Source organism: Thamnophis sirtalis, unplaced genomic scaffold (assembly GCF_051295495.1).
Source record: "Thamnophis sirtalis isolate CommonGarterSnake01/CBP01778 unplaced genomic scaffold, rThaSir2_p1.2 scaffold_3, whole genome shotgun sequence".
NCBI classification, from domain to species: Eukaryota; Metazoa; Chordata; class Lepidosauria; order Squamata; family Natricidae; genus Thamnophis; species Thamnophis sirtalis.
The window spans coordinates 72458150-72723629 of NW_028261383.1; the positions used below are offsets into that span (position 1 = coordinate 72458150).

At 36.8% G+C, this 265480-nt stretch overlaps 8 protein-coding genes across 12 annotated transcripts; 1 reads left to right on the top strand and 7 right to left on the bottom strand.

The window, feature by feature from the left end:
• Window positions 1-31866: 31866 nt before the first annotated feature.
• Window positions 31867-51672, bottom strand: NOL8 (nucleolar protein 8). Of its 3 annotated transcripts, none has more exons than XM_087709132.1 (17): window positions 51544-51672; window positions 49599-49789; window positions 49307-49369; window positions 48367-48445; window positions 47091-47238; window positions 46776-46847; window positions 43995-45698; window positions 42886-42993; window positions 42090-42212; window positions 41198-41282; window positions 39119-39263; window positions 37366-37449; window positions 36550-36824; window positions 35080-35203; window positions 34397-34464; window positions 33503-33585; window positions 31867-33130 (listed from the first exon to the last, which is right to left on the bottom strand). In XM_087709132.1, the coding sequence occupies exons 2-17, from the start codon at window positions 49735-49737 to the stop codon at window positions 33077-33079; spliced, it is 3354 nt and encodes a 1117-aa protein (XP_087565258.1). In that variant the 5' UTR covers window positions 49738-49789; window positions 51544-51672; the 3' UTR covers window positions 31867-33076. The 3 variants fall into 3 exon arrangements, with proteins under 3 accessions (XP_087565258.1, XP_087565257.1, XP_087565256.1); XM_087709131.1 differs by having other exon boundaries at window positions 51472-51672; XM_087709130.1 differs by having other exon boundaries at window positions 51306-51672.
• Window positions 51673-52118: 446 nt separating this feature from the next.
• On the top strand, window positions 52119-203974 carry CENPP (centromere protein P). 2 transcript variants are annotated; one of them, XM_087709134.1, is made up of 10 exons: window positions 52119-52354; window positions 54944-55095; window positions 56262-56416; window positions 57698-57789; window positions 59761-59849; window positions 62548-62644; window positions 168398-168439; window positions 200775-200854; window positions 202836-202927; window positions 203833-203974. In XM_087709134.1, exons 2-10 carry the CDS (start codon window positions 54959-54961, stop codon window positions 203949-203951), a joined length of 903 nt encoding a protein of 300 aa, XP_087565260.1. In that variant the 5' UTR covers window positions 52119-52354; window positions 54944-54958; the 3' UTR covers window positions 203952-203974. The 2 variants fall into 2 exon arrangements, with proteins under 2 accessions (XP_087565260.1, XP_087565261.1); XM_087709135.1 differs by lacking the exon at window positions 168398-168439 and having other exon boundaries at window positions 52122-52354.
• OGN (osteoglycin) lies at window positions 63807-80027 on the bottom strand. The gene is made up of 8 exons (XM_014071651.2): window positions 79897-80027; window positions 77742-77888; window positions 76969-77195; window positions 71785-71872; window positions 70449-70607; window positions 68295-68497; window positions 66252-66347; window positions 63807-65738 (listed from the first exon to the last, which is right to left on the bottom strand). The coding sequence occupies exons 3-8, from the start codon at window positions 77137-77139 to the stop codon at window positions 65565-65567; spliced, it is 891 nt and encodes a 296-aa protein (XP_013927126.1). The 5' UTR covers window positions 77140-77195; window positions 77742-77888; window positions 79897-80027; the 3' UTR covers window positions 63807-65564.
• OMD (osteomodulin) lies at window positions 83614-93024 on the bottom strand. Of its 2 annotated transcripts, none has more exons than XM_014071649.2 (3): window positions 92914-93024; window positions 86313-87274; window positions 83614-85758 (listed from the first exon to the last, which is right to left on the bottom strand). In XM_014071649.2, the coding sequence occupies exons 2-3, from the start codon at window positions 87265-87267 to the stop codon at window positions 85433-85435; spliced, it is 1281 nt and encodes a 426-aa protein (XP_013927124.2). In that variant the 5' UTR covers window positions 87268-87274; window positions 92914-93024; the 3' UTR covers window positions 83614-85432. The 2 variants fall into 2 exon arrangements, with proteins under 2 accessions (XP_013927124.2, XP_087565259.1); XM_087709133.1 differs by lacking the exon at window positions 92914-93024 and adding an exon at window positions 92437-92522.
• Window positions 122462-140983, bottom strand: ASPN (asporin). Its single transcript, XM_014065325.2, has 8 exons — window positions 140789-140983; window positions 137311-137594; window positions 133676-133788; window positions 132964-133177; window positions 129975-130085; window positions 126421-126514; window positions 124532-124670; window positions 122462-123981 (listed from the first exon to the last, which is right to left on the bottom strand). Exons 2-8 carry the CDS (start codon window positions 137573-137575, stop codon window positions 123784-123786), a joined length of 1134 nt encoding a protein of 377 aa, XP_013920800.2. The 5' UTR covers window positions 137576-137594; window positions 140789-140983; the 3' UTR covers window positions 122462-123783.
• Window positions 147002-171698, bottom strand: ECM2 (extracellular matrix protein 2). The gene is made up of 10 exons (XM_014065326.2): window positions 171580-171698; window positions 169856-170164; window positions 167115-167303; window positions 161285-161902; window positions 160580-160695; window positions 155105-155240; window positions 153136-153293; window positions 152643-152782; window positions 148570-148896; window positions 147002-147248 (listed from the first exon to the last, which is right to left on the bottom strand). Exons 2-10 carry the CDS (start codon window positions 170148-170150, stop codon window positions 147038-147040), a joined length of 2190 nt encoding a protein of 729 aa, XP_013920801.2. The 5' UTR covers window positions 170151-170164; window positions 171580-171698; the 3' UTR covers window positions 147002-147037.
• IPPK (inositol-pentakisphosphate 2-kinase) lies at window positions 203968-238056 on the bottom strand. Its single transcript, XM_014065328.2, has 13 exons — window positions 237742-238056; window positions 234543-234590; window positions 227802-227897; window positions 225153-225219; window positions 219677-219789; window positions 218930-219019; window positions 218499-218557; window positions 217757-217829; window positions 212860-213139; window positions 212280-212430; window positions 210434-210536; window positions 209988-210067; window positions 203968-207269 (listed from the first exon to the last, which is right to left on the bottom strand). Exons 1-13 carry the CDS (start codon window positions 237820-237822, stop codon window positions 207044-207046), a joined length of 1467 nt encoding a protein of 488 aa, XP_013920803.1. The 5' UTR covers window positions 237823-238056; the 3' UTR covers window positions 203968-207043.
• Window positions 238057-259316: 21260 nt separating this feature from the next.
• LOC106548021 (protein BTG1) lies at window positions 259317-260856 on the bottom strand. The gene is made up of 2 exons (XM_014065327.2): window positions 260516-260856; window positions 259317-259963 (listed from the first exon to the last, which is right to left on the bottom strand). Exons 1-2 carry the CDS (start codon window positions 260631-260633, stop codon window positions 259611-259613), a joined length of 471 nt encoding a protein of 156 aa, XP_013920802.1. The 5' UTR covers window positions 260634-260856; the 3' UTR covers window positions 259317-259610.
• Window positions 260857-265480: the final 4624 nt, after the last annotated feature.

Genomic DNA, 265480 nt, shown 5'->3' on the forward strand with positions numbered 1-265480 from the left:
AAAAGGTGATCACATGCTTCAAGACGTTGGATGAAGAAGAAAAAGAAGGAGAAGAGCTTGCTGAGAGTTCCTGGGCTTTTTATACTCTCTGTTTGGCCCCACCTCTCTGTTTCCTTTTCCTGTGTAAGAAGTGTATTCTGATTGGTTGTCAAACTCCCATGGGGCCATGCAGGGGCAACTCTCTAGGCTGTGTTTTGAGTCCAAGTTTAGTTGAGCATTGCTTCTTCCCAGGTGCCCTGTAGTGAAATGGGTAAAGGGCTAATACTATCATGCCTTAATCCCATCACCCTGGAGCTGAAGGGAGGATATCTTTGTTAAGTAGAGTAAACTGGCTCAGGCATTTTAATGGCCCATTGAGAAAGGTGGGGGCTATTAAGTGTGAGTCTGTTTCCTGCCTAAAACATGTTTCCCCATTTCTTATCCAGGGAAATATAATATTCTGCCTTTTCAATATTTCCTAGGATATTTCATTCTTCTAGGAGAGGGGTGGGTGCTAACTTCCTACAATATTTTTAATATTTTTCGTTCTTCTTAGTGAATAATCTATTGAATAACTTGTTCTAAGCTTTTGACCACTACCTGATTCAAGATGGAACTCAGTGCATGTATTTGTGGCAGCAGATTTTTCTGAACACTGTCCAAATTCATTGGAAAATGAACAAGAATAAGGTTAGGTCGCAAAGACCTACGTAATGTAAAAACTTGTTTTGTTTGTAATCAATCAATATAAAATGTCAAGCTATCTGTTTGATAAAACATTTGGTCAGCTTGCTCACTTCTAATATTGTACTATGAAGAAAATTAAGCTCAGTTTATACTCTTTTACAAATATCAGCAAACAGAATGGTGACATTCAAAGATAATGAAAAAGACTTTTATAAAGCTGATTGCCTTATTTAGAAAGAAGTTGACATTCTACTATTAAAACTTCATTTGTTTTCTCATCAATGATAGCTCAATGATATTTTTGTTGCAATTAGCATTCATTTTTAATATTCAGTCATTTCTATGATTACTCTGGTTATTTTGTTTCCTAGGTTAAAGGTCATGTTCAAAGTAATCTGCCGTACATTACAACTAAATCTCCTTACGTTTTCTTTTATTGAAGGCTTAAAAATGTATTTTTATCCCAACTTTATTATTTTTATAAATAATAAGGTGTGAATATATTGCTTCCTCTTCTTATTTTTAGTTGCTTCTAATTTTAGTTCCCCTCTTATTAGGTTGCTACTGAAAGATGGTGCAATTGAAGAATTTTAGCATATATTATAAAAACGTACAGTACAGTAACATTGAGATTAATTCACTTATCTTTTCACTTTAAAAAAGCTTATTATAGATATTGCTTGCATTCCTTATTTATAATTTGTTCTGATTTACTGTTAAATTTAAAATTGATTTAATATTGCCTCCAGAGGAACAGTTACATTAGTCTTTTGCAGGAAAAAACCCAAAAAAATTCATAGAGCCTTAAAAATTTTTTAAAAAACCACACATTTATTAAAAACACATTTATTTTTAGTCTTTAGGGTGCCACAAGACCCCTTGGGTTTCTGTTCATACTGTTATAAATTGCATTCTCAAAAGGATAGATTGCAGTCTCACTGGCTGGCAAAGAAAAACATGAAGAAAATTAATAACATTTATAAATGAAGTGGGATTATGCTGATATTAGGTGACAAATTCATCATTTTATATAGAGAGACGGTGTTGTATGGTGGTCACAATGTTGGAAAAGGAATGGAGAGATCCATTCTTAGCCATGAAACTTACTGGGTGATTTGGTATCAATCCTAATTCAGAGTATAACCTACCTCCCAATATTGTTGTAGAAACAAAACAAAAGGAGATTTCCAAGGGAAGCAGCGAAGTGTAATATGAATTTTCACTTGATTATTATGACTATGAATCTAATATGAAACTATTAAAAATAATATTAATAGTTATTGAAAAAAATATAAAATTGAATCACTCTTAAGTTATGTGGATTCATAATTAAATGCAAAATTTTCTCAAATTGTGTTTAAATATAAGCTCACCCACACAAATAAATATTATATTCATTTGAAACAAATCCTTAAAGTGCTGAGTTATTATAGGTCTTAGACCAGGGGTGTCAAACTCAAGGTCCAGGGGCCAGATCCCGCCTGCGGGTTGCTTAGATCTGATCTGCAGGGCCACCCTGGAAACAGCAAAGGACCGGTCCACGGTGTCTCTGCCAGCAAAAACAGAGCTTGGGATGGCCGTGTGCTGCCCTTCCAAGCTCCATTTTCATTGGCAGAGGGTTGCAGGAGGCCATCACAGCCAAAAACGGAGCTCAGGAGCCCATTTTCGCTGGCAGAGTGCTCCGGCCACCACAGGTGCCCCGATATGAGTGACGTCGAGCTGACCACACCCACCCTGGCCACACCCACCCCAGCCCCCCGAGGTCAAACACAACCCTGATGCGGCCCTCAATGAAATTGAGCTTGACACCCCTGTCTTAAACCTTTGTCCTTCTGAGTCTTACTGAGATCATTATTTTGGATATCACATGGTCCTTTCTTCCTTCTTTCTTTTCATGTGGAAGACTCATACAGGAGCTGATTTGATCGCTATTTCCGGATTATCTGGACAAAGGATACAGTTGTGTGAGCTTCATCATCTGGGGGGAAAGCATCTTAAATCAATACAAATGTAATAGATTTATAGATCTTGGACTGTGTTGGAACCAGCATGGCCCGAGCTCTTTTATTTCACCTTAAGCCACGTATTTCACCCCTCCAAAATTATAAAAGGAAAAGATTTGTGGGGGGTCCAACGTTGGCTGTTTATTTATTTATATTAACAGGGCAGCACATTTTTTATCCAAATATAATGAGGCCATAGTCACCTGTTGTGGCCCAGTAAGAGCCATTGGAGCTGCTGATGGACTCCGATAGTGAGGACCCCTATGAGTCTGCTATGGAAGATGTGGAGGACCCTGGGCAGGGTTCAGACTCGGAGTACGGACCAGAGAGGCTGGTTGGCCACCAGGAGGCACCTGAGACATGGAGCAGTGGGGAAGATAAAAGGGAGTTTGTCCCTGACGCCAGGCAACGGAGGGCAGAGAAACGGAGACAGTCTCATAAGAGATAATCAAGCCCAGGTGGTTGTGGCTTGGCCCCTCCCAAGAGAGTATATAAGAAGAGACTTTGGGAGGAGTCCTTTTGCAGGACACAACCGTTTGTAATAATCTGGAGAACTCCTTGTCTGGTCTGCCTTGTGTTCCCGTGTCTGTTGGAGTCTGGGTTGTTGCCAATGTCTTGCCAGTGAGTTGTATCTGGGCTTTCAGCCAACAGGATTATAATTGCTGTGAATAAAGAGTGGCAAACAGCTAAACCAGTGCCTGCGTTCATTAATGGATGGAGTGGGGCCAGAATAGTCACCCTTTTCCATAAGAATAAAGGAATACGTTTGATCCTGCCAGTTACAGATCTAGTAGCTTGCTTAGCACAATAAACAAGCTATATGCAAAATACATTTACTTAATGCTATTAGATTGGGTACAAAGTAAAAAAAAATCCTTTCTGAGGAGCAGGCAGGATTTAGAAGAGAGAGTTCAAACTTAGATCACCATTTAGCTATACAATACAAAAAACAATACAAAAAGTGCCAAAAGCACCTTTTTTTGGTAACTTTTGTGGAGTTCAGAACAGTCTTTGATTCCAAAAGAGAGACTATGGGGAAAACTACAGCAGTCGTCAATGGATAAAAGATTATTCCTTCTTATCTTTCTACCAATACCTTGTCACCAGCCTTGGGAACATCTTTCCGGAGCTGTTCCAGTGGTGGGTTCCTACCAGTTTGGACTGGTTTGGCCAAACCGGTAGTGATTTGGCAGCTTGGGCGCTGGAACCGGCAGAACCCCAACTGGTTCTCCAGGCAGCGCCATAGGCGCCGGCATCTTATTTTTCAGGTCTGTGCATGCACAGAATAATTTTAATTGGATTGCACATTCATGCACATCAAATGTGCATGCACAACGTGCACATAGAGAACTGGCAATAGTGCCTGTCGGAACCCACCCCTGAGCTGTTCCCTCCCAAAAAAGCAGGGCCAGGGTGCACTCTAATCCCTGTATTTCTCAATCTATGTATTAATTCAATGATTAAGGCTCCCATGTTGTCTGCTCACCACTCTCCAATGTTAGCAGATTGTGCAATTCCAGCTTTCTTATTTGCAGAGGATGAAGTAATTTTGTCTGTCTCCAAAGTGGAAATGAGAAGGGCATTGAAGCCTTTAGTCTAAAAAAACAATTTGCAATAAATTATCAAGTGTTAATATTTGCACAACACATTGATAGCATGCCTACATGGCAAATTAACAAGTAGCAGAAGCATAATTGTAAATATCTTTGGGTGTAGTTCCAGGTATGCTTACCTTGGACTACTATTTATCCTATTGGATGTCCTCAGCTATTTTGAGATTGTGTTTTTTTCCATTCAAAGCAGTGGTGGGATTCAGCCAGTTCGCACCTATTTGGGAGAACCGGTTGTTAACTTTCTAAGCAGTTGGGAGAACCGGTTGTTGGAAGAAATCTCATTTTGTGTTTTTTCCCCACTTTACAGGGTTAATCCTGTAAGGAAGGCAGAAAGGAAACATTCTGGTGTTGTTTCTAGCCTAATCTTTATTGCCCTGCTTACAGAAACCGCCTCTCTGGTTAACCCTTATTACATTGTAACAGCTAAGGTGAAGCACCCATCAACGTGAGTGACATTGAGTTGGCCACACCCACCCAGTGACATGATCACTGAGCCACATCTACCCAGCTGGTCATTAAAGCAGAGAACTGGTTACTAAATTATTTGAATCCCACCACTGATTCAAAAGGAGCATTTTATTCCGACAGCTGTAAGTTTAGTACCCCAGAAGCTTCTCAGTCCAACTTTAGAAGTTCTATCCTTGCAGTTTTGAGGGGCACCAACAATGGATAAAACCAGGTTTGTGAATAGCCTAACTCTGATACTATCCCAGTAATTTCTAGTTAAACCCCCCCCCCCCCCAATGTGGATCTGGTCCCACTGGTTTTACCACTTCTAATCAATCTGAATAACAAGTATAGCAAGCTCCAACCATTAGATCTTTCTTTGGAAACTGACTGGCCATAAGGATTTGAAAATGCCAGGAATAAGCACCATAACTGCGATATTGATTTCCAAACCAATCTAAGGCTAGTATCCAATCCCATAGTCCCGTGATGGAGAACCTATGGCATGCGTGCCACAAGTGGCACATGAAGCCATATCAGCGGGCACACTAGCCATTGTCCTAGCTTGGCTCTAGTGTGCATGTGTGCAGTGGCCAATTAATTTTTGATTGGCCCACCCACACTGCCCTTCCCTTCCCAGGTGTCTCCAAGCAATGCCAGGTAACTACAGGGCTCGCATGGAAGCTCTGGGAGGGTGTTTTCAGCCTCTGGAGGGCCTCCAGAAAGCCTCTGGAGCTTGGGGATGGCAAAAAATGGGCCCACCAGGCCCACTGGAATTTGGGAAATGTGCCTCATGGGGGCAGGGGAGGCCATTTTTGCCCTCCCCAGGCTCCAAAAAAGCCGTGTGCACATGCATGGAGCAGCAGGGGGATCATGCATACATGCGCAGGAAGCATGGGATGGTGGTGGGGATTAAATTATGGGTGTGGGCATGCAAGCTTTTGGCACCGGGAAGGGGGGGGGAAGGTTCACCATCACTGCCATAGTCCATGGATTATTTTCTTCAAATGGAAATGTGCCACCATCCTATCCCTTGTCCATTCTACCTCTGAAATTTCACTACACCTTCCTTCATATTGGCCAGATTGGACACACTACCCCTCCCCCACCCATAGTCCTGTGGGGGTCCACCAGAAACAGCACATATGCCTATCTGGAGACAGCTCCCTGAATTGCCCCAGTTTCTCTGTTGCTCTCTTTACAGAACATTTTTGATTTTGACATTCATTTATCTCATGTTAAAGAAATACTCAGGCAGAGAGCGTGAAATGTATTTGTCAGATATTCTATCTGACTGGGGCTCTGACATATCTTCCAGATTTCCGTATTATGTGCTTCCGTTTTTCTATTCCTCCCAACTACAACTGAAGATTAGTGTTTGTGGTAATAGCTGTTGTTAGTTGTATTTTGTTTAATTAATATGATAATGTTATGTTTTGTATTTTATGCCTACCTTCTATTCATATGGACAATTCTAAAAGTATGGGTTTCTGTATAGTGTTTTCTGACCTAAAGACCATAATAAAAGTTCGTTCTTCATCTTTGAAGTTGCTGATGTGTAGATATGGGGGGCGGGGCAGGGGGGAGGAGAAGGAACATACTTTTTAATATGCATCAGTTAGCTATCACTTCAGCTAGCAGCTCTACACAGTAATAAGATTATTTCTATGTCATCAGTCATAACAGCTTATAACTAATTTGCACTTCCTTAAAAGGCTCTCTAGTTTGTAGTATGTGCTAATAAAACAGGTCACTTTATAGTCTAGCATGCTTTTTTATTGTTTGTTTGTTTGTTTGTTTATATCCTGCCTTATTACTTTTATAACTAACTCAAGGCAGCAAACATGCACAATACTCCTTCTTCTTCTTATATATGTCACAACAACAACCGTATGAGGTGAGTTGGCCTAAAAATGAGTTGCATAACATCACCCAGCCAGATTTCAAAATACAATGCTATACCACAGAAAAAAAGAACAAAATGTTAAACATAATGATTCTGTTTTACTGGGATAACTATCAATTGTTCCTCATTTCTATAGATCAGGCAGGGCATTGCAGCTGATCACATATCCCAGTGAAATTCAGTGAATCTGAAGTATGTTAAGTATGAAAGACTCCTGGATCCAAATAATTATTCCACCTATGTATGATTAGGATTTCAGTTTTTAAGTTCTGCGTAATGTTTTGTTTTGGGGAAATAACTTGAAATTCTAATGACAGGCCTTGAAGGCAGTTCATTATTGATTTATTTTGACACAAAAGTGCAAGCAGAATAGTTAAAGCGGTATTAACTGTATTAAGCCAAAAAAAAAAAAAAATCTGCAGAATTACACAGAAATTTCTACCAACTGAAGGTATTCCTCCCTTGGCTGGAACTGGGCAGCTTCAGGCAGATTTGGAATTCATCCAAAGTAAGACAAAAGCACTCAAATTATTCCAGAGTAAATTTGACTCCCCTTGAAACTTTCAGAGAAATTTGGTGAGATGTAGCACATAAAGTGTGTGCAATATACCTCCTTTTTCCTCCTCCACCACCAGAAAATGTACCTGGAGTGGTATTTTATGAAAGAATTGTTCCCATCCCAAAAATTCATTTTGCCAGGAAATCAATCCATTCACAGTTTTTTATATTTATATAAATGTAGACAAAACATACCAGAGGCAATCCCTACCTGTCTGTGTATTTTGTAATTAGAATATAGTTTGACATATGGTTGGAATTTGTTTAGCTATTTTTGTTTAAATAAAAGCAATCGGGAGGCTCACAAAATATGATAAGCCATATGGCTTACAAATCTCCATGGCTCGTTCATATGCTATATTGCACCAAGACCAAATTAATGGTGCAATCCTGTATCTGTGGCAACAACCAAGAGCAGTACTGAGCCATTCCAGGAATTATACTACTCAAGCACCATCATTAACCAGGTGATATATCTGTTATTCAATGAACTACTACTGAGAGTCCTAGCTCCCCCAAGCAGGTGTTGAACACACACAAATACCAACCAGCATTTTCAGTCTGGCTGCTGACAGAGGGAGGGCACTTGTGCAAACGTTTCCTAATAGTACTGGGCAGTAATTTACAAGAGAGAGTTGTGCGAGAGCTGCAATTTATAGCTGGAGGTGACAGGAAGAACTGGTCTGACTACTTTGGCTTCTCCTTTTCTTCAGCTTAAAGCCGAATGATGAACTTGGCTCTCCTAGTTTAAAGAAAAGAGCACCTCAAAGCATATTAAGGGGAAAGGTGCTTTGGGAGGAAGAGGAGATAATGCCCCATTTTGATTGATCCTGAAAATGTTAAGGGTTGGTTAATAGTTTTGGATGAGAGATCACTGGAAAATTCCAGGGCTGCTTATTGAACAGGGAAGTCAGAACAAGAACCTCACAATGCCAACGTTTCACAAGAGCCCCAGTCCAACTGAAGCCTTAGAAAAGGGGGAAGATTGCATTCATCAGTTTTGTGGAAAGCCAAAACTTCCCTGCTCATCATCTCTTTGGCATGCTAGAGGAAATTGAGGATGGTTCTTTTGTAGCAGCATTTAACTTTTGAGGAGAAATGGTTCAATCATTAACAATTGAGTGAAGCCAACAAATCACCGTGACCCGACAAAAGCGTGAACGTCATAAGCGCGCCAACAAAACTGCGGGGCTAAAACCGTGATGTCAAAAGCACGCCGACAACAGCGCGCCGACAACAGCACGCCGACAGAAGCGCGATTTAAGTTAAGGTAAGGTTTAGGGTTAGGGTTAGGGTTAGGGTTAGGGTTAGGGTTAGGGTTAGGGTTAGGGTTAGGTTTAGGTTTAGGTTTAGGTTTAGGTTTAGGTTTAGATTTAGGGTTAGGGTTAGGGTTAGGGTTAGGGTTAGGGTTAGGGTTAGGGTTAGGTTACAGCGCGCTTCTGTCGGCGCGCTGTTGTCGGCGCGCTTCAGGGCTCATTCGTCGCTCATTCGTTGCGCTCATTGTTCGCGCATTTGTGATGGAACCCAAATCACATATAGAGCAATTGCTGAAGGGGATATTAAAAGAAACTAGATCCGTGAAAGCGAACCTATGGCCCGCCTGCCACAGGTGGCACACAGAGCCATATTTGCTGGCACGTGGCAACATATTTGCCAACTAATTTTCAGCCTTCCAGAGGGCCAGGGGAGGCTCTTTTCACCTTCCCCAGGCTTCAGGAAAGCCTCCAGAATCTGGAGAGGGCAAAGAATGGACCCAATGGTGCGAACCAGAAGTTCAGAAATGATCCTTTTCCGGTTTCCAGAGGGCCTTTGGGGGGGCCGGGAGAGGCTGTTTTTGCCCTCCCCAGGCTTTATGAAAGCCTCTGGAACCTGGGGAGTGCGTAAACTACTGCCCGCGTGCGAGGGGGAGTCGCATGCACAGGGCAGGAGGTTCGCAGAGATATGTGCAGGTGGGCAGGGTGGATTGAATTGTGGGTGGCCACGCGTGATAGTGCCCGCACACACGATTTTGGCATGCCTTTACAAAAAGGTTAGCCATCATTCAGCTCGTTCAAGAATAAAATTAAAATTAAAACAAAAACTTGGGAAGGACTGTTTCTAAGACACTATTGTGCCACTGGTTCTTAAAAATAAAACTGCAGTTCTGCCATTTTGGGGTTGTGTGTATGAGGATAACAAAAGAGAGAGATTCAGAAAAGTAATGCATGTTGAGTTAGTACTCCTGCCCTGGATGCATGTTTTTCAACCTCTTCCTGTTCAAAAAGCTGTAAGAAATGAAGCTCTTGAAAGAGATGGATAGACTTCCAGCCCTTGTCTTTGTCTGTAGAATGATAGAAATGTTGCTGGAGTCTTTCTTCTGTTCATGTTTGGGAGGTTGACAAGAAGCCATAGTGAGGTAAGTGAGGTCCATGCAAAACTAAACTGACTGATGTGGAGTGTGGTTATTAAGTGGATGCAGGGTTTATTTCTTCTAATGCTCACTCTTTTGAACGTGGTGTTAAGAAAGGGGAGAAAATTACTCTTTTCAACCATACCACATTATCAGTCAAAACATTATCACCTCAACAATGAGGTAAGACATTTGCTAAATTGCCCTTTAGACTACAATTACTCCTGGTATTCAAATGTGGCAACATGAATATTCTTAACCCCTCAAACTCTACAGCCACATTCAGGGCCTAGGCCAGTGATAGGCCATTTTGTCGTTGTCTGTCGAAAGCATGTGTGCGCACGACAGCATAGCTGCGTGCATACACTCATAATGCAATGTGCGTGCAACCCCCCTGCATGTGCCCCACCCCTGCATTTGTGTTTGTATGTGCCCCACCCCTGTGCATGTGCATGTGACTCCCATCCTCACATCTGTGCAAACCCTCAGGTGCCCCATGTGCATGTACATGTGACCCCATGCATGCACACATAACCTCTGCATGTGCCCTGTCTTCCCCATGCATGTGCATCTCCCACATGCGCCCCGCCCCCTGCGCATGCGGCAGAGATTTGAAAACCAGCTGCCTGGCAGAAGGCGCTTGCATATGCATGGTGAAGCTGAGCTAGGGTGACAGCTCGCATGCCCATAGAGATGGCTCTCTGTGTCACCTATGGCACATGTGCCATAGGCTTGCCATCATGGACCTAGCCCATGCCTAACAGACAGACAAATTGCCTCTAAACCAAAGAACAGCAGCAAATTGCTTGTTGCCAAGCAAACTGTATAGTTGCATCCATGAAGATTACATAAGAGGAAACTTCATTTTGGAAGTTTCAAAACTTCATAATTTATACACAAAGAAAATTTGAAAATACTCCCTGGGCATGATCCAGAAGAAAGGAGTGAGGGTGAAGGGACAAAAGGGTGCTTTGCAGAGAAGTGGAAGCTGGTTGGAAGTTGTTTCTTCAGTAAGCAAGCAAATGGAAAGAGCAACTCACAAGCAGATGCATTTGCTTTCTTCTGCTAGGTAGAGGGGCAATTTTTTAAAAAATTGTTCTTTGGGGGAACAGTTTGCAATGCTACATTAAGCACTATAACTGCTTTGCAGCAGCTCCTGTGAGAATGTTAGGGGGGTGCACAGATGTTAAATGTGTTCTTTTCATCATGTGTGAAAACCGTTCAAAAGGAGGTGTATTTGGTTTGGGTTTAATGTGCTATGCGAATCCTGCTATGGTGGTTTGTCAATCATACAGATTGTTTATTAAGGTCATCTGCTCAATTCCAGATTTCAACTGAAAACATTTGTGAATGAAGGGGATAAAAGGTAAATAAATCAAGTAATAATAGAATGAAATGAAGAGTATAGATCTCAGCTCTTACATATTAGCTATTCTGCATCATTAGCAAAACAGAATAATCCTGGAAATTGCCAAAAAAGAATGTATGTCTGAGAAATACAAATGCAAATTGCCTAGCAGTGGGAGGGAAATTAAAATGGCAAAAAAGAAGACAGGGAAATGTATTGTCATAATCTGCAATGGAGGGAGAAATTCTATTATTACAGTTTGCTTTAGTGGCATTTTCGTCATCTTGATATTTCTGCTCTTTTGTATAAAAATTAAAATGAAAACATGTAGTAAAAAGTAGAATCTCTCTACTATGCTAACCTTATAGCCTAACCCCAGTTATTTTATCATCCTGAGAAATGGTTAATATGAACATTGCTGATTTAAATGGCTCACTCCGCTGTTCAATATTCCATACTTTATTCAGCAGCTTAATGATGTTAATCTAATAAATGTGACTGGCAGGCAATTCTATCTCTAAAAAAAGAATTGCAGCCTTAGGCTGGGACAAAGCATATGTGCTGTTTGAAAAAGGAACTATGAGAGGATGGGTTTATGCACACGTACTGTGTTGAAGATAAGGGGCTTGTCACTTTTACCACAAGTGTGCTGGATTGATGCGAAATAGTAAGTCAAAGATGGGGAAAAATGCAAATGCAGCACAGCACACACATTTCTGTTTCACCATTCCCTGTATGCAAGGTTATCAGGTTTAAGCAGTGGTGGGATGCAACTGGTTTAACAACCAGTTCAGTGAGTACACACTTTGTGCCATGTGCAGCATTCAAAAAATGACCTTTTTAAGCTTCAAAACTTGCCTTCTATGTCAGCGCCTGTGAGTAAAACAGCCGATGCATGGCAACCCATTGTGCTGCGTGAATCAGCTGAGCTAAAAAACAGGGAAATATAGGACAGAAAAGCACAGGGGCAAGTGGGCAGGGACAAATGCTTACCGGAACTACCAGTTCCCCCGAACCATCCGAACCAACTGAATCCCACCCCTGGGTTTAAGCCAGATGATATAATGAACATCTAGTTTATTTTATCAAGGAGTTCTGTAGCTTCATATACTGTAGTCACCTGCACACTAATCTTTTATGCTCCTCTATACACATTTAAAGCTTATTTTAGATTTATACATGCAGGTCTTGTTGTATTCAGGTCTTTTCCCGTGTAAGATTGAGATTGTCTTGGCAACGTTTCACTCACCATCTTCAGGCTGGAGGATTTTAATCAAGCCAGTCTAAAATATGTTCTCCCTAGGTTTGTGCAGTATGTTCAGTGTACCACCAGAGGTAAGAATACTCTAGACCATATGTACTCAAACATATGTACTCGCTGTATACATATGACTGCATATCCTCTGATCCATCCAAGATCATAATAAAGTTTACAGATAACACAGCAGTACTGGGTCTCATAACTGGAGGGGACGAATCAACATACAGGGAAGAAGTCCAGAAGATATCCGCATGGTGCTCAAGAAACAACTTACATCTAAATACTAGTAAGACAAAGGAGATGGTGCTAGATTTCCAGAAGCACAGAGAGGAACCTGCCCTACTGTATATTGAGGGGGGCTGTGTGGAGAGGGTTTCCTCTTTTAAATCCTTGGGAGTGCTTATTAGTCAAGATCTCACTTGGAAAAACAACAAGTCTCTGGTGATTGGAAAGGCCCAACAGAGACTTCATTTCCTTAGAGTCCTGCGAAAAAATCAGGGGGTACAACGGCTGATGACCTCTTTCTATTGGTCCACCATAGAAAGTGTCCTCAGATATTGTATTACACTATGGTATGCTGGTTTAACAGCTGTGGACAGGAAGGCATTACAGAGAGTGATCAATTCCACACAAGAAACCATTGGTTGCCCTCTGACACCACTGGGTGACATAGCCAGATCTCGCTGCTTTAGCAGAGTAAGGAAGATACTCAGAGATGATTCACACCCTGGTCAGTGTCTCTTTGCACTTCTACCATCAGGCAGAAGACATCAACAGATTTAAAGATAGTTTCTATCCTTGGGCTGTGAGACTTTTAAATAAAACTACAATCACACCATGCACACACTAGTTTTCTTTCTTTTTCTTTCTTTTTTTCATTTCTGTTATAATTTTGCACCAGTGAGGTTAAAACCAATTTCGTTGTATTTAAGTACAATGACAATAAAGTTTATACTTATACTTAACACTTATATACATAATAATCCACTTTATGACTGTCATGACATATAATTATAATGAACAGATTTCATTATAGTCATAAATTGAGAACTATTATATATAAATATCTGGGCACTCCAATACTGTAACTTGCTTTATTCCTGCAGCATGTGAAAGTGCATATTAGTAAGATGAAACTATGTTTTACTGGCTTCACTTGGTTTGATAGAATTGTAAATCTTCTGATATAAGTTTCAGGCTAGGTTCAAATTACACTTGTCAGTGCCTTACTACTGGTAATCAGGGGCATAAAACAGGATCATATAGTGATTTAGCACCATTTGAAGAAGGAGCCCTTCCAGGAGAATAGAATTTGGGGGTCGGATTTACAAAGCAGTGTGGAAGAAATGGCTTATCTGAAGCTTTGTACTTATCTGAAGCTTTGATCAATACAGTAGCAGAACATTCTGATTCCTCCTTAGGAGTTTCCCACAATCAGCAATCTGTTTTACTTTCTTGACCAATGGAAACATACTGAGGCAGACCAAACAGCCAAGTCTTCTGACCTTGAGATTCAACTTAACCAAAATAGCTGCTAGTGTGACTTGATTAGCAGCCTATCATTTCCAAGAGATAATAATGGGGAAATAGGCACATTTTGCTAGGTGATTTTTGTCAAAAGTGAAAATTAAAATTGTAATGTTCTTGGACTTAAAAACATATACCACAAAATAACATTAGTGGAACAAGAAAGAGAAAATAATTACAGATAGTCCAAGTAGCCATCCGTTTAGCGACCTAAGTTATAACTGAATTGTGCTAGGATCTGTGGCAATTTTTTGCAGTACTGCTGGAACTGTAAATGAATGGTTTTAAGACGAAAACTACCTGCATTCTAAACACTAGAATGTCCCTTAATGTCAAGATTGAAAAACAAAATTTTATTTTAAAAAAACTTTAATTAAAAGTACTTTTCTATTACTCTGCATTAACATCAACCAAAAAGTGCTTGATGTTAATAAAAGGTTATTTATTTATTTATTTATTTATTTATTTATTTATTTATTTATTTATTTATTTATTTATTATTTATTTATTTATTTATTTATTTATTTATTTATTTATTATTTATTTATGCAAGTTATCCCTGATTATTTAGAACAAATTCAAGGCAGTTTGAAAAGAATAATTAATCCAAACTAATGATCTGAGGAAAATGGTTTTATTAAAGGCTTTTCTTCTAATTTTGTTTCTATGAATAGAATTATTTAGCATTTTAACCTGGGAGAAAGAGCAACTGAATTCATGAATTAAGTGCCATTGTGTTGGGAACCAAAACTGTATGGAAAATGCTCTCCTAAAAAGTCTTGCAAATTATATGGAAAATGCCCTCCATGTTCAAGTACCCTTGGGATGATCCACAGCTTTTTGATATTTTTTGATGATAACCTGATACTATCCATCTATCTTTTTTATTGCCTTCAACCTTGTCAAACATTAGTTTCCTCACAGGCCCCAAAAATAGGCTAATTGTCACCTCATGGGAATAGTCAGTCTTTGTTACTTCTGGAGCTGATTGACTGTTTCTTGTTAAAAGTCTATTGTACTCTTAATAATAATCTCAAAAGCTATACTTTATGCTGTCTTCTTTCTCTCCTACTTTCTCAGCGTCCAGCTGTGAAACCATATATTTCTACTCCTTAGGGCTGAGTTATTAATCTTGAAGTCTTTGCTTCTTTGCTTCCCACTATGGCACAAACTTGTCATGGCAACCTCTTTTTCTTCTGCCTTCAACTGTTCACTATCCAATACCCGAGGCACCCTTAATACACCTTTGCCATAAATTGTTGAGGTAGTCCTTTTACTCATATCTGGCCACAGATTATACCATGAATTCAACCTGACACAGCTCACCAAACACTTTGTTGATTGTAGAGACAGATGATTCCTAAGTGAATCCTTCACTGATTGTCTGCTTTTAAGTTTGTGCAAGTATATCCCTTCCATCTGGTCCCTGGAATTGTCTGTGAGAGCCATCATGTTTTGGGCAGTGGGAGAGTCTAGTTTTTTCAACCAGCATCAACTCCATCAGATCTCTGAGCCAATCCCCACAGTTGATTAGAAGGGGTCATTAACAGGATCTGCGTGGTGAAGAGGAAGAGAGGAGAACTGTCTCTGATGCTACAGGACAAATCACCTCATGCTCCTCATCTCTTGCTGCATTTGAACTTGGTTTTAGTATTATTCTGGAACAGAGTAATGAAATTCACGTTCACAAACAGCTCAGCTATCTACAGATAATTTGGATCTCTTTTAATGAATTGTATAAAACCAGAAAATACAGCTATTAAAACTCACTTCTTCTCTACCCCCACCCATGCTAAGGACAGTGATTGATGGATATTTTCTCACCAGCTGGTGATTTCTAGAAAAACAGCCAAAGGAATCCACTAATTGTTAGCATCATATCCTCACCAGGATAGGAATCAGTGAAATCATCAAATTTTATGTTTATGAAATGTTCTGTACAGTATTTAAGTAATCCACACACCTCAAGGAAGGAAGGATTTTTTTTTTTTTTTCAATAAAGGATCTTTGGAAGAAAATGTATTTTAATGAAAAAAAAATTAGGAAAATCAAATTTCCTCTAGTTCAGAGTGACTCTTGCTTTTACATCTGCAGATCTTAAAGCTGTGCGACATAAAACATATGGACATGAGCAAAACATTCTCCCTTGAAAGTTGGGCACTGCCTTATCAGGTGGGAGACTTATAGCAAGACTTTTTCAGCTTGCCCATGTGCATGTGTGTCTTTGGATGAGCATGCACAGCCAATTCTACTGCCAGTCCCAACAAGTACTGTACAAAAAAAAATACTTGGGAGATGAAGATTTTATAACCTGGAGGTAAAACAATCTTAGAATACTAGTATCACACACAACTTCCTTGAGATTGCATTCAAAATAAGATGCCAGTGAAGAGACCAACAACTGAGCTAAAACCAAAATCTTTTACATTTATTGCTAGGGCAACTCATTAGTTAGAATGCTGCATTTACAGAGCTGTCTGTGATGATGAAGTGGTTAGAATGCAGCTTTGCAGGCTAACTCTGCCATAGCCAGGAAGTTCGATCCTGATTGGCTCAAGGTTGACTCAGCCTTACATCCTTCTGTATCATAATACAGAATAAAATGAGCACCCAGATTGTTGAGGGTAATGTGTTGACATTGTAAACCACTCAGAGATTGCTATAAAGCACTATGGAGTGATATATACTATAAGTCTAAGTGTTGTTGCTATTGCTAGTCCAGATTCCTCAGGATATGGCAGCTAAGACCTCCTACTTCTTTGCTATCACCTAGTGGTTGATTTATCAAACAGATGACCAATTGACCATAGTTTCAAGGAATAATAATTTTTAAAAGTTGAACTGGTCATAACAGAAAAAAAGAGTACATTGGGTACTCTTGGGCATGCTAATTGGAAGAGTCTTTCAGCATAATGGATAATGCTGGGTAGGACTGGAATGTCAACTGGAGGAACAGCCAATCATAGCTCTTAAAAAGTTGGGTTTTGTTCCTTAACAAACATTTTAGTGATTGTTTGAAATTATGACATCACTGAAAACAAATTAACAAATTATGACCATTGCAGCAGACACACAAATGTGATTCAGGTGCTTCCTAACCATTGTGCATTTGTGACTTTCCAATCTGGCTTCTAACAAACAAAGTCAATGAGGAAGCTGGGGGTGGTGGTGTTGCAATTCATGGTCATGTGATGTCTCCCTTAATAACCATGGGCAATTCACTTAATGATGCAACCAGGATTGCCAAAATGGCCACAGCTGAGCATGATGTTTTACTTAATGACCACTTTCCTTAGCAATGGACTTGCTAGTCCCATTTAGGATTCTTAAGCAAAGGATTTGAATATGGTAACATCCATTCTACACTTAACAGTAAATTATTTGATACAGTATTGTTACTGATTCCATTTTGATCCTTATACTGTCTTCCTTGCCTTTTTATCTACCGACTGCCAATCATCTAACTTTCTTCCAAGATACCATAATAATTGAAAAAGCCATTTTGTTCCATCTTGAGAGTGCAATTGGATAGTTTCAGAAAAAGGAGGAAAGTACTATTATCCTACTATCTCATTCCAAGGCTGTAGACAAGGTTGCTGCCACATGGGGGAGGACAGCAGAGATAAGAAGGAGGAGTATTTGTAACATATTTGGTTAGGTGCTGAGATGTTTGTTGAAAAGTTCAGGGTCAAAAGACAACACAGAATACTTACAGCAGAAAGTAATGTAGCCAAGGTTTTATGGAGAGTTCATATACACAAGATCCAGTGCAACTAGCAAAACACTGTTAGGTACAGCCAATCAGGTGTGGTTAAATCAATTATAATACCGTATTAGGCAACAAATGTTAATGTTGGCAGATCTTTGTGGCAACAATTTCAAGTTTCATTAAATGGTAGCAAAGAGATACAAAAACTCTTACATTTTTACCACTGTCTCTAGGGTCTTCTAGATTTTTGCTCCTTATATAATGTAATTTCCCAGGCGGTCTGCTTTTAAATACTTGCATTTTTTTTTCCAAACCAAGGAGTTACATTAAGAAAGATGCATGCAATCTACACAACTTGATTCCATTCCAGTGGTTTTTCACTTTTGCTTGATGCCCAAATACAAAGCTAAAGCATATGCCACTGTGTAGAGGTTCTTTTAATAATTTCCTAGGGATGCTGTCAGTACAAGGCAAGCTATTTGTGTACATTCACTTATCACAAGACTGGGACAGTTTTCTGCAAGCAGAGTCTTGTCAATTTTTCCAGGGCTGCAGCTGAATCTCACTTTTCAAGAAGCTCTTGCTAATTTTTCCTTCACCAATCAGGCAATATGTCTACCTACCTATCTACCTAAGCTGCAAGGTTATGCAAATCCATCCCACCTATTCTATTCTATTCTATTCTATTCTATTCTATCATAGAACAGAACAGAATAGAATTCTTTATTGGCCAAGTGAGAGTGGACACACAAGGAATTTGTCTTTGGTGCTTATTCTCTCAGTGTACATAAGGAGAATAAAATATATTCATCAAGAATAAAAAGATACCGATAAGAACTCACAGGCTAGGCCTCCTCCGGGTGCCATCAGCCAGACAATGCCGGCTGGCGACCACTTGGGGGAGAGCCTTTTCTGTAGCTGCTCCGGCTCTGCGGAACGATCTGCCCGCAGAGATCCGGACCCTTCCCACTCTCGCGGCCTTCCAAAAAGCCATCAGAACGTGGTTGTTCCGGCAGGCCTGGGGTTGTTGATCTATAAATCAGGTCCAACCCCCAGCCAAGCCGAATGTATGTTGTGTTTTTAAACTATTTTTCATTTCTCTCCCCCATTTGTTATTTTTATTTTTATCTCGAATTTGTAAACCGCCCGGAGTCCTCCGGGATTGGGCGGCATATAAGCTCATTAAATTACGAATTATTACAACACTTAGTTGTCAAGTAGTCAAGGTTACTAATAAGCTATCAAATCGTTCTAGGAAACAAACAAAAACAATATAAATTGAAAGATACAAGCAACATGGTTAAAGTCATAAGTGGAGAGAGATAGATACTAGGAAGGAAGAAAAGAATAATAATAATACATTTTTAGTAAATTATTAACAATTAGTTGTTAAGCAGAGTGACGGCATTGGGGGGGAACTGGGTGCCTTAACAAGGGAGATTAATAGGTCACAGCTAAAATGCAGGGGGAACAGAGGTTGGTTCCTACCTTTTGCACTGGTTTGGGCGAACCGGTAGTGGGTTTTGCGACTGGGTCGCTGAACTGGTAGGGACGTCCGGCTGGCCACGCCTGCAAATCAGTTCCCCTGTCACCAATGCTGTTGCCAGCATGTTTTTTACTCCTTTTTTAATGTTCTGCACATACACAGCAATTTTTTGGCAACTGTGTACGCAAAACGGCGTGCGCAGCAAACCGGCAGTACGCTGGCAGCAACCCACCCCTGAGCGGGAGGACCTAAAATTATGACTGCACTCAACCATTGTGGTTTTCCAACAAGCCACGGTTAGCAAAACTATGGCTTAATACATGTGAACTGAAAAGTCATTTCTCTCTTCCACCTCTGCTCATATTGGATCCAAAGAATGGCAGCTTATGTCTGTTCCGTAGCTGAAGGGGAAATAAAATATTCCAGAAGGGTGGATTTGGTATAGAAGCCTATGTTACATTCCTGATTGCTTAACCACTGCAAACTGTAATAGCTTTCTGTAGAGAAAATACATTAGAGAGTAAACAGCTTAACCCTTCCAGTATCATTTATCCATTCCAAACCGCCTGTTTCAAATTTCTTTTCCCATTTGTTTTGACCAGCACATACAGCTTCCTTTCTTGCTTCCAATTTCAAGGAGTGGAAAAAGGCATTATTTATGGCATAAATAATGCACTGAACTGTTTTGTTGAATGGGTGTGTGCTTGCAACCAACATGACTAAGACTAAAAAGAGGAAATAGTGCCTTAGATATTTCCATTTACTTCTTTAAAAAAAAAACTGGGAAAGCTGATTCTTCAGGACAAGTTTAGACTCTGACTGCAGGATGTAATTTTAACAAAATTTCTAGTAGGTTAGTGTTTGTGCTTGTCACAGTGTTTTGAATTGTATTGCCTTCTAGTTTCTCCATGATTTTAGGTCAGTTCCAATTTGCTATTTCCTTAAAGCAATGCTTCTCAGATCTGGGTAAATGATTCAAAATCGGGTAAAAATGAGTTTTCTTTGGATAACGACACATGAACCTATTTAATGGCTTTGAAGAGCAATGTCTGAACTTAGGTCAAGCAATCAGTGCAAAATGTTATTTGAAGAAAAATAGAACTGTTTGCAGTCTTTCTGGTTAACAATTCAGGAGGGATATTCTGTGGTAGCTGGGGACACTGTGATGCACTTACTTTTTCCCCAAGCACATGTGAAGTAAGATTTTCCACTCTTGCCTTCCTAAAAAGCACAAAAAGAAACTGTTTGCTAAACCCTGAAAATGGTTTTTGGTAATGAAGGAAAAGGTTTGGGAAACACTGCTTTAAAGTTTTTAAACATTTGCTTCACAGATTTGCTCCAAGAGAATGAACCACAGGCATATTTCAGCCCCAGTGGTAGGAGAAAAGGCCTGAAGCCATGAAGCTTTTGTGTTAAGCCCTCTAAAGTTATCTTGTTTTGCTTGTTTCTAAAGCAACCCACAGATCAAATTCCTTCAGAAAAGAAGAAGATAAAAAGCTTGATCGTTATTTAAAAAAAATGGGATAGAGGGCCAAGGGAAATTGCTGCTATCAAAGAATATGCTAACAAAAGTCAGCAAACAGTCATGATACAAGCTGTTTGCCACTCACCAATGCCCTTGGATGAGTGGGAGATAATTTTTTTTTTGCAAATTTGCACTCCTTTTTGAAAATGACATGCATGTGGGAGAAGGCTATTGAAACCTGTAAGCCTGAACACATTCCTGTTGTTTCTTTTGTATATTTTAAAAAGGCCATTATTTGCCTATAATCTAGAGAGACAGAAGACAAAATGAACAAACAAATGATTTTCCATTGCTTTGGTAATCTTAAGAGTCTAATATTGGTATTACTAATTTCAGCAGAACGAACCTGAATAAGACAATAGTGGGTATTGTCGGGTTATACTTTGGGCAATTAAAATATCCTATTTGTCAGAATATTTGTGGCTACATCACTATGTACATATACCTGAATATTTTATTATATAAACTACTGCGAGCTATTCAGAATTGAGGGGGGGAATAGTAATTTAATAAATATAGCAATAAACTAGAGATCTCACCAAGCGGGGTTCTTGAACAGATGTAAGTCATCCTGCTAGTAATTGAGCCATATTCTGGACTGCTGAAATTTTCAGATTAATGATACATATACTCTTTTTTTTTAAATAAGAGACAGTAATGTGCATGGATCTTTTCTGGTGCCAGGATCTGCCAAGTACAGTGAATGGAGTGGCAGATCAATAAAACAGGAAATGATTGAAGTTGCTTTCCCTCATGATTGTTTAGGACAGGGCTGTCAGTCCTGCAGGCCAGATGTGTCATGTGCTGCCCTGCCCCTGCCCAGTTTAGCAAAGGGGGGGGAAGTCCCAATACATCACATGATGCTGCCATGATGATGTGAGTTTGACACCCCTGGTTTAGGATATGGACCTGAGGTTACCAGATATCTGAATAAAGGAAAAGAGGACAGGGACAATTGGAAAGGAGGGTAAAGCAGGTGGGGAGAAGCACCCACTAAGTGTTTAGCTTCCTTAGCATCACATTTTTAAAATATTCTTGTCTAGGTTTTTTTTTTTGCTATTTTTTTTCCTTTGTATTTTGCATTTTAATCCTTTGGAATAAAATTAAACATTTGAAAAAATAATTAGTATATATGAAAAACTGCCACCACTACCTGGCACAATTTAGGTCCACATGTATATGGAATTACTTTTTCTACCATCAGAAAGGCTGGTTTTCCAATGGTAGCAACGTGCTAGAATCAGTTATGGTAGGAAGTAAAAGCCTTCAGTCTGTAACCAATTAAGGTCTTGTCAATTTCAAGCAGAAAGAACTGACCCTGAGGCGGCTAATCAACTAATTAAGAGCAGGGAATTGAATTTGTTAACTTGCACTTAGGACTTTCTAGGGGAGTAGCGCTGCTCAGGGAGCGATAGCTTGCAGCTGCTTAAAATATTTGATTTTAAATAAACTCTTCTAGAATCCTAGGTCATGTCCAAATTAACTATAAACATTTAGTTACAGTATATGGAATTCATTTACCGCATTGACTGGCAGAATTGCAAAAGCTTGCTCCTGGATACACGTGCCTTTAAAACTTTTGAACATTTAAAATGCACTATTTGAAAACAAAACATAGAGCTGAATAATTCCAATGTGCTTTACTGAAATGAAACAACACCCAGGAATGACAACTTCTACATCTCTTTTACTTTGAATGACCACGGAGCTTCACAAGCTCAGCTTCTGAAAACATTCCAGTAACACTATCCTAGTATTGTACATAAGCAAGACTGTCTAAATCTGAAAGATGTTGGCTTGATTAGGAATGCTTCTTTTTATGATTAAGCTGAAATGTTAATATATACATTTATTTAATTGGACATCTGTTTCTTTTGGTGAAGAAAAAATACCATATGTTCTACCTTTCTCCAAAATCATGCAACATAGCTTACATTTGAATGTATTGCTGGATTATTATTATTATTTCGTTCACTTTTAAGGAGCTGCAGTAAAAGGGTATTTTAGGTTGGGGCATATGATGAGTTGCACTAGTACAAGTCCAATGAAATGGGAGTAAGTAGACAAAATTCACTCTTGTCTCTTATTGATATAGTGGTACTTAGCACAACTTCAGTCTGTATTCAAATACAATTCTTTCTGTTTTGGCACTATTTATTTTCTAATTATCTAGGAGATAATGCAACGTATGAAAATGGTGTGAAAATAAGCCACTTTATGTAACAGGTCACTTGCAAAATCGCAGGTTTTCTGCTTCTTTAACAGCATTTTGCAAATAAAAGGTTGCTTTTTGGCAAATAATCTCCCAAGTCTTTCTGCTGTCAGCTTTGTAAATCAGAGGAATTGCAAACTCTGAGCTTCTGCTAAGCTGGTGGAGATTAATGGAGCTCAAGATTTACTTCCCAGTTTTTAGGTGATGAACAATCCATTTAGATGAGCTGCCAAATATGCAGTAGGTTTTCCCTTCAGGGTATTTGCACAACTCAGCCAGCCATCTCTGGAACCTTGGCATGACAGGCATTGCCAATTTTGTTCCTTGGTAACATCTGAGGGAAATTCTTTTCCCCTCCTTTTACTCATAGCTGCTGCAGTGTAAGGCCTAAAAATATGGGTAGTCCTCCATGTACGAGTGTAAGGGAGCTTGCTCATTATGATCATAAGTTATGATGGACATTAAAGCAAGCACCCACGTGATCACCTTGCTTAATGACCAAAATCCCTTATTTTGATAAGTGACTTGTGCGTTGTAAAGCAGATCACATGTGTCAGGGTTCCAAGTAACACCCTCCAACAAAAGAAGATTCTGAGGCTAGCGATTCCTCAAAGTTCCATTTTATTAGAGGTGTCATATTGGCACATTTGGGAAAACCCGAATCTGAGAGTTCCGGGTTTTCCCCACCCAAAAGAAAATCAAAGATCCATCCCCTGCACCCACAAGTCCATCACATGTTCCAATCATTTCAATGCCCCAAATGGAGACAACTCCCCAGTCACTCCCATCCAGGTACAGGCTGAGTTTCCTTGACTCCCATAGAAAAGAATGTTGTTATGGCTAATCCACCACCGGCTCCTTGTAATCCCCACTCCCAGGCACTAAATGTGGCAGCCCTGAAGCTCCAACGGAAAATATGGCTTCCAGGACTGGCAACAGGATGCCTGGGGTGGAGGAGGCACTGAGAGCTATGCACAGACCCAGGCCTGCACTCAACATCCTCTCAGTTCACATGTGATCTGCCCTGGGCCTCCCCTATCCCAAGATATCTTGTTCTCTGCCTCTGGCAATGCTGGGTCCCACATGTTTGGGCCTCCTTCCCTTCATGACTTGGACGACTTGCCTCTTTCAAAGATTGCATTGAGGAAGGAGAAGCCACGTGGTATTGTCCTGGAAGCGACCACAATTCTCATAATCTGAGAGTTGCAGCCTCCTCTAAAATGGTGCCCACTTCTGGGATGGTACTATGTGGCCTCCATATAGGAAGATTGCATGGCAGATCTGCGACTTCTCCTTTCCTAAGGTGATCCTCGGAAAAGATATGTAAAATGAGGCATGGTGAGGAAGGGATGGTGATGGTGTGGGAAGCAGGGCCAAGGGCTGGGAGAATCTAACTGGGCGGGAGGTAGGCTCAAGGGATCCAGAAGATAGGATGGGGGAAAGTTGGGGGGGTGAGGAGAAGTTGGGGGACCGCTACAGCGATCCTACAATCAGTCATAAAAGCAGGCGGATTACCAACTACCCAAATTTTGTTCATGTGACTACAGGTGGTTGTAACTTTGGGTGCAGGTCATTAGTCTCTTAGGAAATTAAAACGGTCACTAAATGAATGGTTGTAAGTCAAGGACTACCTCTATAGCATTTGATTGCAATAGTACACGTGAGTAAATAGGCTTACAAAATGAGATAAAAATCAAAGAAAAATAATTATCCTAGAAAAATAGCAGAAAGCAGAAAACAAAACAAAAAATTACAAATTTAGAGTTTCATTTTGAAACTTGGAAGAAAAGCAGAATGATATTCTCAAACAATAATATATGAATGTCTTTGAGTCAATTTTTGACTCCTGGTGACTTATCCCTGCAGTTTTCTTGGCAAGATTGCCTGCTTCCTATTGCTGAGAGAGTGACTGGCCCAAGGTCACACAACTGGCTTCCCGCCTAAGAGAGGACTAGGATTCACAGTCTCCTGGCTTCTAGCCTGATGCCTTAACTACTACACTAAACTGGTTCTCTTAAATATTAATAGATCAGTCAATAAAACAGAGCTTGCTTTCATAGCAATCAGCATACTGCCTGGATTTTGGGGGAGGGGTTTACCAATAAAATATGACTTCTTCATTGATAAAATTTATAATACATTTCATAACATGGAATAGAGAGAGGCAAAATTGCCAATGATAAACAATAATAAATAATAAACTATTGCAAAATTCTGAAAAGCTTGAACATATAACTTATTTTCATTTAAAGCTGTCTGAATACAGATATATATTTAAAAATGAAAGCTGATGAAATATCTTTGCCATGCCTGGTTATAGCAAGTATGATTTAATTTAATGTCAGTCTTCAACTGTTCAAACTTAGTAGTATCTTATGCTAGTGCAGTATTAGTATACATATTGCTATAAGAATCCTTCTTTGTTATTCTTTCATTCCAAGGCTTATAATTTCATTACAGGTAGTCCTCGACTTACAACAGTTCATTTAATGACTGTTCAAAGTTACAAAGGCAGTGAAAAAGGAGACTTAATACAGTTTATACAACTTATGATCATAGTCAAATGATCAAAATCCAGATGCTTGGCAAGTGGTTCATATTTATGACGGCTGCAATGTCCTGGGTCATGTGATCAATTTTTGCAACCTTTGGACAAGCAAAGTCAATGGGGAAGCCAGATTCACTTAACAACCATGTTATTTAACTTAACAAATGCAATGATTCACTTAACAACTGTGGGAAGAAAAATTGTAAAATGGAGCAAGCTTACTTAACAAATGTTTCACTTAAATAAATTTGGGGCTCAATTGTGATCGTAATTTGAGGACTATCTGTATAAGGCTATTTCCCAGTGTGCATATACTAATCAGATACACATAGTTACGAATATATTAAATTCATGTATTTGCTCTGTTTTTATATTCATTTCTAAACATTGTGAATGTAGCTGTAAACAAGTACAGTAGAACCTCTGGTCACGAACGCTTCTGATCACGACCAAATCAGGTTACAACCCAAAAATTCACAAACATATATTTTCTCCTGGCTGATTTCCCCTTCTGTGCCATTTTTTTTGAGAGTGCCAAATTTCCAAAATTAGATTTGGTCACAACCAAATCGGTTTGCGACCAAAGTTATGGAACGAATTATGGTCATGATCAGAGGTTCTACCATATAGACAAGTATCCCAAATAGTTCTTTAGGCAGATTTAAAGGTTTGGACCAGGGAAGTTATTTTGTATCAAGTTAGACAGTTTGTCCAACATCATCTCTACTTTGAATGATTGTTAAATCACTTATCTGGATTTCGGATATTTTTCCCAAAAAACTGCTCCCCATTTCTTTGTCTCTCTCTCTCTCTTTAGCAAAAAGATTGACCATTCTGGAAAGGAAATGTGGTGTAGGGATCAAGGTTAGTTACCCTTTTCCTTCCACTGGTACTCATGTTACTTCACAACAACATGGAAAAATAGTTACATTTTAAAAGTCTTCTAGAGGCCCTGATTAATCTGATTAACCTATAACTTACAAATTTAATTGCCATTGCTAGAGTCTTCTGCCTGCCTGAATTATGGGCTATGCAGTGCCTTTTAAGGCTAGACTAGCATTTGACTAGTCTACGTACTTTGACAAGTGTACGAGTGTGGATTTCAGCTCCCGGAATTCTTCAACCGAACCCTGGGAGTTGAAGTCCACATATCTTAAAAGTTGCTACGTTGAGAGACGCAGGGAAGTCGAAAGAGCGTCTCGGAAGGGAGCAATAACGAACCAACCACAAAGGCGACGCTGCCAGAACGACAACTGCAAGAAAGTCGCCTTTGTTTTTATTCTTAATCCCACTTATTTGGAGAGGGAAGCCGGGTGGGAAACGCTGACATCCAGGGGAGAAAGGAGAGAGAGCGGCAAACGTCCTCGCTTTTTCCTTAAAAAAACAAAAACAAAACGAAGCTCTGAGTGCAGAGCAGCAAAAGCTTTTTTTCCTCCGCGCCAGTCAGAGCAGCAGGCCGAGCTCTTGAAGGGGTGCCAGACCATCCCTTTTCCACCCGAACCGCCTTTCCTTTTCCGTGGGAGAAAAACAAACCCCGATCCAGCTGGCTGGACTCCAAGGCCATCAGCTGCAAGCCCAGATCCGTCGACCGAAAGGAGGAGTGGCGTGTCCGGGCCAATGGCCAGCAAGGACGACAGGCGTTTCTTCCGCGTTTACCCTCTGTGCTGCGGCATGATAGGAAAGGCTTCTCTCTTTTAGCCAAAAAATGCTGCTATTGCTATAGCTGGACTCATAGTGCGGGGAGTTTGGGGTTAACAGGATTGAGGAAGGCTTGGAGGGAGAGATGGCATTGACCTTTTGCTTTACACTAGGTGATAAGGCGTCATTGCTTTCCGCACTTTTTTCACTCACGGTTGCTTTCCCTAACATTAGAAGAAACGGTCCACCAAAACTGGACTTCCAGAGTCCGGATGGCGAATAGAATAGAATAGAATAACAGAGTTGGAAGGGACCTTGGAGGTCTTCTAGTCCAACCCCCTCCCTAAACAGGGAACCCTATACCATTCAGACAAATGGCTATTCAAAAACTTCCAGTGTTGGATCATTCACAACTTCTGGAAGCAAGCTGTTCCACTGATTAATTGTTCTAACTGTCAGGAAATTTCTCCTTAGTCGTGAGTTGCTTCTTTCCTTGATTAGTTTCCACCCATTGCTTCTTGTCCTACCCTCAGGTGCTTTGGAGAATAGTTTGATTCCCTCTTTTTTGTGGCAACCCCTGAGATATTGGAACACTGCTATCATGACTCCCCTAGTCCTTCTTTTCATTAAACTAGACATACCCAGTTCCTGCAACCGTTCTTCATATGTTTTAGCCTTCAGTTCCCTAATTATATTTGTTGCTCTTCTCTGCACTCTTTCTAGAGTCTCCACATCTTTTTTACATCGTGGCGACCAAAACTGAATGCAGTATTCCAAGTGTGGGCTTACCAAGGCATTATAAAGTGGCATTAGATAGCAAGAAAGAATTAGAACATACTTAATGCTGTTCATCTGGAAGGAAGTTCACTGTTTCCCCTGAATTTTAGGCTTGCTATGTAGAACCTGCCCTGTTCCAAAAGACCATTCCTCAATCTTGATATCTTTTGACTGAGTTGTGTCAATCTGTAATATTCCCATTTTAGACATGACTTTGTGGTAAGAGTTTTAGGATGAATTAGATAGTTCAAAGGTTACTGAAGCTGCTCTGGAAATGGGCAGATCATAAATGCTAGAGTGAAAAATCACTATGTTTTAAAAACAATTCCTTGCTAAAATGGAGCATAGATCAATACATTTTTGGAGCAACACATTGATTTTGAGACAATGGCCTTCTAATTATGCAACAGAGAGCAAGATGTTCTGGCTGTGTCTCTGGACACAGCAAAAAGGAAGTAACATTTTTATTTTTACTATTGGTGGCACTTTTTCTACCTCAGTGACTGTCAATTTTACGCGTGAAAAGTAAAAAACCAAAGTAATATGCTGAATTGTAAAGGATGATTTTTCCCCCCCAGTTGACCAATGTAGCCTTTGGCAACATTTTCTTCATTTATATAATTCAGTGTGTTCAAGAAAGGTATTTTTGCTAAGTAGTACTAGCATAGTAAATGCTCTTTGCAGTTGAGCAATCTCTGTAGAGGTGACAATATCTGGAATTTTTAAGAAGGCTGCTGAAGGGCATCGGGTTTAGGGCAGTGAAAATGCTAATGGTGTGTTGTATGATACTAAGATCAGTGTTGTACCCTTTCTTTGGGGGCTATTTTAAGACAAGCAGCTGCTATTTTGGCTGCTTTTCTGGCACTATCTTGACTCAGTCCTGCTCAATATCGCCATCTGTAGGCAAAGGTGTGCATGTATCACACAGCCCACACCAGCCTTTCACCTCCAGAGGTGTGGACTTCTACTGCCAAAATTCTCAGCTATGGCAAGATGGCTAGCTGTAAAGGCTTTTACAGTGCTGACACATTTAGAGGACATCAAGTTGTGGGATGCTAAAGTCCATTGAATAAATACATATTTTGAATCGGTTGTTGTGCTCAGCATCAGTAAATAAAAAGTAATATTTTCTATTCAATATCTGCAGGGTTGGTGCACTCCAGGTTCCTTCAGTTCAACAAGATCATCTATCAGGACCCCAGAAGTGTGCCTTCAGTGAAGCAGCACCTGCCCTGTGGCATGAGTTCCACTAGAGCTGTGATGGCGAACCTTTGGCATGCGTGCCAGAGGTGGCATGCAGTGCAGTGGTGGGTTGCGGGCGGTATGCCCGGTTCTGATATGGTGCTTTGGAGGGCCCACCCGCCCGCCCACGTTCCTGAGCTGTATTTGACGCAACCGGGCCATTTGCGCATGCGCATGCAGTGTATAGCGCCTGTGTGATGCTCCGCCAAGCAGTTGTAGCATCGCGGGTGTTGGGTGCGCATGCATGCGCAGTGCAGGTAGACATGATGGACACCTGGACCCCGTCGCAGCGTACCAGTTGCGATGGGATCCGGAACCCACCACTGATACAGAGCCCTCTTTATGGGCACGCATGGAATCACCAACTCCTCTTCTGGTTTTTGATGCTAACCAGCTGGTCTTCCCGGCTGCCAGAGCATCATAAAATGGCCAAAAATGCCCTCCAAAACCCCAGAAAATGGCCTGAAAAACAGCCAAAAACCAGGCATGCACGTGCCAGCCAGCTGGTCTTCAGGTTTCCGGTACTCCAGCACGCGCACAGGCACACACTTGCATATGCGTTCCGGTTTCGGCACTCGGTCCCAAAAAGGTTCACCATTCCTGTCCTAGAGATTTAAGTGGCCCCCACCCTGCCCGTGTTTCAAAGGGCTCTGAAGACCTGGCTTTTTGCCCAGCCCTGTGGCAAGGGTGATTGAAGCCTCCTTTAGATTATGGATTTGTTTTTTCCCTCTTTGTTCCCATCCAGTTTTGTCATTTTTGCCATCTTTACTTTTCTTGTTTTCTTGTAGTGTCTTGAACAATGTGTAAATCACCTGGCATCACTGAGAGTCAGGTAGCCTAGTCTGTACACTTATTAAATTAGGAGAAGGAAGAGGAAGAGTTGCATGTTAAACTGAGGGCCTCATAATGATTTCTCTGACTTAGCATGTATAAAAAAATATACTAGCCCAAATAGATATTTTGTAGATTGAAAAGAAATACAAAACAACAATAATTGCATGGATCAGGTGTGGATGGGAATTAACATATAATAAAATGCCACAAAACAAGGCAAACCTTTGTGTTTTCCAGTGTTCAAGAGACTATGGTGCAAAGATCATCCCCACCCCCCAAAAAACCCTAAGACACAGGAAGCGTGTAGGGCAGGGCTGTCAAACTGGCAGCCCAGGGGGGAAGATGTGTCACGCACAGGCTATGCCCACCCCAGCTCTGTGATAGGAAAAATGTCACATCACGTAACGGCAATGTGATGCTGAAAATTTGACACCCGTGTTGTAGGGCATAGGATCATGTCTTGGATCATGTGACCAGGGGCGGCAATTGACGAATGGTACAGTCTCCAACATTCTAAGCTGCTGCCCAACTACTGCTCCCATTGGACAAATTATTTTAGATTTTATTTTCCTTGCAGCCCTGTTTCTTCTGCCAGTTTCTTCTCCACCACCAAATTTCATCACTTCTGCTAGTTTTGGGGAACTTATCCAGCTGACGGACAGTCCTAAATCCCTTTACAAATTTTCCCAACATTTCTGTGGGTTAGAAAGATGAAAGGCTACAAAAAAAACAGGAAAACTCTACAGGCAGCCTCAAACAATAAAGCCTGTTGTATTCACCTGACACTTTGCTATAGTTAATTGAGCATGGATTACTCAATTCCATTGGCACTGAACTATAAACTAACCACATTGGGTTTGCATAACAAGTGAAGTTTGTGGTTTGCAGTCGTTGAATGTATTAGCCAACAGTAGCGCAAGCATTCACATCTACCATTCTAGGACAATGAACCAATCGTTGATTCCCATTTCTAAAAACAAGGATTGGCGGCAACTAGATTTGTCTCTTGCATTTAGCAAAACATATGGGTTTCCAAACAAGAAAGAGAACAGTAATAAAGACAACCATCTTTGCATTAGCAAAGCTAACCAGAATTTTTTCTTTTGGGAAATGAATTAGCTTGCATAACCCAATGATCTGCAACCTAATTTTCCAAACATTCTGAAGTAGGAGTAAAAATGAACATATGATATATTGTCATGTATTTTAAAAGAATTTGGGTAAGACATATCAGTGCCCTTTTTCTGTGCCAAATAATAGGTAATTATTCCCTGCGTATAGTGCTTGTATCATCCAGAACTGCATCAGGATTCTTTCTATATGTAGGCAATAAGGTAGATACAATTTTGTAAGGGAAACCATTTAATATTTTTAGTCTAGTATAATTCTTGAGGGAATATAGAATAATTGCTACCGGAGTGTATCAAAAATAATGAGAAGAGAATGGAAAATATCAGTCATGGCAAAGACTTCTATTCAGTTCTGGAAACATGCATCAGGCCGGATAGGGTCTTTAAAAATAACATATTAAAGGAGACAAAAATAATCTGTTTTTTTTTAAACAACCTTAATTAGGCCAGAACAAATAATCTGCCTTAAGATAATGGCTGATGCAGTTTTAGACTGAATGTATCATATAGTCATGATTTATTGTAAATGGTGTTTACTGAATAAATGAATATGCAACTTATTAAGCCATACAAGCTTGTTTGATTTTACAAAGTATATTGTTTGAATCCAGTTGCTGTGTTTTAGTCACTGCATTATGTTTAAATGTGATGTACAAACCAGGCTGAATGGTAATTTTTCTAGTGAGGAACTGGAATCCTATAAGTTTCAAACATTTCCCTGCCACTCTAATTACTTTCCTTTCATTCCTTCCCTCTTTCAGATCCACTCTCCACACTAGGAGTTATGATGAGAAAATGGAGGGTGGAATACCGCTCATTATTTTAGTAGTGTGCCTATATTTATATCTCGATTAAAACCTAAGAATTTTGTAATGCCTTGTATTGGGGTGGTGTTGGGGCGACTGAGTGGAGCTGCAGTGTTTACTGGCCCAATGCTATTCCTGATGTGTCTGTGGAATTCACAGCAGACAATTACTCATTGCACCTAGAGAGAGAAAATAAAACTTAAAAATAAAAGATGAAAAGCAATGAATTGTCTACCAAAGATTATAAAGCAAACTTTGGTTTCTGTAAATTCAGCATTTATTAATACTATGTTTTAAACTTAAAGAGTGATTCCTGGATTTACACTTCCTATAAGAGTTTATAGCTAATAGAAAACCCATTTTTCCTAAGCAGTTCAAGATTTCTAGCCTCCCCCTTCTAAGTCAGTTTCTTCAAATATTCTTTAAGTTCAATATTTCTTCTCCTGTGCCTCAAATGGCTCTTTTAGTGAAAACTTTAAACATGCCATCATTACTGTTTTGAAAACAAGAACATGGCAGTTTATATCTATGATACAAGTTGGAAGAAAAAAGAGCCTACAATGCTTGATGATTCTCATATAAAAGCAACATTCCACAAAGAGACTAAAATTAAAAAAACTATTTATATTCCATAAGGCTGTTCAATCATTTACATATTCTATACTTTTGATACCATTTTCAAATAGAAACAATGCAACTTGCAGTTTGATTTTTCAATCATCTAACTTTTTGCTGTAGAAAAATCATCCAGGGATGTATTATATGCACCATTACAATATGCATGGTTATGAAAGGAGCTTCCAGGAATCTAAGGTTCCAACTCATCCTTTCCTAATGGCCCAGATTCAATCTTTCAAGGTACAAAAATAATCTCATATTAACATAAATAGTAACAAACATTTTTGTATAATTTAAATTGACTATATTTATGTAATTCTGTACATAAAAACTGCTTGCCTTCATTGCACTTAATTATATACATTTAATATTCAGTCACTCTCTTGAAGTATTACATTTGATCCTTGCCTCATTTGTTCTATAACTAGTCTTGGCTAGATAAGAGAACAAATTATATTAATGTCCATCAAATGTTGCTTTTGGTGGCAAAGAACCTATGTGCATATGAAATCCTAAACGTCTTTCGAAATATGTATGACATGAGGATTATAAAAGACAAGCAATAAATATAAATGCTAATTGTGAAGACCGTTGCCTATAATTTAGAATTTTAATAATAAACATGTTCATACTGGATAATGGAAATGTAAGCTTTAGAAACTTTAGAACTACAAATCTATTCTGATTTCTCCTTTCACTATTCTGAAAGTTTATTCAGCACTAATTTATACTTCCAAGCTATCCATAGATGAATTTTCTCAATGGTTTTCATTATCCCAGGATTCAGTCTAAGTATATTCAACATTCTTCCTTCTTTAGCAGAACTGCTGTAGTTAATGTTTTGCTTTAACTTTCCTTCTTGCATCTTTATGTTTCTTCCGACAATCCTGGAAATGTTGAAAATTTAATATAGTTATGAGCGATTTGGTATTCTAAAATTAATTAGCATTTCAGCTTTTAGCATCTAAGCAGGGTCCATAACACAGTGAATAGCAAGTTTTGGAAAATGTGGATAGAAATCAGTTTTCTCCTCTTCCAGCAATGCCTCACAATGAATCAACAAGGGCGAAATGCAGCTTTCTTACCAGCTTGGTTTCAAAGTGGAACTAGGATGCATACTGACAAATGAATACTATACAGAAATTGATAGATAGAAAACAGAATGAATCTTAGATTGTGATTTTGATTTGCTAGGATCCTGGATCAAAAGTGAGAAACAGTCTCTGGCCCAAATATCAAGACTATCTTTAGCCACATACCTCAAGCAATATTTGGCGCCTGCTTTCCCAATCCTCTGTTTCTTCATCAAGATCTGAAGCTTTATAGAATAGCTCGGGGCCCTCTAGAAAAAAAATAAAGAATAATGTAAGCTTTGTCAACTGCCTGCCCTGTAAACAAAAAAGAAGCAAATGATCCCTGTAAGCCAAGGGCTCAAGGTCTGCCTAGATGAAACAATTGTACTTTGGTAGCTCAAGGAATTACAGTGTTTTCTACCCTGCTGTTGAGTTTGCATGCTTTCATCCTCGTGGCCTCAGGGGGAAAAATGCATATATAAAGTTCATGGACCATCAGATTTAACACATTCTGAAACCTAAGATTTTCATGAACATTTCTCTTTTACAAGAGAAATGCCCTCTTCTCCGCATCCTTGTATTCCTCTCTCCTATCAACATTTGCTTCAAAGGCTCCCCAATTCTTTGAGGCAGAGTTTAAAAACACTTGAAAGATGTGGATAGAAAATTTTACCCTTCCAGCGCACTGATAGAGGCAAAACCATAAGGTCTGTCAGCCATGGGAGGCTCCTAATATTGTACTTGATCTTTTAAAAACAGTTTAAAAAAAATCACTGAATACTGGTGTTTGCAACCATTGTTCGGATAGAAGTTTCTTAAAACGGCATCAATTTTAATAATTTTAAAACTAGACTTCTTTGGCAACTAAAATAGATAATGTTAGCCACAGCAATCTGAACTCATGTTAAAACTCTCCAAAAATGTAGAAAAACTTACAGAAATTATGTTTACTGAATGCACAACAAACAAAACTTTGGAGACCTCTAAGTTAAAATAACTTTGATGTTTACATTTTAAGAATTAATCTGAAGAATAAGCATGTTGGTAACTAAAATAATTAAGATTTTTTCTGATTCTTACCTTTTAATCTGTCATCATCATGTGAGAAGAAGAAAAATCTAGTATTTGAATGTAGTACAGCTGAAGAACTGAAAAAGGAACAGGAGTATTAATTTCCAAAACAAAGACCCCCCCCCCTACTTTTTCAAGCCTGAGCAATAAATTCATTTTGAGGAAGAAGCATATCTTTTTATTTTCGGAGATGAATTAAATGAACAAACTACATAGTGTCTCGTATTTATTTGCTTTAAGAATCTGGAGAATTTGACCTCTCAGAAATAATCAGGAAATAGTCATATTGTTTTTTTCAACCGTGAGACAGCAAGAGCAGAAAGTAATGCTGATTGATTGAATTTATAAGGTGGATATTTTAGCAATGTATTCACACATTGTAAATGATACAAGACCATGCAGAAACTGGAGCTTCCTGCCTTATTGTCTTTCTTGTGCAGTCCCATATAATCTTTGGGGAAAGCATGGGGTATGATGGGAAATTCAATCAGAGGGGAAAGTCACATGACATTAGTTTAAGGCTTTCTGGCTGCTGCTAATGAAACTACAGTATCCAATATAGATAAGTGGCTTCATTTTGGGGGGGAAATATTTGACAGTCGATCATCTCAGAGAATGCATAACCTGCTTCACCATGTTAAAATTTGAGTTATAATCTAAAGTTCAATGAATACTGCAGAAGTATAATTTACCTTTCTTTGACATCTTGTACTTCAGTTGCTTCTGATTCTTCATCTTCTGAACTACTATCTTGAAAACGGGGATCTTCTTGCCAGGAAACTCTTGATGGTTTTAATATTTCAATTATGTACGGATCTGTAAAAAAGGAAAGCAAGACCCATCCATTTCAATATAAAAAAAAATTTACAGATAGCCCTCAGCTTAAAACAATTTGCTTAACAACCGTTCAAATTTATAAAATGTGATGTACAACCTAGCTTCACATTTATGATGGTTGCACTATCCCTTCACATGACCGCAATCTGTCCATTTGGCAACCAGTTTGCATTTACAACCAGTTGCAGAGTCCTGGGGTCATGTGATCATGATTTGCAAACTTCAAAGCTGATTTCCAATATTAAAAAAACATCAATTGGGGATTCTGGATTCACTTAACCATGTGATTAGTCTAACAACCACAGTGATTCACTTAACAAGCACAGTAAAACATGATTGTAAAATCAGGTCCTGTCCCTTGATGACTTGCTTTACAACCACATCATCTTACAATAGAAACGGTATGTAGGAAGAATTCTAATACTGAAAATGCGTTTTGTAAAGCAGGACAGCATTGCAAACCAAAATAATTAGTGTCCAGATTATACATATTAATTCATTTCTTAGATATTGGTCTCTAAGTGTGCAAAAGCTGGATTGGCATATTGTTGGTTATGAATAGTCAACATATTTATATCAATATGTATATTTTTATTGTTTTATTCCTTTAATATTGAATTCCAAAAATATTTAATATTTTTGCATTTATCTTTTTTTCTGTTTTATTGTTGTAAGTCACGCAATATCCACACAATGAGATAGGTGGCAAATAAATTTAATGAATAAATAAATAATCTATTTTCTAGTTGCCTAGAAAATGCAATCATAAACCATAATAAACCACAATAACTAAGACGTTTAGCTGAATCAATTGACAATTGACAGGTCTAAATGGAATTAAGAGAGTTGGTTGTGACCTATGACACACTACCGGGCCGTGTCCTATTCACAACCAGGTCACAGTAATATGAAAGGTAATAAATAGGCACCAATGGCTTCAATCTGATACCACTGTAAAAACCATAGAAAAGCTGTTGAACATATATTTCTGATGGTCCTGGTATGTTTATAATATTTCTGGGTAATATTAAAGTTCTGTAGAAATAAAATATAGAAGCAATGTTTAGATATGAGCAAATATTATGAAACATTAGCAAATGTGTAATATTATGGATCATTTCCATTCATTAAGCCTAGCAACCAGTGCAGGTAGTACAGAACTGGTATAACATGTTTCTATACATCTCTCATCAAAATAAAACCATTCTGTTCTTTAAAGAAAATACCCACACAAATTGCGACACAGTGATCAGATCTCAAAGGGTGCTAATGCAAAAACATGTGTTTGAAATATTGAGATTACGGTTTAGAATGTATAAAGATACCTTCTTTAATAGGTGATCTTGCCACTTCATCACCAAAAAAGGAAAAGGTAAAACCCCTGTTTCCTTCTTGCTCTTCAGCATTGAATTTTGGCATATCAGTTGAAGGGGCTTCTTCAGCAGCATCATTTTGGTCCCATGGTATTATTTCTGTTTTTTCATCCTGTTTTGTAGATGCGAGTGCTTCTTTTAAGTCCACTGCGATATTGTAAAATGTATCTTTAGACACCTCAGGCAGTTTCTGAGCTTCTTCTTTTTTCTTCTTCTTTTTAGCTTTACTATTTGATGTAAATAAGGATGTGTTAATTGCTAATATTTGACTGATCAAATATATAATTTTACACAAGTAATTTGTATTATACCAGATGAACCAAAGAAATACAAATGCAGATACTTCCACAATCCATTTTTGTTAATGTATTCAATATATAAATCCCAGTAAACACAATAACCTAACTTGGGTTATTTTTTCACATAGTAAAATACTTGAATTGGTTTATAATCCAATTCAAAAAAAGTATAACATTTAATTTCATAGGATGGATGACCAATGTGTCTTTTAAAAAAGGAATCCATTACTTTTCGAAGTCCTGACAATTAAGAAACATTTTAAAATTGCAACTTTCTTCTGAAATGCCTCCAAAGTAAAGATTTTCTTCTCATTCTTTCATTCCAATTCTTAATTAAAAACTGAAATATTTTATTCATTTGCTGAATAAAATAAATATTTGACTCTAAACAGTTACAGAGTTGAAGTAGTAAACTGGTCAATGAAAAGGCAGCTTAATTCTCATAATCAGCTACTGATGGAATTGTTACCTTTCTTTTTCAGCATTAACTGGCTTTTTTTCAAACACTGCATGATCTTGCCTTGTGGGGTCATAGCGTAAGGTATTCATATCTCTGTAAATAAATAATATTTATATTTATAACAATAAAAAGAATTAAGCATCCTTAAGTAAATTTAGATACCATTAAAAATTCCATGGCATAAAATTTTTCATTCTATGACAACATTTCTAAGCATGTCGAGGAACAAACTATATATAAATCAACAAAATGTCAAATAATTTTGAAAAAAACTTACATAAGTCTACATTTCTACTTAAAAGTAATCCTATTGAGTTGAATGGAAAAAAATGGGTTTAAGATTGTAGTATTAATTAACAATGTTATTCTATCTTTTTCACAATCAGCTATACATGTATTCTTTTATAAGTGTCAACAGGGGTGGGTTCCTGCCAGTTCTAACCTTTTCTATAGAAGAGTTCCATAAATCTACAGTGCCGTTTAGAACTGGTTCCAGCTCCCTCCCCCCACCCATCCGCACATCATCAAGATGAAGAGTGAGAGGAGGAATTCTGGGAGTTGAAGTCCACAAGTCTTAAAGCTGTCAAGTTTGAACACCCCTGGGGGTTTTTCTTTAAAGGTTAGGGATGCAAGGATCTTGTAGCTTGACAGCTTTAAGACTTGCACACTTCAGTGCCAGAGTTCCTGAGCCAACATTCTGGTTGCTAAGCAAGAGCGTTGTTAAGTGAGTTTCACCACATTTTACAAGTTGGCCATGCCACTGAGTCACATGATCAGCAAGCCACTCCCACAAAGCAGGCCACACCTACAGAAGAGGTTCTAAAAAATTTTGAAACCCACCACTGAGCGTCAAGAAATAATTAGCTTTCACATTTGGTTATATTATGAGAAAGGATTTTCAATTATTTCATTATTTATGGCAATGTTTCTATGCTTCCCTATTTCAGAAAGGACTTGGTATGGTTTAACAGTATAAATGCAGAATGCAGCCACGCGAGCGATACTGGGTGTACCGAGATACACCCATGTTACACCCATCCTCCGCGAGCTGCACTGGCTCCCTATCGGTCTCCAAACGTGCTTCAAGGTGCTGGTTATCACCTTTAAAGCCCTACATGGCTTAGGACCCGGATATCTACGAGACCATCTTCTGCCACATACCTCCCAGCGTCCGATAAGATCTCACAGGATGGGCCTTCTCCGGGTGCCGTCGACTAGACAATGTCGTCTGGCGACTCCCCGGGGGAGGGCCTTTTCTGTAGCTGCCCTGGCCCTATGGAACGATCTACCCCCTGAGATCCGGACCCTCCCCACTCTCTCGGCCTTCCGAAAGTCTACTAAGACCTGGCTATTCCGGCAGGCCTGGGGCTGTTGACCTCTTGAATGAGGTCCAGCCCCACTAAGGCTGAGTGCATGATGTATCTTTTTAACTTGCTTTGTCTCTCTATTTTAATTTTTTTTAGTATTCTTTTAGAGTTGTTTTTTATGTAAGCCGCCCGGACTCCTCCGGGATTGGGCGGCATATAAATTCATTAAACTTTGAACTTGACCTAAACTTTGAAACTTTAAAATCTTACAGTATTAAAATAATAAATAACTTCAAATCAGGGTTAAATGCTTTATATTTCATCTTAGGTCCATAGTTTCAGTAGTTCTCAAAGCTTGCCTGCAATGCTATATTAATTAGTGTTTAACTTAGGGGAGTACTATGAAAATAATAACTTATCTGGCTTTAGTTATTCTACTAAAGTATTTTTCATACCTGAATTTTTGGCCTTCTGCAGCTAGCTTCCTACGTTTGGGAGGGTCTATATCAATATGTAGAATATTTTTCAAGATCTCAAGATTCTTCTTCTTTTCTAAAGAAAGTTCCTCTTCTTCCTCTGTTACCAATTTCTTTGATTCCTCTGACAGGAAAAAAATGGAACAGACTTAGTTACTGAATTCACAGAACTGATATCAATTGCACTCAGCCATTACATCAAATTGTATATTATTTTAACACATGACTCAATATTAGCTCAAAGGTTGTGCAGGACAGAACACATGAGTACTTGGATTAAAGAAAAAAATGTAGCTGTATGTTAAAAGATTTTAGTGCTTTAATATTATAGTATTGGGTTGGTAATTTTAGGTATTTTTTTAAACATCTCACTTGTTTCAATGTTATTTCCTGAAATAATTATAAATAGTATCACTGTTATTTATATTGATCTAGGACCAAAACAACAATTAGAATTTGATCACCTTGAACCAAACTAAACTTGAAGGATTACTTATTAAGATGCAGGATCGACTGACACTGATTTGTAACCAAATTTGTGTAACTTGAGGCTTGCTTATAAGACCAAATTAATAGATTCAGTCACTGCCCAGGCTTAAACACACTAGCTGTGTTAGGACAACGTACATCATTATGAATCTGGATGAAAATAAGATTCAGACAGAAATAGCTCCAAAAATGTCTATGTTAATTAAACTATATTTTATTGTCCAAAAGTATTTTCTTTAAGATTAGCTACAACTTCCCCATTATCTATGCTTAAGAGAATGAATGCATGTAAATCTGATTCTCACTGCAACTATTTTGTACAATGAAGAAATCAAATTTTGTTACATTCAGATGAATTTCCCCCCTCTGTATATATTTTCTTCATACTTTGGTTAGGTTTAATTTAAGATGCCTATTTCTATTTTTCAGATCAAAGGATAGGTCCTCAATAATCACTATCCACTGTCTACATATCATTATTACTAAGGTTATTAGATTTTTATCACACTTATTATATATATATATAGGACAATTCAAGGTGGTAAACATACCTAATACTTTTCCTTCCTCCTATTTTCCCCACAATAATGACCCTGTAAAGTAGGTTGGGCTGAGAGAGAGTAATTGGCTCAAAGTCACATAGCTGGCTTTCATGAATAAGGCAGGACTAGAATTCACTATATCCTGGTTTCTAGGCCCGGACCTTAACTATTGGCTTTCCAGAGAGATAGTAATATCTCTATGCCAATAGTAATGTGTTGTGGCTCGGTAGGAGCCTTTGGAGCTGCTATCAGACTCTGAGAAGATAACAAGCAGCTGTGGCTCATTAAGGATCTCCTCCTGCGGATAAAAGACTGATGGTGCCACGCCCTAGTTGCAGAAGTCAACGTTCGTTCGTTCATTCCGTTCCTGTTTTAGTCAAGGTTCCCTGTTCGTGTTTATGATTCAGAGAAACCAACTTGGAGAAGTGATTTGCTGTAAGAGTTTGTTTTTGCATTTGCTGTTTAACGTTTTGCCAGAGAATTTATCTGTGTTTATTTTGGGCTCGCAGCTAGCCCGAGCCGGGACTGATAAAAGTATTTCCTTTGAAGTTCTGCCTGGCTGTCGTTTCTGAACGAACAAGGTAGGGGTCAGAACAGTAATGTATTACAGGAGGTATAGCCCCAAAACAACTAGAAGGTCTCAGGTCATCTTCTAAAATAATTCATAATTAAAACACATATCTATGTTCAAACATTTTTCATCATTACCAGTTTACAGTGGAAGAAGTTTCGAAGAGATTCTGTGAAATATCTTTTTATATTTTGAGTTTGACTCTGTTAAGTACAAAGTATAAAAAATGTAGATGTAAATATGCTAATATACTTAGTGTTTTTTCAAGGGAAACATATGTTACTCCTCTTTCCACTGTATACCTTAAGTTAGTGTAAAATGTTTTTGAGGGACCTTTTGATCCATGCAGCGGAATTACTGCAAAATAAATATTCAAAGGAATTATAAAAAGAAGTTTATTGTAACAAAGTCTTGCAAGCATTCTACTAGCTATTAACAGAATGCTGTATATCTTACCTTCCTGGTCACTATCACTTTCAAGGAAACGAGTATCCATACGAAATCTTTCATCTGTGCCAAAATGTGACTGTAAATGCATAAGCTGCAACAAGAAAGAGTAACAGAGGGATTACATTCTTCATTGCAATTATTTTTTTCAGAACAGATTTTTTTTTCTAGAATAGCTATTTTTGTAACGTGTTTTTCTTGGCTTTGCTCTTGAATTTTCCTTGGTAAACCAAAGTCATAAGCATAAACATTTTTTAATCCTTGTGTACCTCTTTCAGGTTTGCCCCTTTTCATGTTTCTCCTTTATTTCTTATCTATGGATATTCTCAATCATCCAGGACATGGTTGTCCCAAAGTTGCTTTTCCAAAAGCTGAACTTTCTTGGTTTTTTTCCTTGAAAATGTTTATCATCCAAGAAGTTTCTTTAGTTCTGTAACTGAGGAAATGAACTGAAGACACTTCTTGGGCGAGAAGCCAAACATTTTCAAGAAGAAGAAAAAAAAAACCAAGAAAGTCCAGTTGCCTTTTGAAAAGCAATTTTGGGATATTCTTTACCTGGTGATACATTTTTTTGGAAGAAATAAAGAGAAACCAGGGGACACAAAATTGTTCATTGTAGAGAAAGACTGGCTTATAGAAAAATGCTTACATGATGCAAGACAAAAACTGATGAAATGAACATGATTTATATCCGAACCTTAGAGACAGAAGCATGTGACTTCCCAGGTGTTTACATGCTGGATAAAACTGCTGGAAACTGTACACAATATTAGGAACACTTTGAGAGCCTGCCTGGCTTAAACACCAAAATATATGGCTGTGTAAGTCTTCTACATGAAGATAAATTATTCCAGAATTATAAGAAGCGATGAAAATAATACACTAAAATAAGTATACCAACCTTCTCTCCAGCTTTTCCCTCAAACTGAGGTTTGATTTTGAACCGATCATTTTCGTCAGCTACAGTGTCTGATTCTTCGTCACTGCTCTCAAACAGCTTCCCAGAAATTTTGGGGGTGAATTCCTTGGGCACAGAAATGAACACACATTTCATTTCAACAAACTCATTCTCGGGGTAACCCCAAATGTTTTCAGCAAGTACACCACCAGCTATAGCAAGATAAGACGTGAAGAAACTATTCTCCCCACCCCTCCCAAAATCTCTTTTCTTCCTCCCTTAACCATGGTCCAAGCCATTCTCTTCCACCATAAATAGGATGGTAATGGTTGAGATAGATGGTACCTGCTTGTTACCTAAACTGTTTGCTGAAACTAACAGAATTTTGTCTGTTCCGTTTTAAAAGAAAAACTCAAATGATTTCCAATTTAATGGAATCTTGCAGAATTTCTTCACCCCAACTTGGGAGAACAGGCCTGTTGTTAAACAGTGTTACTATTTTAACAACAGTGTAGCAGAGCAGCGTAGCAGTGCTACATTTTGTTAAGTATCTTAATTAAGTTATTTTATACTTATTTGTGTCTTAACTCAGCCTCGCTCTTCTATACAATTGTTAAACTTATTTATTTTCTTCCTCCCCTTTCTTTTTAAGTGTTCTGACTATATCTTTAGAGGCAATTATAATTTAAAATTAGTGGATATGTGAATTTTTTTCTTCAACCACTAGCTACAGAAAATCTTTGTGGAGACGTAAAGATAATCTCTAAGGATAGAATAAATTCCCTTCTAGTTTGCTCACCTTTACTGGGATCTTTCCTGAAGATTCTTCTTCAGCATGCTCTTGTACTTCATTTTCATTATCTGAATCAAACACGATGTGCTTCTGTTTATTTGTTGACTGAATTTGCTAAAATTACAGTAACAGTTAACTAAGAATTATTAGGAACATAGATGATATAAAATCAAGGAGGGAAAAGAAACAGATGCAATAATTAAAGGGTCTTGTGGCATCTTATAAAATTGAGAATAATAGTATCATTTTGTGTGGATCAGACTCAAATTCATTAGATTCATACATACATTTTCATCATTCTATTCCCTTGGGGAAGCAATGTTATAAGTGTAGAAGCAGAATAAGAAATAGTAGGACAAAAATTTAAAGGTACAGGATAAGAAAAGAACATACAGTTAAATCTACTTTATATCAAAATTATTCACCTCTCCATGCCTATCTTAGTTTCTATCAAAATCAGTTTTATATATGTAATTTTTTTTCTTTAACTTTCTTTCTTTCCAAAGAGCTCATTAATTCCATACAACCACAAATTTCACCAATCTTCACCATCCTATCACTCTTCCTTCATACATTTATGATTCAATCTTCATTCGTTCTTTCTTTCTATATCTCAACTAAGCAATCTCAATTTCTTTCATATAAGTCACTCTCTTTCCTATTCAATTTTGCATCAACTCTCACTTCCAGAGAGATGAGAAATGTCTTGCAACTGAATGATTTGCTAAGAATAAAGGTACCGCAAATGAAACTTTTCCTATCTGTGCTGATCGATAGATGGAAATAGTTAAGTGCAATTTATCTTCGCTTTGGTGCTCTCCAAATGCTGCAATCTCATTTACTTTCTAACAAATGTGCTTAAGTTTCAGTACATTACGAATGGAACATTATTGAAGTAATATTTATATATTTTACTTACTGCTTGTTTACTGTTAAAATTCAGGTTATGATGAACTACAAGAATTATTCCACGTAAATATAATTAATAAATAATTAAAAATATTGCTATATGTTTAAGTTCTAAATTATGTAAGTACTGCACAATTCCTCCCAGCATTAGTCAAATGAAATAAATAAGCCAAATGAAATAAATAGGCAAATGAAACAAAAATTACCTGGTTGGTCAGAGCTCCTTGAATAATTATTTTCTGGAGCTCCCGTTCTTTCTGCCTCTCTTGTATTGCTGCCAATCTTCTCTCATTGTCCTGCAGTTGAATTCCCATGTTGTCTGATTTCTTTGTTTTTCTGGGAGAAGCTGAGTAGCTGCCTTCATTTTTTGGAGAGCCATTTAAATCTTTATTCTGTGTAAGACTGGAAGTTGTTGGTCCCTTGGAAACAGACTTCCCACGTTTGGCGGGTTCACTTTCAGACATAATACTTACATTGTGGCTTATTTTCTCTGCCTTGTGGTGGTCAGAATGATCACTTGAGTTTCCAGAAAGACCTCCTTTGGCAATGCCCAAATCCAAGTCTTTCAAGGGTAATGGTTTAGAGTTAAGTTTCTTACTGGCAGAACTTGAATATTTTACTTCTGTAACACTTTTCAGAGACTCCACTTCGAGTTCAGAAGAAGTGTGTTTCTTTCCATTCACATTTACATTCAACTCGCTCTCAGGCAGTACTCCAATCAGTGACCCCAGTCCCTTGAAAGGTTGAAAATTCACTTTTCCCTCTTTTCGTTTCAAATCATCTTTGTCACATCTCTCTTCTTTTAAAAGGTCAGCAAGTATTTCTTCAGGGCAAATACATTTTTTGGAAGTGGTGGGAATTGTGGGGGTCTCTGGGGCAATACCAGTTTTACTACCTAAACAGTGACGGCCTTGGGGTTGAATGGTCCTTTGAATTATTTCATTATCTTTCTCCGAATCTTCACTACTTTCACCAGCTAAATTCTCTAAATCTTCTAAGGTAAGATCTAATCGGAAGCCACTTTGCATCATGGATTCATAATCGTCATCCCCTTCAGACTCACTTGTGTCTGAACACGGACCTGAGTTTTCCTCACTCTCAGATCTGCCCCTGTCGAGAGTAGTTTGCTCATCTGATCGTTTTTTGGATTCTGCTCTTTTTTCTCCTCCCGCTTTAGACCCTTTTGAACCAGAGGATGGAGGCCTTGCAACCCGGATGGTTTTTGGGGGCTGGCCATCATCCTGCTCTTTTGTTTCTTTCAAGCTCTCTAGAGATTCATTTCTCTCTTTTTCATCAGATACTTTAGTCACAGCTATAATTTCATCAGTGTCAGCTGAATCATACTCAGATTCATTTTCTGCAGGCCTTATTAATCCATTGCACGCTTGGGCTCTGTGTGTGTTTGCTTTCTGTAGAGACCAATGAGTACTGTATTTCAGCTTAAAGTCATCACCGACAACCTCCATATTATCCTCAGGCACAATATTAGAATTACCTTTGTGCTTTTTTCTCTCGCTTGCTTCAATTGCTCTGATTTCTTCTTCTGAATCTATATCATCATAACGCAGGTTTTTTATATGCTTAGAACCTATGGTTCCAGCTTTAAGCTTTGGACCTGAAGGGTGCTGATTAGGTTGCTTCTTGGAGTTAGAGGTGCGGTTCTGAATTAGTTTTGCAGGGACGACATTTGCTGGGTTTGATTCGACTTCGCTTAGGCTGTCACTGATTTGTATTTTCATTTTCTTTTTGGGTGGCTTCTTAGCTTCAGGGAATTGTCCTTGCCGTTTCTTGCTCATAATACTGTCAGCTTCTTGCAAATGCCAAGTGAGCTGCGAAATGGGAACTGCATCTATAGGTTCTTGATCTAGTTTTTTAAGGTTCTGGCAATATTTGGAAGGGTCATATTTTATTATGTTAGTTTTTGCATTAAGGAACATAAATACCATTGTACAAGTAAAAGTTCAGACATTCTAGAACAGTGTTTCTCAACCTTGGCCACTTGAAGATGTTCGGACTTCAACTCCCAGAAACCCCCAGCCAGCGAATGCTGGCTGGGGAATTCTGGGAGTTGAAGTCCGGACATCTTCAAGTTGCCAAGGTTGAGAAACACTGTTCTAGAGAGGTTTAAAAAAAATAAAAGGCAGAGCATTTTTTTAAATGAAATCCTATAGAGGTAGTGCTCCACTTACAAGTTTATTTAGTGACCATTTAAAGTTACAACGGCACTGAAAAAAATAATTTGACATGTCTTACACTTACCACTGTTGCAGCATCCCCATGTCACATGATCAACTTTCAAAATGCTTGGCAACTGGCTCATATTTATGATGATTGCAGTGTCCTAGAATCATGTGATCTTCTTTTGTGACCTTGGGACAAGCAAAATCAACGGGGAACCAGATCCACTCAACCATACTACTAACTTAACAACTGCAGTGATTCACTTAACTGTGGCTCAATTTTTTGAATGCAGATCATTACAAATGTTAATAGAGCACAAAGATAACCCATCTTAGTCTGTCATAAATAACTTTTTTAAAAGTTGAAAAATGCTCAGCATGAAAATGTGAGAATTACTCTTCAGTCAGTGAAAAACAATAGGATATCAAATCTGATGTTTCAAAAATAGAAAAGGAGTGAGCAATCCAGAAAAGAGAGGACTAAGGAACTTATGACATGGGGTGGAAAGGAGAAGGAAATGCCAGAATTTCTGAGTACTGCTTCTATCTACAGGACGTGTTCTTGAATCATTGCAGCTGATGGCATGCTTTGATATGACCTCTTATTTTCTTCAAGAAATATTACTTTATAGTTTGACAGAACTATTAATGTCTTTTCATACATTTCTATTGCCACTCAACAGATATTTCAACTGATTATATTTGTCTGGCGTTTTTTTCTTACATGGGCAGCAAGAAATATGCTCCTGAAATACTATTATTTAGAGAATATTAGGAATTGGGGTAGTAAAATCTTGCAGAAAAGGATATTTTGCTTTTGTGTTGATCTTTCAGATGAAGAATAGGTAAAACTCTGCCAAATTTACTAACCACCCAGTCCTATTAAAAGAAATAAAATAAGTATTATTTTGGGGAATGTTTGCAATAAACTTTTACAAAACTGTTTGCAAACAACTTTCAAAGTTTGCAATAACATTTGCAAAACAACTTTATGAAAAGAAAGTATTTAAGCAATGTAGCAATTTTAAATAATTTTTTTTAGCTAAGCAATACAATTTTGAATTTAGCCCATTAGTGTGGAGGAACAATATACTACATTTCTTTCCTTTACATTTACCATACCTTATGATTTGGTATTTCTGTTCCTGGCACTGCCTTCACATGGAAGTCTACAACTCCAGACTTCTTCAGAGATTTTTGAATATCTGTCATACCATTATAATCTGTTTTTTCCTTCGTTGCAACCGCTTCTTGCCGCTCCCGTGCTAGTCTGCATCACAGAACATGATTGTAGTTTAGTACTAATTAAACAGAGTGAGAAAGCAAAAAAAATAAGTGAAAAATTCTTTCATATTTCCATAGTAACCCCTTCTACTTTGCAACATGTCTTAGGAGTGGATAGGAGGTAGCTCGAGACCTACTGGCTGATATTTGTGCGATGTGTGAAAATTATCAAAAGGTTCTATCTTCCATAATTATAAGAATAAGAGCTGTGTCAATTCACAACAAAGCTCACTCCCATCCTGCATCCCCTAAATGAGGTTGCTAAAAATAAAATACATTTCTTTGGGATCAAAGTGCAAGTTCAATTCCACAATTAGAACGGAGAAAGATTTTCTCAATTCTCTATTCATATTATATAATTTCCACTGTATTTTGCGACTCTTCTCTCTATTGTAATCTTACAAGCTTCATTTCATTCAAATTCCTTCCTTCCACACAAATGAATGAACACACCAAATGCCAGGTTTCACCCAGTCTAGTGGTTCTATTTAGGCAAGTTCATAAGTAACCCCAGAATTTCTGATATATAAGTTAAAATCAGAGAATTTCAGCAACTGCCGTGTTTCCCAAACAGGTTCTACAGATAGCAATAATATCCAAATTGATCATCTCCTTCTCTTTCTCACTCTGTATAACAGGCTCAACTTTGAATCAGTCCTTTGTTTTTGCAGCAGTCAGATTTGCTATCATGGTTTCACTGCCAGTGTGAGAAGTAGCTCTTGCATTAAAGATCTCCATTAAATATGTTGCTCATACTGCATTCGCTATTTTGTTGTAATGTTTTCTTAAAACCCATTGTAAAATCTAACACTGCACTGAGCACTTTAACCAGACAAGTCTCCTCTTCCATTCTTCAGTTCTCCATGATCCCTCCAAATCTGTTTCAAAGAATTGAGGGAGACTCAATACTAGAATGTGAGATAAATGTAGGATTACTGGGACTAAGTGCTTCCATCCTGTTTCCTGCCACTAATGGAAACATACAATTGGATTCTGCCTGAACTACTTATAAAGATGAAATTATATCTTTCTGTGAAAAAATCTTTATTTGCTAACATGTATGCAAAACTCAATGGTTTCCACCAGAAGCTGTATACAATATGTTAAGTACTACCTGTGTAAGAAGCTCTCTTTTGCTAATTCGATTTGCAGTGTCCCACCTTTCCATTTTGTCTTATTTAAAATCGATATACCTTTAAAGACAAAAAAGATCAAGTGATTATTCTGCTCATTGTTAAAACATTATAAGCCACAAATTCTGGGTTGACTCAAAGAGAAGAACAAGGAGCAGTCATTTGGGAAATATAGTGCTGGATTCAATCTCATGGGAAATTTTCTCATTTGGAGAATGGGAAAAGAGAATGCCTAGCATGATAAGAAGAAAATATTTCAGATTTTGAAGGACAATTGCTTAAGCATGCTTGGAAAGCTGATATCCATAAAGGAGTAGGGTGGAGCATGACCACATAAGGAGATAGGAGATATTCAGTTAAATATTGGAGATGTTGCAGCAAACAGTGTGTTAGAGCAACGGTCCCCAACTTTTGTGGCTTAGTGGCCCAGTGGAAGGGAGAGGGGAGGGGAATCTGGCTGTGCAGGTGGCGGGCTGGTGTGCACATATATGCACATGCAGTTTGACTTGTGCAAGTTGAACTGCGTGCACATCTGCAGGCACATTGTCCCACGGTTTGTTCAAGTCAATCTGCACATACATCCGTGCATGCGTGCTGGCCCACCATCTGCATGGCATGTTGTTAACAGGTCACCGCTCAGAGGTTGGGGACCTTTGTGTTAAAGGGTTATTTGAAAGATATGTATATGGTACTCTCTTGCCCTTATCAATAGGATGCACATAAATACAGAAATGTTTATGGCAACTTGCACTAAAACTAAAGATAAATAACCTATTGATTAAGAGTTCCACAATACAACTAAAAAAAAAAGGTTGTGAACTTCATCAGACTTTTCATGTCCAGAGATTTTAATATGATTAACAAGTTTTGGTTCTTTCATTCACAAGAACCAAAAACAGCATTCACAGTTTGTATACTTACATTTTTTAAGCTCTTTTTCTGAAAGGAGGATGTTAAGGTATGCAAATGTCTTGGTAGGATTCCCTGTTTAAAAATAACGATCTGATTATTCAAAAAAGAAAAAAAAACTGATTTTCAAATTGTTTAAAATAAATATGTGATCATTGCCAAAAGTAAAACAGAAATAAGTAACAGCAGAATTGAGTATATATTTTCTTAGCACTATATCTGATCGATAGAGCTTATATCTGACTGCCTAGGGCTGCCATTACAAAGTGGATGAAATTATTTTTAAGCAATTTTAAAGTATTACCATGCTCATCCTTCCGGCTAATGATTTCAGTTTCTGTAACATTTCCAAACTTGCTAAATCTTTCATATAGTTCATCTTCAGAAACTGTATGACCAAGTCCTCCAATGTATAGTCGTCTTGCGAATGAGATTTGTTCCATAGTCAAAAATTCAACAAATGTCCAAGGTACTGTCCTTTCAGCTACAACTTCTCTGTAAAATGAAAAGATCATAACAACAACAAGATATTGTGAACAATATTAAGAATTACTGTGGTACAAAATATCTTCAGGGCAATCCAGGTCATAAAGTTTTGTAAGGTCTTCAGTTTAATATTTGTTTTATGATAATTTTCTAACCCTTGACTATCTGTTAAGAATTAGTATGATACTCTGTGTCATCAATAAGTTGTGTCTCAACTTATTGATGATGTAACCCTGTTATATCACTTCTGCACTACATTAACCATACATTAACCACAATTCAGTAATATATATATAAACAGAAAGAATTACAAACAAAATGCCAACTTGTCCATTGCTCCTATGTGTGACCACGAAGAGAAAAAAATCTATTTAATGTTCAATGTTGCTTTAAGAGATTTCATTTACTGTTATGAATGAACTATAGGTTTTGGAACTTAAGTTAAAATAACGGAAAGAAAATAGCAAAGAGGAGACAGCCATAATTCAAGCTAAGAAGAGGTAGGCTGGGACAGTAAAAAAAAGTTTCTGATGATCATTCACATAAACAGTATATATAAATTGACTCTTTTTAATATAAATTTTAATACAAATATTATTTTAATGTTTTATCGTGTTGCTTTTATTTGGTTGTAAGGCACCTAGAGTTGCCTTTACACAAGATGGACAGCATTTGGATTTATAAATAAAAAAAATAAAAAGCATCCTAGTATTGAAGCAGAATTCTAAACAGAGTAATTAGCTCAACCTATTCAAATCTTCAACAGTTTAAATTTTTTGCAAAAGTCATGGGTGAGGGGGTCCTTGGTGCTCTTTGAGCTTGTTTATTTTGTTGCCCAGGTTTCATTACCCAAAGTAGATAACATCATCAGCACTGGTGATGTTACCTAGTTAGTTAATAAAACATCTGCAAGAAAACAAGCAAGCTGAGAGAGCACCAAAGACTGCTCATTTAGAATAGAATAGAATAGATATAGAATTCTTTATTGGCCAAGTGTGATTGGACACCCAAGGAATTTGTCTTTGGTGTATATGCTCTCAGCGTACATAAAGAAAAAATAAAATACATTATTCAAGAATAAAAAGGCACAACACTTAGTGATAATCAAAGTTACTAATAAGCTATCAAATCGTATTAGGAAATAAATAAAAACAATATAAATTAAAAAGATACAAGCCATAGGATTATAGTAATAAGTTGGAAGAGATAGATACTAGTAAGGAAGAGAAGAATAATAGTAATACAGTCTTAGTAAATTATTTGACAGTGTTGTGGGAATTAGTTGTTAAACAGAGTGATGGCATTGGGGGGGGGAACATTTGGGGGAAAAACTTCAACCCTGAGCTACAAATATTCTCCTTCAGAAGTCATCAACCCTGCTGTGAAGCTTATCTTTTCAAAACTGAGCCCTTCTAGTTTTAAAATCGTCAGAATGTCCACAGCCGCAACCTCAACCAGACAGAAGCCTGCTGATGCTGCCTTTATAAGCTGGAACGACCCCGCTCGGGCTATTTAAAAGCCTCACCTTTTAAATTTAAAACTCTGAGAGTGATCTATCTGCCTTGGACTACCACATCCGAACTGTAAAGATCCGCACGGCTTTGAAGTGGAAGCACAGAAGAGAAATAGGGCCCCCTCTCGCTGCCGCCATCTAGCGGTCGCCGGGATTTATGCATTTCAGATCTGCTAACCTTGCTTTGCATTGGGGAGCGATGTCCGAACACCAAGACGGAAACTGGCCACCAACCCTCACTGTAACTCACCACTAAACGCATCGGACTTAGTCGCGGGGGGAAATCCAGGCACCGCGATCCCGCACTTCGAGACGTGCCCTTTTGCCACCCAACACGGCGCCCAGCGTGGCCACAACTGTTGCTCGTCGTCCCCCTTTTTTTCCCCTCGCCACTTCCGCCATGCTACCTTGGGAATTCTGGGAGTTGAAGTCCACATTAGCTTAGCGTATCGAAAGCGGCTATTCTATTAGATTTGGGTTTCTCTTGAAAAAGACGCAAGACGGAGAAACTCTGAAGTGTTAATGGACGGCGGTGATAAGTTCAGATAAGCGCAATACGCTTCTCCACCCAATCCGAGTCTCCAATTTGTACAAATGCCTGGATCTGTGAGTATATTTTTTAGCGGAAGTTCAGATGTTAAGTCACTCTTCAATATTTTGAAGCTCTATGTTCTCATTTTCTTAGTCGGATCCTCCCCCCTTCTCCTCCCCCTCCCGGCACAGTTGGATCGAACTATCGGATAGAGTTAAATGGGAGATATGAAGAGAAAAGAGTTTCTAGGCCCATTATGCTGCGCTGCAGAAATGCTTTGTGGCCGAGTAGCGTAAAACTTAATGTAACGTCACCCATAAAAAGAGAAAAACTACCACCGGTTCAGTATCGAAGCCTCTCTTGTCTTTCTCCGTCTCCTCTCCCCCCCTCTGTATTCTGCAGAATAGTAGCGCCCGAGACGGCTTGCTTTGGCGGCTCATTCGAAGCGGCGCAAGAGGCAGAGTGTGGCTTTCGGCTAGTTTGATCAGCGGGTCTTCGAGGACGATCGGCGGGGTCTGGTCCGGGGAAGGTACTGTAGTGTGTAAGCATATCACGCTGTGGGTTGTTTTGCTTTCAGGCCTTTCTTCGCATAATACAGAGACTTTGGAGTGTTTTTCTCTTTTTCCTCTTTTCCCCCCAAACTCCCAACTGTTTCTTCCTGCAGGATCCCCAGGCTTAGGCGATTAGGTTACTGGCATCACATCTCTGACTGCTTTTGAAAAGTCTGCTTTTCAGTTGTGGAGTTGGAAGTCGTGGTCCAGCAAACACAGACTGCCCTAATGAAAACTCTCCTGCATTATATTTTATATGAATCACCCTTTTGCTTCTGGCATAAAGTATTACAATTCATATTTTAAAACCCAGTGATCCCTAGAATAGGTATAAATTGTTGGATGTGAGGGTGATCTGGCTGCGACATCTGTCACCCCATTGATCGCCAGGGTTGATTCCGCTGATCTGGCTGGCTAGGCGGGTGTCCCCTTCCTCCCTCACTGCTCCATGTGTGTTCCTCCCTAAGTTGCGCGCTCAGTGGAAGAGGACGACCTTCCCAAATAGAAGGTCAAGGGTATACGATAGCTGCGCTCCCCTGCTAGAACCTCCAAACAAGCTCAAGTTATAAATTGTTAATGGTACTTCAAGTATAGCTTTCCACATCATAGAATAGAAAATAGAATAGAATAGAATAACAGAATTGGAAGGGATCTTGGAGGTCTTCTAGTCCAACCCCCTGCTTAGGCAGGAAAAGCCTACATCACTTCAGACAAGTGGTTATCCAATCTCTTCTTAAAAGCTTTCAGTGTTGGAGCATTTACAACGTATGGAGGCAAGTTGTTCCACTGATTAATTATTCTAACTGTCAGGAAATTTCTCCTTAGTCATAAATTGCTTATTTCCTTGATTAGTTTCCACCCATTGCTTCTTGTCCTACCCTCAGGTGCTTTGAAGAATAGCTCGACTCCCTCTTCTTTGTGGCAGCCTCTGAGATATGGGAACACTGCTATCATGTCACCTCTAGTCCTTATTTTAATTAAACTAGATTAATCTACATTAATCTTCCAAGAAAGCAAATAATAATAATAATAACTCCGCCGTTGCCGGTCCCAAGCCCGGATGAGAAAGGAGGAGGGTTGGGGTCAGGTTGGCAACGGGCCCCATAAAAAAACCCCGCCAACCCATACAATATGGTGAAAGAAACGAATAAAAATTTTATACCGCATCGGTCGTTGCGCGGGTTAACAAGGGCCGCGGCAGATATTGGGGTCCCTGGACATCCGTCGACAAGTGGGCTACAAGTGGACCAGCCAACAAAATAAGGTCACAATCATAGACATCGCAATACCAGGTGATAGCAGGGTCGCCGAGAAGGAACATGAAAAAATCACAAAATACCAGGACTTAAAAATCGAAATTCAACGACTATGGCACAAACCAGCAGTGGTAGTTCCAGTGGTAATTGGCACACTGGTGCTATTCCAAAAGCACTGGAATTACATTTAAAACAGTTAAAAATTGACAAAATCACCATCAGTCAAATGCAAAAAGCCGCACTGCTTGGATCTGCACGCATATTACGAAAATACGTTACGACGTCCTAGGCCCCTGGGTGGGGCCCGACTAGTAACCAATGCCAAATCTGGCGAAACAACTGGCCGCTGTGATACAATTGTATAATAATAATAATGGCCAATTTCTGGAAAAAATAAAAGATAAAATGGACAGTGAACAAACTTGGTTATGGTTAACAACAGGTACATTGAAGAAAGAAACAGAGTCACTAATCCTGGCTGCGCAAGAACAAGCTATCCACACAAATGCCATTAAGGCCAAAATCGAAAAATCCTCTGATGATGCCAAATGCAGACTTTGCAAAGAAGCTGATTAAACTGTTGATCACATACTCTGTAAAAAAATCGCGCAGACTGATTATAAATTGCGGCACAATTCAGTAGCACAAATGATCCATTGGATTTGTGCAAAAATTATAATATTAAAACAGCAACAAACTGGTGGGAACATCAGCCTGAAAAAGTCACCGAAAATCAGATGGTCAAGATCTTGTGGGATTTTCGCATACAAACAGACAAAATACTGGCGCATAATACACCAGACATCACATTGGTTGAGAAAAATAAGGTCACAATCATAGACATCGCAATACCAGGTGATAGCAGGGTCGCCGAGAAGGAACATGAAAAAATTGCAAAATACCAGGACTTAAAAATCGAAATTCAACGACTATGGCACAAACCAGCAGTGGTAATTCCAGTGGTAATTGGCACACTGGGTGCTATTCCAAAAGCACTGGAATTACATTTAAAACAGTTAAAAATTGACAAAATCACCATCAGTCAAATGCAAAAAGCCGCACTGCTTGGATCTGCACACATATTACGAAAATACGTTACGACGACCTAGGCCCCTAGGTGGGGCCCGACTAGTAACCAATGCCAAATCTGGCGAAATAACTGGCTGCTGTGATACAATTGTATAATAATAATAATAATAATGCTTCTTTATTTTTGGCAGACTGATGGAGACAAACTGAAATCTTTAAGTTAGGAAAAGGGGAGAAAAAAGTTGCCTAAATGCTGTATTTATATTAGTTTTTGCTCTTTAGGAAGATTTCTGAAAAATGAATAGCAATGAACTTCAGGCCTGCGAAGATGAAATTAAATCTTTGGAAGAAGAAATTAAAATGCTAACAGAAGAATATGAACATTGTCAACACAAGTCAATGGCATATACTGAGGCAGAAATAATGGAGATCATGTAAGTAATTTTTGTTTGTTTATTTAAATAATGTACATGGATACCCATCTCTGAAGTGACACTGGGCAGACTACAAAGATTAAGACCCAACAATTAAAGCAATAGGGTGTTAAATGATACCTCTCAAATGATAAAAATATATGGCTAATATGGTTAGCCTACCCTCCTGACCAAAATGCCTGGGAAACAGCAAGGTCTGCTGAATCAACAAAAGGCCAATTGAGTCAACTCCATCTAGATCTTTGGTGGTGGGGGAGAATGTTGTTGTCCAAGTAGGTGCTACCATGTATTTGGATTGCAATTACTAAGAATTTTCCTATGATTATTACACTAAAATCTTGGTATTCAAAATATTGTAGATAATTATGTTCCTTAAGCTGAGAAATTTTAAGAAGGTTTATTAAATTAATCAACATAAAAATATAATTTTGCATAAAGTCATCTGCATAAAAAACTTCATTCCTTTTGCATAAAAGGTAGGCCAGCAGTTAGATTGTTCCATCCATGAAATATAAGGAGTCTTTTTAAATTTGGGATTTTGGAACATTAAAAATTATAGCATAATAGCATAAGAGTTCTGTGATGTTTAGATATCAGACGTTGACCAAAATACCTAATGATTTGATACTACTAAGTTGGTTTCCTAAATTGGTTTCCTAAATCAGGGTAGGACAAAACCCATTGTGCAATAATTTTTATTCAACTTCACATCTTCTGAAGAATCATATTTAGAGAGACCAGATCTCTTATGGGTTAAAACAGTTTTAGTAAGAATTTAAATAGAGCATTCCATTCTTCAACCTTAATTAAATCCACAGAGAGCTTCATTTAGTACACCTGCATTAATATTTCCAAAAATTGGACTGAGTAATCTTATTTAGTAAAAATTGATAGATGAGTTGATTATATTCTGGTTTTTGCAAGAGTTTTGGCCTCAATTGGAAGATAATTGACCTCTCAAAAATATATAAAGAGAATAATTGTTGTACTTGTTGGGGCATTGAAAGAGCTGTAAGTTACGTGGTGCATCATCTACTTGTAATATAAAAATACATCTCTTCTTCAGTCCTAGGCCCATTCATGTTTGTTCATTAACATAGCTTCTATGCCAATGTACTAGAGGTTTCTCATTCGGATCTAGCTGATAACAGTTTTTCTTACTTTAGGAAATTACTTAGAAAAAAGCCTGAAGAAGAACTGAAGCAATCCAAATCTCCAGATCAGGAAACTGAACTCCACTTTTTGGAAGCTGATCTCTCATTTATAATGAAATTTACAGGCATTTTCTTTACGCATTATTCACGTAAACTTGTGGAAAAAAGTAGGTATTTTAATGATTGTCACAGTATTATATACTTTTTTTCACACTTCATACATTATTTTGATTCATCATCATATTCCTAATCTCAAATATTGATTTTGCCATTGTCAACCCTGACTGAAACCATCTTGGAGCTTCAGTGTTGCCATTCTGGAGCTGAGGGATAGGGACAGAGATGGTATTCAGCAGGTTCTGACCAGTTCTGGAGAACTGGTAGCAGAAATTTTGAGTATTTCCGAGAACTGGTAACTACCACCTCTGACTATCCCTGCCCCCCTCCCCCCAATCCTAGCTGATTGGGAGGGAATGGGGATTTTGCAGTAACCTTCCTCTGGAGTGAGGAGGGAATCGAGATTTTATAGAATCCTTCCCCTGCCATGCCCACCAAGTCATGCCATGCCCACCACGCCATGCCCACAGAACTGGTTGTTAAAAAAAATTGAATCCCACTACTGGATAGGGAGGTGGGATTACAGATAGTTGGAGTTTTGTAGGCAAAATAAAATACTTTTTCATGGGAACCAAGTACATTCTCACACCTGGTCAGAGGAAGGAGGAGTGAAAACTGCAAGAACTAGGTTGGGTTGCATCCACCAATCTGATTTCAACTGCCAAGGTGATACAAGCATGCTTCCTACCATTTCTCAGCCAAAAGTCCAATTGAAATGGATGCAGTTAATCAGCATTACAGAAGTAGCTGTGGAGTGTTGATACCACCACCAGTTTTACTACCTTTCCCAGAGAACAGAATATTTAAAACTAAGCTCTGTTCAGGAAGACTTACTTGGACTTTTGAGACCATGTTTGCTAAAAGGACCTCACTTAATTCACAGAACAACCTATGGTAGATGTGGCCAGTTAAATTTACAGAAAGCAATTCTGTGAGGTTGCTCCCTGCCTATAGTCACTGGTGTTCTCTACCAATAAACTTTGAATATTTTTTTAAGCAAGCAGACATGTTTCCAGAGAAAGTAGTCAAGTTGAGCTATGTGTCATTTTCATTGTCTAAAATGCCAGAGGTATTTTGTAAAGTTGCTGGAGGTTATAGTTTGCAGTCTGAAAAGTTCCCTAATTTAATTTTTTTAAAAAAAAAAAAAAGTTTCTCCAGCCACATTGTTGCCCAAAGTCACCACACTGCCTATTTGTATATTAGACAGACTGCTGATTTAATGAACTGACTATGTATCTTATATTAAATATGGTTAGCTTTTAAATGTTATTGGTCCATAAAGAACAAGTATGACTGAAGATGATTATGTATTTTAATATTCTTTATTACAGATGGATCTAAAACTATTCAAAATTATAAGGTGTCAGGAAAGTGTCAGTCAGTCTCATTTCAGCTGGAATTTAAACTCACGGAAGAAAATCAGGTAATGGAAGATGTTTTTAAAATAAAATAGAGCATTTTACTAAGCTTCAATAACTAGTATAACAAACTGAATTTGTGACATTTCTTGTGAAGCTATCCATGGTTATTAGTGTAATTTTGATACGTTGGTTTATTTTTCTGAAAAGGCTAATAATTTTATGCTGATGAATATGTATTAAAATATTGTATTTCTGTACTAATGCATAATTTTTGGATACCACATAATACTTTATTCCAAGCTTCGTACTTTATATTTGATTGAGAATTAATACTATTTACATTGGATTAATGTAAGCCGAATCTTCATGTGGTTAAATACATAACACAGCAGGATAAACAGTTGAAGAAAGAGGAAGATGAGGACATAAATTTCCTAATTATTTTAACTGTATAATTTTTAGAACGGTTATCTTGACAGGAAAAAGTTAATAGAAGAAACAGAGCCTGAAATTCTGCACAAAAATACAATTTTGCCAAAACTTACAGCTTAAATGTATTCTGTTTGTTTTGGAAACATACACAAAAGTAAGTTCTAGTAATTCTTCAGTTAGAAATGTATTCTTATGCTTGATTTCTTAGAAACATGTTAAATAAGTTGATAAATAAGCAAGGACTAAATCTAAATTGCCAGTAGGTGGCATTTCTTCTTAGGCTTGCCTTCCGTAGTGGCAGCATGATCCCAGAAAAAGATGTGTTTGGATTACCGAGTGGCCAATAGGAAATGTTTGCATGCTTGTAATACAACATCCTTTTTCCTTTGAATCTGAAGCACTGCCCAGGCTCCAGCATGTATCTACAGTCCATAAACATCTATGAAAGTCTTGGCATTTTGAAATGTTTTGTATTTCCTTTTCTTCCGTTTCCTTGTTTTTTCTAAAGGATCCACTTGTTTTAATTTTAATTTTAATTGCTTTAGTTCTTTAAATCTTTGGAATGGAATACAGGTATATACATAATAAAATCCTTGAACTGCTTTGAAGATGCATACAGGAAGTCAGTGCCTTCTTAATAAGATTGATTTTAGCAACAATAATCCTGAGTTAATTGCCTGTTCTTGTTGTTGTCTGGTAATTAGAAACTTGACAATATAAAGTATGGCAATGACTACTAAACATGCTGGATTCATAAATTAAATAGGCATTTAGATTAAATATACTTTAAAATCTAAATGTTAAATACAGTTCTTTGCAAATGCCACATTCTATTATATTTTGATGAAATAATGAAGTAGGGTCCTGTTTGAGTTTAATACATCCCATAAAATAAACTCTGGGAATTTAAACTTGAGAATACAGTACACAAAATATCTCAATATGAATTCCAAAAATTGCATTATAAATTCACAACGTGATTTTAATAATAAAAAGAAAGTTTAAGAAAAAGAAAATAATGATCCCCCCCCTTACAAAACATGGTCAGATATCTACAAACATCACATAAGTTTTGTTGTTTTCCTTCCTGCACCTACTTTTTGGACCATGAGTTTTCAAATTTTAAAATCCTTTCAAGAGCTTGAAAATGTGTATATTTGAAAGTGCATAAACACAGCACAGTGAAGGTTGTTGATTGAGTAACAACTGATCCCTCCTTTCCTATCCTGTTCTGCCCCTCCCCTTTTGTTTTGATGTTGATTTTAATTGTTTATGGTTTTATTGTATACACACAATGTGTGTGTGTGTTTAAGACAGCTGCTCACAGTTTTCCTATGGTACGATGGGCAGCCAATAAATTTTATAAATAAATAAATCTGGATGCATTCTCAGAAGCTCTTTGCTGCTATGTTATAATCAACTTGATCATACTCTACCAATTGGCAGTTATTTTGGGGAACATTCAAATCTCAAGCTCATTTGAAGTTTCTCATAACATTTATATTTAAATACAGTATTAAGTAAGCTGTGACTCTCTGACAGGTTTATTCATAAATTTGATTTGTTCTTCACTTTTTCACTAATAAACTATCTTTCCCCAGATGAACAGAAATGCGTCAGCTTTAGTAACTGACCTTAATATTATAACAGAATGTGACATGCACTGTGATTTAAGCAACCTTGTGTCAAGGTAAGATTTCAATTATTTGACATGTTGCTACTTGGGTGGGTAGGTGGAGAGTAATCATAGGGAAATTATGTTGTGAGAAAAAGAGATTTAAATTTCTTGCATGCACTGAAAAGCAGTGGTTGGCAGTTATTTTTTATTTATAAGATTTATTAAGCCAGGACTATGGACAACATACAAAAAATATCGTGCCCTTGTGACCTCAAGACTGGACTACTGCAATGTGCTCTACATGGGGCAGCCCTTGAAGAGCATTCGGAGACTTCAGCTTGTCCAGAATGCAGCCGCGCGAGCGATTGTGGGTGCACCTCGGTACACCCACGTTACACCTATCCTCCGCAAGCTGCACTGGCTGCCTATTGGTCTTCGGATACGCTTCAAGGCGCTAGTCGTCACTTATAAAGCCCTTCATGGTATTGGACCTGGGTACTTGAGAGACCGCCTGCTGCCAATTACCTCCAATAGACCGATTAGATCCCACAGATTAGGCCTCCTCCGAATTCCATCCACTGGCCAATGCCGACTGGCGACCACCTGGAGGAGGGCCTTCTCTGTGGCTGCTCCGGCCCTCTGGAACGAGCTCCCCGTGGAGATTCGAACCCTCACCACCCTCCAGGCCTTCCGCAAAGCCCTTAAAACCTGGCTGTTCTGACAGGCCTGGGGCTAATGAGCTTTTGTCCCCCCTCGAATGGTATGGTTGTTGTGTATTTTAAATTGTGGTATTGTTTTGTTCGTGTTCTTTTTCCTTATTTGTGCCCCCCCCCTTGACTTGGGTTGTGAGCCGCCCTGAGTCCCCTTCGGGGAAAAGGGCGGCATAGAAATATAATCAATTCAATTCAATTCAATATACAAAATGTGACGATCAGAAACACCAACCTAACCTTTTTAAGAATATAGCACGTATTTTTGAGACAATCATTGACCTTTCATCCCATTTAGTGTTAGATAAGATAAGATTTTTTTCCTAATGGTCCATGGTGAGAAGCCAACTGAAGGCTTAGTTTGATCATGCCAGTCTTCTAATCAATACATCCAGTTTTTGCTTTTCTTTCTTACATTCTGAACTGTTCTCTTCTTTTTCCTTTCCTTCAGCCTTTTACAGAAGTTAAAGATTAAGCAAATCTTACTAGAGTAGGCACATGCTAACAGGCTCTTTCATTCTAGAGTTATATATTTGTAGTCGATATATTTCTTTTTATTCCTCCTTTTATCTATAATTTTCTTATCATACTTTAAAGGAGAATATTTGTAGCTCAGGGTTGATGTGAGTGGTCTTTGGTGCTCTCTGAGCTTTTTTCTTGTTGACATTTCATTACCCAAACTAGGTAACATCATCAGTGCTAGTAAGGAGTGCTGTTTGCTGTCAGTTTATATTCTAGTGGCTTGCCTGTCAGTGTTGGGGGGTTAGAGATTCTTTGATTGGGCTGCTTGTTTTGACTTCTGTGGCAATTTTTTGAATGGAGAATTGTTTACTTGATTGTTGGTCTGATGTTAACCTTGGAATTAAATTGTATGTTGATGTGGGTGCTGATTGCTGGTGTAGCGGTGCTTGAATCTTTTCGTTCCTTTTGGGGCTGGCTGATAGTCTCTTTTGCATGGACCTCTCATATCATATTTTTACTTTAATACTCAACCATTTGGCTTTTGGTTAGTTCGATTTTTAGTACAGTGACTTTAGACTGATCTTATAATACTCTGGAACACTTGTTCTTGCAGTAATTTTGAAAGAAATGGTACAAAATATCCAAATCATGTTAATAATAACAATTCAATTATGCTAGTTTTGAATTACTGAACACAGATAACTTCTCTTTTGTTGCTGTTTAAACATAATATGTATTAATTGTCACCTGCTATTTTAACCTTAGGCCTGGAGTGGGCAATGTAATTATTAAATAACCATGTTGCTAAAGCACTGTATAAAGTTTTTCTGTATCTTTTTAAAGTTCAATCATTTGTTGTTTTGTCTTTCCAGTAAATCAGGGAGACATAATATTGTTTGTTGTGTTTGGTAAAAAGCATGTTTAGAAATTATACAGCATCCCCTAAGCTAAAATATGGCTTGTTTGATTTTATAAACCTAATAATTGTGGTTTATTAGTAAACTATACATAGCATGGCATGTAAATGCAATCAGACCTGATTAAAATATCATGCTAAGTAATACTTTGTTTTAATAACTATCTCTTGAAGAAACCAAAATCAGTATTTGTTAAGCAAATTAGTTTCCTTTGGAGGAAGAGAGTGTGGTTGGTAAAATTAGGAAGACAAAATTATATGTCTTTTGAACTGTTTATTTAGCTTTTGAAACACTAACATATGGTGCTAATACGTCTTTGTTAGGTATGTGTAAAATTTATTATTAATATTGCTGCAGACTACTTTGATGTTCGATTATATAAAGCAAAATGATGAGTGGATATACATTGCAATTTGAATATAAGATGAGCAACTATATAAATGTTTTAAATATATAAATAAAATTATTACATACAAACGAAGCCTTAACTTATCAAGATTTATTAAAGCAACAAATGATCTTAAAACATTTACAGCTTAAGGACACTGTTCAGCAATTTAACTTTGCAAAAATGTTTCAGACTAATAGTTTTTGCCACTTTTTATGTATTCAAGAGCTTAGAAAAATAGTATGGAAAATTATCCATAGAAAAAATAATAGATATATATTAATGCATTTTAGGATTGAAGAAAATGGGAATCTCTGCCTGTTCTTCAGAAGTCTCTCTTGTTTCTCTGAATGGTGTAAACATCGGGAACGTACGTTCGCTCATTTTAAGGTAGTACTTTGGAAACTTTAATTTTGGTGCATGAATTAGTAGAGTTAAATGAATGTGTAGTGATCCATTGATTTAATATATCACTGTGATATTATAAATTAAGAGTATTTAAGTAATATAAGTTTATGAAGATTGCAATGCTTTAAAATTATACTGTTTATAATTTCCTAGGTAGAAGTTTGTGGGGGGTTTTTTCTTTCCCAATGACTATACAAAACATCAGCTTGAGTACTGTGCTATTAGTCTGAGGACTGTGTTAAAAAGAATGGCCAGAAAGTTTATCTCATCCAGTATAGATTTTAAAATAATATTTTGGCAAACCCACAATTTTAGATATTATGTTGTATATTTATTTATTATATAGCTGGACTACCATCATCAGATCAGCTCTGGGCATTATATAAAACAATTTAAAATAACCAAGAAATAAAATTTTAAGTATAAAATAATAATTCATAAAAATAATTTAACAGTCACAAGATGCTATACAACTGGGGCACCAACATAGCAGGATAGCAGAAAGAGGTACATCTCAGGCTTTTTTTAAATGGAAAAAACTGTGCCTTTATAGTGTTATAAAAGGATTGCAGAACAGATTCCAACCAAATCTGTATTCACATATCTCACTACAAGTAAAAATAATTCATCAACTTACTTATATAGATAAGTTTCTGGTTAGTAATAACCTCGCCTCAGATAAACCTTATTGGCTATTGCATTGCCACTGCAACTAAATAATAGGTGCCTTATGAATTTCTGGAGGAAGAACATTCTGAATGTATCTGCCACAACTCAAGGTAAAGAAGTCCTACTTTGAGTAATTACAAGATGACTCTTGTACTATGTCATTCTTAGTACACACAGCAAGACTTCTGATAAGTTTAATGTTTTAATGATTACATTTAGTGATTAATATGAGAATATCTTGTAGAATCACCATAGAAGGTACAATAGGAGGAATGGGGAATCATGTGATTTCAGTTGAATGAAGGCAGGAAGGAAGATTAAAATGTAGCCTAATCCTGTTGATGGTAGGAAGAATTCAAACAGACCGATTTTCTCAGGTGTTGTGGGAGGTAGGGGATGGGACAAATGAAGTAACTACAGCAATTTATCATTTCACTGTCTGATAAGTAGGACATCTACAAAAGAATAGTAAGCCTTTTTTCTTTATAATTATTTATTAGGCATGGAGAATTCTAGACAACAGGAAGCTTATGCAGACTAAAATCAATCAGAAATCTCTGTAAAGGTTTCACATCATATAAATTCACCATATAATTGAAGTCTGATATCTTAAATTGCTAAAAGTGTATAGGTACAGCAAAGGCTCATGGCTGTAAAATAGTCTTCAATATTGGTGAATAATTAAATCAGAAATAATATATCTGTCTTAATCAAACATATGCAAAGAATGAGAATGAGTACAAATAATACTTACTGCTGGTATTTCTGGAAAAAAAAACTTCATCTGATACATGCATACAAATTGTTTGATTGCTATGTTGAAATCAACTAAGCTGACTTTTATGAATTAATTCAGCTGATTACAATTCAGATATCACAGCAAAATTGTGATATTGGTTAAGTGAATATGCTTTAAATACAACAAATATTTCAAAAATGTTACTTATTCATATTGCGAATACTATGCCACATTGGGTGGTTGGTTGGAGACAAATTTCACAAATTCATTAAAGATTAGGCTGTGTAATCCTCAAGATTTAAGAGATCTATTTTACTTTTTTAAACTTGTACTCACCCTCAATGCACATAAAAGGCCCTATTCCACAAATGGATGTGGCAGGCAGGCTAACATTTAAGCAAAATCTTCTATGCTATAGTATATAAATTGATTGGTGTTTTTTCCCCTTTCATTTTGATAAGCGTGATAAACGCTTTTAATAAGCTTGGCTCACTTTTTTCTTAAAACACATTTCATGAATGACATTTGCCAGTAAGATTAGAATAGATTGCTAATATATTTTAAATGATATTATCTTCTTTCATCATCATCAGAAGTTGAATTGGGAAGGTCTGCTTAATCTATAATCTATGTTGCAATTTCAGCCTATCTCCCTGTGTATTATATTGGTTCTTTCTTGCATAAATAGCTGTGCCTGCCAGCAGCAGGAAGCCATAGCCTTGTTTGGCCTTTCAACAACTCAACTGTGTCAAACTAGCACCCGTTCAGCTGTTGCTTGCCCTTCCTATCCAATCTGTATCTACATTGACTGAGAAAGCATCAGAAGCTTGATCTGTCTGTGGCCCCATATTCCCTGGATTTTTCATTAAGTGCAGCCCTCACATTTTAAAGAAAAAAGGTAGTTTGAACTGTAGGATGCTTATGTACCACCTTATCAGCAACTTACTAAATGAGCTAAGTCTTTTCCCAGGAACACGTGAGTGCCCTCCAGAGCTACAGCATGATCCTGAGAAAAACAGATTTAAGGAATTGCAAGAGCTCCTATATGTCTTCGCACAGAGTATGTGCTCTGAACGATTTTTTCCTCTTTAAATCCAAAGTATTGTACAGTCTATTTACAGTCCTTCCAGAATTAAATCAAATTATACTTGTCCCCTAAAAGAATGCATTCCTTTAGATTTACTATGCATTCTTAGATTCATAACAGTAAGAGTTTTAAAATCAATTTTAATTCAATTTGTAATCTGATTACTCAGAAGGAGTCGCTACCTTTTCCTGGTTTCATGCTTGAGTCTATTATCTAAAAGTAGACAAATGCTCAAACTTTTTAAATCAGAAGGTGCAATATCACCACATTAGGGAAGATCTAAATACATTGTTACCATTAAAAGTTCTGAATATATATGTGAGAGGCTATTAATACAAGGACATGTTTAAAACAGTGATACAACAGTAATTTTACCTAATTTTTACGTGTTTCAGTTTGGTTACCAACTAAAAGTATTGGCCTATAGGCAAACTCTTCAAGCAAATAAAAGCATTGGGGTACTTTCCCAAGATGACTGGGTTGCCTTCCATTCTGATCTCATCCATGCGCTGACGAACGTAACGGGTCTGATTGTTTCCTTTGCAGAAAGTTTCATCTGTGATGCTGGTTATGTTGTTGAACTGTAAATCAAAGCAATGCATTTGAAAAATCCAAGCATCCCCTTTGAGATTTCATTTTTCTCTTTTTGTTGAGATATTAATATTTCTGTAATATTACAGGACATACATTCTCTCCAAGAAGATTCAGAAACCAAATTAGCACTGTAAACACGGGTATGGGAATTTTGATATTCTTCCTTAGTTAAGCAATAAATAAGTTTAAACAAATATAATTCAACAAATGTCTATTTTTAGAGCATGTTCAGCTATTTGAAATGCAGTTTATGTATTGTAATTAGTACAGGAGTGTGTGACAACGTGCTCATATTAACTTCAGTTAGATTTAATCAGTGTAATAATTTTCTAAATGTTGTCAAATGCATACTTGACACTTTTTAATTGTAGCACATTGCAAATCTACGTTAGTGAGTGATTTTATTCACACTTTTCTCAGACACAGGGGATGTATTTTAAAGCATTATGCTTTGTAGTAGTAATGTTTGAGCAACAGTTAAAAAAAAAAGATTGAAAAACCTGAAGATGCAGAATACGTAGGCTTTCTGGCAAATTAGGAGGAACAGACTCCAGGGCGTTCTGTGCTAAGTAGAGATAGGACAATTTTGTCAGCTTCTGTAAAAAAGAGGAATATATATATATATTACTAAATACTACTATGTTATTTAGTAGTTAAATTGGATAAACAGTAATCTGCTTGAACCTGGAAGTGAAACGTAGCCAATGCATAAAGGTTATACAGAGCAGCTGCATTCTTATTTGCTGTACTTATTTGTTTTGTCAGCTTATATTTGCTACATAATCCAAAAAGTCCTGGGATATTTACAAAAATATGTTAAGATCATATAGATACATAGAATCAGATTAAAGGCCCAGAGAGTTAACAATAGTAAATGATGGCCCATTGAGTTTAAGAGCCTCTATCCCAGCATCATCATATGACTGTGTACATGCAATGGGATTGGGTATCAGCCTCCTTATTTTATTTTGCTTTTTAAAAAAGACAGGTAACAAGTTTCTCCCTATTAAAGAAAATTGCTACTTTGTAAAAAAAAAAAAGCCTGGCAGGATAAATATATTTGGTATTGTAGTTCTATCAGTGCACTTAAACTTAATCTGTAATGTAGGATAAAGTATCTGGGATTAGTTTTAATTGAGAAATCAGTCCAGATGTAATTCTGTCCTGTGCAAGTGAAGATGCTGCATTTAGACCGCTGTTTAGAATGTAAACAAATAGAATTCAGTCAGAATTAAATATATAAAGACTTTAAACAAGACTTGTTATTTGTTCGGTTGTCATTGGCAAAGGTTGGACAACTTTACAAAAGTAATAGGATTTCCATTAAAACATGGACATGCAGCAAGGAACTCACAAAATCCTTATAAGTATACACAGAACCTCAAAATTAATTGAAAGAATATTAAAATCTAAAAAAAAGTTGAAATTTCACAAAACCACTGATCTCTCAAAATATGTGGAATCTTGAGATACTATAATCTCATCAGAACTTCAGGAATAAAAAAACTAGCTTTTTTGTTCTTTTGCTCATATAAGATTATGGAAGATACTCAGTTAAATTGATAGTCCTATCTCATGACCTAGGTACTACAATCAGTATCTGTAATAAGAATAAATATGCAAGAATGCTAATAATATTTTGGGATTGATTGTAAATTTACTTTATGCCGACTTAGCATTTCCATCTGTAATACATTTTGCACTATTGTTTGAAGGCTTAAAGTAAAATGAAAATATTGTACATCAGCGTGACCCGTCAAAAGCGCGGACGACAAAAGCGCGATCGACAAAATCGCGCCTTTGACGTCATCACAGCGCGACGAAAAAGATCGAAAAATTCAAATAAAAATTAATAAAAATTAAATTAAAGCAAGCCGATTCACATAAAGGTAAGGGTTAGGGTTAGGGTTAGGGTTAGGGTAAGGGTAAGGGTTAGGGTTAGCTTTAGAGCGTTAGCGTTAGCGTTAGGGTTAGGATAAGGGTTAGCGTTACGTTTTTCGTTACTTTAACGGTTAGGTTTAGGGTTAGGTTTAGGGTTAGGTTAAGAGTTAGGGTTAGGGTTAGGTTTAGGGTTAGGTTTGGGGGGGTTAGGGGAAGGTTTTAGCTTTATTTTTACATTTTTTCGATCTTTTTCGTCGCGCTGTGATGACGTCACAGCGCGCTTTTGTCGAGCGCGATTTTGTCCTACGCGCTTTTGTGGTGGAACCGTACATCAGTACATTATCTTACCTAAAAGTAATGTTTATTGAACTCAGCATGATTTACTTCCATATAAGCAGGCAGAGAATAATGCTTTTGTTCTTACAATTATTTTTTCTACCTATGTGATTGACAGATTTCTTCACTGCTCTAAGATATTGATCCTTCAGCACAAGTCAATCAATTTAGTAAGCTTGAAATTTAAATCTTAGAATGATAATCATGATAACACATTAGTCCAATATATTTCTTATATAATACTTATTTTCTAAGTGCAATAGTTCATTTTGAAATAATTCAGATTGGTTTCATTTAGTAGTGCTTGTACTTAATAATGATTTTACCTTGAAAGCATTTGCTTTAACTCCTCTGCTTTTAATTCTGTTGTTATTTAGGTTTAGTGAAGTTAGTTTGGGAGGCAAAACTGGAAGCTTGGCTATCCGATTATCAGCTAATGAAAGTTCTTCTAGTAGAATTAACTTTGCAAAGGCTCCATCTTCAATCTCTTGAATTGCATTTCCCGTCAAATCAATTCTTCTTAGGGTGGCTTAAAAGCAAACAATATTACAATTAAAACATCTTTTCTATGGGTGTTTACTGCTTAAAGGCATGCTCTGTGCTGAAGTGACTAAATAAAAAACCTGTTCTACATATATGGTTAAGATGATTCTCTGTATTCTACCTGAGAGATAGATAACTTTTCCAACACAGGAACTAAAAATTCCTTCTTTGTAAAAACACTATTTGTAAATAATTAATTCTCTAGAAAAGTAGTAATATTTTTTAAACAAAATTATAAAATCATTGAGATCTGAAGTAAAATTGTATCCTTCCCCTCAGTTTCATATAAGTGTATTGGCTTATCCCAGTTTGATATAAGTGCTCCTCCAGGATGCAAACAGTTGGACACATTTACTGTCTCTTTGCATTCCTAGATTGCCATTTTTATTTTCCAATTATGTAGCTCCTTGTGGTCAGTCTTGATGACTGGAAGAAGAGGGCATTTCCAACTTTTTTCTTATTTGGGGGGAACATGGAATTAATACTTTTGATGTCTTTTCAGTCATTTTCCTTTGTCTCTGTCAGCAGTTAACTACTGAGTTCACAAACAGAGGGAGCATAGAGGAGGAAAGCATTGATTCTGTCTCTTAAAGGTACTAAAGGTTGATGGCGCTAGTTAACATGAATTAGAAGACTCTTTGAACTTTGGGCTGTGAATTTCACTAGTCAGAATTTTTTTAAAGAAAAAATATTTTGAATCAAAGAGAAGGGCCAGCAAGGTGTTCCGGTGGTCAGCAACTGAATAATGCTGATTTACATAGGAAACATGGTCTGCTTAATTTGTGCTTCTTTTAAGTCAGGAGTGGCAAGGGGCCACATGCAATCTTCAACCTAACTTCAATCTTGTGCCTAAATTTGAAAGGCATATACAGGTAGTCCTCAGCTTATGTTCAATCATTCAGCAACTATTTAAAGCTGCAAAGTGGTACTAAAAATTGACATATCAGAAGTCTTCAAAGTTCTGGCCCTTGCAGCACACTTACAGACATGTAATTGTGATCAGGGCACTTGGATATCCAGCTTGCAATTATGACATTGCAGGGAGTGCAGTAATGGGACCCCCATTTGCAACCTTCCCTGCCATCTTCTCACAAGCAAAGGCAATGGGGAAGCCAGCAGGGAAAGTTGCAAGTCACTTCAGTAAGTCACTCCCACCTTTTCTTCCAAGGTCTTCCCTGACTTCTATGCATCTTGTGCTGGCCTAACTAGGCCCCCATCTGCCTCCCTCAGCTCACATATGGTCTGTGCTGGCTCTTTCATGACTCACACATGGCCTGCACTAGCATGACTCACACATGGCCTGTACTACCACCACAGCACCCCTTACCTTACTTATTCCTGCTTAATGACCCATGTGTTTTGGATTATAGTGACAACTAGAACTACTTGGATTCTCATTGCTACGCAATATGGTCACATGACACTGGGCTTTATGAATGCATTGGTTAGCCATGGTGATACAGTTTGAATTACCGCCATAACCTGAGGACTACTCATAAACACAAATAATCTGGATTTCTGATAAATGCAATCCCATCTTAAAATCAACATGAAAATGAAAATATATTTCTGAAATGAAATATGTCATTTTAAAAGTCATGGATACATTTGATCCTGGATGCTACTCTCTTCTTCCCGAGCTGCCACTGACCTCTTACACCATCACCCCGGCACCATCCCTCCACCAATCACTTTTAAAGGAATGTAGTCATCAGAATATTGGAGTGCTTAAAAGTATAATCTTCAGAAGCCATTATATTAAAAAAACTTTAATCTGATTTGTAAAATAATTTGGCCAGTAAAATTACTTTTCTCTGAAAAAAAAAGTATTATTACTTTCTGTAATAGCTAGTGGTTCAAAAATACAGATAACTAAATGCTAACCAAAGTGTGTTTCCAATTATTAATCATCAAATTTATTTTTACGATTTACTTACGAATTTCAGCAAAATCAGATACTTTCACCTTCTTGATTTTGTTGAATCTTGCATAAAGGTAACCTGTTTCCTTTGGCAGAACAGGGATACTTTCCATATCAGTTTCTTCACAGTACATTGAACGAATTAAACAAACACATAGTAGACAAGTAGCCATTGCTGAAAGTATATAATTTTGAGTCAGTTTAAGTAGAAGTCTAGATAAATGTTTCAACAGTTTATAAAAAAATTATCTTCCACACTTTCCTGCAGAATCTAGGTTATTCAGGCATCCTTTGGAGGGGAGGGGGTTGATTACAGATGCTTACTGATAGTGCTAGCCTTTGAGAAAAAAGTCTATACAGTGGAAATATACAAAATTGCTTGGAATAAAAGATAAACATTCCCTCTAGTTAAGTTCAGTTCCTGATCATTTTGTGATATACCCAGTCCATGTAGTTTTCTTGGCAATCATGTAGTTCCTATTGTTTTCTTCTAGGATTCTTTAAAAAATGTTCAGACTAACAGACAAATAACTGTTCCTACTGCTCTCACTGCTTAATCTTGCAAATTAGCCAAGTTTGGCTTCTGATGAGCAATAGACAGAAACAAATTAGCCAAGTTGGGCTGTTGGACCTTTTAGAGTAGTTTTGAACAGTGAATTTCCATGCTATAGCATATGCCAATTGCAAGATGGTGAAAAAAAATGAAAGTTCATTTTGTGCTGTTGGAAACATCATTCATTGTCTTTAGATATAGTCCTGTTATACCAAAGTGGCAAATCTGTTGCCTTTCGTAGCCTGCGAGATTGACAAGTGATGTGAAAGATGAGATGTCTTTGTTTACCAAACCAGACTGGATTAATATGGTAGATTATGGCCTATAACATTCAGAGAATAATGTACTGTATTTTGGTTGCATTCTGATTGGTGGTCTTCCTCCATTATCCGTAAATCAGTGGCTGAAGTTTTCTATGATTTATCGGACACTGAAATTCCATTGTCATTGCAGTGCAGCAGGAAACAGATTGAATATGTCACAAATGCTACTTCATGAGCTCAATAAGTCTTGATTGCCAAAAGGAAAAGGGTTCTCTACCTGAACTTGTGTTAGGAAGTCCTATCATATAGTTCTGCGGTATCTGTAAGCATGTCATTGCACTATATATTTTTAAAAAACGCTTATTGAAAATCTGGAATTCCTATATAGAATGTTTACAATATCCTTTAATTGCTGCCTAATTGCTTAACCAACAGTTGTTATTGTTTAGTACAACAGACATACCTAATAATGTTTCTAGCCGTAATACTGACAGCTTTGGAAACTATTCTGTTTATTATAAAGTTGAAAAACTTACTTGTATAATTTGTTGTTCCCTCTGCAAGTTTTTCATCATCTCTTTGCAGCTGTACATTATTTTCATTGAAAACGAAAGTGTTGTCTTCCTTTTAAATATATAAAATATAATATATAACACAAAATATACAATATATATGTTATATAAGCATAGCTGATAATAATACACTGATATTCAACTATAATGGTAATGATGTTTTTACATGTTACGGTTGTTAAAACATACTTATCTTAAGTTTTTGTTGACTGGTCGAAAACAATGCAGAAAATTGTATTGCGAACTTAACTCTTCCTGTTTAATGAGTTTCCATTGAAAGTGAATGGATTTATTACAGATCCACCAAACAATCAAAATCAAAATAAAGTAAAATAAGAGGGAAAAAAGGGAAATGCAATAACATCAGAACAATACAGCAGTCTTACATTCTAACACATTATTCTAGTGTACCCAATACAACCAGAAATCAGTCCAAAGTTATTTATCATTAGTGAAGGACAGGTTCTGCAAGTTGCAAATGTAAATTTAGCCATGTCTTTTGTTTTTTTAGAGTTCTTATCTGCCAAGTTAAAAAGTCCTTATCTGCCGAGTTTAAAAAAAAAATCTTAGATATCTGTGTAAACGCCTAATTGGGCATTAAGAGCTGATGTCTCTCTACAGATGTTCCATTTGAGTATTGTAAAACTAGTCCTTTCTGTTCAGAGGTTTTTCTGAAATTTGCCTTCATAATGGTAGGATATCAAAGCACAGCTGTGTGAAGGTCCTAAGAAACCACTTAACTGTGAATTTGTTAAGATACCAGACTAGTTGGAAACATATATCTCCCACAGCATTCCAGCCGGCATCATGTTGTGCTTAGCTTGCAATTCTGTATCAAGAATCCTTTGCTTAAGGGCTGCCATAATCTGCTGTTGTGCCAGTATCATATGTGCTTCTAATGCAAAATATAATTTCTGAACTTTATCACCAATTTTCTGTTTCCAAGTAGTTTGGAATCTGCCTGCGAGATCAAATGTCAACCTTTGAGTTGAGAGTTAATCTATAGCAATTATTTGAAAATACTTAGTAGGTTCAAATCACAACTTGCTATCGTGATTTTAAAGAGCATTTGGTTGAATTAGATATGTTAATGTAATATAATGAAAGAAAAAATCCTTAGCTACCAGAATATTTTATTTTTATTTTTATACTGCTATATATTATCAGTATTATATTAAACCATTTGAAAAATAGCTAATCTAGATGGCTTGGATATTTTTTTGAAATCCAACTTGCTATTCTACATCATCATTTTGGATGCAAAGTAAGTGCAGGGCCCATACGGAGGTTTGGGGAGGGGGGGAAATAGGCCTCCTGGAAGTCTCCTGGGCCTGTTTCTGTAGTTTTCGCCCTCCGAGAGGCTCGAGGAAGGCAAAAGCGCCCCCCCCCCCATTGGTGCAGGAGGCCGAGTAGGCCATGCCCCCCCCCCAGCAACCAGGTAGAGAACCTGTTGTTGAAACTTTTGAACCCCACCCCTTGATCAAAGCCCTCCCATCTAACTCCACAAGACTGCCAAATGCATTTTAACATTTTAGCATCTTGTCCAGTTGGAGTCCAATTTTGAATGAACCCAAGTGTTTTTATCCCATAGGTATCTAGAGTATTCCTCATTGCAGCCCTGTAGGCAGTCCTGAAGCCCATTCTTTCCCAACATTGAATAAAACACCTTAAACAGGATTGCCAGTTGTTTATCTGTAGACACAAACAGAAGGGAGAAAATAAGTATCTTTTGTTGCCTTTGTCACCATTATTGAACCGTGGTGGCCCAATGGTTAGAATGTAGTACTGCACGTTGCTTCTGCTGTCTGCCAGGTGCCTGCAGTTTAACAGTTCAATTCTCACTGGCTCAAGGTTGACTCAGTCTTTCATTCCTTCTCCTTGACCTCTTGACCTCATTGACCTTGACCTCATTCCGTCCTCCTTGACCTTGACCTTGACCTCATTCCGTCCTCCTTGACCTCTCAGCGGCTTTCGATACCATCGACCATGGTATCCTTCTGCGACGACTGCGGGAGGTGGGAGTGGGAGGCACCGTGTTACGGTGGTTCTCCTCCTACCTCTCGGACAGGTCGCAGTCGGTGTTAGTGGGGGGGCAGAGATCGTCCCCTAGGCCCCTAAATTATGGGGTGCCTCAGGGTTCGGTCTTATCCCCCCTACTATTCAACATCTACATGAAACCGCTGGGAGAGATCATCCGCAGGCACGGGATTAGATACCATCAATATGCGGACGATACTCAATTGTATCTGTCCGCCCCGTGCCAAATCAATGAAGCGGTTGACGTGATGAGCCGGGGTCTTGAGGCCGTTATGGACTGGATGAGGGTGAACAAGCTTGTGCTCAACCCAGAAAAGACCGAGTGGCTGTTGTGTTTCCCTCCCAAAGATTTGGCTATTATTCCACCACTCAGGCTGGGGGGTCAAATTTTATACCCCTCAGAGAGGGTTCGCAACTTGGGAGTCCTCCTGGATCCACAGCTGTCATTTGACCACCACTTAACGGCTGTGACCAGGGGGGCATTCGCCCAGGTTCGCCTGGTGCGCCAGTTGCGACCCTACCTGAATCGGGAGGCTCTCACAACAGTCACTCGGGCCCTTGTGACCTCTAGGCTGGAATACTGCAATGTGCTCTACATGGGGCTGCCCTTGAGGAGCATCCGGCGACTTCAGCTAGTGCAGAATGCAGCCGCGCGAGTGATTGCGGGTGCACCCCGATTCACCCGCATAACACCTATCCTCCGCGAGCTGCGCTGGCTACCTGTTGATCTCCGGATGCGCTTCAAGGTGCTATTAATCACCCATAAAGCCCTACATGGCAGTGGATCTGGATACTTGAGAGACCGCCTTCTGCCAATTACATCCCTACGACCGATAAGATCTCATAGATTAGGCCTCCTCCGTATTCCATCGGCCAGCCAGTGTCGGCTGGCAACTACAAGGAGGAGGGCCTTCTCAGCAGTAGCCCCGACCCTTTGGAACGAGCTCCCCGTGGAGATTCGTACCCTCTCCACCGTCCAGGCCTTCCGCATAGCCTTGAAGAACTGGCTCGCCCGTCAGGCCTGGGGATAGGATAGTTACCCGCCCGAATGATGAGTGTTTGTTGTTTGCTATTTTATTACATGTTTTGTCCTACTGTCTGTATTCCCCTTTCCCAGTTTTTGTGTGAGCCGCCCTGAGTCCCCTCAGGGAAAAGGGCGGCCTACAAATTCTAATAAAATTCTAAAAAAATTCTAAATTCTAGGTTAGTAAAGGACCCAGATTGTTGGGGGCAATATGTTGACTCTGTAAACCACTTAGGGAGGGCTATAAAACACTGTGAAGCGATATATAAGTCTCAGTGCTATGGCTATTGCTATTACATAATACTTAATAGGGACTTTTACTTGCATTTGAGGAAACTCAAGTGAATTTGACACCCCTGCATTAAACCTTCACTGTGTCCAAGTTTTGCTCATGGGTTTCTCAGGAGCATTCTGATTTTAAAAAATGGTGAATTCAGAAAGCTCAGATCGTTGTTATTTTTGTTCATTTAATGTAAAAGCTATTTTGCTTATTAGTTGCTAGCTTCGTTTTTGTGTTGTTCTCACCTGTAGACTTCCTGAACATCCTTAGAAAATAAAAAAGGATGGGTGACCTCTGCACGCCTTGCACAGGCATTATGTGAAAGCACAAAATATATGCTCTTACAGGTCAAAGTAAGTATCATAGTTGCAACAGAATCAGTTTAGTGTAGAGTTTAAGGCATCAGGCTAGAAATCAGGAGATTGTATGTTTTAGGCATAAAATCAGCTGGTTACCTTAGGCTAGTCATACTAGCCAAGGTGGTGCAGTGGTTAGAGTGCTGTACTGCAGCCACTTCAGCTGACTGTTATCTGCAGTTCGGCGGTTCAAATCTCACCGGCTCAGGGTTGACTCAGCCTTCCATCTTTCCGAGGTGGGTAAAATGAGGACCCAGACTGTGGGGGCAATATGCTGACTCTGTAAACTGCTTAGAGAGGGCTGAAAGCCCTATGAAGTGGTATATAAGTCTAACTGCTATTGCTATACACTATCAGCCATAGGAGGGAGGTAATAGCAAACCACTTCTGAAAATCTTACTAAGAAGCCTTCAGGGACTAATTCAGGTAGTCACCAGGAGCCAATACTGACTTGCAGGCAATCCCTCAAATCAGGGGTTGTTAGGACAATGATTTATTAATGGTTTTACTTTTTTTAGATTAATGATACCAAATAGGTATTCTCAAGCAATGAAAAGAAATTTAGATATATTAATCATTAAACTGCTTTCTCTTGAGATAATTAATTTAAAACACACACATACACACACTTTTAATTGTTGTGTGTTTTAACTGAGCATGATCTTTCCACACAGTATAAATTCTAAATCCATTATTTATCTTGGTATTGATTAAAAATCAATATGGGCTCAATAAAACTCAAACTTTCTACCTAGGTATACTGTGAATGGGTAGATAATATAATTCTGTTGATTAAGATTAGAACTATTGTGTGGTTTATTCAGTGTAAATTATTCTATTTATTCTTCCTCAAAGGCAACCGAGTTGATCAGCTTACAGTATTTTCTTTCTCTCAATAATAAACATCATATTGCAACAGTGTGTTATTTGTATTGTACCCCTAATATGCATTTATTTTAATTTGGGTCACATGAAAGAAGTTCATTATTAAATATATTTCTTATATGTGGTTGGGGAATTACTTCAGGATTTTCTCAGGCCAGAAAATTAATTAATAGCAGCAGGTCCCCCTCAATTATGATTCTCAGGAGACCAATCTGAATGCTTGGTGTATAAGAAAACCCTGATAATTCCTTGCAGTGACACATAACATTATTGTGTATATCATTAGAAACAAAGCAATAATTATAGTTTGAGTCAAATTTAAGCTTGGCTCATGGCCATATTATATATTTCTATAAGTACAGGTATTTGGATTAGGTAATTATAAAGAAATAAAGAATACAAAATAAAACAATAATATCTATATATGTATTATATTCATATTTTTTTGTATCTCCTTGCTCCCCCCCCCTTTTGTTGGCTGCTATATTTAGCTGTGAAACATGCATTCAGGGCTAAGTAATACACTGGCAAAGTGGAAAAAAAGGAATATAGAACTTGTAAGCTACCTTATTTTTTACTCCGTCCTGTGGATAGTCTCCATAGTCTTCCTGAAATAATGCATCTTCATAACCTTGCTGGAATGTTTCATGAAACAGAGTTGAGTGTTGATTAGGTGGTGCTAGCTTCACCAAGGGCATAAAAAAACAGAAGAGATAAAATTTCTGTGAAGTCTTCATTTCAGAAGCTCAGACTTGAGTTTTGCTGAAAGGACCAAGGAGAATGATTCTTGTAACTGGAAACAAGGAAAGCAATCTGTCAGAACAATATTTAAAGCCCTAGAAGAGTAGCTGGCAGCAGTTTTCTAATGCTCAGGGAACAGGGAAAGATGACTTAACTCTTAGTATTCTTTATTTAAATCCTTCTTTTGTTTAAAAATTGGTACTATACAGTTTAACAATATATATTTATATACTTGATATTATTTCAGATTCCTATAATTTCTCATTTTGCATGCTAATTGGAAGCAATTGAAACCCCATATTTTGAGATCTGATACACAGAGTGAAGAAATAGTTAAAATGTGGAGCCAAGCTAAGCCCATCCCTGGAGTGAAAGTAATAGTTTGTATTGTCTTAAAGATCTATGCTTTCCAGAAAAAATAGGAATTTAAAAATAAAAATGAATAAAAGCATATTTTAGATATAAAGCATGCATACAATTCAAGAAAGATATACTGATGATAGTTTCTAGATAATGAATTATACAGTCAAGCTATTTTTACAGTAACTTGTAACCATGTGGTATACATTAAGATAATTTATTGGAAAACAACACCTACCGTTTTGCTGAATAAGACCTCTTGTGAATCTATGTTCAATATAGTTTTCTGTGCATTAATTCCAAATGGCCAGAGAAAAGTTATGGTTTATTTTCAAGAAACTGAAATAATGCAGTTTCAAAGATGGATAGACTTTAGATGTGCTGTCTGTAGGGTAAAAAGAGTTGTGTTAGCATGCAGGCTTATGTGCAAAATGTTACATGATAAATCAGTTTTGCTCTGCTACAAAATGGAATGAGTCCAATTTCAAATATGTTAATCTAGTTGCTCAAAGTTGAAAGCATTTCCTAGATCAGCTGCAGTTTCATGCAATGAAGACTTCAGTAAAGTCATGTGCTTTTCATTTAGTCTAGCATTTAATGAAAAACAAAGACAGTGACTTCCGTTTCAGATAAAGTATAAGCATTCCATTTTTGTGTGTGTAGGAAAAAAAATTGCAAAACTTTTAAGTTTGCAGCATAAACTTTCAAACAAGAGTTGGTGGACACTATTTTTCCATTCACCTTCCTGGGGTCTTTCTTCAGCAGTGTCAGAGTTAATTACTTTTATTTTTTGGAAGACTGTCTAGCATTCCAATCTTAATAGATCATTACAGAAAAGAGCGAAAAATACAGAAAACAATGAAAAATACTCATTGAACGTCTAATGTTTAGGAGAAGCAGGTTTGCATTATAAAGGATTTTGGTGAAAATCCTTTGATATGCCCTGCTATAAAACATTCGTTCAGAACATTCACTGTTTTATACATAGGCAGTGAAGATTAATAAGAACTAGATGTGCACACAGCAAGACCGTAGCTGTTTCATTTATTGATTTTTGTTACATTCTTCAATTTGACAGTCCTGCTAAAAATATCAGCTGAGATTTTTATTTCTTCACTTTAGAGAGCTTTTTAAAACAACAGCTACCCTGAAGGTTTTCAGTTATACACAGCTTATTACTCCACAAAAGTCAGAGTTCAGAAACCAGCTGTTTGCTCTGGAATACCATCTCAGTTGGAATTGGATGCTTTGGATAATAGCACATCTGTTGCTTTACAGTTTGTGCTCTTTTGCAACTTGATCTGTGTTTAACATAACTGTACTCTGTCCATTCACTGTGCTGACTGAGAGTGTTGTTAAAGGCAAAATTGGAATCAGTTTCCATTATGTTGCAATGATATTGGTCTTTTGTTGGTTTTGAATATTAATGCATATGAAGATTATTTAGAGTCCTGACATCTGTTCTGTCTTCTGTTTAGTAAATTCAGGGGTTATTGAATCTCTAATTTTTTATATTATATTTTCACCCAAATATGAAGTCTGGAAGAACAAACATATTCCAAGCCAGTATTTAGAAAAGAAAAATTCCCATCCCACTCTCCCTGCCTGAAATTTTCTTCTGACATTTCGGAGGTATGGAGTCATAGTACCTAACAGGGAAAAAAAATCAGTAAATGTAGCTTCCGTCTATTAAAATTGATGCACTCTTAGCTTAAGGCCAGTTACTTTGAGAATGTCAATATTCATGTTTTCTAAGGAATGAGTTAATAAGAAACTCTTCACTCAGAGGTGTGCACTCCATGTGAATAAGCTTAATTTTGCACTTTAATCACTATCAGTGCACAGATTGAGGCAGTATAAGCAGTTTTGTTTATTTGTTTATTTAAAGTACCGCATTTTTCGCAGTACAAGTCACTCCTATCTCCCCCTCCCCCCGCAAAAAAGAGAGTGAAACTCTGGGTGCGTCTTATACACTGAATACAGCATTTTTGACCTAATGACCCCCCCCCTTTGCAAAAATGGACGTACAGAGGGTTTCGGATGCTTGCAAAGTGCTCATGGGGGCTGGACCCCCAAAAATGAGCAAAAAATGGACCATTTTTGCTCTTTTGGGGGGGGCAGCCCCCAGGAACTTTGCAAACCTCCTAAAGGCTATGCATGACCTTTTTTGTGTTTTGCAAAAAACAAGGAATGCAGAGGATTTGGGAGGCCTGCAGAGTGCAAAAACTTTTTTAAAAAATTTACCTCTTCAAATCATGGTGTGTTTTATAGTCCCAAAAATAAGGTATGTATTTGGCTCCCCGGGTTGTACACTGATACTTTGGCTGACTTACGAAGCGAAGAAAACAAGAAAAAGTGTGAATGAAAACTCAGACAAACAGGTTCATACTTACTTCTTGATGGCAACAATTATTCCAGCCCCAGCATCTGTGGAAATACTCAAATTAATAAAGTATTTCTGAGGGCCAGTAGGATCAGGGCCAGCCAAATATTGGAAGAGAAGTGGGTGGATCATTTCACAGGTCATGGACAAAGCATTGTTTCAGGGAAGGGACCCAAAATGTACTATCCAATATAATGAATGAGATTGGGTAATGTCATTGGGAAGGCTCCTCCTGCAAATTACCCAGTCCTGTGCCATGTAGGGCTTTATAAGTGATAGCAGCACCTTAAATTGCTGGTTGTGGGAAGAAAAACAATTGCAATTGCATTCTCACTATGATCTCATTCCATTCTTCGGCTTTATTTTGTTTTGTTCTTTTACTCATTGTTTAAAGAAGTATCCCAGAAAGGCTTTGCTGATGCCTAGTGACTAGGCTGTTCACGCTATTCCATTATAAACAAACAAACAAAGATCAGGGAGTCATAGTAGAACACTTGTTTCATCCATCTACATCGAGGTGTCCCAGCTACTAGAATTCCCCAGCTGGCACACCCCGATGTAGATAATGAAACAAGTGTTCTACTGTGAGTCTCTGATCTAGTTTATTCTCTGAGATTTCTCCAATTGCAGCCTCTTAACTCAGTCTTTGATAACCAGAGAAAGATCTGTTGGAGGTCATACTAAGAGGTAGGATGATACTGCAATTCCAAAACTTCCAACTATTGCTATGGGATTCAATTTGATGTTATATTTTCCTAACATACTCTCCACCTCACATGGTAGGGTGCCTTATTCTCAAAATTGGTAAAGGAAGTTTCAATAACTTCTCATATTCAGAGGCCCTATCTGTCTCATGCCCTTCATCCTAAATTGCTGTCTCAGTGAGATGGGCAGCATAGAACTTTAATAAATAAAAATTCTAGCAGACTAATTTATCAACATTTCTATGAAAATTGCTAAATTATGCTGTTGAAAATATTTTCAGAAGGTGCTGGGTTTGAACCATATTTACATGAATATGGTTTGCTTATGTATGTTAACCTTCTAATATTAGTTTGTTGTTTGTTTGCTACCATTTCCAATTACCTAAACTATTACGGAAATAGTTATAGTTTTCTAGGGAATATGCATTTTCTTTTATTTTTCACCATCCTGTACATTCAAAGAACAAATGAATAGAAGAATCTGCAGTTGCAACTTTAAAGTATTATTTAGAAAATATCTAAACTTTGTTGGGATCACTTAAACATAACTTATTTATGAAAATATCACCTTTTTATAGATGGCGAATACTGCTACGTGCAATAGAATTTTTCTGAAAACTAAAATTTTGGTTCAACTATTCAAATATCCTGAACATGGAATAATGTCACTACACAGGAATCATCATGAGCCTCAAAGTAGAACAATAATAATCCACATCAATTGTCCGACTAGTGAACCCAAAATAAAGAAACGCTCTTGGGAGCTTTGAATTCCAAAAGGAAAACTTTATTGGATACAGCATTTTGGTACTGAAGAATCAAAACTAGTTCTGGTTTTCCCATGCAAATGCTTGCTTAGATAAACAACAACTTCCCTTTCTCTCTGGGTGACCACATTGTCCAGTTATGAGATGTCCTTTTGCAATGGAAACAGTCCATCTCTTTCTCAAGTGTCTGCAATGGTGACCTTGATGGTTGCCAGGCTCTCATGATACACACACACATTTTCAGCATTCTGTTTCTCCCTTCCCTCCTTCCAGTTCATTGGCAAGTTGAAAAGTGTTAAGGTTTGAAATAAGCAAAGTGGTTCAATCTTGACAGAGGTTTTCATTTAGTGGAAATGAATGAGCATATGTTCAGTTTTCTATTCTCGTTGTAGAATTTGTGGATTGTGGAATATAAGAGATATTGATCCACATTTGGTTTGATTGAGAAATGCAATAGATGACAAAGTTTATCAGATAATAGGATATACTATTTTCTGGAAATATTATTTGTTACTTTTGATAAAGCTAATACTTAGTATGAAATAAGAAAGGTTTTTTTTTTCCCTTTTGGTAACTGCTAGGATAGAAATGACAAAACATTAAAAATCAGTGATAAATGAAGTATAAAAATTGCTTTACCTTAAAAATTACATGCAGGATGAAGAACAATTAAAGTCTTGATTTATTGGCATACATAATGTATCGTGTGTGTGTGTGTGTTTTTTTTTTTCATAGATTTTCAAGGGTGTAGGTAGGCTTGTCTTGTATTCGGGTCTTTTCCCGTGAAAGATTGAGATTGTCTTGGCAACATTTCAGCGAGGTCTCACTCGCCATCTTCAGGCTGGGTTTTGGGCTTAAAGTGTGATCAGAGCTGCCGTCTTTCTATAAATCTTGGTGGGTGGGTGGGTGGCGTGCCAGCTTTGTTTAAGTGTGGATTGATTGGTTGTGTAGTTGTATCATGATTGGTAGATTGGTGCTGATTGGTGCTGGCTGTGTGTCTATTGTTGTTTCGTGTTGTAACAGCCTTGGTGGTGGGTGGGGCTCGTTTGTTGACTAGGGCTGGTTTCAAGATGTCTGGTAGGCGGGAGGTATTGTTACGTTTATTCATGTTGTGGGGGTGTTACTCTATTTCGATAGCTTCCATAATTATTTTCTTGTTGAAGTGTTCTGTTTTGGAGATTAACCTGGTTCCTTCAAAATTAATTTCATGTCCTGTAGCTTTAAGGTGCTGGAAAAGGGAGGTAAGGAAAAACGCAGTAAGAAAAAAAGAAAAAACTTCCTCCCTTTTCCAGCACCTTAAAGCTACAGGACATGAAATTAATTTTGAAGGAACCAGGTTAATCTCCAAAACAGAACACTTCAACAAGAAAATAATTATGGAAGCCATCGAAATATAGAAACACCCCCACAACATGAATAAATGTGACGATATCTCCCGCCTGCCAGACATCTGGAAACTAGCCCTAGTCAACAAACGAACCCCACCCACCAACCAGGTCGTTACAACACAAAAGAACAACGGACACACAGCCAGCACCTCAGCCACACAGGATGATACGAAACAACCGACCAATCTACAAACATCAACTCCATCTACAATCAGGATGCAACTACGCAGCCAATCAACCCATTTACAGCAACAAAGGCAGCACTCCACACACCCCCACTAAGCTTTATAGAAAGACGACAGCTCCGACCACGCTTTACTCGCACAAGAACGAAGCCGAAAATACCAGCCTGAAGATGGTGAGTGGGACCTCGCCGAAACATTGCCAAGACAATCTCAATCTTACACGGGAAAAGACCTGAATACAACAAGACCAGCATACACACACACACACACACACACACACACACACACACACAAATGACTATATCTTTAGAACCAAGATACTAACTAATTTAGCCAACCTGTTAAAACAACACAAGTGTAGTTAATAAAATCTATTGCTAGCATTCCCACTTAACTGAAAATCAACAATTTATGGCATGTATTATCAATTAAAGGTACTTAGTTAGAGAATTCAATATTGTTTGTAATATCCCTATAAGTAAAAATTTACTGTAGAAGTTAACGCATCAGACTAGAAACATAGAGATCATGACTGGGACAGTCATTTTCAGCCCTTGGAAGAAGACAAACAATTTCTGAAACGTCTTGCCAAGAAAACTACAGGGACTTGTTCTAGTCTCCAAGAATCAGACATGATTGAAAGGAAGAAAATAGGAATAAAACTATGTAATCCATTTTTTCTAAAAAAAAAAATTGGTGTTAGCTCTTACATTGGTCTTCTGAAATTTCTCAAAAACATGATATGCTTAGTTTTTAATTCATAGCTTTATATAACAATAAATATAAAAATCTGATTATTTATCCCTGTAGAATGCTAGTACATTCTATTAAACTTTTAAGAATACAAAATATTTGTTAAATGATACTATTTTTATGAATTAATGTATTTCAAGTCAAGAGCACAACATGTTTAGTATTTAGAAAATGAAAATAAAGATTATCAAAATGAAATGCCATGTTTTTGGTGCATCAGATTCCATCTTTTTGGTGTATCACTGTCTATGAGAACCCAATTTAAAAACGAGAGAAAGTAATTCGCTAGCAAAAAAAAAAATCTATGTATTTCAATCTTATCATGATTTATTTGTAACATCTTATACTTTTATAAACACAATATATATTTAAGTATTTATTGTTAACTATCTGATTAAAACCCATATATGGAATCAAAATAAATGTGAATACTGATTTAAAATATATTTTAATATTATATTTAATATTATATTTTTAAAAGAATAGAACAGTATATTTTATAACCTTAAACTGTTGATAAAGTATAAGCCAAATCTTGATTTTCCTCTCTGTTGCAATATGTGTCTGTCTGTACCTTCTTGTTTGGTTTGGTTGCAGATTGCATCAACCCTGAGCTACAAATATTCTCTTTTTATTGAGATTGCATTCTAGATAACATTTTATATTCTGTAACAAACGTTAAGTTTATTGCTCATTAACTATATTGGAAATGTACAAGAGTAATAGTTGGGCCCATGGTAACGTGTTTATGATATCAACCATGATTTTATGCAACCAAAAGGTAGATAATGCCTATAGGCGGGAAAAGGTGCTTATGATAATGAACCAAAATCTCCTGAAATGTTATGCAGCAGAATGAATGTTTTATTATTTACTATGAGAGATAGCAAAGATATCAGGAGTAAAGTTAGTAAGATTATGTGAATTTTGAGGATCTCTTAAGATTTTGATTGGTTTTCATTTTATTTGTGAGTATCCTGTCAATTGAAAAGATTGCTGATCTTTCTATTATTCATATTATAATTTATACAGCTTTGGATTAAAATTATGATTTTTAAGTGAACCAATACCCACTAGCCATCTGTTTCACTTGAGTACAGTATTAACTTCAATTTATTCTTCTGAATCAATGGATAGCTCCCTGAATAATTTCATATTTATGAAGTGAATTTGGGCAAAAGATGATTTTTTCATGAATGTTAAGTTTATACATAGATACACCTACATGCATAAAGCATAAAATGTTAAATGCTTGACCATTTAGCCATTCAGTTAAATGTTAACTGAAATACCAAGAGATTTTTAAATCTACTATTGTAATGGTTTTGCTGCAAGCCTAATTACGATTCTGAATAAACTGTAACTTGTCTTAGAAAATTTATTCAAACTAAAAATAAGATATATGTCAAATAACAGTAGCGTGTCATATTGCAGTTTCAAATATATCAGGATTTAGAGATTATCATTACAATACCAACTTTATACAGATAACATTGTCTTGGCATTTGTTTTATTCACCTGAATGTTTCTATGACATTTAAAATGCTTTCATAGTCTCCTATTAATAGTTTGAACATCTAAGAAACATACTATTTTCATAGCTATTGAGATTTTCTACATAAAAATATTCTATATGCTACAAAATATATTGATTAGTTTCAGGTGGTTTACTGCATTTTCTAGTTTATTCTGTTTTCATTTATACTTGATATTATTATTATTTTGCTAGTTTTACTACCTCATAAATTTTTAATAGAAGTAAGGATCAAGGTAGTTGTCATTGTCACTTCCTCTGGAATCGTGATCATGGCTTTCATCTTGTTCTTCATGAAAATCTTCTGCTTCTTCATATTCTTCTTGCGTGAAAAATCTTCGGAACAGAGGTGTTCTCAGCTGTGTTTGTTGATCTTTGCTAATTTTTTGTTCTCCATAATAGATGCTCCGCACATGTGGAAAGCAGAAGAATGCATAGGTGCTGATTGGAGCTGTAAGCTTGTTTTGGTCCACTCTTATGTACGTTAAATGCTTGAGGTTCAGTGGATCAATAGTAGGACACATTAAAGTAACGTTCATGACTGTAAAAAGACAAAAGCAATGTTCATTAAAGTAAATACAGGTTCTTGCAAGATATTCCAAAGTACTCTTTTCCTGTTACGAGAGCAAAACCAATAACCAGAAATCTTCTATTATTATTGACTTTACTTCAGCTGAAATTGATTTTTTTCAGTCTCCACCACTCTGTTAATGTAGGGTCCTTAATCATTGATATAGGACCAAAAGAAACCAGCAGCCAATATGATCTTAACTGAGAGTTTGGGAAATTGTGGCCATCTTTTTTGCATAACAAATCCTATGTAAGGATTTGGCATGTATCTGTATCTTTTAAGCAAAAGGCGAATTGCAACATATGAAATTAATTGGGTTATAGCTCTTACTTGTTTTCTTCCGATATCTAATATGCCAGTTAAAACTCCATATGGTTGCTAGCTAATTTAATACCACATGAATTTTAGCATAATGACCTTTGGAAAGCTAATTCACTAATACATATATTACAGTGTAATTAAATATGCGTCAAGTAAAAGTAAATGTTAAAAAAAACTAGATTTATAAAAGCAATTAAACTAACCTTCCAGTTCATTATCTTCTAAGTATAAATGTTGTAGGGTTCTTGGAATATAGAAAACATGTTTCAATTTGTTATGCCCAAGGTTAAGTTCCAGAAGACTAGAGAACATAAAAGCATTATAAGGAATTTCTTCAAGATTATTATGTGACATTCTTAAAGCAGTAAGATTTGGAAGCTTGTGGAAGTAATTATCTGGAATGGAAGAAACTGAATTGTTTTCAAGTGAAAGATACATCACTGAAGGTGGTAGATCCAGAAGCATAGACTGTAGTTTGTTGCTACAAAGGTTAATCTGCATTAGGTTTCTCATACTTGAAAAGTCTATTCCTTTGAGCTGGGAATCCTCAAGATAATTATTACAGAGGTCAAGCATTGTTAAATGTGTTAACCCTTCCAAGGCTTTACCGTGGGACTTGGAAATTTGATTGGAACCCAGGATTAACCTTTCTAAGCTTCCGGGTAATGGGAATGGAATTTCTTCTAACTGATTATATTCTAAATGAAGTTGGGTGAGGTTTGCAAGTTTGACAAATACACCATTGTCAATCTTATGAGACTTGATTTTGTTATGGCTGAGATTAATTTCTTTCAAAGCTGTAGCATTAACAAAGGATTCCAGAGCCACAGCTTCAATCTCATTATACTGCAGATAAAGTTGTTGGATGTGAGCTGGAATCTTTGGTATTGTCAGAAGCTTGCGATGATCACAGTACATGGCTGTTGGGAAAGTAGGTGAACAGAAGCATTCTTTGGCACACTCAGCAGGTATGGTGGAGTATGGAACGTTATATTCTACATGAGGAATTTGATGAAAAATAGATGGATATTCACTATCCACTTCATGCTCGTATTCATCCTCAAAATCATCACTCTCATATTGACCAAACACTGACATTTCAAAGAGAAGAAAAATAGTTAACACTTGACTTGGTTTTGCCATCTTCGTTTTCTTCATGTGTATCCTGCAGAAAGAAGCAAACAAGATTAAATATGTTGACATTAAAAAGTTGATAACAAAGGAAATACTGGTATTACATAGTTAACAGAACAATATTTTCTTTGTTTTATCTAGGAGCTAACGCTTCTACATATTTAAGATTTAAAATTATTCTAAGCTTGGAATTAAAATTCTTTTTCTGTTTGCATTTCGCTTGAATGACTACAACATTCAGTAGACAGCTAAGCAATGCAGCATTAAAAAGATTTGTTGATGTTTAGTGGCGTGCAAAAGTCAAGGCATACATATTTAACTTGTTTTAGGACTCTGTATATACATTTTCCCATTGTTTAATTTGATCTCTCCCTTCAGTTGAAATTATCCAATATGAATGTTCAAATAGCATACATTGTTATTTCACATTATAAACATTGGTGTTGTTTAATAAGACATTGACTAGTATGATTCCATTGGTATTTTCCTGCTATGAAAAATGGCTGAAATTTTAAAGTATAATATGGCACTCCTTTGGCTTCAAAGACAAATACTGCTGTGCAGTTCAATTCTGGACCTGGTGGTGACTCTGTAGCCCAGTCTGAAAGTACAGAGTCTCTAGCACTTCATGTCAGCCCTTCCAGATAAGCCAGACAGGAAATATAGACTACAAGAACTACTTTTTAAAAAAAAAATAAGGCTACATTAACAGAACCTTGCAGATCTAACACTAGAAACTTCCTGCTGTCACTTATAACCATTTGATCAATTGGGGTAGGTCCTCCTTAACTGCAGGCTAATTTGCTTCCCTTATCTTGTACAGAGCCACAGTTAGGGCATCACAGACATTGTCCTCTGGATCAAATTATTTCCAAGATGTCTTAGAATGTCTATAAAGCATTTGGGTCTAAAGCTTTGTAGATCTCAGCAGGAATGAAATGATATCCTGCACTGTTGCTAGACTTAAGTTCATCTGCAAGATCACATTCTTGAATTTATTGGTAAAGAGAGGCATGTCTAGAGCATCCAAATCTGGTAGCTAAGGAATTTTCTGTAAGACATCAACATCAACTGTGGAAACCGAATTGAGTAACTTAGAAAAGTGTTTTGGTCTAACAACAGTAAATATTTATACAAGGACTTCTTGTCAGACTATAATATATAATCTGGGGAAAAATATGGATGACAGGAGTAAAGATTTACAGTATTTTGTATCTCAGTGCTACCATTTAATACCGGGGAGTTAAAGTGGCGACCCGCAGGCCGGATGCATCATGTGCAGGCCATACCCACCCCAGCTCCCCGAAGGAACGAAACATTGTGAAACATTACATGATGGCAACGTGACGCAGGTCTGACACCTGTGATCTAGTAGATATCTGGATTTTTGTAGATCTAATTTTCTGTGTTTACTTGACGTAAGGAAAATCCTAAGTAAATCAGGCAGTTGTTTAGATGTATTTTTCTTCCAATATATGGTATAAAAGATGTAAGATATTATTCTGCGCACTAATTTTTACATCCATTTAAATTATAAAATGAAAAAAATACTGAACATTGTAGAAAAATACATAGTCCAGACTTTACTTGGTGGTAGCAAATGGTAAGAAAAGACAATAGGGACTTGGTTGTCAGAAAAGAAATTCTGTACCTTGTTAGCATTCTAAATTAAATTAATCTGTCCCTTCTCTAGTCAAATTTATAAAAGATGTAAAGATAATATAAATTATTTGTCCTCTTACATAATAGATATAATATATAACTAACTATAGACTTGCAAGCTATAACTATAACTATAGACTTGTAAACAATCTTTTATATGTTTCTATTTGTCATTCTACTTGCTTGCTCCTGGGGAAGAAAGCTTTGGCAAATCTAGACAGCATACTAAGAAGCAGAGATATCACCCTGCCAACAAAAGTATATATAGTCAAGGCTATGGTTTTCCCAGTTGCAATATATGGCTGTGAAAGGTGGATCATAAGAAAGGCTTGAGTGCCAAAGAATTGAGGTCTTTGAACTATGGTGCTGGAAAAGACTCCCGTGAGTCCCTTGGACTGCAAGATGATCAAACCAGGCACTCCTAGAGGAGATCAATCCTGATTGCTCTTTAGAAAGCCAGATCCTGAAGATGACACTCAAATACTTTGGCCACCTAATGAAAGGAAGGTGAAAAGAAGAACCTAATGATGGGAAAGATTGAGGGCAAAAGAAAAAGAGGACAACAGAGAATGATGTGGCTGGATGGAGTCACCGAAGCAGTAGACATGAGCTTAAATGGACTCCATAGGATGGTAGAGGACAAGAAGGCCTGGAGGAGTGTTGTCCATAGGGTTGTGATGGGTTGGACAAAACTTCACAACTAACAATAACAACTTTTCATTCAGAATCTCCATTGTTCTGTTTATAGGATATAAGATAATCTTTTTATTTAGGAAAAAGCTTTATCTGGTCAATGAAAATAAAGCCTAAAGGAAATTCAAGGGCTCAAACCCAGAGTCCAGCAAAGAAACTGAAAGTAAATAGGTGACAGAAAAGTGTCTCTGTGCACTTAAATAAGAATTGATTAGTTAACAGGGGCCAACATGGATATATGCCAAAAAAGTCAGTCCAAACTAACGATAACATTTTATGATAGTTACAAACTTGGCTAATTGCTCTTTAAAGGAGATGGGCAGTTTGGAAATGTGAAAAAATAAATAATTGGGGAAGCGCAGTCTTGACTCCAGAAAGCCTTTTAGGCAAGTCTCTCATAGCATCCTTATTATCAAAACACAGATTTAAAAACACATAGGTAGATCCATAATCTGCTCAAGGACCTTAAACATTTATAAATGTGTCAAATCTGCCTTGAGAGACATTTCAAGTAGGATGCCATAGGGCTCTGTCCTAGGCATGTTGCTGTTTAGCACTTTTATATTTTTATATATATTTTTTATTTATATATATGGAGGAGGAAGTCAAGGAAATGCTTAGCAAATTTGAAAACTATACAAAACCAGGATATGTGGGTAATACCTGAGAGGAGATGAAAAGATTCAAAAAGACCTGACAGTTAGTTGAAACAAAGAATGAAATTTAACAAGGAGAAATGTAAAATTATGAATTTAAGTAAAAAAGAAGAAACATTTATAAGAGCAGAGAAATCTGGCTCAAGAGAAGCACATATGAGAAGACCTTGAGTGTACTAGTAGAACACAAGCCCAACATGTTCCAGCAGTTATAAAGAAGGCCAACAGCATTTTAAGATTATCAAGTGGACTTCAGAATCCAGGTAGTAGAAAGTAATTTATCCTGCTCTACTTGGTTTTGATCAGGCCTCACTTGCATTTGATTCTGCACATCCCAGTTTTAAAAAGATATGAATAAACTGAAACAAGTCCAGAACAGTGTTATAAATATAGTGAAAAGAGAAACCAAGGGAAGTTAAAAGATCTATGTATGATTAACTTGCAGGAAAGAAGGTTGGGAGAGGACATGGAAAATGTCTTCAGATATGTGAAGGGCTGTCACATTGGAGAGAATTTGGACTTATTCTCATTTGCCTTTAACACTAGAACTAATGAAACTCCAAGAATGTGGATACATAAGAAGTTGCAGCATCCAATCTGGGTCAGTCATAGGGACCAGAGGTGTATTCTTTCAAACTTTTGGACTCGAGCTGGAGCCCCTCCTTAGGAAACTTCTTTGTAGCAGAATGTGTGCTTTGGGCTATTCTTTGTGTGGTATTTATATTGTGCCTGGTTGTGTGGCTTTTTAATTATTGATTGGGGTGTTTATAGCTGACTATTTAGTTGTTGGCTGTTGTTTAGTAATGTATGTTTTAGTAAAAAAAAATAGTAATAATTTATTTAAGCATAAGAATGAGAGGACTTATGCAATAAATCTTATACAAGACTTATACAATTAATTAAATCTATCGTTTCTTAGTTTTGGAAGTAAGAGAAATTATATTTTCTTTGTCCTTCCCTTTAAAATAAATTATTATTATCCTATAAAATAAATTGAAAGGAAGTACTGTACTGCAGCATAACTGCCACAGTAAAAATATTATTACTTGTTGGTCTCATAAACTGAGTAAACATTTAGTTAATTGATTCCAGGAAATTTGAGAAGAGAGAATGCATAATGATGGCCAAAACAGCAACTATAGTTAAAGGACTAAATATTATACCACAGTTGCGTTCAGTAAATGTCAAGTCAAAATCAAGATTTATAAGTTGAAATTTTGCATATAAGATATTGAGCAATTAACTTCAATATCAAATAGCACAAATTCTTGCTTATATATAAAGTATAAGTTTGTTGCCTAACAATGTTAGTATTAGATGATAAATCAACACAAGAAACATGGAAAAATAATCTAAACAGGTAATAATTTATGCCTAATTCAGATTAGTAAATAGATTTATTTTGTATTCAAGTAAATGCTCAAATTAAAAAAAATAAGATCAAACGTTTCTAAGCAGAATATAAATTAGGAATTGATTGAGATAATGATATATTCACATAAGCATTCACTTCTATTGAATAAATTCTGTTCCATGAAATTGTTGGTAAATGAAGTATACTCTTTCATATTTGTAAATCAGAACATTCTCTAAACCTTCTGTTATAAAGGTTTATAATATGTATTTCATGTCTCCTGAGATATAGAAAATATTTTTCCTGGCACTGTTTTCCTTTTTCTTCCTATCTTTTTTGTTTATTGAATTTATTTTAATCACATAGTTAAGAAAGTTAAATGTTTAATTTGTATCATAGCTTATCTAAAGCAAGAGGACAAGCATACTTTTTTTCATCAGCATTTGCTGCTAAAAAATGCTATTCAACCACACATTTTCTGGTGTCCCAATCAGTTTCCTCATGCTTCATGTTTTCATTATCTAGATATGCCCTTGCTATCAGCTTTGACTATGTCTAAAATAATTTTTCATTCCGGTTTGCTATCTGCTGCTTTTGAACCAAACAGATTTTCAAAAAAATGAAATGCTTTAGCGAAAGAACTAGAAAAGTACAACATTGGTTTAAGAATATGAACCATTAGATCTAAGTATAAACCACCAAATGAAGTCGTTGACTCTTAAATAATAGACTAATAGCTTTCAATAGATAGTTATCTTTATAGCTCAAGCAGAATCTTGTATTGGATGAGTGAATCAACACATGCAGTTCTGTTCCTGTATACTTCACCTTCTGAAATAATATTCCTGTTCTCTCCAAAGTCTGTTCTGGAAGCAGCTGAGGAATAGGCAGCCTTCCCGGAATAATGGCTTAAGAGAACTGGAAAAATAGCAGCATCATAGTGCTACAATGGAGCAGATAGGCAGCAGATTCAGATCTACATTAGTGCTGGCACAGGAGAAGATAGGATTCCATTAAAGCTAACTCTTAGGAAATTTTCAGTATTGTTTTCTTTCTTCATATTATTGTTGCCCAATAATATGTTTTCTACTAAACCTGTGCAAAATAATCTTTAAATCCTTTATCTTAAGAAGTTTCCATACATTGTTCTTAATTCATGCATAAATTAGGCACATTATATGTTTATTATAAGGTATGTCTTTTTAAAAGTTATGTTATTAAAAGTAACATCATTTTTGAAATGTAGTAATCAAAGGCACATTACCACAGAATTATTAGAAGTTTTAAAAACAAATAATTTCCTACCTGAAGATAATTTGGTATTTTACTGCCAAAGAATATACCAGGAATTCTAGATGCTGATGCCCTCAAGGTAAAAGTGTTATCTTGTAGATATAAGCATTTTACGAAGTATAATTTGCTGCAAAAGGTTCTGCAGAATGAAGCATTCCTTGTTGAACAGAATAGATTATACAAGTAAGGGTGTAATTTTACTCTGGTGAAATTATGTGGCTTAACTCTCTTTCTCTAATTTTTGGTTTGAGGTGTGGTAGGAATTTCCTTCACTTGAGGGGATGGCTGAAGATTATTTTTAACATTGACCATCGAACTATGTTTATTTCCTTGTCACTGCTGGTTCTTATTTTCATTCGTTAGTCAATGAAAAACCAAGGAAAATACATTGGTAGTCAATCTTTTGTAAGGGTATTTAATGTTAGCATTTTAAAATGGATAAATGTTTAACATTCTGATGGCTGAGTTTTATAGCTTTTATAAACAAGCATGCTTTTTTTCTATTTCATATCAGTTGTAACATAACTGAGACCTGAATGTATGAACTTATTTTGTGAAAATACAAGTAACAGCTGGCATAATTGAATGTATTGATAGTGTAATTCTGTGTATATTTTTCAGACACTAAGTAAAACTTATTTCAAGGATAGCTCTATGAAGAATGCATTGCAGTAATGCAACTGAATAACTAAAGCCACAGTAATTGTGAATACAGCTTTCTGTTCAAGGTGTATAACCAATATAATTTTATTGAAATTATCATAATAGAAAATACAAAGGAAAATAAAGATAATAAAAAAATGGAAGAAGAAAAGGGGGGAAAGAGAAGTATGGAGTCAGGTCAAAAAGCACCTTTTCTTTAATTAAAACAGTTATTTTGACCATCTCAGTTTTTCTATAGATTCCTCCATTATGGGATTATTATATTTTACCATTTTGGGGCATAAATATTTTTTTGCTTCAATAAACATATAGAGTAACAAAATTCTAGACTCTTTTTTTCAAATTCCTTTTCTATCGAGGTGTGGCTTAACTGACATACCAGTATACATATGATACAAAGACTTTTGAATAGTAATATCAAGATGAAACCAGAACTCTTTTTTATTGGGACTAATGGATAGTCAATTAAAAAGTCTAAAGAAGACTGATTTTATATGATAACTGCAGCAAGATTATTATTTGCACAAAGGGGGAGACATACTGAAATTTCTACAATGGAAGAATGGATTGTGAAGATGGTAGAACTAGCTGGTCAGGGAACAAAGCAATATGTACTTTTATAAGAGTTTATGTTTATTGGTCTTGTATGCCGCCCACTCCCGAAGGACTCCGGGCGGCTTACAATAAACAAGGGAAGGGGATAAATACACAAAACAACACTTTAAAATACACAACAGTCACAGTTTCCGTGGGCCTCAAAATCTTCTATGAACTGAAAATGGGAAAAAAACTGAAATTGAGATTTTTGAATTTGATTATTGAAAAAGAAAGTGGAATAAGGGGCTGAAGGGATTATTGTTGTATTAAGGAAGGAAGACGGATTATGAGTTTTTTTGCAACTACTGTTAAGTAGGATGATAATTGCTTCATTAGGAGGGAACTTATATAATAGAACTAGCATAACTTCTCTGCTGAAAGCAATGTTTTTGTATTTGTACCCAGAATTTTCTTTACATCTACTGTGATGCAAACAAAGCTAAGGCACATGCATCAACACAATACTTGTTGATATTGGGGATACACAAACTGAAATATATCGAAACATATACAAAACCTTCCCAGTAACTACCCTTCTGGCTTGTACTCTATATTAATTACAGTTTATGTTGGAAATTTTTTGTATACCACAGCATAATCTTGGCGGTTTTAACTTTGAGTTGACAGTCTGATACAGCTAGAATTCATTAATCGGCTAGCCACCTGGGAAAGAGCCTCTGGATGACACTGAGCAGATAGAATGGTGTTGTTGAAGAGGAACAAAATCTACATTACTGCACTATCTTCACATGGGGCCTCTGAAGGCTATATTCCAAAAATTGGGAGAAGAGGTTCATGGGGAAAATTGAAAGCAAAAGTTATTAACTTTAAATTCAAATTTAGTTATATACTCTCCCATATATTTTTAAAAATTCCATTTATGTCTCATTGTATTATAATTTACCAGCAATTTCCATAACAGCTTTGGGGTCCACACATAAAGCTTTGAAGGGCTTCATATTGTTCTGGATATTAGATTACAAAAGTCCATGTAGGTAGAGTTTTGAACACCTACCCGATTTTATTCTGCGTCCAATTGACTTTGTGCCCTTTAATTGCTACAATGTATTGCATGATTGATGCCTCTGAAAAGAAACCAGGAAATTAAAGACTATTAACCACTAAGGCGTTTAATTAGAAATGGGCCCTATGGTTATATTATCCTACATTTTAAACTTCTCTCAAGTCATATATCCCTTCCTGCAAGTGAAGAAGATCCACTAAAATGATCAATTCTGGGTGCCTTATGGCATCAAGTAGATTCTTAAGTGTTTCAAGGAAATTACTAGAAGACAATGCTAATCATCCTGCTGTACCTATTTTAAGTCATAGAATGGGGAAACACAGTCATTAATAGAAACTTTCTGCTTGTACTTAAAGAATCCTTTCTGAATTTGTCTCTACCTCCCTTAATATTGGAGTAATTTCCAATTAGATCTTTTAGGTCCACACTGAAGACTAATATGTCCATCCAGTCCGTCTTCCTATGAATTTCATGGATAATTTTTCCTCTTTTCAACTCACTTTTGACATGTTTATATTTTCTGCCAATTACTTAATTCATTGTAATCTTTTGTGATACTATGATGCATTTTGTTTTAATTTTAATACTATTGAATGTATATTGCATAGGAACATAGTATAGCAGTAAACAAGCATTGTTTGGTCATGGTTGACTTTCTGCACAGTAAGCCAACCATGACCAAACAATATATGTTTTGACATATAATGAATGAATGTTTTGACATATAAAGGCCTTTGTGGCTTATGGTGCAGATCCAGAGATGGGTTGCTGCCAGTTCGGCCTGGATTGGCTGAACCAGTAGTAGCGGTGGGAAGCTCCGCCCACCTGCCCAGACGCTTCTGTGCATGCACAGAAGCATTGTGCGGCCAAATCAGTAGTAAAGAAATTTTCCAAGGTCAGGCTAAGATAGTCCTTCCATTTATAACATGACTTATTCAGATTCTCCTTTCATACCTTTTCCATTCTTGACCATCCCTATTTATGTATTCAGATCCTTTAATAAACTGTATCTTTTCTGTACATTTCAAAGTAATTTAACAGCTTTTAGTGCAATTTAATTTGGTATATTATAAGCTTAATATACACCACGTTTTAAAATGTTGCATTGTCTTACTTAGCTTCAGCTCCATGTAACTAATTATTGCTTTTAATTGTTAATTTTGTGTGGAATAATTGAGTATACATGCCCCTGTGTATAATGTATATGTGTATAATGACCAGTAAGTGTTGGAAACAATTGGAATACATAAAAGACAGCAACCAAAGGAGAGGAGCTACTCTGTTTATGCCTCCAGTTAACTTTTTTTTTCATAAATCAATCAGGTCACTATTGCTTTAAAACATATTGCATTAAAACATATGAAGAACGGTTGCAGGAACTGGGTATGTCTAGTTTAATGAAAAGAAGGACTAGGGAAGACATGATAGCAGTGTTCCAATATCTCAGGGTAGCCACAAAGAAGCGGGAGTCAAACTATTCTCCAAGGCACCTGAGGGTAGAACAAGAAGCAATGGGTGGAAACTAATCAAGGACAGAAGCAACTTAGAACTGAGGAGAAATGTCCTGACAGAACAATTAATCAGGGGAACAGCTTGCCTCCAGAAGGTGTGAATGCCCCAATACTGGAAGTCTTTAAGAAGATGTTGGATAGCCATTTGTCTGGAACGATATAGGTTTCCTGCCTAGGCAGGGGGTTGAACTAGAAGACCTCCAAGGTCCCTTCCAATTCTGCTATTGTATTGTATTGTATTACATTGTATTGTATTGATTTTCATGTCAAAACATTCTTTCAGTATCTATGCAAAGATATGGTTTGCTTCTAAGCATACTAGCAAATCATCTTTTAGGTAGAGAAGGAACAGGCTGATTATAATGTAGGGGCATGCATAAAAGACAAGTATTTGTTTCAAAGACGGAACAAAACAAGCCCCCTTTAAATACGCAGATAAAATATTTCAACTTACCTGCATTTGAAATAAAACTACAAATATTTGAAATGTTCAGGTCATAGGAAATTGCTAATGCTCACTTATTTTTAACCCCAGAACTGTGAAAGTAGATAGGATAATACTCTACCTTGATTAATACCTTCAGCTGATTTCCCAAAAATTAGCCAGCATGACTTTTAGTATATTTACTAAAATATTAAAACATAATATAGAAATATTGTTTCCTGTTAGGAAACAATGCAAAACCATTTCACCAAATTAAAAATTATGGTTGATCACACAGCCAGCCAGATATTTAAATTGCCCTTGGCATTTTTATCTGCCAATTAAGTCCTTCTTAAGGGCCTGGGATAGGCGGATGTTGCTTAATAATATTAATATAATTGTTACGGGTATAAGCTATTCCAAGTAAAGATACCTTTTGCAATTAGACTGATGGTGAGTTTGTCAGTGCCAATTGTTTTAATAACTCATGAAGATATTTAGGAATTGTATGAAGCCACCTATTATTATTAGTACTATCTTTGCTTTTTTTTGTCATAGTAGTTCTATTATCTTTTGCCACAGTCAATAATAATAATAATAATAATAATAATAATAATAATAATAATAATAATAATAATTTACTGAAAAGGCGATGAAACAATGGAGAACTGAGTTGGCAGTAGGAAATGAGATCTACGGAATGGTTAATATCAAGCGAGGAATTTTCCAGGGTGATTCACTTTCACCTCTTCTCTTCATCATCGCAATGATCCCACTTTCAGTAATCTTAAAAAAAATGAAATTAGGCTACCAAACAGCCAAAGAAGCTGAAAAAAATTCGCATTTACTATATATGGATGATTTAAAACTATGGAAAGTCAGCAATAGAAATCCAATCATTGACAAACACAGTCCGAGTATTCAGCACCGATATTTCAATGCAGTTTGGCATGGAAAAATGCGCCACTGTATCCATAAAAAGGGGCAAAATCACTGCATGTGAGGGAATTGAAATGCCCAATGGCCAACTAATTAAATGCAACGAAAATGAAGCCTACAAATACTTAGGCATTCTGCAGTTGGATAACATCAAGCATGGAGAAGTAAAAACTATTGTCAGATGAGAGTACACCAACAGAGTTAGGAAAATTTTGAAATCTAAATTGAATGGTGGAAATACAATCAAGGCCATAAATACCTGGGCAATACCAGTTATAAGATACACAGCTGGTATAGTTAACTGGACACAAGCTGATTTGGACATTTTGGACTGAAAAACCAGGAAACTAATGACAATGCACTACAGTTTACATCCACGTGGTGATACAGATAGACTATATCTGCCCCGAAAATCAGGTGGCAGAGGATTATTACAAGTGAAGCAAACAGTTGAAGAAGAAAAACATGCACTGGCTGATTATTTAAAAGAAAGTCAAGAACATCTATTAATCGAAGTAAAGAACAAAAATCTACTGAAGGCCCAACAGACGAAACAAGAATACAGAAAAGATGTGATAAAATCAAGAATGGAGAGTTGGCAGAACAAAGCACTGCATGGCCAATTTCTGGAAAAAATAAAAGATAAAGTGGACAGTGAACAAACTTGGTTATGGTTAACAACAGGTACATTAAAGAAAGAAACAGAGTCACTAATCCTGGCTGCGCAAGAACAAGCTATCCGCACAAATGCCATTAAGGCCAAAATCGAAAAATCCTCTGATGATGCCAAATGCAGACTTTGCAAAGAAGCTGATGAAACTGTTGATCACATACTCAGCTGCTGTAAAAAAATCGCGCAAACTGATTATAAATTGTGGCACAATTCAGTAGCACAAATGATCCATTGGAATTTGTGCAAAAATTATAATATTAAAACAGCAACAAACTGGTGGGAACATCAGCCTGAAAAAGTCACCGAAAATCAGATGGTCAAGATCTTGTGGGATTTCCGTATACAAACGGACAAAATGCTGGCGCATAATACACCAGACATCACACTGGTTGAGAAAAATAAGGTCACAATCATAGACATCGCAATAGCAGGTGATAGCAGGGTTGCCGAGAAGGAACATGAAAAAATCGCAAAATACCAGGACTTAAAAATCGAAATTCAACGACTATGGCACAAACCAGCAGTGGTAATTCCAGTGGTAATTGGCACACTGGGTGCTATTCCAAAAGCACTGGAATTACATTTAAAACAGTTAAAAATTGACAAAATCACCATCAGTCAAATGCAAAAAGCCGCACTGCTTGGATCTGCACGCATATTACGAAAATATGTTACGACATCCTAGGCCCCTGGGTGAGGCCCGACTAGTAACCAATGCCAAATCCGGCGAAACAACGGGCCGCTGTGATACAATTGTATAATAATAATAATGGACTTGGCTTTTTTATCCACCTGTTGAGCCCTTCCCAAGAGCCTGGGGTAGACATATGTTATTGTTTATGGTGTTAACACAATTGCTGTATTCAATAAGTACTCTAGTAGGTGTGGATCCAAACAATGTGGTTTTTTGTAACTGATAGATGGAAATTTTGTAAATGCTGTCCAATATTTTTTGGTATGGTACCCCATGTGCTAGTAATTTCGGGGATCACCATGACTGGTTTATGCCATAATCTTTCAACTTCAGTTTTCAGATCTTGATACTTTCCAATTTTCCGTCTTGTATTCTGCTATCTCCTAATATTGCCACATCAACTATCCATCTTTCATATTTTCAACCACCATTAAATTTGGTGTGTTATAAGCCAAGACTTTTTCAGTTTGCATTTGAAAATCACACAATATTTTAACCTGCTAGTTTTTGATGATTCCACCCACAAACATCTGACTTTCAGATGTAAGACATACAAAAGTAATTGTTGTTCTTTCCTAATTATTTTGTTTACACATAATCAGAGTTACTGGCTGCAGGTATAAGGAAACATTTCAGAGCCTGCATAAAATATACATATAAAAGTTCCACAAATCAGCTTTCTGTTAATTGCTTTTTTCTATTATTTGTTTACATTTATATAACATCAGTTACTTTAGCAATGATTGCGTATCAAATAAACTAGTATGTATGAATGCAAACACTGTTGAATGAGCTTTCTGTAGAATAAAATAAAGCACACATAAATAAAGCACAAACATCATATAACTTATCCATCTGTGAAAGGTTTTAAGAGTAGCTTTTGAGGCAGATTGACAATTATGCCACTGCAAGCAGTCTCCTTTTATCTGCCATTTGCTTAATTATTTTTTTCTTCTACTTCTACTTGAATCTAAAGCAGAAGCAGTAGGGAAATGAGTTTTGCTGAACGTCTAGGCTGGAAAAGGTTTTGGAAGAAAAATCCAGTCACATGTTGCAAAACAAGGCCAGTTACACTATCTCAGTCAGTTAGAATTCTGAAAACAATGCCTTCTAAAGAGCCAAGTTTTCTTTCATGCTTAAAACACTCAAAATGGATGGTTTGAACTCATAATATTTCAAAGACAAACCATTTAGCATCTGAATATAAGTTGAATAGCCCAGGATATAAAAGGCAAGCAAACAGCCACAAAAGGAGAGATAATGTGAGACTTGGCAGTAATTCTGCTCCGAATGATTTGTTGTTTGTTGATTAATATTTCTGGGATAATTTAGCCATGCGAGGCAAACATAAAGAACATTTGTGTGAAATTTTCTGTTAGGAGGAAAGATAAATGGGGTTAATATAAACTGGGCCCACAAGCTAACTGCAAAAAAAGCAGGGAAGTATGCTTGTCAGACTTAATATTGCATTTGTTGCAATCTGACCTGCTGCAGAGTGGTGTCATAATTTGTTGTAAAGCTGCAAAATACAAAAACAAATGTGGACCTTTTTTCCTGGTTAGATAAAGGAGTCAATTCTGTTAAGACTCTTGGCATTCTTGCATATGTGGAGCGTAAGAAAATGCAAAGCAATAATTGACTGAGTAAAAGTGAATTGTATCAGAGTTTATTACAGAAAAATCAAATCCAGAAAGCACACACCGATAACTGAATCAGCTGGATTCATTAACTTCTTTATATACATAATAACAGATGAATAAATGTACAATACCAATAGTAGATTCTTTCAAGGTAGAAGTTACAAGCAGAACACAAGCAGGAGAAAACAGTTTCATTCAGAGAAGACAGAGTAGTTTCAGTTTCGATTCTCAGCACAGACTCAGACCTGTTTAAGCTCCTATTGGCTGACTTAGTTGCTATGCCCGTTCATTGGCTGACCTTGTTACCATGTCTCTCCCAGTCATGAATATTCTAACAAATTGAAACTTCAAACATTTAATCACATTTTTATAAATGAAAGGTTACAATCAGTTGCTTACTATTCTTTTCTCTAAAAATAATTTGAAATGTTTTTTTTTAAATTCACTAATTTTAAATAAATGCATTATTTTTTTGCTAATTAAGTTCATTCATTTTAATTAAACTAATACATTTTTCATGTTATATTCATGGATAAAATAATTAAAACCTCTGGATTATGGTATTTGAGAAAAATCTATTGCAGCAGGAACAAATGGTTGGTTTTATATGTGTTCCCAGTATTTCACAACTGCATTGCTAGCAGTGTTTTTTATGATGATTAAAATTCTTCATTAACTATGCACTTTTTCTGGAACTTTAATAAAGTAGCCATCTCTTCTGTCCATGCTGGAATTTTTTATCCCTTTTTTTCAGAGAATTCTAATAAAATAATTTTCCAGCTGAAATTAAGAAAACCAGAAGTTATCTAGCAAAGTCCTGTTCCTTACAGGAAGAAAAGAAAACAATAATTTGTTCCCACTATTCCTCTTGGCCACTGAGGATTCTGAACATTCCTTAGACATGGAGTACACAAATAAAACTATAATACTGTCCTTCATAAGGACAGTGAACACAACATTGGTTAGGGGCGAGGCAAACCAATATTTGTGACCTCATTTTTAATGCTGAACATTTGCAATACTAAATCAGAAGCTCTATACGTGCTATTGAAGTGTTCTAAAACTTGCATTCTGTGTTAATGTATCAAATAAGGTCTAGGAAATAGCAGCTTGTTTTTTGATGGCTCCTAGCAATTTTATAGTTAATAACTCTTAACTTACATCTGTACTAAAATATTCTCCTCTTATAAACAAGCTACAGCAAGTTTCTTTCCTGGCAGCATATGCTGTTGAGGTAATGTTATGAAATAATTAGCCACTTAGTTAATTTAATATATGAACAAACTCATTATCTATGTTGGTTAACAAACTGTTTATTTCCCCCCTTGTTTAAAAGTCTATTAATTTTTTTAAACTTCATCTAGCAGCTTATTGAATTTATAAAGTAAGTGCTGCAAGCTTTTTTCCTAGATTGGTTGAGACACTGGAATGTGATACGTGGCATTTGGAGTTGAAGTCAGTTGTTCAGTTATTGTAGAACTTTTCCATATGTTTCCTGTTAGTAGCTTTGTTCTCAGACGTCAAGTCTCTCCAGAAACAAATAAAAAACAGATTCAAACTTTACTGAATAGGAGAGAGTGCAAAAAGAGTTCCCTGTCTATGAACTTTAATGTTTTACAATATGAATGTAATATACTATACATAGAAATACTGTATGAAATGCATTCAGTAATTGTTTCTGAATTTGGCAGTAAGCACCTATTCTATTGATTTTGTATAAAATATTACTCAGACTTCAATTTAAATTTTGAATGAGAGTTATTTATTATTTGCATAAATTACAAAAGCATGAACAAATAATAAAATAGCAAGTTTCACATGCAGTCAAACACTCAAATATGAACATCACTGAGATCAATGAAACTTATTTTATGCTGAGGGAGTACTGGATTACAGCTCTAGGCAGGCTAAACTGGCTTGCAGTTCTGACTTTGCAGCATCCTGCGGTTAGAAGATCACCATTTGCAATTTTCACTGCCAGCTTCCAACCAGCAGAGTCAATCCCAGGGAATCATCTAATAACAGCCACTGGAACTGCTAGAGCTGCTTTGGCAAGTTGGTGCTTTCATGTGATATTGTGCTTTACAACAGCATTGCTTAGCAACTGAGTTGCCAGTCCCAATTACCATTGTTAAATGAGGACTACCCGCACTGGTAGCAGATGATTTGGTATCACTGTATTTACGTGTGACCATCTGAGAGCCATACTTCCTTACGCAACTGAATTTTTGCTTCTTTAAAGAATAGAAATTGCTGCATTAAACTGTATAAACCCATAATGGAGGTAGAATAGTTGCGCATGCGCAAGGAAAATGGCTGCCTGAGCTTGCCGCTCAGGCTCTGAGAAGGAAAAGAAACGGCCAAAAACTAATCTGAACCAAAGCCAGAACCTGCCGAAAGTGAAGATTCTGTAAGACCAAGGCAAGAGGGTTTCGGAAAAGCCAATTAGCTGGGGGAACACTGCTGGAAGAACGCTGCTCTGAACGGCTTTCGGACGGCATCTCCAATCCTGATTGCCGTGGCCTTAGCTCGCTACCACAGGGCGCCGCTGGGCTTGTACTGGTGCGTCGAATTCCAGCTTTGCTTGTGCTCTACAGCCGCCCTACAGCCACTACAGCCTCCCGGGGTTGGTGAGTTGGTGCTGGGGTGTCGTGGAACTGGGCGGCCGGTCTGTTTATCGCTGCTGCCGCTGCTGTCCCAGGTACACCCCCCCCTCTTTCTCCATTGCGGTCTCTCTGCCTCCTGGCTACCACCGCTGCGGGCCTCGTTCTTCTGCCCCAACAATCTGGCTGCTGCGATCTTGGCTTTCCTGAGACTTCAGCTTTTCTGAGACGCTACAGCTGACTTCTCGCTGCTGTTTGCCACTGCTATCCGCCATTGTCCGGGGCACACCTCTTCGGGCAACATTGCTTCTCCAGCAGCCCTCGCCCTCAGTGCCGCCATCTTCCTGGTCCTTGAAGCGGTCCCTCCCTCTTCTCTCTTCTCTCTCCTCCGTTTCAATTTTTGGATGGCGCTGACTTGAGAGATTTCCCCGCTCGTCGCTCCGGCTACTGCAGCGGTCATGGAGATCTCTGGCCATGCCGGTAGCTCTGCGCTTCGTCCTCTGGTGCACAACCTTCATAGAAGGAGAGGACAGGGGACGAGAAGGACATGGACAGGGAGCCTGCCCCCCCAGCTAACGTCGGCCCCCTCAGCCACTTCAGACTTTCAGACTTTTGTATTCTTCTGGACTCTGCAGGGGAGAAGAGTGACAGCTCCCCCTCTCTCAAACTGTTACCAAATTCCACCCACTTCTAAATTACGCTAACCACCTCTGCGGGTTAAGAACTGCGTTTTACCCTGTGTGCTGAGTGTATGTGTGTATGAATGTGAAGACAATGTTCCCACTTTTTAATTTGATTAATTTTTATACCACTATTTTGTATTTTAATAATTATTGTGGGATGTGTATGAGGAGAGTGTCTGCTTGTTGTGTATGGTAGGACCGAGTTGCGACTGGAGCCCCCTCCACTGAGTGCAGACGCAGAAGGAAATGGGGGCCCAGATTCGCCCCTGTCCTGAGATGAATGATGTGCATGGCCTGTCGAAAAGAATGGGGGTCATGGGAGGGGGAGGGGGTCTACGGGGATGGGGGAGAGTCGGAGCATTCCGGTTACGACCGGGAGGGGCAAATATGATAGGAGCTGTAGGGCTGGCCATTACCGGGGAAGAATGACTTGCTACATCACAGCAATTCCTTGTTCCGGCTCTGCTGGCTCAACTCAAGGGCCTGGTGACAGGGGAGATCAAGGCCCTGGTCTCAGGTTGTTGCTGCTAAATGCCAGGTCTGTAGTAAACAAAGCTCTCCTCGTGCGGGACTTAATATTAGACGGGGAGGCAGACCTGGCATGTATAACTGAAACCTGGCTGGGCCAAGAGGAAGGAGTTCCCCTCTCAGAAATGTGCCCAGAGGGGCTTCAGGTGCTGCACCAACTGCGACACCAGCGAAGGGGTGGGGGAGTGGCAGTTATTATCAGAAGGTCGTTAGCTCCTCGCAGGATCCCTACCCCAGAGATTGTGGGGTGTGAGTCTCTCCTCTTGAAGTTGGACCTAGGGGTTCAGTTGGGCTTGTTTCTGACGTACCTACCTCCCAGCTGCGTCACAACAGCCCTGCCTGCGCTCCTAGAGGCGGTAGCCGGGCTGGCGGTGGAGTTCCCCAGGCTAATGGTACTGGGGGACTTTAACTTGCCATCCTTAGGTGAACACTCTGATGGGGCGCAGGAGTTTATGGCTTCCATGACAACCATGGACTTGACCCAAGTAGTTCAGGGTCCAACTCATAGAGCGGGATACACACTCAACCTTGTATTTCTCTCGGGGCAGTGGAGACGTGATCTTGAATTAAGGGGAATAGAGATCTCGCCCTTGTCATGGTTAGATCACCTTCTCCTGAGGCTCGACTTTGGGAAGCTACTCCCCCATTGCAGGGAGGTGGAGCAGATTAAGTGGTTCCGCCCCAGGTGCCTGATGGACCCGGAAGGAGTTCAGAAGGAGCTTGGAGGGATACCTGACTCCCTTGCGCACAATCTGACAGAGTCCTTGGTCGCGGTATGGAATGTTGCGGCGGCTGAGGCACTAGATCGGATTGCGCCTTTGCGGCCTCTCCGCGGCAGTGGATCCAGGAGGGCACCTTGGTTTACCGAGGAACTCCGGGAGATGAAGCGCCAAAAGAGACGCCTAGAGCGACGCTGGAGGGCCAGTAACTCCGAATCGGACCGAACACTATTAAGAGCCTTTATTAGGACTTATTTAGTGGCGATACGGGTGGCAAAATGTGCACATTTCTCTGCTCTTATTGCATCCGCGGAATCTCGCCCAGCTGCCCTGTTTAGGGTGACCCGCTCCCTCCTGAAAGGTGAGGAAGCGCGGGAACTCCTGCAGGGAAGAGCTGAGGAGTTTGTTCAGTTTCTGTCGGATAAAATCACTCACATTCGGGCAGACCTGGACTCTACTTGGGCAGCACCAGCTGAGATGCCGAGGGAGAGTCTTAGTCAGATTTGCTTGGATGAGTTCAAGTTTGTCACCCCTGAGGAAGTGGACAAGGCCATGGGAGCGATAAGTGCCTCCACCTGCTTACTGGACCCGTGCCCCTCCTGGCTGGTCTCAACCAGCAGGGAGGTAACACAAGGCTGGCTCCAGATGATTACGAATGCATCTTTACAGGAGGGGTCTTTCCCACAACCATTAAAGGAAGCGGTGGTAAGGCCCCTCCTCAAGAAGCCTTCTCTGGACCCAGCTATTCATAAGAACTATCATCCTGTCTCCAACCTTCCTTTTTTGGGAAAGGTTGTTGAGAAGGTGGTGGCGCTTTAACTCCGACGGACCTTGAATGAAGCAGATTATCTAGACTCCTTTCAATCTGGTTTCAGGCCTGGGTACAGTACAGAAACCGTTTTGGTCGCACTGACGGGCCAGAGATAGAGGACTTTCCTCTATCCTAGTGCTTCTTGACCTCTCAGCGACCTTTGATACCATCGACCATGGTATCCTTCTACGATGTTTGGAGGAGATGGGAGTGAGAGGCACCGTTTTACGGTGGTTCTCCTCTTACCTCTCTGACAGGTCGCAGTTGGTGTTGGTTGGAGGACAGAGGTCGACCCCTAGGCCACTTAAATGTGGTGTGCCGCAGGGCTCGGTCTTGTCCCCCCTTCTACTTAACATCTACATGAAGCCGCTGGGCGAGATCATTTGACAGCACAAGGTTAAGTATTATCAGTATGCTGATGATACACAATTGTACCTCTCTGCCCCGTGCCAACTCAGTGTAGCAGCGGACGTGATGTGCCGATGCCTGGAAGCTGTCAGGATCTGGATGGGGGTGAACAAACTCGTACTCAATCCCGACAAGACTGAGTGGCTGTGGATGTTGTCCCCGAAGGACAGTCTAGACAGTCCATCCTTGATCCTGGGGGGTGAAAACTTACACCCCTCAGAGAGGGCCCGCAATTTGGGAGTCCTCCTGGATTCACAGCTGACACTGGAACACCATTTGTCGGCTGTGACCAGGGGGGCCTTTGCCCAGGTTCGCCTGGCGCATCAATTGCGGCCCTACTTGGATCGGGAGGCACTCCAAATTGTCACTCATGCCCTAGTCACTTCAAGGCTGGATTACTGCAACGCACTCTACATGGGGCTACCCTTGAAAAGTGTTCGGAGACTGCAACTAGTCCAGAATGCAGCTGCGCAAGCGATATTGGGTGTACCTAGGTACACCCACGTTACACCTATCCTCCGCGAGCTGCACTGGCTAGCTATTGGTCTCCGGACGCAATTCAAGGTGTTGGTCATTACCTTTAAAGCCCTACATGGCTTAGGGCCAGTATACCTGCGAGACCGCTTACTGCCACATTCCTCCCAACGGCCGGTGAGATCACACAGGGTGGGCCTCCTTCAGATGCCGTCAGCCAGATAATGTCGGCCGGACGAGGGCCTTCTCTGTGGCTGCTCCAACCCTTTGGAATGAGCTACCCCCAGAAATCCGGAACTTACCCACTCTCATGGCCTTCAGAAAAGCTGTTAAAACCTGGCTATTCCGGCAGGCCTGGGGCTGTTGACCTCATTGTTGAGGTCCAGCCCCGATCATAATGAATGTATGTGTGTTGATTTTAACTTGTTTTTATTTTCATTTTATTATTTCTTTTTCCCCCCTTTGTTGTAAACCGCCCGGAGTCCTCCGGGATTGGCCGGCCTATAAATCGTACAAATAAATAAAATAATAATTTCCTTGATCGGGAGGCCTTGCTCATGGTCACTCATGCCTTGGTCACTTCCCATTTGGATTAGTGCAACACATTCTACATTGAGCTACCCTTGAAACCCATCCAGAAACTTCAACTGATCCAGAACACACAGTAAAGGGGGGGGCTCTAGGTTTGCCCATGTAATACCTTTGTCGGCAAGCTGCACTGATTTTCAATTTCTTTCTGACTGCAATTCAAGATGATGGTCCTTACCTTTAAAGCATATATGGCACAGGACCAGGTTATCTGCTAAGTTGCCTTTCAGTAAGGACATCTACCAACCTGACCAAATCATGCTCCTAGACTATTCCCTTAAATAATTGCCATCTGACAAGAGTTAGGAAGTGTTATTTATGTGTGGCAGCCCTGCCCTATCCAATACTTTTCCCCCTGAAAGCAAATAATAAAGATCTAAGAAATGGAATCAAAATTCAGGAGGATCTTGGCCAGTTGGATCAAGGGGCAGAATATTTATCTATTTATATTTATATAAATAAACCTATATTTTATTGTTTATGTTAATACATATTGCTAGTCCATGTATGATATGCCATACATCCAATCAATCAATCAAATAAATAAATAAACGTCAAAAAACAGCAACACAGATTTCAGCAGGACAAATGCAACATCCTATACTGGATAGAAAAAATCAGTGGGGAGAGAATCATACTTGGCAGCTGTATATGCCAAAAGGATCTCTGGGTCTTGGTGGATTACAAGGTGAACACAAGCCAACAACGTGATGCTGCTGTAAAAAATGCACAGACCTATGTTACATCAAAAAGTATAGTACAAGGAGGGGAGGAGCCAAGGTCGCGACAATATAGTCGTGCGGTCTCGATGTTCAGAGACCGCAGCTTTTGCCACTGGGTGGTCCAAATGGACCTAAACCCTCCTGAAGAGACGGTGAACAGGAAGAATACATCTTGCTGATCTCAGGGATATCGCAAAATCCCTGAAAGAAGCAAGAGAAGTTTTTCAAACCGGCGGTAAAAAATCCAGCCAAGGCTGATGAAGTCAGGATGACTCCAAAACGGAAGGATATGGAAAGTGAAAGTGTTTCCAGCTGGTGAGGAACTTTTACTGTTTTAAAAAGAGACTGCCTATAAAAGCTTTAAAATTAATTTAAATTGAAGAATAGAAGAGTCAAGTGGCGGAATTAAATTCAGAATGGTTTTGGACAGTGGTTATCTTACTTTTTAAATGCTATCTTCATGGATGGAATGTATACAAGCCTTTTGAAATGGATGGATTAAGTTTTCTTCTTTCTATTTATGATTATCTGTAATTTATAGGCTAACGTCTTCCTTTTTCATTGCTGTGCGTATTTTTCTAATTCATTTAAAGATTGGACTCTTTTTTCTAATTTGAAATACAAGCTACAAAGATACACAAAGAATTTTTTTACCAGCGTTACCGCTGCTCGAAGGCTGGGAGGCCTTTGTTCTTCCATGGGTTGTTTTTGACTTGGCGAGGCAACATAAGGCTTTGCTGCTAAGCAACAAAGGGTGATAAGAATGAAAACACACAGATGGCCCTTTGAAGTGCAAATAACATCCTTTGTGAATCTATGCCTTAATCTTATTAACCTTCCAAGCCAGAGCAACTGTGTTTGCAAACTTGCAAAAGATACTTTCAGAAATACAGAAGTTATCAAATATGTTTGAAAAAATAGATTGAAAGCTGGAATACTTAGAGCACATAACAATAAAATATGGAAAAATTGAGGATGTCTATCAAATGCAAGACGGAGTGATTGAAACTCAAAAAACCGAAGTGGAAAATGAATATAAAGAGATTAAACCTGCTGATATTGATGGTAATTGGCTTGTTCCTGAAAATGGAAAGAATGGAATACTGAAAGAGGAAGTAAATGGAGAGGAATTTTATTCCAGAGGGCAGGATATAGAAGAGGAAAAAATTAAAGAATTGATGGTGTCAAAGAAATAAATTCTACTAGCAAAAGTATTGATAACACTGCTGACAATCAAAGACAAACTGAATAAAGAAACAGAAAGAGGGCATCAAGATTATATGAGAGATTTTACAAGCAAGGAGTTGCTAAGAGAAGTCCATACAAAGCTGATCAAGAAGATGATTAGAGGATTGGTACCACAAATGGCAGAAGATATGAAATTGTTTTGTTATTGAAAAGATGCAGGTTGATAGATGGAAGAATATAATTTAAAACTAGTTAAACCTAGTGAAATTGATTGATAATAGATATAGCTTAAATAAATAACTGATAATGTTACTAATGTATATAATGTGTAGTGTTATGATGAGTATAATTGGGTATGAATATTGAATGGTACCCATATAAGGAAGATTAATAATCCTTTTGGCTTATACATAAAGGTTAATAATAATAATAATAATAATAATAATAATAATAATAATAGTCATCGTCGTCATCATCATCATCATCATCATCAAATGCCATTAAGGCCAAAATCTAAAAATCCTCTGATGATGCCAAATGCAGACTTTGCAAAGAAGCTGATGAAACTGTTGATCAGATACTCAGCTGCTGTAAAAAAATCACGCAGACTGATTATAAATTGCGGCACAATTCAGTAGCACAAATGATCCATTGGAATTTGTGCAAAAATTATAATATTAAAGCAGCAACAAACTGTTCAAACTGAACATCAACCTGAAAAAGTCACCGAAAATCAGATGGTCAAGATTTTGTGGGATTTCCGTATACAAACGGACAAAATACTGGCACATAATACACCAGACGTCACACTGGTTGAGAAAAACAAGGTTACAATCATAGACATCGCAATACCAGGTGATAGCAGGGTTGCCGAGAAGGAACATGAAAAAAATCGCAAAATACCAGGACTTAAAAATCGAAATTCAACGACTATGGCACAAACCAGCAGTGGTAATTCCAGTGGTAATTGGCACACTGGGTGCTATTCCAAAAGCACTGGAATTACATTTAAAACCATTCTGCCATCATTGTAATGCTCCATTTTCTCTGGTATCTCCTTTCCATCTCTTTAATGTCTTGGTGGAATCGGTGGGGTGGTGGTGGCGGCGGCGGCAGCGGCTGCTTTAAGTGCTCCTTTGTCTCACAGCCGGGGCCGCTCCAGGCCGCCGGCCGCTGACACGTGGTCCTGTGAGAGCCTCTGCATAGTGCCGGTAGGCCGCGGAGAAGCTTCGCTCCGTTTTTCACTCAGCCTTCCCCCAGAGGCGATCCGGGACTTCCAGCAGCGGAGCTTGGAGAAGCAGCGGACGCAGGCCAGGACAGCGGGGGGGCAGCGGGGCACTTTGCATCGCGGGAGCCACTAAGCGCCTTTGCTGCAGACCGGGCGCTTGGTTGCTACCGCGATGCAAATCCCACCCCCTGCCGAGGCCGACCGCTGCCCTGCTGAGCCTCACCAGGTATCAACCTCACCGCACGTCACTGGTGTATGTGTATGTATATGTGTGGATGGATAGATAGATAGATAGATAGATAGATAGATAGATAGATAGATAGATAGATAGATAAATGGGGGAGGGGATTTTTAAGTAACTTTAAGGAGTGTCACAATGTTTTCTTATTTTAAATTTTCTGCCACACTAATTTTGTGTCTCTCAATTTAATACCAATTTTAATTTTTAAAGGTATGCTTAAAAGAAAGTAATCACAAAAAACAGCCCTAGCTGCTGAATAAAGCCAGCAGAATGCTTAAAGGGTAAAAATGAAAAGTGAAGTTTCTCAATTTCTATTTTGAAAACAGTATGTTTGACATGGGAAATCCGTTTAGCAGCATCACTGAAATTGATAGAAAATACCCAATTATTTTAAATGGTTAATTTTTAAGCACCTTGAAAAGGATGCAATAATTACAAGAAGTTAGAATGGATTTATCAAGTACAAATCTTTCCAGAGTAACTATCTATATTTTGATAGTTAACTTCCTTAATGGTAAGATCAGTTCCACAATAGAACCAATTATTCAAAGATATGGTGAACTTTCTTTCAGTAGTCATTCAACTATAGTAGAGGCTAGATAGCCCTTTGTGGGAATGCTTTAATATAAATTTCAGCAAGTAATTGGATTCAATGACTTATGTGAATATGTCCATTTAAATCATTTGAGTTATGATAGAGCTAACTCCCAATGTCATAGTGAGGAATTTAAGGTGTATTTATTATCTTTGAAAAACTTAAACAGCAGCTGTGGAATCCCTACAAGTTTAATTCCTTAGAACAACTGCACAGGTCAAATATTTCAGGTATTTAGGTAGCCACGTCCACCACCACAGGAACAACTGAGTGAGCTTTCTTTTAGAGCTCAATATTTTTTTTAAAGAATAATTTGATTAAAGATTATGTTATACAAATAAAACTGATACATTCTACAATGTGTGTGTGTGTGTGTGTGTGTGTTTGTAAAAAGGAAAAAAAGAGAACAAAATTTCCCCTTTCCTCCCTAGAAGGTATAATCTCTTATCACTAAAACTAATTGCCTCTTCATCCCATTCTTTACAATCAAATCTTGAAGGTTCATCATTCCATCTTAATTGGCAAAATTTCATTCAGTGCTATTAGAAATAACATACTATGCAAATTCCAATAATAAACTCTTTTTAAATTCTTACTTTATATCTCTATGTCTCATTTTCTATTTAAACAATTCCTCTTATCATTTTCAAATAAAGTTTAGCATCGTCAGTCAATTCTGGTTTTAAAAACCCATTAAATCTCAGATATAGCAAATTCTTGAAAACATCATCTTAAAGTCCTAACCAGCCTAAATCCATCAAACATTATCAAAAACAGTAACCCCATTGTATTAACCTTAATCAAATAAACCAAATTCTTATCCTCCCCCCCCCAATGTTTAGTTTCTCCAAATGAAATCCAAACATCTGCTTTCTTAGACTTAATTTATCTCTTTTCTCAGAATCACTGGCATTTTTATCCAGTCTCTTTTGTAATTCCAGTATAAAAAAGTTATTCACATTGCTGTTCATATTCTCACTGTCATATCTCTCACATTTTTTGATAATTCCAACACATCCTTTTTGTAAATCCATTGTAGAAAAGATACCCATATCTCTTCTGATTTATTACTTGTAACACATTTGTAATTATTAAAACATCCAGTTTCATTTGTAAATCCATGATTTCCATCTCTTTATAAGCTTTTGTTTTTAAAATTCACATTCAAATCAGATTCAGTTTTATTCAAAGGAACCTGCTTCTCATTAGTATCATCTTCCAATTCTATAATATCAGATAACTTCATGCTTACATTTTTAACCCAAAATTTTCATTTAAAGTAACCATCTTTTAGTTTCTTCTAGGGCCATCTATTGTCCAGACTTCAAAGTTATTTCTTTATTGTATACCGTGGTACCTCCATACTCACCATTAATTGATTTCGGGAGGTGCGATGAGTACCAAAAAACAATGAGTATCAAGCAGTTTTTCCCATAAGGAAAATTATAGTGATTCACAAGGCAGCCAACACCAACAGGTTCTATCTAGGTTATGCATTGCATACCAAACTGACTAGGAGTACCGGGAAAAATTTTCAAGTCAAAATGCAATTTTCAAGTCAAAATGCAATAAATTTCAAAGTAGTTGTACCAAGATATCACTGTATATATAGACATTTCCCACAAGAAAGGAATCTTTTAATTAACTTAAAAGCCTTTATTTAATTGAAATCTATCTGAGCCCTTAATTCATTAAAAAAATTCTAAAATCAATGCTGTAATCATCCCTTACTATATATCCCAGAGAATGTTCTTACAAAATTTTAAATACAATTTTGTTTCTAAATGGTTTGAAGGGAAATTCATCCAGCAAATACAACCACTTTTGAGGTTCTGGAGGTTTTCAGTCTTTAACAAGATAAAAGAACAAAAGAAAAATGAACTCCAGAGTGATTAATCAAATCTTCATTAAGATTTCTTAAGACCAATCCAAAATTAAAAAGTTGAAGTTTGGTTGAACCCTAAGTCCATAAAAGGCTGCATTAGTAGTTCTGAGCTTGATGGAATTCCATGACTCCCAGCTGTTTGTAAGAGACTCTGAAAAGTCAGTTTTTGTCATCCACACACAGAGAGACAGCTACCTGGAGTATGTATAGTGATCACAATATCTTTACATGTTCCAGAGAGAGTTTTTGGCAGTCTGGATCCAACATCTACCTGCCTTTCAGCCATAACGTCTCCCGTTATCTGCAAGACATCAGTCAGCCCATTGCTTACTGGAAGCTTCTCTATAGAGTTCAAAAAGGGTTTTAATGAAATCTTAAACTATGGCAATAATTATATTCCTGCAGCCGAAAACAAATTTTAAAAAGTTTAATGCAAAGGCCCTGGACTTGTTATAAGGTGGACTATTTTATATTTATAAAGATTTAGTGAGAGATGATGTCTATGGGAGCTGATCTGATGGATTACAGTGAAATTTCCCAGGAAGGAGGCAATACATTCCAGAAAGAGTGGAGGGAGAAAGAGGCAGCATTGCCTGGAATTGTGTGGAAGAGAAGAAAGTTAGAATAGCCATTCCCTAGAATATCTCAAGGTATATTTATTAAAGTAATTAGGGTTTAGTCTGGCAAGATTCTGTCTATTGTATGTAAGCAAATAAAAAACAGAACACTGGTGAACTGTTCAATATCATTCTTAGCTGGTACATGTCCCTATTTTAGAAGCTGTGCAATTCAAGTTCCTGAAAATCACACTCCTTGTCCCATATCAGCTTCAAATTCCCTTATTCAATAAATGTACTACTGTCCCATAAGACAGTTGTATATATTTCTGTTCAGATATGTATTCAGTAACCCAACTATTGCTATGCTACCTATTTTACCTCACGTGGCTTCTAGCACTTATAAACGGATTATATGAATGTTTATGTCTCTTTCTGATTAAGACATTATGATCTTGCTTTTATAACATCTAACATAGAGAAACACTGCAAAAGTTGTCAGGTTTCTTGCAGTAGCTATAGGTGATCCTCTTCTCATCCTTTCAAGGGTGATATTTTAATTTTTATATTTGTCTTTTATTGGTATTTTTATATTTTAAATTCTGTATTGGTTTTTTATTGGTCTGAGGTCATAAATACATTCAATTTTAAAATATAATGAGCAACCTTCCAATTGTTCTTTTGGATTTTTAAACATGCATGGTTTTTAGCACAGTAGAATCTCCAATTGTCCAGGCAATAACAAAGTGATTATCACTGGAGAATTATTGAATTACATAGTTCCTTTTGAAAGAAAACACCATTGCAAAAATATTTTTATTGTTAAAAGAATTACAAATTCTGAAACTCTATTGAACATATTTTTCTGTCCTAAAAGAAGTGGTCTGAACGATTGAGGGCATGATCTTTTCTAATGTAACTTTAATACAATAATGCTCTTTTTTTGTGCCAAAACAAGAAAAACAACACTATATTCAGCAAGCCTTGTTCCATACGAAATATATTTAAAAGTAGAACAAATTGTTGGCATCTACTTACCAAACCCTTCAGCCTCTGCCATATATAATCTAAGGGTAACAAGAGTATCAGAAATATCTTGTATCTTTGCCAGAATCCACTTCAATACCTAGATATATTCTAAATACATAAGATTATGTTTTGAAATAACCCAATCTATGTTTCTGTTTGTAGCTCCCATCTTACTGAAATTTATCATCTACAGTCCATTCCTTTCACTTTTTAAAAGGCTTTTGATGTAACAGATTTATACTGCCATCCTTTGGTACCGCTCAGTAACAAAAAGAAAAGAAGAAAATAGAGATGAAAATGGTTTAAAATTCAAGCAAGAAGAATAAATTGGATATCAGGATAAATTTCCTAATGATAAGAGCTGTTCAACAATGAAACAGGTTGTTGAAGGAGATGGTGGAAGTGTTTAACTAGAAGCTGGATTGCAATGAAGATTCCTTCATCGGGCAGCAGATTGGCCTGTATGATTTCCAAGATTCCTTCCACTGCTAACATTTTATGTTTCTGTGTTGGAATGTTTGTTATTCTAAGACAGATTCTGATGTTACGGATAACTGTGATACTTTGTTCATCCTATGAGTTTACCCTGCCTTTGCTTTAACTTTAGAGAGATTATATATTGCATAAGAACAGTATAAAATGTCTTGACTTCCAAACTGTGCTTGATGTAAACAGACATTTTTTTTTCTACAGAAGAGGGATAGGAAACCAATAACTTTCTGCACCACATGTTGCTTGTTATCTCATACTCCTGCTTTGCTGATCTCACAGAATATTTCTGCAAATGTAATAAAGCTTCTAGTTAAAGTCTCTTCAACTGGAAATTGTGCAAATATAATGAATCACAATTTCTAGTTAATCCTGACCCTATACAGCTTGGATTAATACCTAATCTCTGGGCCCTAATAACACATACCTCTTCTCAAAGTGTTTTGACATTTTTTTTCTGAACATTTTAATAATCAGTTTTCCATTTTAAAAAAAATCATCATGACAGCAGTAATTAAAATCTAATTTTAATTAGATTTATTAAAATGAGCCCAACCACTTTAAATCACTTTTGAGTACTAAAAGGTAATATTTCTGTTTATTGTCAGTCAGTCCTGGAGCAATAATATATCATTCAGTTTGTATGTGAGTGTATGTTTACATGTGTGTGCGCATGTGTATGTGTGCATATGCATCCAATTGTATTGAGAAATTAGTTAAATATATATTTATTTCTTTTAAAACTGCAATGTAGCAAATATGTTTATATAACTATTCTTTGGCAGAAAGAGTATATTTACCTTACAGAAGGGAATTCACAAGATACAGGGACAAAGAATCTATCAGGATAGTATATGGCGTTTACCTTCTCTTAATCTCACAGGCAGAGGAGATACAGATGTTACGTTATGCCATGTGCCTAATAAAAGGTTGTACGTGCTTTTTTCCGTTGTTACACAGTACATATTCTTTAGGCGTTTGCACAACATTATTTATCATGAGGCAATACATGACCAGGTTCCCTTTTTAGGAATCATTAGATGTACAAAGTCAGATCTTACTGGGAATTAAATTTATGGACCTTTGCAATTTAGATGACAATATAAAATGCATTAGCTTTTAGGAGCTAGCCAGGAATGGCTGTAAAATCTATTAGAATGGTACATAGACTCCACCTTTCCTTGAATCTGAGTATAATCTGGCTATGTATGTCACCAAATAAGGATGAAATCAGTCATGTAGTCCCTCCTGATGGTTGATGTAATTGTGAATAAAGAAGCATCTGATAATGAGAGATACATTTGATATGTGTCAAATAGGCCATGGTGTGTTGTAAGAAGGATGAAAAAAGGAAGTCTTCATTGCAATATATTCATTTTAAAATTAATACACAGTTGTGTGTTAATAGATCTCTTGTTTATGTGTTGGACATGCTAACTTGAAAGATGCCAAAACGCAGAAAAATTATTAACATTTGATTCCAAATCTCTGATAGCTAGTGTTTTTTTATTCATATTTCAAAATACAATAAGCTAGAAGTGCCAATTGGAAAACAATGAAAGACACAATACTGACAATAATTGGGAAGATCAAATGAAAAAATTATTAGTTAATATCTTTTTTTAAAATAGAGAAAATGAAGGTCGGGATAGTTTTGGAGGAAATCCATTCCTGAGTTTGGGAACACAGAGAACAAAAATAGTCTGGTTCCCTCCACAGCCTAGCCTGTTTAACTAATTATGTCCTCAAGGGGGCCACATTGGCCTGATAACCTAATAACTATGCAGGGAAAAACTTAATGAAATCTGCCTTCAGTTGCCCAGGAGCAATTGCAACCTGTGCAGCTGATATATTTTGCACCAATCATAAATCTTTGGATTTTTGTTTCTGGATTTTGTTCTGTGTCTCAGTTTTGTTGGGAGGGGAGTCTCCCTTTGGATTAGGTTGGTAATTGTTTTTCTTTGGAATCCGTTGGAGATTAATACATTTGTGAGAGTGTGTAATTCAGTTTTCAGGTGGTCTTTGTCAGCTAGGCGTTTGTTTCTGGAGATGAGGGTCTTGGCTACAGAGTTGAACTGTGCAGGGTGGTGATGAGATTGTGCGTTTAAGTAGTGATTGGTGTTTTTTTTCCCCCAGTAGATTGTGTGTCCTAGGGAGCCATTGGGTTTTTTGTAATTAGGACATCCAGAAAGGGAAGTTGGTTGTTTGCTTCTATTTCCATAGTGAATTGTATTTTGGATCACTATGGAAATAGAAGCAAACAACCAACTTCCCTAATCCAAAGGGAGACTCCCCCCAAAAACTGAGACACAGAACAGGACAATGCCATCGACCAGGCTGTTACAACACGAAACAACAACAGACACATAGCACCAATCTACCAATCATGATACAACCACACAACCAATCATTCCAGTTACTGAAACAAAGCTAGCACTCCACACACCCCCACCAAGATTTATAGAAAGACAGCAGCTCCGACCATGCTTTAAGCCCAAAACTCAACCTGAAGTGGCGAGTGAAACATCGCCAAAACTTTGCCAATCTTACATGGGAAAAGACCTGAATACAACAAGACCAGCATACCTACACCCATGAAAAACTACACACACACACACACACACACACACACACACACACACACACACACATACATATATACATTTAATACATACAAGAATAAAGTAGGAACATAAGCTTAAAGGGTTACAATGCAATAATAAAATAATAAATTATATAACAAGAAAAACCGGTTAACAAATAAACAAATTAGTTTAAGAATTTAAGGAGAATTATTGAACCATGGAACCAGTTACACAGGTGTTCGGCTCACTTTCATCTGATATGTTTACACAGAGTTAGCCTTCTGTCTGGAATGTTTTAATTTGGATTCCTGCACTCATCAGGAGTTTAGACACAATGTCCAAAAATGCCCCTTTCCAGCTTAGATTAGATTAATTAGGAATAGAATAAGAAAATGTGAATAGTCTAGCTACAGTCTACGTAGGAAATGATTAGGGTGTATTGTGCAATTATGCTCGCAGCCATATAGCAGGGAGGGGTAGGGGTATGATTGGAATGCATGGGAGGTAATTGAGAAATTCATGTGTACCGTTTGTGGCCTGGGAGAATCTCAACAATTCAAAATTGAAAGAGCTTTGCGCGCCATCTGTGATTTGAGAGCCTTCTCATCCAAGTAGACTGTTTCCCAAAACAAGAAATTGGGGAACAGTGGACAGTGGGTGGCCCAGGAGGGAAAAGGGAGGATTTTACTATACAGTGGGTTTTTTGTTTTTTTTTGCGTGAAAACCTCAGAACTGGCTTTGCTTCTACTGTGCCTATATGGATCTCTCAATAAAGTTATACTCTTGGTAATATTATGTCCCAAGAGTTTCTTTTACTGCATATGCCAACAGGATGGGTGACATATGGCAGTGATGATGAATCTTTATTGGCTCGCATGCCAAAAGCGGGGGGAGCGCAGGGTGTGCAGGTGTGCCACACATGCATATGCGTCCCCCCTCTGCACGCATGTGTGTGCGACCAGCGCTCTCCCCCCGCTTTTGGTGCACCTTTTCTACCCTCCCAAGGCTCCAGAAACTTTCTATCCCCGCTGGAGCTTCCCTGAAGCCTCCGGAGTTGAAAAACTGGCCTGACAGGCAAACCGGAAGCTCAGGAACGGACTTCCAATTGGCTCGTAGGGCCGTTTTTTGTTCTCCGGAGCTTTCAGGAGGCTTCTCTGATGGGTGAAAAACACCATTATGGCCAAACTGGAAGCCGTTTCCGGTTTGCTTGTAGGGCCGTTTTTTGTCTTCAGGAGGCTTCCCTGGAGGCTCTGATGGGCGAAAAACGGCATTACGGACAAACTAGAAGTCGCTTCCTGTTTGTTCGTAGGGCCATTTTTTGACCTCCAGAGCCTTTAGGGAAGTCTCTGGAGGTCAAAAAATGGCCTTCAAGCAAACTGGAAGTCCGTTCCTGAATTTCCAGTTTGCCCGTAGGGCTTGTTTTTAGCATTCCGGAGGCTTCCCAGAATGCAAAAAACAGCCGTCTAGTCAAACCAGAATCACTTCAGGGAAGCTTCCGGAGAGTGAAAAACGGCCTCAAAAGAAAGCCAAAGACAGCTGGCCAGCATGCACATGCGCGCTGGAACTGACAGGACAATGCCTCGCCTGCCGTAATAAATGGCTACGCATGCCACTTGTGACACTCGTGCCATAGGTTTGCCATCCCGGACATAAGGTATGAATTCTGTATTTATACCAAAACGATGAATAGGCAAACACATAGAGCTAGAGATGTTTGTAGCATTCTGAAAAGTAATGTGACAGATGTTTTAATGACAAACAGAATGCCTTTTTTCGTATTGTCCTACACTCCCCTTCCTTTTTTGATTGTAAGCCGCCCTGAGTCCCCTCAGGGAAAAGGGCGGCCTATAAATAAATAAACAAACAAACAAACAAGCCTGTTGTCAAAAGAATGGGAACTCTGAAACTGGAAATAGAAGGAGTGGAAAAGATCAGGTCAATAGACAAAAGAAATTATATAGCAAAATATTTTTCCTAACCATTATCCCCTAACGTTACATGTCCAAATTGTGTGAGCATCATGAGTTTGGTCAAATTTTATGATACAGAATAAGCTGATTGTTATTTTTTACAGTTCATAAATTTGGGCAAACTGCAGGTGACAATGCGGGATGGAGGGGCTTGACATTCTATGGTCCATGGAGTCACTGAACAACAACAGCCCATGGTAACCATATCTAAGTCTGTAACTCCTACTTATTTACTTTTTTCTATATATCAACAGGTTTTTTTAAAAAAAAATATTTGATCTTTGTTTTCACTGAAATGTCCACATTCTTTATGATTGAATGGAAGTTTATCATAGTCTTCCTCCCTCACATCACCCTCCTCTTTGTTCTTCCAAACACTGCTCATATTTATTTATTATTGACCTCAAGAAAATAAAAGTATACATTACCATCACTTCTTTGGTATCAAGTGCAAACTCTTGAATTTTCTAGTCTTCTAGTCCAATCCCCTGCTTAGGCAGGAAACTCTATCCCATTTCAGACAAATGGTTATCCAATCTTTTCTTAAAAATTTCCAGTCTTAGAGCACCCACAACTTCTGGAAGTAAGTGGATCCACTTACTTGTTAATTGTTCTAACTCTCAGGAATTTTCTCCTTAGTTCTAGGTTACTTCCCTCCTTGATTAGTTTCCACCATTGCTTCTTGTCCTGCCCTCGGGTTCTTTGGAGAATAGCTTGTCTCCCGCTTTGTGGCAACCCCTAAGATATTGGAACACTGCTATCATGTCTCCCCTAATCCTTCTTTTCATCAAACTAGACATACTCAATTCCATTAACCATTATTTATGTTTAACCTCCACTCCCCTAATCATCTTTGTTGCTCTTCTCTGCACTCTTCCTAGAGTCTTTTTTATATTGTGGCAACCAAAACTGGATGCAGTATTCCAAGTGTGGCCTTACCAAGGCGTTATAAAGTAGTATTAACACTTCATGTGATCTTGATTCTATCCCTCTGTTTATACAGCCTAGAACTGTGTTAGCTTTTTTGGCAGCTGTAGCACACTGCTGGTTCATAATTAAATGATTGTTCACTAGGACTCCAAGATCTTTCTCACAGTTACTACTATTGAGCGAGGTAACACATATACTGTACTATGAATTTTGTTTTTCTTGCCTAAGTGTAGAAGCTTACTTTTTTCACCATTGGATTTCATTTTGTTAGATAACGCCCAATGTTCAAGTCTGTCAAGATCCTTCTATATCTTAAGCCTATCTAGTGTTGGCTATTCCTGCCAGCTTGGTGTCATCTGCAAATTTGATGAAATCCCCCATCTATCCCCTCATCCAAATCATTGATGTTGAAGAGTACTGGGACTAAAACAGAGCCTTGAGGTACCCTGCTGCATACTTCCCTCCATGTATATGCAGTTCCATTGAGGACTACATGTTGAGTGCAGTTGGTCTGCTAGTTACGAATCCATTTGGTGGTGATGCTGTCTAACCCACATTTTTCTGTCTTATCAGGTAGTAGGTTATGGTCTACTTTATCAAATGCCTTAATGAAGTCCAAGTAAATTATATAGACAGCATTCCTCTGGTCCACTAATTTTGTCACTATGTCAAAAATGCAATAGGATTTGTCTAACATGATCTATTTTTGACAAACCCAGGTTGGCTTTGGTTATTACTTTGTTTGCTTTTATGTGTTCACTGATTCATTGCATACAGGCGCATACACACACACACACACACACACACACACACACACACACACACACATGGAATGTAGATCTAGCCAACTTCTTTGAATTCAATAAAGATTATTTTAAAGAAACAGAAAGTTAATAGTTTTCTTTAAAGAACAGAGGTCTACTTTTCACATTTTTTTTCTTCTGAAATTTCCAATATCATCTTTTTTATGTTCATTGATCCCAGACCTCCAGAACATAAGCTTTAATGTTACCAGAGTCACAAGTAAAATAGAAAATCCATTGCCAATAGGTTTCTGTTATCAAAATACTAAGATTAAAGTTTAAGTGTATATTTATACTGTGAAAATAATCTAAAACAGAAGCAGTAGTATCACAGTAGTATGAGATTTCAATTCATATGTTTAATAAAACAACTGAACATTTTTCTGTTTTCTTAACTTAAAGACCAATGCATATACACTAAATATAGAAGTAGACAGCTATTTTCATACAGTACCATCATCAGTTAACCATCCATAACAAAATATTTTGTATACAGTACATGCAGGTTGGATTAAAGCAAAGTTACAGTACTAAAGCAGTAATATAAAAGAATTGGATCCTGCTTTAATAATACATAAAAGACAAGAAGTTGAAAAGTGGTCTTAAATTAGTCACCAAGTCTACATCAAGTGAAAACACATGTGAAGAGCTTTTTTCTTTCTTTTTCTTCCTTTGTTTTCTTTATTTTGTATTAATTTGTGTTACTGTTTTCTGTCTTTAAAGCTATTTCTCTGTTTATCTCACATGTAAAGAGAAGGTTAGCCAGAATATCTATAACTGCTTGTGGGAAAATAAATTAAATTATTTTAACTCAGTTTTCAGTTCAGGTATAACAGTCTGTGACTGTCATTGACTCTGCATACAGTAACTTGTCTTTCTGTTTCTGTCTCAATCCTGTTTATGAGCTACACATGATCAAGATCCCCACATGCTTAAAATATTTTACCAAAAAATAAAATACTTTTCTAATCCTAGATCTTAAAATTCTATCCTACCTGAACTAACCCCCTACAGGAAATACAAGATTGTGTATTTGTGCTCCCTGTGGAGAGAATATACTCATTTCTCTTTTAAAAACATTTCTACATGGTTAATATTCAAGATATATATGTTTTTGTTATAAAAGTAGTGTATACTCCCACGACATCCACATGAATAAATATTAAAGCCTTTGAGGCTAAAGGGCTTGATATTAAGTTGTCTTTCAATTTTAGCATAAATATTTAAATATTATCTAGTGTCATAATGAATTAGATTATCAAATTAATAATAAAGTGCCCTATAGAGCTTTTTAAAGCCAGTTTAGTTTACTTTTGTTAAATGTTCAAATTTTTCTTCTTGAGCTATGATAAATACTTATACAGGAGATCTTTCCAGGACATAACTAATTATTTAATACCCTAAAATTGTATTAAAACTTACTATTTTTTTCTGTAAGAAAAGGCAACTTAGTGTGGATCTCAGTGAACAAAACAATCCAATTTTGTGCTAAGAAACCATTTATTCTAGTACGATTCCTAAATTACACAAATTAAAAACATAGAGAAATGTTTTAATTTATTAAATCTTGTATAAGTTTTGTAAAGAAATTGGGGAGTGTAATTTACAGGTTTTAACAGTTTCAAGTTTTGTGATACTGGTTTTAATAATAGTACTTCAATAATTCTTTGCTTGTACTATTTTATTTTCCATAATTTGCAATCTGCACACTGTTTCTATTTAGTACACAACGAAAAGTTGCTGGTTGGATATCCCAGTATTTGACAGGATTCTTGAATAAGCTTATGCCATTATATAGTGTTTTCTTCAGCCTTCCTTCTCTTGGACAAAAATCATTCACTCCCACGCTTGAAATACTATTTGAGTGAAGAAAGACAACCTATGAGAAGATAAAAAGAAATTTCAGTAATCACCATACAATATGTTTAAGCTTACTACCACAAGTTTAGTATTTGCTAGATGGGATTAGCAGGTTAATGGCCCCAAATCAGAGGTGGTATTCAGCAGGTTTTGGCCAGATCTGGAGAACCAGTAGCGGAAATTTTAAGTAGTTTGGAGAACCGGTAAATACCACCTCTGACTGGCCCCTCACCCACCTAGTCTCTGCCTCCCGAGTCCCAGCTGATTGGGAGGGAGTGGGGATTTTGCAGTAACCTTCCCCTGGAGAGGGGAGGGAATGGAGATTTTACAGTATTCTTCCCCTGCCACGCCCACCAAGCCATGCCACGCCCACAGAACCAGTAGTAAAAAAAATTGAATCCCACCACTGCCCCTGATCAATACAATACAAATACAAAATTTAGAAGTATTTAAGTACAGAATTGAAACAATTCTGCTTCAATTGTGCTACCTTGTGCTAGCCATAGTTACTGTTACAAACTTGACAACTGTCTCTGTAAGAGCAAGAAAAAAAGCTTATTAAATATTACCTGTAGATATTTTAGTTCTGAAAGACCAGCTGGTACTTTTTTCAGTTTATTCTTTTCTAGATGGATTTCTCTAACATTTGGTATATTAGCAAAACTTCCATTTTCCACATCTTTGATTTTGTTGTTTCCCAACCCCAACCTAGTGGTAAATTAAAATTTGAAATAGCTCAGACAATATATTTTATAATAAAACTTGAAAACTGTATAAACTACTTAAAACAGAGTATTTCAGGACTTCATTGTAAAAACTATTTTCTCAAGAACTGCTTTTCAATATTCTATTGGGCTGTCAGAATATCGTTAAATATAACTTGCATTTCTTCTTTAACATTCTTCTAGTATCTGTTACATTCCTTTAAAGTTATCTTACCTCTTTTAACACAATTTAATTCAACTTAATATATCCATAATGGAGCCATATTTTTTTCCAGGTGCTTGAAGTCTTGAAGGGCATTCTGTTTTTTTACTTCATTCTCTCCATCTATTATTTATAGGCATAGCCAAAATTCCTCAGTATATCTATTTAGAAACAGAGGTCACAAGATCTAACCTGCTTCAGGAAAAAAAGATCTTCCTGACCCCTCTTAGGTTCAAAGAAAAAAAGAAATTGACTACAATAATATAGTATAATGTAGAAATGTATTTATATGAATCAAAGCAAAACAGGAGACCTCAAAGGAATAAAAGTTATTGGAAGAGTTCTTAATAAGTTAATATAATGTTAAGGAATTATTGTTACAAAATATTGCATCAAATTTTGAATTATTATAGTATCAACAATTTTTAATTTTTATCATTTAGTTTCCTTGTTTTTCTATATAAGGCACTCTTAAATTCTTTCCTGGAGGCTAAATATATTCCCCTGGTAAGGAGCAAAGCAGGAAAAAGCTTTCTCTTATATCCCCATTGGGAAGCTAAAACTGTCTTCTTGCTGATATTAATGTTAAACATGGTAATGTTAATATAGGTAAGTCCTAAATCAGTTATGATCAAATAGAATATAGAATAACAGAGTTGGAAGGGACCTTGGAGGTCTTCTAGTCTAACCTCCTGCTTAGGCAGGAAACCCTACATCACTTCAGACAAATGTATATCCAACATTTTCTTAAAAATTAAAAAACCTAAAAAAATAAAAGAACACTGGGCTGTGTTTCAAAACAAATGGCAACAAATGCAAATCTTTCCACATGGAAATAATATTCCGGATTCCAATTTTACGGACTGGTTAGCTACCATTTTTAGGTGCCATACATTTGTACCAGTTGAAATTTCAGAAAACTCTTCAAGGTTAGGTCATATTGAATATTGCAATTGTTTATCATGATCAAACCAGAACATAAGAAGAGTCGCAGTTCGTATTAGGAATAGTTGGGCAAGTGCCCGTTAACAGCTGGTGCAACACAGAGGTGGGTTCCTACTGGTTCAGACCGGTTTGGCCGAACCTGTAGTAACTTGGCGGCCTGGGTCGCTGGAACCAGCAGCGACCCAGGCCTGCCATGCCCCCAAAATGGTTCGCCGCCATCTTGTTTCTGCCTTATGCGCATGTATAGAGCAATTTTGTTGCACTGTGCATGCGCGCAGAGCACGCCTCAAGCATGCACGGCACGTCCCTGAGCAAACTAGTAGTAGCTGCAGCCAGGACCCACCCCTGGTGCAACCCCATCGTAGAATAAGCTGTCCTTTGGGCACAGGCTCTGGTTTTCCATACAGCAAAAGCACCTCTGTCTATCAGGATTTCATTTCAGTTAGTTCCCTTGAATAATATTACTGAGGCTAAGAAACAGTCAGATAAATTGACTGCTTTCTCTTTACCACGTCTACAGACAGAATCAGTAGCACTAAATGTTATCAGCATACTAGTGGCAACTCATTCAAAGCTTAAGTTCTACCTCTGAAGATTTTTATATCGAATGAAATCTTCAAGTTCAATTGCAGAGATCTTGTTGTCATCTAGATGAAGTTCCAGGAGACTGGATGGCAATGCTGTTAAAAAGGAGAATATGTATCTTGAATAAGTTAAACATTAAAAATTAAGCATTAATATATTATTAGATATGTGGAGATCAAATGTTGCAACGTTTTTATGGCAGCTATAATTGTTACAGGAATACATAGTGACGATGAACAATGAGGCTTCTCTTGTTCAAATACACATTTCAGGAATTAAAATGGCATAGATTGCTGAATCGAAGCAGGATCATATTCTCCAGGTTGTTTCATTCACAAGAAGGAAAGTGATGACATCCTATATGCACAGATGTCCCACTGCATGTCAACTTAGAATATCATCTTATGCCAAAATAAATTATTGACATTTCTTTATTTTCTCCTCCCCCCCCCATTTTTTTTTAATTTTTATTCAAAGCTTTAAAACACAAACTCCAAAAAAGGGGAGAAAGGAAAAGAAATACAAGAGGAAAAGAAAACTAGATAAGACTATATAAAGATAAAAAATGTGAACAAAACAATAAAATATCCCCCTTGGGGAATACTGATAAATATATTTCAAATATAATAATGCTCACTCCCTTTGCAAAGTAGGCACACAATTTATAAATTTCTACAACACTGTTTACCTGACCAACTTGGCCTACATCTATGTACTACATAGAAAAGAGCATAGTTAACAGATAACACTAACAGCAGAATTAAATTTCAAAACCCTCTGTTAACAGTCTACTATTATATTGAACTCACAGAAAGACTACTACTTTATTTTCATGATAAAGCTTGCATGTTCAGGTTTCAATTGGTGGTACTTCCTAAAATCTGGGAAATAGATCTGTAAATTGCAATGTTTAGTAGTTGGTGGCAACATCTCCTTTTCTTCCCTATTTAAATTTGAGAAAAGTATTGCCATTTATTATGACTATTTCAAAGAAAATTGTAGTAACAATTTAGAGCCAAGGTGGCGCAGTGGTTAAATGCAGCACTGCAGGCTACTGCTAGATCAGCAGGTCAGCGGTTCAAATCTCACCGGCTCAGGGTTGACTCAGCCTTCCATCCTTCCGAGGTGGGTAAAATGAGGACCCAGATTGTTGGGGGCAATATGCTGACTCTCTGTAAACCGCTTAGAGAGGCCTGAAAGGCCTATGAAGCGGTATATAAGTCTACTGCTATTGCTATTGCTATTGCTATTATGAGTGCTAAAATGCGTAGGTCGTGCAAAACAGACCCAAATCTGCATTAGCATATGGAAAATGGTAAGTGTAACAGCATTCTTGTGCAAGCCTCATGTTGATCTGAGAAATAGTTTTTCAAATTAAATATAAGGCACTTTTGTTATTTTAGAACTGTTAGCCAATATACACAACAAAATTTTGTGGCATCTTAAAACTAACAAATGCCCACCACATAAAATTAAAGAGATGGAGGCATTAAGCAAACTTTTAAAATGATACTGCTTGTTATATTCATGTATCTGTTTTCTGTGTTGTTGCACTATGATCTAAAGCATGCCTTTGGTTTCCATTATGGTCTAGGAAAATATTAGCTCTCCAATGATTTCATCTTGGCAGCTTTATTATGAAATGCCCAAAAAACAGTTTCTTCTTGTTGGTTTCCAATTCTACCTTTGTTTTTCTAATTTATGTATGAATGTACATTTCTGTTTATTGGATTCATAAACTAGTCACTAATATTCATACATGTTGGCCTTTGAGATTCATTTGCAAATGATTCTTGAACAGACTTGTGCATCTATGGCTGAAAAATAACTTTGAATATGCCAATTTCTTGTCCTTAAGAACTTGCAGATACATAAACTTCAACTTCCAGAATTTTCAGCTCATCTTGAAATTAGAAGATTAGGTAATGTCAAATGTTATTCCAATATCTTTCCCTGCAATTCTCAACATACCTTTATCATATTTTTCTGGTATTATGCCCAGAGGTGGTATTCAGCCAGTTCTGACAGGTTCCAGAGAACCAGTAGTTGAAATGTTGAGTACTGTATTTTTCGGACTGTAAGACACACCGGTGTATAAGACGCACCAAGATTTCGAAGAGGTAAATTTAAAAAAAAAAAGTTTTCGCACTCTGCAGGCCTCCCAAACCCACTGCGTGCCATGTTTTTTGTGAAAACAGGGCATGCAGAGAGTTTGAGAGGCCTGCAGAGTGCTCCTGGGGGCTGTGGGGAGCAAAAACCAGCCCATTTTTCGCTTGCTTTTGCCCTCCCCAAAGTGCTCCAGGAGCACTTTGCAGGCCTCCCAAACCCTCAGAACGTCCATTTTTGCAAAGGGCGTGGGGTTTCAGAAGCCCAAAAATGCTGTATTCAGTGTATAAGACGCACCCAGATTTTCACCCTCTGCGTCTTATACTCCGAAAAATACAGTATTTCATAGCACAGTCACACAATATATGGTGAAAATTTACATTTGAATAAATGTGTAGATTATTTGCTTATATTTTAGCATTTAAGATCATCCCAGGATTGGATGCAAAGATATTACAGTTCATCCACTAGCGTTTTTCTTTTCTTGAGTTGTTATAAAAACATGGCATGCTTTTACAATTGATAATTTAATTAAGAACAAAAATATTTGCTGAAATGGGAAATAGGTTTTTCTGAACTCTTGGAACTTTTTAAGTTATTTTTTTAACCTTTTGACAGAAGACCACATGTTTCAGCCTTTGATGTTCCTGGAAGATCGGAATATAGTTAGGGTAACTTCATAGTAATTTTCCAATTTAATGGTTATGCTGATTGTAAACCATACTTCATTTAATTGGTTCTCCTATGAAATCTTTTATGTTTGACCATCATAGATGTTGATGCTCCGGCTTTTCTATCAAGTGTATTTTATTGGTGTACATCTCAAAAGGAGAGTGCTACTTCTTGAATAGGAATGACAAATTCCAAAGAGGTATGGACTATGTTTCTCCTTGTGGCACATATCAATACTCTGCAAGTTTAAGATGGTCAATTTAATAAATAACTTGTTATTTGACTTAGCCTAAAATTTACCTCCAGCTCTAATAAGCATGATTTCTGGATTGGATTCTAGCATAAAACAATATGCTTGTTTTGATGTCTATCAGACAAATAAATTGTACAGCTTGTTTATTTGCCTTGAATGCAACTATTGCATAGTTAGATCCTCAACCATCGGACAATGATTCTCTGTAACATTGATTCTTTAAACCTGGATTGGGTAATTTGTTCTTTTCACTGTTTGCTTAGTTGTATATGTATTTTTTTCTTTCCAAGAATGACATTGATGTGCTCCCAAGCTTCTGGATCCTATTTTCAGAAATCATTGAATTCTTATAATATGTCATTACATAATATGTCATTACACAAGTCAGTTATAATTATTTTAACTGAAATAACATATTAATATCAAATTTGAAATATAGTTTATAAAAGAAGTTAAGTACATTTAACTTATACTTATTTAATAAATAAGTATATTTATTTAAAAAAAAACAAAATACATCATACCGTTTGGTACAGATGTTAATTTTGCTTCTGCTATCCTTATATGGTAGAGTGTCAAACCTTCAAAAGCCCCAGGTTCTATTCCATCGTTGTCAAGAGGATTTGCACTCATTTCTGTCAAAAGAGAGCACTTTCTGTTAGTTGGAAGTACAGGTGATTTTCAAATTTCAAAAAGCCACCCCAATCTGGTTTTTTATAGTTCCAGTGAAAGAGTACAGTGATTTATTCTTTATAATATATTAATTTGTATATGAATAAAGGAAGTGGCTTTGTACAAAGGTGTAGAAAACCTCCTAACACCGTTAATTTATAAAATATGGCATAAATTCATGAACAGATTCATTTTTGGAGGAATATACACATGACACATTGGTTCAGTGGCTAAGATGCTTAGCTTGTTGATCAGAAAGGTCAGCAGTTTGACGGTTCAAATCCCTAGTGCCATGTAACAGAGTGAGCTCCTGTTACTTGCCCCAGCTTCTGCCAATGTAGCAGTTCAAAAGCATGTAAAAATGCAAGTAGAAAAATAGGGACCACCTTTGGTGAGAAGGTAACAGCGCTCTGTGTGCCTTTGGTGTTTAGTCATGCTGGCCACATAATCACAGAGGCATCTTCAGGCAGCTCTAACTCTTCGGCTTTGAAACGGAGATGAGCACCACCCCTAGAGTCGGGAACAACTAGCACATACCGTATTTTTCGGAGTATAAGACGCACCTTTTTTCCTCAAAAAAGAGGCTGAAAATCTGGGTGTGTCTTATACACCGAAGCCTCCTGCCCCCTTCACCAAAATCGCTGTGCATAGCTTGTAGCAGGCTTTCAGAGAGCTTCTGGGGCTGGGAAGGACAGAAATGAGCAAAAATGGGCTATTTTTTGCCCCCTCCCCCAACCCTCAGCAGCACTCTATAAGCTTCCATAAGGCTATGAATGCAATTTTTTTTGACGAAAAATGGCCATTTTCAAAAAAAATGTGCCATTTTTTTGCTGGTTTTTGCTCCCCTTCCCCAGGAGCACTCTGCAAAAACGGGCCCGTTTTTGTGAAAAACGGGCCTGTTTTTGTGAAAAACAGGCCATTTTTGGGAGGTTTGCAGAGTGCAAAAACTCCCCCCCCCTTTTGGAAAGTTCTTTAACTGGTTGATGAGAATTACATAGATCAAGTGCTGTGCCAGCAGAAACACCTACCTATCTACTGTATTTCTCTCTATCTCTATTTCTCTCTCTCTATCCCCCTACCTACTCTCTCTCTCCCTATTTACTGTATTTCTCTCTGTGTCTATTTCTCTCTCTATATCCCTCTACCTACCAACCTATCTACTTTCTCTTTCTCTCTCTCCCTACCTATCTACTGTATCTCTCTACCTCTTTCTATTTCTTTCTCTCTATCCCTCTACCTACCTACTGACTCTCTCTCCCTCTCTCTCTCTCTATCTCTATCTCTCCCTTTATCTACCTACCTACCTAACTACTCTCTCTCTCTCCAAACCTACGTACTGTATTTCTATCTCTTTCTCTCCCTCTATCCCTCTACCTATCTACTTTTTTTAAAAAAAATGCGTCTTCAAAACCTTGGTGTGTCTTATACGCCAAAAAATATGGTATGTGCGAGGGGAACCTTTACCTTTACACATGATAAATTAAAACCATATATATCAAAACTTTTAAAAGGAGTGAAATATTGGTGCACTTCATCCTTTCAAAAATAAACATTTGCTATAGACAGAGCCACAAAATGAATTGGATTATCAAGCTGGTTACCAAACAAGAGCTATCCACATATTCCTTTTTAATAAACAAATGATTATCTGCTTTCTCTCAATTCCATGAGGCAGCTATTTTTGTTTAAACTATGCAGCACAAAGTAATAGGAATCTGTGTTCTATCTGTGAAGTTTGAACAAGAAGATAGCATTAATTATTTTAAAGGAGATTTTTTTTATATGAGTGTTTTGTTTGTTTTTGGCTTAATGGGATCTCAAAAAATAGAAAATATGGCAAGCAGACTATAAATTACGTATATCACATTAAGCCTCCAAACCTTGAAGTATACCTTTATATTATATTTGAAGCAGATTGATTTGTTTGGCTTCTTTTGTTCCAAGGTCACATTGTTTTGATGATAGAAGAAGCTCAATACTCCTATCCATCTTTAAATAAAAATTACAAACCTCAACTTCCATAAAATTATTAAATCTATACAATCCTTACAAAATAAAACATTATTTCAAAAAATAGGTTTTTAAGAATTTTGAAATAAGGAGGCAAGATTTGCCGTGGTAATGTTAGATAACTTTTGGGTTGTGTCCACATTTATGCTATATGATTAGTCTACCTTAGCTTTGAATGATTATTTTACACAACTCATGTATCAGAATTCCATAACTTTTCTCTCCTAGTAAAGACATTTGGCTTTCTACAGAAAAGGTCATGAAGATTGCAAGAAAACCTTTGTATGGTTATTTGAACCTGGAAATATTTTGACAATATGTACAAGAATAAATTTCCAAAAATATACCTTGTAGTCTCCATTTATTTATCAGCAAAAATGCAACTTATACATATGTATGTATGTGTGTATGTATGTGTATATATGTGTGTGTGTGTATGTGTGTATACATACACACACACATATATATGTACAAAAATGCACATACATATATACAGACACCCAAACAAGCTTTTAGTGTGTAACTGATAAAATTATAATGAAGCCAATAGTTTTTATTATGTTGATGGTCTGAATGATATGAATAACTTGTAAATCCTTCATCAAATATTTATATATTGAATGCAGACAGGTTCTCTTGTTATCTACTAAGAAATATTACTTCTCTTATCCTTTTTCCATTTTAGTTTGTTCAATCTAAATTTCTCTACTAATGGTTTATTTATTTATTAAATTTGTTCACTGCTCATCTCTGTGATTCTGGGGGGGTTACAGAGTAACCTTCCCCACCCCCCACTATTGTGCAGCAGATTTATAAAAATAATACACTTACCTAAAACATGTAAAGATTTCATTCCCTTAAATATGTCTTTATGAATCTTTTTAACTTTGTTGTCATGAATTCTTATCTCAGCTAAACTTCTTGGCAGATTTTCTGGGATCTGAGTTAAATGATTATGGGACAAGTAGAGGCGCCGCAGCTTCTTTGTTGACTGAAATGCTTTAGGATGGATCTTTGTTATTTTGTTGTTGTTCAAGGCAAGGGCCTAATCAAAATATGAGCTTAACGTTAGGCATTGATTTTATTTCAAAGTTCTCACTTAAAAAGACAGTATGATATTCTTTAAATGGAAATATATTGGGTTTTTTTAAGTATTCAAACTTTTGCAAGCCATAAAACTCCAACTTGAAATTGTTTATGTATGATTTGAATAAAGCAGAAGTAACATGGAAATGGAGTCACTAAAGACTGCCAAAAGAAAATTAGATTTAATTCTAATATTACACATAAGATTTTATCTTTTGCTTTTACTATAGATTAATAAAATGATCACAAATTGATCAGTTTTGAAAATGTGGTTAGTATAGATCAAATTACTGATTTTCCAAACAATTATCTTTATTTATCTCTTTGAACATCAATTTACATTAATCTTATGCTGTTATTCAGAGTGTGTGTGTGTGTGTGTGTGTGTGTGTGTGTAGGTGGTAGGTAAAATGAAGTATGATAGTGTCCTGAGAAGAAGTTCAGAAAATAAGCTTACATATAGTGATGAAAGTCCTTTAAAATCGTTTTCCTTGATCTCTTTTATTTTGTTGTTTTGAAGATCTATCATACGAGTATCTAATGGAATATTCCTTGGTACAGAAGTCAAGCCTATTTATAAGAAAAAAATTATGAATATTTATTTAGTAAACATATTTCTGTGCATTGCAATCAAAGGAGACTCTTGGTGCCTTTTATAGAATGTATACATAAAATAAATAAATAAATACAATAAATAAAATAAAAAAGAAAATGAAATGAAGATGGCAACATTCACATCAGGGGAAAGTTGTCTGAAACAATTTCAACAGCTTCCAAAAGACTAACAAGAGAACTATTCTTTTTGCCATGGTCAGGCTGTTCCACTGTGTTTGGCTCTCTACAAAGAAGCAGCACTACCCAAGCCTCTTGAAAGTGTACAATTTGTTTTTTTCTAGTAGTTCCAATTGGTTGGAGTGATACTGACAGGAGTAGGCAGTCTGGAAAGTACTTAAGAGACTAAGCTGTAGAGGGCTTTATGAGTCAACTCCAGCACCTTATATAGGACCCAAATGGCAAACAATGCAGGATCCTAAAAGTGCCATAATATGCTCCCAGTGCTAGAATTGCAAAAGGAGGCAGCTGCTTCATTTTAGACTAATTGTAATTTCTGAATACTCTTTAAATGCAGTCCCAAGTAGAGTACATTAAAGTTGTCTAACTATGTGTTGTCTAACTATGTACGAGCATGAGTTAGAGTAGTTGGTCCTCCTATTCCTGCTTCACCACTGGCATGCCTGCTGAAGCTGGGCATAGACCACTCTGGAGTTCAGAAGCAGCCCCACGTTGTGAACCTACTTCCTGGTAGGTAGTGCTTGTGACAAAAAGGCGTCAACCGTAACTCCAAATTGGTAGGGTTCAATTTCAATTTGTTATTTCTCATCCCAAACTTGACAGACTCTAGATACCGGTTAAGGTTAATAATAACTCTCCCATAAGTCAGATGGCAAAATACAATTAAATATCATCAGGATATTGAAGATACCCATCCATAAACTGTTGAATAATGTCTTTTTTTTTCACGATACACAACTTCGCTAATAAATTCATATAGAAGTTAAAAAGCAATGGATACAAGACAAACACCTGTGGTGTTCCATAAATCAGGGGCCACTGGGCCGATCTCTCTTCTCCCACCAACTAAGAAAGGAGTAGAATCATGGTTAAAACAATCCAAAAGTGAACCATGGTTGATGGTATCAAAAGCTGTTGAGATCTAATAAAAACAGAATGGGCCTACCTCCCAAATCCAAGTCACAACACAGGTAATCTAGAAGATTGACCAATAGTACCTATGCCCCAAAATTAGGCCTAAACCCTGATTGGACTGAAGACTGAAAAAGATCAAGATAATCCATTTGTTTAGGATGATGCAAAGTTGATTCATCCTAACCATTTAAATAACTGTCAAGCCCACGCAATAGATCAACAGAGTTCAAGTTGACTTGCTTATTGTGCTTCTACCTATAGTACACGAATCTACCCAGACTGCTTGACTTGGGAATAGACAGATAAGTTTCCATGGAGCCTAAGGTGGAAAAGAGTGTTAGTCTTGGAGCTTTTGCAGCTGTGCAGTGATTCAAAGCTAATTGCCCACTTGAAATAACCTGCTGACTGGGTATTACCCACCATCAAGTTTCCTTTAAAAAGAATTACTTTAATTCTTTAACACCATTGCATCCAATTTTTTTAGCATTTTTGAACTTAAAACAACTATATTTTCAGTATGGCTAGAAGCAAAGGTGCAAAAGAGCTAATATAATCTTGGGCTAGATTAATACAGGTCAGTATAATGTAAACTTTATGAAAAATTACTGTTCCTCTCTATAATATGTTGATCTGGTCAGATTGCACTTGAGGTTTAACTTAGTAACAATGCAAGCTTCTGCAAATGCACTAGATCATCAGAAATTAGGGGAAGAGTTGGCAATCCCTAATACGCTACAGACTTTAGGAACCAGTAAACATGGACCACTGGCTTTCCTTAACAAATAGAGGAGCACTGATGAGGAGGAAGAAAGCAGGTAAAGTGTTTCTGGAAATACTCATCAAGCAACTATCTTTAGCAGCAGGATGCTGGGATAGTGGTGTGTTATAGAAATTCATAGTGTAATCACATAATTGGGGTGTGGGAGAGAGTAAACAACATCAATAGAATCAGCATATTTGGCAGGCAATGTAGGAAGAGTTCTTGCTGTTCTTGATGATGAGAGCAAGAAACTGGTAGCATTATACATTATGAAATTTTCATGATAGAGAATCAGGGGTTATGGTTCCTCAGTTTCAGTGAATATGTGGCTTGTGAGCTTGCAATCTGCCCAACCCTAATTTCTTGGGAAACACAACAGGAAGCTAGGTTAAGTTTCACAGATTCCTCATGGTTGTATATGAGTCATGGCACTGTTTGATTGGTCCTATGTGTAAATGCTGGTCATAAATAGTTTCAGCTTTTGTAGGGGAGTTGTAGAATGAATGACGAGCATTATATTCATATAGTGGATAGTTACATTAAATTATTTGTATGACCAGAAGTTATTAAGACTTGCAAGCGGTACTCAGACTCGATCTGGATTTATAGAGTAACAGAAGTAACTAAAATGTAAAGTGTGCTTGTCTTATGGCCTGAGCGTTCTAGCCTCTGAAGTCTCAAAGGTTGGGATTGAATCATTTCACATTAATATTTGGATCATCTGCTTATAATACATTCCCAACTATCCCAGTTAACTGATGCTTCATCAGAAAAGGAGAACTTCCATGCAAAGATTTCCCATATTATAAACATAGACCTTAGGCATATTGGTGCTATGAAAATTTTTGGCCAGGCTGAAAAAGGAATGGAAGACCAGACATAAGAGATAGAAGTTAAGACGAACATCAATTTATCTTATAAGTGGCAACTTAAGCCAGAGGAGAACAATCCTGGGAAGAGTAATTCCAAGACATCTCACTTTTCTTAACGCACTGTCAATGAGTGAAAAATTTCTCTCATATTTTCCCACAGTCTGTATTTAAACATTAAAAATACCTAACTGAATTCTGTGTAATTCTTGCTTTTTTAATTTTGCCCAACTATGTGGGGCCTTTTTCCCTATTCACTTTCTGCCATACTCTCCTGTCAATACCCAAGCAGACTTTAATTAATACAGTAAAGTTACTAAAGTTCCATGATGAATTTGCCCCATTTAAACTTGACAGTCAGGTTTCTTTTTCATTCCAATCCATATCTTGAACTAACAACTGTAAATCAGCAATATGCTATCCCACAGATAATGCACTCCATCAGAGGCAAAGAAACTAGTCAGTCAAATCATCCAAACTAGTTTTCTAGAGTGTTACACAATTGATATTTTTGTGAACTCCAGATTGTACTGTAGCAAAAGGGGAAGTTGTTCATTTTGGTCACTTAAAGGCAATAGGCCAATTATTACTCATAATCAAGACCAATTGATGGGGAAATCCTTAAAACTGAAGGTGGGTATTGAAATAGTATTAGTGCATCTCTGGAGTTTCTTCTCAGGAAGCTGAAGAAAACTTACTAATGTCTACATCACCAATGTACTGCATAGATGTAGCTTCAATGATAATTATCCTTACCTAAATCAGAACAGTGGACAACTCTTAAATAGCATTGACATCCAAAGGGACATACTGGAAATATGTCAACTGGTATCAATGGTGCTCTGGTAGGAAAAAGGGAATTGTCATCTTTATCATCATCGTCAACATCATCATTGTCGTCGTCGTCATCCAGATCTTCCATATCCATGAGCATTACATTCTTAAAGGTGAAGTATGAAGGCTTTTGGAAAGGCTTAGCAGAACTTAAGGCCACAAGGAGCAGGAATATATATTCCTTCATATTTGTAGAATACACATCCCTAAAACAAAACATGATGAGTGCCAAACAAAAAAATACCATTATTGATCTTGTTATTTCAGAAATATTAAACAGAAGTACCACATATAAATATATAGAATATAAATGTTAATTCATCTGTTGAGATTTTACCTGAGAACTAAGGTGGCTAAAATGTTTTACTTATATGGAATTATATTATATATATGGAGACCTTACAATTCTCTTAGAAACTTAACTTTTGAAATAAAGGATTTGATTGTTGCAGAGTACAGTATTCAGTCTGTATTGCCAGAATGATTAGCTTAGCCTTTAGAAATGAAATATTGTAGAAGCTTGGAAGGAAAATAAGGCTACTAAGCTGGAAAAGTTCCTATCCCACTCAGAGTCCAGTCTGTTCTGTTTATAAAGAAGCACATAGTTGAAAGATAATTGAATGGGGTCCCAGTTGTAAACTATAATCATTCCCCCCAGCAATTCTCCCAGAACACCATCTACTTACATAGTTTAATGTACATGGTACCAATGGCAGAATATAGTTCTATGCTATTAGTTATTTATTTGTCATATCAATGTACTGTAGTTTAATTGAAAGGAGTTAAATCTGTGGGGGAAAGTGCTACAGTTTCCTTTCTTGTTTCTGGCAGTTTGTAAAGAAAAGAAAGGGCTTCTGCAACATTCCCATATTTAGTTAAGAATCCAGAAATGAGCTGTTAGAAAGCATATGTGGGTTTGTGGGTGTGTTTTATTTTTCAATCCATGCTCTTCATAAAGAGAGTATAGAATTTTTCCAAGTATCAGTATTAGATTGATTTGTTTTTAGTTTTTCTAACTCCCACCCCCACTTTTCCAAAAGAGGAATATTTTTGAATTCTGGCATTTTGCCATTCCCCAGAACTTATCAAAAGATAATAAATTTAAGTTCTACTTAGACTATCAGCTAGTTCCTTCAGGGATCTAAGATTCATGTAATCTGGATATTTTGTAAAAAAAAACTAGAGTTTCCATTTTACAGTTAAATAAAGTCACAGAGAACAGAAAATTTTTCATCCAAGTTATAAGGGATGATGATAAAATAAATGCATAATGGTCCAGTATATATGATTTCTCAGTAATATGAATATGAACTTTAAATTAAGGTGTGAAATAATTAAGATATAATTGTTTAAATTTCATAATAGTAGAATAGTGGTTTGAGTTTTGGAATCAAAAATAATTAGATTATTTTTTCTATAACTTGATAAACAATGTAATTCTGTGTTCTCTATAATTTGGCTTGGCCACTTAATTAAAGCAGGCATGAGTGTGCACATATGAGTTCTTAGAGAAAAACTATATTTTGTGAGACTCTAGATGCCTATTGTGTCTAAAATTCTCAAAAACTTTCAAGTATTCTAGCTGTATATCTTAACATATTGATAGCATTTTAAAACACGGTTTGTCTCCTGACCCCCCTCCCCCCCAATGCATTGCATTATTGTTCAGAATTATCTAATGAAGTCCTGGATTTTTCTGAGCCAGTAAAATGAAAGCAAAGAGGGAAAGAATTCTATGAGCTACTAAAACTCCGGGTACTTTTTCATGAACTGTCTTTGCCCTGCAAACCCTAAGGATGCAGTGTAACATCGCTACACTGCATTATTTAGAATTAACTGGTTAAGGGAGACTGTCATATCATTGTCATAACCACAGCACAAACCGTTATGGCAGTTTTAAGGCTGACACATCTGCTGTGGTATATGTTGCCTGACCCAAGTTCACTTTGAACAACTGTTTCTGTTATCTTGGCACCCTCTCTGACCATAGTGACATTTCCATCCCCTTCTCTTCCAAATCACTGCTATATTAACATATTTTCATTTGCATTAGATCCATTTAATATTTAACTTTAATACCATCTCAGGTTTATCAATGACTGCATGTTTAGCAGGGGTATAGGGCAAAGCATGGGTTCCTCGTGAGTAAATTAGTCTAAGGGCTTGTGCTTGACCGTGGCCATTCTACTTCCAGATAACTGTAAGGCAGCAGATTGCTTAACTTTAAAAAAAAATGATTATTATTAAATTGTCTGAAAATGCACATTCAATATTATAAAATATGTGTGTTCTACCTTGTGCCTTGTATGGTAATCCTTTATATCCAGCAGATCCTTTGAATATTAGTGGCTGCCAAGATTATAAGAAATAAAATCCTGTCTTGAAGAAAGCATTGGTGATTTTGAATAATATGAATCTAAGCCCTTCTTATTTAAATAATAATCTCAATAATACGAAAGGTATTCCATTTAAATGAAGATGCTGTCTGGAATTTCTGAATAGTTTGTTTTTACAGAGCAAGTCAATAGAAAATGCTTTGATTCAGGCTGCCAATATGGCCAGAAATAATGTTACTTAACTTTATTAATTACGTTCAACCAGAAAGTTGGACTGCTTAGTTTGAAATGCTAAAGACTTCATCTGCATGGAACTTAAGGCAGAAAGCTTTCCTGCCTAGTTTTGCCAGTGCTCATATACCCTTACTTTAAAAGCATGAATATTTGTGAGGCCACATATTTATATGTGCTGATTAATCTGAAAATAGAATTTTATAAAATCAAATTGCATTGAATATACATGAAATATGAGGAATTTCTGCTAGTTTATTTAGAAATAAGCCCATTTGAGTTCAATGGCACTCCTAGGTAAGTGTTACCTTGGTAGAATTAGAGCCTAAATGGTTTTCATCAGATGCACAACTATTCTGTTTGATCCAATCAAATAGTCCAAATAGAATAATGAATTCACACAATGATTTCTAATGCATATTATTTCTTCACCTAATGGCTATTTTCTAAATGCTAATTATAGGAAGTTCATTCCAGTTCTATTTTTCTGTTTTTTATATAGTAGAGGGCTCAGCTGACAGTATAGGGGAGGCATTCTATACAGACCTCCATTCTCTTTCATCCCTTAGGAAAGTAAAGGATGGGGAGATTATGAATTGCTGAAAATATGGCTAAATACAAATACTGAGTCTGTGATTTACTTGCTTGACAGAAAGTTCTCTTTGAATGAACACACAAATAAATGATATATTTTTCTGTTCATAGTACTGTTTTCTAATACATGCTGTAAAACATCAAACAGTATTTAAATACATTATTAATATTGACAAAAGAATATTGCTTCATTAGAACACTGGTGCATTAATAAAAAGTTTTTTTTTAAAAAGACCTACCTTGCAAATTTGTGAAGTTCCTTAAAAATGCTCCAGCTATGAAAATTATTTCCACCTTGATAATTTATAAAAAAATGAGTTTATAAAAGTAACAGTAAATATTTTAAAGGAATTAAAAATCCCTCCAAAGGTCTTTTTCTTCCTGGCACCCTGGGTAATACTTGAATAAACTCCTTCTGTGGATTAGTCTATCTGAGCACTGAAGAATAACACTAAGAAAACTTGTTATTGCTCATGTGTTTTTCATCACTGCCTGTATCTGAGCCAAAACTTCTAGCTAACTCTAGACGTCTCAGCACAAGATGTGGTTAAATTTGAACCTGAATAATGGATGGCACAAAGCCAGTGCAAACCCTGGATGGTCCATTGAAGTCTGTTGTACAAGTACACACCTTATGAAACAAAATATAGTATTTTCTTGTATGGCATTTTGAAATGTGCTGCCTATCCAAAGCAATCTAACAGCTTAATCCTAACAGTGATACTGTTTAAGTGACTAGTTACTGGCAATTCCTAGTTGACCTTGGCTGATCCCTAAAGCTAAGCAGGATCAGATGTAGTTAGTACTTGGAGGGCAACCACCAGCTAATCCAAGGCTGTAGAAGCTGAGAAACAATCCAAGAAGGCAGTTAGAAATTGTTTCCATACTGCTGCCAGAAAACTACTTGAAGATTTTTTTTAATTTTTATTTAAGAAGGGTGCCTGAAAATATTTAAATGAATGAATTAGAGATGATTCAAATGCAGTAGAAAAAACAGGATAGAAAAATTTGTTTAGTAACAGAAAAAAATAAACATTCATTTTAAAGTCTCTGGTAAGGATACTGTGATTATCAAATAGGGAAAGAATTTTTCAGAAATACCTTTCCAAAAATGCAGCACAACTAAGTTCGATCCCTTACATATGAATGGTAAGAACTTCACCTTACATTATTTTTACAATACAACAGAATTTTGGATAGCCACATTAATGTTTTATATGAAAAGGCATATGTGATTCCTTTGTCCTGATTATTTTAGCTATGCCATCCATTTGATTAAAAACATGCAGGCTTAGATCTCATGATGTAGTCAGTTAATGTATTGAGGTAATTTTTTCAGAGCCGTAAAGCCTTATCTTATGGCAAAAAAAAGTTTGTGACGTAACCTCCATTACCATTATTTAAAAAAATATGGACATGCTTTAGCCTTCCCAGTGCATTAAGACCGAGAATGAAAGGAAATGCAGAGAGAGGCAAAGAAGAGCAGTGGTTGGCTCTAGTCTATGTTGTAGATGTTCATGCGCTGAAGATACATTGAAACATTTTATTTCAGGTAGGGATGTTCAAGAATGTTGATCTGTCTGCATAATACAATATGATTTTTGGAGTAACTGCAGTTCATAAGTTAGTTATCCGTCACCCTTTTATTCCAGATTTTGTAATGCCCTTCTGAGATTAAAAAAGGTACCGGTAAATTAAAATATTTATCTTAGAATAGATTAAAATTTGGTACTTGGGAAATTATTCATTAAATAAGTAAATTGAGAAGAAATATCTAAAATGTATTTTTAAATAACTTTAATGCAGATATTTAAATTTCACAGATGAAGCAGGGTACAAGAGACTTATGAAGAAAGAACACCACAGTAAAATTCAAGTTTGCTTCTATAAGAATAAGTTAGAGAAAGAGTAAGTCTCTCTCAAGTCATGTTTACCTCTTGATAATTCTCTAGGTACTCTTGATATTTCTCGCAAGAATATGGAAATAAATTGCCATTATCTCTTTTAAGATGCCATTTCAATTTCTTAATCTAAATTGTACTCTGTTATTTCTGGTTTATCTCCTTTGTAAGTATCAACTAGCTTATCTTTGGGCCAGTCACAAGAATCTTGATTCTAAAGATATGCAATTTAAGATAAATGTATTTTTTTCTAATGTCAGAACAATGCCAGTTTAAAATATTTAATTTAGAAAATTTGGGAAGACTTATTAAATACATGTGTCTTGGTTTATCAAACTGATTTTTTAAAGAAGAAAACTGCTTTTTGAGGAATCTCTAATGTAAACAATCTATATGTCAAAGCTGGCCTTCAAGAGGGAACCTGAAGATGTAGTGCTCAGTCCTGTCTTCATCAATAGCACTATGCCAACTTGTCTTTGTACAACAATACCAATAGATTTTGTAATCATAGTCAAGAGACTCTGGTATTCTTTTATTCCTTTTCTTTAAAAGCTCAAATTATATTAGCATTCCATTTATTAAGGCACGCTTCTGGGTAAACACTCTACAAAACATTTTTTCAATTGTTGTAAATTTATTATAATTTGAAAGCCAATAGAAAGAGGCCAAATGCTTTAATGCATGACATAATCTTTTAGCAATTTGCTTTGGCTTTGGTTCAGCCTAGTTTCTTTCCTTCAATAGGACATTGGTATGTTGGATGGTTATGGAGTAATTATTTCAGTTCTGTTTTTTTAAATCTTTCACTATTTGTAATGCTTTTTGTAAATATACAGGTAGCTCTTGTTCACAAGGGTTTAGTTCCAGGCTAACAACTGCAAATAACATGTTTGCAAATAATGAGAGCTCAAACTAATGTTCTTCACACATGTGCAAAAGACTATGTCTCATTTTGTGCATGTGTAAAATGCAGAACACTCCAAAAATCTGCGAATGAAACCACACACACACAAATGAACTGAGGATACACAGAATCCTTTTCCATGAATAACAAGATCTGATCTATGTATGTCAATAACAGACACAAAAAACCATGGGTAATAAAACTCTAGTTCAGGATCACACAGTAGTCTTTGATAGATGTACTGCCTCTTAATACAAAACATTAGTTGTGAGATTTAAAGAACTTTCTGTGGATTAAATATTTTTTTAAAAATCCAAATATCCATCTAATTGACTATCTAATTTCTGGCAACAAGTCAATTGCTTTCAAGAAGCCCACAATGTTTAATACTTCTAAAAAGCCATCACAATTTCTACTGGATTTGTACAGTAATGAAAACTATATAGCCCACATTGCTTGCATAAGTGTACTACAGTTCTGTGAATATACTGACTATATTTTGCAGATAAATTTATCCTTGGGGATATTCCCATAATTTCTCTGAAGTATAATTTTTAGTTTTTTAAAAAGTGTAGGGAAAAATTATGTAATTTCAGATGGAATGGTTTGACCCTTATAAAATCTTATTATGGCATACTGCTTTAATAAATAGTTGTTAGTGTGGTTTCTGGAAAAGTTAAAGCTTTCCTTATAATGTCCCTAACATTGTTACCAGCTGTTTTAGAATATAAATATTCTTTTAACTGTTGAAAAAACTATGTCATTCTTGTAAATAAGAGAAGGAAAATAACCAAGTTGCATGGCTTCCTAATGAGAAAACATTTCCTCTATTGCCACTTTCCCATACTCTTAGGGAAGGTCGTCCAACATTGCTGTCCAATATTTAGTACATGAGAATGTTTTGCACACTCTCTCAGAGAATTTCTCTGTTTACACCTACTTTCTACTTAATTTCTTACAATCTATCTCAATATAGCACCTTCCCATTACTATAAGCTTATTCCAAATACTCCATGTCTGTGTTATAATCTCTATGTCCTTTTGCTCTACATTTTTCTATAAAAAGTATTTCCTAATTCTTGTGAGCAGACAATCTTCATCTTTGGTAGCCAAATTCTAACCATTTACACTTGAAAATCCCTTTCATGCTTTCGCTGTTGATTTGCATATGGGGCTTTTCTCTCCCCTCCAGCATTCACAGTCTTCTCTCCCTGGAGCTGGTTTGTAAAGCTTGGACTGCTGCACAGAATGGTTTTGCTTCGGTCACAAGCAGACGCTTGTTGGGCTCTTTCCCCTGAATCTTTGGCTTTGTCTCTCAGCGGGTTTTCCAGCGCCAGGGCTTTTATCATTCTGGACTGCTGCTGAGTTACTTGCCTTTGAACTGAAAACTTTTCCCTGACTCTCTGTAGTCTTCCTGGTTCAACTCCCCCTCTGCTGTACCCACACATATGCTGGGTTTCTGGTCCATTTAAGAGGCCTTCTCTCTAATTAGGGAGTAGGTGGGGCTCTTTCATCCCCCTCTCCCTTTCTGGAAGCATTGAAACTCTGGATTCCAGCAGGGAAGGAGAAATGCCTGCTCAATCTGGGAGGTTCCACATCCTTCCCTGCTTTTAAGAGATGAGAGCCTTTCTTTAAATTCCTGTCAGACCAGTTCACTATACATTTCTATATCTTATCCCTGACAAGATAAACAAATCTGAAAGAATGATTTATATCCCTGCTCTCTGTTGTATGGTGAATATGTAGGTTTGTAAAGACATATAATTGTCATTGAAGGATTGCTTTTTTTCATCCACTGTGTCTAGGCAATGGGTTGGTCCTCCATTATGAGTATAAACTCTCAGTATCATAATTATACTTATTTATGGCCCATTTGAAGGCCATCTTTTCAATGGTGCTGTAGTTATCTTCTAAGAATAGTTTCTTGGCTAAATATACCACAGCATTATCTCCATACCCATGAGTCTATACAGAGTACTATGTCACAAGCATAATTTATTGATGGAAGCCATTTCATATTCTGGCCCTCTTAAGATGAGCCCTTGACACAAAGCTTCTGTCAGGTCTTGAAGGCTTAATGACATTCTGATGTCAATTTCACTAATTATTTATTTGATCTATATAGCCACCCATTTCACATATGTGATTCTGGGCAGCTTACAGTAAGATAGATAAAAATAAATGCAATATGTAATATAATGTACGTAATATAACATAGTATAACTGATAATTTCATTTCATTTCATTTAAAGTTTATTTATATGCCGCCCTTTTCCCTGGGGGGACTCAGGGCGGCTTATAACTTAAAAAGGGGGGGGGGAGACAAACTTTTAACATATAAGACAAATACATAATTAAAACACAACATTCATACTATTCGGGCGGGTTGTAGTCTTAACCCCAGGCCTGACGGGATAGCCAAGTTCTGAGAGCTGTGCGGAAGGTCTGGAGGGTGGTGAGGGTACGAATTTCCACGGGGAGATCGTTCCACAGGGTCGGAGCTGCCACCGAGAAGGCTCTCCTCCGCGTAGTTGCCAGTCGACATTGACCGGCCGATGGGACTCGGAGGAGGCCTAACCAGTGAGATCTAATAGGTTGTGTGGAGGTAATTGGCAGTAGGCGGTTTTGTTTGTTTGTTTTATTGTCTCAATGCGAATTGTCAAAGCTCAAGCAGGGATGGCAAAATGGGAAACCAACCAGTTATAATACTGTGCTAGTCCAAGAAGAAAATTAACTTTGCTTTTTGTTTTTGGAGCCTGGACTTCTTTCAGAACGAATGTTCTCTCTTTATCTAATTTCATATCTTTCAGAAATCAGACAATCTAAATATATGATTTCTTCATAGTCTGCTTTGTTGAATTTATTGCTTCAGGAGACTTGTAATTTTTCCCTAATGCTTTAGCTATACTTCCCAGGTTTGCCTATAAATACCATATTGATGTTATCTAAGTAAACCTCACATCACTTTACTCTGCCCACAAAAGGTATTTGCAAGTTCAGTTAAATGTAAACTCATGAGAGAAAGCAGCCTACAAGTTGAGGGTGCATGTGGCTTTAGGATTCCAAATGGTGCTTAATAGTTTTCTCAAGTATCAGAGCATATTGCAAGATCTGAAATACAATTTCCCCCCCACCCTAAGAATTCTTGGATGATCTCTAGGATGTTGCATAGTTAGGATGAATGCATTTTGCAATGGTAAAGAAGTAAGCCAGTATTTTTAAAATGTAGTTCTGATGAACAGTCTTCCTATTACAGAACTTTTATTTTTTTACTACCATGACATCTTCATTTTTGGATAGTTTAATGATGTAATTGTATATTTCAAAGGATGTGAAATATTATAATTCATTGTATTGAAAACTGTCTTGATTAAACCAACTCTAAAATTAATTGGAAATTCAATAAATTCCAGCTTTATTGTTCTCCCTTAAAACATTTATATTATATACATATATTAGAATATAGCATTTTATCTGTAGCATGTTACCACTTTCTTGGAGACATTCATACTACATACTTCCATACTTCATACTCATACTCCATACTTCATTGCCATTAATATTACTATTATTAAGCAACAGTAATATTCAGATGCTTTTTATGACATATTAATTGCAGGTGAAGAACAAATAGCATAACTGTATTATTTTCATATAAAAATAGTTTTGTATTACAAAATATTTTATTTAATATTCTGAGGTTTCAGAATCACACTGGAATATGATCGTACACATGAAAAAGCATATGGTGAAAGGTTCCTGGTATTAATAAAATTGTGTTCAAGATGAAGATGTTCTAACTGCGAATCTTCATAGTCTTCTTCCTCTTCACTGTCATCATTTTCCTCCTCATAATTTATCCTGGATCTGCAAATTCGCTCTGAAGGGACAGTTCTGTAAAACCATACCAGGATTAGTGAAACAAGGATAATTGTTATATTTTGTTACTAAATCTCATCAATTATCTTCCAGATAATTTTCAAGCTAGAAACTTGAAACTTGAAGCTATCTGGAAAGTGTGCCTTACTCTGGCTAATTGACATTACCTTACACAGCAGTCCAAAAATGACAAATCAGCCATTTAGGCCAGCAAGGAAGCCCTCACCATATCAGGTAGCTCCCTAATCCTTTGTAAAAGTGCTTAATCTCATAGCCCTACATTCTCATTGATTAAATGTATAAATAATTAAATGTTTGTTAAGGTTTAGACGGTTAAGGAAAAATTAGATTGAAGAATCTGATATATTGCTGTTCATAATGAAATGCAAAGATGAATCTTTCTAGCCAGGCTAAAACAAGACCCATCTAGTTAAGCAATATGCTTGGAAAATTCCAAATTACAGTATATTTGGGAATTTACTATATATTTTTGCTATTGTTATGTTGCTCATCAGCTGTAGTGAAATAAATTGATGGCTGCTCTTTATTGGGTCGAGATTTAGCAGGAAAATACTCCTGAAAGCATGCTTAGCTCTTGCTTTTAATGTTTGCTTAAAGAAAGGAATTAGAAGGTCAAACATACTGAAATCTAAATAAACATTGCAGGACACAATCTTCTACATAAAAAGCTAAAAACTACTTTGATTTGAACTTGATTCCTAATTGCGACAAAGGATCATCTACATTGTGTCCTGCAATGTTTATTCAGATTTTGGTATGTTTGATCTTCTAACAGCTTTCTTTAAAAGTAGTTTTGAGGTATTTTGAGGTAAATGTATTTGGACATTTTAAATTTTTTTTAACATGTTCAAATGATTAATCTGTCTTTGCTGGCAATCAAATTCCATCCCAGGAATTTGATTGCCAGCAATTTTCTTTTCTGGAAGAAGATAAATCATTTTTAAACAAATCTGTCATTCTCTTCTGGTTATTTTGGTAACAATATTTTCCCACTAAAATTACCAATACTTTCTAACTGGCCACTCAACTTTTGTCCTATTAAAAATAACTTACTTGAGTGCCTACTGGTATAGTTATCTTTCAGCTCGGGGCCACTACCAGACCACAGCCTTTTTTGGAACTGGGTTGTGCAAGCAATGGGTGAGTGCGCATACGCAGCTCTACTTGTGGAAGTACGTGCTTGCACCACTTGTACAAGTAGAGCTGCGTACGCCGCTTGTACGGAACCATCCCTTCTCCCTTCCAAAGCAGAAAAGTTCAGGACCGCTGCTATACAGCAACTCTTCTCCCCATCTCCTACACACCATTAGATTACCTGATTTTGTTGTTGTTGAGTCTTAGAAAATTTAATGTTTTCAGTTCTGCAATTCCAAATGGCACAGATTTCAACTGGTTATGATCTAAAAACATTTCTCTGAGAGAGTGATATGCTCCATAGAATGACACAACATCTATTCCATTATCATCAAGTTTGTTAAATGACAGATAGAGATATTCCAGCCCTGGTTTCATATGTCCGAATACAAATCCTGGAATTCTGTCAATTTGGTTCCCTATAAGTACAAGATGTACTAATGACTTTGGCAAATAGGAGGGAACCTGATACAATTTATTGTAAGAAAGATCAATAGATTCCAAGTTCCTGCATAAAGACAAAAATACACAAAAGTTAAAAAGAGTAAGATAACAGACATTCTAAAGCAAAAGGTAGGAATATTGAAGCACTCAATCTCATCTATTCCAACTGTGTGGCTAAGTTCATGTTGCTCTAGGGTATAATTTGGTTGTTTTTTGTCATAATATGATGGGCAAATAGGTTTTTCTGATTTATTGACTGCAACTGTAGCTTAGTATGTTATCTGAATGAGGAGATGCAGTTTGATTTTTCTGTTATTTCTGTTTTGTTTTTATCCATGTCTCTAATAACTTCACATAAATTTAAGAAAAGAATAGTTTAAAAAAAATCAAACAAGCTATAATTATTCTGCAGGATTAAAGTATGGTTAATGTATAATAGCAAATATAAATTTCCATGTTTTGTTGCGTAAGTCATTGTGGCCTAGGTCAAGAGCCAAGGTGGCGCAGTGGTTAAATGCAGCACTGCAGGCTACTGCTAGATCAGCAGGTCAGCGGTTCAAATCTCACCGGCTCAGGGTTGACTCAGCCTTCCATCTTTCCGAGGTGGGTAAAATGAGGACCCAGATTGTTGGGGGCAATATGCTGACTCTCTGTAAACCGCTTAGAGAGGCCTGAAAGGCCTACGAAGCGGTATATAAGTCTACTGCTATTGCTATTGCTATTGCTATATATGATAGTAAACCAAATGGGAGCTTTCAATTTTATTAATAAAAAAAAAAGAGCAAAAAAAATGTTCTTGTATTGTCATTCAAGAACCAGGGTTGATTGATTCGTTTCTGTTTTGTTAAACAAATCTGTAAAATGTAAAATATGTGGCCTCAATAATGTTTTTAATGTTCTTTGGTTGACACTGATGGATACTGCAGCTGCTTACAGCAGATGTTTGTATACCACTCTCCCACCCAGCCTTGTTGAAAGCTATTAAACAGTTACGAATGAAGTAATATGGAAAAAAGAAGTCAGTTAGAACTTTAGGACAGCTATAGCCATCGAGGCAGTAGGCCATGGATAATGACCAATGAACTTTCAGGTTAAGATTTATGTAGAAAGTATGTTTGAATCTTCCCCTGCCTTTTAGTTTATCCAAGGAACGGATAATAGCTGATTATCAAGCAAAAAATTATTTGTGCCCTAATGAAAAGCCTATATATACTCTTTACAAACAAACAGTCTACTGACCCAAAGTGTTTCCTTAGGATATAAATTGGTAGCACGTTTAGGAGAGCTTAGTTCTAGAAATTCCTCACGACATATAGTCAAAAATGAAGTCTTAAGGGTTATTTTCATTTTGTTGCACTTTTCACCTTCCAGAAAGAAAATCAGCATGCAGCTTTCTAACCTAGAACAACTACTTATATTGATGAAACTGTCAGGATCAAGGTGGTATTAGCTAGGGTAATTATTTCATGCCTCAAAAAACTTCTGGAAGTTTGCAGTTCTGCACTACTTAATATGGAGGTAGGACTGCAAAAAGAAATACCAGCTAGCCTTTTTTATTGCTAGCCATTTGTTTTTAATAAACATCTCAACTCCCTAAAGAGATTTTTTTTGTACCACCTACACTTTTCTCATCACAGTTCTCGAATTATTCATAACAATTTCCAGTATCTGGGGTCTGGCAGATTTGAAGCTACATAAAGGGGGGGTGGGTGGATAACCATGGAAGTATTTATAGGCTCAGTTGCCTTCTTAATTTTTCTCCTCCAGTTATTTCATGACAACTCTGCTAAAGTAATATAATGTAACTTGACTAACTTGATTCCGTTTTTACACTGAAGGATAATGGTGAGGGGTTTTTCCCCCTTTGACATTTTTGAGGAAGGTGCTTCAAATACTTTTGTTTTAATTAATTAAGTTTAGTTTAGTTAGTTAACTTCAACAATGATAAGGATTGAATAATGTTTTAATTCTTTTTTCAATATTATGTTTTTTGATAATAGATACAAACTTTATTCTGCCAAGATCCTGTGTTGACTGCCTGTTACTTCACAGATATGTAGAATGTGTGAGTTTTGAGGGACCCTATGAGTTTTCATTCAGTGTTTCAATCCATTGCAATGGTTCTTCTCAAACCTGCATCATACCATCTCTGGCAAGAGCATTTGAAGAACTTCAATAAGAAGAATTTATCACTATTCTAGGTATACTATTCTAGTGATTAACAGTACTTGCTATCAGGAAATTCCTCATAATATGAAACAGGAATCTTCTTTCTTTTAATGTCAACCTGTTCTTTCTTTCCTGTCCTCAGTATCAGTGGAGAATAAGTCTGTCCTCTTGCAGTAACAGATTTTTAGGTACCTTATGCAATAAACTAAATCCTTTTCTTTTATAATGGACAGAGTTCAAGCCTTAATTTTTCTTACATTTTGCATTTCCCACTAGTCTCATTAGCTTTTCTGACATCATCCCCACTAATTAAAACTTCCAATTTCTACTCTTCCTTGTTCATTAGCCCCTACTTCAATTTTATACAATTCTCAGCTTGTTTTTCAGCTTATCAATAAGTCAATTTCATGCATAATGTTGTTTAAACTTTTTTCCCTTCTCATGGTGTTTCTGTGTGTTCTTCCTGGAAACTGTTTCTGATCCAACTGTTTCTGCTAATTCTAGAGCAAAGAAGAGATAAATATTCTGAGCTCTACAGATGACCAAGGGCTATTACAGATAGTTTCAGAAAATTTAGTAGGGAAGTGCAAAATCTATTTTTCCAGGCAATATTCTATAAGTCCTATGAAAGATCCACTGGATCACACTGATCTGATCATCCCAGTAGTCGTTTGATAATTTTCTGGAAGCTAATCCTGTAAATTAGAAATAGTTCATGATATTTTTCAACTTGTGACCACAATTGGGCCAGGAATTTCTATCCAATTTCCATAAATTGATGTGGTTGTAAAGCAAGTTGTGAACATGTGACTGTAAGATACTACAACTTTTGCAAATGCCAGCCAGTTTCCAAGTGCCCAAATTACAATCCCATGACCACAGGGGTAGTACAGTGGTCGTAGCTTCAAGTCACTTTTTCCAAGGCCAGCGTAACTTCAAACTCTCATTAAACAAGTGGTTATAAATTGAGGACTATCTGTATGTTCTAACTTCTAGGAAATTGCTAGATGGCTACCAGGTATTTTCTAGGGAAGGAATGAAACATTTCAGAGTTCTCCAGAATGTTTCATTCATGTAATGGTCAGTTTCACCCTTCTCTAAAACTTATTACAATATGAATAAAAATCAGGCCCTTCCTTAAAGTTCTGTTATACATAGAGGCATTCCTTTCTTTTATTTTCTCAGGGGCGTTGAGAGTTCTTTTACAGCATCATTTGAAAATGTCTGATCAAGACCATTCACCTCTCATATCTTGTTAGTTCATGACAAAGAGAAAAGAGTGAGAGAATTTGCTGCTGACATTTATGTTTTAAAACTCAGTGAAAAATAGTCTGGACCTTCTTCTACTACTTATGGTATATATCAATATATATCGGAGCAGGCACTGAAGATGATTTTCCTCTTACACTGAGACCGGGCAAGAAACAGACACAAATGCATCTTTTTCTGTTTATCTGTTCCAAATCTTATTTCAAACTGAGAAAGCCTTATTGTCTCTTCTCATACTGTACCACAGGAGGAAAACAAATAGCTTAACAAATAATTATGAACTCCAATACAATTGTAGAAAACTTGCCTTCTACACATTTCAACTTATTTTATTTTTACATTAGAAAAATATTGCTGGTAATTTGTACTCACTCATGATTGATCCATGCCAATGGGGCTATTCTGCTTTCTTCTAATTTATTGTGTCTTAGAACAATGATGTTTAGGCTTTTGGTATGATTAAAGCATATTTCTGAAATTTCTTCTATCTGGTTATTATCAAGATATAGTTCCTACTTAAACAAATGGTAGAAAAAAGAAACACGTGAAATCATATGGTTTGGTATATTAAAATTTAAAATAGCTCTTTGAAATCTGTTCTTTATGATTTAAAACTGATTTCATACAGCCGCTATGCTATTTTTATACAAAGTTGGGTAAGAGATGTAAGTTGTAACGGAAAGAATAAACAATACAGTAACTGTATTTCCTTCAGATATTATGAAGAGTAGAATGTGTTCTACATTTAATGTGCCAAGAGGTCTAAGAACTTAAATTGATTATTACTAATGTATAACCATCTCCTGAACAAATATTTAAATTTTACAAAATAAAGGACATTAACAATTTTTAAAAATTCTTTTACCTCAATAGAATCGGGCAGACCTTGTGGAATAGTCCTAAACTGATTTCGTCCAAGCCTCAAATATGACAAGCTCTTCAAAGGCTGAAAAGCTAAAGGGCTGACATTTGATTCACTAAGTTTGTTGCTCTCTAATTCCAGTATTAGCAACTTTTTTAAACCTTTAGAAATAAAAAAGAAATAAAAAGAAGGCTTATTTTGGATCTAGATATACATCCCCATCTGTCTATTTGATAGATGGTAGGTAGGTAGGTAGGTAGGTAGGTAGGTAGGTATAGCTAGATAGCTAGACAGACAAATAGATGCATTTTCTTCATGAAATATCTTTCAGTAATTCTATTTTATAAATACTTTGAAAGTTGGGTCAGAGCTGCAGATATCAGCAGTTACTAGCCTTATATTAACACCCACTGTAGGATTGAAGTTGGTTCTAGATTTTATTGTTTACTATTTATTAAGTTTCAACACCACCTTCCTACAAACATTTTGCTGCCACTTTTAAAGCGCTTGAGCCATTAAGTTTCTCTGGGGGATCCTGTCTTTCTTGTCTAATTGTTTCCTAGACAGCATGCCTGCCCTTATTTCCCAAGATCATCCACACATTCCATTATGATCACCACATATAGTAGCTATTAATAAAACATGGCAATAGACATCAGAAGCAATCACTAGAATTATTAGAACACTGAAAGTATAGGAGGAGGAGCACATATATAAGTCATCCAGTAAATGACTGAATTGGGCCTCAATCAGTGATAGCTGGGAGATAATAATAAATATCAATAGATAAATAGATAGCTGGCTGTATCCGATGGAAGAGAATATAAAGCAGCTCAGCATTGAACTGTAGAGTCCACGATGTTCTCTGAGCTTGGCTGTTTGTTTGCAGAGGATTAATTACCCAAGCAAGTAACATTATCAGTGAGAGTGACTTGGGGTTTGTTCCCTTTTCATATAGCTTGACCAGATGGTTGAACGAGATGTAGCTTTCTCCCTGGTAGTTCCCTGATTAATTTTGTGTTTAATTGTTTGTCTAAGGCAGGGGTAGTCAACCTTTTTATACCTCCCATCCACTTTTGTATCTCTGTTAGTAGTAAAATTTTCTAACCGCCCACTGGTTCCACAGTAATGGTGATTTATAAAATAGGGAAGTAACTTTACTTTATAAAATTTATAAAGCAGAGTTACAGCAAACCCCTACCGCCCACTATGAAAGCTGGAACGCCCACTAGTGCGTGGTAGGGACCAGGTTGACTACCACTGATCTAAGGTTAATGCCTCCTGATGTTTATCTGGTACACACATAGAGATAAACCACATCCACATAACATTCAAGAGATAATGTAAAAATCTAAAAATAAAACAAAAATTCCAGATAAACGGCCAAACAGAAAATACTGTGATCAGGAAAAATCAGCATGTCCACCAACATTGCAGGGCAAGCTATGCTATAGAAACTGGGAACAAACCACGTGTTGTTAGCACTGATATATTACCTAGTTGGATAATAAAATGTCTGCAAGCAAAAAAACTAAGCTCAAAGAGCACCAAGAACTCCCTTGTAAGTATGTAGTTGCCAAAGCTAGCTACTTTGGGGGATCCCACTTTGAGCCCAAGTATATAGCACCATGCTATAAAACCTAGGTGCAATTCCCATATCCGACAATGCTCCCTGCTGTTTTTAGGAATTCATGGATAGAAAAATTGCCTCGTAACAGTGACTTTCATGATGTCTATTATGAGGTAGAAGGCCTGATTCATCCTATGATTCTCAGTTTGCATCACTCTTATAATTTTTGATGATGCCAACACATCTGTGTTATAGCAATGAAAGAAGTAATTCGCACTGTTGGAATCTAAGTGGGGAAAAAGTAAGCTGTTCCCCAGAAAATCAAAGATCTCAGTTTTGTTTGCATGAAGGTAAAAACTCAAAACTCTCATGATAATAATGTCAGGTAACATTTTAAAATACCTTGAAAGCTGTCTTCATTAATTACATGGATTTCATTTTCATTTATTTTAAGTTCTTCCAAAGATGGTGGCAAACCATGTGGAATACTAACTAGTGTATTTCCATCCATATATAAACGCTGCAGATTCTTCAAGTTCTGCATTAAAAGAAAATACACATTTTGTAAACCTGTTTTATTCATCCACACTAGTTAAATCAATGGTCCAAAGAACATGTGCGGTGTGTGGTGCTGATATAGCTTTTTGAAGACAATAAATTCAATGGCCAAAGAACCTTTGCCAACACATGCTAAAATAAAACACAGCAACATAATAATTTTAAATAATTTACATTTAAATTAAACAATGTATGAATGATAGTGATTTAAAAATGAAATAAACTAAAAAATAACAGTAGGGCATTGGTATCATGCAACATTAACATGGGAAATTATCACAACAAAACAAATTTATTAAAAGACAATATGGGAAATTTGGGAGGAAATTCAAACATTGGGTGGTAAATACATTCTCATTTGTTTTGAAATGAATAAACTCAACAATTAGGGATGTATGTGCGCACTTGAGTCGCTACCACATTTGTGGAAGTTGAGTGCCTTTTCCTTCTGCCTAGGGCTGAAAGTAAATAGGCCAAAGACACCTAGCTAACTTTAGGCCCAAGGCAAGCATAGAACTCACTGATCCCTGGTTTCTAGCCTGCTGCCTTAACCACTGCTTCAAACTGGCTGTCGTTGGAAAATTATTGTGAGTAATTTCCAGTTTAGTTTGGACCTAGGACATTCCCAATCAATCCTATATCCAAACCAGAGCAAGTACACTCAGTACTCAGTACAGCTACCAAAAGCCATAGCATGATATATTGGTGTAATTACTATGAACAGATCCAAAGGGCTTTGGTTTATTCCAGCTTTGAACTTTTATGAATATAATAGGGACAGATTAGTGATAGAAAGTAGGACTCCAAGTGATCTGCCCTCTCTTCTTCACATGAAACTAACAATTTGGCACAGAAGTATGATGTATCAAACTTTTCCCTTTGCATTAGTTCTGGCAATGGCATTCTGTACTGTAGTGGGTTGTCCTGGTTTCATGTACTGAGTCCCAGGGCTTCTTTCTGAGAAGTTGATTGGTAAGCACAGCTGCCATCATTGCATCAGTTGGGCGATAGTTCAGTTGTACCTACCCCTTTTCTTGTATGTCCTTCACAGTTCAATATCTGTGTATTTCTTTTTTGGTTTGGAGTGCTTTGTGTCTGCAATTCTTATACATCACATGTTGTCCTCAAATAACATGGTTGAGATTTATTCATTTTTTAAATTTTGAAGTCTAGCAATAGTTTGTATGGCCCCATGTATTTCCTGCATGCTTTTTTTCACAGCACAATATTCAGCTTCTGCAGATGTTAGGGCTGCTATCCTTTGTTTCTTGATACACTCCATTAATCCAACTTTTTAATACACTCCATTTAAAAAAACATATCCTGTGGTTGATTTCCAGTCAAAGTTGTTTCCCAACTCACAGATTTAAAGTCCATTGTTCCTTTTAAGTATCTCCCATATCTTTTTACTGATATCTAGTCCGCCTATGTTTTCTTACTGATCTTTGTAAAGAGCAATGCAATTTTGTTGTCTGTAATAGATTTATTCACAGATGCAACATATGTTTTCCCAAGGGGTCCTGTTCTGCTTCTTACTTGCCAACTTGTTCTGGTTTTCTGTTTTATTCTGGTATCCAACTTCCTTTGATGTCCTTGACTTTTGTTTAACTGGCATCTAGAAACATTAACATCATTTTTTGGTATTGGTAGATTAAATTATCACTGCTTTCATTATAATTTACTAGGGATTTCATTTTAAGATTGTTTTTCTATATACATCCATTTACTAAATTAATTTTTCCTTTGTTGGATTATTCAAGATATTCAAGTTCAACAAATAATTGTTGCAAATATATTGACTTGATCTAGCATTGTCCTGCCAAACAGATTTTCTTCTTAAATTCAGAATCGTATCCTCATGAAATACTTTACAGAAAGCATTTATTTGCTAACATAAATATTCTTTCTTTGTTGTTTTACAATTTCTGCTGAGGCTTGATTTTTCATTATCTTTCTACTGCCTGGGTCTTAGCTCTGTGAAGTCAGCATTATCTTTGAATATGTCCCCTTCTATTATAGTAATGATAGACAACATTTCTCCATTTTATCTTGTTCAGAGAATTCCTTTCTGCTTCATTCAGCAACCTAGAACTAAGGAGAAATTTCCTGACAGTTAAAAGAATTAATCTGTGGAACAATTTGCCTCTAGAAGTTGCCAATGCTCCAACACTGGAAGTTTTTAAGAAGAGATTGGACAACTATTTGTCTGAAATGGTATAGGGTTTCCTGTCTGAGCAAGGGGTTGGACAAGAAGACCTCCAAGGTCCATTCCAAATATGTAGTTCTGTTCTGTTCACATGGGTAAGCCTCCAATTTATATTCCCAAAGGAAATTTATCATGAAGTTTGATTAACAATACTATATCTTTTTTAGTCATTTATTAAAACATCAGAAAGATTCACATTAGTCTGTTTTAGTCTCTTCTGAACAAAGACATATTCAAGCATGTTCCATTCAACTTTCATGTCTTGATAATTTCAGATTTGTGTTTTTCTTTTTCTTTTTAAATATTTTTTTATTTTAATTTAATTTAATTCAAACATTTTCCATTAAACAGTGTGTCATCTGGGTACATATATTTTGTGTATTTCTTGAACAAGCATTATTGTTCATTCCTGAGTATCTATATGTTTGTCACAATTCTCCCTTTCTCAAGCACAATTTTGAATCAGTTTATAGATCATCACATTCCATCTCAGTTTGATTTCAAACTTAAGTATCCATCTGTTCTTCTGGCTTGGGCTTCTGGACATATCTCCAAAGAGGTTAGATTTTCAAATAATGTTTCCATCTTCATGCTCCAGCAGTGTATTTTTTTCTCATCTTCAAGCATGAGATGATCGGATTTTGATGTCACTGCCATTTTCAAAAACTTTATGAGAGCATTGAAGGAATGAAAAAAAACACTCTTCTAGTAGGATGTTTTAAGTCCTAATAAATACTAGCATCTGAGTGCTGATTCAGCTTGACTATGCACTTGGAATTAAATTAGGAAGTTTGGTAAGTAGGATGCTGCCGGTGCTAGGATTTAGTTATAAGTCTCTGCTATATCCACACTACTTTTTGGAAAATCACTGAAAATAATTTCCAGTGCAGTTTATACTGAGCACACTCCCAGCCATTTCTTGTAGCCAGATTAGAGCAAGTCCACATGTCACTTAATACAAGTAGCAAAAATATTGCTTGATGTTTATTTATTACTAGCTGATAACCTGGGTTATCAGCGTTGCCTGGGTATTTATTTATAGGGGTAAAATGTCTGGACCAAACATAATTTCTAATGTTGGATTTTCCCCCATACCAGAGGGAGCCCCCTTGTGGAGTACTGTGAAGCTGTTACCATGGCAACTCCACTGCACTGTACAGTAGAAGCCATTTTACGGCAGTAAAGTAGAAGCCATTTTATGGCTGTATCTTAATGGAAAGCACACCCCGAGGGGTGTTACGGGTGTCTTACCCCCACAATATTTTCTTCCAGAAAGTAAGTCATCTGTGTACCAAGTTTGGTTAAAATTGCTCGAGACATTCCAGAGTTATGCTGGAATACACACACACACACACACACACACCATATATATATATATATATATATATATATATATATATATATATATATATATATATATATATATATATATATATATATATATATATATATATATATATATATATATATGGTGTGTGTGTGTGTGTGTGTGTGTGTATATATATATATATATATATATATATGTTTTTATTTGTGCTGATAAATAAATAAAGGAAGACTAGTATAGATCTATTTCAAGCTATTTAGCTCTCATCAGCTAGCCATATCCTTACTGGGATTCGAACCTGTGCTCTATTGCCTCCCAGGCAGGGAGTTAACCATTTGAGCTACAGAGAACGACTCCTTTTGTCAGCCAGCCAGGGTGGGAGGTATATACTTAAAGTCACAACCCCTGGTATGCCCAAGTGTGGGAGGAAGGTCACACTTCCACTCTCTGTCATTAGGCTCGTCACAAGAGTCCATCCAGACAGAATTCTGTCTGGATGGACTCTTGTGACGAGCCTAATGACAGAGAGTGGAAGTGTGACCTTCCTCCCACACTTGGGCATACCAGGGGTTGTGACTTTAAGTATGTATATATATATATATATATATATATATATATATATATATATATATATATATATATATATATATATATATATATATATATATATATATATATATATATATATATATAAAACTATCAACAAACATAAAGTTAATTGACAAAAGACAAGCAAAAGCAAAGAGAAACATGAACAACAGGCAAAAGTTTTATCTCTCCATATAACTATAGGAAAGAAACAATATAAGAAATAATACTGTGGGTAATTAGCACGTAAAATTCCAAAGGGAGTGGCTTTTGGTTAATACTTTTATGTACATAACAATAGCATAATAGAGATAGAAAATAGTACACCAGGTGATCTCTCTTCTATTTTGCACTTTGAATGATCACAGGGTAGGAGTGATGTACCTAATACTATTCTGATATCAGTTGCAGCGACTGTTAAAATGGAAGCAATCGTTATATTGAGCTGGATCATATTCCTATGTCAGAAAGTGGAATAAAGAACTAGGACATTTTCTCTGTAGATATAATCCTCTTGAAATTCATGATAGCCAAGAAAACAAAAAACATGTAATCTGATGTACACCTTAAGGATTACAAAAGTCTTCAGGAAAATTATATAGAATTTTATGACTGAAACTTTTAAAGAAAAAAGGCATAGATGAAAGACTGTGCAATCCGTAATAAGCAAAAATATAGTACTGCACTATTTAAAGCACAAGGACATTTTTATATTCTTACTTTTTAAAAATTGTAATGTTTTAAATTGGAGACATTTCACTACAGTTGTTAAGGCTAAAAACTGGAAGTCTTAGTTCTACTTTAGGCCTTAAAGCCAGTGGAGGGGGGGACTTTGGGCCAGTCACTCTCTGTCCTAGTTCTGGAAGGGGACAATGACAAACCACTTCTAAATCTTGCCAAGAAAACTGCAGGGACCTATCCATGCAGTCACCAAGAGACAAGGCTGACTCGAGGGCACCAAAAAGAAATGTTGCAAATTATGATCCATTATGTTATTTCAATCCAGTAATGCTTATGTAATATGAATCATTATTGTAAACATGCTATTATTTAAAACACTTAAAATATTGAAAATAAAAAGAGGAAAATAAATTATGCTAGTGTTGCAAGAAATAAAATTATTTAACTTTTCATCCAAAATTGAGTATAACCTTTGTGTATGTATGTGCTTGTCTGTGATTGTATAGATTCTTCTTACTTTAAATGCCTGTGGGCCAATGCCAAATGATGTGATTTTATTTTTACGAAGATCAATTCTCTCTAAATTAGGAATCCCATTGAAAGCTCCATCTGGAATTTCAGTTATGTCATTCCCTAGGGGGAAAAAAAGAAAAAAAGTTAAGAAAGTTATCTCTAAGTGTTGATCATTTCTTTCTTTCTTTTTAAATTTACCGTATAAATAGCCAAACACAGGGGAAGACAGTAATTTTTTATGCTGGGATTTTTTTTTAGTAAGGATTTATGTGGTCTCTTTATTAAACAGCAAACAGGAAATAAAAATGATCTATCCTCCTTCCTTTCCCAATTTTCATAATAGGAAATTGCAGCTACAGAAATCATGACTGTTTAATCAAATGCAACATTGGAAAACAAAAGAAATGAACAGGAGTTTAATTTCTCAAGATCTTCCCCAGTGCTTGCCTTTGCAGTAACCTGCTACCTACAGTACAAAGAAGTCTTTTCAACTCTCTACAGAGGGTAGCCTATTTTAAAATAATAATTATGCCTCTGCAGTGAGTGAAGTAAAAGTAAAAGGAGCACATCAGGAACAGAATAAATAAGAAGCAACTTACTGTATTTATATTGTCATAATTATAACAATGAACAGAGTTCATTTGAACAGAGTTCTGGGTTTTATTTAGATGAAGAACACTTTTAAATGTATTTTTTTAAAAATCCTCACCGTCAAGTTCTATGGCTGTAAGCTCTTCATCTCTGATGATGGGTATATGTGTGAGTTTGGCGTTAATACAGCTTACTGTATTTTCTAAGGCAGAGCATCCAGTTGGCAAAGGAGGAATTTCAGTAGAAGGCTCAGGAATCAGGAAGTGTGGGGGCATTCTGAACACATCTCCACGCAATATGTCTTCCTCCTCTTCACTTCCTTCCTTCTCTTGCTCCGTTTCTTCTTGCTCGTGCTCTTGCTCTTCCTCCTTTTCTTGTTCTTGCTCTTCCTCCTTTACTTGTTCTTGCTCTTGTTTTTTAATTTCTTTCTCAAGTCTTAGTTCCTCTTCTTCATAAACTCTTCTTTTTTCTTCCTCTGATCTGGTTTCCACCTCTTCTTCCCTTTGGTCATTGATATGTTCATGTTTTCTTCTTGGTTTGTGGCTTTTTATTCTCTTCTTTTTCATATTTCCTTTATTTTTTACATGAATATTCTTTTCAAGTGTTCCTTCCTTCTTTTGCATTGGATCTTGTGTCTGCATATCATGCAAGACTGGTTCACTCGGATTAGTTGGCACAGGAGAATCGCCAGAAACTTCAGTTCTGTCCCCTTGAGAAATTGTACTTACCGGTAATACTGAATATAAGCCAAAAAAGAAAGAGTCAATGCTAATTTAACACAGGATCGTAATGTCATTTTATAATGTGTCAAAACAGATGTACCTGCAGCTATACCTATAGTTAATGTGCCTGAAAGTGCATACAAAATCAATATTGCATGCAAACTATATTATATATAAGATCAGAAATATTAATTGGACTAATTTGTTATTTTCTGTGGTTTTATGGGTATCCAATAAACTTATTTTATTGGATGTACTTATATCTGTCTATACTTATATTGAGAGAGCAAGTAGAAGGAAAATGTGAATGAGATATTTAGTTAAATATTAAAGTCCTAAATTTTTATTCTTATTAGCATTAGTTGCACTAATAATTTACCTTGTTCCTAAATATTTCATGCAAAGAAAATTTATAGATTGGATACTGGTATACATTCTCATAAAAATTCCAAGTTCATAAGTTTTTTTAATTTTTCTGAACAGGTGTAATGTGTTAAGATACAATCAAGAGGTGCAAAACATAATAATTTTAAAGTGTTCTGACTCAAAAGTTACTAATAAGATTACTCTAAAACATGTATATTTTATTAGTTCTGTTTAAAAATTGAAACAAAACATTCAATAAAACTTTCAAACTGTGTTGTTTCAAATGTTCTGACTATTCTGAGTGCTTTGTCATTAAGTTGCTTTAAAAAAAAACAATTGGTTTGATGGATGGGCTAATGGGATAATAAATATTCAGAGGAAAGCAGCTGTAAAAGCACCTGGCTGAACAAAAAGGCTACTCACAGTAGCTGCACAGCTGGTAATTGGATGTCAGAGTTAATGTGCAAAAATACCCTGCATGTACATTGAGCAAAATAAACATGTGCATTATTGTCTTTCATAATTTACCAAAATTGTTACCATGTCTTTGTTAATACAAAGATACTAGTACAATGTTGTTAAGATTAGTTTGCTGAGCTCTTAATTTTGAGCTTCAAGCTACATTTAAATCCTCAAGGCTCTGTGCTGATTTCAGCCATAATTAAGGTTTGGATTAGATTGAATATGTGTACAGTTTTGTGCGCTGTTGTAAAGTTTCCAAAATTCCAAGATGAAATATTTGCTTTGGGATTGCAGTAACTCAGCTCTACTTTCTTTTCTCTTGTCCGGTGCTGAAGTTTTATTGGCTCAGATTCAAGGGCGTCTGGTTGCTTGCTTTGACATGTGAGCTTTTCGAAACTTATGCCTGTCATGTGTGATTTGGTATATTGATGTGTCATAAAATTATTTCTAATGTTGCAAAAATAATTGAAGAGACATCAACAGGTGAAGTTAAAATATTAAGATAGGAAGCATAACTGTGATCAAAGCCCCACCTCCCCTCTGTTTCCTCCCCAGTCACTCCACAAAGTTGACCAGACTAGGAAATCAATTCTGCAAGAAAGCTAAACTATCCTTATTAAGATGGGCTACGATAATAGAATGATGCCAGTTTGACTGAGCTGTACTCATATCATATTACAGTTAATCAAGCAGGGATCGGTCTGTACCACTCAACATGTTATCTCATTTCTCAGGCATTAAAACATATTTTAGCCCTTTTGTCCAGGTAATGGTTTTTGCATATTTCTATCAATATCATCTTTCTTATTCTCTACACACAGGCACACACCATGCCTCTGAGTAGCTATTACACTGGACAGCAATTCCACTTATCTGTGTGTCCTGGTAAAAAGCAAGGGAGTTTAGAGTTTGTCACAACTCTCCATTGTTTCCTATAGCAGAAATAGCTTTCTTTTAAAATTTGCAATTCAACCAACTTGCAATCTTCCAATAAACTTTTTTTGAGTCAATCTGTTTGATTCTGATCTCAATATAAAATATGCATCCCACTATTATTATAATAATAGTAGATAGAAAGCAAAGAAAACCATGATCAAGAAATAATATTTTCTGAAAGTTTAGGTCATGGTAGTCCAACTTTTTGGCTTGCCTGGGCTGCATTGAGTGAAGAGGAATTGTCTTAAACCATACATAATATTGTTAATATGCTGTACATATATAAATTACATCATAATGTTAAAAGTTTACAAACTTTTGGGGCCACATTACTAGCTATAAGTAAGCAGTCCACAAACGGTCCAGAAGCTGCAGGTTGGACACACCCGTGGCACGACAAAACCGCGCTGGTCAAAATCGCGGCGATAAAATCACGGTGCTAAAGCCGTGACGTCATCACCGCCGCAACAACAGCGTGGCAACATAAGGGCGCTTTAAAACGGCGCCGTGGCAGAAAGCCGACTTCATTTAAGGTAAGCGTTAGGATTAGGTTTAGGGGTTTGTTTTAGGGTTAGGTTTAGGATTAGGGTTAGGTTTAGGGTTAGGTTTAGCGTTAGGGTTAGGTTTAGGGTTAGGTTTAGGGTACTGAGTGCTTGGGAATGCACAATTTTGCCCTCCGCGATTATGTCATCGCGGTAGGGTCGCGTTTTCCCTTAGCGCTTAGAACAGCACGAATTAGTCTTCGCGCTTATGTCTCCACGCAGAAGGGCTTCGCGGATTTGTGGTGGAACCGGACACACCTGGTTTAGGTGATACCGAAACATGCCTTTCCAGTTATACTCTGAGTAATGTAATACTCTTAAGAGCAAGAGATATTGACATTTATTGACCTTTTTGTGGGTAGTTCTATCAATTCCATATTGGATGTCTTATTGTCCCAGAATTGTAAGATATTAAGTCCTACAGTTTTCCAATATAATTATGAAAACATATGTTCATCTTTGTGGCTTTTATTTAATGGCTATCAGATGTAAACTTAGAAAGTGATTTGGGACAGAAGAATAAGGATGCTATCATTACCACTGTGTAGCAAATGCCACTAAACTGTTCTTAAATGCGGACTTTGAGGCTGATCAATATCTTAAGCGATAGTATTCTATGAACTAATAGTATACTAAAGTATTGTATACAATACAATAGCAGAGTTGGAAGGGACCTTGGAGGTCTTCTAGTCCAATCCCCTGCCTAGGCAGGAAACCCTATACCATTTCAGACAAATGGCTATCCAACATCTTCTTAAAGACTTCCAGTGTTGGGGCATTCACAACTTCTGGAGGCAGCGCTGTTCCACTGATTAATTGTTCCAACTGTCAGGAAATTTCTCCTCAGTTCTAAGTTGCTTCTCTCCTTGATTAGTTTCCACCCATTGCTTCTTGTCCTACTCTCAGGTGCCTTGGAGAATAGTTTGACTCCCTCTTCTTTGTGGCAACTCCTGAGATATTGTAACACTGCTATCATGTCTCCCCTAGTCCTTCTTTTCATTAAACTAGACATACCCAGTTCCTGCAACCGTTCTTCATATGTTTTAGCCTCCAGTCTCCTAATCATCTTTGTTGCTCTTCTCTGCACTCTTTCTAGAGTCCCCACATCTTTTTTACATCATAGCAACCAAAACTGAATGCAGTATTCCAAGTGTGGTCTTACTAAGGCATTATAAAGTGGGATTAACACTTCACGTGATCTTGATTCTATGTCTCTGTTTATGCATCCTAGAACTGTGTTGGCTTTTTGGCAGCTGCTGCACACTGCTGGCTCAAATTTAAATGGTTGTCCACTAGGACTCCAAAATCCCTCTCACAGTTACTACTATCGAGGAAGGTACCACCTATACTGTACCTGCGCATTTCATTTTTCTTGCCTAAATGTAGAACCTTACCCTTTTCACCATTGAATTTCATTTTATTAGATAGTGCCCAATATTCAAGTTTGTCAAGATCCTTCTGTATCTTAAGCCTGTCTTCTGGACTGTTGGCTGTTCCTGGCAGCTTGGTGTCATCTGCAAATTTGATGAATTCCCCATTTATTCCCTCATCCAAATCATTGATGAAGATGTTGAAGAGTACTGGGCCTAAAACAGAGCCTTGGGGTACTCCACTGCATATTTCCCTCCATGTAGATGCAGTTCCATTGAGGATTACACGTTGAGTGTGGTTGGTCAGCAGTTACGAATCCATCTGGTGGTGATGCTGTCCAACCCACATTCTTCTACTTTATACTATGAACACTACACATGTGTACTGTATGTTGATATTTTGGGATTGTATGTATGTATGTATGTATGTATGTATGTATGTATGTATGTATGTATGTATGTATGTATATGACAACCCTATATTCCATTGAGGATATGTTATTCTGAATGATTTTTTAAAATATTGTTATTGGTATGATTAAATAGTATTTACACAAATTCCAGTTTCTAAACTATATTTTAGTTGCATTCAAGGGTCACTGAATTATTTTCCTTTTCATTCCCTTGTAGCTTTTGAGGACATGTGTGAAATATGCTTGTGTGCATATTCTGTTCAAATTATATCTAAGAAATTAATATATCCTGAAATGTACAGGTACCTTTTAACATACAATCATAATTGGAACTAGAATGTCCATTTCCTGCCCAATTGGGCAGGGCAGTGCCCAATTTTACAATCTTTTTTGTTGGTAAGTTGTTAAGTGAATGACCACAGCAGTTAAGTGAATCACAGTCATTAAGCAAATTTGGTTTTCCTCATTAACTTTGTCAGAAACCGGAGAGGAAGATCACAAATGTTTATCATCTGACCTGGAAGTGCTGCAACCATTGTTAATATATGCCAGTTTCCAAGTGCCAAAATTTTGATCAGGCGATCATAGGAATGCTGTAATGATTGTAAATTCAAGGACTGGTTGTAAGTGCAAAGACTAGACTTTCTTTTTTGCTATCATCTTAACTTCAAACAGTCACCAAATGAATGTTTTAGTCAAGGACTTCCTGTGTGTCATAGGCATATAACACTTAATGTATGGGTGGGCTGCTGGGGGTTTGCAGGGGTGCAGGAGAACCTCTAGCTAAGATTCTGTGCAGTTCGGAGAACCCCAAAATCCCACTTCTGGCTGGCCCAGCCCCTCCCAGGAGTCCCCACACAGTCCGTTTTGGATGCAGGGTATGCGCAAAGGCTTGGGGAGGGCAAAAAACGGGCCTACCGGAAAGCCTCCAGAGGGACTCATTCTCGCCCTTCCGGAGGCTCAAGTAAAGGCTCTAAAGCCAGGGACAGCAAAAATCTCCCCCCCCCCACCATGGTGCAGGAGACCGACTAGGCCACGCCTGCTATGCCCACCCAACCAGGCAGAGAACCCCTTACTAAGAATTTTGAAGCCCACCCTGACTTAATGTACTGTATATAAGAAATTAGTATACTGTACCAGTCTCCAGACACACAGGACAACATTCTCCTTCAGGTTTTGTAGATTTGGGACATGTCAGAGGATTGCATGAGGTTTCGTCACAGAATACCTTTCCTTTTGAACAGAGGCATGTAACGCATTGTTTAGGAGACCACACAGCTTTATCAAACATAATCATCCCATTAGCAAAGCATCGTCCTTCTTTTCCTAAGAAATGGAAGCCAAAAGCAGGTTTTATATACAAATATATAAAATAATTATAAAGGGTTCTGATTTTCACTACTGCTTTATCTAAATGTTGATGTGCGTGGCAATCTATTATTGTCAGACTGTCAGACAGTGGTGATGCAACAGAATATTATCCCACATGAGAAGTTGATAATGTAACAATTAGACCTAGATTCAAACTCATTTCAAAGAATTCTCATAACAAATTTATAAAAGAAGATAATACAACTCAATACCTTTACGTCATCCATTGATTGATGACTTACTTGTGGTATACTCATTATAAATGTAAATATTTATTGTACCATACCTGGAATATAATAAGTTAGGAAAGGAAGATGTAAAAATCTTGTAAGATGTTGTTAAATACCATCTTCTAAAATATATGTTCATATCTAATAAAATGTAATATATTTAATTGAACATTTGATTGTTGATTGTAAATCTAGAGATAAGTAGGATCTTTTCCAATGTGATTTTCACTTGCAATCACTCTAAATACTAGACTAAAAATACCTTATGGATGAAATCCTTGGCAGATACCTCAATGCTTTCAGCTTCAGAAATATGATGTAGTTTCAGTACTGAGCTCCAACTTATTTGAGTTTAGTGGTTTTAGTTCCACCTTTGGGTAAAATTCCAGATAAAAAGAAACAATCAAGGGGAAAATGAGGAAACTACATATTACTTCAGATGATTCCTGAGGGGGATCTAAAATACTTCATATAGAAGGTATGGTATGTATGCCAGCATATTACCTTAAATATGAAAATAAATTCTCCCAACTGAACAGCTTTAGAGAGACTATTAAAAATGAACTGCAATAATACTTTTTGTGTTCTAATTGCCCTTTTATTTTAAAAAACTGCTTTATATACCTACCTTTTCTATGTAATTCCACTTTGAGATCATTTATTTAATTTATTGTGTGCACTTTGAACAGGAATCATTGATTTAGAATATATATGTGTTTGTGGTTTATAGATTAGTTTCTGATGTTTTCTAAAATAACTCTGTATCTGCTATGAAAATGTTTCTCAACCAAGCTAACTATGATACTGTATAATTTCTAGACTTATCAAAACAAAACAAAAAATCACAGACATTATCTACTAGTAAGTACTTATCAATTTAATACAATCATTTAATACAATCATATTATAAAAGTTGGTATACAAATGTTTGGAATTAGATTAAATAGTAGCAAATTTAGAAGATTGCTGCTGCATATTACAGTAAAAGCCATGATTTCACTTTTAGTTAAGTTCATATATTAATGAAACTATACTTATTTGTTCCAAATATTTTGTACCATATTTTTAGTGTACATGGCTTAGCCAAATTGTTGCTACCACATACATTTTAGTTTTGAATATCTTGGAGAAATAGATATAGAGTTTTATATAATTGTATATCTTTAGTGATAGAATGGATAGCATTGAATATCAAGTGTATTTTGGTCTCCCCATGTGCCACTACCACCCAAATGTGTTTCAGAGGGCTATGGAACTTTCTAGAAGAGTTTTGTAAGGTACAATGGGCTGTACTGATAAAACCTGCATTTTAAGGGCTTCAATTGAGCTATCTACTAATATAATATTGGACTTAGCTTTGAAATGCATCATATTAGCATAGAGAGACTTAACATTGCAGATTAAAGTATTTCATCATAGGAAGCTGCATTATGTTCTGATTTATATAAAGCCTTTTCAACTGAAAACACCATTAATATAAATATTTGAATCATTCTGAATACTCAGTTGTGATTTTTTACAACAGACTGTTTCTAATGTCTTGATCCAGATCAACTGAAATTGATAGAAATAATATGTTTTCCATATTATTCCGCTTTTGTTGCAAGTGGCTCAACATAGTTGATAGGATGATTGGTTCAGAACATTAAAATTATGAATTAGCTTTGAAACATTCACAAAATCAGTTTGCACATCCATTGAGAATGCAAATGTCAGTTATATGACCTGGTAGTAGAAAATCGCTTGGCATACACATTAGCATATTAGTATTTTTAATTTAATGACACTTGTGGAGCATGGTGGCTCAAGTGGTTGGAATGCTGGACAGGAGGTTAGCAAACCTGCCTTTGAGACCCAAGAGCTGCCGTGGGGGTTGAGCTATCATTCTTCACTCCAGCTCCTGCCAGGAGCATGAAATGGGCATTCCCAGGGCAATGACAAGGTCAGCAGCTAGTCCTTTCAACCCAGAAGCACCTTGGTGTTTCTGACATGAGTGGGGGGGGGGATCACACTTGTTTATGTTTAAATGTTTAGATTATTGAGATCTCATATTGTGAATCAACACAGTATGAGTTGGGAGGTCATAAAATAAATAATAAAATCTATTTCTACGCATTAAGTGAAGAGCACCCAATCCACTATTAGATTTTTGGTATTTCTCTACAGTGAATGAAAATCATACATGATACACCCAAGATTAAGTGAGAAGAATTCATCTATTTGGAATAATCTTCTTTTTTACATTAATGATATAAAAAATAACTTTTTCCTGCTTACCTGGCAAAACATTATAATTGGATTCTTGGCCATCCAATTGGGTAAGAGAGTTAAATACTCCAGTAATATCTCCATCAATATTAGTAAGTGGGATACTCATTAATGGAGTCCTAGAGATTGGAGGTCTAATTTGTGACTGCTTGTTTAAACTGTGATTTCTTAAGGGGATCTTTCGTAGTCTTCTATAGATTATTCTTCGCCTTGCTCTTCCGGGCACTTCATTGGGTTTATTCTGGACAAGAGCAACGGACAAATAAACAAGCAGAAGACAGTAGACTAGGACTGGTTTTTGCATTGTCCCCTGGAGTGCTGCATAAAAAAGAAGGAAACTGTCATTGAAGATTAAAGAGATTAGAATTAAAAATGAAAAGTGCATTATTTTTTTATTAAGGTCCTTATTAAGTGGAGAGTCTAAGACAAGGTCAGTGACCATTTGTTTTTATTTACAAATTATATAAGAGTGAGAATCTTCTGTACATAAACTAGATAAAGCAATCTTTGGAAGCAAATACATGATAGCAGTGTTCCAATGTCTAAGAGGCTGCCACGAAGAAGAGGAGGCCAACCTATTCTCCAGAGAACCTGAAGACAGAACAAGAATCAATAGATGGAAACAAATCCAGGAGAGAAGCAGCCTAGAACTAAGGGGCGTTAGAACAATTAATTGATGGAATGACTTGCTTCCAGACGTTGTTGATGCTCCAACACTGAAGGGTTTTAAGAAGAGATTGGACAGCCATTTGTCTGAAATAGTATAGGGTTTCCTTCTTGAGCAGGGGTTTGGACTAGAAGACCCCAAAGTTTCCTTCCAACTCTGTTATTCTGTTGTACTGTTATATTTGGACGGGAATGAATTTCATTTTTTCACTGGTGATCTATGGAAAGACAAGACTCCAGTTTCAAACTGAAGTTTGACCTAGATGTGAGCCAGCTGTTTGAACCACGTTTATTATTTTGTTTGTTTATTTATCAAATTTGTATGCTGCCCTTCTCGACAAGGTGAGGTTGATTAATGAAAAAGAAAATTGGTTTAGCATAATTCCAGATCTGAATTACGATAATTAGAAATATTAGTTCAGTGACTAATCTCAACAAACATTTATTGTAAACATGTAAGGCATATCCTGTGAAGATATGGAATGACATATTAATCTGATTATAGTTAAAGGTATGATTTCCAATTTCCCTTAAACATTTTGTTTTATTAAGCATGTCAGTGAAGACCGTGGTTAAGGGCTCTGCTGTTTCCGCGACCTGATTGTAAACAACTCACGGCCTACTAGTGGGCCGCAGCTCACAGTTTGGGGACCCTGCTTTAAGAGAGATGTACAATTCTCTTACACTGGATTAATGAATAATCAGAAAGACTGGAAATTAATTACTACAACTAATACTTAAATGATATAGATAGATGATTTCTTTGAATTTAATCTAAAGAGATTAATAAATGAAATATTGTTGCAAGTTTATTCTATGTGAATGTCGCATTGTCATCTACAAAGACAAGTTCTTTGGCTTCCTTTTATAAACAATTGGATTTTTTTGTGTGAGGAAGGCTCTTAGTTTAGACTACATGTTGTGAATTATAAATGACATAAGGCTGTTAATATCCTGTTTATTAAAGTAAAGCTGTGTAACATTTCAGCAGTTATAATTATGCTATATATTAAAAATGGCTAGCAAAAGTTTTCTTCAGGGCAAAAGTTGGTAGTTTTTATTCTTACCAACCCAAGGAAAAGTTGAAAAGTAATTATGTAAAAGAACTTGGGATTCTGTCTCTCTGTCTGTCAATCGGCAGGATAATTCTCCAAATTCAGAACAGAGCAAAATCAGCGAGCTGGATCAGGCTGTGGGAGTAGAGAAAATAAATTCAGAAAATTTGCTCTAATGTTTCCCTATGGGAAAGGAAATTAGGCAATCAGATGGTATGTTGCTTATTCCACCCTTCCCCCTCAGTCATATGATCCAGACAAGCTCATATGGAGCCCTTCCCACGGCTTCCTATGTACTCATACATGCAGAATATGAGAGGAGAGTGAAATATACATACATAGATGCTACACATATATACCCACTCTGATTAGTTCTTGGGAGAAATAGTGCATACACATATAAACACAAAGAATTGCAACATATTTCATTACACAGAAGAGCACAGACACAGCCCACATCCTTTGCTACTAAAGAAGGTAGAAATAAGTCAAAAAGCCATGCTGTATATACTTTGCCTTGGTTATGTTTGTAAATTATGTTTGTTGTTCCCTTACTGGATTTAAAAGCCTAAAAAATATAGGGTGGGTGCCTCTTATGGTGTTTAGTCTAAGGCTTACCTTCTGTATAAGGTATAAGAAGGATAGGTTCCACACAAATACTGCACATCATATGCTCCCGATGAAAGCTATGAGCATGGTAATAGCAGTTACTATTTCTGGATCATGAAAAGCATCGTCTGGATCTACTGAATCAGTCTTTATGTTCAGAAAAGAGGGATGGGGGCCAATAAAGGGTGGATATATACTGAACAAGAGGCTGCTTCCTCTTGGACTGCATTAAGGAAGTTACATCTGGCAGAGTCGAACTGCATGAGTATATTCTGCATATTGCATATGCCACACACTAAAGGTGATATGAGAGAGGAATAGACTATTTTCCCAGGTAATTGCATTATGTTTACGGTTTGTTCTATGAGAAAAGGGCAGGGGAAATTATCAATTTATCCAGATAACCTTTCATCTCAAATTACTCTTTTAAACCCATATTGTAATGGACTATTTTCCAAACAGTAAAAAGAGAATTTTTCCAAATGCATTTGGGAAAAAAGAAGTTGATTTTTAACACAATGTTATTTTTATTGATTATCCCATGCCATTGAAATTCATAGCTATGAACATAGCTTTAAAAAGTATTGTTAAGGAATTGCTAAGACGTTAGCATTTTTCATAAAACTTCATGAACAATGCTTTTTATTACATTTGTACATATTACAAATGTACATATTACACTTATGCCAATGTAAAAAGAATTGGTTTCATTCATATCAGTTAAGCTTCATGAAATTAAATGCAATATACTTTCTGCAAATACATTTTACGTTCGTTCTTTAATGCGCACATGCACGCATGCGCGCGCGCACACACACACACACACACAAACACACATTGAAAGTCAATCTCCCATATTTTAAATAGTAATTTAATATGTAGATGCAATACATTACCTGGGAATCTAATCTAATAGTAGGTTCTGTTTGCCATTTAAACTCCAACTGCAGAAAAGAAAAACAGAAGACTGTATGCTGCTCTATTTCAGAGAAAAGAGGCAGTTAAGAAGGACACACGTTAGATGCCTCCTTAAATAATTCCTTTCCTTGAAGAGAAGGCACTGCTCTGCCCTGGTGTCTGCAGAAATTCAGCTCCTTCAGCTATAAAATCTTCCCTTCAAGAAAATGAAAAGCAGCACAATACTTTTGGTCCTTAGGCTGACAAGGCACAAATGGGAGCTCTTTTTATCCAAGATACTTTCATAACCAAAATAAACAGGATTACTTAAAAAAAAAACAGGCATTTGCAAGAGTTTCATTTGTTCTGTTCATTTTCCACAGATTTAGTCAGTGTAAGTTTATTGTGTGTTAGAAATTGTATGCTTCTTTATCTTTGAAAGAAAACTTTCAAAAGCCACATTTTTCTTCAAGATAGAATTTAATGGCAATTCTTTCTACCTTCTCACCCCTTCTGCCTGATGTTTTCAGTAGCTAACAGACTTTTGGGCTGATTTCAAAAAAAGAAATTATGAAAGAAAAGAAAATGGCTGATTCATTTTTATTTGGTTATTTATGTATTCAATTCTGAGTACTGAAATAATATACTGTACTCAGATAGTTTTGAGGATGAGGCCATGGTTTGGTAGCCAAAAGGAAAATGTGTATTACTACTCATTTCCTTTTTGTCTCAGGGGTTTTATTCCTTCATTCTTTGGCCTGTGCTTCCTTCTTTATATCTGCTAGTTTTCTGAAGGAGGGAGGGTGCTATCCATCCATCCTAAAACTGAAAACAGTTTGTTTGAAGCCACATTATTAAATGAATTTTAAGAATTGTATAAAACTTGAAAAGCAATGACATCTTCGGGGTACTGTTATTACCCCAAATCTTATGCAAGTTAGACTATGCTTTATTTGTTCAGGAGATGTTTCATATGCACATTCATGTTTGGTTAACAACCCTGAGAAGACTTAACATTCAAGTGTTAAACAAAATTGCATGGACCAAATATAGTCTGGAAAGTAGCATTAGAGAAACATTAAAATGTGAATTCAAGGATCACAAGGAATCAAAATGAACCTTAGGTGAATTACTTGTGCCAAATTAGTTGTGACAATTTTATGGAAGATATTTGGCCAAATTTGATCAATTTGGTCATTGATCCATGAATATGATAGCTGGGTGGAGAAACTGACCTTCAAAGAAACAATGAGTACTGTATGTCCTCCCAGTTACATGGCAGCAGGAAGATCTGGAGAGAGATTTGGAAGAATTAGGGCAATGATGGCTAACATTTTTGTCCTTGGTTGCAAAAAGTATGTCCGCCAGAGCCCACATGTGCCCAGACCCATAATGCAATGCATGCACCGCCACCACCCCATGTGTCCCAGCCCCCTGTGCATGCAACCCCCTCGCTCCCGCCTCCTGTGCTGTTTTGGGCCTAGCAGGTCTCACTGAAGCCTCCTGGGACCAAAAATGGGGCGCAGGGATGTGTTGCACCCCCCTGTGCTCCCCCATGCATGCATATGTGCCTCCCGCACCTTCCCACCCTCATGCATGAGCGCGTGTCTACCATATGTGTGGCAGAGACCTAAAAATTGGATGGCTGGCGGGAGGTGTGCGTGCATGTGCAGTGGAACTAAGCTGGGGCAACGGCTTACGTCCCACTGTGGCATGTGTGCCATAAATTCACCATCATGGATCTAGCGGAAGAATACATCTGAGATTAGCATGGTCTAAGACTGAGATTATCTTCTGTCAGAGAATCAGGGTTAGGAATGATTTGAGGCCAGCTTGAGCTAATAATTACAGAATTGAGAATCAAACCTCTTTTAAAACCTATCTTCTTAGTTACTTAATGGAAACACATTTTTCCTAAATTATCCAAGTAGTTATGTTATCTATCAGTACATTAAAGTAGGCCAGGTTAGAGAACAGTTTCCCCAGACTGACTATTTACTACTAAGTGTGTATACAAGCAGGAAGGTGACTCATGATTAGTTTTCATCTGTAAGGGAAGTGTCCATCAATTTAATTGGTAAAGGAATGCTCAGTAGCTGAGGTATATGAATTACAACAGTCTTTGCTCCTGGCAGTTCAACAATTTCTCTCAGGCTGCCTTGTCCAAAGAAATATTAAAACCAAATGGTAATTCAGAGCTAACTGGTCAGGATGGAAGAGAGGCAGGAGATAAACATCTAAATAATCATACAGCAATAAAATACACTCAGAGCGGTCATTCAGAAAGCATCTTCCACATAATCTATATTTGGTATATTTATGTCATAATTGTCATCTTCCTCATCCTTGTTATTCTGATAAATTGTGATTATAGTGATTAAGACTTTATGATGTTTTTACACTATTGCATTTGCCTCTTGAAAATAGAGGCGGTATTTTAAGGAATAATCCTAAAGAATGCTCAAAATGCCAAATCTGTATATTAGTGTTCAAAATTTTTCAATCCATACTTCAACATAAAGAAATTAAATAAATGTACTGCCCAATGTGGAATCTTGAATCTCTGGATTCAAAAGAGGCAGAGGCTGTCAAAATCAAACTATGAACCTCTGATGGATAATGGAAAAGACAAGGCAGTTCCAAAACAGACATATGACTATACCACCACAAATTGGTAACAAAACAGGGTTGTATTGGGCCAGCCTACTTGCTTCCTGAAGAATTTGTATGTTGACCAGAGATAATAGTTAGAACTCTAAATGGTTCAAAATTGGGGAAAGGATTTGCCATGGTTGTGTACTGTCATCTTGTTTATTTAATTTATATGCAAATTGTAGTATGAGAAATGCTGGAATGTCTAGAATTAAGAACTAGAATTAGAATTGCCAGAACAAACATTAGCTATCTCAAATATGTTAAATTTAACCACTGGAGACAAGAAAGATTTTAAGCTGTTTTCTTGAAGATGAAAGAAGAGAATGCAAAAGTTGTTTGCTGCTCCACATTAAAATAAATCCTAATATTACATTAACAGACAATCCTAATAATGTGAATGCAAGAGTCACTGAAGACCTTGATGTCTGGAAAAACTGAAGGGAAAGAAGAAAAGGCAGAGAGAAGAAACAATGCTATCATTAATGACCAGCAATGACCTTCCAAAATCTCAGAGAAGTTATTGACAGACAGACCTAGCACTGAGGTCAACAGATAATGAAGAATCAGAAGCCAGTGAATAATATACAGGCTCAATATTTGTTCTTCTTCGAAATATAAACACATAAACTAGTATAGAATATGGTTCCTTGCTTGAAGCTAATCAGGCACAGGCAGCTGTCTGTAAAACTGCACTATTTACTAAACTTGACAACTATCCAATCGTAATGTTATGAAGCCAAACAGACTGATATTTAAGTGAGGGAAAGACATGTATTTTGATATCTTCCAGTATTGATATTATGCTGCTATAGATCTTTTTGCCAAATTATTGCAATGCAAAAACTTTAACATTAATGTTAAAAATTAGATCACATACTTGCAATCACATTCCAATCAACATGGGATAATTGCGAATTATAAAAAAAATATTCTTCTAATGTAGGAGAAAAGCAATACTTTCCTTTTTTTAAAAAAAAAGATTTTATTTTATTTATTTTTTACATTTTTGAACCTCCCATTCCTCTCTCAAAGAGGGATTGAGAGAAGATATTGCAGTCTCCATGGGGAGCACAAACCAAAGTTAATTCTTTTTAAAAGAGTCAGCAACTTGCTCCATTAAGAAATGGCTTGGCACAGTAAACTACAAATATGAACCCTATAGTTGCATTCTTTTTTTAATGAATGGTCTCTAATATCTTTATAACCAACAATATAGAAAGATTCTGTGAAAAAACATTGAAAAGCTTTCTATTAAAAACAGATGATTTAATGGAGAGTTTGTGTGTGTGTGTGTGTGTGTGTGTGTTTGTTTGTATGTTACTTGTTGATTCCTAAAGTTACCATTTTGTTTCTTAAACCATCTCCTGCATATCCTTCTTTTGGATATGTGGTGATTTACTTAAAGTTTGACTCTGACAACATCCAAGTCAGTTTCTCAGTCTTGTGAGATTATTTATTTATTTATTTATTTATTTATTTATTTATTTATTTATTTATTTATTTATTTATTTATTTATTTATTTATTTATTAGACTTATATACCGCTTCATAGGGCTTTCAGCCCTCTCTAAGCGGTTTACAGATTTTTAGCAAATTGAGTCAGCAAATTGCCCCCACAGTCTGGGTCCTTATTTCACCCACCTTGGAAGGATGGAAGGCTGAGTCAACCTTGAGCCGGTGAACTGCAGATAACAGTCAGCTGAAGTGGCCTGCAGTACTGCAGTTCTGTAGTGTCCAATGAAATTAACAAAGTCCCCTAAATCAAGCATGTCCAACCCGCAGCTCATAGAATGCATATGGCCCTGGCCAGCTAGTAATGGGACCCCACAAAATCTCCACCTATCTCCAGTTGTTTCTGCTCAAGTAGAGTGAGAAGGTTCCAGGTCCTCTCAATTAAACTTTGTCATGTTGTGAAGTCAAGGAAGTTTCCCTTCAGCCCCTGCTAATTAGAATAACCGTGACCCGACAATTGCGCGATCGACAAAATAGCGCTAACAAAATAGTGCCGATTACAACGCGATGTCATAATCGCGCCGACAACTTCACGGCGATAAAATTGCGACAACAAAAGCGTGCACACCATTTAAAAGCAGTAGAAATCCGATTAGAATAAAAAGTCAAAAAATTAAGGGCAGATGCTAGTAACTTAAAGAACATGCATGAGCAACGGCTTAAAAACAACAAAATAATAGATCGGCTAATCAGAAGATATAGATTGGATACAAGAAACATCAATGAAGCTGTAGAGATCGTAAAACAGCAGATAACAGCAACAGCGAGAAAAATTGAAAGATATGAGGCACGAATCATCCAATATAAACAAAATTAGCAATTTCGATCAGACCAACGGCGTTTTTATCAAAGTCTTAATGTGAATGGTGACACCAAAAGTGAAAAACCAGAAAAGCTGGCCACAGTTGAATTCTGGAAAGAATTGTGGGAAAATGCAAAGGACTACAATAAGGAAGCAAAGTGGATACATGACTTTGAAAAAAGCTTTGGCAACAAACAAATGCAAGTATTAGAAATAACAACTGAGATGGTCAAAAATCGAGTAAAAAAGGTAAATAATTGGACATCACCTGGAAAGGACCAATTACATGATTTCTGGCTCAAATATCTGACCAGTTTACATGCAATATTGGCCAGGCAACTGAATGAAATTTTACAAAAGGGCCAAATTGATGAATGGTTGACAACTGGAAAAACATACTTGATTCAGAAAGATGCAACTAAAGGAACAACACCTGAAAACTACAGACCAATAACATGCTTGCCAACAACCTTCAAATTACTCACAGGCATTATTGCAGATAACATGATGGATTATTTGGAAACAAACAACATCTTGCCAGTAGAACAAAAAGGCAACAAAAGAAGGAGCAGGGGCACAAAAGATCAGCTCCTAATTGATAAAATGATATTAGAAAATTGTAAGAACAGAAAAACGAACTTGAATATGGTCTGGATTGATTACAAAAAGGCATTTGACTCACTGCCACATAGTTGGATCATAAAATGCTTAGAAACAACTGTCATTAGCAAAAATATTACATCCTTTACTGAAAAGGCGATGAAACAATGGAGAACTGAGTTGGCAGTAGGGAATGAGATCTACGGAATGGTTAATATCAAGCGAGGAATTTTCCAGGGTGATTCACTTTCACCTCTTCTCTTCATCATTGCAATGATCCCACTATCAGTAATCTTTAAAAAAATGAAATTAGGCTACCAAACAGCCAAAGAAGCTGAAAAAATTTCGCATTTACTATATATGGATGATTTGAAACTCTATGGAAAGTCAGAAATAGAAATCCAATCATTGACAAACACAATCCGAGTATTCAGCACCAATATTTCAATGCAGTTTGGCATGGAAAAAGGCGCCACTTTATCCATAAAAAGGGGCAAAATCACTGCATGTGAGGGAATTGAAATGCCCAATGGCCAACTAATTAAATGCAACAAAAATGAAGCCTACAAATAGTTAGGCATTCTGCAGTTGGATAACATCAAGCATGGAGAAGTAAAAACTATTGTCAGGCGAGAGTACACCAACAGAGTTAGGAAAAATTTGAAATCTAAATTGAATGGTGGAAATACAATCAAGGCCATAAATACCTCGGCAATACCAGTTATAAGATACACAGCTGGTATAGTTAACTGGACACAAGCTGATTTGGATATTTTGGACCGAAAAACCAGGAAACTAATGACAATGCACTACAGTTTACATCCACATGGTGATACTGATAGACTGTACCTGCCCCGAAAATCAGGTGGCAGAGGATTATTACAAGTGAAGCAAACAGTTGAAGAAGAAAAACATGCACTGGCTGATTATTTAAAAGAAAGTCAAGAACATCTATTAATCGAAGTAAAGAACAAAAAACTACTGAAGGCCCAACAGACGAAACAAGAATACAGAAAAGATGTGATAAAATCAAGAATGGAGAGTTGGCAGAACAAAGCACTGCATGGCCAATTTCTGGAAAAAATAAAAGATAAAGTGGACAGTGAACAAACTTGGTTATGGTTAACAACAGGTACATTAAAGAAAGAAACAGAGTCACTAATCCTGGCTGCGCAAGAACAAGCTATCCGCACAAATGCCATTGAGGCCAAAATGATGATGCCAAATGCAGACTTTGCAAAGAAGCTGATGAAACTGTTGATCACATACTCAGCTGCTGTAAAAAAAATCGTGCAGACTGATTATAAATTGCGGCACAATTCAATAGCACAAATGATCCATTGGAATTTGTGCAAAAATTATAATATTAAAACAGCAACAAACTGGTGGGAACATAAGCTTGAAAAAGTCACCGAAAATCAGATGGTCAAGATCTTGTGGGATTTTTGCATACAAACAGACAAAATACTGGCGCATAATACACCAGACATCACACTGGTTGAGAAAAATAAGGTCACAATCATAGACATTGCAATACCAGGTGATAGCAGGGTCGCTGAGAAGGAACATGAAAAAATCGCAAAATACCAGGACTTAAAAATCGAAATTCAACTATTATGGCACAAACCAGCAGTGGTAATTCCATTGGTAATTGGCATACTGGGTGCTATTCCAAAAGCACTGGAATTACATTTAAAACAGTTAAAAATTGACAAAATCACCATCAGTCAAATGCAAAAAGCCACACTGCTTGGATCTGCACGCATATTACGAAAATACGTTACAATGTCCTAGGCCCCTGGGTGGGGCCCGACTAGTAACCAATGCCAAATCCAGCGAAACAACTGGCCGCTGTGATACAATTGTATAATAATAATAATAATTGGATAGCCCATTGGATCATTGTTTCAAAGGTATTTCCTCACCTAACCAGAGAAACAGAATTACCAAGGGCAAAAAAGTAGTGGCACTGGGAGCAACGTTAGCTTCCCCATTGCTTTTCTTATAGGAAGCTAGGGAGCATTGGAAATGACAATCATGTGACTGTAACTGCACGGCAGCAGTCAAGCAGCCACAACATTGCCAAATTTCAATCCTGTAGGAGTCATGGGTCCCAGATTTTGGATACATTTTATAAGTTAGCCCATTTAAGGTACATTAATTCAAAAAATGTTGTCCTATGATGCATCTTTTCACCCAATTGAAGGCTACAAACAATCAAACAGACCAAGAATGTTAGTAGTATGTAGATGATGATAATGATAACAATAATAATATGACCTTCTAACCAATAAAAGCTGCACATCTCTAATTTAGAAGAAGCTGTTTATAAAAGTATTAAAGTTAGCAATATAAAGTAAACTATTATGCAAATGTCTGAGCTAATTCAATAGGCATATTTTAACCTAGATTAACTAGAGAAGTTCCTGAACTACTGTTTTTATTCCTTGGACAAACAGCCTTTATTTTGCTTGGAAAATCTTGCTATTGAGCCTGGATAGGGATAGAAACAAAATCAACCCAGTATCCTATGGGAGTGAAATTGTGTACTTAGTGGTAGGAAGGAAAAATGTTTTTCTCTCCTAATCTAAACACTACTATAGGATAGCCTTTCCCAATCTTTTTACCCTAGAGAAACCCCTGAAATAATTTTCAGGTCTCAGGGAACGCCTATGTAAATAGCAAAAAATATGGAAACTTCATAGTACAATTCACTTCTAACCATGTTGTGTTTACAACATAAGTACAGAGGCAGCCAGCAGCTGAATAAGGGTACATAAAAATCTTCACTATTGCAAGCTCTAGCATTGTGCAATAAAAATGTAAAAAAAAATCTGTTTTACAGATCTTACAGAACTCCTGTTGAGAAAGGCTGTTCTGGGAATTAATCAATGCTTCCCAACAAATTATCTTTTATAAATGTAAGAGGTAAAATATAAAATAATAAAATAAGTTTAAGCTGCTGAGGGACACTACATTAATAAAACTCCAGCAGTTCGGAACCTGTGGCTACCGTGATAGATGGGATTCCTTTCAATCTGAGAGATCACAAGATGATATAAGCATTCATTCTGGGAAGAAAAATTAAAGAGTAAAATCGCATAAATTTGTACCCGCTTTAGATCTTTAATGACTTTTTATAAGTTCAGAACTTCTATTCTAAAGAATGAATATCTGGAACAATCAATAGGAAACCTAGAAAGAAACCTCTTAATCCTCAAGGTACAAATCGACGTTGAATGATTGTTCAAAGTTACAAATACATCCCAAAGTGTACTTACAAGAAGGGTTTGGAATTGCAACCATTGAGAGGCCTCTGCACTCATGTGACCTGGATTCAGTAACTCTTGAAGCAGTGGCCATTTTTAGTCCTCTGACTGCCCTTTGCCACCTCCAACTTCTGAGGTTGGTACATTTTCCCCCTGATGTATATGACAAATCAAGATCCAGGGACTTTGTAGCTAGACTCCCCCCCCCCCCCGGTTTGTTTTAAGGACTAGAGTATTGCAGTAGTTGTCTTTGTAATTATTATTATTTTTTTAATTTTTCATTATAGTACTGTGATTGTAAATACTGTATTTTTCGGAGTATAAGACGCACCAAGATTTTGAAGAGGAAAATCTTTTTAAAACGTTTTTGCACTCTGCAGACCTCCCAAAAACAGCCCGTTTTTCATGAAAACAGGCCCATATTTTTTTTTCAAAACAAGGGCATGCATAGCCTTTAGGAGGCTTATAAAGTGCTCCTGAGGGCTGGGGGGAGGGCAAAATTGAGCAAAAAAATGCCTGTTTTTCGCTCATTTGTGCCCTCCCCAGCCCCCAGGAGCACTCTGGAACCCGCCTAAAGGCTATGCACGGTCATTTTGGTGAAGGGGGCGGGGTTTTCGGGAGGCAAAAAATGCTGTATTCCGTGTATAAGACGCACCCAGATTTTCACCCTCTTTGAGGAAAAATATGCGTCTTATACTCCGAAAAATACGGTACTTGACAAACTGTTGTGCTTGTTTGTAATTACTTTGTAAACTATGCTGCTTTGAAGTACTTTACAAAGCAAAGTTTTTTTATTACAGTGTTTGTTTGCATTTGCCTTCATTGCTTGCAGACATACTATCCAGTTTCTACAGAAAACATATTTAGTACTGTAACGTTCCTTTGTATTCTGCTGTACTGGAGTTTTTTGCATGTAATTTGAGATTGCTTGCATAACATTTATTTGCATTTTATTGCACTGTGTTTGTTTGCTTTTGCTTTGAGGATTAGTGGGTGCTACTGTAGATTGCTTGTAGAACAGCAAATGGGCGAGTGGAAGCAATTGACTCCAGAGGCTCCACTGGCAGCACTGCAAATTAATCCCCCACACACCCCGATTTAAATCTGGCCATGTGCACTGTAGTTAAGAGGTGGAAGGTCATCTGTCTTTAACAGAATAGTTGATTGGTGGACAAGCAATGTTCCCTCCAGAAGCGCCATCTGAGGAGCCCTGCAAATTTTTCAGCCTTTTGGTTCATTTTATGATGGTGGAAATCATTTAATCAATGGAAGCAGATGGCAAGTCTGATCTTCATTCCTTTAACCCTAATCCAGTTGATTCACTTAATGAGCATAGTTTATAAATGTCATAAAAATGAGTCTGGTTTATTTAGAACAGTTTTGACTTGTGATCCTAATGGGCAAGCTCCATTAGTGTTATATCTTGAGGACTACCTGTATCATGGAAACACTTCACTAGCAAGCTGTGGATGAATGTATTGTGTCCTGTTCCCTCTGTCTGTAAGCAGTAGAAGAGACAGAACAAGAGCATAACTCCAATAATGATATCCTATGCTATCATTCCTTCATTCCACAGTTCTTTACTAGCACACTTTTGTGTGCATATGTGGTACTTGGTGGTGGTGACTACCCAATCAGAAATTATGTGTGTGGATGTGTTGGGTGAGTACTATAGTACTAAACATAGAGGATATTAAAAGAAGAGCCAGCACACCAAACAAAAATACAATAGCAAAACACTACCCATAGACACACACACAAACACACACACATACATACACAGAGTTAGAGTTTATAGTTAGCCACCTATGAATTTTTTTCTCATCCTGAACTACCGTGTTTTCCCCAAAATAAGACCTTCCCAGATAATAATCTCACTTAGGCTTTTGAGCGCATGCGCTAAAATAAGCCCTCCCCAAAATTATTGCAACACATCAGCCGCCATGAGGTGACCATGTTCGCTGCCTCCTGTACCTCAAAAATAATAATGACCTCCCCGAAAATAAGGCCAAGCGCTTATTTTGGGCATCAAAAACGGTAACAGTTGTGTGAGATTTCTGAGCCTTGGAATCTTCCACTCTGTATTGCTTAATATGTCATAGGATCAAAACATAAATAATGATTCATGAACTAAAAAAAACCTAAAATTTTGTGGGAGGGGGGTTTCTCTAAAAAGAAGTTAACATTTAACCTCTTTGTGGATTAATATGTCAGCCTGACTAGTTTTGCTGTTACTCAGTTTACATCTACAGTAATTTAACTGAATCAAGAGAATTTTTGTTCAGTTTTTCATTGTTTCTGTAGTATATTCAGTTACTCTTGGCACCATCTTGAGCTGGAATGACTTTTAAAAACTGAAGATAGTATCAAAATGAAATCTCTTATTTAAAAAGGGGATTAAGTTTACATTCCAATTGTGACACATTTTTCTACTGTGGCTAAGTAAACTTGCTACTTGATGCACATATATCAAGTATGAGATCAAAAGATTATGGTGTAGAGTTTGAAAACTGTTTCTCATCAACATGAGAACTGTTCTGAACGATTCAACAACTCTCTGAACAGTAAACTTTTTATGCAGTGTAAAGTTCTTCAAATAACAAGAAATCTTAAAGAGTCCAATATGTGCAAAATCTTTTATAAACACTCATAACTGAACAAGCTTTTTGCACCAGTGAGCTTTCAGATATTCTATCCACACATTCTTCAGATCTGGTGTGTTTCCCACCCTAAACATATATAAGGTTTTCCTAGCCACACACACCAAAATTGTGGTCTATGACCACTCACCATGGCCAACTTGCCACAGGACAACTCACTGCTGACTAAGAGTTACACTAATGTCAAAGAAATGGTAGAATAGCATAATTAAAGAACAGATGCAAAAGGAGGGACAAAATGAAATGTGAATGATTAAAAATTAAAATATTTTTTAATTTATTTATAAATAATTTAATTGAACTGTTAAATTGTCATGTGGTGAGTTGTCCCGCAGCAGTTGGCCGTAGCGAGGGGGCTGAAGCAAGTTGGCTGTGGCAAGTTATAAATGTTGGTTATAACTTGCATCACCCCAGCACATAATGCTGTTTCGCATGCAAACGTATCTATTTTTTGTATCATTGGTATCAAATTAATTCTAGGCATATTTTTATGTTTTTGCCAGATAGTAATTCTTTCATACAGTATAGGCCCCTGAATTATCATACTAACTTTCACTCTTCCCAATGATGTTAATGGGGATTTAATATGATTCATGTATCGACTCACATGAGTAGTTGTTTATCTTAGAAAAAAATTATTTGGATTGAAAATTCAATATTAACTGCAGAAGAAAAGTTTGCATTCAAAGCTTTGTGGCTAGTCTTTTTCTCCCATCTGTATTTTAAAGGAAGCCAATAATTTTCTTCTATCTTGAATTGAACAATATTTTACTTCCAATATTTTTATTTATTTGTTTATTTAGCATGTGACATATTGTGCATGGACTAGCAACATATTTATTTATATAATTTCATTTCTATGCCACTCATATCACTGCTACAGTGACTGTAAGTGGCTTACAATGCAATAAAAAGTAAAAAAGTCCTAAAAACAATTAAAAATTAGAAAAATTAAATATCTCAAAAATTGATCCAGGTGTGTGCCATCAATTAGTGTTCAAGTCATATCCAAAACATTCAGAATTGCCATTCAATGATGGTAGACGGCTGCGTTGACCCTGGTCTTAATGAAGCAAGTGGTCCAAAGTCCTGTTGCTCAGTGGTCTAAAGTCCTCTTTTCTGATGAGATCAACTTTTGCCAAAAGCACCAAAAACTGGTTCAATGACCGTGGGATTACTGTGCTTGATTGGCCTCTCCATTCTTCCTCCATACTCTGGGTCCTTGGTTTCCAAATGACATGCAAAAGTTGCTCTTATCAGAAAAGAGGACTTTGGACCACTGAGCAACAGGTCTTGGGACCACTGTGCTTCATTAAGACCAGGGTCAACGCAGCCATCTATCAGGAGATTTTGGAGCACTTCATGCTTCCTTCCGTAGACGAGATTTATGGGGATGCTGACTTCATTTTCCAGCTGTCCACACTGCCAAAAGCACCAAAACCTGGTTCAATGACTGTTGGATTACTGTGCTTGATTGGCCAGCAAACTCGTCTGACTTGAACCCCATAGAGAATCTATGGGGCATTGCCAAGAGAAAGATGAGAGACATGAGACCGAACAATGCAGAAGAGCTTAAGGCCACTATTAAAGCATCCTAGTCTTCCATAACACCTCAGCAGTGCCACAGGCTGATAGCTTCCATGCCACTCCGGCAGTAATTGAGGCAGTAATTGCTGCAAAAGGGGCCCAAACCAAGTACTGAGTACATATGCATGCTTATACTTTTCAGAGGTCCGATATTGTTCTATGTACAATCCTTGTTTTATTGATTGCATGTAATATTCTAATTTTCTGAGATGGTGGATTTGGGGTTTTCATGAGCTGTACGCCATAATCATCACAATTGTAACACATCACGGCTTGAACTATCTTGCTTTGCATGTAATGAGTCTTATCTCATATATTAGTTTCACCTTTTAAGTTGCATTACTGAAATAAATGAACTTTTGCATGATATTCTAATTTTTTTGAGTTTCACCTGTATGATCACAGTTGTTGTACTTTAAGTTGGAAACTATTTTTATGGATAAAAGTAAAATTCCAGATGGTTTTTAAAAACTGCTGTGGATCAGTCCTTTGGGAATGAAAGGAAGTTAATGTACCAGACCAAAATATTCACTACAAAATATTCTTAACTGTTTCAGTAATTTCAATACTATCCTGTTTCCCCGAAAATAAGATCTTCCTGGATAATAAGCCCAATTGGGCTTTTGAACGTATGTGCTAAAATAAGCCCACTCCCCCCAAAAAATAAGCCCACCCCAAAAGTATTGCAACACAACAGCAGCCATGTGGTGACCAACCTCGCAGCCTCCTGCACCTCCAAAATAATAAGACCTCCCCAAAAATAAGGCCAAGCACTTATTTCGGGGGTCAAAAGAAAATAAGAACCTGTCTTATTTTCAGGGAAACACAGTATATAATATACTATTCAAAGGAGAACATTTATAGCATTATTAAATATAAAGCTAATAGGACTCAGAAACGATTTTCATCTGTTTTCTCCCAAGTAAAATTGCCTGAAACTGTTTACATAGACATTTATGATGCACAATATCATAAATACAATTTATAATAAATACAGGTAGTCCTTGACTTACAACCACAATTGAGGCCAAAAACTTTTTGCTAAGCGAGACATTTGTTAAGTGAATTTTGCCCCATTTGACAACCTTTCTTACCACAGTTGTTAAGTGAATCCCTACAGTTGTTAATTAGTAACATAGTTGTTAAATGAACCTGGCTTTCCCATGGACTTTGCTTGTCAAAAAGTTGCAAAAGGTGATCACATGACCCTACAACCATTATAAATATGAGTCAATTGTCAAGCATCTGAATTTTAATCACAAGAATGCTGCAATAGTCATAAGTGTGAAAAATGGTCATAAGTCACTAAAGTTACAGTTGTAACTTTGGTCACTAAATGAACTGTTGTAAGCCAAGCACTACTGGTAAAATCACAGCAGGAAAAAGAGATAAATTCTAACAATACCTCTTAATGATTCACAAATACTCTGTAGAATAAATATATACCATATTTTTCGGAGTATAAGATGCACCGGAGTATAAGACATACCAAGGTTTTGAAGAGGAAATTTTTTTAAAAAGTAGATAGGTAGATAGAGGGAGAGAAAGAGAAAAAAATACAGTAGGTAGGTGGAGAGAGAGTAGTTAGGTAGGTAGGTAGTTAAAGACAGAGAGAGAGAGAAATAGAGAAATACAGTAGGTAGGTAGGGAGAAAGAGAGGGTATAGGTAGGTAGGTAGGTAGAGGGATAGAGAAATAGAGAGGAAGAGAGAGAAATAGAGTAGATAGGTAGGCAGAGAGAGAATAGGTAGGTAGGTAGGGAGAGAGAGAGAGAGAGAGAGAGAGAGGAGAGAGAGAAATACAGTAGATAGGGAGAGAGAGAGAGAATAGGTAGGTAGGTGGATAGTTCCAGGTGTATTTACCCATATGCTGGAGAAGAAAATTGCTGACAATCTGCAGCGACTAAGTCTTGTTTCTGCTGGCACAGCACTTGATCAATCTAATTCTCATCAATCACTCTAACTAAAGAGCTTTCCGAAAAGAAAAAAAAGTTTTTGCACTCTGCAAATCTCCCCAAAACAGTGTTTTTTTTTCACAAAAATGGGTCCGGATTTTTGAAAGACATGAATAGCCTTGAGGGGGCTTGCAGAGTGCTCCTGATGGGGTGGGGGCACAAAAACAAGCAAAAAAAATGGCCCATTTTTCACAAAAACGGGCCCTTTTTTGTCAAAATTGCATGTATAGCCTTATGAAGGCTTATAGAGTGCTGCTGGGGGCTGGGGGGGAACGGCCCATTTTGTGCTCATTTCTGCTCTTCCCAGCCCCCAGGAGTTCTCTGAAAGCCTTCATAATGGTATGAACAGCCATTTTGGTGAAAGGGCTTTGGGAGGCAAAAAATGCTATATTCAGTGTATAAGACGCACCCAGATTTTCAGCCTTTTTTGGGGGGAAAGGGTGCGTCTTATACTCTGAAAAATACAGTATATATTTTCTCTGTAATATATTGAATAAATAGATCAAGGAAAGCATGTCATAAAAGGGCTGCTTGAAAAAAATGTTTTCAGAAATTAACAGACAATCTTCTGCAATATGTTGCTTTCCAGATTTTCAAAATATAAACTGGATTGCATTGGCAGAGCCAGTGACCATGATAACCATGATAACCAAGTTGTAGTCCAAGATAATCATAGTTGGAAATCATCTTCTGAGCCAAGAAACACTGTACATGGCCCATCTTTATTCTAGATCTAATGCCATTATTAACAGTATTATTTTTTAAATGTATATTTTAGCATTAGCAAATATTACAGCAACAGCAATTTGAATCTCTGTTGTAGTTTTATACATACATATATCTACTTGCATTGTTCATTAAATTATTTTACTTCAACATCCGTTAATGAAAATGCAATATGTTAGTTTTAAAATACCAATAATTTTGATGTCAGAATATAAGTGGCAGTTGTTGCTTTTCAAAGCCTCTTGTGAGCTATTATTAAAGTGAATGTGGTGTATAATAAAATACGTTGTTTTTCTCTTCCTCCTTGAATTCAATAAAATTCAGAGCTAGCATGTTTTTTGGTGGACAAAGAAAGAGATACAAATCCAAAGTTCATGTTATAGCTCTTTTTCTTTCAAAAAAATATTTTTTAAACACACCCAGTTTGGGATTTCTTAGTGGTCTCCCTTCCAAATTCTAATCAAATACAAACCCTACTTAAAGACCCAAAGACACATATAAAAGGGATATTATTTTGCCATATGTAACATTCATTCTTGGGTTGGGTCAGAAGGACTGTATTTTCTGTTTTGTTTTGTTTTTTTGTTTTTTTTGTTTTTTGTTTTTTTTTTTGACCCCAGAAAATGAGAACCTGCATCTCTTGTAATCTGAAGCATGGGTCGTTTTCACCTAGGCACCTAATGCAAGTTTTATACAGTCTAGTTCTACTTTATGCTACAGACCCTGTATTTGGCTTTTAACTATATTTTAAATAATTCAAAGTCCTTTTTATTGTTTTCTTCTTTTTTTTTTGCTTTAATTTATTTCATTTTTATTCTTGTCCTATTCTTTCTCCACAAGTCTTTCAAAGTCCTTTTTATTGTAGCAGAGTCATGAACCCACTTTTGTTGTTGTTGTTGTTGTTAGTTGCAAAGTCATGTTCAACCCATCATGACCCCATGGACAACATTTCTCCAGGCCTTCCTGTATTCTACCATCCTCTGGAGTCCATTTAAGCTCATGCTGACTGCTTCAGTGACTCCATTCGGCCACCTCATTCTCTGTCGTCCCCTTCTTCTTTTGCCCTCAGTCTTTCCCAGCATTAGGCTCTTCTCCAGTGAGTCCTTTCTTCTCATTAGGTGGCCAAAGTATTTAAGTTTCATCTTCAGGATCTGGCCTTCTAAAGAGTAGTCAGGGTTGATCTCCTCTAGGACTGACTGTTTTGATTGCCTTGCAGTCCAAGGGGCTCGCAGGAGTCTTCTCCAGCACCATAGCTCAAAGGCCCACTTTACCAAGAGCTAAATGGCCAATGAGCCTTAGAAATCTGCATGAATTGTCTGTGTGTAATAAAAAATATCCTCTACGTAACACACTGAGGGTGGGTTATTTTATGAGTTGCTTGGTGAGTGAGATGGGTGGTTGCTAAATTTCATATATAAATAAATATATAAATTGATCCAAGTGTTCCTTATATCTTCATAATAGATGCTGTTCCACTCGTTATACATTTCTTTGGAAGGATGATAGAAATGGTTTGCTTTTCCTAAGACTAACAAATTATCTGGAGCCAGTTATAATTTTATCTCAAATCCAATGTGGTGAAATGATACAACTGAAAGAAGAATATGTGGGATTGAATCTGTTTATATATGTGTGTGATTATTGTAGAAGTCTTTCTTCCACAAAATGTGGGTAAGATTGAAGAAATCTGGAACCAGTTTAATTACAATGAAAATTAGTCTGTTCCCTCTCTTATAATTTCTATTCTTCTTATACATATATTTACCCTTAAGCCACATAATTGAACTGTTCTTATTTTTTCTGGGTTTCTAGTTGTGGTAAAGTACCCTGTCTGTTACTGGCATACCATAAGGTCTGCTTATGCTTAAAATATTATTTTATGAACTTTGTACAGTTTCCTTGTGAATCATTTTCAGGCATTGCTGTGTTTTCTGCATTTATTAATTTAGAAAATCTTATAACTCTTATGAGAGACTCTGAGATCACACTACACTTGCAATTTTGTTTGTATACTTCAATTTGCATAAGAATATTGGACTATCTTGAAGATATTTTGGGATGAGGAAAGAAGATGACTTTTTCAATGGAAACAGTTTCCATTAATGGAAGTATACATTTGATATCATGTCTTTTTTTCCTGTCCGCCCAAATTTCTTCTGGAAGATTAAGTATTCTATTCTACTCTATTCTATTCAGTAGTGCCCAAATACAAACACTCTTGAAGATAACAGAAAGCCCCCACATATACGAAATATTCTTTGTTATTTTTGTAGAAGCTGTTCATGTTGTAGATAAGACAAGATACGTTAGTGAATTAAAATGTCACTACTCCACATATGAATGTCCATTATGCACTCATATAAATCTCCTCACTAGGGATTCTGTGTGGATTTTATGGTATTCTGGAGCTGATTGGATGTGGGGAAAAAACAATTAAGGAAACAGTAACCAAACACAGACAGAGCCAGATAGCCCAAAAATCACACATTGTTCTGAATTTTAATTGGGAAATTATACTTTTTAGTTTTGTTTACATTTGTAACTTTTTTTTTTGCTGTGTTCTTTTAACATTTTCTTTGTTGATCCTGATTTTACTTGACCAAAACATTTTTTCCTTGCTTAACAATGCTGCCTATTCTTCTATTCTTAAATGGGTAATTTAATATATATGTAGTATTTTGTGTAGATACCTCCATTGATTTTTTTCTTCTGCAAAACCACTTCTTTTTGTGCCAATTTTTCTCTATGTTCACCAACTAATTTCCTGGAATCTTATTTCTCAGTTACTCATTCTTCACCCTAATTGGACTCTGCCCATTTCTTGCTTAATGGTAATAGCAACAGAATAAACAACATTAATTTTAGTGAAAGAATCTCAGATTCATTTAAGTCAGGGAGAAAAATTATCTTTAACAACAAATTTCCTCATTGCTCAATTACTCATCCCCCCCCCCAAAAAAAACCTGGAGTCTGCCTTTCCTTATTCAACATAAATAGCAGCCAAATTAACATTAATTTTAATGAAAGAATCTAAGATTCATTTAAGTCATGGAGAAAAACAGATAAACATCCTAATTGAATGTGCCTTACAATAGCTAGTCTTGGAAACACTAGAGACTTGCCAATTTACACATAATCCTAACTGGTGACCATTGTTAAGAAATGTATGACAAAATAATACAAAAAGGTACAATAAGATCTTATTTAAATATATTTGAAACACAAGAAAGGCCAGAAAGTGGGCATTTAGAAGACAAAATAATGAAAAGGAACATTAAAGAAGTTATGAATTATTTGCATCTGCCTTTAAAATGGAAGACATGAACATATAGTTATGGAAGGAATCGCAATAATGGAAACAAACAAAGACAGAGACAAAATATATTTTAGGACATTTTGAAAGACTGCAGCATAATAAAACAGAATTCCTGTGGCACCCACCTATATAGTTTTAACTCAAAAGTAAAATTGCTGACCTCCTAGTAAAAACTAGTAATTTCTTGTATTGATCAGACTAATGACAATCATCTTTGCAAGATATCACAAATTTCTGACTGATATAAACTGTTTTTGGATTAGCCCCACATTCTTGTTCTGGTTTCTCTAAGCTAATTTGATAAAATGGCTCACGGCTGTAGATCCAGGCATCATTGCATTGCTCTTATTTCCCTACAGAATGGAAGACAAATCTAGCACAATCCTTGGGTTTATTATCTTGTAATATATTTTTAGCAGCATGTTGTTAGCGTTAACATTGCTTTTAATTCACCTTTAGGTTTTACTCCCTAGTACAGTACTTCAATATCTAATATAGTTTGAGAAAACAATTGAAAGAAAATGTTTCTCTGAGGTATATAATCCTTTGCTGTTTGGCCTTCAAGAATTATATTATAGCATTGTGTCCATAAGTTTAAACAATGCTATGAAAATAATATATTTTACATTTCAAAATTAGTACGTTTCTGAAGTAGTAAGGCATCTGTTTATGCTGGAAAGGGTAATATGTATTTCAGCTTGCTCTGAATCATGTCTTGATTGTATTTCATCAATGAACAGGACAGTCTTTAATTCTTACTAATTTAGGCAGGACAGGTGGACTGTAATTTTACAGGCACTACTTTAAGCTTTCAAACAGTGTTCCTTTGTTCATGTGAAATAAACAGAATACATATGGATTGATGTACCCCTGAAAAGAAACTGAACTGTGCAATTTTCTGTCTGGATGCAGATGATTCAGATGTATGGAGAAGGTCAACACTTTTGATGTCAAAACAGGGTGTTTCCTCCTTGCCTAAGTGCTTTCAAAATGAATGCAGCCTACTTGTTTGCATCTCTATCTTATTTCTCTTGGTCTGAAACCTAGATATTTTAAATGGGGGTAGGAGGAGTTGGAAGTGATTTATATAGGCTTATAAAATAGCAGTAAGGAAACAATCTTATCAGAGTCATCTTTGGAAGAAAAAGGAAGTGGATTGCATTCCTGAGAACGGGCTCGGTTCTAAGTCTCATATTGTTTTCTTACAACACCTTTAGTGTTAGTTTGGCTTTTCAAAAAGTATCTGTTTACATGAAGGCAGTTTCTAACAAAAAAGCCAGGTTCTGAAATAATTACTTTGCTGAAACATTTAAAGATGATGTGATTGTATTTTCTTACATGTGATATTCAAAAATGCAGTGACGTCCATGTACAAACAAATTTAAACCAAAGAGTGCCTTCGAATCCACCATTTCTTTAATAATAAGAAAAATTCTACCAGCACTGTAAAGGTTCTCCAAGGCATATTTCTCTTCTTTCTGGCAAAATTATTTTATAATTTATAATTATAAACTTAATAATTTATAAGTCAGATTATGCTCAAAATACAAGCATCTGAAAGCACATGTATGAATGTTTTATATCTTACATTCTGAGTAATTAGCAGCCATCAAGTATGTATTGAATCGGTATTGAAATATTATAAAATGTGTTAATTGTACAGAAATGATGCTAGATTTGTAGACTTTATTTCATATGCTTATCTTTGAAATAAACAACATTAAGTGAAAATATTGACAGGTATAAAAAATAATTATTAAACTCTAAATCCACTGTACTTTACACCACAGCTCTTTTCTGATGCAAATCTTTCCTGGATGTGTGTGTTTTCTAGATTGTACCGCAGTTGGTTGTTTGCCTCTGGTTGTTTATCTATACTGACCTATTTGGCTGAATGTTGCATTTTTGTTTTGCAATCCCATAAAACCAAAAATATTTCCGTTTAGTGACAAAATTAGTTTTAACTAATTTAAACTAATGAAACTAATTAATTTATAAATGAGAAAAAGAAGAAATTGATAGATAGTGTTGTGGCCCAGCAGCGGCCAGCTGAGCTGTTGCTGGAATCTGACAGCGATGAACATTATGGGACTGCCCTGGAGGCTGAGGAAGACTCTGGGGGGTGTTTGGAGTCAGAGCAGGGACTGGAGAGGCCTGTTGGCCACCAGGTGGGATCTGAGCCGGGGAGCAGTGAGGAAGAACAGGGAGAGGTTGTCCCTGACATATGGATGTAGAGGGCTGATAGGAGAAGGCAGCAGCTGTGGAAATAGGCTAGCAGAAGGAAATAGGACACATGTGGCTATTGATTGGCCCCTCCCAGAGAGCTTATCGGTGGAGCGACGGGAGGGGAATTTTGCAGAAAACATCAGTTTAAGTTTGAAGAAGTCCGTGAATTCTGTGAGTCTGGTTTTTCATAGAGATAAGTTTCTGGGCTCCTAGACAAGAGGTGGCTTATCTACTTCATTAGTCATGGCAGATGGCCAAGCCAGCATCAGTATAATTTGGATGCTTGGGGGACAGAACAGATAGACCTTGACTGATAGCCAGTGACATAGTGACCACTCAACATTATCTTAGACCCAAAAAAGGTACTTAATCTGGATTCAAAAAGTTCCAATGGCTGCCACCCCACATCACATCCTCCCTGTAGTCATATGGTTGCATTTTGAGTATTTGGCACCAGTCACATGACCATGATTTATGACATTTTTGGCTGGAAATCTCCATTTACTTATGAATTCTGGGTTCAGATTTCTTAACTGCAATTTTTGTTTAATGATGTGGATTCATTTAATGACCCTGGTAATTCTTTCAATGATTGCCACAAAAAATGTCCTAAAATTGAATCAGTCATATCAATCAGTCACCTGCATAATAACTGACACGTCTTACAACTGCAATTCCAGCTCAGTTAAAGTCGTAAGTCAAAGACTACTTATAGATCTTTCAATAAGGCTCACATCTTTCTATTACAGATAGTTATTGGAAAGGTCTTGCCTGATTTTAGTTTCCAGGCAAGAGACATATCACTCTCTATGAGGCAGCGGCATCTGCCTACAGAGGGACAACATAAGCCAAGTTGACAGTGGTAACTGCATAGTTGAAGCCTTACCCATTTTTATGTGTGACATAGTGTACGATGCATATTTCAAGACAGGGCTTTGGTGATAGATGCCATTTTGGCTTTTCTGACCCTTCCTGTGGACATCACAGGACTGTTAAGCTAACCTATGACTAACACTGAGTTTCAAAGCCGAGGAAAAAGCATTCAACACACTCTGTTCCAGAAGACCTTCTCTTCATTGGCACTAAAGAGGCTCAATCTATTTCTTTTTCTAGCCTGTGGAGGTGGTGGTAGAGATTCTGCATTAATATTTTCCATATGCTGTATAGTAAATAATATCTGAGTCTATTTTATGTGAAATTGCTGACTATGCTAATTGCATGTCCGCTATAACATCTGCATTTTTTAATTTATATTCTTTGTTCAGCTGACTTTCATTTAAAAACCTTTGAGGTTTAAAACTTAGCCCATCACTTTTTCCAGCAACAGACATTGCAGTTCTGCTGTTTCTTTCCTTCTCTCTGTTGCTGATTCAGTAGCTCCATTTGTTGGGACACGTGAAACAGAAAATTGTGGTATAGGGTTCATGTAGTCAAATATCAAACATCATTGCTTTGCTTCTAATCTGGAATGCAGGGTCTCAAACCCGTGGCTTCCAGATGGATTGAATGTCAACACTCATAATTCCTACGACATGAGGATTCAAATCCAGCAAGTTAAGAAACGTGTTTCTAATTATGAGGGTAGTAGTATTTGCACCACAAATAATACATAGCAACCTCAATAGTTACAGTAAGTAGTCATTACTTGAGGTGTCCATTAGTCTTCTCACCTTTTTAGAATGGTCATTGTAGGCATTCATCACTTATCCCCACTTAGAGTTATTTTTGTATGCTTGAGAAATACATGACCCAAGCAAATTTGCTACTGAGCACAGTACAGAACTAGGAATTTGAGGAAAGTAAGCCTCCTGGGAATAATGGGACAAAATGGATCTTAGCCTATGTTCAATTGTGAAGAGACAAAGAGAACTTGGAGGCTCAGCTTTATTACCAAGACTAGTTATCTTGACTCATAGCAGTGAGTCTATGACAGTGGTGGGTCCAGATCCCGTTCCAACAAGTACGGTTCAAACGGGCCCTGCGTCACCCACATGGACACACACAGTGCGCAAATGTGTCGTACTTGCCTGCGATGCTTCCGCAAGCCTCTGCGACACTCCAGCTGCTCAGCAGAGCAGCGCGCAGGAGTCATACATGCCATGTGCGTGCGCGGAAGCACCAATGGCTTAAAGGACAGATGAGGAGCCAGGCAGGCGGTTGGGCCCTCCGGAGCACTCCAGGCAGGCTCCAGTACACTCGTACCGGGGTGTACCGCCTGAAACCCACCACTGGTCTATAAGCAGTTTCCTTTTACTCTTTATAAAATTGAATATAAGTTGAATACAGTTAGAAGATTAATAGCTGCAACCATATACTTTTCAATGTTCTTCTTTGACCTGTATGAGATTAATAAGGTTGCAAATCCAATATCACCGCCCTTGTGAATTATATTTGCTTATCTTTGGCACTGACTATTATGATATTAACCTGTGTTGCACTGGTTTATTCTGAACTGTTTGCATGTTGTAATCTACAAGTTGCAAACATATCATGCGTCTGGAAATTAAAGAAAATATTTAAAACTCTGGGCTATGCAATTACTGTTCCATTAGTTCATTAACTATGTTCCAAAATATAATTTACATTATATAAACTGTATGAAGAAAAAAAGACGTAAGCAAGAAAAAATGTTTGGGATGACAAGAAACCAAAATGGATATATATTTGCTCCCAGCAACCTAGTTTTGGCATGTATCGTGGGTGACTGCATATGTGAGGCTTGGCAAAAGCCAATTCCAGACATGGCAATGTTTCTAAAATCTGAGGAACATCTATTTAAACTCTTAGCTTTCTACAGGTTCTGGAAAAATAATGAATTTTCAAGTGATATAACATGTTGGCTTGGTTAAACATACTTTCCATTTCCTCAACTACACCAAGAATAAATATGGTGTCTGTAACATGCTATTTTTTAGCCCAACTTAAGAGCCGAAGAATCTGTTACTTTCCCTTTAATTGCTATTTCGTTGCAATCACACAAGCAGATTGAATTTCCTTACTTTAGAAAAAAATGTTGACCTTTTTAATGCTTTGATACTCAAGTTAGGCAACATATTTAAGGTCTATTGGAGTATTCATGGTTTTGTTTTTAAATTGAGCTCAAAATACTCTTCCATTTAACCTGACTCTAAATTAAGTGAAAATATTCATCCAGTCCACTGTAATTATAAATGGCATTATTCATATAATACAAGATGATTCTATGTCAGAGGCCTGTACTCCTTGCCCCACACAATAATTCAGTCAGGAATTAACATTCTCATAGTTTTCTTGTTCATCTCTTCCTTTCTGCCTATTCTGCTGGTGATTACTGTATGAAATCAGTATCCTTTAAAGGAGTATCATAGAGGTAAGTAATCCTAGTAATTCAAATCAGCAGAGCCAGAACTAACCATCTGTAACAACTGAGCCGTAATGAAAAAGGTTAACAGAATCCATCAGATTACATAATCATACAGCTATAGTTAAATTTATATTATACACACTGTAAATAACCGGTGTCAAACTCAATCGTGTCACATGAGATATCACAACATTTTTTGCCTTTGCGGAGCTGGGGTGGGTGTGGCCTGCAGGTGACGCATCCAGACACCAGTTTTACACCCCTGCTGTAAATGAATCATTTACATCCTTTGGATATAACCACTATTCATCTCTTACTGTCTTCTGCAATACGGTTTCACTTTGTCTTAACTAAGCCCTAATAATTGACAGTGCTTATGCAGCCTCAGTGCTCTGCTGAAGAAATAAGGAGAAATGGTCTTTATACTAAGGACCTACTCATATATATAAAATAGCACTTTTATTCATCAAGTTAGTGTGGCTCGTAAAAAGGATCTTAGTCCGGCAGAAAAGCAGGTGCCTGGTAACCCTCTTGTGTGCACCCAAATTTCTGCAGAAGTTGAGGATTCAAACATTAAACTGATCCAACACTGAGTTTTTCATGCAAGATACTTTGACTACCCAGACGTTATGCAAATATCCCTTCAATGTCTTCTCATTCAAATTGTTGATCATCATGGGAACTTAGTAAAACCATGAGAGATCTGACAGCTGGCCTGCCATGATCTACTGGCCTTCTTGGAAACCCTTTGGTAAACAAAAGATGGAGCCTGGAAAATCCTATCAAAATTAAAGACTTTTGTTTCCTCAGCGGAAACAAAGTGGAAAAAGATTTGAGCCAAATCAGACCCATGGGATGGATATCCTAACAATCCTTTGCCTCTCTCCCCTGTAAAAAAGAGAGAGGAAAGGGGATTTGCTTCTGTATTTGGCTTCCTTGTTTTGCATGGGATTCTCTTTCCTGCTTGGGTAGCATCTTATGCCAGGAGGGCAGACTGGAACTGCCAGAACAAATTGTTCTTCTTCCTGCCTTCCTTTCCTCCTTTATCCAAAAATGTGTACTCCTTATTCTTCCTAGACCCTCACCTTTCATTTTCTTCTCTTTTCCAAGCAAAGCTGTTCTTGTTCCTAAACATGCCCGCATATGTCATGCATATGTGCTCTTGTTTACATAGGAGTATGTATTTTAAACCTCCAATCTTCTATGTGTGTCTGGAAGCCTCGTAGTTTTTATTCTTCTTAAAGGCTCTTGCCTTGATCAGAGGCATTGCAGTGAATGTAATCTCTTTTTTTATTATTTATTTTACTGCTGTCTTTTTAAGGGGAATTCTGTCTATGCTCCATTAAACTTAAAAACCTATCAGTTCCCTTGCCAGCTTTGTTTCTCTGATGTTCGTATCTGGTTGTCTTTTGCTCCTTGCACTTATTTTAATATATCATGCTACATGCCATTTCCTTCGTGTTATTATCCACCCATTCCTTAAACTTGTATTTTGTTGTAAGCCCAAGATTCTTGGCAATCTATAGCATATACCGGATAATAAAAAATTATAATATCTATGATATAATCTTAAAATCAGTACATCATAGTACCCCAGCATAAGAAGGAGACAATGAAACGAATGAATGTATCACAGTCCATTGAAACCAAGCATTGACTGAAAAGCAGTGCCTTCTAACTTCATTCCCCTCATCTCCTAGAAGAGATCAAAAGACCCCGTTCCTACAGTATCTAATGTGTTGGGTTGATTCTGACCCTGGGGGTACCAAGCTTGTTAAGATTTGCTCACTGGCCATTTCTTTATTGTCTAGCCTTTAGATATTAACTGCTTAAGATTGTGTTGGCTTGTTGATTGAAGGTTTTGAATATTAAATAGCTGTTGGATTGTCTTGTACACCACTACCTCATATATTCTTTCATATTGATTTATGGCTATCTTATCTATTCATAGTAAGATTATAAAGAATTATGATCTAATAATCAAAACCTAATTTCGGCTTTTGGGATACCCAATAGGAACCTCTTTATTTTACCTAGTATGTCTGTTTGAGTTACCCTATTTAAGTTAGAGCAGCCCCCAAGCTTTCTTCCTGTAAAAGTTAAAACTTCCCATGTCCAGTTGTGTCCGAATCTTGGGCATGGTGCTCATTTCCATTTCTTGGCTGAGGGAGCCAGCACTGTCTGAAGACATTTTCCATGGTCATATGGCCAGCAAGACTATGCACCAAAGGCACACAGAATGCTGTTGTTACCTTCCCATCAAAATGGTACCTATTTATCTACTTGCATTTGCATGCTTTTGAACTGCTAGGTGGGCAGCAACTAGAGCAGGAATGGGAGTTCAGCCTGGTGTACAGTGCTTGGGTCTTGAAACTAGGCTGTCAGGCTTCATCTTTAACCACTGAGCCATCACACCCCTTTCTTCTTGTACTTCTGTTATAAAATACAACATTCATTAGATTTTTTTTTGTATTCAAATCTCACATTTATTTCATTTTTTTCCTGAAAGAAGCAAAACGTTCATACATCTAAAACAACAGACTAAGTCATTATAGTTGGCTATCTATCACTCATATCCTATTAATTTTATTAGAATTTTAACTAGAATGTGTCATGTAGATTTATCTATGTGGTCATCAAGATTCAATTACTTGAAAGTACATAAGTAGTCAACTGAAAAGTAAGTGGTTATAAGTACAGGTAGATTATCCATTTTGAAGCACCAATAAAATCTTTATGTCAACCAGCTCCCCTAGCCAATATGCGCAGAAGTCAAGTGACAAAGTTATCGGCCTGTTTCAGTTATCCTGAGATGAATTATTCTTCCAATATTGCTAATAAAAATGAAGCAAACATCTTAATACATCCTTTGACATATTCATGATCCGGCTGTCAATGCAATAAATGTTGTTACTTAAGAGGTTACATTTCATCAGCTCTATTGTACATAAATTAATTAGCTGCATGTCTTATAGAAGTTGCACTTTTTGTAGTATCTCATTTATATTTGACCACTGAATAGAATACACCATTTATCTTTTATTTTTTATAGAAAAAGTATCCAGATGTTGTAGCACTTCCTGAAGGATTACATGGAGATTACATGCTCTTAAGGAGCACTCAACTTCCCAAGTAAGGCAACTTAACTGATTCATATTGATCTGTGGGGGCAGATATCTATAGAAGCTGTGGTGCAGTGGCATAATAGCAGTAGCCATATTTTTCTCATTCAAAGACCCCAAGGATATTAAAGCAATGTACTTAAGGGAAAGTGAGAACAATTGTGAACCTGGCTAAGAACCAGGGTCTTTCACAAGCCATAAAGAAGCGCATTTCAGATCTCATATTTATCAACTGTAGTATAGCTTAAAATATTGAAAATATTCACTCGATATACAAAAATCTCTATACTGTTTAAAACATGCAAAACAATAAACTTAGAACATAGAATAAGAGTTGGAAAGGACCTCAGAGATGTTCTAGTCCAACCTACTGATCATGCAGAAGACCTTATTTCAGTGGTGGCTAACCTTTTTGTCGTTTGCCAAAAGCACACCTGTAATACAATGCACTTGCCCCCCCGTCCCCTCCACGCATGCACACACAACCCCCTACATGCGCCCCATCCCCTGCACATGCATGTGCAATCCCTGCACTCCCTGCACATGCATGTGCAATCCCTGCACTCCCCCCGCCGCCGCCCCCCCGTGTGCATGACCCCTGCACAGGTGTTTGTACCCTGCACATGCGCATGCACCACCACCACCCCACGCGTGGTGCTGAGCTGGGGCGACAATTCATGTGCCCACAGAGAGCACTCTGCATGCCACAGGTTTGCCATCCAGTCTCTTTTTGAAAGCCTTTCCATTGCTTAATTGGTCTCACCATTAGGAAATTTCTCCTTAGTTCTAGGTTGCTTCTCTCCTTGGTTAGTTTCCATCCATTTTTTCTTGTCTTGCCTTTAATATAGCTTGAGTCCCAATCTAGGACATGTAGAAGCTGCTCTCTAAATACAACTTACCGCTCCTTTTGTAAAGGTCTGAGATAGTAATGATGATGGGCTTTATTACAGCATCTATGCAATTTTCCAAGCCCTTCCAGAAATTCCTGATTTCTCCTTTAAAGCATGAAAGAATGCAATAAAAGTAGCAGTTGTCCTTCATTTGGTATCATTCAATAGGAAACATTATATCTTGGATTTTTTTGTTTTAAAAAAATATTTATCTAATTTATTCAATTTCTTTAGCCACCTGACTCAAACAAGTGACTCTGAAGAGCTTGCTTATACTAAAATAGATTTGAGTTACAAAGAAATTAAAAACATTAACAAAAACATTCAGAAAAAATAAATACAAACAGCAGTTTATTTTAATAAATTGAAAGAAATAATTTCATGGCAGGAAAAGCGAATGGGAAAAGGAGTTCAAGATAGATGGCAGTTCTAAAAAATGATGACACTAAAGCAAAATGACACAATCCAAATAAGAAAGTAAGGTAGGGAAAGGATCTGCAGCATAGTTTCTGGATTCTTTTCTTTCCCCGAGGGGCCTATGTTGTATCTATGTGAGCATTAGGAAGTTCAGGATAAGACACAGTCTCTTTCCTGCTACTCTGGCTATATGACGAAGGAGGACAACATTCCGAACCCCTGCCCAACTGCCTCTCATTGGGGGAAAATATTTTTCTCTAGGGCCCCTGGCCTCACCCCATCCTCAAATTTGATCCAATTCTGTTGAGTATCCAGAGTTTTTGTACTGACAGATAGATTCCAATCTCCTTCACACAACTTCTTTCTAGTGGTCTTTTCAGTACAACTTTGTTGGGGGGGAAAAACAAGGGAAATCAGAAAAAGCCAATATGCCTGCACCAAATCTAATTGAGGAAGTGTGCATTTTCAACGATTTTCAGGTTTTCATCCATCAGAAAACTGTACCAAGCCCAAGAATTCAAACCACTATATTTTGTACTACCGAGTTCCAAATTACCTTTGCATGAGATGAAAGTATTTAAAATAAAGTCTTTTATGCAGCTAATTTTCTCTACTTTGTCTGTGAGAGTATGTCCCTCTCTATCTGTATGCACTCATTTTAATTATATTTTCTGACTTTTATAGATTTGAATTAATGATTGTTTGGAAGATACAGGTAGATGAAAACGGAAATATTATACCAGTTTTGGATCTTTTGAACAAAATACCACTACAAGGTAAATTTTTGTCACAACCATCTTCTTCAGTTTTGTTTTAATTTTGAAAATCTTCTTAGTATGTTTACTTTGTCGACTGCCACTCAACACTCTCCTTTTGGTGAAACTCCAAAGATACAAAAAGATATAAAACAGTCCAAGTGGGTTGAACATTTTCATTCTTCTCAGGCTAGATGCAGCAATTTTCATGAGACATCTCAATTAAGAGTATAGCTCTGCATGTCTCCAAAAATGCTTTTTCAAAAGGCAACTGGCCTTTGTTTTCTTCTTGAAGATGTTTCATTTCTTATCCACAAAACTTCTTCAGTTCTAACTGAAGGGGGGGGGGGATGGAAAGTTTTATATTCCTTGCAGTCATCTGATCATTAGCGCTCCAAGAGTCATCGAGGCCACTTGGTTTATCTGTTCCTTCAGGGTCAACTGAATCAGAGTGCAAATGGTTGTGGAATCTTCTTGGAGCTGTTGAAAGAATTGTGTTGTAAACAGGACATAGGTGGTGCCATATCCCCTGACTGCTGTTGAGTGAGGGCGGTTCAATTTTGACACAGATAGCCTCTTTGACTCCTCTTTCAAACCAGTGATTGTCTCTGTTCAGTATGTGGACTTTGCTATATTCAAAAGAGGGACCTTTATCTTTCTTAGCTGAGAAGTGAAAAATCTTCAAGGAAAAAAAAAATCAATTGCCTTTTGAAAAAGCACCTTTAGGACAACTCTAATCTGGATGAGAATCTCCATAGAGATATAGCTCGGCATCCATTAAGATCTAGGCAGCAGTTAGGTTTTTTTCAATACAATTTCTGACATCAATTGCTGACAAGGAAGAAAGCAGTGGTTTAAAATTCCAAGGTTACACTTGGAATGTACTTGAAATAAGTTTTAACTCTCTATTTCATCTCTTCTTATAGGCACTCTAGCTGACAAATTTGCATCAGACGCTCCGCAAGGTTTCAGAAGTCTCTTGCATATGATTGGGATACAGGCATCCATTGAAACTGTGATCAATTCAATTTCTGAAGAAAAATGAGTGCCAGGAAAACCAGTTATGCATCTATCATTTTATTGAATATAAACATTAAGTTATTTTCCATTTAGAAACCATACCCATAAAACATGCTATCTGTACAATTATGGCACATATATATAAATTGTCATGACAAATAAATACAGCTTTTTAAATACAAAACGTCAAATCAGATACAAGTAGAATGCATTTCATTAAAAAATTAACTTTCTGAATCAAAGTGGTTTTTCCCCTTCTACATCAGTTCCTAAAACGTTCTCAGATCAGCCTGATAAATTCAAGTCTAAAAAAAGTGGCAGTTTCAATTCACAGCTGTATGTATATATGTAACAGTGATTCTAGAATACAGAACAGTTTGATAATAATTAAAAATAAGCTACAGGAGCATCATACAGTAGCACACCTACTACTTCTTCCATAAACAGTGATTGAAGGCAAATCAGGTTTATCATACTCGTAAAATAGAAATGAGACATTTTAATTTACAAAGCATAAACTGAAATTTATTAACCACATGCTCCATGAAGAATGAGTACAGAAAAGAGCAAAAATGATGGCACTGATCTGCATATAACTTGCCTAAATATTCCAGTATTATCTTTCCATATTTAGATTTCCTAGAATCAATTGTTTTAAATGCAACCCAAGTAAATAAGTAGCTATGAAAAGTTTTCACTGTTCTTTTAAAGTGCTGTAATAGTTTGTTTTAGAAAAAGCGAAGTTTATATCAGTTTTCAAATACAAAGCCTCAAATTGAGCATTTTAATCAATATTTGCATCCCATGCCTTCCTAGTTATAGATAGTAAGATATAACAATCTAAGTTAAAAAGCTTGGTTAATGAGCACTCATTTTATACCTGTCATTGCAGCTGTAATTAAACTTAGCAGCTTACCATGTCAGCCCAACCCAAAATGGTTCTATCTTAAGGTTGCCAAAAGTAGAATTTCTACTGAAGCTTACAAATTTTCTTTTCTGGAGGTAAGTTTTGAATTCACACATGGAATGCCACAAAGACTTGCATAGAACAGTGAGCAAAACAGCATTATATGCAAGATGTTTAGCTTATCTTGCCCTAAATGCATTCTCTAGATGCAGAATTTGATCGATTGCTGATTGCATATTGCAGGTGATACCTATCCAAATCAAATGCCCATTGCTGCACAGCTGTTTGTGTCATTTGTTGTTATTATTTCAACATATTTTGGCATTTGAAATGCTTCGCATATCTCTAGTTACTACTAATTTGCTTTAAGAATGGTAGCCTTTCTGAAAAATGCTTTGTATTACAATGTATTTCAATAAAATATTTTTGAACAAATTTAGCAACATTCACAATTACTAATAAGTTTAAAAGTTGTGTTCATTTAATTGTGCATTATTATTTTTTTTAATTCAAATTCCAGAACTATGCCCTTACCTGACATCCACTGACTTACAGGCCGCAAGCTCAGGACAAGATTTAGAATTAAGGTGAATAAATATCACAAAATACAGGTTTTTTTAATTAACAGATCTAGAAGTAAAACTCGTGAGATACTCATAAATATTAACATTAAACTTAATATAATAATAGCAAATTGGAAATCACACAAAATATCATAGATTTTTAGGGATACTTTCCGACAGATAAATATTTTAGTGATGATACATGACAGTCAAAAGATAAGATTGTGCCACTAAAGGCCAGGCTGTAAAAAGTGGTAGGCATCAAAGCAATTGCAGAACTTGTTCTTACATAAAGGAGGGCAGGGGTGGGAGAAGACTCTTCTTTCCCACTTCTTAATTCTTCTTGCCCAGGGTCAAGCCCACTGAAATCACATCTACAGGAATTTGCATCACTAACATAATTCAGAGAGCCTGTGATGTACAGCTTTCTCTGGTGCAAGTCACCTTTGGCTCCAATCCAGCGATTTTTCAATGGCTGAAGCAGCTTTGGTTTCAAGTTTTTCTCAGCATGTAAAAATCCTTTGTCTACCTACTTTAACATTTAACTTTTACCATTAGACAATCTAGAATTTCTCTTCCCGTTTCAAAATAACCTATAAGTAGTTACCTAAAATCTGAAATTCTGAATTCAGAAGTCCAATTACACAGTCTGAATTAGACATGGCACCCTTATTGCCACTGTGCAGCACAGTGCTTTCACTGCAAAAATCTAAGGCATATTTCACTATTTTCTATTTTTGTATGCAAGAGGTGGTTTTAAAAAAAACCTAACAACTCTTGCAGAGAGAGAGAGATTTCCTTTTGCTGAGAACATTTAATATCTCTATAATGTTGAGCTCAAGATAAAGAATCCAATTGCTACTGAACTTGTATGCCTTAGCAAAGCAAATGGCTGCTGTTGAAGGTCTAAAGAGAAGCCAAGCAAAAATGCAGACAAAAAAAGAAAAACTATTACCCAGAGAAAATTCATGGCAATATTTTGAACGTCTCAATTGTTACCCATTGACGCCTCAGAATGGCTTAGGCAACTGAAAAAGATATTAATGAGGCATCTAAATATTAATGAGGCATACGCAGCAAATAATTGCTGAAAATAGCTAATTGTAATTGTAACTGTTTACATTACATAATTTCTAAAACCTATTTAATAAGGGAACTAATTTGCTTTTATTGTTTTTATCATTATTCAAGAAAGGGGGTTTCTTTATACATTAAATCTTTTTAATAAGTTTTAAACAATTTGGAGAACAACTACATAAGATCACATAAGAGACAATACATATGCAAGCAGCAGTCTAAGGAGCATTAAGAATCTAGAATTATTTCTAATCAAGAATTTTAGAATTTGATCAGATCACCTTATTTTAAACAAGTGATACTCAGCAATTCATATATAGTTATAGCTGCAGTTAGAATTTTAATAAGGATACTGGTTTTCGGCATTTGAACAATCAAATTCTCTTCTACAGTCATAGAACAGTCATTTCATTCAAACTAACAGTACATGTCTTTCTTACAATAAATGCATTCTTCAAGGCAATCTCGGGGGTTTTTTTGTGTTTCTGATAGGTAGATAAATTGAAAGCACAACTGAAAATAATAAAAAACCCATAACTTAATTTTCCTCTGTGTTAAATATTTAACCAGTTACATTTTATGGAGAACTAGTGTGCAGTCTTCATTTTCTTTTAAAAGATTTGACATTACTGAGTCATCTTTGGCTTGTGTCCTCTTCAGATAATAATTCACTATCTTCCCATCAAGCTTATATTGATGACGAATGCTTTCATATGGCTTCAGGTCTAAATCCAGGACAGAAACTGAAAAGGTGAATCTTGATTTTGATGTTAGAACCACTGGCCTCTGCTCAGAGCTGAAATTTAAATAAGAACAATAATTACAATTTGGTATTCCAGAGAAGGAAAAATTATCTGACTTTCTCTGGTCATCCTTATATGAAAACTCTACCTATATCCTAATGGTGACAAGCTATAGCTGATGTTGCATTTTGAAAGTACTTGTGGTTTTAAGTAAAATACAGTTTTTCCCGTAGGAAATGTGGTGCAAAAATTTGTTTGAAACTTTTCCTACCATTTTATTTCAAACTTTCCTAAATAATTATACCATCAGTAGTGCTATGTGAATAAATTACACTGAGAGGTTAACCATAATGAGCTTATGTTAAAGTAGCAATTTTCACATAGCTTATTTTGTCACTGACAACCTAGGAATAAAGGAAGCTATTCTGATTCTCTAATAAATGAATCTATACTCTAAACCTGAATAAAGATCTAGACAATCGTGAACACAATAACACACAGCTTTACATCTATTATTGAAATTATATCTTGGAATTTCTCATGTTGTTGGAATTGACTGTTTTTCAAGTTTTTGGGAAAGTAAAGATACTATTTCTGCTACTGTTTTACAGGAGAGGAAATATGCCAATTTTCCTATTCATGTGCTTCTAAAATTTAGCAGTTTGAAAACATACAATAAATAATTATACCTCCAGAAAGCAACTTGGCTGCTAACACCAATTCCAGAGGTACTTCCCGTGTTTTGAATGTCTAGACTTCAAAATTTAGAGTAGCAACAATAATACAAACTAGATTGAAAAACCAAGCACTTCTCATGTCTGCAATATATCACCACTGCTGTGAGAGCTACACTGGCTGCTGGTTTGTTCGGCTGCTGGTGTGTTCCAATTATAAAACTGTAAATGGCTCAAAACTAGGAGACAGGACTCTATCTTTTACAGACAGATTTTGTCCACTTGATCCAAATGAGGTTCCTAGTTACCATGAAGCTCAATAGGAAGGGGCATACGAGCAGGTAGTCATTGTGAGGTCTTATTCTCTCCCAAGGAAAGGGTGAGCCCCATTCTCATGGCCTTCAGAAAGCTGGATAAAGCTTGTTTCAGAAGGCTTTTAGAGGCTGATTGGTTTTGCTTATGATATATGCACTATTGTTTTACTGTTGCTCTTTTAGTACACCATTTAGAACCTCTTCAAATGAAGTTAAACTATTAGAAATAAATATAATCTTAACTTTCAATGTCATTGTGTTAAATCAAAGGTGAACATGCAGATAAACTTTTCTAGTTTTATATTTCTTCCATTTCCTTCAGATTATTACACACAGATAAAAAGTTACATCTATGTATGCAATGGACTATAAATCATACCAATAAATGAGAATATTTATAGCTCAGGATTGAAATGAGGGGCCCTTGGTGCTCTCTGAGCTTGGATGTTTTCTTGAAGATGTTATATTAACACAACTAGGTAACATCATTACTAGCACTGATGACATTACCCAATTTGGATAATGAAACATCTGACTTTAAGTGAAACTGTACATTGCATACAAAAATTATATATTTCTTCTTGAAAAGCTGCAGAGCAGAATCACTCTCTTTTATCCAGATATCAGACAAAAAGTTTTTCAGGAGAGTTCATGTTTTCACTATGCAACTCTTAAGGTGTCAGCTGACCAAAACATGGCAGCCATCAAAAATCAGGGCTTCCATGATGTGCTAAAATTAATGCAGTTTTTCACGGCCATCATTCTAAAGATTGCTAAATCTCACAAAATTCCAATATCTCTGTGTGAGCCCATGTTGAGTAGAGCCACGAATTAGTTGGTCCAGGTTAATGGCTGCCATGGAGACTGTGATCTGCTATACTACCTCTAACCCTGGGATCAGAAATGGCAGACTGAAATATCTTAGAACAGTGATGGCTAACCTTTTTGTTGTTGTGTGCTGAAAGCGTGCACGTGCACATTCCCACAACCATAATGCAATGCGTGCATGAGACCCCCCATGTGCGCCCCCACATGTGTTCCCTCTGCACATGTGCACGTGGCCCCTCTGTGCTTTCCACCTCCTCCCCCACATATGCACCCCTGCCCTGCCCATTTTTGACTTCCAGGTTGGTTCAGAATGGTTTCTTGATCCAAATTGGGGTGCAGGGGGGGGGCTGGAAGGCCTCCTGCACCAACCTGGAAACCAAATTAGGGCATGGGGGTGCCACATGAGCTCCCAAAATGCAATACAAGTGCCTCGCACATGTGCATGATCATCCCCCGCATGCACCCTGCCCCTACCCCACCCATTTTTGGCTTCCAGGTTGGTGGAGGTGGTTTTCTAGCCCCAAAACAGGGCACAAGGGGCCCTTGCATAGTGCCCCATATGCCCCAGTGCATATGCGTGTGCATCCCCTGCATGCACCCTGGGCCGCGCATGCGCAGCATAGACTCAAAGACCAGCTGGCCTGTTAGGCGCACGTGCAGTGGAGCTGGGCTGGGGTGATGGTTGTTGTGCCCATAGAGAGGGCTCTGCATGCCATCACGGCCCTAGAACCATACGCCTGGGGGACTCTACTGCCAGCTCAGTCCCAGAATGTGGGCATGGATACTGCTACATTGCAGGAAGGAAAGGACGTGAGCAGTAATCCTCACTTACCTTACTTACTTTCTATCTTTTTCCTGTGTGGAGGGTTACTATCAATATAGCACTTTCTGAATTGATACTTATAGATAGATAAATATTGGGTTTTTTAAAAATAAAATATTTATCAGACATTACCATTCATCTTGTTGACAAGGTGAAAGCACAATCATTATGGAACAGTCCTTTGCTGTCATTGCGACTCTATATTGCTGAACCTGTAACAAAAATCAAGTCTATAGTCATCTACCATCTAAAAAAATCAAGAGTACATGCCTAGATGGTCTTTTAATTTCTTCCTCCTTATCCCACAGTATTTTGTTGAAGAGGGTAACTGGTGTTTGCGTTAGTAGACAGCAATAGCTCAACAAGGCATGCTGTGTTGTTTTCTATTTTCCAAAGGACAATATACAGTGTGCTACTAATTTTAGTAATTCCATCATGCTACATTTTAATCTTCCTGTGTCTTTAACAAAAGTTTAATGTTTCTGCAGATGAAATTGTAAATATGCAAAATTTACATATATGATTGATTTAAAGAATTTGATTAAAAGAACTGAGGCTGTCTTGTCAAAATAAGGTACCTTTGTCAATGCATATGCTAGTGTTCCATCATCTTCACTTGAGCGATCTGATAATTTCTCATAGAATGATTCATTATATGGCCCATCAATCTGTAGTACGTTCCTAAAAAATAAATACATTCAGAAAATAAAGTAAAATGCAGAGTCCCAGAACGGAAAATAAACCAGATTTCTGTACCATGAAACAACAGCAAGAAATTTATTTCAGTTGCTATTTCTTTAACACAGCTCCCACAGTTCAAGTGTGTAACAATTGAGGCTACTGTCCCCTCTAGTGACTGCTGCCTAAAATTACATGAGACAGTGAAGAAAGGAACACTGCAAACTAAGAACTCTCCAAAATAAATATTTCGTGTTTGGTTTTGCAGTGACACAACAACTGCAAAGGGTTATTGTTTTGTCAAATGACTGCAATAAAGATTCCTGTCATGCTATTTTCAAGGTTGGAGGTTCTTACCAGCCCACTTCCCACATTTAATCATAAGCTAACATTCCATGTTCATTGAATACCCTCAGATCTCACTGAGCCATTTAAGGAAGAAGAACCTTCTATTAGATTTTCTTAATGTTTCTTCTCCATCTTACAGCTTACTTAACCAATGCCTCCCCCTGGTTTATGAATTATTTTGGGTTTCCCAAAAGTATACAACAGGTAATTATTAATACTATAATCAAAATATGTACAGTGTATGTAGAAAGTCTACAAAATGCCAAGTTTTTAGATTAAAAAAAAAATCAGACCAAGATAATATTATTTTTCCACCTAAAAGATTTCAGTTTGTTTTTCAATTGAATTGTACAGCCTATAAGTTATATGAAAGGTGTGGGGGGGGGGGGAATTGAAGTGATTTATCTTGGTCTGATTTTTTTACATCTCAAAAACCTGGCATTTTAATGGGTATGCAGACTTTCTATATATACTGTACTGTACCACAGTTCTACTCCAAGAAGTTCTACATTCTTGAAAAGTATACTTAGGCTATTTCATTTTTAATTTGTATGCAGCAGTCTCAGGGAATGGGATGGTCTTACTTTAAATAAATGAATTTGCACAAAATTATTTATACAAAATTGGAACAAAGTAAATAAAGCATATAAACAAGAAAGACAAAAATGCAAAAAAAGTAGAAAGATTTTGTAATGCGACGTTGCTCAATATGGTTTGATAAGTCACCAATGATTGGAAATAAATATTCTTCCTACACCAGATCTGTTGTCATTGTCTTTAAAGTTTAGGCATATTGCCTATATGATTTGAACATTTGAAAAATAAAATCTTTATAAATAGGAAGAATAGTTTTCATTCTTGACAAACCAAGCAGCCATACTTTCTTTGGAAAATGCAGAAACCTTCATTCTTAAAATCAATTGGAATAATAAATACTTTTCAGTGTTTCTCTGACAGTTGTTAAATAAAACTGAAAGAAGACACCTCCCCCAAAAGTTAATTTTCCTAGTCCCCCCCCCAGACTTTATATCTAAACAATTGATTCAAGTATGTTGGGGGGGGGTATTTTGGGATAGAAACTCCAATTTCCATTTAAAGCTTTGCTAATAGAGAAATCAGATCCCTCATTATTATGACAAACTAATTGAATAATTTCCCAATTTTAGGGTACAAATTTTAGGCTTAGTAAATACACCATAGTTGGGTATCGTATATTTGTAGACATAGTTGGATAGTACAGTATAAGGTCAGATGACAGGGTCATATTAACTCTTTTAAGTATAAAGTCATACTCTAAGACTGAGAGGGGTTAAGATGCCATTGTTTTTAAGAGGTGCTGCATTCTTAGGTCTCCTCTGATCATACCAATTTGCAGATCTGAAGCCCAGTATCACTTACCTCTCTTTGGGAAACTCTTCCAAGTATTGTTCAACTCTGTTGTATAAAGGATAAACCCCTTCTATATCCAGTGTATCCAGCATTTGAGCCTGAAGTGTTTTGTAAAGGAGGCATCCCTTTGGCAAGCCAGTGGTTTCTATTTTGTTTTTAGCTAAAAAGGATAAGTTTCAAACAGTTTTTACAATGGATATATCAATCTCTCTGACCCAAAACAGCAAGGGGCATAAATGCAGATGAGAATCTAAGTGTGATCCTTCTAAAACACAAACACAGATTTCAAAAATGGGGCTTATTCCCACTATGTAATATGTATTTATCAATAGTTCAGTTTAATCAGAGATAACAAAGTTTCTAGTAACTTTCTGCTTAATTCCTTCCCTCCGGAAGGTAGCCCAGCCAGCTTTAGCGTGACTAGTTGATCCTTTTAAAAAAAAACAGTTTTTGTGTTCTAAACCAATGCATGCAAAGTAAATTCTGTATTAAAACTAAAAACAAAGCAAATTTTAAATAGTATATTTTAGGATGTGAAGAGGCCAGAATGACATAAATATCTTGCAGCAAAAGGCACAAAATTTCTTACCATTCCGCACTAGCTCTTTACTGAAAGCACTGGCTTCACAATAGCTCCTTCCTTGTGAGCTGGGAACTGTCTTCAAATCACCTGCTTTACAGGTATCTGTATTACTCAGTAGAATTGTTGTTATTACATGGATCAACTCTTTCAGAATTGTCCTTGTACAATGAGGTCCACTGACCAGGCCATTTGAAGGAAAGAAGAAAGGTTTCAGATGACAAGCAAGTTCATTCAAATCTGATAGTGAATCCTCATTATCTTTGCAACCATAAATTAATTCACCATTCTGTAATAAAAAAGAAGTTAATTAATACTTTAAAATAGTAACAAAAATATTCCAACTGTTGCAAAAGGGATATCCCCAACTATACTTTCCAGTTATACCCTCTGTACTTCATAGGTAGGATGCAAAGAACAGTAACTTGGCTTGCAAGATAGTCTCTAAATTAATATCATAGCTTGCATAAAATAGCATGAGGTTATTTGGAGGTAAAACTAAAAAGAATGTATGGCATATTAGCCAAAAGAAAAACTTAACTGATCTTGATCTTACCATTATCATTATGCTGCAGTTGGCAACTATGGTGGGTAATTTAGTCTACACTTTCTCTATCTCAAAGTGTTGGTTGAACAAAGCCATGATAAGCACTGGAGCTTGATAGCTATAGGTGATGACCTAGTTCTGCACTGTTTATTTTTTGCAACTCAAAATACAAGAAGAATAAATACGAAGTACATAAATTAATGAAGGGGGGGAAAAGAAATGTGTGTTCATGAAACTATAAGAAAGGAGCAAAACAGATTTGAATAAAAATCTAAACTTAGGGTAAAGGATTGATGAATAACATGCACTGAAGTGAAAGTATAGGTTTAATTATGAATGAAAAGGCTAAAATGTACTTCAAAGTGTGAATAACTGTCATCAAGATTGTTCTGAGTGTATATGAAGTAAATTCATTATTTATTTATTTAGATGTGGCATATCATACATGGACTAGCAATATATATTAACATTTCACCTAGATTAGTAAAACACAATAAAATATGAATATTTAAAAGATTTGTGTTCAAATGCCAATGTCTAGGCCACAGGTGTCAAACTTGTGGCATCACACTGCCATCATGTGATGTTTCACGGTGTTTTTCCCCTTTGTGGAGCTGGGGTGGGTATGGCCTGCATGTGACACATCCAGCCCGCGGGCCACCAGTTTGAGACCCCCGGTCTAGGCCATCTAATAACTGAATTACAGCACTGTATATATTTTTTAAAAATCATAAATGAGTCATAGTTATATTCCAGTAAATGGTGGCATCAGTTTTTGGGAAAAGAATTGAACTTGGGGGAAAATAGCATGGCAAAAGGGGGTGGGGAGCATAACTTCAGTATTACAAGATAAATTACAATCCCAACAGAATGAATGGTAACTAAATGTAAGAGCATGTTTGGAAGAGAGTGAAAATAATTATGTCACAGAATGCTATAGAAGTATGTGCACTGATATTAGCAGAAACTATGAAAATGAATGCTTGGTGGAATGATGAAAAGTATCACTGTATATAATGGATATGCACCGGAATATCTAGGAAAGCAATGAACAATGCAAACAATCAAAATCTAAAAGTCAATGAAAATGAAGAGTGAAGTTCATTCAGGAATGTGGTTAACAAAACTGATGTAGAAGTTGAAAGAAAAATTCCATAGAACAGTAAATGTACATCTGCAAATCTGGAAAGAAGGATAAAAAATTAATAACAGACTCAACTAAGAATTATCACTGACTATAGAGAATGTTAAATAGTGCTTCAAAATGTATGGAGCTGAAAATTGATATATAAAAGACCAAAGAATACACAGTAAATGACTGGAAGTTATATAAATGGTGATCCAAGCAAGATGAATTTGTGTAGGAAAATGGTTGGCACAAACTGCAAGACACATAAATGCTGGTGCAAAGGAAGCAGCCTGTAATGTTTAATAAACTTAAGAGTATCTATGAAAGTGAGAGTTGCATGTATAAAAATAAAACCTTTAACACTAAGTTAAATATATTAGACATGAAATTTTGTATAGTAAAACAGTGACAGATAAAGTCAATAATGAATTATAAATGTATGTGAACTGAACACAAAAGTGGGTAACCAGTACTCTGAAAGAGAATGAATGAGGATTAATCTCAAAAGGTATATTAATTTGTAAGTCACCTTGTAGGAGAGATGGACAGCTTAGAAATTTAATAAATAAAATAAATAAATATATGAAAGAAGTGAGGAAAATGTTTGAAAGGTGGGGGAAAATGAAAAAAATCCTGGTTGAATGAAGTTGATGAGATCCTCAAAGACAAATGACAAATGTAAAGAACAAAAGTCAATATGATAATATTTGGGCTTGGTAGAAGTAAGAATGGATTCCAACAATAGAAAGGAATAAACAGATAAAATGACTGGTGCTGTGTAAACTAGATTTAATTAGTCTCTTTCCTCTTTTCTGCCTTCCTTCATTTAGTGCTTCTTGCCTTCTTTGATAATGTTGCTATTCTGAAAAAGATTACTGTATTTTTCGGCGTATAATACACACTTATTTAAAGTGGGTAGAAATGTCTGTGCATCCCATACAACAAATGTTGCCAAAGCCCTAGCCACCCACAGGCCCCCACCATTCGGCCTCTGTCTCTCAGCAGTTTGCCTCCTTGCAGCAAACAGCCTGGTCAGCTTCAGCACAGTCTGATTTAGCACGAGCAGCTGATGGGTAGTTAGATCTGCCTCCTGGAATACAGCCTATCAGCTGCTCCAGGCTGCGGGGATCACTTCCACCCATCGTCCCCGTCCATCACTGCTGCTGCCTATTGCTGCCTCCGCCGCCTATCAGCATCACCTGGAACGGCCGAAAATGGGACAGACGGAGGCCGAAAATGGGGTGAGTGAAAGCGTGATAGGCAGCAGCAGCAATGAGCAGCAATGGACAGTGATGATCCCCGCAGCCTGGAACAGCTGATAGGCTGTATTCCAGGAGGGAGATCCAACCACCCGTCAGCTGCTCATGCTAAATCAGGCTGTGCTGAAGTTGACCAGGCTGTTTGCTATTTGCTGAAAGGAGGCAAACTGCTGGGAGACAGAGGCAGATTGTTTTTTCTTGCTTTCTTCCCCAAAATCTAGGTGCGTCTTATAGTCCAGAGCATCTTATAGTCTGAAAAATACAGTACTGTGAAAGATATATGCATATGTTAGAACAATCTGAATTAAAATTAGTGTGTGATAATGCATCTTGCAACTGAAGAGCTGAGAGTAAGTAATTTTTAGCTGGAAACTACTTCACCAAGCTTTTACATGAAGCAGGAGAAATACATGATTTGGAAAATAAAAGCAGCAAGTAGAGAGCAAGTTTTAAGACCCTGCCGAATGTACTGCTTTTCTCATATTCTTTCTTCCCTAATCACAGCAAAAAAAAGCTAACAAAGTCTCTATATATTTCTTGTTCCAATACCAGATATAAAATTAAGATGTAATTTACAAAAGATAAAAATAATTAAGAGATGTAGACTGAAATCAACCAATACGGGAATGAAAAAATCCTTCTGAATATGACTGTTGGCTTTGCAAATGCTAGAGATTGTTACACTGATTTCATCCATCTTATGGAGGAGGCAAACTCTGCCCACAGCCTGGAGTTTGATCCTGACAGGGCACAAAGTTGACCCATCTTTCTGAGGTTTGGTAAAATGAGGAGCCAGACTATTGGGGACAATATGCAAATACTGTAAACCGCCCAGAGAGTGCTGTAATGCACTATGGGACAGTATATGGCAGTCTATGGGGCACTATGAGGCAGTCTAAATACTATTGCAATTGTTACTAACATGGCTGGTTGAAGAACAGCACAGAAGCCGAGAGACTGAAACTAATCTGGAGAATGAAAGGAAAGTGAAAGGAGAATAAAGCAGGACCCACCAAACCTTGAAGAAAATAACAGGAGGGAATACTCCATCAAAGAAGCACAGTGATACTTTGGAGACCCCAGCCTTCCACAGCAGAAGATAATGGCAGCTATATCCGGTCCAAAATTAATCCAAGACTGTCATAAAGAGGCGTATAGACTTCCAAAAATGTATGCTAATTACAGCTTCTAACTAGTGTATATTTTCTCAAATGAGCTTCATAATTCTCAACCAGACAAATGTATCATTTTTTATACTTCTGTCCAAATTTGCAGACATCATATTCCTTTTAGGATCTTTGGCCTGCCACACACTCTCTCTATTTCTTTACTATGCTGTTTCATTAGTGGGGAATTGGGAGGGGGGATAGTAAGGAGTAGAATGTGTTGGTGTTAAAATAAAACATTCCTTTCTAGAAGCCCAACTGTACCTGACCGGAACTAGATGGGTGGAAATGCCAGTGCGGCAGAGGAAGATTGGACCATGTGATGGACTTGTGGGTGTGGGGACAGGATTATGAACTTTCAACTGGGTGGAAACCCAGGAAGCTTTCAGATTCGGGTTTCCACAGATGTACCAACATGTCTGTTTTATTAAATTGGAACTTTGATTAAAGTTATGTCTTGAACTATGATTTAATTCTGGATAATATTTGGAACGCTGACAGACTCAATTCACTCTTCCTCTTCTATAACATTTCTCTACTTTAAACTTCCAAATCATGTTCATTAAGCATATTTCTGAATTATATTCAGAAAATAAAAAAGGGAAAAGGATTATTCCAAACAACATCAGTGTAAGTAATTTGCCCAGTAAGCAAAGTGTTGATTGCGGTTTTATTTAAATCATGGAGATGGGAGCTTGGACCTTCAGAAGTTGCTTCCTAATTAAGCATACTAGAACAAAAATAATAAAGTGAAGTAGGCTGGATGAAGAACAAAAGTTTCCTTGAAAAATCCAGAGCAACTTACCTTAAATATTTTTAAATTATTCTGTGCTTCATATAATAGGTTTCTCAAGGCGAAGTGCATTCGCTGTTTATTTCTAAAATATAGAAAAAAAACCTGAATATTTAAAATGAAGTGTAACCAATCCATAACTAAAATAAACTTGTTCACTCTGATTTATCTGATCTACTTTCAAACACATTTTATTTTATTCAAACACATCTTTTATTTCTAACTCTATGACCTTATGACTGGAACTATTCTCCACTCTAATACTTAAGACAGTTCTACTTAGAAGATATTTAATACAATACAATAGCAGAGTTGGAAGGGACTTTGGAGGTCTTCTAGTTCAACCCACTGCCTAGGAAGAAAACTCTATACCGTTTCAGACAAATGGCTATCCAACATCTTCTTAAAGACTTCCAGTGTTGGGGCATTCACAACTTTGGGAGACAAGCTGTTCCACTGATTAATTATTCTAACTGTCAGGAAATTTCTCCTCAGTTTAAGATCCATATTTTCAACATTTTTTCACTGAAAATTGTTCCAATTATTTTTCCAACTAGAACATTATTAACTTCTTTCCATAACCTATAATATATATCATGCAGCTCTGTATTGATTAAGACTGAAACTTTCCTTGTTATGAGTATAGTTGTTAAAATTTCATATAGCAGCATAGCTCTTCAAAACAAGTAGGAAGAATAACAACAACAGTTCAATGAAGGAAATATACATAAATATAAGATATATATTTTCTTACCCTGAGAATAGGTCTAGCGGACAATATTTACTTAGATGTTTCCATTTTCCTTTTGCTACCTGTTGACAAATAGAACATATGACTTCCTAAATATGCATTTATTTATTTCTCAAATTTCCAGTTAATTTCCAGAACTGTTCAAGCTGGGAGTTCATCAACATCTCCAGACACTTCCACACATGCGTTTTGTTTTCCTGTTCTACCAGTTTAAGAAAGTTACAATCTCTAACATGCTGCTTCTTCACACTTTTCCCAACAAAAGCATTTCCTTCCATTTACATGACAGTGTATATTAATGTAAATAAAATGGCCTTCACAACTGAAAAAGGAATAAGTTTTGACTTGTACATAATCAAGTATACCATATTCAAATGGAGTATTAATTCTACTCTGCTATCAAAAGCTTACAATTCACTTAAGCTGTACATTACCTTTAGATGCTGGTGCATGCAGTAACGACAAACTTTATATTTTATATCTTGTGAAACATGACTGGAAAAGGGGAGAAATCCACATTTTGGCTGCAAGAAAAAAATGCAGTTTAAAATTTAGGACATCTTTGGTTTGTATTTAAAAATAATACCAACCTCCCCTACGCACTTCCAATAATGTATGGTCTTTAAGTTCTTTCAACCTTTCAGTGAACTCTTATAAAAAGCAGTACACAAACTTTCTAATCCTAATATAGACAAAGAGCAGAAATATTTATTTTACTTTTGCCAAAAAATGATTGATACATTCCCAAAAGTATTACTTATTTGGCATAAATCTAAATGGCTGTAACACTTTTAACTATTCAAATTTTCAAACATTTAAATCTGCATAAGTGCCATCCAAAAAGAAGAATGTCAGTGGTATTTGATTAAGAAACAAAATCACTCTACAACACTGTTTCATTCTACCTCTTTTGTGAGAACTAGCCATCAGGATGGGTATACAAAGTGACCTATAGTATAGTTCTATTTTAAATAATTAAGCCTGATTAAAATGGGCTTCAAATTTTCTATGACTTTAAATGCGTTGCAAAATGCCATTTCATCTTTTATAGTTACTTCCTCTAATGGAAACAAAACCTTGAAATTATGTTTCTACATTGTTTAACATTTCATTCATCAGCAGTATAAAAGCAACCATGTAAACACAAAGTATGGATTGCATTGAATTCTTTATGTACTTACCTTAATTTCTATACAAAGTTTAGGGCGATGTTCAACAAAATGCATCCTGGTGAGATTAGGAAGGCACAAAGCATAACCACTAAGAGCATCCATCTCTTTATCACAGCGTGATTCTAAAGAAAAAGGAGAACTGCTTACACCCATGTTTAATTCTCCAACTTTTTGAGCACCACAAATAAACATACAGCTATCAATTACTCCCGTATGTAGTTATCTGAATGGTTCCCAGGCCTTTCATTTATGCTAACAGAATTCTTCTTTAATATCATTTTCTATGATCAGTCCAATCCCTACAAGGAATCGTGCTCAAACTATGGATATACAGACATCATGATACTATACATCTATACCAAATAAAAGCATATTAACTGAAAAAGATTTTTAGAAAATATGGCAAATGTCATTCTTCTCTTGATAGTTTAAAATAGTTAAAAAGCAATAAGCCATTGGCATTTCAATTTTTTTTGTTTGAGAAAAAAACTTTCTTTAGTTAATAGTGTTATTACTGGCTTTCAATATGGGAAACCTATAATAAAATCTTTACAAATTACCAAATAAGCACAGACTCATAGAAATAGTTGAGAGTATATAACTTCTGCTTTGAACTCTTTCAAGGAAGGAAGGGTGGAATACAAACACAGAACCTACTATTGTGTTCAACACACATCAACTTTCCATGCTATTCAATACAGGAGGCTAATAAGTTTGTTATTACCTTCCCCAAACTGCCAAAACAAATTTCCATCAAATGAATGTCTAAGTTGATTGCTATTTACATTTTACCCAAAACATGTTATTACATTTTAAAATGCATGTCTGAAATGTTTCCTAAAAGCAATGGAAGAAGGGATTGTGAAGACGATACAATTGATTTGTTTGATTGAGATAAATTTAAATACATTTATAAAAAACTATAGCCCCTTTATGGACTTTTTGTTGAAAATGGAAAAATGTGAGTAATTTTTGGATTTGTAAATTAAAAGGAGCTGAAAATGGGATATAAGGGATCTTTGCAATGTAATCTTAGAAAGGGAGGAGGGATAGTATGTTGCAATGAAGATCGGAAGTCACTTCTTTAATTACCTTTTTCTTCTTTATTTGTATTGATTTTTACATTTCTTCTTCTATCTTTTCCAGTTTATTTTTTATTCATGTTTTCATATTTGTCTTTTATTCATGTAAAAATATTCAATAAAAAATGTAAGTACTCTTGGGGAAAAGTAATCAGATATGGTTTTGTTCAATTATACAAGTGTTGCAGCATCTTTGTAACAATTGTGCTAAAAAATTCTCTGAAGCAATTTATTTGAAAAATACAAGAACTTAAAATTTACTTTGGATTTAGAATCATGATATGAATCTTGGCTGCACTGTAAATAAGCTTACGTGTCAAGAAGATTTGAATTATCAACCTGTTTCAAAAGTAAATAAGTATCTTGTAATTAATCTTTACAAATTAAGATTTGTAAAAATGTAAATGATTAATCAACTCAGCCCTGATTAAGTCTGGGATGGAAGACCAGGAAATCCTACATTTATAGGCAAGCTGGGGGAGGAGAAATCAGAAAGAAGGCAGTGGTAGGTCACTTTCATAGTGATACTAAACAACCGATTTGGACATGTTTATTTAATCACAAACAATCAAACTCAAGTCAGGAAAGTCTTTGGTTTATCCTATGCTGGAGAAAGGTGTCTACTTAATGTAAAAACAGAAATAATCTATGCCACACAGTGTTAAATATCCAATGTATTAAATGTAAGAAATGTTAATTATTCATCCAAGAAATATAATGGGTACAATAAATTATAACCCATTAACTAAAGAAATGTTGACTCAACTTTGGGAAACATATTTAAGAGATGTGCTTCCTGTTGCAGCAAAGCCTACGTGGGATTTTTTATTATTATTTTGCAACAAAATACAAGTTGAACCAGCTTTAGCATCAAACAATATACCATTATACTGCTACATTTTTCTCTTTTAAAAGGGCAAGTTATTCTGAAAGAGGAAACGTAGTATTTACGCATTTGATGGCCTAATCAGCTTTTATTGCTCTGAATAACTTTCCACAGATACCACCTGAAAACTCTAAAAGAATAGAAGCTTTTATGTCTGAGGAATCTGTAAGTATATATTCACAATTACAATCATAATGAAGTATTTGTGTCCAATTAATTATACGTTCAATACTCAATAACATTGGAAAATCCAATTCAAACATGAAGTGTGTGTGTGTGTGTCTGTGTGTGTGTGTATTCACACACACACACACACACACACCATATACTCATAGATCAAGCTACACAAACATTCTCAATGATGAGCAGAAGGAGGTGCTACAAGTGGGCTATAATCAATCCTGATTGGTCCATAGACTGAGAGAAATTTGTTGCAGCCACACTTCTACTCCTTCTGCCCAGTTTCCTCTCAGTCTATGGTCCAATTAGGCTGGGTTTCTTCATAGCTCTTGCTATTTTCTGTGGGTTTACTGTTTTTTCTGGAGATTTACATTATTTGAGGAGAATTTGGCTAATATGGTCTATTCCTTATCTAAATTCCTTCAAACTTTGGAGATCGTGATTCAGTAAGTGGGGGAGATATCGGGCTCGTCGCCTCCTTGCGCGGCGCCGGATTGTATTATGCTGGATCTGGTAGCGTTTAAAGTTACAGGTCCACGGCAGACGAGGTAAGAGGTGGCTTGAAAGTAAAATTATAACTGGCTTGCGTGGCTGTGGCCGGGGGGAGGGGGGCGGGAAAAACCACGGCTCCGTTTTAAAAAGATTTTTCTGACAGCCCTTCTTCTTCCTTTGCAACGAGTCAGCAGCCACCAAAGGAAGTGCTTTTCAGGAGTCAGCAGTCATGCTGGTGGGATTCTTGCAGGGGGAGCCCTGCAAGCTGTCTAAGCGCGGCATTTGTTATCGCCATGTAATCCAGCGTTTCCTGAGCCACCCACCATTTCTACCGAAGCGGGTAGCCATTAATTGAAGGTGAACAGGCAAGGTGGAACTCATTCAAGGGCTCTGTGGACAGAGACACACAGACTGATCTTGTGGGCAGAGATTCATGTGATATCAATAGTAGCGGATCACATTTCAGGGACTGTCAATCACCTGGCGGACTGGCTCAGCCAAACCACAGTAGACCACAGGGAGTGGCAGCTTCACCCGGACATATTTCAGCGTATTTCCCACAGATTCAGGACTCCAATGATTGATCTGTTTGCAACTCCGGCGAACTCTCAACTGCCGAGATTTGTGACCAGATATTGGACTCGAGGAGCCGAGGACACAGATGAGCTGCCGATGGCCATTAGGCCTTCTATACACTTTCCCTCCCCTTCCCCTTCTTCCATGGACCATCAGGAAGATAGTGTCAGAGGAGGTGGAGATAATTCTATTAGCGTCGGACTGGCCCCAGGAGACCATGGTATGTGGACTTGGTCCAACTGTCAGTGTCTCCACCTTGGAGAATTCCCAGGTAGGAGATTTGCTTGTGCCAAGGGGTGTTGATACATCCAGAGCCTCAATGGCTAAAACTAACCTCCTGGCACTTGAAAGGGCCATTTTGAGTAGGGCCCAGGTGTCTGCTAAGGTTATTTCCACCTTAGAAGCAGCCAGGTGATCTTCGACCACTAGAATATATAAGGTTACGTAGTCGGCGTTTGTACAGTGGTGTGAGGCGACATCCATTAGGGCAGAGGACGCATCTGTGCCTCAAGTTTTAGACTTCTTGCAAGCTGGGTTAGACAAGGGTTTGGCATACAATACCTTACGTCGCCAAACGGTAGCACTTTCCACCATTCTACCAGGTGAGAGTCATGTTCCCCTATCTCATCTTCCTTTAGTTAGAAGGTTCTTGAAAGGGGCTGCCAATATTGCCCCTCCGGTAGTACATAGATTTCCCAGATGGGACTTACCTTTGGTTCTACAGGCTATGACTGAAACACCTTTTGAACTGATTCGCTCGGTATCCCTTCAATTCCTAACTCTTAAAATGACTTTTTTGATTGCTATAGCATCCGCTAGACGCATCTCAGAGATTGGGGCGCTGTCTTCACGTAACGATCTATGCATTTTCCACCAGGGTGACATTATGGTTAGATCTGGCTTTTCTACCCAAACTTAATACCCCGTTTCATAGGGCCCAACTTTTGTCCTGCTCCATCTCATCCTAGGGAGCGACTCTGGCACAGACTTCATGTCCGCAGAGCATTGAGAATTTATCTCCGTCGAACAGTCTCATTCCATAAATCAGAAGCTCTTCTGGTGTCCTTCCAACCATCCATGCAAGGTGTACGGGTGACATCTAACACGATAGGTAGGTGATTAAGGAAAGCGATTTCCTTGGCCTATGTAGCTAAGGGCAAAAGTCCTCCTCAAGGAATTACTGCACATTCTACTCACAGTGCGGCCACCACGGCAACTAGAGCGCCATTTGAAGATATCTGTAGGGCAGCTTCTTGGGTGACTCCTACTTCATTTATTCGATATTACATATTAGATGCTTACGCGTCAGCTGAAGCATCATTCGGCCATAGAGTGTTGCAGCAAGTAGTGGCTCCATCAGCCGCTACCAATTTATAATTCTTCCCCCACTATGGACACTAGCTTGGGTACATCCCACTGGTAATACTCCCTTTGCTCATCATTGAGAACGATCATTGGTACTTACCTGAACGTCGATTCTAATGATGAGAGAGGGAGGTTGTACCTTCCCACCATAAGTAGAGTAGCGGCTTGGGGGGGAGGAGTTTGTTTCTTTCCTTGTTGTGACATTTGATTCACAGGTTTACTCCCTACGACCTCAAGAAAACTGGAGAGAAGGAGTAGAGGCGTGGCTGCAACAAATTTCTCTCAGTCTATGGACCCATCAGGATTGATGATCGCCCACTGGTAGCACCTCCCTCTCTCATCATTAGAATCGACGTTCAGGTAAGTACTGACGATCGTTTTCAGGAACATACTTGGCAGCTAAGATGCATTATATGGGCAAACTTCATTAACTGCAAGGACTGGTTGTAAATCACTTCTTTCAGTGCCATTGTAATTTTGAAAAATTGCTAAAAGAATGGTTGTTAGTTGAGGACAACCAGTACTGAAGGCAACACCAATGTTTATTCTAATAACTGAACAATTAATTCCATAAGCAAGATCTGTTTGTACCATGATGTAATTACACCATTAAAATATTGGGGCTAAACACAAGACAAGAATCATGTAGTTATAATCTACATAAATCTAATTTTCTTATTCTTATTCGGCAGTAGTAATAATCCTTGTATGGAAGATTTCAAGGGAATAACAGGGCAATAAACAAGATTGGGAAATTGGGCCTAGAGGACAAGGGCAAACCACATTTCTATGCTTTTTTAAAGAAAACTGAATCAACTTGCAGATGAGTTGAGATAGCCAAGTTTCAGAAAATGCAGTTTCAACTTTATGTTCAAATAGCTGTGCCATTATTTTAATTTCTTACCTGGCCTCTCTGCCTGGATCTTTAAGCAAAGTTGTTTCACAAAGTCCAAAGAGAGCTGGACAACTTCCTAAAAGATTTAAAAGATGTTTAAATATTTTTATTATACTGATGGTAATTCCTATTGCTATATGTAAGCTGAATACTACAGGTAGTCCCCATTTAGCAACTGACTTGGATAATGATTGTTCACAAATACAATGGTAATAACATGCAGTAAACAGTAGTATAAAAATCACTTTCCAACCAATATGTGCACTTATGCCCACATTTTTGCCCCTGACAGTAAACACTGAGTAACACTATCACAGCTGCATGACATAACTTTAAATGAGGCAGCAGCAACAAACAATCTTCTCTCTCCCCACCCTCTCTCTGTCATGTGGTTTACTTAGTGACTGTGTCACTAAGTAATCATTTTGATTACTTAAGATTCAACTTATTCTTTCTATCAGTCAGTAATAATTGGAGCCGCCCTGTAAAACAATTAACAAATCTATAGAATAAAATACATTTACAGGAAAAATTGCGCTCTATATATATATGCATAGCAAGGCGACAATATTTTCAAATAAAGATGATTGCTCAGTAAACATGCCTTGAGGAACGTTGGGTGAAAAGGTGAGAGAGGGAGAATACTGCCTTAAAGTTCAGAGTTCAGTTCAACAGTCAGCTTTGAATAATAATTTTGCCAAACTCTCCCTAGAAAATACAAAAACTCCTTCAATTACATAATATTCTTAGTAATATCTACTAACTTTGCTAATAATCCCTGATTCCAATGCTTCTTGTACACTAAACATTATTGTATCTGTTTCATTACTAAATACAGTATTTATGTGTTCACAATTTCAAAACTAATCAAAATTTGAAAAATATTAGCTCAAGTTTAGAGCAAGCAGCCACTAAATGCATGAATCATCCGAATTCAATTTTCCAATTAAAGGACAAGACTAGAGAAGGTGTCCCCCAATTCCACTCCCTTTCCTGGAAGGTGCCTTTTTAAGCAAATGTGAACTTTAAATAAGTTTTCTGTATTTGTTTCCTTTTTAATAATATTTAATAAACAGCCTTTTTTGAAGAAGTATTGGAATTAACTTTAAAATACCTTCAAGAATATGTTTATATGTTGGATAGAGTTGATTTGTAATCTGATGTCAATAATGAATTAGAAAAATAAAATGAAGGTTAGTCTGGTGAAAAGAAAAACATGCTTTATATCAAAGACAGATAAAGAAATGTGAGAGGTTAACTAAGCAAAGTGACATTATGTGACTGCAGCGATTAGTGATGACAATCTAGAGCAGTCCCAGTTGCCTTGTAATCCCAAAAGGTGGTCATTAAACAGAAAGCGTTGGGAATCCTGGGTAAAATAACATGGGGATACCTCAAAACAGCTAAGGGAGGGCCTAAGAGGACTGGAACAGGCAGTGCTTAAATCATGGGAGGATAGTGCAGGCTGTATGTATATATGTATGTATGTATGTATGTATGTATGTATGTATGTATGTATGTATGTATGTATTGTGAGCCAGGCACATAAACATCCAGATTGCAATTACATTGCCATAGGAGTGCTGCAATACGACCAGTTGTATATCCACTTTTTTCAGCATCACTGTAACTTTGAATAGTCACTGAATGAATGGACATAAGCCAAGGAACACCTGTCCTACATTTTAATGTTCAAAAAGCATTTGCTTTAATTCTATAGATTTTTTATTTTACCTCTATTGTGTTAGTAGCATTAAATGCAGGTCTTGGTAGAAAGTACAATAGAAATAAATATTAAGATAATGAGTGAAATATGTAAGATAAGCCTGCATTCTTGTCCTTTGAATTCTGTTTTTATCAATTACATGCTGAGAGTTTATTTATATTTAATTAACACTCAATTTACATCTTACACCTTTTGTGGAAGTAGGATATAGGTAATATTTTTATTCACAAATGTTTTTACCTAATCATTTCATGACTCACAATCTCAATATTTTTAAAAAGTGTATCATGTACAATTTCTACCCAATTACTTTAAAAAGGGGTAACTGTAAATGATCAATGGCAGAATCATGAAAAGCCACATTCAAGCGCTCTTCTTCTTCCTACTGTATGAAACTTAGGGTAACTATTCTGAATGTATACAACAAAAGTTTTTGGCCACTGCTCTATCTTTTATAGGGACATGGAGGCTCAGTGGCTAAGGCACTGAGCTTGTCAATCAGAAAGGTTAGCAGTTTGGTGGTTCGAATCCCTAGCCCTGAGTAATGGATCGAGCTTCTGTTACTTGTCCCAGCTTCTGCCAACCTAGCAGTTCAAAAGCATGTAAAAATGCAAGTAGAAAAATAGGGACCACCTTTGGTGGGAAGGTAACAGCGTTCTGTGAGCCTTCAGTGTTTAATCATGCCGGCCACATGATTACAGAGACATCTTCGGACAGCACTGTCTCTTCAGCTTTAAAACACTGCTCCCTAGAGTCGGGAACAACTAGCACATATGTGCAAGGGAAACCTTTACCTAACTTCCATATATGTGATCTAAATACAAGTTAAACTACAAACTTTTTCTTTGTGTCAAAATCAACCACCTGAGGCTATAAAACATTGCAAGAAAAAAATTCTGCTTATTTAAAAAGAATGATAAAATAATAATTACCCCATGATGAACATATTTCTCCCCAAAAAAGTGCTTCATGATGTGTTTGCCAAAATACACTATGTTCTGAAGATGATGAGAGATTTCTTCTGGTGTCTAAAAAAGCAAACATAAATATTTAGTGAAACAAAATATACATTAGTAATAGGTAGAAATTCTAACTACTCTGGATCAAATAATTGTCAATTTCAAATATGCAGAGAACACAACTCCTTGTATTAATTGCCAAACCAAATACAAATTTCTATCACTCTGCCTCTCTTTTATTAGCAAACGAGAAAATATTTACTTTTAATATCATTCACACCTTTAGCTAACATCTTAGACTAGTTTTCTCTCAAACTGTAGTTCTCTATAAGATACATATTTTAGATGCACATAATCAATACACTGCAATTACTATTTGCCTATCAAACAATTCACTGCAAGAGAGACCATTTTCTGATAAACTGGACATACAACTTATAAATCCTAAAAAAGTGTATAAGTGTAGCAATTTGACAATCAAAGGAAACAAAGGTGTCACTGATTCATAGAAGAAGAAATGGATAAGAAATGGGAAAAACTAAGATGTAAAAATATTAGTTAAGTTTTATTGAAAACACAAACTAAATCGGCAGCTTCTCTCATGTATTTTTAAAAAGCTAACAATATGTATTCTTAGGTCAGCATTATGATTTAATGAGCACTCTTTAAATCCTTCTAAATTAATTCCTGACGATTTCTTTAATATCTCAGCTTTAAATTAGATATATTAAATGAAGAATATGTTTTGTTCCATGCATGGGACACTATGACTATGTGGTCCAGCAGAACCATTCCAAGTGAAGTGACTGTCCAGTTGAAGTGGAACCTGGAACATTTGCAGATCCAGAAGACAATTACCAGGAGAGAAGGAAAGGCTCCTGCATCTCACCCTTCTTTCATCATTTCCTCTGCAAGGTAGGCCCATGTAACTGCCCCTCACTCAAATTTTCTACTCCCTCCTTTCTCTTTCTGTACATCACCGTGGCCACTGATGTACTTGGAATCAAATACACCGTATACATCTGGCTGTCCACTTCAGACCAGGTATTTCCACACCTTCCTTTCTTTTGCCTCTCCTTATTTAAACACTGTTGGCACACCCACTACCTCTGCATATGCCCATACCACTCACCCATTCACCCTTCCCTCTATTTATTTTCTCCACCTAGTTATTGCATACTGAATATAAACTCTAATATCTATTTTTCTTATTGTCCTTATTTCAGAACACCTGTGTTGGAACACATATGTTCTATGACCATGTCCATATGAAACACAAGTTTCTTCCTAGACTTTGATTGCCCAGAACTGCCTGTTCTGTGCATGGCTCAATCCTTGCATGGAACATCTTAAATAATTCCGAATATAACTACATTAAATGTCTATTTCTGCTTAAAAATTAAATTCAGCCATTTGTCAGATATATCAATATAAGAGTTAGAGACTAACTTCTGGCTTCAGAAATCCTTTCCTATAAAAAAGTTTTATCTACTTTATTATTTAGCAAAATAACAGCTATTCAACTTATAAACTCTTCAGTCTGGATAACTAAAAGGCCTTACTTCTGGAAAATTATGCAAACTCAGGCATTCTGAAATAGATCAAGACATAAGAGTCAAGGTGAACAAAATTTGTCTCTAGTATAAGAGTAGCATGGTAGGTATAGCAAGAGGACAATGTAAGAAGAAACAGAAATGAAATAGTTCCTCTGAAAGGGTAATCCTCACAGAGTGAAAGTGCTATATTTACTTGACAGCGAACATGTTTAATTGGCTAATTAAGCAAGCAGTACATGAAATAATGTCTCAGAAGATGCAACACCTCAGTAGACTTGCCTGAACTCAGAAACAAACTGTGACTGACCTTAATTACTATAGTATTTCAAGGGAAGATCTCAAGGGGAAAACCAGGTTGAAGACATTGTGGAAATTTTTCACAATAGGAGGAAATGCCAAACACTTTCATGCTGCTTCTAAGAAAGCAGCATGGATATGTCCATGAAATCACAAGAAAATCAACCCAAAAGAGATTTTACTTAAATAAAAAAAATACTTACAGAAACTATCTTAGGCAACTTTACTGAAATGGTTAATTAAATGAATGTAAACTATGTTATATAACCAATAATTCAAACATGATTTTATGCAGGATTTATAAAAAAGCTTCATATTTTGTAAACCTTCAAAATATAAATATATGTTTTGGTTTTATGGAAAGAAGTCAATGTCATACTAGCAGGCTTTTGTGTGTCTAAGTTAAATGTGGATAAATAAAAATAATTGCTTCATTTTACTTAAGAGGTTAGATTAAGAATTCAGCAAGAACTCAAAATCCACTAAATCTTAATCAAAAGGATCATCATCATTATGCTGAACTGACAAATAAACTGAACAAAAAATAAAAATATAGTAATTTTTATTACTCAATATTGTGAGTACTCCAAAAAGAATATCTGTTCTGCGCTTTTTAAAGATGTTTCAACATGGGTAGCTTTATACCATTTCTGTCAGCTTAAATCACATATTTAGAAAGTCTGGTACAATACCCTTTAACAAAACACTTGCAATTAGCACAGTGAGGGCAGCAGTAATTAACATTAGAAACAGAGAAGCCGTTCTTTTCTGAAATGATTGTAAGAGGAAAGTCAGCCTCATATTTGTACCGATCCATGCTTACAGAGACAATAGCATCCATCAAGACAAATAGTACATTCATCAGTACTCAGCGTTTCACTGAAAACACTGTCAATCCACCTCTTCTGGAAAGTTACAGTTTGTCCAAGGCAACTGCGTGCTTAGATAAATCTAGTACCTGTAGCGCTTCAGGCCACAGAAGATCTGTCCTATCCAAAAAATAGTAAAATAAGCACAATTTTGAAATATGGCCTTCCATATGGTTTTCAGAAATTAAAGTCAAATTAAGTCCTTTACCTACAAAATAACACTACCAATTATTTTTGAGTCTTTGAATTTACTAAAAATTTAAATTAGCATGAAGGAAAGCAATGGGTGGAAACTAATCAAGGAGAGAAGCAAGTTAGAACTGAGGAGAAATTTCCTGACAGAACAATTAATCAGTGGAACAGCTTGCATCCAGAAGTTGTGAATGCCCCAACACTGGAAATCTTTAAGATGTTGGATAGCGATCTGTCTGAAACGGTATAGGGTTTTCTGCCTAGGCAGGGGGTTGGACTAGAAGACCTCCAAGGTCCCTTCCAACTCTGCCATTGTATTGCATTGTATTGTAAACCCGAAAGAGAAACTAGTACAGGAGCAAAATCTAAATACCTTGGTTTCTTTAGATGTCACTGCTATGGATATCTGGATAGGAAACCTAAGAGCATTTCCCCACTTACACTTAACCCCGTACTGTACAGACATGACCTAGCAACCTTCTTCTTTTTTCGTTTTGCACTGTCCTCAAGATAATTTCTTTTTTCAATACTGGCCTGAACAAATTCTAACTTTACTTTATTTTATAATCTTAACATAAAATGATGAATTTTGAAGGTCCCTTTTAAACTTTATTATTGGTTTTATAAATGGAACATGCATGAAGAACCAAATATATGAAAAAGTGAACTTTGAAACAGAGCAATTAAACAGAATTCTAGATTGGTAAACTGTAGTCATCTCATTTCTTCCTTGTCCATGAGTCCCTTTATAGAGGGAAAAATTCAACCTCAAGTGAGCAAGATTCTCAGTGGATTATTTTTTTCTTTCTTCTTCTTTCTATAGTTTCTACTTGTTGCACTGTTGTCATGTTAAAAATTTAAGTGCTTAGCAATCTTCCTAAATTTTAGGATTATTATGTGTTTACTTGCATATCTTAGACATTTTTTCTTACAGCATTAATAACTACAATTTCAATATATTTAATATATAGCTAAGAATTCAAAGGAGATTGTGGGGGCTTTTTATATGTTTAAGAAACAATTATTATTTACACTGCTCTAATAAGATTTACAAATCTGTATATATTGGGCATAATCTATAAGAGACAAAAAACTAATATCTTGACTATGCCATTATATGCAAAAACATAATGGAAATATACCTGAACCTGAACATTTGCATTTTTAGATTCAATATTTTTAATCCTAGTCTATTTGATAATGTTTATCAAGAGCCTGACCTGGTTTTTTGCCCAAAACCTTGCTTAGGGTCACTGAAACCCTCTTATCTTCTTTTTCTTTGTTCCAACCTGGGTTTGTTGTTTCTGCCATCTTTTTTGTTTGTGTTGTTTTCTTGATTTAATAGGTTTTTAAACAATTAATAAACCACCCAGACTCTCTGGGAATCTGGAAGCATATACATTTTATCATCTGGTTGGTCACAAAGCCAGATATTTATGGTGGATGTGACATTTTTGTCTATCTATCCAGTCCTTCCAAGGAACTGGGTTGGGAAAACATTGCTGATTAATAATATTATAAGTATTGTCATAAGATATAAGCTGTTCCAAGGAAAGCTGCCTTTGCAATAGACTGATGGCGATTTTGTCAACCAGACCAGTCATTGCCTGGATCAACAAGGCTAGCACTAAGTGTTGGAGTTCCTGAACATTTGATGATAAGTAGGTTACAGGACTCAGAACTGGGGGCTGAACAACCAAGGTCAGCAGCTGCAGGACTATTGGAAGAAAAGTTGCAAATATACAACGACTGAAAATAAATAATTGTTTGAAGCTTGTTACAAAAAATAGCTAGCCAAAGGGTTTTTTCCCCCTTCAATTCAATCATGTCTGATTCTCAGAGAACAAGTCCTTGCACTTTGCTTGGCAAGGTTTTTCCTCCTTCCTGAGAGAAAGTGAATGGCCCAAGGTCACCCATCTGGCTTTATGCCCAAGATGAGACTAGAACTCAAGAGCCTTATAGTTCCTATCCTGATCTCTTAACAACTACACCAAAGTGACTCTCCCTGCACAAGTATAAATTATGCCAATATTGTAATATCAAAGTTAAGTACCAACCAGGGGTGGGTTTCAACCGGTTCGCGGCGGTCCCTGCGAACCGGTTGGTCGCCGAACCCGGAAGTAAGTAACTTCCGGGAACGGTGAAGGGCCCACCCGGGACCGCGCGCGCCTGCTCCTTACCCGGTTTTGACGAATTCTGCGCTTCCACGCATGCGCAGGATGCATACAGCACCTGCGCGATCCTCCAGGAGCAGCTGGAGAATCGCACAGACGCTAGTACGCATGCGTGCGCCACACGCATGCACGCACGCACCACATGTGTGCGCGAGGACGCCGCTGGCCTCGTTCCAACCGAACCGGTTGGAACGGGGCGAGAAACCCACCCCTGGTACCAACTCATTTCAAGAAACAAAACAACTGATACACAACATAGTTGCAATTATAACTGAAAATCTTGGATGCAAAATCAATCAACAAGAAATAAATCAAATGGTGCATCAGCAAAATGGAAGGTTGGGTTGGAAAATAAAATCAAAATGAGATAAGATCAGGTGCAAGCAAGTTAAAACAGATAGAAGAAGAGAAACTGAAGAATAAGACTGATACCTAATCAAGAAATATGACCTAGAGCAGAATTAATTTTCCCAAGGAGCCACATGAGAAACTGGAACTGTTGTAGAGGGACAATGACGCCTTGCTGTCTCCCCACCAATGCTTCATCACTGCCCTCTCCCTCCATTGATGCCATCCTGTCCCCAATGCTGCTGACAACGCTGCCCTCCAATGTTGATGCCAATGCTGCAAGCCAGATGTTAAAGCAGCAAATAGTCATAGCCAAGAAAATCAGCGGATGCAAAGCTTGAATTGCACATTACAGGCAGAATCTCCAATTCAGTTGAATCAGAAATATTTCTACCAACCCATCAATAGAGAATGCCGTCGTTTGTAATCAGTCCATGCAATCTTTTTGCAGCAGCTAAATAGGTTGTCTGCTGCTTCTTCAGCTTCTTTACAGAGGCAATATTTGCTCTCTGTTGCCATCTTTCCAATTCTGACTTTATATGCATTTGTTTTTAATGTTTGATCTTCTGCACTGAGAATTAGCCCCTCTGTCTCTCTCTTCAACTTTCCTGCTCTTAGCCATTGCCAGATCTCGTTATTAGCTGCAACTATTTATTATTATTATTATTATTAATTATTATATCTTTGCCTATTATTATTATTATTATTATGATTCACACTGAGATCAGATACATTGATAAAGCAGAATTGGGCTTATCTACAAATTATAAATGTTTGTTGGTTCACTAGAAGTAAAGATAAATAAGACTTTGAAACGACAATGGATTGTTTTTATAGATTATACAGAATGGCTTTTCCAAATAACTTAAGCTATATATCAATGATTTAAAAATGGTTCTTTTGGTGACACCATTTGAACCAATTACTGTGAAATAATATTTCTAGAAACATGGAAGCTATATTTCATGTGTTTATGTGTTTTTGTTAAGGATTATCAAAAGATACCTTTAACAATATTTAATTCTGTACATATTAATTTACTAACTGAATAATATAATATATTAATTGGTTAAAAAGATGAAGCTAATGTTCATATCCTTAGATTTCAGCTTACATTTTAATCAAGTTTAAGATTTTATGATGTTTTTATCTAGAAAGTCTGAAAACAAATGATAATATACAATGCAGTTGCACACCTTTCCTACTTTGGTATACAATGTGAAATAAATAGCATCTCTCTTTAGCAAAACAATAAAAAATAACATTGAACTAACTCACCTTATTTCGATTTGGAGGAAATTTCAAGAAGCGTAGTACTATGCAGTGCTAGAATGTAAAAAAAGTGCAAAATTAATATGATTTAGTAATTTGAACTAAAGGCTGCTATCAGTTAAAATAAAAGTGATTAAAATAAATCCCTTTTCTTTTAGATTGAATATAGGCAAATAAATTTTATCCAGCATGCAGCTCTCAGATGATATGAGGCAGAATCTCATCAGAACATGACTTGTTCCAGTCAGCAAGTAATTAAATCAAAGTTCAAAATAAGTAAGCTGTGCTTAGGGACAATCCTTATTCTGGACTTCAAGTCAGTTAATTAATCCCATTACCTCCTAGGGTTGAAACCTGGCAAAATTGTGACCATTTCAGCAATGTTACAGTCAGCTACAATTGTCTGACTGTCATTTCCCACGCTCCCTGTCAGGTTCCCAGAAGGAAAATCAATGGAGAAACCTGCAGAAAGTTGGAAGTCATTCCTTCTCCCATTGCTTTTTTGTCCATCTGTGGTCATTCAGTTTCTCTGTCTGAGAAAGGGAATATCTCTGAAATGATGATCCAACAGTTCTACTATAATTAAATATAAACTTGGTAGGAAATGACATTTGCTAGGTTAATACATGTGGAGAAAAAAAGCAGCAGAACCTGCTCTGAACTCTTCAATATGTATGTTCAACCTCTATTATTAAGAAAAGAACAGAATCAGCTTAAGGCATTTAGAGCATAAAATGTAAACTCTATACACCCTTGGGTTTTGTTTTTATTCTATTCTTTTGCTATTGGGACCAAAGTCAATGAATACAAATTACTTCGTAAAATGCATGTCTCTAGGTATAATTATTTTCCATTACTCTACAGAAGCCCATTAATGTATAAACAAATTATATTGTGACTAGAAAAGTAATCAAAATTAAATGCTGACTATTAGTTGATCATTAACATTGATCTTAATTATTGTGATGCATCTTCATAATGTATAGAGTAAGTAAACCACTGTTTATATCATTTCCTTCTCAAACCATGTAAAGAGTTTCAAGGAACTATTACAAATAGCCACTTCTGGGGATGCAGCTTTACAAATCATGGGATGCTTTCAAACAAGAGCAAGTCAAATTACCCAAACTATGTTTTAATCACAACAATTTCAAAATTGATGGCTTGTCATCTGTTTGTTCATGAAATAAAATAAACTATGGCTTTACAAATCACAATTGGATGCAATGTTGAGCTCTACCAAGTATGTTTATCTTGCCCCTCCCAAAAACTTGGCAAAGAAATGATAGCATTGTAATGTGATTTTCAGTAAGAAAGAAGTTAGTTTTTGTAAAATAGCATTTTTATTCTTTATAACCAAAAAGAGTATTTGAAAGAAAATTTATATATGGAAAACCTTCTATCAGTACATCCAACAATAACCTCCCAAAACTAAATAGAATAGAACTCAAAGATCAGGTTCAAAAATTGGGCCAATCTTTCCTACAGAGAAAAAAAAAATCAGTTCCCTCAGTGCAAGCTTCAGGGAGAGGCCATTGGGCAATGGCTCCAAAAATAGGTGAGTGTTATTCTAAGCCCTTCCCTCCTTCTTCCCAGACACATGAGCAGATCATAGGCAGCCTTCCCCATGTTTCCCAAAGCACACATCCCACACAGATACAACATGAGGGGAGCATAGAGAGACATTGTAACCGAGAACGAACTATAGGTGATTGCCGATAACAGGACTGGAAAGAATTCCAAAAGCCACATTGTACATGTTTGTCCCACATTTGTTTCAAGAAGGTCTTTTGAAAAAAGACACAATTATAAGAATGCCAGGAATCCTTTAATGCGTATTATTTATTGGCTAACCCCTCATTTAAGAAATAGTTTACCTCTTAAGCTGAGATGTAATCATGTGTCAAAAGTCATGCAGCATTCTTTGTACTTTGACAAAATGCAAACTGCCTGTTTAAACCCAAGACATTAATCTCTACAGTACATTACTTCTTAAAAGAAAAAAGGAGAAGGTGCCAAAGAATGAAATCCTGATATGGCAGGGCTCAGAAGGTTCCAACAGGGGCCTATGCATTATTTTGACTTTTCAATAAAAAGTATTTTTCTTCATATTTTTGGATAGAGAAACTTTGATCCAAACAAGATCATTTGAATAGTGTTATGCCTCTCCTAAGACATCATAGCACCTTGCTTCGCTACATATTTAGCTTGTGATGTCAAACGCAGTTGCTTTAAAAGTATGACTCAGGCACTTTGAAGGACTTGCTTTCAGCTTAGTATTTCTACAACAACTTTAGGAGTTTTTCCAAGAATAATTCCGGTAAGAATTATTAAAGACTCTGGACTTATGATGGACCATAACTTCACTTTCCAGACACCGGGCAAAGGTGAAATGTTTTAATCTAGATCAGGAGTATTGCTTGCCTCTAAGTGTTGTGGGAGCTTCATCACTGGAAGCTTTCAAGAAGAGACTGGACTGTCATCTGTCAGAAATGGTGTGGGGTCTCCTGCTTGGGTGGGCGGGGTGGTGTTGGTGTTGGACTAGATGACCTACAAGGTCCCTTCCAACTCTGTTATTCTATTCTATTCTACTCTATTGCGGTTCCTCTGGGTATGAAGGAGACCCAAGACACACTTTCCCAAAACCGATGACAGTTTGCCTCCCGCGCTGACCGTTTTCAAATATTGCTTCAATTCTGCATTTCTTTTAGGGAAAGTAAAACCGAATTATTTAAAAAAAAAAACCCTCCCGCAAATTGCATTTTGCAAGACTGCAGAAAGAGGCAGAAAATCCGTTCGAAGCACGCGAGAGCCGGGCGGCCAGAGCTTGCCCGGCGACTTCCCATCAAACCAAATGGGGGGGGGGCAGCGGAAACGGCGCTCGGCCACTCTTGAGGGGCGCAGGAGGGAAGCTTTCTCTGGCATGGTCCCACAGTCACGCTAGTGGGCCGGGAGGAGAGGCAGGGGCGGAGATACCCCAGGAAAAACCGGGATCGGCCGGGACTGACAGGACTCCCTCCTTCTGGCTCCATTAGCGTGACTGTAGGACCGCCGTCCGGAGCAGAGACGGAGCCACGGGGAGGGGGGGAGCAGGGAGGAGGGGCGGAGCGCTACCCGAAACCAGAGAGCCGTTGGCCGCCGCCTCGAGACAAGCGCGAGGCGAACGGCGGGCAGCGCGCGGGGTCCCCTCCCCCGGCGCCGTTACCTGTCTGTGGGAGACGACGAGGCTCTTGTTGCCCTCCCCGTGATATCGCCATTCATTCTCATCCATCTTCTCCGCTTCCATCCTCCGACCAATGGCACCTTCTTTCAGTTTCCGGGCGGGTTTCCTCCGGCTCGTTCTTCTTTCTTCTCCTCCTCCTTCTTCCTCTTCACCTCGGCTACAAGCGCGGCTTTTATCGCCTTCCTCTACGCCCGCCCACAAACCCAAATAGCAATGAGAGCACCTTTTCCGATACTCCGGTCGTCAACCACTCCGGTCGTCAACCACAGACTAAGCTGGCGCCCCGGTCAGAACAGGAAGTTCCACCTTCCGCCATCGGGCAAGTGGAAGTCACCAACCCACGATAATAGTGCAAGGAATAAGGGGGTGGGACTTCCTTGCCTAGCCATCTTTAATGAGGGCAGAAGCTTCCGCCGCCGTGGTCGCAAAGATATGGCCTGTTGAAAAAAATGCAATCGATCCTCTGACTTGGAGGGGGGCGGAATAAGTCGGCTTCGCTAGCTTTACTGAGCATGCGCATAAAATATTGGGCGAATATAGCGAGCAATTGGATTAATTTTAAACGTTGGGGTGATCTCGGAAAGGGTAATGGTTTGTTTTTCTTCATTAACTGCCTATGTTCATATTTTTATTCTTGTCATAGGATAATGCAGTCAACATAAACTAAACCAGCAGTGAAGATGGACACGCCACAGAATTTAACGCAGATAAAGCTCATTGGAATGTATATCTGAATGGGCAAGTATAAATTGCTACGTGATGCTATTCGTGTAATGTTGTCCCTTTCTAAGAGTTTTAGAGAATGTAACAATAAATTTTAAAAAGCATCTAAGCTGCATCAATAACCCCAAGCCCTTAAGGACCCACTTGATATACAAGACTTTAAGTTGTGGCACTATGTGAAGGTGTCTTACATGGAGTCTTGCATTTTGTCCATCAAGGCACACACGATCTGTTTGATAGCAGTTCTGGACAACTTTACCAGAAAGTTGTTTCATTCTAGTGAATATGAGTGCTAATGAATATGATGCATACACTTTACATGAAATCAAATTTTGAAAGAGAGAAATTTTGCTTGCTGCAAAATAAAAGAACAGCGTTTCAGTATAAAATTTCAGTATACTGTTGTTTTTTCAGAAAAACTTGGTTTTTACATAGATGGGCATTCATATGTGAGGCATTCACATATGTGCATATGTGAGGCACTGGTTCGATCTATTTAGGAAAAACATGACGACAACATTAGAACATCTGGCATTCATGCCAGAAGCCTCAAGCTATAATTCCTTCTTAATCTAGTTAAGAGCTAGATAAAATGCTTATCCTAAACCTTTTCCCTTTGATGCAAATAAAGATGCATAGTGCTGGCTACCACGTTGGCTGGCCTCAAAAAGGAGTTGCACAAATTCATGGAAGTTATGGGATGATGACGGTTAGCTTTGATGGCAGTGTTACTGCCTCTGAAGGCCATCTGCTGGAAGACTAATGGACATCCTTGTGAAGTTGATAGGTTGCTGTGAAAACAGATTGTTGGACAAGATGGACCACAGAGGTTGCAATCTGTCAGGCCATTTTTTGCTCAATATTGCCCCCACCCCCAGCCCTCAAGAGTACTCTATAAGACTCCTAAAGGCTATACGTGCCCTATTTTTGAAAGGGGGGGGGGTCGTGAAAAAGGGCCGGTTTTGGGAGGTCTGCAGAGTGCAAAAATTTTTAATTTGCCTCTTCAAAATCTTGGTGTGTCTTATACTCAAAAAAATACGGGTAATTTGTAAATGGCATATTTGGCTGTTGAAGATATAGATATTACAAAATATTCTGCTAATAACTACTTGCAATTATTTGGGAAAAATAAAGGCTTCTAATTTGTGGAAACAATGTACAATTCTATATGAAAGAACTATGTCCTTCTATAAATTGATTTAATTCATATCCTTTGATCTCATAATAAAAATAATTGGGCTTTGGATATGGTTGTTCAAAGGGGCTTAAGTTACAAGACATGTTAAGTTAATATTTTTCATAATTCAGATGATCCTACATAAACAGGCTACTGTGTTCTGCCCCATTATTCTACCTGATTTGTCAATGTGACATAAGCATATCAGGGAACACATAGGGTTCATTTAACTTTCCGTTGAAAGAATGATTCTTAGCATCTTATAATCAGAATTATAAGCAAATATGTGTTTTTAGCACTTGATTTGTTGCACTACTGTTATCGTCAAGAGGAGCCAAAAGGGAACAGCTAGGGGCTTTACTCAATTATTGCCATAATTAGGGAGAAGACAGCTGATTGTAAATTTTGTCCCACATTCTTCAGCAGTGTATTTAATTTTTTTCCTGAGCAACTGCGCAGTTAAACCTGTTCAGAAATTGATCTTGGGCCAAAATATTGCAGCAGTTTGCTAGAATTCCAAGTGCTTTATTTATTTTAAGTTAAATATTTCCCAACAATTGCCCTTTGCTTATACATCTATCCTTACTATGACTCACTTCCTGGAATGGAAAATTTAAAAAAAATGAAACAGTTCAGAACAGCTCCGATATGACATAATTGTTAAAAGAACCCCGGTTTTAGCATTGTTTAATAAATTATTTGTATGCAGTAAAAATTCAGTGAATAGTTCATTTCAGAAGGGAGGCTTCCATCATATTTAACATGTTAAATTCCTCTGTAAATCTGAGTGTACATTATTTCAGACACTTTAGGTCATTTATGTAATTATGCAAGTGACATAATTTGCATCAATTTGTGCTACTTCAAATAATTACACTTTGATGTAAAACAAGCAAATTATGTGAATTGTCCCAGTTGCATAAACATATCATTATTTAAATCATTTTAATTTATGTGAATCATCCAGTCTACTTCCGTTACAATGGAATTTATTGTTTGAAATGATGTCTATAGCAGTTTGTCAGTTGCCAAAATTTGCTAAATAAGGGTCCACTAAATGAGCTTTATTATGCAGGTAGACTTAATAACAGTAATTGGAAGTGGAATTTTTGCCACTAAACAATACAGTCATAAAGTGCAACATTACATGACTATACCACTTAACAATGGCAGTTTCAGCAGTCTCCTATTACCATTGTTAAGCAAATCACTTGAAGTTGTTAAGTAAGGGCTCTACATGACAGCGACTTTTGACTTCTTGCCAGCTTCCCCAATAACTGGGAAGCTGGAGGGAAGGTTGCAAATCATGATTACATGAGCACAGGATTCTGCAACAATTGGAAATCTGGGTGTAACCATTGGGATGCTGCAATTGCATTTCAAGGACCAGTCATAAGTTTCATTCATTCAGCATTGTTGTAAATTTGAATAGTTGCTGAACAAGTGGTCCTTAACCAAAGACCATCTATGTTAGAAAATATAAATCCTAATATATCCACTTTCAAATGACTGCTATAAGGACTGACTGCTTTCTTTAAATAATATAAGTAAAACAAAATAGGGCTGTAGGATTATTCCAAATTCATATGAATTTGAATTCATATGAATATGCTTTTTTTTAGGTATCTCAATTTAATTGAATTCTGGGCAAAATCTACTTGACTGCACCTGAAAGTAGTTCTTCATCAGCATTCTAGTGTCTTCTATCACTTAATGGATTGGACAGATTTATAAATGGTTACTTTACAGTGACAATATTATGTTGATAACAAATGTGTGATTATTGTATCAATGAAAATGTATGCTCTAGACATATATGTTAGCCACGTAGGAATCTGGTGGATGACCACAGGAATTCTGCTGATTCCTGTGATCATCCACCAGATTGATATGAGAAGTTGCAGCACTGCTTGATGCATTATAGATTTGAAAGACAGCTCTACATAGTCTTTGAATGTGAATAAGTTGGCTTCCAAAACATATCATAAGGCAACCAGGAAATGGCTTGAACCCTGAATTTAAATATCAAAAGTAACAAGATTTTATATTTTCTTTTTGAAAGGGAAATGCAAGCCACAAAAGTGCATAAATTTAATTGGTCTCATTAAAAGAACCATTTTGGTTTTTTTTTTCTTTGTTTTCAATTGAAGGACCATAATTTAATGCTGTAAATTTCTTACAAGTTGAGTTTGGATATGTGTGGTATTTTATCAATGCACTCATTATATATTTCCATTACTAACTGAGGTTATATTTCCAAAGCATTCTGGACCTTGCTATTATAATTGAAAGTGTTTAGTAAAACCTGTAGCCAATGTGCTACTTGGCAATTTACCCCTAAAAAGAACAACTCCAGAAAATGACAAAATTCAGTTTACATGATATGTTGAAAAAGAGTGCAGTGAGATATCTTGAATATGTGAGGAAGTAAATAAATAGGAATTAAGGATAGATCTTGAATCTAAAGTCATCTGTGAGAGTATATATGAAATATATAACAACATGTTTTAGAGTTGAAGAAATCCTAAATATTTTCCATGCTTTCAGCTTTGTTCAATCAGGTTCCAGAAATTTTCTCTGTTACTTCATCCCTCCTTGAGCAACAAAACAACCAAAGCAATTTCATAGAAATAGTTCCATGCAAAAATAAAGATAGGGGATGCGGCTGGGTTGCTCTACTAGAATCTTTGTTTTATATTAGTAGGAAAAGTGGGAATGACTGAAACATCCTGGCAGTCAGTACTAATTCTAAATTGGACCAAATATATAAAATTCTAGTAGCTTTTTTTGTGGTTCGACAGCAGATAAGCAAAGCCCTAACTGCCATTAGTCCCATTTTGTACGTATCTTTACTGCTTAGAAATTGATGATTGCCTTCCAGTCTAAAATAATTTCAACTTAGCACCCCGTGAACAGGTTTGATCTTGAAATCTCAGCCAATTTGATCCCAAGTACTTTTAAAAGAATTTAACTTTTCTCCCAGGATTGCCACATATTCCATCAATATTTAAATCAGAATGTCAGATACCTTAGGTTTTACTAAACATTCTCATTATGCATATTGTACATTCATATAAAATATTAAAATTAGAAAACAAAAGACTGCATCAAAATGGAATTTCATTTCATATTAACAATAAATCAGCAACATTAGGTTCGTTACATGGAGAATATAAGTAGGTTGGTCCTTGTAGGCTGTTAAAATTTTTATTTGTAGTTTTGAAACTTAGCAAGAAAAGGTGAAAGACTCCTTTTCTATAATGCTTCTCTGAGCAAAATTCTGCTTTCCAGCATTTGTTGCCATTATTAAAAATCTTTATGAATAAGCTACAGGAATTTCTTGTGTCTTTGCTCCTTACTGTTATTTGTGAAAAAAGGGAATAGTCAAACTTCACTACATTTTTCAAGTTCATATTAAAATTTTAAATTTCATATAACTGGGTAATAAAACAAATTAGAGTTTTAATTCAAATTAAAGGAAACTATCTTTGGTTTTGGTGGATTTGGACTTTTACTTATGCCTAGAAACACACCAAACCTCCAAAATCATATTTACTGTTTCTACAGAGTCTTTGGACTATACTATGTAAATTTCTTTAAAATTTACTTCAATATACACATTTCTATCAAAAATATACTCACTGAGTTAGAAGCCAACCAACAAAACTGGCTTAGAAAATGTCACAATTGAAAAGTTAATGGTGGGTCATCCCACTGAAAAGTTGTATTAGTTCTATAAGACTGCTCAGTTTTATGATCTGTGGTGCAGTACTTTAAATATCACTACTGAGGTTAGATAACATGGTATATAGAGTGCCACACAGCAGTCCAAAGGTTCAAGTCTCAGTAGACGAAAAGGAAGTTCATTCAATCACATTTAGATACCTTATATTATGATTGTCAGTAATAAATCAGAATTTTAAGCAAAAATTGCAACTCCAAACAATTGACCAGGAAGGAGGAAGGACAAAGGAAAGAGATCTGATACAATAGAAGAATTGTTTCTAAACCATTCATGGATCTCTAATGGTTTTGTATAACAGTTAGGGCAGGCAGGAGTTTGACCTGTTTGTTACCAAAACTCTTGCAAGTATTTAGTACTGCTTTTATTTTAAGATTTCTTAGATGTGTTTATTCAAGATTGGATTCCAAGAAATCACACACATTATATTTCAAATTACTCACGATTTAGCTTTTCTTAAAAAGGAGGGATTCGTAGATGGAAAGAATTGAAAAATAAATTTGTGAAAAAAATTCCAATGATTCCCCAAAATTATGTGGTACAACTATAGTGGAAAAAGTGTGTACAATTCAAGTTAGTGCATTTCAGAAAAGATAATTTAGGGAAAAAATGTTGAAGACGGTCATTGAAATGGTTGAGAAATTGAAAACAATTCACGTGAGGAAAATTTGCAGTGTTTGAAAGGCTAGTAAAAGAGATTACATTTTACTCACATTTTATGTTTGGGTCTGACATAACAACACTAGGTAGACATTTTTCTCTCTAAAATACTAAACCCAGGTCACCTGATTGAGCTGAATGGGAAAGAATGTTCAAAATGAAGTATTTTTTCAAATAATGAATTGCTAAACTTAGGCATTCCCTACTGGAAAATGTAAAGGTTGGCATAAATTTGAATAGTTTTAAATAGAAGGTTGGTGGTTTATAAATATTTAGACTATACAATTATCAGTGGCTACAAGACAAATTAACTGGATGTTTCTTTCATTATATTCTAACCTTTTACTACCAGTTGCTGAAAAACAGGCACTCACATTTAGCTACTTTCTACAGGCATTGCCTTATCTGTTGTAAAAACAAAATGTCAGGTCTAAGATCTCCAGCAGAGTTCTTTTTATGTTAATTAAATTTACCTGATTTTGTATAGTTTAACTTCAGTATCATGTGAAATGATTGCACAGAGTATTGTGGGCAATATAGGGGGGAAATGGAACTAAGGATATTGCATTTTTGTGACCCAAGAAAATATATTGTTTAAGATACAAAAACTTCAGGGGGTGCATTAGTATGCAATTAGTGACTACATGCACTAGATGAATTTTCTTCAAGTTTTTAGCAGCACAAAACATTTTGTGCATCCTTGTCTATAAGTTAGATATTTGTTTTAAATCTATTTATTTATATAATTTATAGAATAGTCATACCACACTGTTTCTTTACAATGGATTCCATTAAGGAGACTAAACAGAAACATTAAGAACTATTCTAGGATAAATGAGGTCGCTCAGTGGGTAGAGTGCAGTACTGCAGGCCACTTCAGCTGACTGCTAGATCAGCAGTTCAGCGGTTCAAATCTCACCGGCTCAGGGTTGACTCAGCCTTCCATCCTTCCGAGGTGGGTAAAATGAGGACCCGGATTGTTGTTGGGGGCAATATGCTGACTCTGTAAACCGCTTAGAGAGGGCTGAAAGCCCTATGAAGCGGTATATAAAAATCTGCTATTGCTATTGCTATTGCTAAATAATCCCACAGAAGGTCTTTGTGTTTTGTACTATGACCATTAAACCTTAAGGCAATTAAAGAGCTCACTTTGATAAGCTTAAATCTTCACTTTAGCTAATCAGCAACTGAGAACAATATATTAGTAAGTCTGCAGTTGCCTATCTGTAAGAATTTTATAATATAGCAATAAACTGGAGAATTAAGTTGCATAGAAACACCACAAATCTTAAGTCTACAAATGCATTATTTGTTTCCAAGAAAAACAGTACTATGGATTTTCATAGTAAAAGTACCGGTAAAAATCAGAATGTCCTTGTCCTTGTATTTACAATACTTACCAAGAGTGATATATTACTTTACCATATTTGCTTCTTATATGATTACATATTTGACTTATTAAATACGCATTATAAATAAACAAGACAAATCAATATTGAACAGTGATTTATGTTTTAGCATAGTGTATGCTCATTGAGTACTCACTGAAGACAATGTGTTACCATAACCCTTGTGATTTTCCTCCAAGTCCATTGTCTACCTTCCTAAATAACTTTATCACTTCTCCCAAACTGCATATGATCAGAGAAAGCTCATTTAAAACACATTCAGCATGAAATACTTGCATGAAATAAAGGTAAAAGCTCTTAATTAATTAAAGAAAATGTTTGGAAGTTGCTAATTTTTTTTGCCAAAGGAGATGTTACAGTGTATTGACTGTAGACTACAGTATTTGACTACAAATTTCTATACCTGCTACATTTGCAGTTCCCTCATTTTGAATCCAAACAAATCTCCATAAAAATATATGCATTCAAAATACCCTACTTAGCTTTGTATGGTGTCGGGCTTAAGCCAGCTTTCTGCTCACGTCATTGATGTGTAATTTGTCCAGGGGTTTTTCATTGTATGAGATTGTTTATGAACAGTGGAGTTCAATGCTGTCTCTGACAGTAATCTTTTTCCTTCTCTAGTTCTTCTCCCCCCTTCTCTGGGACTTTTCTTCTAGCCTAATTTCAGAAGAATAATTGTAGTACAGCTACAAGATTGAAAGGTTATAACATCCAACAATTCTGCATTTCTTCTGTGAAATAGATCCCATTGTCATACTACAGTTTCATTTTAGATAGCTCTAAGGTAGACCTACAATTAAAATTAGCCTCCTTCCCTTTACAGGTTGGGAATTGTCTTTCTGATCCATTGTTTGAATGTTTTAATCTTGGAAGCTACATTCTCCTCTCTTTCCACTATATAATTACATTGACATGGGTTGGTATAAATAGATATTTACCTGTCCTATTATCTGTCCTATAGCCTGTTCGTAACTATTTACCTTGTTTTAAATTGAGAATTGTGCAACATATGTGGATAAAGTATCACTCTATATGTTGTCTAAAAAAGCAACTATAACTGTATTGGTCTTAAGGAAGGAACAGGGAATTCCAACTATTTGTAGCTAGGTAATATCTTCGTAAAAAAACAACTACACTATAATAAACTACACTAATACAACAATATACAATTTTTTCAAAATTCTTGCACTTATTCAACTCTATAATGCTATTCAACTCTATTCAACTCTATAGTGATTCAACTCTATAGTGATTCTTTAACTCTATAGTGATTCCTGCAAGTAAATTAATGAAAGAATCATACAATTTATTTTGTCCCAAGAACAACACATATATTTTATAGACGTTCTGTTATTATTTTTAATCATTTATGACAATTTTGAAAGAATTAACTTTCAGTAAAACATCTCATTTCCTACTTAGATTACTGGTTATAAACCAATGATTAAAACTATAAACCACAAGGACATTTTCCTTAAGGAAAAATATTTTCAACACCTTTCTCTGCCACTGATTGTATGTATGCTGTTTTTTTTTTTAAAGAAAGCACCATCTAGTGGCTAGAAGAATAGTAGGTTTCCATTATAACATGTATTTCATGCATTTTACCTATTAAAAGTTACCAGATACAGTAATTTAATAATTTTGGGGCACCCTAAAAATGTAACAAATTGTTATGGCATTAAGTTTTGGTTTCTTCTTAGCCATGGTATCGGTCCATAGGAATGAAGCTACTGATACTTTATCAAATGGAAGGTTTAATTTGGTGGCACTGTTTTAATCCATTGCTCCCTCAGTATGAACTCTATCTGAGAACTTTGCTGAATAGGACAGGAACTTCCATTGACCTAAGCTTCAACATTTTAAAAGGAAATATAATTGGCATGCCAAATGTGCCTTCAAAATCAGTGTTGATCATTAATAATACTGTGTTCCAGATTACAACTGGAAAGGAAACTAGAGCATTGTTGTTATGAGCCTTGATACTGTGGAATTATTTCTAAAAGAGCTCCCTCCCAGTCCCTGATTCATAGAAACTTTACAAACAGTGTAAAAGGTCAGTAGTTCCCTGGTATTAACTGCACCCATCCCTACCTATTCTAATAACTTTTTGTTAGAATATCAGGTAGGTGTGTGTGTCTTTGTGTGCGTGTGTTTGTGAGAGAGACAGAGACAGACAGCGAGAGTGTCTCTCAACCTTGAGCCTGGTGAGATTCAAACTGCCAAATTGCAGTTCAATGGATTTCAAATGCAAGGCCTGTAGGCCGGATTCTTAGATCTGGCTTACAGGGCCACCCTGGAAACAGCAAAGGACCAGTCCATAGTACCTCTATCAGTGAAAATAGAGCCCATGAGGGCCACACGGGAGCTCCGTTTTCGCTGGCAGAGGATTGCAGGAGGCCGTTGCAGCTGAAAACAGAGCTCAGGAGCCTATTTTTGCTGGCAGAATGTTGGGCCACCACAGGGCCCCCCAACATGAGTGACGTCGAGCTGGCCATGCCCCCCCGCCCCCCTGAGGTCAAATACAACCCTGATGCGGCCCTCAATGAAATAGAGTTTGACACCCCTGGAGTGGTATATAAGACTTGCTACTGCTGAATTTACGCAGGAGTAAGTAGCACCAGAACTCAAATTTACTTGTAAAAAGATATATGTATCTTGTAGGAAAGAAACCTAATATAGTTTATGTATAATTGAGGCAGAGTGTGGGAAAATGGTCTTTATTTTCTTTCTGTTTGGTCTCAGAATTCTCCAACAATAGGATTTGTTTTTAACCATGCTACGTATATGAATTTGCTTTTCAGTATCAGAATATATGTGCTATCGCCAGTATTTCTTTTGTAACCTGTAATTGTAATGATTTACAAGAACTTACAGTAGCTCCTGGAAAGTATATGGATACATTTCTGAATATTTATTAATGAAAAGTATACCATACCTTTATTTTTACAACTCTTTGGGGATTTTTTTTCAGACTAGACAAAGCTCTGCAATATCCTGGTGGTCGCCCTTCCAAATGCTACTTAGATCTGACTCAACTGGGGGATTAACTAAGGTTACTTAACAACTGCCATTTCTTATGACATCATGATTTTACATATATGTAAGTGTCATCCTCTGTATTTTTTCTTTTTATTTTCCATTATCATTACTGCTTACATCCTGCCAACAAATTATCTATTTGCCCATTTACTGCATCCATCTAATTTAATGTACTGTATCCAACTAATTTAATATTTTATATTGTGATGAACTGAAGCCTATGCCATAATAAATATAGTGTTTTTCAAGAGGCCACACAGTTTGTTTTTGTTCCAACATGTTACTATAACTATTTCTCTTGGGCTATTATTTGGAAAATTCTATATGTTATATGAAAACATCATATTTGAAGGCAAACACACAATGCAAAAGTACAAATATTATTTGTAGTGAATCTTGAGATGTTCTAAACAATATTTTGATTATTACCATCCTCTCTTCTCTACTCCACCGCAACACACATAAGAATCCATTGAAGTTGGGTGGCCAATATCATAAATTAAGTAAACAAATAATAAGCATCCGTTCTTTAAAAGATTGAATGCTATGTGTAAGCATCCTTCAAAGAAAAAGAAACCTCTACAAAAGAAATACAAATAAATTTATGGGAAACTCACCATTATACAGTTGCTGATTTTTTATGCAGATAAATTTAACAAGAAAAGCAAAGAATGTCATTGGACAAAATCCCTTCAAAACAATAAAAGTTATAGTAGTAAAATGAACTATTTTATTTTATATCATGAACAGATCACAAATAAACCAGAAAAATGCTCTTCATTAAGAACAATTTAAATATTAATTGTTGACAGTTTTGAAGAAGTTAGTACTCATTCACTCCCTTCAATTCATTATATAAAGATGGCAAAAGTAGTTCTCCCAACCAACATGAATCTTGGAAACCCTGAGCTACAAATATTCTCTTTCATTGGCTTGGAAATGTACTTGCTTTTTGATTTACCATTGTCTTTCAAAATGCTATTAACAAAAAAAAAATCAATTGAATTGGCAATCAAAAATATTGCAAAAAAGACCAATAAGTTTAAATGTCTGCACTTCTTGCTGTGAAATACTTCTAATTACCTGAATATTACTGTTCATTTTACCAATATTTTTTTTAATTAGAATTAATTTCTGTTTATGGATAAACTAAAATCTTTCATGTTTCATGTTTCTTTATTTTGGTATTTTCCTAATCAGAATACAGACACAGCTTTAGGGCTATTTGCAACAATATTTTTCAGGCATGTAAATTTTTGCATATGATGATATTTTTATACTTGGCAGTTTAGGACATACTGCACCAGCTCATGTTACTATATAAAATTCCTGTGGAAGAAGATAGAATCAGCAAGCACTACTGTCCAGTGAAATGTAGATAATCTTTCTCATTGACAGCCTTTTTTTTGGGGGGGGGGGGGACAGCAGACCTCTGAAATTAGACTGTTCCCTGCTCTTTCTGGTTTAGGAAAGCCTTTAAAAGATGACTTTTCTAGAGGCCCTTTAAATAGTTTTGAGAAGTGGACTCCTTTAGCATTTTCTGTTTATAATTTTGAGTGTTCCTTGAGCGTCAGTGGGGTTTCTTTTCTGTTTATAATTTTGAGTGTTCCTTGAGCGTCAGAATGACTGAATTTGTAATTTAATTGTATCATGCTACTTTGTTTCTAGGCTTCTTACTGTGAGAAAGACTGTATGTGCTCAGAGTCTTTTAGAACAGTGTGACACATAAGCCCCAGGGAATAAAAAAAGATAAAAATCAAATACTCAGTTTCCTTTTGCAAAATCCATTTTTGTTCTAAATTCCTATGGTATTGAGTTCTGGCATGAGAGCAGTGTTATTCAGTGTACAAGTCTCATATAGTTACATAGATATGACTAAAAACTGAAAACATACAGCTCTGATGTTAAGAGTGATATTAGCCTGTTCCCATTCCTCATTCTCAATATCAAACTTAAGCTAAATAAATGAAAATAGTAATTCCATCTAAGATGCAATATAACCGAAACCTTTCATGATTGTTTCTTGCTCGGGAAACTAAAGAAAGGGAAATCTTCTATTTCATTCTTCTGAGAAGGTAAATTGTGACATTTAAGTGTTGGAGAACACTTCAGACCAAATTTGAGACTGCAGGAGTTTGCAAAGATGGTCCACAAAGTTCTGTTTTGATGGAAATTTGTTGACATAGAGATGAATATCACAATTTTTCAACTACTGTAACCCTAAAATATTGTAGAAATAAATCAAATGAAATAAAGGTGTCACTTATATAAGCACTTTTATTAAGATCACTGGGCTACTGATGTGTAGATAAAGTTCTTCAAATATATGTATTCTAGCAAAGCACCAAGTGGGAGGAGTCGTATTCAACAAAACAATCGTTCAACACAACAGCTGTGGAACGTAAGTGGGCTCCATGCTGTTTTCAGTATATTTCATCCGTGAAGAGATGCACTGAATTAAAAATAAACACAGGAAAAAAAACCAGAAAGATGCAAATCTCAAGAGTCTTTGAACTACACTAATGTTGCTGAAATTCGCAAGTAATGCAGAAAATTCTGCCAACCTTATTTAGTCACAATAATTTTGTTGCACATATATGTTTTCCAAAATTAGGTTCTGCCTTTTTTAACAATAATTACTCAGTTTATACTCTGGTTATATTTAAATGTTTAGGTTAGATGTAACTTTATCTTGCTCTTTCTTTCATTGTTTTAATATATTTTATAGAGATAACAAATGGGAGTTTCCACATCAATCTCTTTGGAAGCAGCCCCAGATTATCTTCTTAATGTTTGTTTAGGCCCCAAAACTAAAAATGGAGGCTTCTGGGAGATTTTCAACCATTCAGTTGCACAGGAGAGAAAAATTGTCATAAAATCAAACACAAGAGGGAGAAAATTCACCAGGAACTACTGCAGTTGTCCAAAGCATTCATATTGAGATTCTCTAGCCCACCTTCCACTCCCCCCTCTCTTTTTATAGTATTTCTTTTCCCTCTGTCCTCCCATTTCACCAATTTGTGGAAAAATAGTGGTAGAGGCATTGAACATAAAGCAACAAGAACTACCAGATCTTAACATCCCCAAAGAATTTTTTCCATGTAAATTTGCATATCAAATTTAATCACTTAGTCCCAACAATTTCAATTCATATCTTTAGTTGGTTTTGTTATTTTAAATAAAGTATAACACATTAATATTATTACGAAATATTTAACAATAGAAGTACATCTCCAAGTCGCCCCCTAAAATGTTATAGAAACAGAGGACAAAACTTAACAGAGTAAATAGAAACGCACTGTAATTTGTGATACAGATGAAGCAATATACAAATGTACATAAATAATTAAAATTTAAGAAAATCTTAAATCAATTTATTTATTTCTGTTGTGCCCATTCTCTTTCTCCTGAAAGAAATCTGTTTTAGTAGAGTTGTATTGTGATAGTCAAATAAAGAATATTTAGTTATTTAGTTTAAATCTTTAGTTTAGTATTTCACTTCAGGCTTGCAAGATAGATGGACTATTCTTACAGCTGCGTTAGAACTGTGACCATAATGTCACTATAGGTGTACTGTTTTAAGGATGTGATCCAGAATATTTTTTTAAAATTTCAGGGAAGATTATGTCGTTTATGCAGAAGGAAGGAAGCAAGAAAGGAAGCAAGGAAGAAAACTCCAGCCATTCCTTTAACAGAAGGATTAATTATGAAAAATTATTTTGATCTGCTAAGAATTAAAGTAGCTTAGAAGTAACTTGAAACTCATAAAACTAACTTTTTAACTTTTCAGTGTTTTTCCCCAGGTATGTTCCCCAGATATGTTAAACGAAGCAAGCACTGGCAAATGCTCCCACCCACCCACCCAGTGCAAATGAGTTCTTACGCACTTGGCATAAACTAAGTATTTATTTTGCCAAAACTTCCTGAATCTTAATACAGCACTTGTTCACTGCAGATGGGGCATATGCCAGAAACATTTTTCTCCCTTCTCGCTTCCAGATTTTTTGTTTTCTTTTGGTTTAAAAAAAAGGAACACACAAAATGTGATTCACTATATGACTCTGCTTTTGATCCAGTAAATACAAAGTTGCTCTCAATGAGAAATGACTGAAGCCAATGTCACTTTTCTCATTAACACAGACTCCCCATACCTTCTAATTTCTAGAGATATTGGAAAATGACTGGTATCATTCCTCTCAATTATGGATGTACATGATTAGTTAAAGCAGTGTTTTTCAACCTTTTTTGTGCAAAGGCACACTTTTTTCATGAAAAAAATCATGAGGCACACCACCATTAGAAAATGTTAAAAAAATTTAACTCTGTGCCTATATTGACTATATATAAAGCAATTTTCCCACGTCACACCTTACACTATGTCACGGCACACTAGTGTGCCGCGGCACAGTGGTTGAAAAACACTGAGTTAAAGAATATTCCACAAACCAACAAAGAAACTAGGGGAGATGCATGAAGAAGTTTATGAGTTAAGAGAGACATTCTTTCTTAATTTCAGCCTCTACATCAAGGGTCCCGATCCATGGACTGTCACTGATCTATGGCACGCCAGCAAATGGTTCGCGCAAACAAGTGAAGCCCCATCTGCAGGATGCAGGCAGCACATGAAACCATGCCCCCTCTGGTCCATGGAAAACCTCTCTCCATGGAACTCATCACTGGTGCCCAAAAGGTTGGGGGCCACTGCTCTACATAACTCAATTGTAAATGGGTGTTAGACAAAAATTGAGCCCTCCTGTCCAAATCAGCACTGCAGACTCAAAATTCTCCTATGTAAATAACCTTAACATCAGGAAAATATCCAAGTGATAGAATGTGATGGAACAAAAAGGAGGGAATAGACAAAAAGACCGATAACAAAAATCTATTCTACATGTTCTTCTCACTGATGCCAACAAGTTGCAAGAGAACTTCAGAGGAAGCTTCATATAAGGGAAATTTCCACACGCTGAGACGGCAGTACAGTACCACTTACACGCTTCCTTTAAATGAGTCAGATGTAAACATTTACAAAGCCTTATTTTTTGAAAGACCAGTACTGACCCTTCAAAAAAAGACACTTTTAAGTGGTTGAGATATTTTTCTCCCCTTAGTACTCAAAAGGATTATTTAATTTTATTCCCACCCCTGGCAATATACCGTAGAATTGGCTTTCCATTAACATGCTTATATATCTACAAACTTTCTGATGCAGACAACATAAATTATATAAATGATATAAATTTAAAAATATATGAATTATAACGAATACAAATACAAAAGAATGGCTGAACACTAGATGGCAAAAAAGGAGTCACAGAAATGTATAATGTGTGCTACTTAGTGATTGATTAACTTTTTGCAATTCAGGTCTGATCATTCTAGCTTTACCAAGTATGTGATATAAACAGTTTTGCAGTCATTTATTTGAAATGCTATACAAATCAGATCAAGCAAGACCCTAAAGTTTTTATCTTTACGTACATTTGAAGAATTGCCTCAAAACGCCATTTGCTAAAAAAAATTATCAGTTCTTGTACTTAAGGATTCTTTTAACTACCCTTTCTATAGATGAAACTCTGCCCTTGTTTTGATATCGCATTTCCCAGAATTCCTATTTACGCACTAAGACATCTGGGGAATGCCAAATTGGGTAAGGCTGATGAAAACATTGGCTGGATATTTATTGAATGCATATTTTAAATTCTTTTTCAGGCCAACCACAGAACTTCTTAGTGACAACATAATATTAAATAGAACACTGTATAGACAAACTTTATATGATAGGTAGTTATAATTAATTAATTTATTTCATTTTTAAATCACCCCTCTCCCTCATAGATGAAACTGCAATGGAGGGGAAACTGAAGATATAATAGAAGGAACAGTTCTTAATATTTTATTATTAATATGAATTCAACTGGGCTGCCTCCTGATACCATCACAGCAGAGGTGGTATTCAGAAGGTACTGACCAGTTCTGGAGAACTGATAGCGGAAATTTTTGAGTAGTTCAGAGAACCAGTAAATACCACCTCTGACTAGCCCCGCCCCCATCTATTCTCTGCCTCCCGAGTCCCAGCTGATTGAGAGGCAATGGGGATTTTGCAGTATCCTTCCCCCGGAGTGGCGAGGGAATACAAATTTTACAGTATCCTTCCCCTGCCACGCCCACCAAGCCACACACACAAAGCCACACCATGCTCACCAAGCTACGCCCACAGAACCGGTAGTAAAAATGTTTGAATCCCACCACTGCATCACAAGAAAAGTTCTGATCTATATTCCACACAATTAAACCTCCAATTGTAGTGGACCACGAAGTCTAAGGATGGTACAGAAATATAAGATTTCCTTCATACTCCAGAAAAAAACAAACCTATCAGTAATGAGGTATCACAGATTACTGTTCAAACTGGGAATGAATGGAGGTAGAGGTCTCAGGTTATTTTCTGCTATTATTTCATAGAACAACAATATGGGAAAGAAACATTTGTCAATCATTAATTTTCACAGGAAGAACAATGCAGACATAAACATACATATACATACAGTATATATATGTGTGTGTGTGTGTATGTGTACATACACATACACACACACACACATACATGTTTGTGTGTGTGTCTTCCTCAATTTCTAGTCCTGGAAGCTGGAGGGTTCTATGTGATGTCTTACTTCAGAGGTCCCCAACCTTTGCAGCTGGGTGGCCCAGCTGGGGGGCAGGGGAGAACTGGGCCATGCAAGTGCAGATCAGCACACACAAGTGCCTGCCCTGGTCCACCACTCATGGAAGTTGTGTTGTGCGCATGCACACATGTGCTCCAGTCATGCAGCCCAATTCTGAATACACCACATGGTGGTTCATCCTTCAGTATTCTTCAGTTTTTCATAGCCCTTCCTGACATTGCTGTCACTTGGCACTGTTTTAGCTATCATCACTGCTGTCTTCTGGTCCTTTTTCTACTATCGTGATGACTGGTTCATTGGCCAATACTCATTGCCTGTCTGGAAGTCCCACATGATCTTAGCAAGAAAGTCTCACAAGATCTTAGCAAGAAAGTTATTCTCTACAACTTTCTGGGGTATCTCCCATATGGACTTAACAGGGTCTAGCCCATACACTGTCTTTCTATACACAATGCCAGGATATACTTGGTACCATCCAGGATATGCTGTTCCGGACTGCATTTTACAGCATTCCATTATGTGTTGGACTCATCTGAGGCAGTGGTGGGATTCAATTTTTTTTACTAGCGGTTCTATGGCTGTGGCTTGGGCATAGCATGGCTTGGTGGGGGTGGCAGGGTAAGGATACTGTAAAATCTCCATTCCCTCCACACTCCAGGGGGAGGATACTGCAAAATCCCCATTTTCTCCCGATTAGTTGGGACTCGGGAGAGAATAGATGGGGGCGGGGCCAGTCAGAAGTAATATTTACTGGTTCTCTGAACTACTCAAATTTTCCGCTACCGGTTCTCCAGAACTGGTTAGAACCTGCTGAACACCCCCTCTGCTCTGAGGCCTCTCTGCATAGTCTACCTCAGTTCCTATCCAGTGTAGTAGACTCCCTTCTTCTGTTTCAGTGCTTAGTGTCTGTTCTCCTGCTAATATGATCAGTATCTCAGCGCTCTCATTTAGTTCAGCTACTGGTAGGGATTTTCAGCTAGTTTCTAATCTTCCCATGGCACTTCCTTTGCCTGAAGTTCCTCTTGTGTCTGCTGCTGTCTCAGGCTTTCTCCCAAAAGCTCATCTTTGGGTCCCATCTTACAGATGGATTCCAGCTGGCGAATTCTGGGATTTGAAGTTGACACATCCTAAACTTGCCAGGGTTGAAAAAGGTCGATCTTGGGGGCCCTGCTGTATCTACCTCCTTGTCGAGGAAGGGTCATTCACTCCCTCACATACAGCTCTTGGTATGTGAATCCTGCCCTCCCCCTGCCACGGTGAAGCATGCTGTTTTTCTACCACCAATACAAAAACTTGTATTCTTCCAGACCTTTTTAATATTATATGGTGATTTTTACTAAATTTGCTAAATGGCTAATTTTACTGTTTGTATACTGAATTTTTAATTATAGTTTTGATATAATGTTTATATTGTTATTGTTAATTTGTTATCATTAAAGTACACCTGCATATATCTGATGTGGAAGGATACAAAATAATCAAGTATGGTTTTTTTTTGTAATGAAAACATTTTGCTTCCAGGTACATCTTTTTTCTCCTTTAGACTTAACATTCCATCATTGGCTCATTGCCTATTACGTGTGGAGGTTTTTTCTTTTTCTCATACTTTCAAAAAGCCTATTAAAGTGAAAATAATCTCCTATTTTAAATGTATATTTTGCAGTACAGAAAACAGCCTTTTATATTTCTTGCTTACTCTGACATCTGGGGCCGGTAGAGCAAGACAGACAAAAGAGGGAAGCAACATATTTAGAACAGCTTGGGCTCCAATGTACAGTAGCATTTCCTTTTTCACACAACATTCATCATTCTACATGCATCAAGTATACAGTAAGCATGATTGTGAGTAAACTTAATGTGATGTTTCTTATTGAATACCCTTTTTAAATTACATTTTAGTAATAATGCATTATTTAAATCTATGTTTCCAAATAACTGAAAGTATTTTAGTGCAGTTACATGTGAAATGATAGTGGCAGAATAATGTTTACACCATGGAATTGGTAACAGGCATTTCTACAGCCAAGTTTGTTCAGAAATAGTTGTCATAGGTCAAGAGGGGCTACTGAGAGGTAGATCAGCAAACAAGCCACAGGATAGGTAGGTTCCAGGCCTGTATTACATATCTAAGGAATCAAATAGTGTTTGAAATATGAAGAATTATGCATTAGTATAAATAATAATATACTGTGGCTCAGAAATTACATGTTAGAAACCAAGTAAAAATAACGTTTATGACTTGTTAGCAAAAAAAACCCAAGACTAAAAATCCCTAGTATATATGTATACTTTATATACACATAATGTATAAAATATCTATACACTTATATTAAACATCACACCTGATAGCTTATGGGTGATTAGGACTGCATTCCATTATATGAACTGTTCCAAGTGTCCTCCATTGCTAGGAGGAAAGCCAAGCTGACTGGCAAGAGAAAAATAAATGGAGCTGCAGAAAGCCATTCCCCCCACCCCCAAGTAGACTGCTAAGAAAATGCTAGCCTGAATTTTCCATTTTGACATAAGAAAATAGGGATTATTTTTCTCCATGGCAAGCTCAATAATACTGCTAGTCCCTTGGAAGGCTAGTTTTCAGAAGTAGTTCAGTTGTTTATTTAGAATACTTCAGCATGTATGTTACTGGCATACTATGAATAAACAGCAATACATTCAAACAAAGGTTCTTGATATAATTTTTATCTTCCAAAATATATATAAACTCTTTCTCTGGAGTTTTAATTCTGGGACTTTATGTTGTTCTGGGTTTCTACCACAGAATTTTGGAGAATATATTTTCATTTATGATTTATGCTTGATGTATATGTATAATGTAGAATGATGTATATATAGGTTGATAGATTCAATTATAGCAATCATGGGTGTCCTTTTGGAGGGCATGAAGGGTGAGATGATCCTAGAGGGGATCTCTGTGGTAACACTGACTCAGTGGCATTCAAAAACTTAACTTTCGTAAGTTTTATGGACTTACTAGAATTTGAAATACAAAATGCAGTACTACTGACTTGCACTAACAAAACAAAAAAAGAAACAAACCCATTCCCTGTAAATTAAACAGCTGCTTTCAAAGGCAGACAATAAACTCACTGAGAACCAGTTTGGTGTGGTGGTTGTAAGACAATTGGCTATAAACAAAGCCAACTGGGTGACCTTGGCCTTTCTCTCAGCTCCAGGAAGGTGAAAATGGCATACCACTTCTGAAAACAAATCACCAAGCAATTGGAGAAAAAAAAATCTCAATATATCTTTAAGTTAAAATGATTTTAATATATTCATGATATATTTTAAAATGTTATGCAGTTTATTAAACTGATTTTATTAGAGATCTCCATTTTAAGCAGAGTTTGTATTTACTAAAACAATTGAGATTCCACTTTCTATTCATTCTACGTGTCACTTTGAATCTGTCCAGACTTGTTCCTTAACTGCACCTTTTGCCTTGGTAATGTGACATATTAAGATAATTTAGAGAGTTTAACAACCTACAATGCTCGTATTCATTACATACAAAACCAAACTCTACTTGGTATGACAAAGGCCTTAGGAGGATTTTTTTTATAGCTTTTGGGATTCTAAAAGTTTTAATTGACATGAAATTCCATTCATGTAAGCTGCTGAGTGTCATTAGGTTTGGAAAGGAACAAACTTAGACAATTTAATCCCAAGAAAGCATTCACAATTATATTTTGAAGGCTTGAATAATTGTTAAATTTAATATATGTTGGATATATGAAAACATTAAAATGTTTATTAGATTTTGACCAAAGTGGCAAGAATAAACCATTCAGCAAATTTCTATAATATTCAAATTTCATGCTTGATAACTTTGGGGGAACTTTAAAAAGTATCCTGGATATTTAATCATAGTATACTTGTTTTGCACAGCGATATTTACATCCCCAAATACAATAGTTTGTGCAGCCAAATTATTGGTTAAGTTTTAAAAATCCCTCTTATTAAAGTGTATAATGCCCAACTACATCCCCCTCTCTCTTTTCTTTCTATGTCCACCCCCTTGTTATTGCTCAAAAAGTGCAATGATGATGTAGGAATGCTATTGTAAAGTAAAAGGCATTATAAAAATAAAAAATAAATGAAATTAATTTCATTTTTATTACAAATAGCCAAGGATTTTTTTTCCAAAATATAAATCTGTAAAACAATTGCATTGACTGTACAATTTCATTTACAGTATACAATCCAGAAAACATGTAAAAGAACTGTTTTTTTTATACATTAGCCCTTGGCCACAAAACAAAGAGTTTGGCAGTAGTACTACAACTTTAATGACTATGGGGTGAAAATCAACATATCAATTACATCATCTAACATCATTATCAAAGTGGGATACATACATACATCATTGTACAGGGAATGTTTTTTTTTTTTTAACTGGAAACTGTCATCATGTTGTAGTTCTTGGAAGGGCTGGCTCTGCCAATTCTCCACTCCTCTTTACAGCTGCTTCTGCTCTCCAGAGCTTTGGCATTCTTCATGGCTGGTTTAGGGCCTTCGTAGAGGACGCAGATAGACCCATCTTCTCCTATACGATAGGACACTTCAAACGGGTCTACCCAGAGAGTTAGTTCGCTGGGCAGGAGCTGGAAGAGTCTCTCGTGGTTTAGTCCAATCATGCCTGCTGCTTTGCCTATCAAGGGGTCCATCTTGTGATTGATCCTAATGCAGCGGTACCCAGAGCCTTTGGAGGGCATCAAGGGGAACCAGTGGTGCTTATAATGATCTGCAAAGAGGAACAAAGGGGGGGGGGGGGACCACGGGAGAAGAGTTACAGATTTGCACAGCCGGCCCTGAGGCACTTCGGAATCAGCCCAACCAGATCACCCCCACCACCCACCCCGCAGGGGACCGCAAAGAGGGATCATGGGACGGAGGGTTGCAAGAACCGATCCGGTCGATCAGAAAAAGCCGTTGGGCTAAGTCGGACGCCCAGGAGGGTCCCGCCAACTACAGGAGGACTTGGGGGGGAGAGAGGATCGAGCGCGGAGAGAACCCGAGGCAGCTGCAGGGACGCCGACCGTGAAAGGGCGAAAGAGACCCGAGGGCCGCGAAGGGGAACAGGAGGTGGCGGGATTCGGGGAATTGGGTCCCCGGTAGAGGCGCCTCGGAAGGTTATTGTCGCACCGCGGACGGGACGGACGTTCTTTTTGGGCTTAGCACAGCGGTGCCAGCGGCTGAGGGACTCCGTCTCGCTCGTCCCAGCGGCGGCAGCACTGAGGCAAGAGACGGAAAGGGGAGGGGGAGGTTGGACGGGCACCACTCGCCGCAGCCTCACCTCGGAGTGCCTCCTGGAGGGACTCGCTGAAGCAACGCAGCTCCTCGTCGCCGATGCCGCTGGGGGTCCTGAGGAGGCGGGTGATGAAGCCCGCGGCCGTGGAAATCTCCGTCTTCATGGTTCTCCCCGGGCAACTCTCGCTCGCTTTCTCTGCGTCGGAAGGGCGAAGGCGGCAGATGTTGCGGGGGGAAGGGAGGGGTGACCCAGCTGCCGATCGGCGCCGCCGGCTCAGCTGCTGCAGCCGCCGCCGCCGCCACCCACTCAGCCGCCGCTGGGGAGCCGAGCGCGAGGAGTAAACAGATCGGGAGACACAGACGATGAGCGGCCGTCCCCTCCGCCTCCACACACGGCGGGAGGGCGTGACCAGCATCAACCAATGAAGGTGAAGGCAAGCGGCTACATCACAAGAAACTGGGGTTCCGTCTGGCGGACGCCAAAGCACCTCTCCCGATTGGGCGAGAAATGACACACCGCCTCGTGATTGGCCGGGCATTGCAAAAGGAAGCCGCTATCTCCAATTCTCCCCGCGCAGAAAGTTAGAAAGGGGCGGGGCTCGAGGTCCCCGCTGATTGTTTGTTCTCTGCGTCAGCGCGGGAGGGAGGGAGGGGGTTGGCACAGCGGGTGGGCCTTTCATCCGCGCGGAAAGTGGGAGCGTTCGCAGAAGGAAATGTTTACAGTCCGCTGAGCGGGGGTGGGGGTGGGGTGAAAGCATTGCGTCTTCTCCCCGGCCAAGCAGCCCGGAGTTCGTTGTAAATGCGCGAGATATGTTTTCGCAAAAGCACTAAGGAAGTGGGGTAGGAATTTGCTCCCCTAGGGAAGCAAGGTTGCTAGGTGGTGCAATCGGGTGATGTAAATATAGTTGAAATATGCGGCGAGAACTGGATTTGTCATAAGACCACTACGCCAGATAAATCATCCTGGGACATCTAACAGGGAAAGGCGGCGTAAAAATCTAATCCGAGAGCGGTGCAGGGATTAAGTTATTGATCTAGAAGGAGACCTAGGTTTTAGTTCACCTTCAGACGTGGGAGCTCCCTGGGTGATTTTGGATTAGGCATTCTGAACTATCTCCCAGGGTTGTGTGGGGGGAAAATAGGAGCACTCCATATTCTTTGCAGTTCCTATACACAAGGCAGGATATCAGTCTATAGTAAATCTTGAAAATCCAAGGAATCCATAACAAAAGATTATTGCTCATATAATCTTTTGAATAAAAACTCAGAGGTGTTCGGCAAGGTAATCCCAACCTCAGTATTTTAGCATAAAAATAAAATATCCATAATGTTTCCAAAATTTGTTGACACATTGACCACTCAGGAAATATACTGAGTATTTTTGGAGTAACATTATTTTGCAGTCCTTTGGTTTCTAATATCAAGTGGTATAAGGAAGCCAGATGTACACATGCTTTGTATCAGAAAAGCAACTTTATTTGGACTGCTGAACGCCTTCTCCTCTTCCAAGGAGGATCAAAGGAGCTGCAATTCAAAAATATGCCTTGCATTAAGTTATCAGTAGTCTACCACTTCTTTGGGGTGCTAATTCTGATGTTGCATGAGAACTTTGCACAATTTTATGCAAGTCTGGCATTTCAAAGACAAAGCTTTCAACACATGTAAATTAATGATAAAATATTAAGGGACTGAGAAAGAAAATAAATATTGTCAAGGGAACTTCACGTCTGTGCGGTCCTATATGTTGTGCAGAGCTGAGATTGGAATGAAATAAGAGATCACAGATTTTAATAAATTATCAAAAAGCTTTTAGCAAACTCATTATTTCATCTGTTTAATAAAATCCTTTTCTGATATCCGTGAATATAAGAAGTGCCTTGAATGAAAACTACTTCTTTCAGAAAGATGTAATATTGGAAAAGATCGGAAGTTGTTTAGGAGCTTTAAGCATCCTTTCTTTAAACAAAGCATCTCTTTTCAACAGTGGCTAATCTGTGACAATCCTGATATTACTGATATTATAGCTCTCCTTATCCCTCACTTTTGGTCAGTGCCAGTTTTGAGGTATAATTCAGCAGTGTCTAGAACAGTGATGGTTAACCTTTTTGGCATCAAGTGCCAAAATTGGAGCATGTGCGGCAGCCAGCTGCTCTTCCGGGTCCCGGCGCATGCGTGCTGGCACGCATGTGCACGACGGAACCCAGAAGAGAGCAGCTGGCTGGTGTGCATGTGTGCAACAGAACCTGGAAGAGAGCAGCCCACAGAGAGGGCTCTGCGTGCCACCCCTGGCACGCGTGCCATAGGTTCACCATCACAGGTCTAGAAGGTTGTGGACTCATCTTTTTTGTGGTATTTGATTTATTGCCTGGTTGAGCACAAGCTTTTCCACATTTTGTTTAGATGTTTGAATAGCAGCATAGCAGTACATTCATGGCCTAAGAAGTATTAGTATTTCCTATCATTGCTGCTAGAGAGTTAATTATATGATGTCTTTGTTTCTTACTGCATATTCACACTAGATCTAGACAGTTACTGCCGGTATCTCTTGTCCTTGATTAAGATATAGGACTACAGAGAGAGTTCAGCAATTCTTTTTTAGGCATTTAACTACAAGGAATTAAGTGGGTTTTTGTTAATGCATATGAGGTATGTATTCAAGGACTATATTTTGTCGATATTAGGCAAGTTTTCCAAATAAATGTTTTTGGTTATGTCTGGGAAAGCAATCTTTAGAACAGTGGCTATATTTGGAAAATTTAAAACATGAACCCACTCGCAAAATGACTGCCATAGAAAGCCACAGGTTTTTTTTTACAGAATGACTGCCATGGTGCTGATTGCTAATTATAGAACATCAGTTTACTAGAAAACAAAGTGATGACAATGCTCACCACCTCCACATCTTATTTCCTATTTTTTCTTTTTTAGATATATATTTTTTTTGAGATCTATGTGGTGGCTTAGACATATTGAAAATAAACAAGATTGATGGTCAGGTAGGTAATACGATGTAGACAACTTCACTTGATCTCAAAAAAATAAGTAGATTTTTAGCCATGCTACTTAATATTTAAATAGCGGACTGGACATGCAGGTATATATGTGAGGAAATTTTTTAAAATGGAAAGAGCCAAATATCCTGTATTGTTGCCAAGAAAATTATAAGAATGTATGAATGCATGAAGTCACAGTAGAGTTTAACAAGAAAGACTTTTAACTTTACCTAGAGATTTATTCTTTTTGTATAGTATGCTATTTCTCCATTGTTTATCTTTTCTAATCTTTTTTTAAAAGCAGTTAAGATATACCAAGCTTAGTGCACACTATATGGGCTCATTAGTATCAGAGATATAATGTTATTTACCTTGCATAGACCATAATATTTTATGAAAAACTGCCATTTAGAGTAGCAAGAGAATAGAAAAGAGAGCTATCCTTAAATAACTTTCTCCTCTAATTTCAGATAACCTGAAAGTGACATAATCCATAGTATGATAACTGTCCAGTAATAAACCTTGTATACCTCAGATGGAGGATAGATTGGAAAATGATTACACTACAGGTTTTGAACGAACTATATTTGCATAATATACTCAACCACAGTCTATCCAATCATTTTGAATATGTTGCGCAATATCTCACTTTGCAATTAGATTATTGTTCCTAGTGTTGTGTGCATCCAGAAAAATCGGTTAAATAAAACAAGATTCAGTTAACTATGGACAGGTGTATTATATGAATATAACTTCACCATACCTGTTTGTTTTATGCAAATAAAGAGAGCATACGGATGTTTTCATGGATCCTGATAAATCTGAGGATTTAATATAGCAATAGCAGTTATATACCGCTTCATAGGGCTTTCAGCCCTCTCTAAGCGGTTTACAGAGTCAGCATATTGCCCCCACAGTCTGGGTCCTCATTTTACCCACCTCGGAAGGATGGAAGGCTGAGTCAACCCTGAGCCGGTGAGATTTGAACCGCCGAACTGCAGCTAACAGTCAGTTGAAGTGGCTGCAGTACTGCACTCTAACCACTGCGCCACCTCGGCTCTTACTTTTGTTTCTCAGTGGGATAGCACAGAGAAAGGTGGTAACCAAATTGGTGATCCTCCTAGACTTTCAGTTATTGCTTGAGGCGTATCTATGAACAGGCGGCCTTATCTTACATGCCAATTCCTATATCAGTAGGCTCTACTTATTGTCACTCTTGCTTTGGTCACTCCCATCCAAATTGCAGTGTGCTTTATATAGGCTGACCTTGAAGACAATTTGGAAGTTGCAGTGGTGTGAGTAGTTATGGATGTGTATTGGTATATTAGTTTTATTTGAACTCCCAGTGGTCTTTTAAGTGCTATTCAAGGTGTTAATTGTCATCTAAAAACTCTTTGTGGCATAGAGGTTATCTAAGAATGCCTGTCTGCAACCATTTCTGTTCATCATCCTACGAGATCTGATAGGGTGGGGTCCAGGTTCTCTCTGTTAAACATTTTCTTTTCTGTCACCAGGCCTGTCCTAGATCTCACCATGCTGGCTTTTCATAAGACATTGAGGACTTTGTTCTTGCCTGAGCATTTGGGTTAGGCTATTGGATAAATCTTGTTGTTTATGGTTGTATGTTGTTGAAGGCATGCTCTGAGTGTGGTATGTTGTTTCAAATTTTTAGAAATTATTTCTTATTGATTTCTTAAATTGACCATTAGTTATTTACAATCCTATTGAGTGAGGTCCAAAGCAATTTAAAGAATATATGGTCGTCTTTTTAATGGATATTAAAAAAAAAAACCATGGGAATTTCTGACTGTGGCTGGTAGTTTATCATTTATTTTCTTCATTAATTGAACATCTTTTGCGGTGCTGTGATATGACTTTATTGCAGCATTAGTTTAAATTGGAAGCTGCTATGTAAACACAGAAGATACATAGCAATCAAATTGTATTTCTACTTTAATGCCCTTTTCAGATCTGAAGAACCATTGACTGTGAGGGCTGCTCCTTTTCACTTGATTGTG

Coding starts and splice junctions, on each gene's coding strand:
- CENPP (XM_087709134.1), top strand. CDS start 54,959: ATGAATAGCAATGAACTTCAGGCCTGCGAAGATGAAATTAAATCTTTG. Junction 57,790..59,760: donor AACTCACGGAAGAAAATCAG/GTAATGGAAGAT, acceptor ATCTTTCCCCAG/ATGAACAGAAATGCGTCAGC. Junction 168,440..200,774: donor ATCACAGACATTATCTACTA/GTAAGTACTTAT, acceptor TATTTTTTATAG/AAAAAGTATCCAGATGTTGT.
- ASPN (XM_014065325.2), bottom strand. CDS start 137,575: ATGAAGGAATATATATTCCTGCTCCTTGTGGCCTTAAGTTCTGCTAAG. Junction 133,789..137,310: donor TGTCCACTGTTCTGATTTAG/GTAAGGATAATT, acceptor TCTTATAAATAG/GCTTGACTTCTGTACCAAGG. Junction 133,178..133,675: donor AAGGACTTTCATCACTATAT/GTAAGCTTATTT, acceptor TATTTTGATTAG/GCCCTTGCCTTGAACAACAA.
- NOL8 (XM_087709132.1), bottom strand. CDS start 49,737: ATGGAACAAATCTCATTCGCAAGACGACTATACATTGGAGGACTTGGT. Junction 36,825..37,365: donor GTTAATGCTGAAAAAGAAAG/GTAACAATTCCA, acceptor TACATCAAATAG/TAAAGCTAAAAAGAAGAAGA. Junction 34,465..35,079: donor GTACAAGATGTCAAAGAAAG/GTAAATTATACT, acceptor TTCCTTTTTCAG/TTCTTCAGCTGTACTACATT.
- ECM2 (XM_014065326.2), bottom strand. CDS start 170,150: ATGCAAAAACCAGTCCTAGTCTACTGTCTTCTGCTTGTTTATTTGTCC. Junction 167,304..169,855: donor CAATTATAATGTTTTGCCAG/GTAAGCAGGAAA, acceptor TCCATTTCTTAG/GAAAAGAAGGACGATGCTTT. Junction 152,783..153,135: donor GTCTGCCCGATTCTATTGAG/GTAAAAGAATTT, acceptor TTGTTTAAGTAG/GAACTATATCTTGATAATAA.
- LOC106548021 (XM_014065327.2), bottom strand. CDS start 260,633: ATGAAGACGGAGATTTCCACGGCCGCGGGCTTCATCACCCGCCTCCTC. Junction 259,964..260,515: donor CCTCCAGGAGGCACTCCGAG/GTGAGGCTGCGG, acceptor TCCTCTTTGCAG/ATCATTATAAGCACCACTGG.
- IPPK (XM_014065328.2), bottom strand. CDS start 237,822: ATGGAAGCGGAGAAGATGGATGAGAATGAATGGCGATATCACGGGGAG. Junction 234,591..237,741: donor TCGTCGTCTCCCACAGACAG/GTAACGGCGCCG, acceptor TTTACATTCTAG/CACTGCATAGTACTACGCTT. Junction 225,220..227,801: donor AGAAATATGTTCATCATGGG/GTAATTATTATT, acceptor TAAATCTTTTAG/GAAGTTGTCCAGCTCTCTTT.
- OMD (XM_014071649.2), bottom strand. CDS start 87,267: ATGAAGAAAACGAAGATGGCAAAACCAAGTCAAGTGTTAACTATTTTT. Junction 85,759..86,312: donor AGAAGATAATGAACTGGAAG/GTTAGTTTAATT, acceptor GTCTTTTTACAG/TCATGAACGTTACTTTAATG.
- OGN (XM_014071651.2), bottom strand. CDS start 77,139: ATGAAGACTTCACAGAAATTTTATCTCTTCTGTTTTTTTATGCCCTTG. Junction 71,873..76,968: donor AGGACGGAGTAAAAAATAAG/GTAGCTTACAAG, acceptor TATATTTAAAAG/GAAGACAACACTTTCGTTTT. Junction 66,348..68,294: donor TTAAAGCAAATGCTTTCAAG/GTAAAATCATTA, acceptor TCTTTTTTACAG/AAGCTGACAAAATTGTCCTA.